The sequence below is a fragment of the Apodemus sylvaticus genome, chromosome 5 (assembly GCF_947179515.1).
Source record: "Apodemus sylvaticus chromosome 5, mApoSyl1.1, whole genome shotgun sequence".
Taxonomy (NCBI): Eukaryota; Metazoa; Chordata; class Mammalia; order Rodentia; family Muridae; genus Apodemus; species Apodemus sylvaticus.
Genome location: NC_067476.1, coordinates 35,949,045 through 36,237,402, shown reverse-complemented (window position 1 = coordinate 36,237,402; position 288,358 = coordinate 35,949,045). Strand labels below are relative to the sequence as shown.

At 36.8% G+C, this 288,358-nt stretch overlaps 1 pseudogene; it reads right to left on the bottom strand.

The window, feature by feature from the left end:
• Window positions 1-58,732: 58,732 nt before the first annotated feature.
• Window positions 58,733-203,270, bottom strand: LOC127684754 (60S ribosomal protein L21-like; annotated as a pseudogene).
• Between the last annotated feature and the right edge of the window lie 85,088 nt (window positions 203,271-288,358).

Here is a 288,358-nt window from a genome sequence, read left to right as displayed (position 1 = left end):
CACACACAAACATGCACACAAACACACACACATACACACACATACATATACACAGGAGGGGAAGAAGAAAATGACATAGACGTTTACTAAGTCAAAGCTGTAGCTATAATTCTGCTAACTCTCCTTACCTGGTTAGACCCTTCCTCAAATCTGAAACTTAATGCACATAGATAGACATTAGCCAGCTGGGAGTCTATTAAGAATCTCACCTTTCATTTTCTCTGGTAACAATAGAAAGGGAAGCTTAGTAATTGCTCCTTGTTAGGATTTAAAATACCACATGAAAAAATAGAGATATCTAGGATTTGTTGAAGTCCATTAAGGGAAAGCTACTTTCTCCTGGTAAGAAGAATGGATTCTGAATACTACTTCTGACCCCATGTGGAACCATGACATTTTAGACTGCCACAAAGATTACAACATTATATAATATTGTACCTTCCCTTAAGAGTTAATCCAACTGGGCCTGTCAATCATCTGCCCAATAGTATATCCCTCAGGAAAACGTATTCACCTGAAGACATGTTAAGGCATTGGGAATAATAATTATCTCCTTAATGAGATAAAAATTTTCTACTCCCAGAACCCCATCCCTCAATTAGTTGTTTGCACATCTTCATTGCTAAACCTGCCTGAGTTTCTGTGTTTAAATTCAAGAGTAACTTTCTTTTTTGCTAATTTTTAGTTTTGCTTCAAATAACAACCTAAATGTCTTAAGATGTTTTTCTTGAGGGCTTGGGCCTTCTCACTGTTTCACTGAAGAGCAGTCCATTCACAGCTATCAGGTGACTTCAATACCTAGCTTAAAAGACACATGTTTCTATCCTTTACCCCTTGTCTTCAGGACTTCAGACTTTAAAAATAATAATGAATGTGGTATTGGGATTTCCTTCTGATCTAGTTTTTAAATTCTTTAATCAACAAGAATAATAAACTACAGAATGGAACCCCAATTTCTGTGTAACACAACTTCTTATATATTATCTTTGGCACAAATTATCATAGAAGTTTAGTGAGGGTCAAAGACCTACTTTGTAACATTCGAATATAACTATCTGTTTTACATTGATAGAACTATAAATTACACAGAGTCATGTCAGTCAGTATAGGAATGGAATAGATATCTCATTTAGTCAGGCTGTCTTTTCAAACTCACCAGGATACCAACAGCTTTTGCAGAAATGCCAAAACTTTTCTTATGTAATGAAAAGACTCACAAAGGAAATGGAATTATAAATACAATTATCTTGCCATATGCGAGGACAAAAACATCATCCCATGGCTCAAATATATCATTAGAGTACAAAGAAGTACACTAGAGGTATCTTTGAATGTAACTGAAGACAAGAAGTCTCTGCAAGTAATTAAATGGAAGATTGTAGACCAAATATGAATGGCAGAAAAAAAAGCACAACAGAATTCCTTCACACTGCTGTTTCACAATGGTGAGTCTATTGCTACATTCAGGATCTAAATCTTCTGTATTGTAAGGATGCTGACACTTATAGTGTGAAGAATATGAAGCAGAGAAATTGTGAAATATAGTTGTGGGAGTTTGAATGAGAATGGCTCACATAAGCTCAGGTATTTAAATGTTTTTTTTTCCCAGTTGGTGGACTATTTAGGAAGAGCTAAGAGATGTGGCCTTGTTGGAAAATGTGTATCCCTGGGGATAAGATTTGAGGTTGCAAAAGCCATTATCACCTGAGTGTTTGATCTTAGCCATTTTGATTGGTGTAAGCTAGAATCACAGGATAGTTTTGATTTTCATTTCCCTGATTAATAAGGACTTTGAACATTTCTTTAAATGTTCCTCAGCCAGTCTAGATTCCTCTGTGGTGAATTCTCTATTTCGTTCTATACCCCATTCTTTGATAAGGATGCTTGTTTATTTGGATGTTAGCTTCTTGAGTACTTTATTTTTTATTTGTTATTTTATTTATTTACATTTCAAATGTTATGCCCCTTCGAGGTTTCCCCTCCGCAAACACCCTATCCGTTGCCCTATCACCCTTGCTTCTATGAGGCTACTTCCCCACCTACACACTCCCTCCCTCTTCAGAACTCTAGCATTTCCCTGCACTGGGTCATCAAGCCTCCACAGGACCAAGGGACTCTCTTCCCATTGATGGCAGATAAAGCATATATGCTACAAATGCAGTTGGAGCCATGGTCACTCCATGAGTACTCTTTGGTTGGTGGTTTTGTCCCTTGGAGCTTTGGGAGTTGGGTTATTTGATATTGTTTTTCCTTTGGGGTTGCAAACCCCTTCAGCTCATTTGGTCCTTCTCCTAACTCCTCCATTGTTGTCCATGCTCTTAGATTGGCATTTGGCTGCACGTATCCACATCTGCATTGGTCAGGCTCTGGATTAATATTTTTGAGATGGGTGAGTGGCACCATCCCTCAACCTGGGGCCTTGCCTATTCACTGGATATGGCCTCTACAGGTTCCTTCTTCCTTTTACTGGGTATTTAAATTAATGTCATCCCAGTTGTGTCCTTGGAATCTCTTGGGTCCATGGCCCCTGGGACTTCCTAATGGCTACCCCCAGTTCCCCACCCCCCACTGCTACACATCTTGGTTCAAATCCCTGACCCTCTGTATTTCTCCCATGTCTCCTCCCACACCACCTGACCCTGCCCCCTTTTTCTCCTCTTTTTCTGACCCTCTCAGATCTCTCCCTCCCTTTACAACCCATGATTATTTTCTTCCCCTTTCTGAGTAGAATTGAAGCATCCACACTTTGGTTTTTGTTCTTCTTGGGTTTCATATGGTATGTGAGTTGTATCTTGAGTATTCCAAGCTTTTTTGTTTGTTTGTTTGTTCTTGGCTAATATCCACTTATCAGTGAATGTATATACCATGTGTGCTCTTTTTGTGACTGGTTACCTCACTCAGGATGATCTTTTCTAGTTCCATCCATTTGCCTGGGAATTTCATGAAGCCATTGTTTTTAATAGCTGAGTAGTACTCCATTGAGTAAATATACCCATTTTCTGAATCTATTCCTGTGTCAACGGATATGTGGATTGCTTCCAGCTTCTGGCTATTATAAATAAGACTGCTATGAACATAGTAAAGCATGTGTTCTTGTTATACATACCCAAACGTCCTATCATGCTATAGCGGCATGCATTCCACTATGTTCATAGAAGCCTTATTTGTGATATCTAGAAGCTGGAAACAACCCAGATGTCCCAGGACAGAAGAATGAATCCAGAAAATGTGGTTCATTTACACAATGAAATACTGCTCAGCTATTAAGAACAAGGGCATCATGAGTTTTGCAGAATGGAACTAGAAAATATCCTGAGTTAGTTAACTCAGACCCAAAAGGACATGCATGGTATGTGCTCACTAATAAGTGGATATTAGCCAAAAAATACAGAACACCCAGGATACAATCCTCAGAACTCAGAAAGGATAACAAGCTGAAGGGCTCAAGTGAGGATACCTCAATTTCATTTGGGAGGCTCTAAGGCCCTGCACTTTTACTGATGTCATGGTGTGCTTACAAACAATAGCCTAGCATGGCTGCCCTCTGAGAGGCCCAACAAGTAACTGAAAGTGTCAAATGCAGAAACATAAACACCCAACCAATGGACAGAAGCCAGGGACCCATGTGGTTGAATTAGGGAAAATCTGGAGGAAGCCGAGGAGGAGTTCAACCCCATAGACAAGAAGTCCCAACTAACCAGGATCCCAGAGATCTCTTAGACACTGAGCTGCCAACCAGGCAGCACACACAAGCTTATATGAGACCCCTTTCACATATACAGCAGAGGACTGCCTGGTCTAGCTTCAGTGAGAGAAGATGCACATAACCCTCCAGAGACTTCAAGCCCCAGGGAGTGGTGAGGTCTGTTGGGATGATGGTGTTGGGGGATGTGGATTCCCCTTTTGGAGACAAGGGAGGAGGTATGGGATGAGGAACACTCAGAGGGCATACCAAGAAAGGGATAAGGAGTGGACTGTAAAAAATAGCTTGATAAATTAAAAAAATATATATGACTTATGGAAAGAAAAGCCAATGTCAGGTTGACAATCTTGTCCTGTCTTTACCTTATGCTTGTCTACCCAATGGAAGTTTTCAGCCATTACTGAAGTGCCTACATGCCTGCCTGTCCGCTGCCATGCACAGGCAAACAAAAAGAATGCATTTTGTTATGTTAAACATTAGAGTTATTTTATTCAATTATTAATTGAAATATTTATTACAATTCTATGTTATCCATGTTTTTCACTAAAATAACCAAAAATATAAATGATTATAAACAACAAATTATGCCCTGAATACTAAGGAAGTGTCTTCTGCAGAAGGATTTAGCAATTCATCTTTGTCAAGGTTCTGTTTCATTACCCAGTATGAAGATCAGACCAAATAGATGAAATCTGTATTTAGAAAAAGCAAATACGTTTTGTTAAGTTTTCTCTTGGTTTTGTTTGGTTCAGGTTGGGATGTTTGTTTGAAACTTACCGTGAAGCTCAATCTAGGTTGGAACTCTCCCATCCCTCTGTCTCAATCTCATGGGTGTTAGAGTCACATGTATAAGGTACAATACTAAATTAAAATAGAATATTTCATTGTTTCATTCTAATGATGAATAGATTACTGAGTCATCATATGTTTCAAGAAACTCTTTAATATGAAAGAATAATTTGACATAACAAAGCAAAAGAACAATTGAGCCGAATAATTTTATGTCAACTTCACATAAACTAAAATCTTCCAATTGAAGGCAACCTCAAATGGGAAAAAAGCTTCTGTAAAATTGGGTTGTAGGCAAGCCTGGAAGGCATTTGTTAACTAATGATTGATGGAACAAGACCTGTCCCATGTGAATAGTGCCATTTCTGCCTTGGAAAGCATACTCAGTCAGTTATGAGGAGAGAGCCAGTAAGGAGCGCTCCTTCATTGCCTCTGAATCAGCTCCTGCCTTCAGGTTCCTGTATTGTTTGAGTTCCTGTCCTGACATTTTTTGATGTTGAACTGTACTGTGGAAGTGTATGCCAAATAAGCCCTTTCCTTCCCAACTTTTTTTCAAGTCATGGTGTTTCATCACAGCAACAGAAACCCTAAGTAAAACAAGTTAGTTCAGGAGTAGGATATTGCTGTGAGAGACCTGTCCACGGCCATGTGTTTTGGTGAGGATTTTGGAAGAACTTTGAAACTTTTGGCTAGAAAAGCCCCTGAGTGTTGAGAGTTCAGTGAGATGCTCTATAGAGGTTTGGAAGATAAGAATGTGAGAGAGACCAAAAGATAGAATCCTGGCGTGTGAAATTTCAGAGGGAAGTTTAAGGACTTACTCAGTTTTATTTGTTATTTTGAATTAAGATTTTATGATTCTTACAGGGTGACCTATAGGAGGACCAGTAGTCTCAACCTGGATCTCTGAAATCTCTCAGGCACCAGACCACCAATCAGGCGGAACACACCAACTGATATGAGACCCACAACAGCAGAGGATTGTTGGGTTTGGACTCAGTCAGAGAAGATTCACTTAGTCCTCAAGAGACTGGAGACCCCAGGGAGTAGGGAAATCTGGTTGGGTGGGGGTTGGGGGCTGGGGATATCCTTGTGGAAACAGGGGGTAGAGGGGAGGGAATAGTGGATATGGAATAGTCAGAGGGTGGAACTGGAGGAGGATAAAATCTGCATTGCAAAAAAAAGATTAAATAAAATTTAAAAAAAATTATGATTCCAGTTATACAGGGATAACCAATCAGCTGTGATAAGCAAGATAACAGAACTATCAAAGTGATACCTTTACTGGGATACTTGAGGCTGTTTAGCTAGACTGAAAAATTAGGGGTGACCCAGTTCATTGAGGGGAAATCTTCTGGGAAGTGTTTCTGAGAGCCCTTATATATTAGCAGTGTTCCAGAGGTTGATAGGATTGTTTGTCAAGCTGGTAGCCCAACTTGGTAGTGAAAGAGTCACCCAGGTGATACTAGTTTTGAAGGCTTGAAGGGAGATCATAGTGAGTAGCTGAGGCTTGGCAATGTGTGAGGCCAAGAGAACCTAACTCAGCCATCATCAGAGAAGCTTCTTCCTTCAGCAGATGGGAACTGATACAAAGACCATCAGCCTGATATTATGTAGAGAGTGAGGAACTTTGAAACACTCAGCTCTAAATTGGACATCTCCATTAAATCCCTTTCTTCGGGGCTCAGGAAATCCCATAAAAAAAGGAACTTTAAAAGAGTATAAGAGGCAGAGGGTATGGAGGACACCAAGTAAACAAGGGAAAAAAACAAAATAGATTTATTGTTCATATGAATGTACAGAATGGGAGGCAGCATGCATTGTACCTGCTCATGTCTGCACCAGAAGGTCTCCTAGAATTGGAAGGAGAAATAGACACTTTCCCCCACCCCTACCCCAGAAGCAGTCTCCAACCAATACTTGAGAATAAGAAAAGGGTTTTCTCCAAGGAGCTCTCACTGGGGAAACAAACTACTCTTGTCCAGACCCGCAGGACCTAGTTATTCGGGGAGCCGAGGGGAACCCAAGCCTGAAAGAGAAACGGGCGGGAAAAAGGAGCGAGGCCAAGCAAAAGGGGGTCTTGTCAAAGCCTCTTTAATGAAAAGCAAAACGCTTGGTTTTGAACACTCCGTAAGAAGAAGTATGGAGGAGCTGAGGGGGATGCTAAAAGCACAGAAGGAGGAAAGATCATCTGGAGCAGATGCTGGCTGTGGCATCCAGCAGCTTTTCTGGAATGCAGGTTCTGCCTAGACAACCCCAGGTGTTCGGCCAGGATGAGAACCAATTGATCAGCCTTGTGTGAAGAAGGGGGTGGTTCAGCTGTGAACTGCAACGTCAGTGAACTCTCAAGGTGAGAGCTGTTGAAGGTCTGTTTTCCAAGAGTTTGGTCTCTAACATACTCTGAAGTATATCCTGCATGCTCAGCAATAAAGAGCCAACAGAAAATGAACTAATCACATCTTTAAGGTTGAAGGTTTCCCTGTTTTATGACATCATGTCAGTATATATATATATATATATATATTATGTTCTGACATCACACACACACACACACACACACACACACACACACACACACACACACACACACAGTTACTCATGGCATTCTTCCTCTGCCTTCCCTCTGAGAGTGTGTTTCTCCCCTACAGTGTTTCCCATTCTCTGGAGGCTCAAGCTTCTCAAGGATTGAATTCCATCCCTTTGCCTGAAAAATTTGTGATGTTCTTGTTCTATTTTTTTTTTTCTGTTGTTGTTCAGGATATTTTCTTTATTTGTATTTCAGTTATTTTCCCCGTTCTGTGTCTCTCCTTCGGACCCCCTCCCCTCTCCCCTCCCCAAGCATCTATGAGGATGCTCCCCTACCCACCGACTCATTCCTTTCCTCAAGAACAGGCATTCCCCTACACTGGGGCATCAAACACCCTCAGGCCCAATGGCCTCTCCTACCACTGATGTCTAACAGTGACATCCTCTGCCACTTATGCAGCTGGAGCCATGGGTCCATCCATGTGTTTTCTTTGGTTGGTGGTCCATTCCCTGGGAGCTCCTGGGGGTCTACCTTGTTGACACTGTTCCCCATTCCATGGGGCTGCAAACCCCCTCAGCTCCTTCAACCCCTTCTCCAACTCCTCCGTAGGAACCCTGATCTCAGACCAATAGTTTGCTGTGAGCTTCTGCCTCTGTTTGTCAGGCTCTGGCAGAGTCTCTCAGGAGACAAACTATCTCAGGATCAGGCTTCCATCAGCAAGCACTTCCTGGCATCCACCATAACATCCAGGTTTAGTGGTTGTATATGGGATGGATCCCCAGGTGGGGCAGTCTCTGGATGGCCTTTCCTTCAGACACTGCTCCACACCTTGTTGCCATATTTCCTCCTGTGAGTATTTTGTTCCCTCTTCTAAAAAGCACTGAAGCATCCACATTTTGGTCTTCTTTCTTCTTAGGCTTCTTAGGTCTTCTATGGTCTGTGAATTGAATGCTGTGTATAATTTTGGGCTAACATGCACTTACCAGTGAGTACAAAGCATGTTTATTCTTTTGTATCTGAGTTATGTCACTCAGGATGATGTTTCAATTTCCATCAATTTGCCTACAAATTTCATGAAGTCATTATGTACCATGTTATCTGTATCCATTCCTCTGTTGAGGGACATATGGGTTGTTTGCAGCATCTGGCTATTATAAATAAGGCCACTATGAATAGTGGAGCATGTGTTCTTGCTATATGTTGAAGCATTTTTTTGGGTATATGTCCAAGAGTGGTGTAGTTGGATCTGTTTCCAATTTTCTGAAGCACTACCAGATTAATTTCCAGAGTGGTTGTACCAGTTTGCAATCTTACCAGCAATGGAGGAGTGTTCTTTCCCCACCAATTCACCAGCATGTGCTGTCACTTGAGTTTTTGATCCTAGCCATTCTGACTGATGTAAGGTAGAATTTCTGAGGTCATTTTGTTTGCATTTCTCTAATGACTAAGGACTTTGAAAATTGATGTGTTTCTTGGACATTTGAGATTCTTGTTTTGGATTCTGTTTAGATCTTTATCCCACTGTTTTAAATGGTTTATTTATTTTTTTTTTTTTGCAAGTTAACTTCTTTAATTCTTTATATATTTTGGATACTAGCTCTTTATCAGATGTGGGGAAGTAAAGAATTTTTCCCAATCTGTAGGTTGCCAATTTGTTCTATTGATGGTGTCTTTTGACTAACAGAAACTTCTCGGTTTCATAAGGTCCCATTTATAAATTGTTGATCTTAGAGCCTGAGCTGTTGGTCTTCTGTTCAGGAAATTCTGAATCCCCCACCCCCAATGCCAATGTGATCTAGGCACTTTCCCACTTTCTCTTCTATTAGATTCAGTGTATATGGTTTAATGTTGAGGTCCTTGATCCACTTGGACTTCAGCTTTCTGAAAGGTGATAAATATGCATCTATTTTAATACTTTTAAATACAGACTGCCAGTTAGACCAGGATCATTTACTAAAGATGCTTTCTTTTTTATACTGTATGATTTTGGCTTCTTTATCAAAGATCAAGTGTTTATATCAACTGGAGGTCAGCATGCAGAAGAATGCAAATAGTCCATTCTTATCTCCTTTTACTAAGCTCAAGTCCAAGTGGATCAAGAGCCTCCACATAAAACCAGACACACTAATAGAAAAGAAACTGGGGAAGACCCTTGAGCACATGGGTATAGGGGAAATTTTCCTGAACAGAACACTGATAACTCATGGTCTAAGATCAAGATTGACAAATGGGACCTCATAAAATTACAAACTTTCTGTAAGGCAAAGGACACTGTCAATAGGACAAAATAGCAACCAACAAATTGGGAAAAGATTTTTACCAACCCTACATCCAACAGAGGGCTAATATCCAATATATACAAAGAACTCAAGAAGTTAGACTCCAGAGAGCCAAATAACTCTATTAAAAATGTGATAAACAATGACTTTTCACCTGGAGAATATCGAATGGCTGAAAAGCACCTAAAGAAATGTTCAGCATCCTTAGTCATCAGAGAAATGCAAATCAAAACAACCCTGAGATTTCACCTCACACCAGTCAGAATGGCTAAGATCAAAACCTCAGGAGACAACAGGTGCTGGCAAGGATGTGGAGAAAGAGGAACACTCCTCCACTGCTGGTGGGATTTTGAGCTGATAAAACCAGTCTGAAAATCAGTCTGCCAGTTTCTCAGAAATCTGTGCATGATACTAGAAGAGGACCCACTCCTGGCCATATACCCAGAGGATTCCCCAGCATGTAATAAGGACACATGTTCCACTATGTTCATAGCAGCACTATTTATAATAGTCTGAAGCTGGAAAGAATCCAGATGTCCTTCAACAGAGGAATGGATACAGAAAATGTGATATATTTACGCAATGGGATACTAATCAGCTAATAAAAACAATGAATTCATGAAATTGTTAGGCAAATGAGTGAAACTGGAAAACATCATCCTAAGTGAGGTAACCTAATCACAAAAGAACATACATGGTATGCACTCACTGATAAGTGTATATTAGCCCAGAAGCTTGGAATACCCAAGACACAATTCACATATCAAATGATGTTCAAGAAGAAGGAAGGAGAGGCCCCTGGTCCTGGAAAGACTTGATGTAGCAGTGTAGGGGAATACCTGGACAGGGAAAAGGGAGGGGTTTGATTGGGGAACAGGGGGAGGGAAGAGGGCTTATGGGACTTTTGGGGAGGGGGGAACCAGGAAAGGGGAAATCATTTGAAATGTAAAGAATATATCTAATTAAAAAAAGAGTGTGGGTTCATTTCTAGGACTTTGATTCTATTCTATTGATCAGCCTCTCTGTCTCTGTATCAAAACCATGCAGTTTTTATCACTATTGTTATGCAGTACAACTTGAGGTCATGAATACTGATTCCCACAGAAGTTCTTTTATTGTTGAGAATTGTTTTGGCTATCCTGGTCCTGGGTGTTTTTAGTTTTCCATATGAAGTTGCTCTTTCTGTGTTGTGAAGCATTGTGTTAGAATTTTGATGGTGATTGCATTGAATCTGTAGATTGTTTTTGGTAAGATGGACATTTTCACCATGTTAATTCTTCCTATCCTTCCTAAACTGGCAGACTGATTTTCAGATCTTCCTGAGCATGGGAGATCTTTCCATCTTCTGAGGCCTTCCTTGATGTCTTTGTCCAGGGATTTGAAGTCCTTGTCATATAGATCTTTCACTTGCTTCATAAGAATTGCATCAAGAAATTTTGTACTGTTTGTGGCTATGATGAACGATATTGTTTCCCTAATTTATTTTTCAGTTTGTTTATCATTTGTATAAAAGAAGACTACTTTGTTTGAATTAATTTTATATCCTGCAACTTTGATGAATTTGATTCTCAGATGTAGGAGTTTTTGTGGAAACTCCTATGGTGGAATTTTTGGGTTGCTTATGTGTACTATCATATCATCTGCAAATAGTGATACCTTGACTTCTTTCTTTACAATTTCCATCCTTTTTATCTCCTTTTGTTGTCTAATTTCTCTGGCTAGAACTTTGATTATTATGTTGAATAGATTCAGACAGAGTCTGCATCCTTTTGTGTCTCTGATTTTAGTTGGATTGTTTCTAGTCTCTTTCCATTTAATTTGATGTTGGCTGTTGCTTTGCTATATATTCTTTTTATTATATTAGGTATGTTCCAAAAATTCCTGATCTCTCCAAGACTTTTAACATGAAGGGGCCAAAGAATTTTTCAGCATCTAATTAGGTAATGATGTGGCTTTTTTCCCTTGAGTTTGTTTATATAATGTAGTTTTTCTTTATTTTGTTTCATTTTTGATCACTTTTATTCTATTTTTTTTTGAAATTCACTTTACATCCCAATTACTATCCACATCCCTGTCATTCCTCCCAAAGTCCCTCTCCCTTCACACCTTCCCTTCTCTTCTGAGAAAGTAGAGCTCTCCCCACCTGTTATCTGGCAGGAACCATCTAAGATAGGTCAAGGCTAACAGGTGGCTATCCTGGAAGTGACCCACTACTTTTGCATGGCTTATGATGGGTTTATATAGTGTATTATGTTGATAATACACTATATACACTGCATAGATGGGATCAATCTACTTGTTCATGTTGAATGATGGTTTTGATGTGTTCTTGGATTTGGTTTGAGAGACTTTTATACAGTATTTTTGTAAATTTCATAAATGAAATTGATCTACCATTCTTTTTGTTGGATCCTTGTGCAGGTTAGGTATTAGAGTAATTGTGGCTTCATAAAATGAGTTAGGTAGTGTTCCTTCTGTTTCTATATTGTGGAATAGTATGAAAAGTATTGGCACACGCCTGTAATCCCAGCACTCTGGGAGGCAGAGGCAGGCGGATTTCTGAGTTCGAGGCCAGTCTGGTCTACAGAGTGAATTCCAGGACAGCCAGGGCTATACAGAGAAACCCTGTGTCAAAAAAAAAAATCACAAAAAAAAAAAAATTAGAAAAAAAAGTATTGGTATTAGTTCTTCTTTGAGGGTTTGAGGGAATTTTGCACAAAAAAATTACCAGGCCCTGGGCTTTTTTTTTTTTTTTTTTTAGTTGGGAGGTTTGTAATGACTATTTCTATTTCCTTTAGGTTTGAGTACTGTTTAGACAGTTTATCTGATCTTGATTCAACTTTGGTAAGTTGTATCTGTCTAAAATACTCTTCCATTTCATCTAGATTTTCAAGTTTTGTAGAGTTTGGGCTTTTGCAGTACGTTCTGATGATTTTTTAAATTTCCTCATTTTCTGCTGTTATGTCTCCTTTCATTTATGATTTTGTTTATTTGGATACTGTCTCTATGCCTTTTTGTTGGTTTGGCTAAGAGTTTATCTATTTTGATGATTTTCTCAAGGAACCATTTCCTGGTTTTGTTGATTCTTTGTATCATTCTCTTTGGTTCTATCTGGTTACTTTCAGTCTTAAATTTGGGTATTTCCTGCTTTCTACTCCTGGGTTTGTTTGCTTCTTTCTGCTCTAGAGCTTTCAGTTATACTGTTATTTTGCTAATATGGGATCTCTCCAATTTCTTTATGAATGCACTTAGTACTATGAATTTTCCTCTTAATACTGCTTTCATCGTGTCCCATAAGTTTGAGTATGCTCTGTCTTCATTTTCATTGAATTCCATAAAGTATTGATTTCTTTCTTATTGCTTTCACGTCCAAGTTATCACTGATAAGAGAATAATTCAATTTCCTGGAATGAGTATGCGTTCTGCTATTGTTTTTTTTGTTTTGTTTTGTTTTGTTTTGTTTTTTTAAGTCTCGCCTTAGTCTGTGGTGATCTATTAGAGTGCATTGGATTATTTCAATCTTCTGGGATCTGTTGAGTTTTTTTATTTAAATTAATTAATTCATTCATTCATTCATTTTACAATTCAGATTTTATTCCCATCCCAGTCCAACTGTTCCGTGTCCCATACCTCCTCCCAGCCCTGTCTCCACGAGGATGTTCCCACCCCACCCCACCAGACCTCTAAATTCCCTGGGGCTTCCAGTCTCTTGATGGTTAGGTGCATCTTCTCTGATTGAACCTAGATCCAGCAGTCCTCTCCTGTATACATGTTGTGGGCCACATAACAGCTGGTGTATGCTGTCTGTTTGGTGGTCCAGTATTTCAGAGATCTCAGTGGTCTGGGTTAATGGAGACTGCTGGTTTCTACAGGGTCGCCATCCTCCTCAGCTTCTTCCAGCTTTTCCCTAATTCAACCACAGGGGTTAGCAGCTTCTGTTTTATGTATGAATGTGTGATCAATTTAAAAGAAGGTTCCAGGAGGTGTTAAGAAGAAGGTATATTTTCTTGTTTTGGGGTAAAATATTCTATAGATATCTGTTAAATCCATTCAGTTTATAACTGCTACTAGTTTCAATGTGTCTTTGAGTAGTTTCTACTTCAATGACCAGTCTTTCAAAGGGAGTGGGATGCTGAAGTCTCTCACTATTATTGTGTAAGGTTTAGTGTGTGTTTTGAGCTTTAGTAATGCTTTTTTTATGAATGTCAGTGCCCTGACATTTGGGTCATATATGTTCATAACTGGGATTTCCTCTTTTTTTTTGAGACAGGGTTTCTCTGTGTAGCACTGGCTGTCCTGGAACTCACTCTGTAGACCAGGCTGGCTTTGAACTCAGAAATCCATCTGCCTTTGCCTCACAAGTGCTGGGATTAAAGACATGTGCCAACACTGTGCAACTGGGACTTCCTCTTGCTAGATTTTTCCTTTGCTGATTATCAAATGTCCTTCCCCATCTTGTTTGATAACTTTTGGTTGAAAGTCTATTTTATTGATGTTAGTATGGCAACTCCAGCTTGTTTCTTGGGTCTCTTTGCTTGAAAACTTTTTTCTACTTGCTTACTCTGTTGTATTGTTTGTCTTTGTCACTGAGGTTTGCTTCTTTTCTACAGAATAATAGTGGATCCTGTTTATGTATCCAGTCTGTTAGCCTATACCATTTTAATGGGAGTTGAGTCCATTGATATTGAGAGATATTAAAGACAGATGATTATTAGTTTCTGTTATTTTTGTTGCTGGAGGTTATATTATGTGTGTATGATTCTCTTATTTTATTTTTCTGAAGCTTCTTTTTTTATTGATATATTTTTTATTTACACTTCAAGTGATTTTCCCTTTTCTGGGACCCCACTCCCCGCAAGTCCCATAAGCCCTTTTCCCTCCCCCTGTTCTCCCATCTACCCCTTCCCACTTCCCTGTTCTGGAATTCCCCTATACTCTTGCACTGAGTCTTTCCAGAACCAGGGGCCACTCCTCCATTCTTTTTGGACATCATTTAATTTGTGGATTATGTCTTGGGTATTCAAAGTTTCTAGGCTTATATCCACTTATTAGTGAGTGCATACCATGATTGATCTTTTGAGACTGGGTTACCTCACTTAGTATGATGTTCTCCAGCTCCATCCATTTGTCTAAGAATTTCATGAATTCATTGATTCTAATGGCTGAATAGTACTCCACTGTGTAAATATACCACATTTTTTTTGTATCCATTCCTCCATTGAAGGACACCTAGGTTCTTATCGTGTTTTCTTAGGTGGATTATCCTTCTTGTGTTAGAGATTTCCTTCCAGTATCCTTCTGTAGGGTTGGATTTGTAGAAAAAATATTGTTTAAATTTGTTTTTTTTTTCACAGAATATCTTGCTTTCTCCATCTATGGTGATTGAGAGTTTGGCTGGGTATAGTGTCTTGGACTGGCATTTGTGTTCTTTTTGGGCCTGAAATGACATCTATCCAGGATCTTCTGGCTTACAGAGTGTCTTTTGAGAAATCTAGTGTAATTCTGAAAGATCTGCCTTTATATGTTCCTTGGTCTTTTCATCTTACAGCTTTTAACATTCTTTGTTCTATGCATTTAGAGTTTAGAATATTATGTGACAGAGAATTTTTTCTGGTCCAATACTTTTGGTGTTCTGTGGGCTGCTTGTACATTTATGGCCATCTGTTCCTTTAGGTTAGGAAAGTTTTCTTCTATAATTTTCTTGAAGTATTTCTCCTTGACCCATTGAACTGGGATTTTATTCTTTCTTCTATTCCTATTAGTCTTAAGCTTGACCTTTTACATTGTTTCCTGAATTTCATGGATATTTTAGGTTAGGAGCTGTTTCTACTTTGTAATTTTTTGACTGATGTATCAATATTTTCTATGGTATCTTCTAAGCCTGAGATTCTTTCTTCTATCCCTTGTATTCTGTTGGTGATGCTTACATTTATAGCTCCTGATCTCATTCCTAAGTTGTCCAACTCCAGGGTTGCCTCCCTTTGTGTTTTCTTTATTGTTTCTATTTCCATCTTTTTTTTAATATTTTTATTTTTTATATTCTTTGTTTACATTCCAAATGATTTACTCTTTCCTGGATCCCCCCCTCCCCATATGTCCCATAAACCTTCTTTCCATCCATTCTCCAATCACCTCCCTCCTTTTTCTCTGTCCTTATATTCCCTTCCAATGCTAGATCGATCCTTTCCAGGATCAGGACCCTCTCCATACACCTTCATGGGAGTCATTTGTTATGGAATTTGTGCCTTGGGTATTCAGGGCTTCTGGGCTAATTAATATCCACTTATCAGAGATTGCATTCCATGTGTATTCTTTTGTGATTGGGTTACCTCACTTAGGATGATATTTTCCAGATTAAACCATTTGCCTAAAAATTTTGTGAATTCGTTGTTTCTAATTGCTGAGTAGTATTCCATTGTGTAAATATACCACATTTTCTGTATCCATTCCTCCTTTGAGGGGCATCTGGGTTCTTTCCAGCTTCTGGCTATTATAAATAAGGCTGCTATGAACATAATGGAGCATGTGTCTTTACTGCATGCTGGGGAATCCTTTGGGTATATGCCCAGGAGAGGTATAGCAGGGTCCTCTGGAAGTCTCATGTCCAGTTTTCTGAGGAACCTCCAGACTGATTTCCACAGTGGTTTTACCATCTTACAGCCCCACCAGCAGTGGAGGAGTGTTCCTCTTTCTCCACATCCTCGCCAACACCTGCTGTCTCCTGAGTTTTTGACCTTAGGCATTCTGACTGTTGTAAGGTGAAATCTCAGGGTAGTTTTGATCTGCATTTCCCTAATGACTAATGATGTTGAGCACTTCTTAAGGTGCCTCTCGGCCATCCAAATTTCTTCAGGTGAAAATTCTTTGTTTAGATCTGTACTCCATTTTTTAATAGGGTTATTTGGTTCCTTGGGGTCTAACTTCTTGAGTTCTTTGTATATATTGGATATTAGCCCTCTATCAGATGTGGGGTTGGTGAATATCCTTTCCCAATTTGATGGTTGCCATTTTGTCCTTTTAACAGTGTCCTTTGCCTTACAGAAACTTTGTAATTTGATGAGGTCCCATTTGTCAATTCTTGATCTTAAAGCATAAGCTATTGGTGATCTGTTCAGGAAATTTTCCCCTGTGCCCATGTCCTCAAGGGTCTTCCCCAGTTTCTTTTCTATTAGTTTCAGTGTGTCTGGTTTTACATGGAGGTCCTTGATCCACTTGGAGTGAAGTTTAGTACATGGAGATAAGAATGGATCAATTCGAATTCTTCTGCATGCTGACCTCCAATTGAACCAGCACCATTTGTTGAAAAGGCTATCTTTTATCCACTGGATGTTTTTGGCTCCTTTGTTGAAGATCAAGTGACCATAGGTGTGTGGATTCATTTCTGGATCTTCAATTCTATTCCACTGGTCCACTTGTCTGTCACTGTGCCAATACCATGCAGTTTTTTAACACTATTGCTCTGTAGTATTGCTTGAAGTCAGGGATACTGATTCCCTCAGAATTTCTTTTGTTGTTGAGAATTGTTTTAGCTATCCTGGGTTTCTTGTTATTTCCATCTTTAATTCTTGGACCACTTTGTTCAATTTCTTCACCTGCTTGATTGTATTTTTCTATATTTCTTTAAGGGATTTTTTTGTTTCCTCTTTAAGGACTTCTACCTGTTTTCCTGTTTTCTTTTTCCTGCATTTCTTTACGGGAGTTCTTTATATACCCCTTAAAGGTCTCTATCATCTTCATGAAATTAGATTTTAGATCATTTTCTTATTTTTTTTGGCATGTTAGGTTATCCAGAGCTTGCTGTGGTAAATGAACTGGTTTCTTGCGGTGCCAAATTGCATTAAGTTATGTTGCTTATGGTCTTGTGCTTGCCTCTGTTCATCTGTATATCTCTGGTATTAACTGGTCTGAGTGTCTCTGATTTGAGCCAGCCTCTATGATGGCAGGTGGAGCTCTGAGACCTGCATTAGAGAGGGTTTCCTTGGAGGAAGACAGTGCTGTCTGTACTGGCTAGTTTCATGTTTCAACTTGACACAGGCTGGAGTTATCACAGAGAAAGGAGTTTCAGTTGGGGAGGTGCCTCCATGAGATCCAACTGTGGGGCATTTTCTCAATTAGTGATCAAGTGGTGAGGGCCCCTTGTGGGTGGTTCCACCTTTGGGCTGGTGCTCTTGGGTTCTGTAAGAGAGCAGGCTGAGCAAGCCAGGGGAAGCAAGCCAGTAAGAAACATCCCTCCATGGCCTCTGGATCAGCTCCTGCTTCCCGACCTGCTTGAGTTCCAGTCCTGACTTCCTTTTGTGATGAACTGCAACTTGCAAGTGTAAGCTCAATAAACCCTTTCCTCCCCAATTTGCTTCTTGGTCATGATGTTTGTGCAGGAATAGAAACCCTGACTAAGACAAATTGGTACCAGCATAGTGGGGTATTCCTGTGACAACCTGACCATGTTTTGGGGAGGACTGTGGAAGGACTTTGGAACTTTGAGCTAGAAAAGGTGTGGAAAGTTCTGTAGGAGCTTGGAAGACAATGTTACGAACAGTGCAGAAGATGGAGGCTTGGCTTGTGAAATTTCAGAGGGAAGATTAAAGACTCTTAAAGTGGCCATGTTTTGATTGTGAAGATTCTGTGGTTTTGGTTACCTGGGGCTGAAGAATCAGCTGTAACTAACAAGGTACCAGAACCACTAAAGCAAACCTTTGTGTTACTGGGACTATTAATGCTGGTTAGCTGGAGCTAAGAAATTAGCGGTGATTAAGAAGAGACCAGCATCACTGAGATGAAATCTTCTTGGAAGTGTTTTCTGAGAGCACAGAGAGTGTGTTCCAAAGATAGCCACAGTTGTATTTTGTGCTGTGGCTGGACTTGGTACTGTGTAAGAGTCACCCAGATGGTACTGGTTTTGAAGGCATGAAGGGGTCATGCAGAGCAGCTGAGGCTCTTGGCATAGTGAGAGGCCACAGAAGGCCATTGGTGAAGGTGCAGCCTCAGTTGCAGTTGATGGCCCAGGACTTGAAGGGGTCATGCATAGGAGCAGAGGCTTGTTACCCTGATGAGAGTCTATGAGAGGCTATTGGTGAAGCCTAATTACAGTGGAAGATAGCAGCGTTTTGGAGATGCCAGTACCATGTGATGACTACCAAGAACAACAGCAACAGTGGAGTACAGGCAGCTGGAGCCTAGAAGACAAGCTGTGTGCTACAAAGGGCAGAGCTGAAGAAGTGACCCAAGCCCTTGGAGGAGCCCAGAAGATCATGAGTTGGATCCCAGACATTGAACTATTGGAGTTTGAGTTTTGCTTTTGGTTGTGACTGTGCCCTGATATGTTTCCCTCTTGAAGGAAGAAAGTATTTTAGTGGAGCCCACAGTTGAGGGACTTTGAATTTTTAAAAGACTTTGAATTTTAAAGATATTGGATAGTTTAAGGTGATTGAACTTTTAATATGTAAAGAGTGTGGGACTTTTAAAGTAATTTAGATCTTGGGGATGAATAAGAAAGTAAGGGTTGAGGCTTAATAATGATGTGTTTGTGTGTCAAGTTGACAAGAGGTCAATTGTACTGGCTAGTTTCATGTGTCAACTTGACAAAGGCTGGAGTTATCACAGAGAAAGGAGTTTCAGTTGGGGAAGTGCCTCCATGAGATCCAACTGTGGGGCATTTTCTCAATTAGTGATCAAGTGGTGAGGGCCCCTTGTGGGTGGTTCCACCTTTGGGCTGGTAGTCTTGGGTTCTGTAAGAGAGCAGGCTGAGCAAGCCAGGGGAAGCAAGCCAGTAAGAAACATCCCTCCATGGCCTCTGCATCAGCTCTTGCTTCCTGACCTGCTTGAGTTCCAGTCCTGACTTCCTTTTGTAATGAACTGCAACTTGCAAGTGTAAGCTCAATAAACCCTTTCCTCCCCAATTTGTTTCTTGGTCATGATGTTTGTGCAGGAATAGAAACCCTGACTAAGACACTGTCTCTAAGTAGGGTCTCTGTGTCTTTGATTAGAGCAGGTCTTCTGTGTCCCTGGTTACTGTGTACCTCCTGGGAAGCATCCAGGCTGTGTACCTGGTTAGTGAGGACCTCCTGGGAGGCACACAGGCTGTTGCTTGTGCAAGCAGCTGATCTGGACCTGGTAAGAAGCCCATTGTAAGGAAGTATGGAGGCTAGTAAGGTTTATGCCAGCTGGGGTCTGTGGTTTCCCAGTTGCAATGGTATTTGAACGAGATTCTCACGTGGGTCTATGCTTACTGTGGACCTCGCGGTAGGCATGCAGGCTGTAGCATGTGGTCATAATGACTGCTGTTCTTACATATATCTCCTTACTTTAAAATTTTTGATTTATATATTATTTTTTCCAGATAATTTTACCCTACTGGTCGTGTGTGTGTGTGTGTGTGTGTGTGTGTGTGTGTGTGTGCAAGCACTTGCATGCATGCATACTCATTATGGCTTGCAATTTAGTGTTGTTATGGAATTTCTAAGATTTGTTTTTTTTGTTTGCAATTTTATGTTGTTTTTGGTTTTGGTTTTCTAACTTTTTATTGGTTCCATTCCTCCTGTTTGTTTTTTTCTTTTTTAATGTTAACTTTTGTTTTATCATATTATATTAATTAGATTATATTGTATTATCCTTTAGAAGCTTACTTTGCTAAAGAGAGACAAAAGGGACATGGATATAGATGGTGAGTAGGAACTTGGAGTAGTTGTGAAAGGGAAAACATAATCAGGAAATATTACTAGAAAAGGGCAGAGTGGGGAAGAGAACTTGGGGGCCGTAGAGTAGATGAAACCTAAAGATAAATGTTCTAGCAGGCATCAATCTCCCATAAGAATCAGTAGATCTTAATGTTTAGAGGAAAAGTAAAAGGAAGATAGAATATGATATTCAAACTCAGTAATTATTGAAGCAATGCTCAATTTATGGTCTTATAGAAAATAAAAACAGCTAGGATCCTTGAATACAGAAATAAAACATTTGATGTGTAAAAGTATCAGAGGTGACAAACTGCAAGTATAGATTTGTATATTTGTGCTATTTATCTGAATTCTTCTACAAATAAATGAAGGAAATGACAAAAAGTCTAAATGACCCTATGAACAATATCTATACACATATATCAGTTCATTTTTTCTTGTTTCTTTCCTTTTTTATCATACTTATACATGTATAATTTATGTATATTTATATGTATAATTATGTTAAAACTTTACTTTTGCTTTAAAACAGTGGATAGACAATACTTAAGTATGACTGCTTATGGTGCAGAGGATATTGGATGTAAGAGTGTCCTGCCCTAAACAGGACACATTTACCAACAACCTTCAGGCTTCATCAAAATATAGGGAGTGAAATTATAAGATGAAGACAGAGAAAAGGACAAAAACAAAATGTTATTTGCTAGGCATGACACATCCATTGCAATCATGAACTCATAGCAGCTGGGCTTGTCTATGTTGGGAAGTAAATAGTTAGTCATGGATGTGGTAGGAGTCCATGGAACCCTTCCCTTCCCTGCTCAACTATTGACTACTGATGTTTCCTAGGAGAATGGGTGGTCATTGTCTTAAAGGGTCCACTCACTAGTACACCACCCAAGAAACACTGAATGATTACAGGCCCATAGTCACAGATGAACTTGACTAAACTCAGTATGTCACAAAATAAAACAAAACAAAAATACATGAATATTAACCCTGAATATATGAAGAAGTCTAAGGGTAATACAAAAGATGGGTGAATTATCAGGATGCATAGATCAAAGATAAATTGATAAAAATGCCATATTTTTAATAGACAATGGAGAACATATGCCACCTTAAATTGAAATTGTTATTACACTATCAGTGACGATTATGTTACTCATTGCTGGAAAATATTCTCTAAAATCTTAGAAGCACTAATTGAATTCTAAATTCACTTACTCCTTGTGTGCCATACCTTATTCATTATGCCAGTTTCCACTGATTAGATAATTACATTTTAATCACAAAATGTAAGGAAAAATTACTAAGTATATATGTTGTATTTTCCTTCCTATTTATGATTCCATCATATTAAAAATGTAAATGAAACATATTAAAACAGGGGTGTGTATGTAATTATGAGCCTGTTTCACTGCATTAGTGAGCTAATAGTATAAATGTCTTCTCAGCATTGATCATGTTCCTGTATTCCAAATTCATTCAAATTATTATAAGCATAATAAGTACAAAGCTATCATGAAAATAAGTACGTTTCTCCTTTCCTCAAAAAGGTTATAACGTAGTAGTAGATAATAGATTGATATTTATTTGAAGAAATATATAGTGACTTCCTTTGAAATGAAGCGTTATGTCCTATGAGGAAATGTGTAACACTAAAAAACATTTATTTTTATTTTTTTACTAAAAAACATTTATAAATATTTTATAAATATCAAAACTTAGGAAATTTGTTTGGACCAGAGTTATAACAGCAATAAGAACTGTTGTACTGAGAAGTTTCTCAGACCATCCAAATTGCCTGTACATTATGCATAGAGTTCCAGGGATGCAGAATTTGTAAATCAACCCCAGTTCCAGAGAGGAGTTTTCAATGATGAATTTGTCTTTCAGCTACCTATGTACCCATCAGTCATCTCACACCTACGCTCTGTAAGCCCAATAGACTCAATGCCTCATCAACTTGGACTTTGAGGAATTTGTACAGTGGTCAGTCATGTTGCCCTTTTGCTCACATTTTTAAAAGGAAAACATTAACACTGAGCACAGCCAGTGGCAAGATGGGACCAAATGTGACTTTGGGAAGTGCAATTACATGGTTCTGAACATGGATAGCCAGGTGTGCTTCCAAGGATGGACTGATTAAGTGTGGAGCATTCACAAGGATGATATCCACACAGAAGTTCTCCTCCATGTTGTGTGTGGCATGTGATTTCTTGTTATGATCATGGTTGTATGGGACTTGATTTGGGTATTAAGACATGAGGAAGTAGGCTGTGAATAGACTCCTAAGGTGACCATATGATATGGTATAATGTGTTTTCTTGACAAGAGGTTTCTTTTACAGATGAGGGACTAGAGAATGCATTGGAGTCCTGAGAGCAGCATAAAGGGATTAAACTGGTGGCAAATTGAAGGTTGTGTTTGGCTGCTGCTATGCCTAATATCATGTACAGATTTGCCTGCGATAGCCAAAGGGATTTGCTCATGTAATTGAGGAATTAAAACAGAAAAGGAATATGTCTTCTAACATCTTCCACATTGGCTTCTGGTTTATTGGGTAAACTGGATAAAAAGAAATGAAGAGGTAAATGTACACGTTTGCTGCTTCATTACATTGTAGCAAAAAGGTGAAAAGTGAAAAGTATGAATTACACTTATGTTAATGAGCTCCTCCTAGGATCCAAAAATTTCTTGGAACATGTGGGAAGAGTTAATTTAGAACTTCAATACAGTTGAAGAAAAATCCCATGGCTTAGCATGAAGATGGTTATTGTGGCATTTACAAGTAGCCCAGCAAAAGAAGTCATGCTAGTCAAGGAACATTCTGCCTCGAAAGTATCTGATTTGAGAATCATTTTAGGGAAATAGTGAAATAAATCCTCTGGCCTGGATTGTCACGCTGTTGGATATGGGGGCAGATACTATCAGCTTGAAAGTTACTGAAACACGGAAATACAAAAATGTAGCTACCATCTTTCCTTGAGAGAGACAAAGGCTGCATAACCCAAGGCAATGTGAGGTGAATAAATCTCCTGCTGGACTGACTCATAGGAACAATTAAAGACACTTAGCATGTCTAGTTAAAACCTACAAGTATATCAGCAACTGAATCAATGAGAGAAATACAGTCAACACTGACAGAATTAACACAAGAGATGCTATGTGTGATGCCAAGTTCTTAAGACAGTTACAAAAAATACTGGTCCAGCAAAAACCATAAGAACCGTAAGGGACATTTTATTTATGTGTTTGCTGAGTCAATGTGGATTTGACCTTCATGATGTAAGTGAGGGTGTAGCAGATCAGTAACTTAGACTAACATGTAAATCAGATTCTTAAAGTAGTAAAGCAAACAGAAGAGAAAGCCAAGCAAACCAGCCTATCCATATCACTCAAGAGAAATGTCACAAGTGGCACGTCAAATAGAGTTTATTAGCAAAAATCAGATGGAAAATGAAACCTTTGTCAATTTGCCTTTGGAAAGTTCAAGACCTGACCACAAGCCCACCAAAGAGAGAAGAAGGCAGAACACAGTGAGATACAGGTTATCTTTGCTATATTACTTGGTTGGCAGGATGAGAGTCTAAGGTGCTAACTATCCCAGTTTCTTATCTTTTGCCATGGCTGAAGTTGTCTATGAATACATATGTATCAACTGGAGGACTGACATTTATGTGCAGAATTATTGCTTGACTACCAATGTATGAAATACTTAGCTTTAGTGAATACTGACCCAACTGTATCTTAATTCATGGGGCCCTACAAAATTGTAAGGATGATGGACAGGAGCAGATGAATATGAAGATCAAATAGTACTAGTGAAGAAGACTGCATTTGTCCTAGGGCAGACAATTATGTGCCCCATTAATGTACTGTGTTCATATTCCATTGAAGGAGAAGATTCTAAGGGTGGAAATGATGCTGAGGCACGCCCAATGACACCTTCACCCTGGGAGAGTTTGTCTGAGTATAAACTGTAAAGGCCACATATGGCTAATTATGATGGAATTTGCAGTGATACATTGTAGAGGGATTTTACTTCAGCAATATGACTGCTCTGGCAAGGAATTGACACACTTAATATCTATGGTTGGAATATAGACTTGCCCTTAACACACATATTTAATGGCAAAAAGTGAAGACAAAGTTACTTGTAGAGGGAGGGGAAAAACATTTTGAAAGTAACATCTAATTAAGGCACAAAGTGGGGAATCAGAGAAATATTTTGCAGAATGAATCAGAGATAGCATATACTCAATTCTCACAAGAACAAACAGGAGAGCTAGCTTAAGAGAACATCTGAAGATCTTTTCCCAATTTGTTGGTTGCCGATTTGTCCTTTTGATGGTGTCCTTTGCCGTACAGAAACTTTGTAATTTTATGAGGTCCCATTTGTCAATTCTTGATCTTAGGGCATACGCTATTGGTGTTCTGTTCAGAAATTTTCTCCCTGTACCGATGTCCTCAAGGGTCTTCCCCAGTTTCTTTTCTATTAGCTTCAGAGTGTCTGGCTTTATGTGGAGGTCCTTGATCCATTTGGATTTGAGCATGGATCAATTCGCATTCTTCTGCATGCTGACCTCCAGTTGAACCAGCACCATTTGTTGAAAAGGCTATCTTTTTTCCATTGGATGTTTTCAGCCTCTTTGTCGAGGATCAAGTGGCCATAGGTGTGTGGGTTCATTTCTGGATCTTCAATCCTGTTCCATTGATCCGCCTGCCTGTCACTGTACCAATACCATGAAGTTTTAAACACTATTGCTCTGTAGATCTTTACCAATCCTACATCAGATAGAGGGCTAATATCCAATATATATAAAGAACTCAAGAAGTTAGACTCCAGAAAACCAAACAACCCTATTAAAAAATGGGGTACAGAGTTAAACAAAGAATTCTCACCTGAAGAACTTCGGATGGCAGAGAAGCATCTTAAAAAATGCTCAACTTCATTAGTCATTAGCGAAATGCAAATCAAAACAACCCTGAGATTTCACCTTACACCAGTCAGAATGGCTAAGATTAAAAATTCAGGAGGCAGCAGGTGTTAGAGAGGGTGTGGAGAAAAAGGAACACTCCTCCACTGCTGGTGGGGTTGCAAATTGGTACAACCACTCTGGAAATCAGTCTGGCGGTTCCTCCGAAAACTGGGCACCTCACTTCCAGAAGATCCTGCTATACCACTCCTGAGCATATACCCAGAGGATTCCCCACCATGTAATAAGGATACATGCTCTACTATGTTCATAGCAGCCCTATTTATAATTGCCAGATGCTGGAAAGAACCCAGGTATCCCTCAACAGAAGAGTGGATGCAAAAAATGTGGTATATCTACACAATGGAGAACTATTCAGCTATTAGAAACAATGAATTCATGAAATTCTTAGGCAAATGGATGGAGCTAGAAAACATCATACTAAGTGAGGTAACCCAGACTCAAAAGGTGACTCATGGTATGCACTCACTAATAAGTGGATATTAACCTAGAAAACTGGAATACCCAAAACATAACCCACACATCAAATGAGGTACAAGAAGAAAGGAGGAGTGGCCCCTTGTTCTGGAAAGACTCAGTGAAGCAGTATAGGGCAAAACCAGAACGGGGAAGTGGGAAGGGGTGGGTGGGAGGACAGGGGGAGAGAAGGGGGCTTATGGGACTTTCGGGGAGTGGGGGGCTAGAAAAGGGGAAATCATTTGAAATGTAAATAAAAAATATATTGAATAAAAAAAGAGAACATCTGAGAGAGATTGTGTGTGTGTGTGTGTGTGAGAGAGAGAGAGAGAGAGAGAGAGAGAGAGAGAGACAGACAGAGAGAGGGAGAGAGAGAGAGAGAGAAGTTTTGTTTCCATTGTTTGTATAAACATATGAGCTTTTTCAGCACAACTTCATGAAGGTAGCTCTGCCTCTAGGGAATGTTGCTGTCTTTGATGAGAATCACTTAGCTATTGTATGCCTCTGTATTGGAGGACTTTCAAGTTTTAGTTCTCATTTTTATTGGTGAGGATATCTAATTTTCAGCTTTAGCACATTCCTATCCAGATTGAAATCTATGCTACCCAGATGTCATTGTCATCTAGAATGATATCAAATAGGACTTCTAGAATCTATCAGACAGGCCAAATCATTCTTCCCTCATTTTTACCTGCTTTGAGGATGACGCCTAGCTGGAACTTTAGCATCTCCCTTGGATAACCTTGTAACCTGATGAGTTGGGAAGTTCAAAAATAGAAAGCCCATGACATGATGATATTTTGGAACCTGTATCATGTCTCTAGTCTTCTGTATTAGAAACACACCTGCAAACTTACACTAGTACTCATTTTGTGGTATCATCATTGCTATGATATAATAATATAGATGTGATATTCTTGTCTATATAATTTGGACTACAGAGATCAGTTTACTAGTTTATGCAGATGCCCTTGACTTACAACAAGAGGACACCTTAGAAAACAAATTTTAAATTGAAAATATCATATTTTTAAAAGCATTTGGTATACCTATTCTAGAAGATGTCAACATTTAAGAAAGCCTTTCTTAAATGTGCTCAGCTGACTGACAATGAGCCTACAATTGTACAAAATCATTTCAGAAATGACCTATTCATTAAAAATAAAATGCTGAATAGTTTGTATACACAGAAAGATGGAAATTCACAGGCCTGGTGAGATGAGAAATACAATATCCAATATATTCTGGCACAAGTGTATGCTGGACAATGTTCACCGTGTGGTTGACTTAAATTTACAATTCTACACCTAGCAGCATAACAGAATATCTTGCCTTGTATTGCTAGCCAAGGAAGGGTAAAAAATCAAAATCCCATGTCATGATGCTTCCTTAAGTACACTGATTTCTTGATTGGTTTCCTTTCTATCCATGGCATTAATAAAAGCAAGGGATATATATAGAGAGAATTATTATGCAATATATATTTATTATATAAATATAAACTATACATAATACATAAAATATATAAAAATATATAAAGAAATATATATGTACATATGTACATATATATTTCTTTATATATTTTTATATATTTATAAAATATATAAAAGCATAGAGTTTCAGAAGAATAGCGTCCATAATGCCATGAAAGTTTTAATGATAGTGGAAGAAAAGATGGAAGAATTGAAAGCTAGCTATTGATAATATCACATTTACATGGACACAGAATAACAGGTGCCAGGCTATTTAACCTCAAAACACACTCCGTGATGGATTTCCTTTGGCAATGGTTTACCTTTAAAGAGAGCAGAACCTCCCCAAACAGCACCACCATCTGGGGACAAAGTGTTTGTGTTTAAACAACACTTTTGTGTATTCATAAAGTCAAAAGCCATGAGTTGGCTTACTGTATAGTTGGGGATAGTTTGTATACTATTATATAAAAATCAAAATAGATCAAGAATAATTTAAAATCCTTTGTAGTGTTGTGTTTTCAATAGGAATTTGTTATCTGCCCTATAAGATGTAGGCATAGTGGGAGTTGGTTTCACACACTATGATTATAGTAACATGTGTCATTCTATGTATAAATGGAATTGTTTGCTTATGCAGGAAAACAAAGAAATTCACTTATTCTTACAAAAACATCATCAGCTCCTTAAAGGCTTAACTTTTCAAGTATATATGTAGTACACTTAGATGACAATTTCAGTGTAAGTAAAACATATTTGAAATCTAAGGACAAAACATTATATGCTCTCTGATGTTGTGTTAATTTTCTGAACAGTTCACTCACAAGATCAAGTCATTCTAGTGGCTGAATGTGTGAATGCATGAGCCTTCATCTGGACTTCTTGAAGAGTTTGAAACTTCACCTTTATAGAAGGTTTTCTGAGGTGATATGAATCCAATCGTTCTGTCAATCTTATAGGTGCAGCCTCTGATATTACATGTCTTATAGATCCACAGGAGGTATGTGAATGTCACACATGAGTTGTGTTTTGGATTTAACTAAGCAGCCAGAGCTCTTTCTTCTTTTACTGATCCTTTTAGTCCTTTCACATTAAGGAATATCTTGAGTATGCTAAAACACAGAAACTTCAGCAACAGCACTGAAATCAACATGATATTTATTTTAGTAACCTATGCACAACTTGTTATAGATGTTTTATTATGGGTGTTACAGCCATAATATGTAATTCTGGAATCCCTCTGATTAAGGATTTTATTGGAAAGCCAAGTAAAAGTAATAGCATTCACCCTGTATAATTTCCTGGCTTGTAAGGTAAGTCCTCAGGCAAGCCATTCTTGTCTTCTGTCCACAGTTTTAATTCAAACTCAAGGTGAAATTGAACATTCATTAGACGATCACTCAAAATAAGGTATAACATATATTTTTTCTATCTCTTCCATTTGATCTATTCCATTTTCTTTACTATTTTAATGATTTAAAAAAGAATTATTAATTTGTATGATTTGATTCATAAAAGACACATTTTTCTAAACAAGATATAAAATATGGTTAGTTAATATGAAGAGTGTAAGTGTTAATTATCCCGAGGTAGAATTGCTCTTACCTTAGTCCTACTATAGGAGCAGATATTTATCTTTAAGTACCCCAGAGCAAAGAATCTGTGAAGAAGACAGTTACCTTTGGAACCATATTTATCATGTAAATAGCTCAGAAAAGGATACTGCCAGTTACATCTTTAAAATACAAAAATGCATGCATTTCACTATTTTGTAAATGCCAGAGAGATGCTGCATCCGTGAGAGTTAACGGTGCGGCACTTTTGTGTTCAGTAGCATGAATCATTAATCATGAGACAGGCCATATTCTTGTACTGCTTCTGCTTTCATTACTTGGCCTAATTAAACAGTTCTCTGAACTGGAATCTCAGATTCCTCTGTTACAGATTATCATTAATTATGGTGAAAGTGCTCAGAGATGTTGGACTCAATTATATTCTACTCAACTCTGGCAGCGTGTGATTCATTGCACAGCCTGCTCTGCAGATGTACTCTTTTCTTATCTCGCACTCCCACTTTTGTAAATTGGGCTCTGGCAGCCAACAAACTAAGAGTTATGTGCTGCGTTTTCATTAAAAACATGTTGGAGAAGCACAGACCAATTAAGGCTTCTGTATTTTATAAGGAGTGATGAGATGAACAGTGGATTCTGGGAGAATTAGCTCAGTGAAGAAGCAATCTCAATTTCATTGTATAGCTGAATTTGATTCTGATGTTGGTTGTTTCTTTGGGATCATTTCCTTGAGTCTCTGATTTGGAACTTAAAATTTAAAGTGTATCAATGTATTGTTAGTCAATGGGGAAAGAATAAAAATGTTTGTTTGATGCCTGGGTGAACTCCCGGAAAACATTTCCAGTGACGTGACATATGCCAAGCACATTAGAGCTCAAAAGACTCCAGTTTCATCAATTTTGACAGTAATTTTCCATGCTAGGCAATAAAATGGGTCGTACAGCCCTGAGTCTAATACAGACTGGGCTAATGTGCTCATGTAGACAAAGGCAGAACATCAGATTTTTCAGGCTCTTGGTGGTCTTTGAGGTGTGTGCATTTATATTATAGTTAGAACCCAATTATTTAAGGTTTGTTCTGTTTTGGTTTCTTTTCCTTCCTTTCCCTCCTTGTATCCTCTCCCACCCTGCCTCTCTCATCCATTCCTTCCTTCCCCTGTCCCACCTCTCCCTCCTTCCTTCTTCCTTCTATCCCTTTCTGCTTCTTGTCCTTCCTCTTTACCTCCCTGACTCCTTACCTCCTTCCTTTCTTCATTAAATGACAACACTATTATAAATCTTGGGGCAACTAAAAATATATTTTATTACACAAGTAGAGACATTTTCATAATAAATTATTTTTTCTGGTTTGTTGTTGGTTATAAAATCATACTAAAATCTAGAGACTGAAAGTCTATGTTAATATAGCATACCCTGAAAAGAAAACTAGTTTATCAAGTTCAAATACAAATATATACAATAAAGGTTGAACTGAGCATCCATTTAAGTAAGGATTGCCCATTAGGATTGCCCATTAGGTACTTAAAAGATCTTTGATACTGCATGAATCATAATTTGAAATTTTAGAGAAACTGAACTCCTGTTGTAGATATACAAAGTTTTATATAAATAGAAGTTTAGCTATCATTTTCTTTTGTGCTATTAATATTAAAATATAATAGAAATCTGCTGTAGAACAGGTGTTATCAAAGTAAAATCCATTTTTGTACAACTTACCTTGGCAATTATTTTTAAAATAAAAAGTTATCAAGTTTTGCACATAAAAATTGAAGTGGATATTGGCATGAATATTTTGTACAAATTACTGTCTGTGTTTTTATTAATACTGCATTGAAATCATGCCACTCAATAACAAGATTTTTGAACAAATCTCATAGCAGTATATGATTTTATTATTTTATTTACACAAACAAGGAACACAGTAAAGTCTAGTGCTAAAATCCACTCATTTATATAAACAGCCAAGGCCTTCCACCTGAAAAATCTTGTAACTAACATATCATAAAAATTAATAGATTTGATTTGTCCAGATTAAATGATTGTTAGAAATTCCTCTCCTCTTTAATCCACTTTAGAAGAGCGATGTAAAACCAGCAAAATTAAATGTGTCTCTTTGTTTCTCATTTGAGAGTTAAGAAATGTATGATTTATCACAGAACTGCTCTTGGGGTCACGTGGACACAGAGTTCTCCTGTGAGTCATCTCAGCAAGTCACACGTTTCTTTAATCCTATTTTTCTCTTTTACAAATATCACCTATGCTTGTTTGGTAATAAAGCTGTCCTCAGTTGCATCTTAGATATTATCTTGGATACATTTCCTCATAGAAGCAGCTGCAACAATAAGGGCAGAGGATGCCTTCCTTCACTTTATAACTTCTATAAGGTTCTATTTTATTTTTTTTCTAAATACCTTTAATTTTACTGAGTTATAAACCATGTATGTCCACTTTTCTTGAATACAGGTCAAAAAGATAAGAGATTTAAAACACAGTGGGAGAATAAAAGTTTTAGGTGTAAGCCTTTGGCTTAACAGTCTGTAGGTTTTCATATCCTGCAGTAGTTTTGGGTTTTAATATATATGAAAATCAGTGGTCTTGTATCTATGCATATGTGTCGTCTATAATATAATTTTGACAGATGGAGAGCTGGATAAATCTAGTCCCCGACTATAGAAAAACCTTGGCTTGACTTGCACTCTACCAAAACTTGTTTAAAAAGGCATTCACGTGTATTTATTTTTTAAATAAAGATTCATTTTTTTGGCCTGCCCTTCTCTCTCATTGAGATGCTGGCTTTGCCTGTCCCACATACACATCCTACCTGAGCTGTTGTGGTTTTTTTTTTTATTTATTTAAAAAAAAAAACAAAACAGGATTACTCCATGCATAATGCTGATGACTATACCATTCTACATCTCCTCCTTATTAAAAATAAATATGTTACCTTGCCCCTGTTTGCACCATCTAAAATTCTGACAATATCTTACTTTAAAAAAAAATAAAGAGACATAGAAACCAGGAAGCCATTTCTTCCATGAGCAGCCCCAGACAGACTGCTCATTGAAAATGTAATACACTGCACCGTGTCACAGGTCAGCTGGCAAATGGCAATCTGAATTTTAAAAGGAATATGAATAAAATTCTGTTTTATTTTGAAAATGAACTTTCTGCCCTCCATCATGAATCCAATATATGTCTTAATCTTCTGTGCTCTTGAAGCCTGCGGCTCCTGGCTGAGTCCTTTGACTCCTGATCCTAATAAGGAAATAGGTTGTTTTCTCATCCCCGTCTCATTTTTAGAAGGGCTGAGACAAACAGTCCCCGATTTCAAATGTAATTGACAAAGCATAAAAACATGTATGTTATGTAATTTTAGGTTTACAACCACGCTCGGCACAGGGATGTTTTATTTTTAAATTTGATTAAGATGTTATACCTTTAGAAATGTGCTGTCAAGATTTGAAATCAAAATCTCCAAGTATGGGGTGCCTGTTTACCTTGGAACTGCACACGCTAGGCTGATAACGGATAGACTGGATAATGGTACACTTCAATCGGGAACACTTTCATTTAACCTGAACATTTTCATGGCTGCACAGAGGGAATGTATAGACAGAGTTTTAAAAATACATTTATGACTGTTGTTTCTGTTAAAACTCAGATGGGTATGTACCATGTCTGGGTCTGTGTTTGCTATTTTTCCTGACAAGAAGTAATCCATTATGTTCACTTTTTTCTCTAGACTTATTGTTTCTATGTTCATTTAAATTCATGACTTCTAATTAGAAAATATAATGCTCACATTTTCAGGAAAATAAGATTATGATTTTTCTTTTTTAGTATGTTTGCCCCTTTTCCTTCAGATCTCCTAGCATTGGTGTCATGCTATGGAGTCTTAGCTTGAATCCATCCTTAAGAGATAATTATAGGGACTACTTTAAACAAAAGAGACATGGTAGAATATAAAAATGCCAAAACAAAGGTTTATTTTTCTTAGGCATGGCATCCATGAGTGTACCTTGTAATCCTGTGTGTGCAACACCACAGCCTAAGTGTTCACGCTCAGAGAATAGAACTGTCCGCTGCCATGAGTGCATGTGTCCACTCTGTGTGGGACAGACTTGATCTTGTACCCAAGTGATGTATCATATACTTTTTTAAATTGGAGAGAAAGCTATTATTGTTTTACAACATCAAGTTGTGTTTTGAACAAATAAAATTATTAATAAAAAAGAACAATAAAGCACAGTTTATTTCCACCTAAAAAGATCTGTTTTGAAGTACCATGTTGTTTTTACCATCATAAGTTTGAACTAATTAGCTGTAGCAATTATTTTTTTTTTTGGTTTTTTTTATTCGATATATTTTTTATTTACATTTCAAATGATTTCCCCTTTTCTATCCCCCCACTCCCCGAAAGTCCCGTAAGCCCCCTTCTCCCCCCCGTCCTCCCACCCACCCCTTCCCACTTCCCCGTTCTGATTTTGCCGAATACTGCTTCACTGAGTCTTTCCAGAACAAGGGGCCACTCCTCCGTTCTTCTTGTACCTCATTTGATGTATGGATTATGTTTGGGGTATTCCAGTTTTCTAGGTTAATAACCACTTATTAGTGAGTGCATACCATGATTCACCTTTTGAGTCTGGGTTACCTCACTTAGTATGATGTTCTCTAGCTCCATCCATTTGCCTAAGAATTTCATGAATTCATTGTTTCTAATGACTGAATAGTACTCCATTGTGTATATATACCACATTTTTTGCATCCACTCTTCTGTTGAGGGATACCTGGGTTCTTTCCAGCAACTGGCAATTATAAATAGGGCTGCTATGAACATAGCTGTAGCAATTATTAAACTTTAGAAACATGGAAAACATTTTTTATTAGATTCTTCATTATTTGCACTTCAAATGCTATCCCTTGTCATTTCTCTTCCAACGACCCCCTATCCCATTCCCACTTCCCCTGCTCACTAACCCACCTTCTCCTGCTTCCTTGACTTGGCATTCCCCTACTCTGGGGCAATGAGCCTTTCACAGGTCCAAGGGCTTCTCCACTCAGTGATGTCTGACCAGCCATCGTTCCATCCCTGTGTACTCTTTGGTTGGTGGTTAAATCCCTGGGGGCTCTGGGGGTACTGGTGGGTTCATATTGTTGTCCTTCCTATGGGGCTGCAAACCACTTCAGCTCCTTGAGTCCTTTCTCTACTCCTCTATTGGGGGCCCAGTTCTCAGTCCAGTGGTTAGCTGAGAACATCTCACTGTATAGATTTCAGGCACTGACAGAGCCTCTCAGGAGACAGGAGTATCAGGCTCCTGTCAACAAGCAATTGTTGGCATCCACAATAGTGTCTGGGTTTGCTAACTATATATGGGATGGATCCTGAGGTAGGGCAGATAGCTTATAGACTAAGATCAGGAATTGACAAATGGCTATTATAAATAAGACTGCTATGAACATAGTGGAGCATATGTCCTTATTGCATGCCAGGGAGTCCTCTGGGTATATGCCAAGGAGTGGTATAGCAGTGTCCTCAGGAAGTTCCATGCCCAGTTTTCTGAGGAACTGCCAGACTGATTTCCAGAGTGGTTGTACTAGCTTGCAATCCCACCAATATTGGAGGAGTGTTCCTCTTTCTCCACATCCTTGCCAATACCTGCTATCTGTCTCCTGAGTTTTTAATCTTAGCCATTCTGACTGGTGTGAAGTGAAATCTCAGGGTTGTTTTGATTTGCATTTCCCTAATGACTAATGATGTTGAACATTTCTTAAGGTGCTTCTCGGCTATTCGAGGTTCTTCAGGTAAAAATTCTTTGTTTAGCTCTGTTCCCCGTTTTTTAATAGGGTTATTTGGCTCTCTGGAGTCTATCTTCTTGAGTTCTTCGTATATATTGGATATTAGCCGTCTGTCGAATGTAGGGTGGGTAAAGATCTTTTCCCAATTTGTTGGTTGCTGTTTTGTCCTTTTGACAGTGGGCTTTGCCTTACAGAAACTTTGTAATTTTATGAGGTCCCATTTGTCAATTCTTGATCTTAGAGCATAAGCTATTGGTGTTCTGTTCAGGAAATTTTCCTATGTGTCCAGGTGCTCAAGGCTCTTCCCAGTTTCTTTTCTATTAGTTTCAATGTGTCTGGTTTTATGTGGAGGTTCTTGATCCATTTAGAGTTGAGCTTAGTACAAGGAGATAAGAATTTTCATTCTTCTGCATGCTGACCTCCAGTTGAACCAGCACCATTTGTTGAAAAGGCTATCTTTTTTCCACTGTGTGGTTTTAGCTCCTTTGTTGAACATCAAGTGACCATAGGTATGTGGGTTAATTTCTGGGTCTTCAATTCTATTCCATTGATCTAACTGCCTGTCACTGTACTAATACCATGCAGTTTTTAATGCTAATGATCTATAGTATTGCTTGAGGTCTGGGATACTGATTCCCCCAGAAGTTCTTTTAATGTTGAGAAGGAATGGATACAGAAAATGTGGTATATTTACACAATGGATAACTACTCGGCAATTAAGAAAACTGAATTCATGAAATTCTTAGGCAAATGTTTGGAACTGGAAAATACCATCCTAAGTGAGGTAATCCATTCACAAATGAACACACATGGAATGCAGTCACTGATAAGTGGATATTAGGTCAGAAGCTCTGAATACCCAAGACATAATTCACATATCAAATCATTCCCAAGAAGAAGGAAGGAGAGGACCCTGGTCCTGGAAAGGCTTGATGCAGCATTGTAGGGGATTACCAGGATAAAGAATTGGGAGGGGATTGATTGGGGAAAGGGCGAGGGCTGAGGGAAGAGGGCTTATGGGACTTATGGGGTGGGGGAGCCTGGAAAGGGGAAATCATTTGGAATATAAACAGAGAATATAGAAAATTTAAAAAATAAAATAAAATAAAATATTTGACAAATGGAACCTCATAAAATTGTAAAGTTCTGTAAGGCAAAGGACACTGCCAATAGGACAACACAGCAACAAACAGATTGGGAACAGATCTTTACCAATCCTACATCTGATAGAAGGCTAATATCCAAAATATACAAAGAACTCAATAAGGTAGACTCCAGATAACCAAATAGCCCTACTAAAAATGGGGAACAGAGCTGAATAAACAATTCTCAACTGAGGAATACCCAATGGCTGAGAAGCACTTAAAGAAATGTTCAACATCACTAGTCATCAGGGAAATTTAAATCAAAGAAACCCTGAGATTCCACCTCACACCAATCAGAATGGCTAAGATCAAAATGATGCAGCATTGCAGGGGATTACCAAGACAGAGAAGCAGGAGGGGGGGTGATTGGAGAATGGGCAGAGGGAAGAGGGCTTATGGGACTTTTGGGGAGGGGGGAACCAGGAAAGGGAAAATCATTTGGAATGTAAACAAAGAATATATTAAAAAATAAAATAAAAAGATAAATCACTGGTTAGGAAAAAACACAAAAACTCAGGTGACAACAGTTACTGGTGAGGATGTGGAGAAAGAGGAACAGTCCTCCATTGTTGGTGGGATTGCAAGCTGGTACAACCACTCCGGAAATCAGTTTGGCTGTTCCTCAGAATATTGGACATAGTACTACCTGAGGATCCAGCTATACCACACTTGAGGATATACCCAGAAGATGCTCCAATATATAATAAGGATACATAGCAGCCTTACTTATAATAGCCAGAAGCTGGAAAGAACCCAGATGTTGCTCAACAGAGGAATGGATTCAGAAAACGTGGTACATCTACATAGTAGAATACTACTCAGTTATTAAAAACAATGAATTCATGAAATTCTTAGGCAAATGGATGGAACTAGAAAATATCAGTCAGAGTGAGGTAACCCAATCACCAAAGAATGCACATGGCATGCACACACTGATAAGTGGATATTATCCCAGAAGCTAGGAATACCCAAATTATGAATCACAGAATACATGAATTTCAAGAAGAAGGAAGACCAAAGTGTGGATACTTTCATCCTTCTTAGAAGAGAGAACAAAATAACCATGGGAAGAGATACAGAGACAACGTGTGGAAAACATTTTACAATAAACAGTATTAGTCAGTTTTCTTTATCTCCCAATAACACAAAGATTCAATGAAAATATGCACTAAAATAAACCTGATAGAATCACTCAGAGTTCAGTAAATAATTACTCATTTTCAAATTTATTTTTTTAAATAAAACTAAGTATAAAAAGATGATTAAGACACAGTCTATCAACAGTATGATATGATTTTAGTTGAGATAAAACAACAGGTAACAACTTGTTATCAATGAATCATGTGGCCTAGGTAGGGTAGGTAAAAGACAGATTAGACACATAGAGGAAGACAAGCGCCTGCCACACAATGAGGAGACTGTAAAGCGATTAGAAAAAGTGAGACCTAGTCATTTTCTCCATATCTTTTTTAGTTATTTTCCTCAGAAAATAACTAAAGTTAGACCTAGTCATTTTCTCCATATTTTTTTTAGTTATTTTCCTTAATTAGTATTTTAAATGTTATCCCCTTTCCATGTTTTCCCTTCGATAGTGAGACCTAGTCATTTTCTCCATATCTTTTTTAGTTATTTTCCTTAATTAGTATTTCAAATGTTATCCCCTTTCCACGTTTTCCCTTCGATAACCCCGTATCCCATTCCTTCTCCCCCTGCTCATTAACCCATCCACTCCTGATTCCCTGTCCTGGCATTCCCCTACACTGGAGCAATGAGCATTTTCTAGGTCCAAGGACATCTCTTCTCAATGATGTTCTACAAGTAACATCCTCTGTTACCCATGCCACTAGAGTCATAGGTCCCTCCATGTGTACTCTTTTGTTGGTGGTTAAATCCCTGGGAACTCTGGTTGATTCATATTTTTGTTCCTCCTATAGGGCTGCAAATCCCTTCAGTTCCATGGGTCCTTTCTCTAGCTCCTCCATTGGGGACCCTGTGCTTAGTTCAATGGTTGGCTGAGAGCATCTGCCTCTATATTTGTCAGACACTGGCAGGGCCTCTCAGGAGACAGCTATATCATGGACCTGTCAGCAAGCACTTGTTGGCATCCACAATGGTGTCTGCTTTTGGTAACTGTATATGGGATGCATCTCCAGGTGGGGCAGTCTCAGAATGGCCTTTCCTTCAATCTTTGCTCCACATTTTATCTCTGTATCTCCTCCCATGAGTATTTTGTTCCCCCTTCTAAGAAGGTCGGAAGTATCCACACTGTGGTCTTCCTTCTCATTGAGGTTCATGAGATGAGATGAGCTGAGCTGCTTCAGATGGCAACACACTTAGAACATCTTCCTGTAATGGAGCATATTTTATGAAAACATGAGTACTTTAGCTTTGTACATCAGAGAAAAGCACATGTATGTTGAATACTGAAAATATAAATTACCAAGTGCAAACTATAGATAACTTCTTACCATCAACTCTACTGCTTGTCTTTCAATTGTGGCTATATTGCCCAGAAGGCTTGAATTCCTGTTTCAGTAATAATGTGTTTCATACATTAAGCCAATTTAAAGAGAATGTTATCATTTCAGTAGCACATTTATGTAAATCATCTTATAAAAGACAGACATCTTGGATCCTATGTGGGCACATGGATTAACACAATCACACTGTACAGGATGATTAATTTTTGTGGCTATAAAAATAAAAACTTCTATATCTTATTACTTCTAAAGGAAGTAAGGAGATGCTGGCATGAGATATCATGTTCAAAAGCAGGCAGATTAAAACAGGGAATAAGAAGAAAGATATACATGCCAGCAAATTAGTCTCCAAGCCATATAGGAAACCCAAATTGAGAAGCTACACTTATATTTCTGAGGACAAAACTATGAAATCCATCCTTCTAACTGCAAAGGAAGCAAAAACTAAATAATAAACTGGCATCTTTCATTCATAGTTAACTTGTTTTATCAGAAAATAAACAAAGCAGAATATCAAGGTTTCCATGTATGGGCCTAGCCTCAAAGTGCTCAAGATATACTATGAGAAGTATACATCTAAATATTTATTTTCACGTTAAAAAGTTCTTATTAATTCTTCAACAAATTCACACACTGTACTTTTTCAAGATTAAACTTATAATTAAAATGTAGTTGCATTACTTCCTCTTCCTTCTTCTCATTCCAACTCCTTCCATATCCTTTCTTCTACTTCTTTTCAAATCATAGATTCTTATTATTTTATTATTTATATAAATACATAAATACAATATGCTGAGCATGCTTAGTGCTGCTTCTATATAATATGTTTTTAAGATAGATGACTTGGCATGAATTATGGTTCTCATCTCCATCTCTTGGCGGTTGTTAATTCTTTATACCTCTTCTTCTAGGAATGGGGTCCTGTGAGATTTTTTCCCATCTATGTTAGGATATCAACTGGTTCAGGAATTATTCAGCTATTTTTTGGGCAGTCATGTGGTATAGATTTTACAAATGTATTTTCACAGAGAGAATAATCTTACAGAATGAATTTGATCAGAAAGAAAGAAACATTACAATTTACATTCATATATACTATATATGTATGTCTATGTATATATTTATTGTTTCAAGTAACAATCTGGAATAGCCATTCAAATGTACAAAAAATAGACTGTTAACCAAAAGTTATCAAGCAAGAAGGGGAAAAAACATTTTATATTCATCAAAGGAAAAATACCCCAATAGGAAGACTCAATTTTGAATATCTATGACCCAAATACAAGGGCACTTATATTCATAAAAGAAACATTACTACACCTAAAAACTCACATTGTACTTCACTCATTAATAATGGTAGACTTCAACATCACACTCTCACCAAAGGATAGATAATTGAAACAGAAACTAAACAGAGACACAGTGAAACTAACAGAAGTTATGGATTTAACAGATATCTCACCCCAAAACAAGAGAATATACTTCTCAGCACCCCATGAATCCCTCTCCAAAATTAACCAAATAATCAGATACAAAAAGACTCCATAGATGCAAGAAAATTGAAATAAACCCATGCATTCTATCAGATCATGATGGACAAAGGCTGTAATTCAATAAACAAAAACAACAGAAAGCCCACTTTCTCATGAAAATTGAACAACTCTCTGCTCAATGATAATTTGGTCAGAGGAAAAAATAAAGAAAAAAATCAAAGACTTTATAACATACAAAGAAAATGAAGAAACAGCTTACAGAAAATTACGGGACAGTATGAAAGAAGTGTTAAGATTAAAATTAATAGCACTATGTACCTTCATAAAGAAATTGGAGAGATCCCATGCTAGCAATTTAATAGGACACCTGAAAGCTACACAACAGAAAGAAGCATACAAACCCAAAAGGATTAGACTATTAATTAATAGTCAAATTCAGGGCTGAAATCAACCAAATAGAAACAAAGAGAACAATAAAATATAATCAAGAAAACAAGAGCTAGTTCTTTGAAAAAATCAAGATAGATAAACCCTTAGCCAAATTAGTTAAAGGGCCAGAGACATTATCCGAATTAACAGAAACAGAAATTAAAGGGGAGATATAACAACAGAAATTAAGGAAATTAAAAAAAGTCATCAAAACTTACTACAAAAACTTATACTTAATAACACCGGAAAATCCAAATGAAATCAGATAATTTTCTAGACAGATATCATGTGTCAAAGTTAAAGCAAGAACAGCTAAACTATCTAAACAGTCCAATATTCCCTAAGGAAATATAAATAGTCTTTAATTCCCAACATAAAGAAGCCAAGGACTACATGGTTTTAGTACAGAATTCTACAAATATCAATACTCCTCAAACTATTCCTCTAAAGGCAAAGAGAAGGAACATTACCTAATTCATTCTGTAAAGTTACAGTTACTCAAATACCTAAACCACTTCAGGCCAATTTCACTTATGAATATCAATGCAAAATTATTAAATAAAATCCTGACAACTGAATCCAAGAATCAATGCAAAATTATTAAATAAAATTCTCACAACTGAATCCAAGAATATATTAGTTACATCATTCAACATGATCAAATAGGCTTCTTTCCAGAGATGCAGAGATGGTTCAATATAAGATAATCCATCAACAAAATACACTATGTAAAAAGCTCAAGGAAAACAGTCACATGATCATTCCATTAGATGCGGAAAAAGCTTTTACAAAATTCAACACTCCTTCTTAAAAGTCTTTGAGAGATCAGGAATTAATAGCACATACATAATATATAATAAAACCAATATAGAGCAAACCAACAGCCAACACCAAATTAAATGGATTGAAAATAGATACAATCCCACTAAAATCAGGGACAAGACAAGGTTGTCCACTCTCTCCCTATTTATTCAATATGGTACTTGAAGTTCTAGCTAGAGCAATTAGACAACAAAATGATACCAAGTAGATACAAATTATAAAGGAAGTCAAAGCATCATTATTTGCAGATCATATGATAACACACATAAGCAAACCCAAATTTCAACCAAAAAACTACAGCTGAATAACAACTTCAGCAAAGTGGCTGAGTTTAAAATGAACTCAACAAATCAGTAGCCTTCCTTTATACAAACGACAATAAAGCTCATAAAGAAATTAGGGAAACAATACTCTTTACAATATTCACAAATAGTATAAAATATTTTGATGAAACTCTTACCAAGCAAGTGAAAGATTTATATGACAATAACTTCAAATTCTTGAAGAAACAAATCAAAGAAGACCTCATAAGATGGAAATATCTCCCATGCTCATGGATTAGTAAGATTAACATAGTAAAAATGCCCATCTTACCAAAAAGTATCTACATATCAATGTAATCTCCATCAAAATTCTAACTCCATTCTTTACAGAAATAGAAAGAGGAATTCTTAACTTCATATGAAAATTCTCCACAATCCTTCATCTCTGATGGGATTGCAAACTGACACAACCATTCTGGAAATCAATCTGGCTGTTCCTCAGAAAATGAAAATAGCTGGAAGTAAAGACACAGATCTACCACTTCCGGACATATACCCAAAACATGCCCCACCATACCACAAGACACGTGCTCTGCTCTATGTTCATAGAAACCTTATTTGTAATAGCCAGAAAATGGAAAGAGTCCAGATGTCCCTCAACCAAAGAATGGATACAGAAAATGTAGTTCATTTACACAATGTTGAGAGAGCATTTGGAGATAAAAGAAAGCAAAATAAGTGTTGAAGAAACTTCAGCTTTAATATAGTTCATGTAGAAGTAAAGAATATTTTCACACACAAATAAAATTAAAATTAAGAACAGCATTATTTAAAGATAGTGTTTTTTAAAAAAAACTATTAAAACTCAATATCTCTTGTAGAGATGATAAATTTTAATAGACATATATCACCAATGTTGGCAAAGATATGAAACTGATTCGCTTATGTTTCAAATGTATAATTAAAGACATATTTTAGAAATTACTTTGCTAAAACTTCTGCTCTGATGCTCAAAAAAACCTTCTAGAAGAGTAGAAATGGCTTCATAGAATGAAATGGATAGTGTTCCTTCTGTTTCTATTCTGTGGAATAATTTGAAAAGTATTGGTGTTAGGTCTTCTTTGAAGGTCTGATAGAATTCTGCACTAAACCCATCTGATCCTGGGCTTGTTTTGGGTTGGGAGACTTGTAATGACTGCTGCTATTTAGCTGGTACAACCACTCTGGAAATCAGTCTGGCAGTTCCTCAGAAAATTGGACATAGTACTACCTGAAGACCCAGCTATATGACTCCTGGGCATATACTCAGTAGATGCTCTAACATGTAATATGAACATATTCCCCACTATATTCATAGTGGCCATATTTATAATAGCAGAAGCTGGAAAGAACTCCTTCCCCTTCAACAGAGTAATGGATATAGAAAATGTGGTACATTTACACAATGGAGTACTGCTCAGCTTTAAAACAATGAATTCAAAAAATTCTTAGGCAAATGGATGGAACTAGAAAATATAATCCTGAGTGAGGTAACACAATCAAAAAAGAACACACATGTGGTTATTAGCTCATAAGCTCAGAATACCCAAGATATAATTCACATACCGCATGAAGCTCAAGAAGGAGGAAGACCAAAGTGAGGATGCCTAGGTCCTTCTTATAAGGGGAAACAAAATATCCATGAGAAGGGATACAGAGACAAAGTGAGAGAAGAGATACAAAGTGTGGAGCAAATACGGAGAAAAAGTATGAAACAAAGTGTATTTTTTGATACTGTCAATAGGACAAAACAGCAACCTACAAATTGGGAAATGATCTTTATCAATCCTATATCTGACAGAGGACTAATATCCAGTATGTACAAAGAACTCAAGGATCTAGACTCCAGGGAAACAAATAACCCTACTAAAAATGGTGTACAGAGCTAAACAAAGAATTTTCACCCGAGGAATACCTAATCGCTGAGAAGGACCTAAAGAAATGTAAAACATCCTTAGTCATCAGGGAAATCCAGATCAAAATAACCCTGAGATTTCACCTCACACCAGCCAGAATGGCTAAGATAAAGAACTCAGGAGACGGCAGGTGCTGGAGAGGTTGTGGAGAAAGAGGAACACTCCTCCACCGCTGATGGGATGGCAAGCTGGTACAATTACTCTGGAAATCATTCTGGCGGTTCCTCAGAAAACTGGGCATAATACTACCGGAGGACCCTACTATACCACTCCTGGGCATATACCCAGCAGATTCTCCCACATGTAATAAGGGCACGTGCTTCACTCTGTTCATAGCAGCCCTATTTATAACATCCAGAACCTGGAAAGAACCCAGATGTCCCTCAATGGAGGAATGGATACAGAGAATGTGGTATATATACTCAATGGAGTACTATTCAGCAAGTAAAAACAATGAATTCATGAAATTCTGAGACAAGTGGATGGAACTGGAGAATATAATCCTGAGTAAGGTAACACAATCACAAAAGATGACTCATTGTATGCACTCACTGATAACTGGATATCAGCCTAGAAGCTTGGAATACCCAAGACACAATTCACATATCAAATGATGCCCAAGAAGGAGGAAGAACAAAGTATGGATACCCTGGTTCTTCTTAGAAGGAGGAAAAAATACTCACAGAAGGAGATACAGAGACAAAGTGTGGAGCAGTGTCTGAAAGAAACACCATCCAGGTACTACCCACCTAGGAAACCATCCCATATACAATTACAAAACCAAGACACTATTGTAGATGCCCACAAGTGCTTGCTGACAGGAACCGGATATAGCTGTCACCTGGAATCTCTGCTAGTGCAAGACAAATAGAGAGGGAGGATCTCTCAGCCAGCCATTAAACTGAGCCCAGGGTCCCCAAATAATGAGATAGAGAAAGGACCAAAGGAGCTGAAGAGTTTTGCAACACCATAGGAGGACCAACAATATGAGTCACCAAGTTTTCCAGAGCTCCCAGGGAAAAAACCATCAAGCAAAGACTACACTTGGAGTTTCCCATTGACCCAGACACATCAGCAGCAGAGGATGATTTTTTTGTTTTTTGTTTTTGGAGACAGAATTTCTCTGTATGACCCCCTTCACAATAGCCACAAACAGTATAAAGTATCTTGGGGTGACTCTTACCAAACATGTGAAAGATCTGTATAACAAGAACTTCAAGACTCTGAAGAAGGAAATGGAAGAAGACCTCAAAAAATGGGAAAACCTCCCATGCTCATGGATAGGTAGAACCAATATAGTTAAAATGGCCATTTTGCCAAAAGCAATATACAGATTCAATGCAACACCCATCAAAATCCCAACTCAATTCTTCACAGAGTTAGAAAGAGCAATTATCAAATTCATCTGGAACAACAAAAAACCCAGGATAGCTAAAACTATTCTCAGCAACAAAAGAAAGTCTGGGGGAATCAGTATCCCTGACCTCAAGCAATACTACAGAGCAATAGTGTTTAAAAAAAAAAACTGCATGGCATTGGTACAGTGACAGGCAGGAGGATCAATGGAACAGGATTGAAGATCCAGAAATGAACCCACACACCTATGGCCACTTGATCCTCGACAAAGAGGCTGAAAACATCCAATGGAAAAAAGATAGCCTTTTCAACAAATGGTGCTGGTTCAACTGGAGGTCAGCATGCAGAAGAATGCGAATTGATCCATCCTTGTCTCCTTGTACTAAGCTCAAATCCAAATGGATCAAGGACCTCCACATAAAGCCAGACACTCTGAAGCTAATAGAAAAGAAACTGGGGAAGACCCTTGAGGACATTGGTACAGGGAGAAAGTTTATGAGCAGAACACCAATAGCATATGCTCTAAGATCAAGAATTGACAAATGGGACCTAAAAAATTACAAAGTTTCTGTAAGGCAAAGGATACCATCAAGAAGACAAATCGGCAACCAACAAATTGGAAAAAGATCTTCACCAATCCTACATCAGATAGAGGGCTAATATCCAATATATATAAAGAACTCAAGAAGTTAGACTCCAGAAAACCAAACAACCCTATTAAAAAATAGGGTACAGAGTTAAACAAAGAATTCTCACCTGAAGAACATCGGATGGCAGAGAAGCATCTTAAAAAATGCTCAACTTCATTAGTCATTAGGGAAATGCAAATCAAAACAACCCTGAGATTTCACCTTACACCAGTCAGAATGGCTAAGATTAAAATTCAGGAGACAGCAGGTGTTGGAGAGGGTGTGGAGAAAGAGGAACACTCCTCCACTGCTGGTGGGGTTGCAAATTGGTACAACCACTCTGGAAATCAGTCTGGCGGTTCCTCCGAAAACTGGGCACCTCACTTCCAGAAGATCCTGCTATACCACTCCTGGGCATATACCCAGAGGATTCCCCACCATGTAATAAGGATACATGCTCTACTATGTTCATAGCAGCCCTATTTATAATTGCCAGATGCTGGAAAGAACCCAGGTATCCCTCAACAGATGAGTGGATGCAAAAAATGTGGTATATCTACACAATGGAGTACTATTCAGCCATTAGAAACAATGAATTATGAAATTCTTAGGCAAATGGATGGAGCTAGAGAACATCATACTAAGTGAGGTAACCCAGACTCAAAATGTGAATCATGGTATGCACTCACTAATAAGTGGGTATTAACCTAGAAAACTGGAATACCCAAAACATAACCCACACATCAAATGAGGTACAAGAAGAAAGGAGGAGTGGCCCCTTGTTCTGGAAAGACTCAGTGAAGCAGTATTGGGCAAAACCAGAACGGGGAAGTGGGAAGGGGTGGGTGGGAGGTCAGGGGAAGAGAAAGGGGCTTATGGGACATTCGGGGAGTGGGGGGCAAGAAAAGGGGAAATCATTTGAAATGTAAATAAAAAATTATATCGAATAAAAAAAGAGTCACCCCAAGATACTTTATACTGTTTGTGGCTATTGTGAAGGGGGTCATTTCCCTAATTTCTTTCTCAGCCTGCTTATCCTTTGAGTATAGGAAGGCCACTGATTTGTTTGAGTTGATTTTATATCCTGCCACTTTGCTGAAGTTGTTTATCAGCTGTAGGAGTTCTCTAGTGGAGATTTTTGGGTCACTTAGGTAGACTATCATGTCATCTGCAAATAATGATAGTTTGACTTCTTCCTTTCCAATTTGTATCCCTTTGAGCTCCTTATGTTGTCGAATTGCCTGAGCTAGTACCTCAAGTACAATATTGAAAAGATAAGGAGAAAGGGGGCAGCCCTGTCTAATCCCTGATTTTAGTGGGATTGCTTCAAGTTTCTCTCCATTTAGTTTGATGCTGGCTACCGGTTTGCTCTATATTGCTTTTACTATGTTTAGGTATGGGCTTTGAATTCCTGTTCTTTCCAAGACTTTAAGCATGAAAGGATGCTGAATTTTGTCAAATGCTTTTTCAGCATCCAATGAAATGACCATGTGGTTTTTTTCTTTGAGTTTGTTTATGTAGTGAATTGCATTGATGGATTTCCGTATATTGAAACAACCCTGCGTTCCTGGGATAAAGCCTACTTGATCATGGTGGATGATCGTTTTGATGTGTTCTTGGATTCGGTTGGCAAGAATTTTATTGAGTATTTTTGCATCGATGTTCATAAGGGAAACTGGTCTGAAGTTCTCTTTCTTTGTTGGATCTTTGTGTGGCTTTGGTATCAGCGTAATTGTGGCTTCGTAGAAGGAATTGGGTAGTGTTCCTTCTGTTTCTATTTTGTGGAATAGTTTGAAGAGTATTGGTGTTAACTCTTCTTTGAAGGTCTGATAGAATTCTGCACTGAAACCATCTGGTCCTGTGCTTTTTTTGGTTGGAAGACTTTCTATGGCTTCTTCTATTTCTTTAGGCATTATGGCACTGTTTAGATGATCTATTTGGTCCTGATTTAATTTTGGTATTTGGTATCTGTCAAGGAAATGGTACATTTCCTCCAGATTCTCCAGTTGTGTTGAGTACAGGCTCTTCTAGTAGGATCTGATGATTTCTTGGATTTCCTCAGTTTCTGTTGTAATATTTCCCTTTTCATTTCTTTTTTTTTATTCGATAAAATTTATTTACATTTCAAATGATTTCCCCTTTTCTAGCCCCCCACTCCCCGAAAGTCCCGTAAGCCCCCTTCTCTTCCCCTGTCCTCCCACCCACCCCTTCCCACTTCCCCGTTCTGGTTTTGCTGAATACTGCTTCACTGAGTCTTTCCAGAGCAAGGGGCCACTCCTCCTTTCTTCTTGTACCTCATTTGATGTGTGGGTTATGTTTTGGGTATTCCAGTTTTCTAGGTTAATACCCACTTATTAGTGAGTGCATACCATGATTCACCTTTTGAGTCTGGGTTACCTCACTTAGTATGATGTTCTCTAGCTCCATCCATTTGCCTAAGAATTTCATGAATTCATTGTTTCTAATGGCTGAATAGTACTCCATTGTGTAGATATACCACATTTTTTGTATTGGTATTAACTCTTCTTTGAAGGTCTGATAGAATTCTGCACTGAAACCATCTGGTCCTGTGCTTTTTTTGGTTGGAAGACTTTCTATGGCTTCTTCTATTTCTTTAGGCATTATGGCACTGTTTAGATGATCTATTTGGTCCTGATTTAATTTTGGTATTTGGTATCTGTCAAGGAAATGGTACATTTCCTCCAGATTCTCCAGTTGTGTTGAGTACAGGCTCTTCTAGTAGGATCTGATGATTTCTTGGATTTCCTCAGTTTCTGTTGTAATATTTCCCTTTTCATTTCTTTTTTTTTATTCGATAAAATTTATTTACATTTCAAATGATTTCCCCTTTTCTAGCCCCCCGCTCCCCGAAAGTCCTGTAAGCCCCCTTCTCTTCCCCTGTCCTCCCACCCGCCCCTTCCCACTTCCCCGTTCTGGTTTTGCTGAATACTGCTTCACTGAGTCTTTCCAGAGCAAGGGGCCACTCCTCCTTTCTTCTTGTACCTCATTTGATGTGTGGGTTATGTTTTGGGTATTCCAGTTTTCTAGGTTAATACCCACTTATTAGTGAGTGCATACCATGATTCACCTTTTGAGTCTGGGTTACCTCACTTAGTATGATGTTCTCTAGCTCCATCCATTTGCCTAAGAATTTCATGAATTCATTGTTTCTAATGGCTGAATAGTACTCCATTGTGTAGATATACCACATTTTTTGTATTGGTATTAACTCTTCTTTGAAGGTCTGATAGAATTCTGCACTGAAACCATCTGGTCCTGTGCTTTTTTTGGTTGGAAGACTTTTTATGACTTTTTCTATTTCTTTAGGCATTATGGGACTGTTTAGATGATCTATTTGGTCCTGATTTAATTTTGGTATTTGGTATCTGTCAAGGAAATTGTCCATTTCCTCCAGATTCTCCAGTTGTGTTGAGTACAGGCTCTTGTAGTAGGATCTGATGATTTTTTGGATTTCCTCAGTTTCCATTGTTATATCTCCCTTTTCATTTCTAATTTTGTTAATTTGGATACTTTCTCTGTGTCCTTTGGTCAGTCTGGCTAAGGGTTTATCTATCTTGTTGATTTTCTCAAAGAACCAGCTCCTGGTTTTGTTGATTCTTTGTATGGTTCTCTTTGTTTCTACTTGATTGATTTCAGCCCTGAGTTTGATGATTTCCTGCCTTCTACTCCTCCTGGGTGAAAATAGCTTCTTTTTGTTCCAGGGCTTTCAGGTGTGTCATTAAGCTGGTAATGTATGCTCTCTCCATTTTCTTTTTGGAGGCACTCAGGGATATGAGTTTTCCTCTTAGCACTTAGCAGTACTTTCATTGTGTCTCATAAGTTTCGGTATGTTGTACCTTCTGTTTTCATTAAATTATAAAAAGTATTTATTTTCTTCATTTCTTCCATGTCCAAATTACCACTGAGTATAGAGTTGTTCAGCTTCCATGTATATATGTACTTTCTGTTGTTTTTGATGTTATTGAAAACCAGCCTTTGTCTGTGGTGATCGGATAGTGTTCTTGGGATTATTTCCATCTTCTTGTATTTGTTGAGTCCTGATTATATGATCAATTTTGAACAAAGTACCATGAGTTACTGAGAAGAAGGTATATTCTTTTGGTTTAGGATGAGATGTTCTATAGATATCTGTTAAATCCATTTGGCTCATAATTAATTTCACTTTTTCCTTGTTTAATTTCTGTTTCCATGATCTGTCCATTCCTCAGAGTGGGGTGTTGAAGTCTCCAATGATTATTGTGTGAGGTGCAATGTGTGTTGAGATTTTTTGAAGTTTCCTGTTTACAGGTCCAGTCTGTTTATCTATGTATTTTCCTTGGAGAATTGAGTCCATTTGATGTTATAAAATATTAAGGAATAGTGATTAAGTCTTGTTATTTTTGTTGTTAGAGGTGGAATTATGTTTGTGTGGCTATCTTTCTTTGGGTTTGTTGAAAGAAGATTCCTTTCTTGCTTTTTTTCTAGGGTGTAGTTTCCCTCCTTATGTTGGTCTTTTCCATCTATTATCCTTTGTAGGGCTGTATTTATGGAAAGATATTATGTAAATTTCATTTTCATTGGAATACCTTGGATTCTCCATCTATGTTAATTGAGAGGTTTGCTGGGTATAGTAGCCTGAGCTGGAATTTGTGTTCTCATAGCATCTGTATGACATCTGCCCAGGATCTTCTGGCTTTTAGAGTCTATGTTGAGACTTCTGGTATAATTCTGATAGGTTGGTCTTTATATGTTACTTGACCATTTTCCCTTAGTGCTTTTAATATTCTTTCTTTTTTTCATGCATTTGGTGTTTTTATTATTATGTGATGGGAAGAGTTTCTTTCCTGGTCCAATCTATTTGGGGTTCTGTAGCCTTCTTATATGTTCATGGGCAGCTCTTTCTTTAGGTTAGGAAAGTTTTCTTCTATAATTTTGTTGAAGACATTTACTGGCCCGTTGAGTTGGGAATCTTTGAATTCTTCCATACTTATTATCCTTAGGATTGGTCTTTTCATCGTCCTGGATTTCCTAGGTGTTTTTGGGTTAGGAGTGTTTTGCATTTTGCATTTTTTTTTACTATTGTGTCAATGTATTCTATGGTATCTTCTGTACCTGAGATTCTCTTTCTTTCTTTCTTTCTTTCTTTCTTTCTTTCTTTCTTTCTTTCTTTCTTTCTTTCTTTCTTTCTTTCTTTCTTTCTCTCTCTCTTTCTTTCTTTCTCTTCTTTCCTCCTTCCTTCCTTCTTTCCTTCCTTCTTTCTTTCTTTTGCATTTTGCTTCATGGGTTTTTTTATTGAACATTTTCTTTAGTTACATTTCAAATGTTATCCCCTTTCCTGGTCATCCCCAGAAAACCCCTATCTTATCCTCCCTTCTCTTGCTTCTTTGAGGGTGTTCTCCCACCCATCCACCCACTCCCAGCTCCCCGCCCTTATAACACCCTATACTGGGGCATCAAGCCTTCATATGACCAAGGGACTCTCCTCCCATTGCTGTCTGACAAGGCCATCATCTGGTACATATATGGCTGGAGACATGGGTCCTCCATGTCTATTCCTCGGATCATGGTTTAGTCCCTCGGAGCTCTGGGGATACTGGTTGGTTCATATTGTAGTTTTTCCAATGGGGCTGCAGCTCCTTCAGCTCCTTTAGTCCATTTTCTAGCTCCTCCATTGGGGACCCTTGCCTTATTCAATGCTTGGCTGGGAGTACCCACCTCTGTATTTGTTGGGTACTCAGCAGACAGCTGTATCAGGACCCTGTCAGCAAATGCTTGTTGGCATCCACAATAGTGTCTGGGTTTGGTGACTGTATATGGGATGGATCTCCAGGTACAGTAGTCTCTGGATGATCTTACCTTCAGTGTTTGTTCCACACTTTCTTTCATCTCCTCCCATGGATATTTTGTTTTCCTTTATAAGAAGGACCAAAGTATCCATACTTTGATCTTCCTTCGTTTGAGCTTCATTTGGACTGTGAATTGTATCTTGGGTATTCTGAGCTTTTACGCTAATACCTTCTTATCAGTGTGTGTATACAATGAAATCATGAAATTCTTAGAACGTATGAGTGAGGTAACCCAATCACATTGAATGTTGTTTTTAAGTGTGAGGATGGTTATGATGTTTGACTATTGCTAGTTTAATTTCTTTCCTCAGTCATAATTGTTAACATATTCTTTTTATATTTCTTTATAATTCTTGTAGACTTTTGGTGGAGTACTGGTAAGGCTTTATTTTATATAAGAAGAAATAATTTAGCTAAAGTCTTTATGGCTTGGATGACTTCTTTTTTCTTTTAATAATAATTAGGGTCCATACAGAATTAAAGCATAATAAGTATTTGACTCACCAGTTTTTATTTTCAAAGTAGCTTTTAAACAATAAACATTTTCTTATTCTCTATGTATGTCTAGTCAGATTAGTATTTTATATGAAATTTGTACATGTTTTTGCAAATTTGATGGTTATTTAATGAACTTTAGTTTTATAGCATGAAGTTATATTAATATTTCTGTTCCTCCCTTTAAGTTTAGTTATTTAAAAGACAGAAATTTTATTTCCTGGTTTTAGTCTTTTTGGCTTATGTTTGTAGATTTTAAACACCTTTATTATCTTACATAGATTGGTTATATGGGTTTCTTAAATATTAGTAATGAAGATTTTTTTCATTTAAACTATGTTATGGATTCATAACTCTAAATACAATGAAATTCACTGATAGGGAAGAAAAGACAGACATAAGAGAGTTAGGAAACACACACATACACCTCCTCCCACACACACACATACACACATGTGTGTGCACACACACATACAACAGTGCTATTATCTGGGGACAAAGTATTCAAATATATGAGCCTATGGAGTCATTCTTATTCAGACTACCACAGGAAGAAAGATAGTGTAAATTTTTCCCATCAGAGAAAGAACAAACAAATAAATTCATACACAAAAATAATAAATACAGGTAGGCAATAAAAGGCTTCTAATATCCTACTAAAAGATTATTGTGTTCTATCTCCCATCCTGCTACCCATGTGATCCCATGTTCCCATTCCTGCTTCTCCAAATCTACCCATAGAATCTATTCCATTTCCAATTTCTAGGGAGTTTCATGTGTCCTTCCTAGCTATTTTCTCTATATTGCTTGGTTACATTTAGTTAGTGGCTACTATTCATACATAAGAAAATGCACACCATATTTAATCTTTTTGAGTTGAGGTACCTCACTCAGGATAATTTTCTAGTTCCATCCCTTTGTCTGCAAATTCCATGATGCCAGTTTTTAACAGCTCAGCAATAATCCATTATGTAAATGTGACATAATTTGTTTATCCATTCTTCTGCTGAGGGACATCGAAGTTGTTTCCAGTTTCTGAATATTATGAATAAAACCATAATAAATATGGTTGAACAAGAGTCCTTGTGGTAAGATGGAGCCTCCTTTGGGTACATGTGCAATAGTGGCATAACTGGGTCTTGAAGTAGATTAGTTTCCAATTTTCTGAGGAGCCATCATATTGATTCCCATGGTTGCTATACAAGTTTGTATTTGCACAGCCAATGAAGGTATTTTCTCACTCCATATGCTCTACAGCATAAACTGACATTTGTGTTATTCATTTTAGCCATTCTGATGATATGCAGCTTCGGGAGTTTGGAGGGAGGAAGAACTTCTAGAAAGTCTCAGAGACCGTGGGTGTGAGAGGCTCACAGTACTCAATGGGAATGACGTTAGCCAAAATGCCTAACAGTGGAAGACAAAATCTGAAGAGATCACCTCCAGTAGATAGATAGGACTCCCAGTGAAGGGATGGAGTCACCAATCTACTTTCAAAATATTTGATCCAGAATTGTTGCTGTCTAAAAGAAATGCAGGGACAAGGATGGAGTAGAGATTGAAAGAAAGGTTACCCAGTGATAGGCCCATGGGAATAATGAAGCGACTCAGGTTGTTGCCAAGACAATATGTTGTTCTCTAAAAACTGAGAGCTAGATCCATTGCTGAAGACAACACCCACACAACTCACTGAACATAGAGAAATTGAGGGGGTTTCTACCTAAAACCTTTGCTCCTGTGTTCTAGTGTTCTAGTACAGAAAGGTATTCAGCAGGCTACTTAAAAAGACATATAAATACCAACCCAAACAGAAAACCCTTGAACTGTAGTGATGTCATGCCTGCCAAATATACAAGAGCAATAGTGGTACAATGATTTAACTTAAGGCACACTTTGTGAGACAGAATCCATATCAAACACTGCTTTGGTGACCAAGCACCTGAAACTACATGATATAAAGCAGTGAGATAGTGTAAAACCAAATAATACTTGCTTAAAAACTAAAAAATAAATGTATTGATAAAATGACTATTAATGATATTCTGCTATATTCATAGGTCAGTGCCTTATTCAGCCACCATGAGAGATGCTGCCTTCTGAAGCAGATAGGAAGCAATACTACATTACCAACAATATACCTGAAATTGCACACACAAACACACACACACACACACACACATACACACACACAAACACACACACATTCACACTACATATACACACGCACACAAACACACACACACACACAGAGAGAGAGAGAGAGAGAGAGAGAGAGAGAGAGAGGGAGGGAGAGAGAGAGAGAGAGCTCAAAGCACCTATCTTTTAAGATAACTCTAAATGAGTTCTCTTTATCAACTCTTGCCCATCAGAGCTCAGGGAACTCTGGAAGAGGAAGCATTAAAAGTGGAAGAGCCCATTCAGTGATGTTCCATGTGAATTTATTATCTGTAGATTGGCCACTACCAAAAACCGATTAACATATTGTCCTGCATTGCTTCTCTGTCAATAATTTATTTAAAAAACAAAATAAGAAATTTTAAAAAAGAAAAACAAAACAAAACAAAAAAACAAAAAAGGTATAAGGGACAGAGATTATAGAAGACACCAGGAGAACAATGTCCTGTAAATGAACTGAACAAAGCTCACTAGAACACATACATACTGAAGGTACATGGGGTCTATGCTTGGTCCTCTATACATATTAAAGTTTTTAGCTTAGCATTTCTATGGGAATCATGAGTGTGTGTATGAGTGGGTCTCTGTTTCTTATGTTTTCTTTTTTATTGATATATTTTTTATTTACATTTCAAATGATTTCCCCTTTTCTGGGTCCCCACTCCCCACAAGTCCCATAAGCCTTCTTCCCTCCCCCTGTTCCTCCATCTACCGCTTCCCACTTCCCTGTTCTGGTATTCCCCTATACTGTTGCACTGAGTCTTTCCAGAACCAGGGGCCACTCCTCCATTCTTTTTGGACCTCATTTAATGTGTGGATTATGTCTTGGGTATTCAAAGTTTCTAGGCTAATATCCACTTATCAGTGAGTACATAACATGATTGATCTTTTGAGACTGGGTTACCTCACTTAGTATGATGTTCTCCAGCTCCATCCATTTGTCTAAGAATTTCATGAATTCATTGTTTCTAATGGCTGAATAGTACTCCATTGTGTAAATATACCACATTTTTTGTATCCATTCCTCTGTTGAAGGACACCTGGGTTCTTTCCAGCTTCTGGCTACTACAAATAGGGCTGCTATGAACATACTGGAGCATGTGTCCTTATTGCATGCTGAAGAATCTTCTGGGTATATGCCTAGGAGTGGTATAACAGGGTCCTCAAGAAGTGTCATGCCCAGTTTTCTGAGGAACCGCCAGACTGATTTCCAAAGTGGTTGCACCATCTTGCAACCCCACCAATAGTGGACGAGTGTTTCTCTTTCTCCACATCCTCACCAACACCTGCTGTCTCCTGAGTTTTTGACCTTAGCCATTCTGACTGGTATGAGGTGAAATCTCAGGGTTGTTTTGATTTGCATTTCCCTAATGACTAATGATGTTGAGCATTTCTTAAGGTGTTTATCAGCCCTCTGAAGTTCTTCATGTGAAAATTCTTTGTTTAGCTCTGTACCCCACTTTTTACTGGGGTTATTTGGTTCTCTGGGTTCTACCTTCCTGAGTTCTTTGTATATATTAGATATTAGCCCTCTGTCAGATTTAGGGTTGGTGAAGATCCTTTCCCAATCTGTTGGTTGATGTTTTGTCCTTTTGACAGTGTCCTTTGCCTTACAGAAACTTTGTAGTTTTATGAGGTCCCATTTGTCAGTTCTTGATCTTAGAGCATAAGCTATTGGTGTTCTATTCAGGAACTTTTCCCCTGTGCCCATGTCCTCAAGGGTCTTCCCCAATTTCTTTTCTATTAGTTTCAGTGTGTCAGGTTTTATGTGGAGGTCCTTGATCCATTTGGAGTTGAGCTTAGTACAAGGAGATAAGAATGGATCGATTCGCATTCTTCTGCATGCTGAACTCCAATTGAACCAGCACCATTTGTTGAAAAGACTATCTTTTTTCCACTGGATGCTTTCAGCTCCTTTGTCGAAGATCAAGTGACCATAGGTGTGTTTTTTTTTTTTTATGTGATTAAAAAGCAGCTATTAACCAATGTGCAGTTTAGTCTTCAAGTGGGTTCCGAAAAACTGGAGTAGGGCTCCTTCTAGGGGGCCTGCCTTAACTGGCCTCAATGGGAGAAGGAAGACCCCAGTGTAGCAGGGACTTGAAGTGCTAAGGTGGGGAGAAACCCAAACATTCTTCAATGTTTGGAGGAAGAGAATAGAGAGGATTGGGGAAGTACTGTATGAGGAACTGACCAGGAGGAGCCAGTGAGCAGGCAGGGATATAAGGTGAATAAGTAAAACAAAATTTAAAAAAAAATAAAAGGAGCTATTAAATTAAATAATATATTACATACAAAGTTATAGATTTTTAAATATGTATTGTGTGAAGAATATAAATTTTAAAATATTGTTATCAGCAGTTCCAGACAGAAGATAGGAAATTATCAAGTAGTCACATAGTCAAAGCTCTTGTGGATTTCTAGTGGTAAAAAAATTTCAGAGTTAGTATGAGACCATTTAATGCAATTTTTTCCTTATATTTGTCCTCAAACAGCTTCCTAATACATTGAATTTATTTACATACTAAATGCATAAATTTTATATTAACTTTGTTTACGTATTTTAATAATTATTTTAGTATTTTATATTCTAGAAATAATTTTAATTATTTTAATTATTTAAGACATCTAACAAAAACATTTTTCTCTTTCTAATAATATTTGGCAAAAGCTGAAATATTTGATATTTTCATTATTTTCAGAGTCTCTACTGTTATTTACCATAAGGATGTATTCTTATGCATAGACGTTAGTCAACAATACCTGAATGAACTGTACTAGTCAAAAGCTCACCATCAATGTTTGCAACCACAGAAGATTAAACAGGCTGGGGGAACAATATCATGATAAAATACAATACAACTTTAGCTATTCAAGTAGCTGAGTAACTGTAATTCCTTTTAAAATCAGCAACCTCATCTTTATAAGTGTTTCAAGTTCTAAACTAAACTGACTGAAAGTACTATTACTTTCTAATTTTGAATATTGCACTATACTTGATGATTAGATAGCTACAAGATGGGATAGGTAGTTGGAGTCTAAACGCAGGAGATATCTTCTATCTTCCCTTAGACAGAACATCCCCAATAGAACTTTGCTCAAAAGTCTAGCCTTGAAGAAACATATTTGATGTTGAAACAAGGTCTCTTTGCTACTTATTTTGTTGCATGTCCATCTGCTTTGCTGAGACTGTGCCAGCTCACAGACTTGTCTGCTATTTTCAGGAAGGCATGTGCCAAAGTAGCACATGGTTTAGACTGGCAGATTACATAAGGCTGTGAGTATCCACTATAATAAAGTTTAGTCTTTTGCCCAGTGTATTTGATCCATAAATTGCTGACTGCATGTTCATTACCTCAAAAATTTCCCCTGGAGGTGGCGACACATCATTAGTTGACTTTATCATTAGGAAATCTTGAAAGGAGATCAATCGACTTCACCAAATCTGCAAGTGGGACTTCAGTGGCATTTTGCTTACCTGGAGCTACGTCTCCTCTGAGATTTCCTATCAACTGGAAAACATGGAATGATGTAATTCAAAATGGTATGGACAGCCTGGTGATAACATACAGACATTTCCTCAAAGAATAGCTAGTTTTGAGAATGGAACATATTTGTTAAAGTTAGAAATCACTGCAGCAAAGGCTAATATATTATATGTCTAAAGGTCCTTTCTATTAATCCAGCAATTATATTAATATCATATTTTCCTTCCAAATGCCTATGTAAGTGATTACTTCAGGCACATAAGATGGATCATCCAGCCTAATGACACTCAATGACTATGTAAACAAGCTTTAGGTGTATTGTATACTTCTAGGTAATTCTCCCTTAATGGTCTTGAACATAAATATTTTAACAAGAGAAATTGGATATTGTCAAAATTTTTTCACCTTTTGCAATAATTTTAAATATAGTGCTACATAAAGGTAAAAACAAGTCAAACATTCATTGATACACTATTACCACAGACTGTAAGAGCATAGAACAAAATTTCACTATAATTGTAATTTAAAAAGATTTTAATATTTCCTCATATTTGAAATTAAGAGTGTCTCCTTGATTAAGTTATAAGGTTTATGAAATAGTCAAGTTAAATTTTTCTTTAGGTTTTTTATTAGGGTTTTGATGAGCCTCTGAGCTATATGATATTTATAAATGGAATGTGGCTGAAGCATTAAAGAAAATGCTCACCTGTTACCAGTATCTGAGAAAAGATAGCAGGCAAAAGAAAAGCAGACAAATCTATAAGATTAAATACCTTAATGGCTTATGATAATAATAACCACTTATGTCTGAAAAAGCCATGATTACATAGATAGAATGGCCATTGAGTTAGCCATCTTTGTTACTTAACAAGGGTCTGAGCTAAACCAACCTATAAATGAAACAGGTTCAGTGTAGCTCAAAGTTCAGGACGTTTTGGTTTATCACTGGCCTTGTTGAGTCTATGGCAACACATCATAGCTGAGACACGCGGTGAGGAAAGCCATTCACTTCATTATACCCGGGAAGTAAAAATCCTCCTTAAAGACATACTTTCCTGTCCTAATGACTCTCTTTGGGTTTCCCTTCTTAAAGGTCCTATTTCCTAAAATTCTCAGGATCTGAGGACCAAACCTTTGACACACTAGTGTTTGGGATACAGAATCATTACAGAAGTCACATCCAGGAAAACAAACACTGTCAACTTGTGAGTAATGACATATAAATCACAACAGAGTTCAAATTAAGCTTCATAATCAACATGACAGGCTGGACCATAAAATTTGGTTTGTGGGCACCACAAACAGAATTGAATGTCACAATGCAACACTAAGAGATGTCCTGAAGGTATCATGTTTCCTAGATAAACAATAGATTTAGACTGAATTGGTCAATCCAAATAGCTCAGGTGAAATACATATATTTTTTAAAAAAATCATATGCAAACATTTGTTCAGCAACAGTTTGTATATTTCAAGAGGCAGCAAGAAGATCCAATAACTGAATGTTACTGATGACCTCTCAATTCAAAGTAAAATATGTAAACTAGAACTACCTAAACATCGAAGGGCATTTCTTAGTAAAATATTTTTGAAGAGCTTTATATTTAATGCAGAAGATAGAAGGCAATTATGTAGGTGGAGTGTAAGAAAAAAGGAAATTGTGTCTTAGGGAATGAGCAAAAGCATAAGACATAGGGAACATAAATTTGAACAAGAATGTCTCTAGAAGTGAAGGCCGATAGACTGACATTTTGTACTACACTTTTTTAATGTTTAGATTCAAGAAGGCTGGTGAGTTGGAAACTTTGATACTGTAAAGAATAATTAATAATTTTTTAGTAAACATGTATTAGTTTTTTATAAGGTATAACTTTTGACTCTCATATTTTGAATTTCAATTTGATATAACAACTTCCCATTTCACCGCTATTATGGATTTGATTCGTTTGCGTGCTATAGCCAATCTCAGTCTAGTAACTGCCTGGGCAGTGGGAACAACGACAGAAGCGGGAATCAGAGGTGGCTTCCTTGAAGATGGCAAGGGGAAGCCTGGATTTGCTCCAGGAGGCAAGAGGCCACTCGTTAACAGATTCAGGAGGGGATGGTTTAGTCTGAACAACAAGAAAACAGAGAAATGTTAAGCTCTCAAAAGCTTTCCAAAATAAAAGGGACATGGAGAATGCAAGATTTCGTATGTCCTAACCCCGATATCTGGCCGAGAAGCACACAAAAGAGCCAGATAACGCTGCCATTTATCAGGAATGGAGCCGATACACCCTTAACCTGTCGCCTTCATGGGCAGACTACAAGGAAAAGGGCTTACTTGTTCTGGGAGGAGAGTTCAACATGGACACTAAGGGATAAGACTGAACAAAGAGAAGCCGAAGCAAGTCTCAGGACATGACATGGAAACCTAATGGGCTTGGGCAGCCATTCCCAGTCCCCAGGAACGTGAGTTTTACACTGAGCGCCAGCTAGTGACATGTTCTCCGCATCCTTGTGTTGCCCAGCGACAGCCAGGAGCTATGGGGCACCCTTTTGTGTAGGGGGCAGAAAAATCACTTTGAGACAATTATGAAATTGTCCTTCTTTGTAGACTTTGGCACACCAAATTTAAAAAAATTTTTTTGAAGGTTTAAATTCTGTTGTCGCTGTGAGCTTCACCTAAGGGTGCCCACTTGAGAGTTCTACATTCTAAATATGAACAGGAAGATGTGTTTCTTAAACAACTCACTGATTTATAAATTTTCACTCAAAGACTTATTTACTAGACAAGTTTGTGCTCATAAAATGAAATGCTGTCTTAACTATTGTTGTTACTATTTTTATTCCTTAAGTTAGGATAACCAAATTTATACTGTTACAGTAACATGGTAGATCCTCCCCAGTAGGTATTGAATGTGTGCTTCTGAATCTGAAGGGTGGCTGCAGGAGCCATGGGAAAAGGACCTCTGTGACCCCACCTTGTCAAACATCGGCTTTTTGTGAACTGCTGTTCATGATGTGCTGGTCTGAGAAATGGAGAGAATACAGACAAGTGTGGTGTTTAGTCACCTGCAACATAATAAAGGCAGAGGAAGATCCACTGGGCTTACAGAAAAGGGATCCTCTAGGAGATAGAAGCCATGGTGCAATGTGTTGACAGTGTTCCTATTTAAGTAGAGAATACCATGCCTGGGTTTGGGAAGAAGTTGTAGGGGGACAGATCTCATGAAAACATGCTTCATTTGGGTAAATATTGAAAAAATTTGGTAACCATCTTTTTTTTCTTTTCTTTTATTGACTATTTATTTACATTGCAAATGTTAAGCCCTTTCCAGGTTTCCCCTCTGGAGACCCCCCATCTCCTTCCCCTGCTTGCTTCTATGAGGGTGTTCCCCCACTCACCCACTTCTGCCTCTCCATCCATGCATTCCCCTACAGTGGGGCATCGAGCCATCACAGGTCCAAGGGCTTCTCCTCTCATTGATGCCTGACAAGGCCATCCTCTGCTACATATGCTTTAGAGCCATGTGTACTCTTTGGTTGGTGGTTTAGTCCCTGGGAGCTCTGGGGGGAACTGGCTGTTTGATATTATTGTTCTTACTACGGGGTTGCACTACAGCTCAATGTCATACAGTAATGATCCTTTCATTCGTTTTTCCAAGTTCTCCACTCATTTCTCCAAGTCCTCTATGATACAACTTAACCATCTAACTGCATAATGTATTACAACAAATGTATGAATGTAGATATCTTAATGGGAGGTGAGGGGGGAATGACCCAGGAGACATTTCAGACCCAGAAATGTCTAAATATCTATCTCTGAAATTATGAGCTATAAGTTTTACATGTTTCATGTGAACATTTGAAAGAAATCTTTTAATTTTTCCTTAAACCCAGGGTCCATAGTTGCAGTTAATTATCAGATTTTCATTTGTAAATAGTATGCGAAATTAGTATTAGTGGTAGAAGAGTCAAATAAAATTGAATTATATTTTTTATGATTATTTCCTTTACTGAATGACAATGTATATGCTGTTAAAGGGTACTTAAAATCTTAAACTTTTAAAATGACTTTATATTCTAAAATCTAGTCATTGCACAGTATCAAGCAATTATTTAAAAATGCAATTATGAGGTAAAATTCTAGACTGAAATAATATTTTGAATGTGTACACAATAAACAGGTTTAAATAAAGGATCATTTATAGTGGAGTGTCTGAAGCATCCTTTGTTACTGACGTCTACATATCTTGACAGCACAAAAAGTTTTAAACATGGAAATTGACGGAAAAGTACAATAAGCAAGTCTAACTTAAAATGCCAGATTATGACTCAAGCATCTGTAAAGTCTTATGAAACTGATTTTTTTTAAAAGGACATTAAATAGGAAATACACATGGTTCTCAGTTGAGGATCAGTTGATAGAATTCTGAGATTATTACCTGCCTTTGTCATATTTTCGTGATGCCTTCAGTTCAATGTTAGTAGTTACTAGAATAAAAAGAAAGAAGAGAAAACCTCAACTAAACACACTAAGAAAAATGATTGCAAGCTTGTCATGTTTATAGTTACACTGAATATTAAGTTAGAAAAAGAGAAAACATAAAGGAACTTTCGAATATTTTAAGGTACCAGCTTATTTTTATTTTATTAAAGATATGGTTGAGGATGGCACTACTTCTTAGAGGATCCGTTGGTGTTTGGGGGTGCTTTAGCTGAAAAACAGTTATCTCTGTTTGGCTCTGGATTAGACAGAAGGTTTTGACTGTTTGGCTGCATGCAATAAAGCAAAGCCACTTTTCTAGAATCTGCCATTTATCCCTTGGGGGGAAAAACACCAAAGTTTGACTGACACTAATTTCCTGAACAAGATACCCTAGAAACTCCAGTTTATCTCATAAAATCATAACAGACAGGGTTTGTGATGTCCCCTCTGCAAGAGTCTTTATTCTGTCAGTTTATAGCATTTGAAATGACGGAAAGAGATGCGTTCCTTTCACATGCCATCCCGGAGAACAGAACCTGTCACCAACAGTGTAATGTGCTGTGTATTATCACCGTGAGTGATCCAGAGGCCCAGAGACTGTCATCTTTTTAGACTGTACAAGTCAACACAAATAAAACTGAGGAGGTAAATGATAATGTCTGAGATAGAGCCAGCCTCATTCTGGCCATTACTTTTTATTCAAGCCTTACAGATGACATGATGTGAAAAATGAGCCTGTGTCTAGTTCAGTGCCCATTAGTGTGTGAGCACATTATCTTTCCCTTTTCACATTGAGCCTCTCTGTGCTCACTCTGCCAGTCTCAGCTCGGCAGCCTGCCAGCTTCGGGGCGGGGGCCTCACTCCTTCTTAATATTTTTGTATGACTGTAAATTACTAGAAAATATTTCTCTCACTTAGTAAATTGAAAATAATTTGAGATGCTCATTAAAGAATTAGACACAATCTTTCCTAAAGAGATTACTCATCTGCAGGGTAGGATGCCTCTGGTCTGTTACTTTGAATAAAATACATACCGACTGGGAACAATTTTGAAGGGACTAGATAGACATTTTAGTTTAAATTGATAACAGAGATACTTTAATCTTTACTGTGTGAATATTTTAAATGAAGGGGTATTGTCATTTCATATTCATGAAATGGTTAATAGTTTCTGAGACCTACATAGCTTAAACATTCCTTATTTAAAAACATTGAAGTTAATAATATGTAATTCTGTGACATGTAAAAACAATTAAAGAATGTTTGTTTTTCTGTAAAAACTTGTTGCCAAGCAAACACTGGTGAAGACTTTTCGAAGCCTCTCTTTGTCAGCAGCTTCGGAGGCTCACACAGATGCAAAAGAAACATCTTGTATTTGGTGATGTGCAGAGGTCAACTAATTTACCACATCACTTCTTAAGTGTCAAATTATTTTGGCCGGAAGTAGCAAATTGAACTATGGAGATGTACTTTTCAACAACTCTATTGGCAAAAACATCTGACAGCTCTCAAAGCTCAAAGTGTAAATTTGCCATGGAATGTAACAGACACACACACACACACACACACACACACACCACTTTGAATATAAATCCAATTGTTGAACTATTTTTAAACATGCATATTAGCATTATCAGTTATTAATAGTGGATAGAATTCCTATTTTTAATGATCTATATTTATCCACAGTACACTCAAAATACTCCTCAAATGCCTGTTAGGAATTATTAAGTATACTTTTAAGTGTTCCTAATAGTATAAATACAAAAATTCAAAAAATGCTATTTTTCAGTATTGTCTTTATATATCTTTTATTAAAAACAGAATTCAAATTTGTTAGGATTACATATGACCCACAGGCCTAGCCATTTACCTTTAAATGTAATTGCAACATATTTAGCTTTGGCATTCCAGTAATGCTGGCTAATTCAATTACAATGAATTCTGTGGTCACAGAACAGCCCAAACCAATCTGCCTTTCAAAAGAAGGTGAATGTTTGTTGTCAAACTCCTGCCTTTTTTTTTCTGTGAGGGAGAACTGCATGCTTCTTTGTGGGACTAAAAGTTTGTTTTCACACCATCATTTCAGTAGAAATTGGTTTACAGTGTTTCTATTTCTCTTCTGAAACCAGGAGAGGCATTGCTCTCTGTGTCTGTGTAAATGACAACATTATTAAGAATAGCTGACATGTTTTTAAATTTAATTTCAAATACTAAGTAGTTTTATAATTGGTATGAATTGTATTCCTGTTAATGACTGCCTTTAAGGAGAAATCAAGAGATTATATGGTATGGGAAGATGTGAGATACTGATTCAGTAGGTAGCATAAGCATTCTTTTCTTTTCTTCTTTTTTTAAAGATTTATTTATTTATTATATATAAGTACACTGTAGATATCTTTAGCACTCCAGAAGAGGGCATCAGATCTCATTACGGATGGTTGTAGGCCACTATGTGGTTGCTGGGATTTGAACTCAGGACCTTCGGAAGAGCAGTCAGTGCTCTTAACTGCTGAGCCATCTCTCTAGTCCAACATGGTATTGTCAAATTCTATACATTTAATATTTCAAATTTTTAATATTCATTGAAAACTTCTCTATTTTTGAAATAAATTATTTTGAAATAAGCTATTTTATTTTATTGGAAATATAAAAAGATGGCATTAAGTATTATCCTCTGTTTTTCCTTTTTTCTTTTTTTATTAGATATTTGCATTATTTACATTTCAAATTTTAACCCCTTTCCATATTACCGCTCTGAAAACCCCTATGCCATCTGCCTCCCCTTTGCTCCTCCCCCAATTTCCTGACTTGCATTCCCCTATTCTGTGGAATTGAGCCTTCACAAGACCAATGGCCTCTCCTCTCATTGATGTCTGAAATGGTCATCTTCTGCTACACATGTAGCTGGAGCCATGGGACCCTACATGTGTAATCCTTGGTTGGTGGTTCAGTCCCTGGGAGCTCTTCATGTGAAAATTATAAAGATTGAAACAGCAGACATCTCTTCAACAGTTAAAATTTTATTGTGCTTTATTTTTTCATTTTCTTTTATTAATCATTTCATTTGTTTACATTTCAAATGATTTCTCCCTTCCCAGTATGCCCTCCACTACCCCCTATCCCATTCCCTTTTAAGGAGTGGACCCCAAATTCACCCGAGTGGTTCTTATAAAAATTGTTTGGGTTCACAGGTAACACCATTGATGCCTTTTCTCCCTCAACAGCCTGCATCTGCAGTATATTATGGTACTATGAAAGACATACTGCAAAAATGAGGTTTCATTCTTCTATCTTGATTCTTTATATAGTGCAACTAAGATGGATGGTTTCTTTCGGAATAGGATATTATTACTTCATTTTGATAGTCAACCAAGAGGAATGGCAAGGATGGTTTCCAGGGGTTCCAAGGCCTCCATAAGGCATTATCCTACACCAGGCTTTGACAGTTCAAACTATACATGTTTATGTATAGATAGAATTATGTGTGTTATAGGATGTTTAGAAAAACAGAAAATAGTATGAGTCTTTCAGAATTGCTTAGACATCCTTGCTAATATTTTAAACTCTTCCCTCCTGTATTGACATGTGTTACCTCTCCCTAAGGAGGTCCCAGGTTTAACCTGCTCTTCCCCCACTCTATTGTTCCATAACCCTATTATTTTTAGTTATTTTCTAGGTATATCATAGACCTCAGACATGTCTGTGTAAATTAAAATATATTTCTCATTGTTTTCCTTCTATAAATTTATTCCTCTTTCTTCTCATATCCAATATTATAAAGCATCTTCCATCCTATGTGTTCTTTCACATTGGATGAAGAAAACACATCTCTTTTAATGGTCTTTGTAGTGCTTTGAATGAGCAGTGGCCCTAGTAGGGGACATTGAACACTTGGTCCTCATTTGGCAGTGATGTTTTGGGAGGTATAAACCTTCATGTGATGTGACTTTGCAGGAAACAATGTGCCACCGGGAGCACTTTGACAGTTCAAAACTCCTCTCTCTTTCCAATTCATTCTCTTGCTTCCTGCTTGTATTTCACGACATTGTCTCTTAGCTCCTTTCTCTGTCAGCCTGACACTGTGCATCGTCCACCACTATGGATTCTCCTGGAACCAGAAGAGAAAATAAACTCCTCCATGGTAGCTTTTTTCTTTTGTGGTTATGGTCTCAGCAACAGAAAGTAACAGATATGCATCCTTTAACAACAACTTCAACCTTTTAACTGTATTCTACCTTCAATTGTGAGAAAATTCACAATACATTTTAACTTTTATTTGCATTTACTTAGGGGATACTGACAATCAGTTTATTTTTAGTGCTTGGACATCATTTTATTTTAATTTGGGCTTCTTGCATATAGATTAGAATGGATAGATTTTGAAGCCTAATTTTAATAAATTTCCTTTAGTAGGTGAATTAAACTAAGTTCATTTACCACTGTGGTAGATAGTTTTATTTTTAGCTTATATATGAATCACATACCACACAGAGACACACCCCTGCATGCACACACACAGACAGACAGGTAAATTTAGGACTTATTTTCACTATTTTTTCTTCTCACTAATTATAGTTGCTTAAATGTTTACTAGTCAATGCCTTCACACTTACATATTGCATTGTATATTACTAAAATTTTTAATTCACCTACATTTATTAGTTATTTAATATAAATCACTAATAAAATTGCTTTGGAGCTCATTTACCTAAATTATCCATTATTTAAATGCTTTTACGATTTTCTTTTATATTAATTGGCATATTTTATTTATGATAATCATATTCTTTTTCATTTTTTATAAGTTTCTACCTTTATTCTAGATTCTAATTATTTCTTTCCCCAATCAAGAAAGAATATAAAAGTTCAACATAGCAACCTTCTCATTTTGTCCTTTGACAACAAGTACGGTTTAAACAACGCACAAAAGAGACTTTGGAGAGAAAGTCTTCGATCACATTTTTCCTGTCTGGCCCCAAAGACAACTCAACTTCTGTGGGTAAAGTCCAACTTGTGCCTCTTGGCCCCAGAAGTGAGTCCATAATCCCTGGGATAAGGTCCTACCTTCACTGTCCTGTCTCAGGGACCACTCAGTCTCTACCTCTGCTTATCTAGCTACCTCTGAGTTCTGCAAACAGACCTGCTCCATGGTTACAAGTAGAACTATACTTGTATATCCACTGGACATCTTCCCCCACAGGCAATGAATCTGCTTCAACCACTGGTGTGGATGAGTTTTGCTCAGGAACAGTTTTGAGAATCCCATCCTGTACTTTTGAAAAACCAGAGCAACAAATGCAAACATAGTTTGTACTTCATTATTTTCTATTTTATCTATGTTTTTCCTGCTTGCTTTTTTTCTACTTCTTTGTTGTTTTTTGGTTTGTTTGTTAGTATATTGGTTAGATAATTGGCTTAAATGTATCTTTGCTTTTTATTTGTTTCTTTTGATTTATGGTGTATATTTTTGTTTTGTGTAACATTTTAGTTTCTAATTGGTTGTTTTTCTAAAGTGACTTGAAATCCTTTACTTTGTTGAGCTACTGTGTTTTAACCTCTATCTCATAAGAGTAAACCTCCATGATTGTCCTCATGTTTCCACACCTACAAAAATCTTGTTGTTAGATCTAAATAGTCCTACTACTGCCATCCAGACTTCCAACCCATATGCCTTCAACATCATGGTATAGTTTAAATTGTTTATTCTTTCCTTCTTTGTGGTGGTTTGAAAAGGAATGGCCCCCATAAGCGCATATCTGTGAATATTTGGTCATCAAGGAGTGCCTTTGCTTGAGATAAAAAGGAAGTGTAGCTATCTTGGAGAAGAGATGGCCTTTTTGGAGGAAATAGGTTGTGGGGGTGGCCTTTGGGGTTTCAAATGCTCATGTTAAACCTAATATCTCTTTCCACCTGTTGCTTGCTGTTTCAGGATGTAGAATTTATAGCTACCTCTCCAGCATCATGTTTGCCTGAGTGCCATTGTGCTTCTTCATTCAATATAACAATTTACAAAACCCCTGAGCCTGGAAACGAACCCCTAATTAAATATTTTCCATTATAAGAGTTCCTGTGGTCATGATGTCTCTTCACAGCAATTGAACACTATCTAAGACAGAAATTGGAACCAGGAATGAGGTATTGCTGTCATAAGCCTGACCTCACTTTTAGAAGAATATGGAACACTTTGGGACTTTGGACTAGAAAAGAAATTGGGTACTTTAAGTGGGACTTAACGGGCAGTACTAGGATCAGAGAAGAGAGTGGTATTAAGATCAATGTAGATTATGCTGGCCAGCTGTATCTCTTGAAATCATGAGTGTTTTTGAATCTGTATAAATAAAGGCACTTTCTGATTGCTAGTCAGTCAGAGTTGCAAAACATTCCGGTTTTGGTGTCTGATTCATCCTTCCCCTTGCCTGATCCTTACATCCTCTCTGGAACCCATTCACTGAGAGTGCTGGTCCCCAGCAACTGGTGTCTGAGCAGGACAAGTACACTAAACAAAAAGTTAAAGAGGAACAGATGATGGAGACATATTCCACACACTTAGGATAGCAGTTAAGACTGTAAAATAACTCTATTACTAAAAGTAAAGTTCACATGGGATACTATAATAGCTCAGGCACATTAAAAATATTTGTAAATAATGTTTATCATATTCAGAAGAAGAAAGGATGCATGCAACATGGATTAGATTGTGTGAAGACAACTACAACATCTATAACTTTAAATTTCAGTGGCTTGTAAGGGGCTCTTTTTCATGCTGGTGCATGATCTTTGTTTTATTACAAAATAATAAAATTTTAGATCAAGATTTGTTTTATTTATTCTGATATCCACCAATAATCCTCAGATTATTTGACTAAAGATTCTTACAGTTGAATTTTAAATATTGCCACATCTTTATATCAAGATGTTTGGATTCCATGGGTTAGTATGCAATTAAATTATAGGTACCATTTCATAAGCATTAATTGTATTCTATAACTCTTCTTATTTCACACTTTAGAATCTAATTTTCTAAATTAAGTATTTTTATAATTTCTATAATTTGGATATCTATTTACAGAGACAGAAATTCAACTTGAGATCCTCCTTGCTACAGAAATACTACAATAAAGGAACATTTGTAGAATGTGTCCCACTATATCAGGGGAGAGCTGAGTTTGGGAATATTTATCTTGGTTGTTTCTACCTGGCATATATTTTTGCATTTTTGTAGCCAAGACATCTACTCAGAAAAACATTTAAAGGAAGTAATTAAATAAATAATGATAAAATATTATAAAGCAGGTAAAAATAAGAGATCATATTAAGGAAAAAGGGCAATTGTCTGCCTCTCCTCTAAGTCCAACCACCCCCCCCCAACTTTCTGAGATCTGTTTCTCCTTCATTTCCTTTCAGTAAAGACCAGGTGTCTCAGGGATACCAACCAAAGTATGGTGGACCCCTCAACACTATATCCTCATAAAAGAATTAAAGCCAGTACCAACAGAGGGTGTCCTTTAAAAGGGAAAGTTTAGGAACACTAAACTTAATGTTCAGTACTGAACACATATTAATACCTATTCTTTATTGAAACTTTAGATGCATTGAGTCTGCTAGATTATGCCAAAGACTGTAGAACTCTAGCACAATTTTAACTTGGTGATGGGTCACTGCATGGCATATATGTGCAAGATCTGATTACATCTTCCAATGCCAGAATGAGAGAGAGATAGAAAGTGACAGAAAGACTAAGAGAGAGACATACAGACAAGACAGATAGAGAATGTAACAGCACTAATACAGAAATAATTATTATAACAGTCCTGAAATCTGAGATTTTAGAAGTATCTATAATTCTGCAAGGTTTCTATGTGCCTATGAATCAAATCAATCATAGCTTTGATCCAGATTTTTTCTTTTTAAATATACCGATGTCCACATTCTTTGTAAATCTGTTGTAGATATGTAATAGCCTATCAAATGTTTGAATGAAACCCAAAGGTGAAGAATGTAGATTCTTTGTCTTCAGCCTTTTAAGGTAAATCTGGTAACTCACTTCATTTGAATTTACAGAGGCCCAGTAAGCAACTAGCAAAGTATTGGAACATTTGCTAGAATGCAACTGGTGTGTGCTGTCCTCCAGGGGCAGAGTACAAAGGCTCCCACTACAGACCATTTTTCTAGATTTTTTAACTCCTTCCCCAGATGGCTCTGCAAAAAGCCACGTGGAGCACAGGACTGTTTTAGGCCAGCCAAAGGAAATTCTATTTCAAGAAGGAACAACCATTCTAAGTAAAGGCATGTGATGTAAAACCTGAGACTGTTCTCCTTCTCATCAAGTAGTTGAACAGGAGGAGGAACTGATCATTAGCAGACCTTTTCCTTACTAGTGGTCCTGAGTTAAGGGACTTTTTTCTACATGGAAGGAAAAAAGGAAGAAAGCTAACGTCAGCAGTGTGGCAATGGAGCATTTATGAAGCATAAGTGTATGTGTAAATTATATTTTGTATCCATTACATAGTCCTACTATTGCCTCTGTAGATATATAAAATATAATAGAACTATTCTATATGGATAATTTAGAAGTATCTAAAAACATAGAGCATACACTTATACAGAATAAGTTTCAGTATTTTTATTATCACTTTTAATTGTAAAAGACAATCATCACAATGATGGAAGATACAAAAGTCCTAAAATGAATGATATGTGAAGGCAGTTTTTTATTCTAAGAAAAAATGCTCAGTCCAAACTGAAGGAGCTTGCAACCTCATAGGAGGAACAACAGTATGAACCAACCAATACCCCCAGAGCTCCCAGGGACTACCACCAACCAAAAGGTACATATGGAGGGACCCATGGCTCCAGATGCATATGCAGCAGAGGATGGCCTTGTTGGACAGCAAAGGGAGGGAAGGCCCTTAGTCCTGAGAATGCTCAATGCCCCAATATAGGGGAATGCCAGGACAGGGAAGTAGGAGTTTGTGGGTTGGTGGGCAGGGGAAGGGGGAAGGGGATAGTGTATTTTCAAAGGGCAAACCAGGAAAGCAGATAACATTTGAAATGTAAATATAGAAAACATCTAATTAAAAAAGAAATAATGCCAATTTTTATTGTTAACACCCAATATTTTCCAGTTTTTATTTGGAGTTAAAATTCAAATAAAAACATCTGGTAGTCTCTATCAGTCAGAAAAACAGTAGTTAAAAGAGAATGTATTTGAATTGGTGATTTGGTGTGTATTAAAATTATTATAAATTAGCATGTGTGATGGAAGATTTTAAACAAATATTAAGAAAATATTAAAATACATGACCTTTTCCTTTCAGTATGATCTCGAACATGGAGATAGAAGCTGTCTGTGAGAACTGTCAGTTTTGAATTTTCCATTTGCCACATATTTTTTCTCTTTAAAATCTCAATAGAAAGCCTGTATAGAAGGAATTCAGTAATGTCATAAAATCTTCAGTGAGGAAACAGATGATAGGGTAGAAAATAAAACCATGGCCACCATCTTTGCTCCTGCGACTGAGCAGCCAGGTTCAGTCAGGTACACAGAGATCACCCGAGTGTAAGATTGCTTGGGACATGGCTAGCCAGGGCCATACCTGCACCCAGGGGCTGGGCAGCACTACCACAGCTGTCTGTGCATCTAGTCTGCTAAGGGATATCTGCTCCACACGGAGTCCCGCAATTAGAGGTGAGGCCACCATCTTCACTCCTGCAACTGAGCAGACTGCTATAGCCAGGAACACAGAGAGCACCCAAGTATAAGATGACTTGGGACACAGTCTGCCAGGGCCCCACCTTCATTCAGGAGCTGGTCAGACTGACAGCAATCTGTACCAGAGGAAAACTGGTTACCCAGGGTTGCTGAGATAGGCTTGCAGGCACACAGGAGGGACAAGCACCAGCCAGTGACAGCATTATCAACTAACACCAGAGATAAAGAGATGGAAAAAGGCAAACATAAGAACGTTACTAACAGAAATCAAGGCAATATGCCATCATCCGAATCCAATTCTCCCAACAGCAAGTCCTGGGTACCCAACACACTAGAAAAGCAAGATTTGGATTTAAAATCACAGCTCATGATGCTGATGGAGGGCTTCAAGAAGGACATAAATAACTCCCTTAAAGAAATACAGAAGAATACAGTAAACAGGGAGAAGCCCTTAAAGAACTAAAGGAAAACACACACACACACACACACACACACACACAAAGTGACAGAATTGAACAAAATCACCCAGGATATAAAAATGGAGGTGGAAACAATAAAGAAATCAGAAAGGGAAACAATCCTGTATATTGAAAACCTAGGATCCAGAAGATACCATAGAAAGCATCAATAGAACAGTCAAAGAAAATGAAAAATGCAAAAAGCTCCTGACCCAAAACACCCAGGAAATTTAGGACAAAATGAGAAGACCAAACCTAAGGATTATAGGTATAGAAGAGAGTGAATAATTCCAATTCATTGTGCCAGTAAATATCTTCAACAAAATTATGGAAAAAAAAACTTCCCTAACCTGAAAAAGGATAAGCCTGTGAACATACAAGAAGCCTACAGAACTCCAAATAGATTTGACCAGAAAAGAAATTTCTCCTGGCACATAATAATAAAAACACCAAATGTACATAACAAATGAAAAATATTAAAGGCAATAAGAGAAAAAGGTCAAGTAACATATAATAGTAGACCTATCAGAATTACACTGGACTTCTCACCAGAGACTATGAAAGCCAGAAGAGCCCGAGCAGATGTCATACAGACCCTAAGGGAACGTACCTGCCAAAACAGAAAGCTTAATCCAGCAAATATCTCAATTAACATAGATGGAGAGACCAAGGTATTCCATAACAAAAATAAATTTACACAGTATTTTTCCACAAATCCATCCCTTCAAAGGAAAATGAATGGATAAAAAAACACAACAGGAGGGAAACTACACACTAGAAAAAGCAAGAAGTTAATCTTCTTTTAACAAACCCAAAAGAAGATAATCACACAAACATAAAAATTGCATCAAAAATAGCAGGAAGCAACAATCACTATTCTTAGTGTCAAAGACAAACACTACCTCGGAGTAAAAGGCTGGAAAATAGTTTTCCAAGCAAATGGTCCCAGGAAACAAGCTGGAGTAGCCATTATAATATCCAATAAAATAGACTTTCAACCAAAAGTCATCAAAAAAGAAACAGAAGAACACTTTGGGCTCATCAAAAGAAAAATCTACCAAGAAGAATTCTGAACATCTATGCTCCAAATACAAGGGCACCCTAATTCTTAAAAGAATTGTTACTAAAGCTTAAAGCATATATTGCACCATATACAGTAATTGTGGGTGACTTCAACACCCCATTCTCCTCTCTGGACAGATCAGGAAAACACAAACTAAATAGAGACACAGTGAAGCTAAGAGAGGTTTTGGACCAAATGGATTTAATAGACATCTATAGAACATGTCATCCAAAATAAAAAGAATATAACTTCTTCTCAGCATCTCATGGTACCTTCTCCAAAAACTGACCATATATTTGGTCACAAAACAGACCTAAACAGATATAAGAAGATGGAACTAATCCCATGTCTCCTATCAGATCACAATGGAGTAAGGTTGGTCTTCAATAGAAATAAAAGCAAGAGAAATAACACATACACATGGAAGCTGAACAATGTTTTACTCAATGATAATTTGGTCAAGGAAGAAATAAGGAAATAAATCAAAGACTTTTTAGAATTTAATAAAAATGAAGGCACAACATAACCAAATCTATGATACACAATGAAAGCAGTGCCAAGAAGAAAACTCATAGCTCTGAGTGTCTTGAAAAAGAAGCTGGAGAGAGCATACACTAGAAGCTTAATGGTACACCTGAAAGCTTTAGAACAGAAAGAACCTAATAAACCAAAAGGAGTAGAAGGTAGGAAATCATCAAACTGAGGGCTGAAATCAACCTAGTAGAAACTACAAGAACTATACAAAGAATCATAAAAACAAGGAGCTGGTTCTTTGAGAAAATCAACAAGATAGATAAACCATTAGCCAGACTAACCAGAGGGTGCAGAGACAGTATCCAAATTAACAAAATCAGAAATGAAAAAGGGAGAAATAACAACAGAAACTGAGGAAATTCAAAAAATCACCAATCCTACTACAAAAGCCTATATTCAACACAACTGGGGAATCTGGAGGAAATGGACAATTTCCTAGACAAATACCAAATACCAAAATTAAATCAGGACCAAATAGACCATCTAAACAGTCCCATGACCCCTAAAGAAATAGAAGTGATCATTGACAGTCTCCCAACCAAAAAAAAGCACAGGAACAGATGGTTTTAGTGCAGAATTCTATCAGATCTTCAAAGAAGTCCTAACAACAATACTTTTCAAACTATTCCACAAAGTAGAAACAGAAGGAACACCACCCAACTCGTTCTATGAAGCCACAATTTCGCTGATAACAAAACCACACAAAGATACAACAAAGAAAGAGAACTTCAGACCAATTTCCCTTATGAATATCATTGCAAAAATACTCAATAAAATTCTTTCCAACTGAATCCAAGAACACATCAAAACAATCATTCATCATGATCAAGTGGGCTTCATCCCCTGGATGCAGGGGTGGTTCAATATATGGAAATCCATCAATGTAATCTATTACATAAACAAACTCAAAAAAACAAACACATGGTCACTTCATTAGATGCTGAAAAAGCATTTGACAAAACTCAGCATCCTTTCATGTTAAAGGTCTTGGAAAGAAAAAGAACTCAAGGCCCATATCTAAACATAGTAAAAACAATATACAGCAAACCAGTAGCCAACATCAAACTAAATGGAGAGGAACTTGACGCAATCGCACTAAAATCAGGGACTAGACAAGGCTGTCCTCTCTCTCCATATTTATTCAATACAGTAAGTGAAGTTCTAGCTAGATGTATTAGACAACAAAGAGAGGTCAATGGGATACAAATTGGAAAGGAAGAAGCCAAATTATCACTGTTTGCAGATGATATGATATTAAACCCAAAAAACTCCACCACAGAACTACTACAGCTAATAAACAAATTCAACAAAGTGGCTTCATATAAAATTAACTCAAGCAAATCAGTAGCCGTCCTCTACTCAAAGGATAAACAGACTGAGAAAGAAATTAGTGAAATGACACCCTTCACAGTAGCCACAAACAATATAAAGTATCTTAGTGTGACTCTAACCAAACAAATGAAGGATCTATATGACAAGAACTTCAAGTCTCAGAAGAAAGAAGTCGAAGAAGTCCTCTCCATGTCTTGGATTGGCAGGATTAACATAGTAAAAATTGCCATCTTGCCAAAATCAATAGACAGATTCAAGTCAATCCCCATCAAAATCCCAACTCAATTCTTCAATGAGTTTGAAAGAGCAATTCTCAAATTCTTCTGAATAACAAAAAACCCAGGGTAGCTAACACTATTCTCAACAGTAAAAGAACTTCTGGGGGAATCAGTATCCGTGACCTCAAGCAGTACTACAGAGCAATAGTCTTAAAAACTGCATGGTATTGGTACAGTGACAGGCAGGTAGATCAATGGAATATAATTGAAGACTCAGAAATGAACCCACACACCTATGGTCACTTGATCTTTGACAAAGAAGCTAAAATATTCCAGTGGAAAAAAAGATAGCCTTTTCACCAAATGGTGATGGTTCAACTGGAGGCCATCATGCAGAAGAATGCAAATTGATCCATTCTTATCTCCTTGCTCTAAGCTCAAGTCCAAGTGGATCAAGGACCTCCATCTAAAACCAGACATACTGAAACTAATCAAAAAGGAACTGGGCAAGACCCTTGAGTACATGGGCATAGGAGAAAATTTCTTGAACAGAACACCAGTAGTTTAAGATCAAAATTGACAAATGGGACCTCATAAAATTACAAAGTTTCTATAAGGCAAAGGACATTGTCGAAAGGACAAAATGGTAATCAACAAACTGGGAAGAGATCTTTACCAACCCTACATCCGACAGAGGGCTAATATCCAAGATATACAAAGAACTCAAGAAGTTAGACACCAGAGAGGAAAGACCCAGTGTAGCAGTATAAGACAAAACCAGAACAGGGAAGTGGGAAGGGATGGGTGGGAGAACAGAGGGAGGGAAGGGGGCTTATGTGACTTTTGGGGAGTGGGGAACCAGAAAAGGGGAAATCATTTGAAATGTAAATAAAAATATATCGAATAAAATTTAAAAAAAGTATATTATATTTAAAAAAATAAATAAAATGGGGTACAGAGCTAAACAATGAATTTTCATCTGAGGAGTATCAAATGGCTGAGAAACACCTAAAGAAATATTCAATATCCTTAATCATCCTTAGGCAAGAAAATACAAATCAAAACAAACCTGAGAATTCTCCTCACTCCAGTCAGAATGGCTAAGATCAAAAACTCAGGAGACAGCAGGTGCTGGCGAGAATGTGGAGAAAGAGGAACACTCTTCCACTTCTGATGGAATTGCAAGCTGATATAACCAGTCTGGAAATCAATCTGACGGATTGTTAGAAAACTGGGTATAATACTACTGGATGACCCCATTATACCACTCCTAGGCATATCCAGAGAATTCCCCAGTAATAAGGACTCATGCTCCACTATGTTTATAGCATCCCTATTTATAATAGCCAGAAGGTGGAAAGAACTCAGCTGTCCATCAGCAGAGGAATGGATACAGAAAATGTGGTATATTTACAGTATGGAATACTTACTCAGCTATTAATAAAATAGATACATGAAATTCTTAGGCAAATGGGTGGAAATGGAAAATATCATCCTAAGTTAGGTAACCCAATCACAAAAGAACACACATGGTATGCACTCACTGATAAGTGGATATTAGCCCAGAAGTTCAGAATACCCAAGACAATTCACCTATCAAATGATGTCCAAGAAGAAGGAAGGAGAGGCCTCTGGTCCTGGAAAGGCTTGATGCAGCAGTGTAGGGGAATACCATGACTGAGAAGCAGGAAGGGGTTGATTGGGGAACAGTAGGAGCAAAGGGGGCTTATGGGACTTTCTGGGAGGGGGGAACCAGGAAAGGGGAAATCATTTGAAAAGTAAATAAAGAATATATCTAATAAAAAGAAAGAAAAGAAAAAAGAAAACAAACCCACAGTGTTTCAGAGATGTGGCAACTGGGTCACTTTCCAGGGAGACATAAAAATATCCTTGAAATGGTCCACTTGGTTTTGTAAAATTTCCTTCCTTCCTTCCTTCCTTCCTTCCTTCCTTCCTTCCTTCCTTCCTTCCTTCCTTCCTTCCTTCCTTTTTCCCTCCTCCCTCCCTTCCTTTCTTCCTTTCCTTTCCTTCCTTCCTTCCTTCCTTCCTTCCTTCCTTCCTTCCTTCCTTCCTTCCTTCCTTCCTTTCTATCTTCTTCTATCTTTCTTTCTTTTTTCTTTTCTTTCCTTTCTTTCTTTTTTTTCCTTTCTTTTTTTTCTTTGTCTCTGTCTTATTTATATGTGCGTTTATGTTTATAGATGGACATGCCTGCATGCTACAGTGGCACATATAGAGGTCAGAGGAAACATTGGCAGACTATCCTCTTTTTCCACTATATAAGATTCAAGGATGGATCTCAGGTTGTCACCTTGATGACCAAACTGATGATACAACCTTGAGGCTGAAAAATTCATGGTTGTGCTATATTTGTGTTTTTTATTTCAAGAAAATAGCACTTTCCTATGAGAATTGATGCTTATTAATATTTGAGATTATTTGACTTAAATGTAGAGTCCATAATGAATCAAGGCACAGAGGGAAAATAAAGACCTGTATTAACCAGTTAAAGTATAGATCTGGAATATGAAGGGAGTTTTGTGATTTGAAAGGACAAGATATACCTTGAGTATTCACTGTTTTATCAGATATCACTAAACTTGGTTGTAAAGAGTCATTAGTGTTGAAAATTCTGTGGGTCACACTACCTCTGTCCCAAGTATTTATTTATTGGTTTATATATCCCTATCATCACTAATAAAGGTCATGGGTCATATGTAGGCAAATGCATATCACTGTGTGCCAATAAAACTTTAGTTATGAACACTAATGTTAAAATTTCATACAATTTTTATTTTAGATAACTACAGATATTTTTCAAATGCTTCCCTACCATTTAAAGTGTAAAAGATATTCTTAGTTCCAAATCATAAAAAAATCAAGTTAAAAGCTATTTTTGTCTTATATGCCTGCATTTTCTATTGTCTAAATTATATTTTTCAAGTTTAAATGTGCACTTTATGTGCTGGAATTACTCAACATGAAAAGAAACCACAAGAGAACCAGCTGTCACGTGTACATTTTCTGCTCTTCATATTCTCTTTCTGTATATTTTATGATATAAATGTGTTGCTAAATTATTAGCAGCCAATAAGTAACTATATGAAGTATTCACCAACATATATTTTAACTGTTTGAGACCAACAAAACAGAGCAGATGTAAATTTTGCTAGTGAAAATTTTAACTTTCAAATATTTGGAAATTCTTGTCGGAACTACACATGTTCTGGAGAAGATATTAAGTTTTCTTGATAGTTATAAGTAACTTTCACATTCTAAATCTGTAAGAAATTTATGTATTATATATTATAGGTTCCCTGTTCTCTAACTATTTGACATTTACTTTTGTCATTTGGTATTTTTTTCTTGAATATAATCTTCATTTACATTTCAAATGCTAAAACCTTTATTCTTCAATCCTAGGTATGCTTTTTTATGTCACTCTCTCTTTTTGCTGAGCACTTCCTTGTGTTTCTCCTCATTGGTTACTCACTTCTCAGTCGAGTGCAAGGAGACACAAGCCTAACACAGGCCATACTCAAGGAATTCTAGGAGAGCATACCTGCCTGGAAGCAGAGGCTTACACCAGTACTTCTTTTTACTTGACTCAATTCCTTACTCTAATACATCTTCAGACACTGAGGATGTGGTCAATAGAGCTGAAAGTATTTGGGGGGTGTGAGTACCCTAATGAAAGATAGAAGTTCTTCAGAGAAACTACAAAATATGAGCTACTGGGGATGGAGTCCAGCTCCTATGTCTCTTGCCAGATGGCTCACAACCACTTGCAAAACTAGCTCCAGGGTGTCTGAAACACCCTTCTGGGCACTATAGGCTCACATACGTGGAACACATATGCATACACATGGAGAGAGAGAGAGAGAGAGAGAGAGAGAGAGAGAGAGAGAGAGAGAGAGAGACAGAGAGAGACAGAGAGAGACAGACAGAGACAGAGACAGACAGAGACAGACAGAGACAGACAGAGACAGACAGAGACAGAGAGACAGAAAGAGACAGAGAGACAGAGTCAGAGAGAAAGGGAGGGGGAATGAGAGGGAGAAGGAGAGAGAGAGGGAGGGAGAGAGAAAGAAAGAGAGAGGGAGAGATTAAAATAACAAACCCTAAAACTATAATACCTGAGTAATTTACTGCTGGGGTCCTTGGTACTCCATATTCAATTAATCAGAATGTCACCACTGATGTACCAGTGAAGAGATCCATTCTTTTATTTTCTCCACGTTGTTGTTGCTATTGTTAATCATATCAGTAATTTTGGGTTAATGGGCTCAATTTCTCAATTAAAAGTATAAAATACTTTAAGTCATTTTCCTTGGGTTGGGCAGGTGGCCCAACTGCTGAAGAATTTGCTGAACATGATGAGTCCAGATATGCAGAACCTCTGAAAGACCAGGTGAGCCTGGCATTCTCCCTGTCTTTCTGTTAACTGAGGACAGAGATGCATTTCCCAGAGCAAGTGACTATCCATCCAATCAAAACTGTGAACTCAGTTAATGAAGAGGCTCTGCATCACTATACAAAATGGGGTGCAATCAGATCACATGTAATGTCAACCACAGGATTACACACACACAAAGACCTCCCCCAAACATGCATGTGTGTGTGTGCATATATATATATATATATATATATATATATATATATGATTTATATATATATATATAACATTTCCATAATAAAAAAAATCAATGAATACATGAATAAATTAATGAATCAATAAATTTAAACCTTATTTCATTTCTCTTCCACAAATGGATTTTAACTATTTCTAAACATTTATCTTTATTGGAAAAAATGACTCATCTGATAATCTCAGATTTCACCCACCTTATTTGCTTGTAAATATTTTTCACATTCCAGGAAATGAAGCCTCTCCAGTAATTCCAACTTTTCATCTTGTTTTTCCTCATTTTGAAGTGCAAGTAGGTATTTGCACATCAGTTTTCACACACCATCTATATTTCTGAAATTTAAAGCTATTTCAATTATTTTTGAATAATAAAAATAAGATTAACTTGTAACGTGAGAGCAAATTTAGCAAATCATTTTATATTTCAGCACTCATTGAATCATAGCTATTAGAATCACTATTCTTTAATATTGGTCATGTCAAAACATTTATTTCATGAAAACCACACCTGGATTAATTTATGATGTTTTAGATAGTGTCACAATAAGAGTTTATTAAGTAAAGGAGCACAAAGACAGATTGTTACTGAACAATGCGTGAAATTCAAATACTTTCCCTTCTTTTGCTATGAACTGACATAGTTTAACAATCCCACATAGAATAAAATGAGCATTGATTACTTCTATTTTGGAGAGATAGAAAGAGAAAGGAAGGAAGGGCGAAGGAAAGGAAGGGAAGGGAGGGGATTGAAACTGAGGCTGCAGGAGGCAACTACAGATAAGAAGCCACATTGTTTCTCCAGGCCTCTGATTTAACCAAGTGAGCACCAACATAAGTATTCATCACTTCTACTCACACTTGTGAAGAATGAGAGCTATGACTTGGTGATTCAGATTCACCTGCTGTGCTCATCTAGCCATTGCCCGGTTGTTGGCGTTGCCCTGAATTACACATGCATACGCTAAGCTGTTATTTATAGGCACAAGGAGGAGAACAATCCTAAGAAGATGAGGCTTTGGGAGAAGAAACGGCATATAACAAATACAAAAATTAAAACACTCAGGAATAAGGTAAATACAGAGAGTAAGAACCGGGAATGAGACAAATATTGGATTAAGACAAATAGTACTTCAGATTCCAATGCCAATTCTAGCAGCACTCCGAAAGGTTGGGCTGTGTTGACAGTTGGAGATGAGAGTGTAAAGTAAAGGAATGGAGAAATATTCTAGGCTTGAATCCTATGTCACTGATGATTTTTACGTAGATTGCTTATATTAGTAGACTGTAAATTTATGCATGGTGAGTTTGAACCTTAACAGAAATAAATACTAGTGGATTAATCTAATTAATTTAAATGGACAGGTGGTTACTATATGTGAAAGTCAATAGTGCTTCCGAGTAATTTTGATACAAAATAATAAATCACCCAAAACACTTTATCTCTTTAAAGAATGTTGAGTATAAAATAATACATAAAACAAAAGCATTTTTCTCACATCCAGATTTGCCTTAACTCATTTTCATTTTAAATATATTTTACTTTATTGCGTTGTAATACGATGAATATTATGTTCATGAGATAAAACTTTCCAGCGTAAAAATGAGAGAGGGAGACTGGCATGGCAGTCAAATTCTGAGCTTAAAATACAAACTGGTATTAAATGCACAGCACATTCCTCTTCAGTGAGACTCCGTGGTTAAACTGTCAAGTATCCACAACAGAGGTCTCTGGTTTTCTTACCAGTTTGCTTATTTTTTTGGAAGGAGACCAAGGGTGGGGCTTGCAAGCTCTTGACAGTTAGACATTAATAATGAAGAGATAATACTCTTCCGTTGAGAGTTAAGTTTGTTTGGTATTTTGGCTAAAGTCATCCCTGTTGGGAAGCTTCTAACTTCCTAGGCCTCTGGGACTTTCTAGTGGATGCTTCCAGTTCCCCATCCCCATATTTCTATTCAATTTCCCAATCCTCTGTAGTTCTCTCCTGTTCCTTCCCATACTTGATCCTGCTCCCACTTTTTTCTTCCCCCTCCACTCTCCTTCCTAGGGCCCTTCTTCTCTCTACCTCCTATGATTAGTTTGTTCCTCCTTCTGTGTACAACTGAAGTATCTACACTTTGGTCTTCCTTCTTATTAAGCTGCATATGGTTTGTGGGTTATATCATGGGTGTTCTGTGCTTTTGTGTTAATATCCACTTATAAGTGTACATACCAATTGTGTCCTTTTGTGTCTGGGTTACCTCACTTCGGATGATATTTTCTAGTTCCATCCATTTGCCTGCCAATTCCATGAAGTCATTGTTTTTAATAGCTGAGCACATTTTCTGTATCATTCCTCTGTTGAGGGACATCTGGGTTCTTTCCAGCTTCTGGCTATTATAAATAAGGCTGCTATGAACACAGTGGAGTATGTGTCCTTATTACATGTTGGAGCATCTTTTGGGAATATGTCCAAGAGCGGTATTGCTGGGTCTTCAGATCTATTTCCAATTTTCTGAGAAAGCTACAGATTGATTTCCTGCGTGATTATACCAGTTTGCAATGCTACCAGCAATGGAGGAGTATTCCTATTTCTCCACATCCTCTCCAATATGTGCTGTAGCCCGAGGCTTTGAACTTAGCCATTCTGATTGGTGTAAGATGAAATCTCAAGGTTGTTTTGATTTGCATTTCCCTGATGATTAAGGATGATTTGAGTATTTCTTTAAGTGCCTCTCAGGCATTCCAGATTCCTCTGTTGTAAATTTTCTGTTTTGTTCTATACCCCATTTTTGGATTGGGTTATTTGGGTTGTTCTTGTTTAGCTTCTTGAGTTCTTTATATATTTTGGATATTAGCCTTCTATTGTGCATGGGGTTAGCGAAATTTTCTCCCCAATCTGTAGGTTGCCTACTTGTCTTATTGACTATGTGCTCTACTTTGTAGCTTTCTAATTTCATGAGGTCCCATTTATCAATTTTTTATCTCAGAGCCTGAGCCATTGGAGCTCTGTTTAGGAAATTTCCCCTTGTACCAATGAGTTTGAGGCTCTTTCCCATTTTCTTTTCTATTAGGTTCAACGTATCTGGGTTTGTGGGGAGGTTCTTGATCCACTTGGATTTAAGTTTTGTTCAAGGTGACACATATGGATCTATTTTTATTTTTCTACACACAGACTGTCAGTTTGACCAGCACTATTTATTGAAGATGCTTACTTTCGTCTATTGTATATTTTTGGCTTCTTTGTGAGAGTTCAAGTATTTGTAAGTGTGCGGTTTCATTTCTAGTATTTGTTTCTATTTCATTGACCGACCTGTCTGTCTCTGTACCAATATTACGAAGTTTTTGTCACTATTCCTTTGTGGGTTTTTTTTTGATGTCAGAGATTGTTAATCCCCCAGAAGTTCTTTTATTTTTAAGAATTGTTTTCGATATTCTGAAATTTTTCCTTTTCCAGATGAATTTGAGAATTGCTCTTTCCATGTCTTTGAAGAAATGTACTGGGATTTTGGTGGGGATTTCATTGAATTTTTAGATTGTATTTTGTAGGATGGCCAGTTTACGATATTAATGCCATCCATGAACATGGGAGATCCCTCCATTTTCTGAGATTATTTCTTCTTCTTCTTCTTCTTCTTCTTCTTCTTCTTCTTCTTCTTCTTCTTCTTCTTCTTCTTCTTCTTCTTCTTCTTCTTCTTCGTCTCCTTCTCCTTCTCCTTCTCTTCCTCCTCCTCCTCCTTCTCCTCCTTCCTCCTCCTCTGTCTTCATTTAGTGTAGGAGATAGTTATTCCAGGTATAGGGAGGGGATTAAAAGGATAGTGGAGAAAAAGAAAGGCAGAGAAAGAGAGGAGAGAGAGAAAGAGAGACAGAGAGAAACAGAGAGAGTTGGAGAGAAACACAGAGAGTAGAGAAGTAGAGGTTGGCCATGAGCACATGGAGAAAGGGGGAAAGGAATGGGGAGAGAGTGAAAAGTGGCTAGAAGAGAGAGAGAGGGAGAAAGAAGGCAAGAGCAAGAGCTTCTGAGATTATTTTTAATATTAGATTCTTTACAGAAATTCAAGCACATATTATCTATTAGTCAGGTGTTTCACAACAAAGAGACATGTATAATTACAGGGAACTCCCAGTCACAAACCAGTCCTCTTTTGATCTCCTTATTTCACTAAATGACATCCCATTTTCAGAGCCAGTTTGAAATAGTACCATTTTCTTCATGTTTCTTTTCTCTGGGAAATAAAAAAGATGTTCCTTGAGTTCTATATCTTAAGTAAGTGAAGTATGCTTTATCTATTCACTCTATAATGTCTAAGACTACCATCTTGACTAAATTTCTATTTGGATATCAGAGAGACCAGTGAAGATACCTCCCTTCTAGGTTCTATTCTCAATACCACCATGAGCATCAAGCTAAGTATTTCTAGAGAGCAACTGGTCTTCCTGAAACTATTGAGGGAAAATGAAAATTATTATTTTCTGCCTAAAGTTCAAACTCTAAGCTGTGTAACCTCTGTCTAAAAACTACTGTACATAGACTAAAGGCTTCAGCCAGCCCTCTGCATAGAACTCAAGGATGCCTCTTGCCTCCAACTCTCAGTTTATTCCTTCCTTTCCATTCTAGGTCATTTCCTATCATTCGTGCACCCTGAGCTATTTAAATTTCACATAATTTGGAAGCCCAAATAAAGTAGAATTTTTCAGCCCCCCACTCTTATCCCCTCTTTATTTTGAGGATAAAGTATCTACACTGTCATGTGCTCTGCTTCCAGAGAAAAGATTAAGATGGTACATTATAGTTATTCGTCTCTTTATACTACCCTCCTTACTAAATGGCAGCTGCTTAAGACAAAGTTTATAATTTAGAATTGCTTATGCTTCCATTATGACTAGATCAAAACTCTCAGAATCCCAGCACCACATAACTCTTTTTATGAATGCACCAAGCTCTTATTGCTGCAAGATGTTTTCCTTTAGTAAATAAACTGTTTAATCTAATAATAAAGTAATAGAGCAGAATTGCATAACTTGCCACTGAGTCAAAATAATAATACAAAGAAGGAAATTACACTACAGAGTAGTTATTTTCTAGCCCAGTTTCAAGAATTATATTAAGGATTTGTTCCCTTGCAAGTGATGAAAATACAACGGCCTGGTGAGATAGACAATGCCAGTTCAAACATTTCAAATGTGGATACACCTCAGAGGCTTTATCAAATATTTAAACCCATCTGATTAACACTTCTATTCTGGAAAATGAAATTTGAACAGATATAAATACAGTATTTTCATTTCCCTGGAAATCTCAATTGCAGATCTGCTGAAGAGTCACTAATTACCCAGGGACCAATTAGCCTGTTTGTGGATTATCTACACCCTGTGGCTTCTTCCTCTTTGCTTTCCTCCTCAGCTCTGCCTTTTGACCATTTCACAGCTGTTATCCAGAGGAAAAAATTAAAGAAGTGTGAAAGGGTTTTTTGAAGAAAAAAAGAAGCGGAGGAGAAATTAAGACTGTGTTATTAGGCAGTGAAGAAAATGTTGCACTTTTTAGTTGCCTGAATCTTTTGAGTCAAATGCAGGGACTTGAACCAAGGAGTAATTATATTATTAAAAAGTTTCCAATGTGTTTAGCTTTAGGATAGGATTGTTACATCTTGAAAGCCCCAATTTATCGACTGCAATCATATAGCAGTAATATTTAGACCAATGTGGGAAGTTATTCATATTTTATTACTTTATAATATCCATATACACAACTTTCTAAGAGATTGTTAAATTTTTTGAAGGTTTCATATGATCTTCTAATATCAATCTAGAATATTCCAATAAAGTTTACTCAATGACAACTCCATTGGTGTGATTCTATTCATAGAGCAATGCCCAATGCAGTTGGAAAAAAAAAAATCTATCTTCAACCACTAACATATATTTTTCTATTTATGCACAGTAGGAAGGGATCCTAAAATCAATTTTCAGCATTGTCCATTGGGGAATTGATGCTTCATATCGAGTTTCTTGTTGGCAGAGGGGAATTTACCTGAATACCTTTTAAACCTTTATTTTTCCGGTCTGCATTCTCTGTCCTATGCCATTTTAGGCCAATTCAATGTTAGCAATCTCTGTGGAGTTTTCTATTTTCTCTGGGGGTTACTGCTCAGGGTTTCATGAACACAATACAGAGATTTTCCTCTCAGCTGTCTTGCGACTATTCATTTATCTTCTAAGAATAAAATTCTATTCCTGACATATAATGATTTTCTTCTGCTCTTACCTGTAGACCATTAAACCATGAGGTAAATGACATTCATACAGTTATCTTACTCCATTCCACTTAACTAAAACTTTTCCAGTATTGCTTTCTTAGTATTTTCTTTCCTACAGTGTGTACAAACACAGAAAGGAAATCCTTGAATAAAATTGCAAATGTTTTCTAATTCACTCTGTATGTTTATTTATTTCTCAAATTCACCCAAGGAGAGGAAACATAGAATTTCAATTGAATTGGGACAGGGGAAGATTTTAGTCTGAGGACTATGTCATTTTGGTAGTCGGTGTGATTGCAATTTCTACTAAAGTAGTTTATGAATTGGCTAAAAAAATTGACTCAATCTCCATGTATCCTATCCAGAACAGCATTAAGTGCCATAGTATTGCTGATTTCCCTTGTTCCTACAAAATGTATCAACCAACATTATTCTTGGAATTGTTCCTTAGTCTAGAGCAGCGGTTGTCAACCTTCCTAATGCAGATTAATACAGTTTCTCATCTGTGTTAACTTCTTTAATACAGTGATCCCAACCATAGGATTATTTTTGCTGCTACTTAAAAATAATAGTTTTCCTATCTCTATGATTATAATGAAAATGACAGTATCACCTAATGGTACTACAAAGGGGTCTCAATCCACATTGAGAACCACCATTCTAGAGATATTTCCATAATGCATTTAAGGCAGGCCAAGATTGAGAGAGAGAGATGCACTTCAAGGCGAATCTTCCTAGATGTATTGTATTTTATCCATAACTCTATAGACTTCCATTGGGTATATAAATCACTTTCCTAGAGACATGAGCAAAAAATGATTCCTTATATTGATATGGAGATTTTTTTCAGTTTGTAGTATACTGATTTATTATGTTTTCTCTAACCTAACAGCCACTCTGTAAGAAATAGGATATGACTATCATGCCTTTGTTTGGTTGATTAACTGATTGAAAACTAGACGTAAACTGGGCACCTTGGCTCATAATCATTCTTTACAGCTCAGTTTTTTTTTAATATGGTTCTTAGAAGTTTCAATAAGTTAATATGACTCTTGCAAATAAATAATCCAATAAACCATTGATTATTAGCAAAATGTTTATAGTTACTATATTAATTATCTAAGTACTCTCCACCTTCATCTATGATGACAGTATACTCTGTCTATAATTTTTCTCATATACCAATCTTTAGAGATTGTTTATTACAATGAAATAGGAAAGAACTGCATAAGGTATAATCCTAGAAAGATGAAATACATTTAGGGAAATTAAGGTGATTTTTCTATATCATTTTGATTTTCCTTTCAAAGAAAGTTAAAGTGTCTAAAAATAATGAAGAATTTTATGCATTTCTCTTCTACCACATTTATTTTTAAATTAATATATATTAATAAATATCTTCAGGTATTTGGAGGACATAATATATCAACTAGGCATACTATTTATTCATGTGAGATTATTATTGGTTACAAATTTGAAAGAAGAGTACATATGCATGCATAATATTTTTAAAATCTGGAGAAAAAGTGTCTTTTATGTAATACAGTTCTAAGATGTACAAAAGGCAACATCAGCATCAGTAAAAGGAATCATGTGTGGTGTTACAGAAAATCAAATTTTAAGCAAATTGCTTTGTTTATTGGACTTAATAATAAGCTCAAGATTAAATGAGAATGCATTTTTCAGACTAAGATTTCCCACCATGCTGCAAATGGCATAATGATTATTGATAGTGATGATAAAGTTCAAAACAGCAAAAAGTTGAAGCACTGCAGAAATATCAAAAATGGTGGAGAGGAAGTGGAAAATTACGTGAAATGTTAGGGATGTTTCATTCCAGTACCTTGGCCTCATTATATTATCAGCTAAATATAAAATACATAGAGCAGATAAATGTCTCATTAAGTCTTTCACAGTCTTTCTGAGAACTTGGTAGTTGTCTTGAATATGAAAAATAGAGAATTATAGAACAAAAGAATATTTCAAAAAATTTTTTATTAAATCATTATGGGAAAAGCAATAGGTGGTAAAACTCATTTAATCAATTTTTCATAATTAAGAAGCCTTCCCTATAGCAAGTATTAAGGGTAAAATATTTACTTTATCTTAGGTGTGGGGACCTTGTGAGCATTTCAACATACTTTACATTTGAGGTCTCCTCCTTTCTTTTTATAAAAATATTCTGTTCAGACAATGATTTCTGAGTTAAACAAAAACACACTGTACTAGTCATATAATCCTATTTAATTTGATGTTTATTTTTACCTTACAATAGAACATAAGTACTCAGGAATTGAGTTTATTTTGAGGTTTCTGTTTTTCCAGAAGAGTAGTGTGAATACAAGATGATAACAGATAAGAAAAGAATTCAGAACTCTCTTCAATAATCAACTACTATTATCATAATTATTGCATCTGATTAATATATCAGGCTCTTCCTCTAGAAAACCTGGAAGAAATTGCATACAGATAGGCTTCATGCCTATTTCTTATCCTGTCTGCTGTCCGATTGCTTATGCATATACCTAAAAGTAACAAGATAAACAGGATAGTACCACTTTTCTCGGAAATGTAGCCAGGCTGAAAATGCCTTTGCAGAAGACAAGTCACAGAGCATAGAAACCATCATCAAGGATGCTTGTTAACAATATAGACATGAATGGAAAAGAGATAGCGAGGTGTCAGAGGGGCAGTGCTCACAATACGTGAAGCATAAACACCAGGCTTCCCTTTCCAAATCAAGGGAGCTCAGATTGACAGAAGGAAGGTGATGTTGGAGCGGATGAAGGTTAGTTTGCAAGTAAAAGCAGATGAAGGAGCCCAGGATAACAGTCAAATCTTTGGAATGTGGGTGAGCCTTAAATTATAAATGGCTTAAATTATGAATGGTTCATGATTGACTGGACACAAGCAACTTATTAAAATGTACATATAGTGGAGAGAGGAACTGGATTAGACGAGTGCAGCTGATCATAACATGTCACATTAAATGGGAGGGGGGAGTAGTGAGACCTCACAGTGCAGGAAACAGAAGGTCGCGGATGCTCAGAGTTCAGGAGGAGACACAAATGTGGTAGGAACTTGCTATATTGTAGTCAGACTGTGGTCCACCCTAGGACTGGGCTTCAGGGCCCTAAACAACTAAGAACATTTAAGAGAGGGAGTGCAAAGACATTACACAAACATCCACCTGAGGCCTTGCAATGTGATAGTAGACATACTGGGGAAACACTGTCATGAAGACGGCTTCCCAATGTTATCTGTGACATTCCCATCCAGAATGGCCTGCCACAGGCATGGCCAAGCGAAGTCTAGAATCTAGCTTATTCCCAAGTCTAGAATAGCTGTAAAACCTCGTTCCCTATACACAGACACCAACTGTGGACCCCGGCTCCGTACACAAGACACGCTGAAAAGGAGCAGGAGCCCTCTCCTTTTGTAATATAAACTGACATGAGCTGCTTGCGGGGTTTTTTTGTTTGTTTGTTGTTTGCTCTGTTTTGTTCTGTTTGTTTTGTTTTGTTGACTATTTGTTATTTTTAAGCTGACGTACGTGTACATATTTTTGAAATTCAGATGGAATCGGAAAAGATGATAAGAACAATCTGGATGATTATGAATCAAACAATGCTGATTCTGAAATTATGCTGAGAAGTCGTTTACGCTAAGGCCCCATTTCGTCTTCATAGGAGAACATGTGCAGCCCAAACCCTGCAGCTGAATTAATCAAGGAATAGCTCATTATTTAACACCTAGCAGAGTAGAAATCAGGAATCTTGATTCCTCAGAGGAATGAAGAGATTTGAAATTACATCTTTACCAATCACTATGCACCTGAGAAAACGTGGATCTATTCTCACTCCGAAGGAAAGAATTCTAGGAATTTAACAAATTGTTATTCTAAGAAAAATAAGGTTTTTAAAGGCAGGAAAAAATTATTTAATTTCCTGCTACTAATCATTTACAATCAATTATAAACTAAGGAAAATCTGTGTTTTGCTTTAATTTTTAAATTTGAAACTACTTTGAATTTCAAGGCTTATCATTTAATTCGTATGCTGGCATGTACTTTATGACTTCATATTAAAATATAGTTTGAATGTCTGTTACAAACTGTAAAATCTAATTTAGTTTACGTAGTCCTCCCATTTCCCTCAATGCTAACAAAGCATGCATTTACAATTAATCTCAATTTGATTACTATCAAGAAACAGAGAGGTTAAGTGAATGGCGCCAGGTCACACAGCGAGCCAGCAGCGATTCTGTAAATGTCTTATTTGAATATAAAAACATTGAAGTCATAGAATAATTATTTGGGAACATCAATAGTCGTAACAGTTGTCATATTAAGATAAGAATGATGTATTTTAAATCTCATTAGAGAATTCCTCATGACAAGAATTTGAGTGGAATAGATTTTTTACTAAACTCAACTTTTGCATTTTTTAAACTCACACATAAAAACTATGAATATGAATTAAAGTATAATTGAAAAATATACTGCATGTTCAACATTTTTTTATTTTGAGTATACATCATATAGTAATCTTTGGATAAAATAAACAATTGTTTTCATTTCCAATTTTTATAAATTAATATCAAAATATTAATCATATTTTTGGTATTATAATACATAAATGTGCAACAATGTAAAACTTTATGATTTGAGTTATAAAACAGGAAATATGGTAAATATAAATATTTGTATATGCTTGATTATAAAACCCAAACAACATATGGACAAAAGTTATTTAATTTTAAAATAACATGTAAAATTTATCCTTTCTTGGAAGAGTCTAAAAGCACTAGAATTTAAAAATACAGATTTCTAGGAATATCTCCTATAAAATAAATTTGTTTCCAGGCAAAACAATAGAATGATTGTTTGAGTCATATTGTAAGAAACATTTCTGACAAATATTGTAAGGATTATTTCTGACAAATCTTTTAAAGCATACCACATTAAGTTATGTATTATATTAGAAAACATTTTCAGTACCTTTTCACTTTTGAACATACCAACATTAGATAAAATGTTTTTCAAACCGGCCAGAAGGAAGAAGGAAGCGTATTATTTTACAAACTTACTTGAAAGTCTTCTATGTATTGATATGTATGTGTGAGCCCAAATACATACAAGTTAGAAACAGTAATGAAATAGTGGCAATTTTATCTGGAGGGTAAAAGACGCTGTTTACTTGAAAGTGAACCTTACTCTACTAGGATTTGCGCCTGGTCCCATAAACCTGTCTAACTAGTCATGGCTGGAGAAGTCAAAAACCTGAGGTGAGAAACAATTACTGGCCGTTCCCTAAGCCAATAGACTTTCTACCTATATCTTAAATGCTTATCCTATGTCTACTGGTTAGTGTAGTTCTCACGCATTTTTCAAAGGGGCTTCTTTGTTTTTTCCACCCAAGATGATGCCTTTCGTATTTTTTCTACATTCTTTGTTTACATTCCAAATGATTTCCCCTTTCCAGGTTCTCCCCTCCCCATAAGTCCCATAAACCCTCTTCTCTCCACCCATTCTGCAATCAACCCGCTCCCACTTCTCTGTCCTGGTATTCCCCTACATTGTTCCAGGACCAGGGAGGGCCCTTGCTTTCCTCCTTCTTGGGAATGATTTGATATGTGAATTGTGTTTTGCATATTCAGAGCTTCTGGGCTAATATCCACTAATCAGTGAGTGCATACCATGTGTGTTCTTTTGTGAATGGGTTACCTCACTTAAGATATTTCCAGTTCCAAACATTTGCCTAAAAATTTCATGAATTCATTGTTTTTAATTGCTGAGTAGTATTCCATTGTGTAAATATACCACATTTTCTGTATCCATTCCTCCATTGAGGGACATCTAGGTTCTGGCTATTATAAATAAGGCTGCTATGAACATAGTGGAGCTTGTGTCAAAGGGGTTTCTTGCAACTGATGAGACTGCTGCAGAGATCCACATTGGACTACATTGCAGATAAGACATGATTGTGAGGGGCCTGACCCCAAATGATACATCTGCAATATAATCCCTACATCTAAACCTGAAGAAGAGATTGTAGAATTAATGCCAGAAATGCAAGACTTCTTCTACTAGATAACAACTCCCCCCCAGTACACATAAAAGAGAGAAGCACAAATGAAATCTCAACAGCAGGGTTGCCTGAATAAGATGAACATAATAATCGCACAAGTCTGCATACCACAGAGGACAAGGGGGACTCTACATGGCAGCATCCCAGATGAAGAGGCACAGGTGGTTAAAAACTGCTGAGACAGGGAGGAATATTTTCTTTCAAGGGAGAGTTCCTACACAAGATGTCTTCCTGAACACATGCACCATAATCAACTCTAAGTGGACCCACTAGGTTATATACATATGTGCACAAATATATGTGTGTATACATGTATATGAATGTAATAATAATATTAACCATAGAAAATGAGTTGTCACCATATTTTCCAATTTTGTATCTTTTATAGGAAATCAGGAGGTAAAACTTCATCTATAATTAGTATCAATTTATTGGCATTGCTTAGTGAGGATATCAAGTGTAATACGTTTGTGAGCAGCATATGATACTTATTCAAAAGCAAAAGTACTCACAACATTTTAAAATTAAAATATGAAAACCAAAACTAAAACCAAAACCCTTTCTTAATGGTCAACCAGAATGCAGTTACCTCTATCCAATGGATCAGTGAGTATCTGCTTCTGTATGCTGCTCTGGGTGTTACCTGTCTTAGTGTCCATTCCATTTGACCTTCATGGTGAGAACTCTGATCTTCATTATATATTTTCATAACACATTTAAGTTATTCCTTGGAGTCCTAAAGAATTACTCATGAATGAGTGTGCTTTCAGAGAATCCATTTGTGTGAAGAAGGCGGAGTCATTGCCCATACATCATAAACCCAGAAGCTTGAAGCATTCCATTCAGAACGTGAGCCTACATTTGTTCCCACTAACTCCCTTCCTCCTCTTTCATTCTTTCTCCATCTTCCCTAGTTAGATATGACATCGACTCTGCCCAACAATGTTTTAACCTTCTGCAGGGTAAATGTCACTCATTTCTAAATAGTAACTGTTCTATTTATTCAGGAACCCACACTGGTAAACCTCATGGCTATTGTACCTTGGTTGTAAGAAAATTATTACAAGATAAGGTTAAGAGAGGGGTCAGGGTTACCGTTGGCCTGGAATACTGGCCCTACTGATTAGAGCAGAAACTTCATGTGTATGATGTATTCCCTCTCAATGAAGTACCTTTTAAGGATTCCTAATTTATTTTTTTTTAACAATTGAGCATTTCTACATGATTTTATGTGTTCTATGGGTGTGCAAGAGCCTGCAGAGGCCAGAAGAGGGTGTCAGATCCACCCTGGAACTGGAGTAACAGATGATTGTGAGCCACATGTGGTTCGTCTGATCTTGTGGAAGAGTTGTAAGCATTTAGAACTATCGAGCCATCTCTTCAGCTTTGCCTCAATCTATCTAGCAAACTTCTATTGCTACTTATATATTCTTCTCCATTGTTCTAAAAGACAAAACTTGTCTCTATTCTCAGGACTGTCTGAGATTTTTCTGGGGTAGAAAACCTGCAGGAAAGACTGCATTTTTGGTGTGTTTGCATGTTTTCAAATGGTTATCAAGAGCTAAAGTCCAGGGAGGCCTACGCAGTGTCACCTTCCTCATATATACAGTGTTTGAGTCTTCTAACTATGTCTTCTCAGATGACAACAAAGATTGATTGAAACAGCCTGAAGAAAACACTGTGAAGGATGCTGCCAATCAGTAAGCATGTGCTTAATGCAGAGCCAATGAGAGAGAATTCATCTTCCACTTGCAAAAGACTGATCATTGCTACAGCCACACAATGCACAGAAATGTCATTGAACAGATTTGCATTTACCCCCACATCAATGTCTGCCATACAGCTAAGTACAGTCCTTAGCTCTTCCAACATCCCCACCTTTGAGAGCTTCAATGAAACATGCCATAACCTACTTTTCTGGTTAGCAAGTCCAATTGCCACATAAATAGTCTAGAGCAATATGATGAGATACTGAAGTACTTGTGTGGAAAAAATGGGAAGAGGTTCCTGGATTCCATTCTATTCCACAGGAATATACACCATGAATGCATCATCAGAGCTGAGATTGTGGAGAAATCACTAGCAACTCAGGTACTTTTTCATAAATATGCTCCACTGAGTAGTCTCCCTATGTAATATTTCACATGTTGGGAAGGAACCAGTGAAGTTCATTTCAGAACCAGGTGGAATATGAACATGAATCCCCTTCTTGTTCCTCCGAACTCTTGGCACATATAAGACAGTCAAAAAGATCATAGTGAGAAAAAAATCCTACTCCATAGGATTCTCTACAGAGAACACGCGACACACCTTGCCACCTGGATGCACTCTATCCTGTACATACTTTTCCCATGCAGGAACATTGCCCTCTGGATGTGCTTTGCTCCCGAGAATGCAATGATATTTTTTTCTAAGAAGGCATACATACATGCATGGTCAATGATTGTACAAAAAGATGTTTAAAGTCATTAATATCAGAAGATACAGATCCAAATTCATAGGAGACATTACCTTATCACTGTTCACATTCAAATGATGAAGATTTGGAGGTATGTCTCAATGAAAGTCATCTGACTTCATTCCATTCAAAAGACAATAGCTAAAGAAATAAAAGACAAATGGTGAGAATGTAAAAACACTAAATCACTAAATACTACTGATAATCATGCGTAAGGCCATGGGTACTACCAAACCAAGAGAGATGATTATTATGTAATTAAAAAGAAACTCTTGAATGATCCAGAAATCCCATTTTTGATCATTTATCTCATAATTGAAATCTGTACCTTGATTATACCATTATAGAACTATTAACAACTAGTAAAAAAATTAACATTATCATCAAATTAGTATGTAAGAAAAATATGATCATTATATATAATGAAATAATAACCAATTCTATAAAATATACTATCCTATGTTATATGACAATCTGTATAAATACAGACCATGTTGGTACATTCTCCATTCACAAAAATATTGGCACAGACCATCAGTCATATAGATCTCTGAGAAAGTCATTCTTTTAGAAGAATGATGGGTTCCTGCAGCCAGATGCTTGTAAATAATTTACTGTCGTTGACCTTATGAATGCATTTTTACATTTTCAGGCTTTGTGAGTCACATACATGTATATACAACATGGAGTCTACACTTAAGAAGTCTGCTTTATAAACTGAAAATATCATATGATATTAAAAAGAAAGTAGAAAACATGCATCAGTTGGTGCTTTTTCTGATGAAATAGAGAGGGCTTATAACTTTATTCAAAGGACTCAGAGAAATCCTGAGGCTTTGACTGGTCTTGCTAAAGTATGGAAACCGTGCATTTCCTTCTTTTAACTCCTGTGACTGAGATATCTTTGCTCTATAAATTGCTGTGAGTGGCTTCTCTCACTACAAGCTTAGCTATTAAGGTCAAGTATTCACTGCTTGTCCATTTGTTTTCAATTTAAGACTTCTGATATCTCAAGAACTATCCTATTGCTTTTAGGTGTATAGTTCTGTAATGGGCTATAGATATGACAATACCATATCTGTATCCCTGCCAGCATTTATCTCGTTGTCCATACAGGATTAATACTTGAATATACAGAGACACACCTTCATACAGTGTACCCCAACATTTAATACATGTTTTAAGGACAAATGTAAAAGGTATTAGTGATGCAAAATATTTTTAAATGCATCAGCCATGATAATGATGTGATTACAATTTAGTATGTTTCTTACATTGGCTATAGAATCTCCAATGGTTACATGTTCTGATACTTCTCCTGTTTCCTCACTCACAGTAAATTTTATTACTATGTTAAGCTGGCCAGACTACCAACTAACTAAGTGTCCCACTTAACATACACTACTGTGTATTGTATAAATTCCCAGGTATTTTTGTTAGAAATTGTACACAATGAATATTGAGAAATTTACTACAGATCTGTTAACAGTCTATCAAGTTATGGTGTATTGAACACTCTACAACCTGATTTACTTGGATATTGACAAATGTACCCATTCTAGTTTATAACATCTGTAAGATTTTAGAAAGAACATCCACTCCCTGAGACAAACTGTGCTTCCTATTCCTTGAAAGAATATGGTGTGTGTTTATTGTGATTTTCCAGTTATTATAAAGAATTGAATATAAATGAGCATTGTGGATAAATCCTATGAAAAGTGATGCATGACTCATACTCTAAAATGCCCGGAGCAGTTTCACATTCATGTGTAGGTGACTGGATCAGAAAAACAAACAAACAAACAAACAAACAAACAAACAAACAAAAAAACAAACGTCTGTCCATATAAGAGCTCCAATCTCCTATGTCTTCCCACATCCTTCTCCTGATCTCTCCATAGGCTATCCTTCTCTCCAGAATTATTACTTTGTGTTGAGTCTATATACCCCAAAGATAAGGCGAGTCAGCCTTAAAAAAGTTTGACCCTGCATTTACCTCAATGATTTATACCTGGTCTGAGAAACAAATCTTCATCTTTACAGTGAGACTTTTGTAAACTGTGCAGGTTTAACTAGGAATTAGCCAACACATTATCCAATCACTTTTACTTTAAACCATAATTTCAACAATTAAGTTTATTATCTCCAGGTTAGAATAAATTTGGGTGAAAAGTTGGAAGGAGGGAGATGAGAATGGATTGCTTATTTGCAAGTATCAAAAAAATTGCTATAAGTGTTTTAGTGGAACTATTTTCGGTTGGCTTTATTTAGACAGTTTTGAAATACTACTTAACATCTCCAGTCAACTGAGAAGGTGTGGTTATCTCCATTCATCTCATCATCTCTTTTCCTGGAACCTCTCAAAGTTATAACCTGAGTTTTTTTCCTCATTGTGCACAGCCTACTTATTATACTTACTATATTTTCTTGGCAAAGTTCTTCTCATACTTAGTAATGGTCTTAGTAAACACATCTCAGTGCCTAATTATAAGGAAAGGAAATACAGTGCTTGTACAGGAACAAAGATATGAACTCTAGCACATCACAATCACAATGTATCAAAATCTACACAACACCAAAGTTACTTTAATCTTTATAAGTGTGAAAGAAAATCTTGGTTTTGTTTTGGTTTTGGTCTTGGTTTTGGGTTTTAACTTTAAATCTGGTATTCAAAGCCCAGTGAAGGTATCTTTTTAAAATGCTAAATTTAAATAACTACGATCTTAAAGAATCTATTAAAAACAAGTCTACACTATTAGGATAGTTAAAATGAGATTTATACAAAGAAATGAAGGGCTATACCAGGAAATGATTAAAATGAAGACACTTGTAAAAGACTTTAAATGCTATTCTTCATTATAAAATGTAACTGATTTGATTAAAAAAAAAACTCTCAGTGGTATAACATCCAGGAAAGTATAGTACATGACAAATGTAGCATAAAACATAATGGAAAGAGGGGATATGTGTGCTAAACATAGTCAGGCTCATGAAATCAGCACACTCCAAAGGAAGGTGTAATTAGTGAAAGCAGATCATAAAAAAGCTGGGACTAGAAATCACTTCCTAAACAAGGGTTAGATAATCAAGATCTCAGCATTCTGCACCACTCCCTTTCTATCTATAGATTGTTTACCTATGTTTTGCATGTGCGTGTTTTACTTTGCTTTTCTTCATTTTAATTCCCTTTGAAAGTCTGAGTGATACAGCACACACTTAGCATTCACAAGGCCTCAGGTTCAGCTTCAGACACCAGAAGAAGCCAACAAATAGCCCAAGTTAAGTGAGGGTGCTTTGGCTCCTCTAAGAAAGGGAACAAAATAGTCGTAGGAGCACTAAGGGAGACAATGTGTGGAACAGAGACTGAAGTAAAGGCCACCCAGAGACTGCCCTACCTGGGGATTCATTCTGTAAACAGTCAACAAATCCTGACACTACTAATGGACGACAAGAAGTGTATATCAAAAGGAGCATGCCATGGTTGTCTCCGGAGGGGCCCTGCCAGAGCCTTACATGCCTCAGGTTCAGCTTCAGACACCAGAAGAAGCCAACAAATAGCACAAGTTAAGTGAGGGTGCTTTGGCTCCTCTAAGAAAGGGAACAAAATAGTCGTAGGAGCACTAAGGGAGACAATGTGTGGAACAGAGACTGAAGTAAAGGCCACCCAGAGACTGCCCTACCTGGGGATTCATTCTATAAACAGTCAACAAATCCTGACACTACTAATGGACGACAAGAAGTGTATATCAAAAGGAGCATGCCATGGTTGTCTCCGGAGGGGCCCTGCCAGAGCCTTACAAATTCAGAGGCAGATGCTAACAACCAACTATTGAACTGGGCATGGGGTCCCCAATGGAAGAGCTAGAGGATGGTCCAGAGGAGCTGATAGGGTTTACAGCCCCATGGGGAGAACAATGATTTCAGGCCACCCAGACTCCCCAAGACTCCCAGGGACTGAACCATCAACCAAGGGGAACACGTGGTTCCAGCCAAAAATGTGGCAGAGGAAGGCCTTGTTGGGCATCAGTGGCAGGAATGATCCTTGGTCAAGTAAAGGCTCAACAGAGGCCTGAACCAAGGGAAACCGAAGGAGGAGGAGGAGCAGGAGGAATGTGTTGGGTGGAGAGGCATATATGTGGAGGCAGGGAGAAGGAGGAAGGGGAGGGGTTGGGGGTTCTTAGAGAAGGAGGGATATCTATCGGGAAAGGTTATACCATCTGCGATGTAAATGAAGACAATATTCAATAAAAATAAATAAAGTTAAAAGAAAGATATTCTTAGCTCAACAACACAACAAAGTGTGCAAAGACCAGATCAGGCCAACAGTGCATAAATTACCAGCTATTGTTGTAAATCATAAGATAATTAAGAAAAATATTTCTTTAAGAACAAAGTAACAGAGAAATACAAAAATATACAACGCAGATAAGGAAAAAGCAAATAAAAATTTTAGAAAAGCTTAGAAGTGATAGAATAAATTGAAAGTAACGTGCATGATTCTTTCTCAAAATAGTTAGAATTATATTAAATATTAAAGAATAACAAAGGCTCCACCTGAAAAAACTGGATTAATTTCCAAAATTTCCTTATATTCTATGTATAAAAGACTAGGAATTCAAAATCTCATGCCATCCAAAAGAAGCAGGAGTGGCTGGATTAATAACAGACAAATGTACTTCACAACGACAGAGTTAACCAATGGTTAGCAAAACAATCACATTGTCAGAGAGCAAGCAATTTGCAAAGAGGACACAGCAGTCCTAAACTGAGTGGAACAGAAAGCAGAGGTGTGAAGCTAGGGAAATCAAAGTGATAGGACTGAAAACACACCATGAAAAATGACACATTTTACTAAAGACTCCAATACTTCTCTCACATTAATCAATTATACAAGTTGACAGAAAATCAGTTAGGAAACAGAAGACCTCAAAAATTATATCAAACACTTTAAATCTAATTGACATTTAAGAAAACACTTCACTGGACAACAAAATGATAAACTGATACACATATGGTCAATTGATTTCAACAAAGCTGTAAAGTCAGTTTAAAAAAAGAAAGATGGTCTTTTCAATAAATGGTCTTGAAACAGTTGGGTATTCATATGCAAAACAGAGGATGATGGAGAAGAAATCTGTCTTAAACTATAGAACATATGTTATCAAAATAGATAAGAAAGCTACAGGCAAAACTTACTAAATTGCTGTTCATCTAGAAAAGCCCATGGGTAGGGGAGACTGATAGCTAAATAGATGGATGGGTAGGAATACTCCTCTCTACCTGAATTCTATCCCTGTGAGCCAAATAGTTGGAGCAAATAGCACATGACATCAAACACACACACACACACACACACACACTTAATTAATTAATTAATTAATTAAAACTAAAAGGCACAGGTGAAAATCAGTATCTTGCAGTGTGCCCTGGCTCAGTACGCTCATTTACTGTCAGGATCTGTTGTCATGGTAGAAAACCAGCGATACAGAGCTGTAACAGACTCTGAATAGATCAACAGTCCAGAAAAAGAAAAAAGATGAAAGAAAGTGAAAAATGGAAAGGGAAAGAGACAAAAGCAGACACAAAGAAACACACCCAGCAAGAGAAAGAGAGAGTGAGAGAGCGAGAAGTGAAGAAAGGCAAGGGAAAGAGACAAAAACATACAAAGAAACACATCCAGCAAATGAGAGAGTGAGAGAGACAGACAGACAGACAGACAGACAGACACACACACACACACACACACACACACGAGAGAGAGAGAGAGAGAGAGAGAGAGAGAGAGAGAGAGAGAGAGAGGCTATTTAAAAGAAAAAATATTGTAAATGATGGGTCTTGGCAAGAAGTTAGATATATCTGTGCTTAGAAAATGTTGTAAAAGTGACACATAATATCAGGAAACATAACTGTCATTAGAAAAGGTCTAAGTATATCACAATGAATATTTAAGTACCTATTATATCTGCTAAAAGAAAATACCAGATAGTACCAGAAAGTAGAACTATAAACAAGACCTCCCATATGCTTTCAAGGGGGTAGGAAATAGCACAATCACTATGAAGGCTTTTGTAGGTTCTAATATCTTTGGACATTCAGTTTGCCTAGAAATCTTACTCTTTAGTATTAAGCACATGCTACAAAACTTATTTATGTTCACATAAATATCCATCTATGAATATTAATAGTCTCTATATCACTTCATACTGGTGCAACCCAAATTATTTAAGCTATTAAATATACCTTGCAGTGTGCCCTGCACTGTTTGAACATCTCATATCATTATATTAAATACTACTGAAAAATAACATAGAGATTGCTTTTTATGCAATGAAATGTTTTTCAAATGGACTTTGTTAAGTAAAACAACTCAGATTCAAAGTAAGTTAATGAAATTTAATAACAATTCTTTACATCAATAATAATAAAAAATTACAATAAAATTCATGTTTCTCTAGCAACAGGTAACTAAATTTAAAACAACAACAAAAAAGAGAATGTAGTTACTTTTCTATTGTTGTGAGAAAATACCATGTCAAGTCAAGTAATACAGCTTATTCTGGCTTATGGTTTCAGAGGGAAAGAGATACATTAACAGGGAAGCATGGTAACTGTCACAGGGGTGGTGGGGTCCAGGAAGCTGAGAGAACACATCTTCAGACAGAACCACAAAGCAGAGAAAGGGACCTGGAAGTGGCTATAGCGATTTCCTCTCAAATTTCATCCTCAGTGATGTCATTCCTCCAGCAAGGCTACCAATCCTCTATCCCTATCCCCAGTACAGTGCTACCAACTGGGGACTTATTCAAACCATTAAAATGTTATTCAAATATAAAATTTTAAAAGGAGTGAAAGTAGATGTCAATTCAGGAAGCTGTATCCGATACAAGCAGAAGCGAAAATACAATATAGTGAAGATGCTAGATCTTAACATGTGTGTATTCCTGAAACCCTAGAGAAAAGTGTGTATTTATATGTATTTATATGTATTGTATAGAAAAATGACAAAATACATGACACCCTTTATAATAGCCACAAATAATATAAAGTATCTTGGTATGACTCTAACAACACAATGGAGTACTATTCAGCCATTAGAAACAATGAATTCATGAAATTCTTAGGCAAATGGATGGAGCTAGAGAACATCATACTAAGTGAGGTAACCCAGACTCAAAAGGTGAATCATGGTATGCACTCACTAATAAGTGGTTATTAACCTAGAAAACTGGAGTACCCCAAACATAATCCACACATCAAATGAGATACAAGAAGAAAGCAGGAGTGGTCCCTGGTTCTGGAAAGACTCAGTGAAACAGTATTTGGCAAAACCAGAACGGGGAACTGGGAAGGGGTGGGAGGGAGGACAGGGGAAGAGAAGGGGGCTTACGGGACTTTAGGGGAGTGGGGGGGCTAGAAAAGGGGAAATCATTTGAAATGTAAATAAATTATATCGAATAAAAAAAAAGATTCTGAAAAAAAAAAAAAAAAACAAGTGAAAGATCCGTATGACAAGAACTTCAGGTCTCTGAAGAAGGAAATAAAAGAAGACTTCAAAAATGGAAAATTCTGTATCACGAGTTAAGCAAAATATTGAAATGCGTGAAGAAAAATTCTAGTCTCGAATAATTCATGGATCAATAAAAAACAGAACGAAGAAAGTCTTTGAAATGGTATGCAAGTTACAAGCTAGTTGCTAGCTATAGGAGAAATACTGTCTGGGAAAAAATTATTAAATAAATATAAATTTACAAATACATAGTTGTGTGGTCTAATTAAATGTGAAGAATATCTATGAAACCAAACAATGACCAAAAAATTTAAAATATGGAAGCATAAAAATAAACAAGGATGTAAAGTACAGATAGTGCAAATAAGTATTAGTAGTAGTATTCAGTAGAAAGAATTTAGAGTTAATTAATGAAATTCACACATACCTGTTACACAGTTTCTTGTGACCACCTCCATGAACCCAGCATTCCTAAGGGAAACTCATCAGGGTTGAAGGCAGCCCACATGCTCACCAATCCTAGTATGTGAGTGATAAATATACTATAAAACGCTGCCCAACAACAAGCTACATAAACACTTCCAGAAAAAGGGGCTGCTGCCTCTGCAAACCAAGGAAAGTTAAATTTATGTGAAGACAAACACAATGACACCAATAGCACCACACACTATTCATGGGTCAGTGTGTATTTAAGGACTTAGGCCGAAAGATAAGGGTGAATAATTAATGGGTGTACAGAACAGTAGTGCAAAACGAGGAATCATAAATACATTGAAGTGAGAGCAGAAGAACTGAAATTAAATGGCACTTAGAAATAATAATCAGGCAAATAGACAAAATTAAATGGCAAAGGGACATAGAGAAGGGAGGGCCAATGCTGTAAAGCGAATAGGTGTGCTAAGGAGGAATGAATTTTTTTTTCATTCTTTTCTAATAGCTAATACTGATATTCATTGCACATCCTGTTTTGCTTGCTTCTAGTAAGGATGCAAAATAGATATCCTCCTATTCTGCTGTTATTTCTTTTGTTTTGAGAAGCAGGGTTTGGGTATATGATCTAGACGTGCCTGCAACTCAGAGACCCTCCTTCTTCAGCCTCTCTGGTGCAGAGTTGTAGGCCTGCACTGCAGTACCCAACTGGAATCAATGCTTCTTGTCTATTTTTATTTTTGTTTATTTTCAAAAACAATACATATTTAAGCACAACATCCCTTGTTCACATAGCACATTTCTCAATTAGTTTTCAGATCATGAGTTTCTTAAATATGCATAAACTTCCTAGGATGCTCTGATACTAAAAATAGGTTCAAATACTATTAGCTTTCAAATGTTCAATAAGTTTAGTAAACAAGGATCTTGGGCATATGGGTAGCATTAATGGAAAGAAATGGAGGTCTGTTTTATGTGTCAGTGGGATTTTTATGAAGATACTTATCATGACTGAGCAGACATTGAGTCATACTGTTATTTCTACCATTTTAAATATTATAGAATAATTATAAAATGTTATAATTTGATTTATAGCTATCTCTTAAATACTCTGGACTTTTATTTTCTTTTTATATTTCTCCTTCTGGACAACTTCAAGGGAGACTACAGCCCAATGCTATTGGTTTAATAATAGTAAAATACGAAAGAGGATACATAAGAAATGCCACTATATGTGAGACAGAATGTGATGTGATTTTAGATCTGCAAATTACTGGTGGTGAGCAGAGTGCGAATAAATATCAAATGTCTTCTCTTTACTACTAAATGTAAAATGTTCCAAAACGTCTTATCCAACTCTAGATGTTAACTTAAATGTAAACGCACATATTGAAGGCAGCAGTGGAGTTGCAAACAAAATCCATAACAGGACTAGTAATGTGGATAGAGATGCCGATTTACTGTATTTTAATGCCAAGAAATAGCAAATGGAGTTGATCTTTAAAAGCTCATGACATAGGGTGCTTAGAATGCTATATAGAATCACTGTACTTCCCATAGTCTGAATTATATTTAAATTTCCATCATGACTTCCAGGAAAATTAGAAACTTTCATAGACAAGAGGTGCCACACTTCAAGGTAAAATTTGATATTTGTTTAAGAAAATCTGAAAACTCAGCCAACACTGTATCACATAGCCTCGTAATATAATGTCCTAGGCACCACAAAAATATATGAATATTAATTTTATAATAAAAATACCAATAAGTGTTATGTTATTTCATAATTATAAAAATCCACTTGTATCTTTAACTTTTGAACAATATCTGTGTATAAATATTCAAGAAAGATGTATAAAATACTTTCTATGCTGATGCTTTGCTTCAATTCCTCTAAAAGTTAAGATGGACAACATAGTTAAGTAAAACTTTAAAATGAACTCAGAAAATAAGAATAACATTCCTTAACATGTTGTGTTCTAAGAAACAAAATACCTAACCAAATAAGATTATCTGGCCAAATTCAAGTCATGTAAGTCTTCGTTTTCTTCCTTCTTTTAATACTCACCATAATGCTGACAACAGTTAGCAATACAAGGTCTCATCTTCACAGTTATACTGCATTGACAGAGACCCACATTATTCTGTCTTCTACACACATTGTCTCCAGGTATGGAAAAAGTACAGATAATTTTTGGTTAAAATGTTACATGAATGGCTCTTGGCCAATTCACAACAGAATCCATATTTAGCCTGCAATCTCAGGAAATGTCATTACTACCTGAAACCCTATTAACATTTTGTGTTCCATCCCTTCTCTATTTATATTGATGAATACTTATGTCTTAGGCCATGTACTGAAATATCTTATTTCATTTGGCTTTAGTATGGTTTTTATCCATTCAACTCTGTAATTTATTAATAATACTCTAATTATTACTAATATATGATTTCTGGACCATCTAACTTTTTATTATTGCTTAATATATTGCTTTTTATTTCAGTTATACAGCATGCAGACGTTTAATTTAAGGATTCAAAGCAAGTTAACAATACTATGTCTCATCCTCAATACTATACTTCACTGATAGTGATCCTAAGCAGCTGCCTTAAGACACTCTACTTTTCACATTACCATGTGATAGACCTTAGCTGTCGTACCTCAACAATAGTCTTGTCAAGTCACTTTTCTCCAAATCTTGCTTACCTCTCATGTCCATCATGACCTTCTGACACCTACTCTGCTTCTCAGATGTAATTCTGTATTTAGCTTTCTATTCAGAGTTAGGGTCACAGTCTCTCATATACTGTAAAACTCTGGCATCAGAGCTCCCATTAATAAGCCTTCCTTACTATATTTTTATATGTGTCAAGATTTTTCTGTCTGTAACAGAACACAAATCTCTTCTGATGTTAAATGCATGCTTCTGAGACAGGCATATGGGAAATGTCAGTTTTTGTTTTCTCATGAATTTCGATTAAAGGTCAAGTTTAAGTTTTACCAAGAGAAAGAAGGAAAGAAAGAAAGAAAAGAAAGAAAGAAAGAAAGAAAGAAAGAAAGAAAGAAAGAAAGAAAGAAAGATAGAAAGAAAGAAACAAAGAAAGAAAGAAAGAAAGAAAGAAAGAAAGAAAGAAAGAAAGAAAGAAAGAAAGAAAGAAAGAAAAGAATGAAGGAAGGAATAAATTACTGCTTGAGAGTAAAAAGAAATTTTCTAATTATATTTCTGAAAAAAGTAAGTTTTTAGTGAATTACTCTTCTGACATATTGTATGATCTTGTTTTCCTAATATTAAGTGTATATATACACTTAATATTATACACTCTATTTATATGCTTTTAAATCTATTTATTATTGTTTTATGTTAATACTAAGTTAAAATTATGATATTATAATTTAAAGTTTTGTCTATAAACCAAATGTATTCCACAACCTCTCCCTCCATCTTTCAAGTTCTCTGCAGTCCAATGGTGTTCACAAATTTATAATAAAGATAAGGCCTTAGTAATCTATTCAATTCTCAGACCATATTATTCCATACTTTTAGAAAGTTCACGTGGAGCTCTTACTCTTACTCTCCGGCCCTTCTCTCGCTGACCCCTTTCTCCCTTGCCACCCCCCTGCTCTCTCTCTCCACATGTTCCCGACCAGTCCTCTCCATCCCCATCTCTCATAGTCTGTGGAGTCCCTTCAGAACTCCACTTACCATGCCGTAAGTAAACTCTATTCCATAATAAAAGGAGATAGATAAAGTTCAAGTGGTACTCTTTTATTTTCTCTAATGTCTTGTGTTACATAATTATCTGAGTATATTGCAATTTATATTGACCTATATCTGAAGTCTGTTTGTAGGACAGTCAGAATAGTAATTACCCAAAGAAATCACACTTTCACATGATACAAACTAAGAAAAACTTTTATTTTTAAGACTTTTTTTTTATTTGCTGCTTTTCTATTGCTGTGATGACATACCATGACCAAGGCAACTCATAAAACACCTGGTTTGATTTATGGTTTCAGAGGGCACAAGTCCTTGATGGCAGTAAAAGACAGGGACCAGGATAGCTGATATCTCATGTCTTGATCTACAAGCAAGTGGCACAGAGAGAACACTGGAAAGACATGTGTTATTAGAAACTTCAATGTTTGTCCTTCATGACTTACTACCTCCAGCAATCCCTCTCCTCATAATCCTTCCCAAACAGTTTCACAAACTAGGGACCAGTTTTTGAAACATATGCCTTTATAAAAGTCTGTCTCATTTAAATCACCACAGTATGATAGGCAAAGTGAACTTCCTGTAGCAAGGAGGAAACAAATGTAAATTATAAAACTGCATGTCTAACTTTTATCTCTAAGTCCACATTTTTAACCTCGAAGTAGGTATTCTTTTCCATGCTGAAGTTTCTTTAGATTCAGCTTTAACCATGATTAATATTTTGGCCAATGTGTGGGTTTTAAGGGATGAGAAACCTGGAAAGGAACTCAGGTCTACCGTCATTAACCACTGTTTTCATAATCCTCAGATAGAGCAGTTATGTGATGACAAACATCTTAAATACTAGAAAGTTTCAACACAGGTGCAGCCCATCATTGTTTAAAGATTAAGGCAAATGTAGAATATAATCACACAAAAGTAGTTTTAGAAATATGTTAATATAATCAAATAAGTAGAAGTGAAAAATATAAATAGAATGTAGAACATTTCTATTGTGAGGCATCTAACAATAACTAAGAAATGTTTCCTCCTGCATACACATTAAAAAGTGATTTTGAATTCTTTTTTTTTGTTTGTTTTTTGTTTTTTTTGTTTTTTCTTTGTTTTTTTATTTTTTTAATTTATTGATATATTTATTTACATTTCAAATGATTTCCCCTTTTCTGAACCCCCACTCCCCGAAAGTCCCATCAGTCCCCTTCCCTCCCCCTGTTTTCCCACCCAACCCTTCCCACTACCCTGTTCTGATTTTGTTCTATACTGCTTCACTGAGTCTTTCCAGAACAAGGGGTCACTCCTCCGTTCTTCGTGTACCTCATTTGATGTGTGGATTATGTTTTGGGTATTCCAGTTTTCTAGGTAAATACCCACTTATTAGTGAGTGCATACCATGATTCATCTTTTGAGTCTGGGTTACCTCACTTAGTATGATGTTCTCTAGCTCCATCCATTTGCCTAAGAATTTCATGAATTCATTGTTTCTAAGGCTGAATAGTACTCCATTGTGTAGATATACCACATTTTTTGCATCCATTCTTCTGTTGAGGGATACCTGGGTTCTTTCCAACTTCTGGCAATTATAAATAGGGCTGCTATGAACATAGTAGAACATGTATCTTTATTACATGCTGGGGAATCTTTTGGATATATGCCCAGGAGTATATAGCAGGATCTTCTGGAAGCGAGGTGCCCAGTTTTCGGAGGAAACACCAGACTGATTTCCAGAGTGGTTGTACCAATTTGAAACCCCACCAGCAGTGGAGGAGTGTTCCTCTTTCTCCACACCCTCTCCAACACCTGCTGTCTCCTGAATTTTTAATCTTAGCCATTCTGACTGGTGTAAGGTGAAATCTCAGGGTTGTTTTGATTTTCATTTCCCTAATGACTAATAAAGTTGAGCATTTTTTAAGATGTTTCTCAGCCATCCGATGTTCTTCAGGTGAGAATTCTTTGTTTAACTCTCTACCCCATTTTTAATAGGGTTGTTTGGTTTTCTGGAGTCTAACTTCTTGAGTTCTTTATATATATTGGATATTAGCCCTCTATCTGATGTAGGATTGGTGAAGATCTTTTCCCAATTTGTTGGTTGCCGATTTGTCCTCTTGATGGTGTCATTTGCCTTACAGAAACTTTGTAATTTTATGACATCCCATTTGTCAATTCTTGATGTTAGAGCATATGCTATTGGTGTTCTGTTCAGAAACTTCTCTAATTGCTAGGATTTTTTCAGGTGTAATCTGCCCTGTAGTTTACTTTTTTATACCTTTATACTTTTTATCACCAGTTTTAATTAATATGTTCAGTAACAAAATAAATATCTGTGATCTGTGGTCAGTTCACAGATTGCAATATCAATATTTAGTATATAATTATAGTTAAATATTCTCTCTATATATATACAAAGTATTTTCTAGTAGATGAAACCGTGTTGTGGCTAAAATTTAAAAAACAAAATAAATTAATAAAAATCTTATATGATATAAATTAGTTAGCAGTATTCTCTGAGTGGAAACATTTTTTTTTCCTGGTGAAAGAAAAGAAAACCATAAAATTCAAGAAGTAAAGAAAATTCATGAATCACAGGAAGTTCCTGAAATCTACAAGATTCATAAGATCCCTTTCCAAGATAATATACAAGCAGTTTCCATATCTGAGGAGAGAAGACATTTTAATGGCCAAACCTTCTACAGATAGTTGAGGAGTTCCAGGATAGAGTTTCCATGAGTTGTCACTCATGTTACAATGGGTTTTCTGTTTCTTCAAATCACCAACAAGTCTATGAGTAGCCTATCACTCATACGCCTATGAGTAATCTCATTGGTTTACTAAATTGCGCTTTAGTGAATTTACTTAGTTTACTTTGTCATTGGTCTTTTGAGATAAATAGATGGTTATTTGCATATCCTAAGAAAAGACTAACTTAATGCTTAGGTACACAAATATGGAATATGGCAGAGCCAGAAATGAGAAGATATATGTTTATATGACGTCCCAGAAAAAAATCATACCATAAGTAGGAATGTTTATAGCTTTATATTTTTATTTATAAGATATAATTTTAACAATATTATTTTGTTATGACTGGTAGTTTAGTTTCATCATATTTTTGTTGATAGCTATTTTCATGATAATTCAATGTATTTTCATAAAACCTTTAACAACATAATTTAATTTGGAACAATTAATTGTTTTGTAACCATTATGTCAAAATTAAGTTCATTAAAAATTCAACAAAGATAAACTTAGAAATCAGCATCTAAACCTATAATAACATGAAAATCCAGCTGACTAAATCAACAACCAACCAGAGCCATGCAATGTAGAACCACAGAGCCCATCTACAGCAAGCCCTGGATAACCTAGCACAAGAAAATGACCTTACAATCCCACGAGCAGTGGAGGAGTGTTCCTCTTTCTCCACATCCTCACCCACACCTGCTGTCTCCTGAGTTTTTAACCTTAGCCGCTCTGACTGGTGTGCGGTGAAATCTCAGGGTTGTTTTGATTTGCATTTCCCTAGTGACTAATGATGTTGAGCATTTCTTAAGGTGCTTCTCAGCCACCTGAATTTTTTCAGGTGAAAATTCTTTGTTTAGATCTGTACAACCACTTTGGAAATCAGTCTGGCGGTTCCTCAGAAAACTGGTCATGACACTTCCAGAGGACCCTGCTATACCTCTCCTGGGCATATACCCAGAGGATTCCCTGCATGCCATAAGGACACATGCACCATTATGTTCATAGCAGCCTTATTTATAATAGCCAGAAGCTGGAATGAACCCAGATGTCCCTCAATGTGGGAATGGATACAGAAAATGTGGCATATTTACAGAATGGAATACTACTCAGCAATTAAAAACAATGAATTCATGAAATTCTTAGGCAAATGGTTGGAACTGGAAAATATCATCCCAAATGAGGTAAGCCAATCACAAAAGAATACACATGGAATGCAATCTCTGATAAGTGGTTATTAATTGGCCCAGAAGCTCTGAATACCCAAGGCACAATTAGCATATCAAATGACTCCCATGAAGAAGTAAGGAGAGGGCCCTGATCTCTCAGAAAGGCTTGATCTAGCATTGTAGGGGAGTACCAGAACAGAGAAAAAGGAGGGAGGTGATTGGAGAATAGGTGGAAAGAAGAAGGCTTATGGGACATATGGGGAGGAGGGAAACGGGAAATCATTTGGAATGTAAACAAAGAATACAGAAAAAAAAAAAAGAAAATGGCCTTAAAGCCTAGTTTGATGGCACATGGCTGTAATCCTAGCACTTGGGAGGCAGAGGCAGGCAGAGTTCTGAGTTTGAGGCCAGTCTTGTCTACAGGACAGCCAGGGCTACCCAGAGAAAGCCCGACTCAAAAAACCAAGAAAAAAATGACCTTAAGTCCAATTTTATGACAGTGATAGAGGTCCTTAGAAGGGAAATTAATAAGTTCCTTAAATGAATTAAGGAAAGTACATCCAAACAGGTGAACAAAGTGAAGAGAACGGCTCAAGTCCTGAAAATGGAAATACAAAAATATAGAAAACACAACTGAAAAAATAATGTAGATGGAAAAGAACTGAAACTACAGACAAGAATCACCAACCATAAGTCAAGAATATAAGAAATAGAAGAGAGAAATTCATGTGTAGAAGATGCAATAGAAGAAATTGATAAATTGGACAATGAAAATGTTAAATATAAAAATTCCTGACAAAAAAGATCCAGAAAATATGAACATTATGAAAAGACCAAACATAAGAATAATAGGAGTAGAAGCAAAAGAAGATGCTTTTATGATTTCAACAAAATCATAAAAGAAAATTTCCCCAACATAAAGAAAGAGATGCCTATAATCATACAGGAAGTTTAAAGAACACCAAATAGATTGGACCAAATACTTCTACCACATAATAATCAAAATATTAAGTATCTGCCGGGCATGGTGGCTCATGCCTGTAATCCCAGCACTTGGGAGGCAGAGGCAGGCAGATTTCTGAGTTCGAGGCCAGCCTGGTCTACAGAGTGAGTTCCAGGACAGCCAGGGCTACACAGAGAAACCCTGTCGCAAAAAATAAATAAATAAATAAATAAATAAATAAATTAAAAAAATTAAAAAAAATAAATAAATAAAATAAAAAATAAAAAAATTGTTAGAAGACCTTTAAAAAATATTAAGTATACAGAAAAAAGAAATATTATAAGCAGGAAGGGAACATGGCTAAGTAACATGTAAGGCAGACCTATCAGAATTATACCAGACTTTTCAATAGAGACTCTAAAAGCCAGAAGAACCTGGGCAGATGCCTTTCAGTCTTTAAGAGAGCACAGATATAAGCACAGACTATTACACTCAGCAAAACTTTGAATAACTACAGAGGGAGAAAACAAGATATTCCATACAAATCCAACCCTATGGAAAATACTAGAATGAAAATTCCCACCCAAAGAATGTTAAAACATCCAAGAAAACACAGGAAAAAAATTGGGCACCAGCAAAACTAAAGAAGGTAAGCACACACACACAAACACACACACACACACACACACACACACACACACACACACACACACAAACACACACACACACACACACACACACACACACACACACACACATGCACACATACAGTCACCTACCCAAAATAACAGGAATTAACAATCATTGGTAATTAATATTTCTCAGCATCAGTGAACTCAATTTTCTAATAAAAAGGCACAGACTAAGAGAATGGACACAAAAACAGAATCCATCATTATGTTGCATACAAGAAATATACCTTAGAAACAAAGATAGACATTACTTTAGAGTAAAGGGCAAGAAAAGGATTTTTCAAGCAAACAGACCCGAAATCCAAGCTGGAATAGGCATTCTAATATCTAATAAAATAGACTACAAAATTTATCAGAACACATAGGGAAGAATACTTCATACTCATCAAAGTAACAATCCACCAAGATGGAGCATTTTTGAAAAATGCCCGGCTACTCTGTCTACTGTCTTACAGTTTTAGCAGTAGTGGTGCTGCTGTTGCCTGAGTAAAGTTTTGGTTTTCTCTTTGCAGTGAACAATTTTAATTCTTTACATTCATTTTACTGGGATAGTCAGTATAGACAACATTTTTCCCCACTTGTTGAGAAATTATCTTCTCATTACATCTCACTCTTGGCAAACATGTTTATTTTCATATCTCATTGCGAATTAGCCAAACACAGCAGGTACTTTCATTGTTCAATTATGTAATTCATTTCTATTTATTTTATTAATTTTCTTTTTCCTGCTGTAAGATTTTATTTTATTTTTTATTTTTTTTTTTGCTGAACAGGATGGTTTATTTTTTTTAATATTTTTATTTTCTATATTCTTTGTTTACATTCCAAATGATTTCCCCTTTCCCAGATCCCCCCTCCCCATATGTCCCATAAACCTTCTTCTTTCCATTAATTCTCCAATGACCTACCTCCTTTTTCTCTGTCCTTATATTCCCATCCAATGCTAGATGAATCCTTTCCAGGATCAGGACCCTCTCCATACTCCTTCATGGGAGTCATTTGTTATGTGATTTGTGCCTTGGGAATTCAGAGCTTCTGGGCTAATTAACAGCATTGGTTTTACATGGTTGTCTTATAGGAATTGAGATTCAATAGCTGTATAATCATTTAAAAATTAGTTGAGTTCCACTTTATCTAAATCAAGAGGCTTGTCTTTCCTACATATCACAAGATGTTCATAATATTCTTATAGTGTGATGGAACTGGATGTGAGTTCAGATTGGGATCCATGTGTTTACAAACAATGGTCTATCTCTTCTGGAGTCAATACTTCTCTGCTTGTGCAGTCCTCCCCTGGTATTAACTTCCAGCCATGTTTACTTTGATGTTCTCCTAATTCATTTCAATGGACTATTTTATTCTTATATAGGTCATATATGTTAATATTTCTTACAGGGAGGTTCCACCTTGAGGAGCATAAACATATGGAATGTAGTCAGAAATGCAGGAGCCCCAATTGATCTTGTGAAAGGAAATAGAAAGAAAAAAACAGCATCTTGGCTACAAAGGGAGAGGGAATTTAGTAAAAGTTGAGAGGAGGAGAGAAAATAAGAACAAAACATGCTGTATAAAATTATCAAAGAACTAATATTATATATTAAAATCTTACTAATATTCATTTTTCAAAATTTTTCAAGGTTAAAAAAAGATGTTTTGTAGAAAAAACCTTGAATAAACTTGGACACCTTAATGAAAATGTTGGTTTATCTTTGACAACCTTGTTGTATACATTTAATCAAATTACAGTTTTTATGTTTGGGTTTCTATTGTGTTTTTGTTTTTCCAATATTTCATGACAATTTATGAATACTTTGGTAAAGAGCTATAAGATTTATGTTAAAAAGAAGCAAACGAACTAACAAATCTAGGTGCATTTCTTCATGAGATATATTCAACACCTAATAATTCATTAAGAACTTTCAAGGGGTGAGGGAGTTGGATCTGTGGTTAAGAGAAACGTCAGCTTTTAAATCCCATTACTCACAGGTAGCTTACATCCACTGTCTCTACAATTCCATGGGATTTGATTCCAACTTCTGGCCTAATATATTGTGAAGAGTATGAAATGCAGAAAATGTATCTATCTATAGAATGTTTCCTATTTTAATTCAGTCAACTCATTCTTATGGAGGCCATGTTCAGATTTGCCAAAAGTAACCAAATAAAATATATATACTTGGCTTATTAAAGAAAAGTCCATTTGTTCACAATAGCAAAGTAAAAAGGTTCTTATATCCAATTCAAACTTTATTTGATCTAATTTTCTACTATGCTTGCTATCATCTCCCAGGAAATTTACTTGGTGCCACAAAACAGCTACTAGATCCTCTGTCGTTTTTGTTTTCTCTATCATGGGCAATGCAGGTAGGAACCAGGAGTAAATGCTCATGTAAACCCTTAAATGTTAATTCCCAGGGGACTTGCAAAGTATTCCAATATGTAGCAAATCCAGAACTTAGACATGATACACATCAACTTGCAATGTAGATATTTAAAGAAACATATAAATATGTCATTTATCTTTATTAATTTTCATTCTCATACAAGTTAGCTATAGTATATACCAGAAGACAGTAATAATGACACAGTGTTTCCTTTCTTTGAATTTATAATCCAGACAGATAAAGTAGGAAATACCTGAGAGTATACTATAATGGTATAAATGTTGTAAGTCATCAGAGATGGCTGAAAATAGCAGGGCATACTTGTACTGACCCTGGTGAGTGCATAAACAAAGACGTTATTCTTAATTAAGGATATGTGGACAGTTGGAAAGAGAACAAGGGACCACAATGCTAAGAACACAAGTTCTGGAACCAGACTACATAATTTAGAGATTAATTCAAATCTTTCTTTTCTTGGATATTTGTGAGGGATGATGTATTTACCTGTGCCTCATACTCCACATCTGTTAAAACAAAACAGCAACATTATGTAACTCAGTTTTTAAACTATTCAATAGACTCTAACTCCTCTTCTATCTCTTAGTTTAAGTTAGGGAATTAATGTTAGGATCTCAGGAAGCTCAAGCAACCTTCAAACTGACATTTGTAGGTGAGGTTGAATTTGCACCCCTAAACTCCTTGCATAAACCTTCCAAGAGATGCATCCTCATGTATGGCTTATTTTCTTTCTCTTAACTGAGACAACCTAAATACTAAAAGTAAAACTTAAGATTTTACCTAGAAACTTGCTTATAATTTATAATAGTAAAAATCTACTAAAATATGTCTTCTGAAATTGAAGCAGGATTTCTCAGTCTTTTCTTTAAGCTCTATCCATATAAAATATAATAATGTGAAACTATAGATAAGCAGAGAACCTATCAAATTCAAATTGTTCTTGTTACTACAATTTATATCGTATTGTCTTTTTAATGCAATATGTCCGAGCTACTATCACATAAGAAACCATTGTGAATAAACTGTCAGATTTAATTGGTCTGCATTATTAAAATAGCTTTGATAAATTGAACCATTTCATATTGAGTTAAACTTCAAAGGGGGAAAATTTAGTTTTATTCAAACCACATTCCAGTAAAATTAATAGAGGCACAGATTTCTATTTTATATTTCAGTGGAAAGAAATAGAGTACATTACACAGCTGGGCACTCTGTAAATCTATTTAATGTTTTCAATTGATGAAAAATACATAAGTGCATGTAGGCCACCAAAAGACGATTGCTTTGAAAGAGGGAGGAGAGCATCTAAGCCACCTGCTGAGACTTCCTGTGGGACTGTTTCTTAATACAGATGTCATATCAATTCATAGACAGAAATAGATAAAGCCTTTTAAATTGCTCAGAATTTTTACTCTACCACTGGAGGTCGACCATCAACAGATACTTATTGTCTTAAGCAAATTAGCTATACATCATGACAAAACTTAATAAACATAATTAAGAAATGAATGTACTTTTATAAAAAAGTATTAGGAGTTTAATCATAGCTAAAGTAGTAAGCAACACTAGATGGGATAAACATTTTCAAGAATGTGCAGTCTTGTAACTTGGAATATTTGTGTTATGAAGTCCTTGCTGAAAAAGCAAAAGTGTATGAAAGGGCAGGGCTAAAGTGGTACAGATATCTAGGAGAAGTCACTCCATAAAGAAAGCACATGTCTCTACATACTGTTTTTGTGGAGACTTTTAGCAACATTAAATCAGTAAATGAAAAAAAATCAGAATAAAGGAGAGGGTGTGCAGTTATGTCATCAAGTAACTATTGAAGTAGAGTATATATATCTCAGTATGCCTCCCACTTTCATTCACACTGACATTTTGTGAAGAAGAGATTTGAGAGAGAGAGAGAGAGAGAGAGAGAGAGAGAGAGAGAGAGAGAGAGAGAGAGAGAGAAAGACAGAGGAGGAGGAAGAAAAAAGCAACAGTAGGTGTAAGTAGGTTATTTGTACAATAATACTGGAGTATTCCAAGTGAAAATGGTTGGGATTTTGTGTTCAAATGATCCCACAGAATGAGGTGAGCAGTAGACTAAGGATATGTATTTAGTGGTCTTGGTCATCATCAAGAGAGTGGAGATGATGAAGTTACCAAGATTGTAAAAGCATCACAAAGGGATAAAAGAAATGAAATCTAGGGAGAAAAGAAATCTGGCACACTGACAAAGCATATGAACATTGTGACAATGTCGTGATGCTGGGAAGACAGAGGCCATTCCCAAAACCTGGCAGGAGCAGCAGAAACACTCAGAATCATAATAGATTTTTCTCTCATACAGTTCATACTGATAAGAGGTTCCCTTCCTTCCACTCCTCCCAGCTCCCCTCCCCTCTCCTCTCCCTCAGATTCACTCTTCTCTGCTTGCCCTTCAAGAGACAACAAGCAAACATGACAAAAGAAGACCCAATATGACAAGGCAAAACCCCTCATACAAAGGCTATAGACAGGCAACCCAATATGAGGAAAAAGGTCCCTACTTTTAGGAGTAGTCTCTTAAAATCTCCAAATCATACACAAAGCAGTCATAACATATATGTAGAGAACCTGGTGCAGACCCATGTGGGCCATTATGCTTGCCACTTCATTCTCTGTGAGCCCATATGAGCTCTGTTTACTTGATTCAGTGGGCAATGTTCTCCTGGAGTAGTCCATCCCCATTGACTCCCATGGAAGTCATTAACTTAGGTTCTCTCTGTGTGTAATGTCTGGCTGTAAGTCTCTGGACCTACTCTCATCTGTTGCCAGAAGAAGCCTCCCAGATGATGACTAGACAAGGCAGTGATTGACTAGTATAACAGAATATCATTAGGAATCATTTAATTGACTTTTTTTCCTGCCTGTCATGTTTGGTTCTACCCTAAATCTCTCTAGCTATCCAGTCTTTCTGGTTCTATGCTACCTATAGGGTGTCAGACATGGGCTCCCTCTTGTGGCACTGGCCTCAAGTTAAACCAGGCAGTGGTTGGCCACTCCCATCATTGCTCCAGTGTACTCTTATAGGTATGACAGATTTTAGGTTGCTCGTTGGTTTTCTACCTGAGTTTGTATCCAGGTTTCTTCTTCATTAGACTGAAAAGGACCTTCTCACACCAAAAAGACTAGAACTTAGAGGTGTAGAGTCCATGAAGGTACCCACTACACCTCTTTGTTTGTTCAATGAACTGTGTGGTGACTGACCATAGCAATCAACCCTGCTGTCAATTTTCCCAGAGCGATTCTCCCTGTTCTAGTATCAGCATGGGTTGTATAAGGATCTCAGGGGACATCCTTGGTCAACAACTTAGCAGAATGTAGCTCAGTCCCACCACTGGAAGCCTTACCTCATTATAAAAGATGATCAGTTCAGACTCCATAACCTCCATTATGAAGAGTCTTCAATAGGGTCACCCTGAAAGGCTCCAGGAAGTTTTCCCTGTACTAGATTTCCATACCACCTCCAATATTCCTCGCAATTGCTGTTGTTTTTTTCTGCACCAACTCCCTCCCCTTCTGTTCCCACCCCTCTTTGCCCCAGTATACACAAAACCTATTGTATTTTCCCCTCTGTAAGAGATCCATGTGACTCCCTAGAGATTTCTTCTTTACCTAATCTCTCTGTGGGTTGTTCTTTGATTATCATTTCCTTAACATAAGCTAATACGCACTTAGAAATGACTACACATGATATTTATCTTTCTAAGTCTAGGTCACCTTATCAGGATTTTTTTTTCTAGTTGCATCTATATGCCTGACAAATTTAATAATGCTATTTTTATAACACCTGAGTAATACTCCATTGTGTAAATGTATCACATTTTCTATATCCATTTTTCAGTTACAGAACATCTAGGTTGTCAAAGAGATTTTATGGTGTTGGGAATGCTGACTGTGCCAATGAAATGAATAAAAGAAAGACTAAAATGTTAGCATCAAATTTAGCAACATGATGAAGTTGGCCTAAGGATGGAAATCTAACTGGAGTTGTAAAAATTAAATAAATTGAATTAATAAATGCTATGACGTGCTTTATTGCTGTTTATATAGGTAGATGAATGTCATATAACAGGAAAATAAAAAAAATTGAAAAAATCACAGATTTCTATTATAACAAGTTTTGGTTTCCTTTGTGGACCATAGTCTACATTGCTTCAACACACTGAAGTAAATCCAGAAATTAAGGCTGTGGAGATGATTCAGTAGATAAAAGTGTTTGTTGCATGAACTTGGCAACGTGAGTTTGATTCCAGAACCCATGTAACATAAGAAAGGAGGCAGAACTCATGAGTGATCACAGTGAAATGGAAAAATGAAGATAAAAGTATCTCCACAAAGCTTGAGGTCTTCTTAGCCTGCAGTGAACCAAGGAGCAATAGCAAAGGAGCCTCTAGTATGCTCACTGTTCTCTTTGCTCCTGTCTCTACTCATCAGAAGGATGATCTTGGAGTGTTGTCTTCCTGGAGTGGGTAGAGGTTTCCTTAGTAGCCTCACAAAACCTCAGTTCAGTGCATTAATGTTAGATATATCACATGTATGGATGTTTATAAAGGTTTAAATGCCAACAAAATTCAGCTGTTGACCTGAGGCAAGGGTGATTGTGCTATATGTAGGCTATTGAGGAAGGCTTTGTGGAAGGCAGCCAGAACCGAGCAAGTGAGCCTTTGTTGTATTAACTAGAGCCCTATCTTCCTTCTTATCTAATTAACTCAATATCTCCCACATAGCTGCAAGCCTTCTGTTTTAGCTTTCAAAATTGTTCCCAAACTCGATTCTGTAAGCCTAACATTTATTTTAACAATAGCATTTGTTTTAACCATAAAAAGGGATTGAGCTAACAGCACTTACTTAACTGTGAGTCATAATGAAAAGCAATAATATTTTAAGTAATAATATAATAAATTCATATATTAGACCAAAAACGCCATAGGATACATATATAAAGTATAAGTTAAACTCAAACTTATATAAGAGAAGTGATAATAAACACCAGAAAGAGAGAAAATGGAAAATATAACAACCTAAAATAAGGAGGAAAATAACTAAAGCACAAGAGAATAAACAATGCGTGAATCATGTACACAGAGAGTCAGGAGGACTATGCACACAGACAGTATACAATCTCCTGTTTCTTCCTTTCCAATTCTGCAAACCAAGTTCTTATCCTCAAACTTGATCAAATTAAACTGCCCACTCAATGGGCAGAATCCAGTCTTTCTTTTTTGCAAACTTTTTTCCCCCGTCAACCTTTAAACCAACTATTTCTAAAACTAGTTGAACTTTGGCTGACCCCATTTCTATAAAAACTTTAGCCTTCCTCCCTGTGGTGGAGCTTTGGTCTCTTGTCAACACACTCAAAACTAAGACTTGAATTTAACACTGCTACAATTGATTTTCTATACAGAGTGAACTAGAGGAAAGTCTAGAAAGAGAAGAAAGAAATTCTTTCAAATTGTTTGGGAGTATATGGCATTGTCTGTCTTGTTTCTTGTTATTTGCCTAGAATATATAAACATGTTCCCTTTTTCCAACTAATGTTTCTAGAAGTAAATATTCAGCCTCCATTCTAGGTCACTTTTCTCATAGTGTGGCCTACACAGCGTGTTTCTCTTACATTGAACTCAAGAAAACAGAAAAATGATTAAATTTGAATGAATTCTATTTCATTTATTGGCTTTCTGTTTATATGAATATTTGAAAGAAATTCACAAATTTCCTCATGATTAGTACAAATCACCTTCGTAATGTTGGTGTTTCTTTGTTCAGAAAATCAGGATAGATATGGAGCTGAGTCATGTTTACTGAATATTCTGTGGAGAATCTGTGCCTTTTCTGTGATTCAGCATTTTTCAGTTTATAATTCAAGGTAATTCAGTAAAATGACCTTTTATTCATTGTCATATTGATTTATGCAATAATCAACTATTAAGAGAAAAAAGTAGAATAGGCTTTGCATAATTAAAAATCAAGATACCACATGGGTTATAAATGGAATTGATACAATTTAAAATAATCATGAATAAAGTTGGTAGATGAGCAAAGTTTCAAAGTCCCTTGACTGGAAAATAAGATCTACTTTAATTAGAAGCACTCAAATTTTATTCATGTAATTTAAAAAATATTTCATAGATTATTATAAAACAGAATCAATATCTAAATATAAAATTTTCAATATCATTTGTGATATTTTTGAAATTAACTTTCTTTACTTAATGGAGAAATTACTGTTTTGTGCCTCAGAAGACAAGCTATATGTGAGTCTGATAATGTTAAAATGACCTCTCGTGTAAGTCTTCAGTGTAACCTTCCCATTAACCTTTTTCTGAAAATTGAAGAATAGTATGAAAACTCTGCCAAGTCCTGTGTGTGTGTATGTGTGTGTGTGTGTGTGTGTGTGTGTGTGTGTGTGTGTGTGTGAATGAAACAAAGTTTCATTTTTGGATACAAATTCATATTAGTTCAAGGAAGTTGATTCTCAAGTTGAATTTTGGGAATCAGAAAAAAAAGCCCTGTGTTTTGTTTTCAAAGTGACTGGCATGATCTTCTCCTCTATACTGACTCCTCACATCTGTGTCCCAGCATTGGAAAATGGTTCTGTTCACTGTCGTTGTTTCTCCAGTTACTCCATGATACAGCTCTGAAAGGGGACATATAAGTAACATACAGATTGAATAAGTTATGCTTATGAATACTTATATAATGTATATTATGTATATTTACATACATATATAATTCATGTGTGTATGTGCACTCATTTAGACATATAATAAAAATTAATGAACAAAGGCCAGAAATTTGAAAGATAGCAGGGAGGGGCATGTCAGAAAATTTGAACAAAAAAAGGGAAGGCAGAAATGATATAATTGTATCATTATACAATTATACTCATAAATCTGTGCCTTGCTCAGCCATCATCAGAGAAATTTCTTCCTGGAGCATATGGGAACAGGTTCAGAGATCCACAGCCAAATATTCTGCAGAGTTAGAGACTTTGAAACACTCAGCCCTAAATAAAATGGTTCTGTCAAATACCTGCTCTCAGGACTCAGGAAACCCCAGGGAAGTGGTGGTGGAAAAAGTGTATTATGATCTTAAAAATAACATAAATGGATTTAAAGTAGTAACTGGTGAGAAAATCTGACACTTATGCTGAAGCTGTTCTTGTTTAAGGCTGTGCCATGTTAGCTGGTGTCTCACGATCTCAGACAAAGCTATGAGGCTCACCAATAATTGCCCTCCCCCATCAACCTTTCTATGAGAATTTGCCCAGAATGTATTCCTTTCTATTTGCCAATTTGAACCATTTAATTGTAACAGTAGGGGAGTGTTTGTTACCTGAGAAAGTCATCTGTAGACAGCATGTCGCTTGAATCAATATTTGGTGGTAGAGATTAAGTATGGTTAATCACAATCATGTCTCCTTCAAATCTGGAAGACAAGTGAAGACTTCAACTGACAACGGAAATAAGTATATAATAAGATCAGAACATTCTGTGTGGATGAAGGATGTTTTAAATATGAGAATTTTGTTATTCTTACTTTGTCTAAAGAGCTTTTAAATTCTGGACTTTTGTGATCTTTTATTTTCATTTCTTCTCTGCCAAATGGTCTACCCTGGCCTTTCCCTCAAACTCGCTTACATGATCAGGTCTTTTACAATAGAAATGGTTAGCTTCAAGAGAAACCTCTATTCCCCAAAGATAATTGAAAATCTCTAGGTGCTTTAGCCTCTCACTACCCTAGAATGTTTCTTCTATGGCCCTTAGTTTGAAAAGTAAGTTCTTTGCAAACTGCAGCTTCTCAAGTTTGATTGTCTCCTTAACCAACTGTCCTCCACTACCATGGACTACAATAGAGGTCTTATCACAGGCAAAAATATTCCATTAATATACAAGTATCCAAGAAGGGGTCTGGGGAATACTATTAGCACTCATAGGACTTGTGTGGAAGTGGGAAAAACTACCCAAGTCTGCATCCTGTTTCCACAGTTATGATTGCCCAGTGTGTTTGGAGAAATGTGCACATATCATATTTCAGATCCTACTAATTCATATTTTAGCTTGCTTTATTTGTATGTCTGATAACACAGTTTTTCTTATTCAAAAAATATACAAATTTAAGTGTAATAGTTTTGAGATTGGTATATCCTCTGGAAAATATTTTGCTATTGATATTGCTGTGTAGCTTCATGTGATATATATATTCACTAAAATGTGGCATCTCACAATTTCTTACCATATTTAGTAAAAAAAAAAAAGAAGTGCATTGAAATTCCATAATATATAGATATACAGATATCATTCACATTGTTATATAAAGGGCTGGACAAGTCTAGTACAGCCTTCTAAGAATACTACCTTTGGTCATAGAGGTTCAGTTAACACTGTTCATTTTCATCTTTTGTTATTTGTCTGAGATTTAGGAACTTTCTTCAATGTAAAAAGAATAGGAAAATGAGTTAAGATCGTAAGCTAGAGCTGAAGACATGTCTTGGACTAAGTGTAACAAGTTATTTCTGTGAATCAGTTTTCCAACTACAGAAATTTATAGACAGAGGCCCAGACTGAGGGGGAAAAGTGGCTCAGATTGTAAATGGGTAAGCCTGGAAATGTATGTGGAGAGAAACTTTAGAACAGCATAGGTGGCTATTTGTCAGTTACATTTTGGACACTGGCCATATGTCTTATTCAAAGGAACCTTTACCTGGTAGCATAAGTAAGGTGTTAGAGGTCAGACATTTCTCTATCATTTTAGTTGGTTACTTGCCATAAGGCAAAACATAATTCAAAACTCTTCATTGCATACAGAAAAAGATGAATATATTAGGACAAATAAAGGAATCAATACACTTATAAAAACAAATGTTTCCATGATTTTCCTGTGACAATAGCAAAGAGAAAGAGACAGAGAGAAAACAGACACACACACACACACACACACACACACACACAGAGAGAGAGAGAGAGAGAGAGAGAGAGAGAGAGAGAACAATTAATGAAATCATGTACAATGTATTTGGACCTGAGAGTTTATGCTAAATTACTTAGATAGCAAGTAAAGAATTCAAAGGAAGAAAGGTTCAGTTTGGGACCACTGTAGTCCAAGGTATCTGGAAGGAGGGAGGAGGATCATTGGAGCTGTGGAATTGCATTCCAAACACTACAACAAAGTGAGGTCTATCTACCTCACAATCAGAGCGATGGTATTAAGAATTTAGATCTTCTGAGTATTGATTACATCATGAGCCTGATGGCTGCCATAAATTGGATTAATATAACAGACTCCAGAAAAATGTCTTCTCCAAGAACAGAAGGGGAGTGTGTGACTAAATTTTAGCACTTGAGAGACAAAAGCAGGCAAATCAAAGTTCAAGCCAGTCTGGTTTACCTGGAGTTCTAAAGTAAGCACAGCTGTATCATGAGATCCCGTCTCACGAAAAATCTCTTCTCCATTCTCCATTGTACATTTCCATTCTCTATTATACACTTCTAGTCTCAAATTTGTTTAAAAATTAAACTAACTGTAAGTTAAGAAACAGGAAGTTTTCTTTCTTAATGAGCTAGCTAATAAAACTTAATAACATATTGCTATAACAATGCCTTGTTATGTAACATGCATATATTTCCTTTAAAACTTATATTCTTTCTGTACTCTGATTCATTTAATTATATTATTTTGAGAACACAACAGCAAAGCATTCAATGAATTATTGAAAATTGCCAATATTGTCTTATAACCATAAAAGGCCAAATAAGGTCCATCTAAAATTACCATTTTTTAACATAAACATTAAAATAGGAAAAAAACTCATAAGCAGTATTTTGCTCAAAGTTAGTGTTTTTTCTTTTAAGAAGTCAGAGGGGTGAAAAATATGTGTACTCTGAATATGATTCATTTTGCAAATACATTAATAAGGATTTTTATACCTAAATTGGTTATCCTAAAAAGTAAATGCTTCAAATAGAAAAGAATTAGAGTAAGTCAGAGGGAAATACAATAACCTAAAAATAACATATACATACAGAAAATTATGTTTGCCAGAATGAAGGGTACAGTAAAGCATTATTTCCAGTAGGCACCATCCATTACCAGGCACAGATGCATAAATATACACAGTAGTGATGTACTTGGGAATAAACAGAGAAAAGGAGGGACTCAGAACCTGGATTTAACAAAATATTTACAAAGCAAGGCCTCTGTGGAGTGGCTAAAGGTATGAGGCATGTTGTAATAAATGAATATTCTTAAAAAGAAATGCATTTATCCACAAAGGCAGAGATGATGGAATAAAGATAGGATTTGGCTTCATTCTTTACTTCAGAGAGGGAGAGAAGGCAGTTCAAAAGAAAAGTACTGTGTAAAACTTAGGGGAAAATACTCAAAGCAGTAGCTGTGAATCACAAGAGCAGGCAACTCATGGCTGTAGTGTGTGGTTTCATCAGTCAAAGCTGATGTGTGCTGCTACAGAAAGCATCATAAATAATTCAGTTAACTACAAGAGAGTTTTCAGGCATATACCATGATCTTCCAAATTTAAAATCCAGTTCATCTCCCTCTCTCCCTTACTAAGAATCACCTGTATTTATCCTTAAAGCTCATATTTATGAAATACTTACAATTTTAAATACAATAAAGCACAAAAGCATGTATGCTACACTAGCAGTACTGAAATCAGGATCTGCTTGATGCAAAATAAATAGTTTTGCACATCTTAGAGCTGAGTTATTCTTTCAGTATGTTTATTGATTCAATATCAGGCCACTGGACCAGGTAGCCCTAAAAATCAGTTCGAAGAACAGCATCCGAATATAATTTCTTTTCTCCAAAAATCTTTATTTTTTGACATTTATTTCTTATGTAACCACTAACCATCTCTCAAGTACTGGGTATTGGTTGCAGGAAAACAAAAGAAGTCATCCTCTTTCTTTCACAGAAAATAATATGCAATCCATAGTAGGGATCTCCTTCCCATCACTACAATCTACCTTACAGATTTGAATGTATCCAACCTTAGCGAAATTTTAATATTACAACTAAAGTGTAAGGAGCAGAGAATTTCTAATAATTAGTTTTGCACTAATTCACATCACACTATCTGAAAGTGTTGTACCAGGAAACTTTTATGAACCCCCAAAAGACAAGCAGGGAGCTGATTCTGATGCAATCACATTAGAGTCTCTTATTCAACCTCGAGTTTGGGACAAACTGTTGTCTCTGACACAGGAGAATGGGAGGAAGCAGCTCTGAGATTAGTTTCAGGCAAGCATTTATAGAGATAAGGGGATATCTAATCTGGCACACATCTGATTGCTGGTGGGGTGGGGTGGATTATGGTCTTTAACATAATTGGCTGGTGTTGGGAGCCAAACTATAAACTTAAATTCTGTGTTATTAAAGTGAACTGTCCTCGTGGGCAGACTTGTAACATGGGGGTGCAGATTTGTTGGGGAATAACCTGGAAACTGGTGCTTGATTTAGTGGGTAATAATTAATACGAGTACTGCCCTGCCAGGCCTCTGCACTGCTCCTTCCTAGTATCTGGTAAAGCATGACACTTATACTTGAATAGTTAACTAAATATATTTATGTATATAAAACTTCCAATTACGTAATGCCAATTTAAAATGATAAAGTATTATCTCAATATTTCTAATCTCTCCAAAACACCAGAAATCTGGATATCCGGTCTCCCACTCTGCTCTGCTTGTCTGCCCCGCCCCTCTCTCCTCACCTCACTTCCCTTAGCTCCTCCTCCCCTCCCCTCCAATCACTGGCCTCTCACTGCTTCTATGTGAATGGAGAGGAAATACCTTGCAATAGCTTGATACAGGTCTTGTTGGGGGGATAACCTGGAAACCGGCCTGTTAGTTAACTTGGGTTCAACCTTAGGTCAGGTTCTCTAAGATAGAATCTAAACCCAAAAGATCTGGTCTCTCAAAAGTGAACAAAAATGATCATTTTACCTTCATTAATAATAGTTTTCTTTGGAGAGAGTAAAGTAATAATGTAAATAAGATCATCAGAGGATCCTTGAAAGTATTCAGTAGAACAAACTTTCTGAGCACCTTCAAACACTTAAGAAGAATCCATTTCCATGAAATTGATATGCTAATTACAAACCATTAAGACCAGTCAAGGATGTATATTGGATAACAGTTTGTTAATGTGAGCTAATTTATCTACTTGAAATAATAGAACCCCATTTCTTTCCAAAATAACATTTTCAGATATTTTCCTCTTAATTGACATTAAGCTTCTTCCAATTAGTATAGATTAATGAAACTTTACAGGAGCTAACAGTTAAGAATTGGAGGGTCATGAAGTCTTCCGTAAACTATTTCCAGTTATAGGAAGCCTTAGGTTCTAGAAGAATTAAGACTTTACCTTGTCTTAGTTCAAGAGTGTTTCCAAACACAGAAAAACATCACATACAGCAAATTTAAGAATAATACTAAAGGGAAGAATGCTGAAAGGCAGTATTTGTATGTATAAATTTTGCATGTTGTCTTCTAGGCTTCTGAGATAGGTCCATGAGCAGCAGTGTCTGGGGACAAGACTGGCAAGACCCACCTGGTAGAAGAGCTGCCTCTGACCAGAAACCAAAGGCTACACAACTCAGTGAACTTTTGCAGAGTAGCCATTCAGAACCAATTGTGTCCATTTTGAAGGAGAAAGGGTGAAGGAGAACATCTGGGAGGCATTTGCAAAAATCTCACACTGTACCTCATGTCTGCAGTCTATCGTCAATATACCTGCCACACTGACAGTTGTAGACTTACTACAGAAGATGTTTGTGGACAAGGTCTAAGAATTTCTATGTAGAACCCAAAGGTGACTCAATTATTGTCCTTTGCATGCTTGGGTACAAATGTCAGAAGATGACTTAGTACAACCTTAAAAGGGTTATTACAAGTGAATTTTTCATTGCACCAGAGTAAAGAAAGAAAAAAAAAATCAGACCACAAATACTAGCCCTCAACCCATCTATAGATGAAAAGTGTTAGTCCAAATTTTGCCATCTTATTTCCTAATTGACACTTCTCCAGCCAAGGGTCTTTTCTTTCTCTGGATTTCTGCTTGATTCTGTTTTGGTGACTTGTAGGAGGGCCTGCATTCACTAACAATAGGAAGGTTCTGCCTCCACCCAGCTCTCATCTAATTTGCAGCTTTTTTTTTCTTCCCTCTCAGTGCTTAAAATAGTTGAGCTACAGAGGAAGCTTTAAATCACAAGTCTCAGCCCATCACCAAATTTAGTTTAAATTTATTTGACATTTACCTGTTTGCTCTTCACACAAATAGCAGGATGTAGCAACCAAGCTTTCAAGGGAGGCTCTTTTGCATTGTTCTCTCTAAATATTTTATTTATCTTAAACAATGTAAGCACATTAATATTTATTTAGAGATTTTTAGTAATCTTTTTTTTCTCTTTTATATAATGAGAGATTACCATAGGCTAATTCCGTGAATGAAGCAGTTCACATACAAATTTTCACATTATCTGATAGGTTTTCATATGTAAATCGCATGCATCTGTTTATCTCTGGTGAATGGTGTCAAATATTTTCAATGCAAAATGGACCTTAAGTAACATTGTCTTCCTAATGACTTTTCCCCCTTCAGGAAAAATATGGCTATTTGTGCCAGAAATTTCAAAATTGCCACTGGAAAAGAGCTCACTGTGTTTGTTTTTATTGACAGTATCAGAGTAAAAAGGGAAAAGACTCTTTGAGGTGAGTACCCGTCATACTGCCATTGTACAAAGGTTCCAGGCTTTGTGTTTAAGATTATGATAGTTCGGCCCCCAACACTTTGAAACAGAGATGCTATGGTTTCAATGGAAACAAAATTCTACTACATTTAAAGAGATTTTTTTTATTAGATGTCAGGCGCTTAAATCACGTTTACAAACATGGAAAGACAAATGCTCACACATCTGAAATGGTCCCTCTCTCCACTCTCAAGTCTTCTTTGAATTCACCATGTGGGTGAAATCAAAGCACAGAACAAACACTTTTGATATGGCTTTGAAGATGATAACAGCTTCTAACAGAGAAAAAGGCAGCTATGGGTTTGCAGGGAACGATGATTGATGTGACTCCCAGCCCCAAGAAAGTTTACCTTTTAATGAGTGCTTGGAGAGGAGCTCTCAGTCAGTGCCTTATTTTTGAAGGCAGCTGCCTTGCTAGAACAGATCTTAGCCATCTAGGGCTGAGGCTCAGCAGCTACTGCACACTCTCTTAAGGAGCAACATCTTTTGATCTCATGGAACATATGCAGCATGCAGATGTGTGTAGGAGAGTGCGAGGTGAACCAAGGATTGGAACCTGTCCTCCAGAGGATACAGTCGTTTCCCAAGCACAGTCTCCAGCTGGGATAGCTTAATGCATATTCTAGCGAATGTAAAACGATGGTATCAAGGAGGCAAAATTGTAATGTCTTCCTTTACTAAACTTTATTTTTGGTAAAATAATTCTCAAATAAGACCTTCTTCAAGTGTCTTCTCCTACAAGAATGTAACCATACAAATTTCTTTGGCTTTTTAAATCTGGTTTCAGAGTTTCAAAGGTTATTTTTTTTAATATTTTTTATTTGTTTTATTTTTTTTTAATAGTTTAGAGGTATTGTGTTCTATCAATGTATTTAGGTATGCACTTTAATTCCTGATGTGAATAGGAGGAGGATATCAGGCACAATGAATCTCTTTTTAGGTAACCTCCAATACATGACTGCAGAGGCTCCTGACTTTATTGGCTAGCACTGTAGCAGAGAGAGCAACCACTACCCATTTCAGCTGCTGTCCTTGTTTTTGGCAAAAGCTGAGCCCTTCCACCCCATTTTCTTCTGCTGACACTCATTGGGAACATGTCTCAGTGGGTGCATTCCTGCTGTCACAGAAGGGCCACAGTATGAGTCCTGGCCAGGGTAATTCTAGGAAAAGTGCTATATGCTCCTTCCTTGCTTGAAATAAAATTCTTTAGCAGTGTTCTTAGTCTTACAAACCAGGACTCACAGTCAAAACCTAACCAACTAAAACAACATTTAATCAACTATTTTTGGAATGTAGCTATGCCTGGTCACTTACAAATATTTCTACCTATAGTTTGGGGACATTGTCATGTTGTGAGTTATAACAAAGACTAGTAGATAAACATCATAAAATATTTATTATCTGCCTCTTTATATCAAAAAATAAAAGCCCAGTTTGTTTCCTTAGAGGGCTGAAAGGCTCAAAGACTCACTATTGTAATCAGCAGGAAGAAGAGAGGTAGTGGTCTAATTACAGATGCAACAGGGAATTTTGACTTGGTAACAATTCATGGGGTATGACAGCACTGTGAGTTAGTAAAGTCCATGAAGAAAATTAATGCAAAGGATATAAAGGGCACAGGGATAGTTGATGTACAAATAGGTGTTTTTTATATGTGTAGACAGGGAAATCTAGATTATCTCTCTCTCTCTCTCTCTCTCTCTCTCTCTATCTATCTATCTATCTATCCTCTGTGTATATATATATATATATATATATATATATTGATATTATGTACACAAAAATGTATATAACTTTTACAATGTTTTTCATTGTCTAAAACTAACTGCATTTCTTAGAGGTAATGTCCAAAATCCACAGTGGAAGGCAGGAATGCTGAAATCCTTGTTTGAGACCTATTTACCTCCCCAATCATGGAGGTGAGGGTCTGAGGAACTCAGTCTGCCTAGGGGAAAGCAGTCTTAGCTCTTCCTAAGAGCCTAAGAGAGATGGTGGGTTTTATTTGGTTTGGTAATATCCTGCTGTCACATAAGGTAGATTTTAGAGATTCAAGTTGCACACATTCTTGAGTGACTTCTAAAACTCACATCAACATAACATCATTCCACACTTTGTCACTTTTGCTTGTACCTCCACTCTGCACACCAAAGCTAAAGCACATTTTATTACACATCTTTTTATTTGCTTCATTGCATTGCAGACCATATTTTCCCGGGTCAAGTGGCTATTCAGGGACAAAATTGGCGCTACCTGACTTGTACATTGTTGCACTGAGGGTAAATCACCTATTTAGAGTCCTCCCTTACCAGCTAAATGTATATTTCACTAACTCAATGCAATTTCTTGCTTGGTACTTTTGCTAGAAAGTCCCAAGAGTAATTATGTAAATTGCTTTGGTCTCAACACTGAGTTTTTACAGAGGTGATTCTAGCTAAATCACATAGGAAAAAAAAAAACCCAAAGAAGAAAGACTTGTTATACTTTAATCCCAAGATGATGACTTTCTGTTTGTCTCATATTTACATACCTAAAAGGGTCAAACAGATGACCCTTGTCTAGACAAAGAAGGTTTGCACCGAGCATGACCTTTTATTTGAACATGGTGGAAAAGCAGCTGACAATCTATTTTTGGTAATTTTGAAACAAAACCACTATAACATTTACAGCGATTAAGAAAAAAAAAGTTTAAGTGTGTGTGTGTGTGTGTGTTTGTGTGTGTGTGTATGTGTGTGTCTATACTTTGGAGTAATCATGTGATTTTGTGTGTGTCTATGTATAATTTTGTATATATGTATGTCCATATCCACATATTTTGCACATACATATATGTCATAATTACATATACATATATATGTTACTATTGGATTTATATGCACAGAATATATTTATATAGATTTGGATAAAGATTTACTTATTTATTTTTTTATTTATTAAAAGAATAATATAAACTCTACAGTATATTTATCAACACAGCAAAAAAATACTTAATGTTGTAGAATAAAAGGACTACATCTCTTTAATTACAAGCTCCACATTTGCAGGTCTTAATTAAAAACTTCCTTTACATATAATAAAATAATTGTATTTATTTCTTGATTTGAGTTTAAAAATCAAGTAATAAGTTTTATAACTCATTTATTCCATCATTTTATTTTACTAAAATGTGGGGTTCAAACAACTGAGTGTGTATACTTTATAGCTATATAAATGAAGAACATTCCTAATGTTATTACTCTCCTCAAATTCGTTTTATTTTGGTAGGATTAATAACAATATATTTCTCTTTTTGCTCAGAATTTAATTAAAAAAAAATCCAAAACACTGGAGGTGTCTACTCATACCTATATTCCCAGCAATAGAGAACCCGAGGAAGGAAAATGATGAACTGGAGACTAGACTTGATTATATAATGGTAGTCTGTCAAAAAAAGAAAAAAGTCAACCAATATGAAACAGTTCCAGTAGATACTTGGGAGAGCATTAAGTAGGTTTTTCAAAGCTCTACCATTGGCTAACCTACCTGTCTATTACATTTTTCTCCTTAATATCTCTCCACTGCTGCTCTCTCTAAGCAGATAAAATTCTAAATTATTTTGTTTCTTTACATGCCATAGTCACTAGCTGTTACAAAGATCAATGCTTTGCAGATATACAAAGGCCATTTATTTGATTTTCTACTTTCTTTTCTTTTTGTTTTTGTTTTTTGTTGTTGTTCTTGTTCTTGTTCTTGTATTTGGAGACAGGGTTTCTCTGTGTAGCCCTGGCTGTCCTGGAACTCACTCTGTAGACCAGGCTGGCTTCGAACTCAGAAATCTGCCTGCCTCTGCCTCCTAAGTCCTAGGATTAAAAGTGTGTACCATCATTGCCCAGTGATTTTCTACTTTCTTGTAAATGTTAAATTTATGGATATCTAAAAATTTTATAACACTTGTTTTGATGTTCTTTTTGTCATCGAAGTCTTCATTATATTTGTTGTTGTTGTTACTCTTAAAAATTTAATATTGATTGGTCTTGGAGTTCGAAGTATACATTCTTAGTGAAGGCAGCCTACATCTCTTCACAATATGTTTCACCCTTCCCTCTTTAAGGACTTCCTAAAAGCACATGATTAAATAAATAAGTTCTTTCAAGAAACTGAAATGCTTTCTGATTCTCCTGGCTTTGGGGGCATAAAGTGCTAAGACACAGTAGTATCCACTAATTCAGGAATATCCTTCTCTCCTTTGTTATTTTTACAATAATCAAGTTGAGAAAACCCAGGCTGGAATTCACTATACATCTGCAAATAGACATTGGCTTCCTCTCTCCACTTCTCCGTGGCCTATAATGAGAATGCTCTTTAATCAACAGCCAGCACACTCTGCCCTTAGTAAAGTTATTCCCAACCATTCTCTTTACCCAGAGCATTGGCAGCTACTTATGTGAAAAGCACATGGCTTCTCACAGAAACTATGAAGTTTGTGTTCAATATCCTCTTCAACAATTTTCTGAGAGCTAATGGCTAAAAGGAGATATTCAGCTTCCTTTCAACATGACTACCAAGGGAGTACCAAAAAGAGAAAGGAAAACAATAAAACAAAAACAAAACCAAAAAAACAAAACAAAACAAAAACAATACCAAAAAGGACAAGAAAAAGAAATAAAAATAAAAACAAAGCCTCTTTTGATATTTTCCAATTATTTATCTCATGTTTTTCTGTCATGATGAATTCTCCAAGCCAATTCAAGCAACAGACATATTATATACAAAAGGTATTTTGATAGCCATTATTTTGCATTTATATGAACTGGTTTTAACAACAGGTTCAAATTAAATTTTTCATTGTATCCACTAGGAGGTTTCACAAATAGCTAGAAGAATAGTTGTAGTATTAATATTTAGAACTACATGTTCCATAGAAAATTTTTGTTTCTCAAATTTTTAATTTTCTTGGTTTAAATACAACAGTTTCTTTTTATTACTTGAAATGACTAGAAATGAATTTACATGGCCTAAATTTATCACTTGTTCTGAGACTAAAATTTGATCATCAAATGGTTTCAATTATAGACCTGTAAGCAGGTATACTGACAACAAAACTGCTTACACACAGAGCCGAGTAATCAGAATAACTGTAGTAGGACTGTTCATGACATCCAAAACTCTCGGTGAATACTGACTTTGGAGAAAAGAGTATAATAAAAACTGTCAGGGGGGAGACATTCTGGTTAAAGAATGGGGCCACACATCCATCTCAAAGATTTTTTTAACCTAGAAATGTTCCTGTCTAAAGGAAGAACAAGGACAAAATAATGGAACAGAGACTGAAGGAAGGCTCAACCTGGAATGGCTCCACCAGTTGGATATATCATGTCTGCAGACACCACACCCAACTCTGTTGCCATGGTCAAGAGGCATTTGTGGACAGGAACCAAGCATGGCAGTTCTTGGGGGGGTTGGGCCAGCAACTGACCAAAGCAGAAGTGAATGCGTGGAGCCAACCATCCGGCTGAACTCAGGAAACCTGGTAGGGGAGCTGGCAGAAGGACTGGAGGAGCAAAGGGGCATTGCAACCCCATTGGAAGAACACCACAGGTTGGCCTGACCAACCAGTTCTCCCAGAGACTAGACCACCAACCCAGAAGTGTACCTAGAGAAATCTATGACTCCAGATACATATGTAGCAGAGGGCAGCCTTGTCTGACAGCAACTGGAGGGGAGGCCCTTGGTTCCAGGGAGGGTGGATGCCCCAGAGTACAGGTATGCTGGAGTTGTGGGTCAGTAGAGTATATGTGCATGGGTGAGCACCCTCATTCAGGCAAAAGGGAGGAAGGGCAGATGTTGGATGGGGGTTGTTGGTGGAGGGGTAACCTGAAAGTGGGATATCATGGGATGGGGCATTGTTTGGAGGCAGTTACAGGGACGTGGGATATCATTTAAGATGTAAATGAATGGAATGATTAATAATAATAAAGAAAAAAACTGTTTTGGAAAGAATGTTAACATGTTTAAACAACTAAAAATTTTACAACCAGATTAAGAAATCCTAGTCATTTTTATTTCCTGTATAAAGCCTTGGATTCCATCCCCATCATAAGAGAGAGAGAGAGAGAGACACACAGAGAGAGAGAGAGAGAGAGAGAGAGAGAGAGAGAGAGAGAGAGAGAGAGAGAGAGAGAGAGACACAGACAGACAGACAGAGAGACAGACAGAGAGACAGAGAGAGAGAGAGAGAGAGAGAGAGAGAGAGAAGGACAGAAAGAAAAAGGAAGAAGGACAGCAGACAGGAAGGAAAATGTCATTTTTATTTTCTCTCATGAAGAGATTGGTGAAAGCTGTACCCAGGACACATGAGTGAACAGCTTGGGCTGAGCCCAGAACATTTCTTTCTCTGTTGTAACTATCTCTAGGCTTAGGCCTGGAAGCTTCTTGCTTCTTTACGATCTAATCTTCAAAAGCTGATTGATTCAATCCAGGTTCTCTTGGCTTCTAACTGAATTGCTCTGTTTGGCCTCATATTGACTTTGACAATCTGTTCTAATCTTCTCGCTCCTTCTCTTTCTCTGGCTCCTTCTACCTTCACCTGTGTCCAGCTTGTTCTCCCTCTACAACCTCTCTCTGTAAAGCTGCAATTACCTTGTAACCACCACTCTTTCCCTGTACTGCTCTTTAGTAGCTTCTCTTCCTCTGCTATTCTTCTGTGAGTTAGGCATATCTGGTGTATAACTCATTCTGTAAAATCTTTCTCTGATTTGTCACTTTGCCCATCAATTAGATGTCACTTTCAAACATGGCTGCTTCATTTTATAAATTAATTTTCTACAAACTAATGTTCTAATCTTCTGGCTCCTACAAACTGACCTTACTTTCACTGTTAGGGATTAAAGGTGTAAAGAAGGTGCCTGCATTCCTTCTAGATCATACTGTAACCCAGGGCATGTCTACATTCTGACTGGTCATGTCTTTTAATGTGATCTTTTCCCAGAGCAGCCATATTTCTAGATTAAAATTTCTCTTGAAGAAAGAAAGATAAGAAAGAAAGAATAAAGAAGGAAGGAAAGAAAAAAGAAAGGAAGGAAGAAAAAAGAAAGGGAGAATTGAAGAAAGAAAGGGAGAATGGAAGAAAGAAAAAACTTTGCTTTCTTTAATATAAAAATTATACATATTAAGTTTAAAAAATAATAAAAATCCAAAAGCAACTCTAATGATTTGCTGTTTCCAAGTCATAGAGTGACTTTGTGAATAAATAGTACAAATAGATGATCCTTGTCGTGAAGCAAGTCTGTCTCTTCATTTAGATTCTCATCAGTAATCCTAGTTAGTCTTGGAGCCTCACATCTGCTGCAGAAAAACAAATCTGACATAGGGTAAAGTAATGGGCCATGTATTGCAGGTCACCTTGGGAGTGGACTCAACTGTGTGGACAATCAGTCAATCTTGTGAGGACTTGGAGTGTCAGTGGCTATCTGAGACTCAGGTGAGCCTATTTGGATGATAGTACTTTCTTGGTGTCATCACATATTGACACTGGCAGCCCAGGACATTCTCAGACTGGGAAGATGACAGAGAGACCTCTGTGATTTAGTGCTTCAGCTACAGCAGCATTTACACCCATTCCCTTGTCTCAGTTCAGCCATGTTATTCCCTCAAGACCTAAGATGGGTTTGAGAGACTGTCTTAAATAAATACATTATAGATATTGAAAAAAGAGAGCAGTCCTCTGTGGATGATTTTCTGTAAGAGTGAAATGTTCAACATTTTTTCACATAATTTTAGTGGCTTATGATATAATTATTTTTCATTATTTTTTCTTCAGGGCTACTTCTGAAAAGAAGACCAGTGCAGACATATTGCCGTCTGATGCCTAAGATAACATGGTGTCTACTACTTTGAATGGTAGTACTTTGAATGGCCAAGATGTTAATTTAAATAAAACTGAAAACTACTTATAATGAGACATTAATTAATAATCCCATAACAGAGAGGAAATGGTTTTTTAAACTATTTTCTCACAGAATATAAGATATATTCTCTTTACTAACTATGCAACAGAAAATCCAACATGGAAGTTTGAAATTATAATCTTCCAAACTATAAATGATATCTACATGCAAGCAAAATCTGGGCATTATAAAAAGCAATGGTATTTGGGTCTTTGCTGGGTAAAAACAAGGAGTATAGTTGACATGGGTCATCAGCAGAATCAAAAGTGAAAGCAGAGAAGGAATGGTGTCAGGTTACAAATAAGATACAAAATCAGACATGGGTACTGATGATTGTTCTTGAATATCAATTATCAACTTTGGGGGAAAGTAAAGAATAGCCTGAAATCTCAAGGACCAAACACATATCCATTTCCATGTCTAGAGTGCTACCCAGTGTCTGAAGCTAACAGTCAGTAAATATTTTACAAATGAATAATTTAAAAGTGAATATTTACATGAAGGTTTATAATTTCACAAAGAATAAATGAACTGTATTCTAATTTAAATAAAGCCCTTATCTTTAAAAAGTGGAGAAGAGACTGAAGAAAAGGCCATCCAGAGACTGCCCCAACTTGGGATCCATGCCATGAGCAGGCACCAAACTCTGACGCTATTGCTGATGCCATGTTGTGTTTGCAGACAGGAGCCTGGCATAGCTGTCCTCTGAGAGGCTCTACCAGCACTTGACAGAGACAGATGCAGATACTTACAGATAACCATTGGACTGAGCTCAGGGACTCCTATGGAAGAGGTTAGGAGAAGGACAGAAGAAACTGAAGGGAATTTCAACCCGATGGAAAGAATAACAGTATCAACTAACTGGACCCAGCATAGCTGCCAGAGACTAAACCACCAACCAATGAGCATATATTTGTTGATCCGAGCTCCCCTGCTACCTATGTAACAGAGGACTGCCTTTTCTGGCCTTAGTGGGAAGGGTTACTCTTAGTCCTGTGGAGGCTTAATTCCCAGAGACATAGGATGCTAGAGGAGTGAGATGAGAGCGGATAGATGGGTGACTGTCAACTATGGACTCTGGGGGAAAGTCTTTGAGGCAAAGGAGAGGAGCAATAGCATAAGAGTCTCATGGAGGGGGGAATAGGAAAAAGGAGAATATATGAAATGTAAATAAATAAAACAATTGATAAAAAAGAAAAACTAATGCTACAGCCTTTTAAAATACATACACAGTCATTAAAAGGAGAAAAATAAAAATGATTGCAACATTTGAATCAATGCACTATGGTAATATATGCAAAATATAAATAATGAAATACTTTGAATTCATTGCTGGTATTAAAAGGTAACACAGATATGTTTTATTTACATTTATGTGTTATAAACATGAAATTATCTAAAACAAATTGAAATCATATTAATACATCACATACACTTACTAAATAATAATTATGTGCTTAAGTAATTACTTTGGTATGTAAAATATATATATTTAAATTATCTGAAGTATAAATTTAGTTATTAAATTTGAAAAAATATAAAGTTCACCAGTGAGTTTTTCTCACTGAAAGTTATTTTATCTGAAAGTTTCATTACTAATAATGTCTGCACCTTTTCAAGAATCGTGTCTCAGAAATCTCTTCACATAAGTAATAAGTGAAATACACGCTCTTTTAGCCTAGATTTTATTTGTTAGCTTCAAACTCTGCCACCAATTTTTATAGGAAATTCTTACAAATAGTATCTACTGATTTAAGTTTTCACACCTTTTCTCTTCCCCTGCCAATCTCACTAACAAGCAGAGTGTTGAAATACTAACAAGGTGATAACTGTCCGAAAGCTGGACAGCAGGAAGAAAAAGGGAAGCCAAACCCTTGAATAATTGACAATCTAGATAATCAACCTCTGCATAATTACAACCTTACTGGATCCCACATGTAATTCACAAATGAGTTGTATTGTTGTGTGCAGAATTAATTTAGGTATAACTCTGAATTGGCATGCTATAATCTCACAGGCTAGTTCTTATAAGCATACATTTTCCATATTATTTGTATATTATTTCTTTCCATATAAGCTTGTGCTCATCGGTAACATGTATATAAGTTAGGGTAAGATAAACTTTTGGTTTCTTCCTTGCTTTTAATAAGGAGAACATGAAAGGTATTTGACAATCTTGCTATTTTGCCAGAAAGTCAAACAGTTTTCAAGAGAAATAGCACACAGAGAGTGCCAAATCAAGGCATTATATTTAGCTTGCTGTGAATTATGTGGTGTTTTCATATCTCCCATGCTGACACTGGTCCTGTGGACTCTCTAACATTAGGATAATACAGGACAATAGCATTTGCAGAATCTACTTTTAATCAGTTGTTTTTAAATGAAATCTATGAAGGTAAATTAGATAGAGAGCCTGTTCTTTAGGGTTACAGTCAACCAAAGATAGTGTTGGATATACAAAAGTTTATAAATTATTAAATAAAATCTATGAAAAATATGTGAAAAAAATTTAGTGCCTTAAAAATAGTCTCTTCTCATGCAAGAAGTCATGTGAAGTTGGTTTGTGGGAAGTAGCAGATCCCATACAAAATCAAAGATCCAATCCTTCACATGGAAAACTTGTTTCAAGATAATAGTACATGTTTATTCCAAATTCTTTTTCCTACCAAAAAAGATTGAATCTTACTTATGAAGAAAAGTACATGTTTATATGTGGAATAGTATAGTTGTGTGGGATTATAATGATGACTTATATTTACATTTAAGGAATATCCTCTGTGATGCTAAACTTAACTGTCAATCCCAAAGGATTTTAAGTAACCATGAAGAGAAGCCACTGGGAGTATTTATGAGTGAATTCCTAGATCAGCTTAAATGAAATGAGAAGACACACCTAACATGAATGATACTACTGTATGGGCTGGCGTCCTAGAAGAATAAAAAGAAGATAGAGAGTTGAGATACAAATATCCATTGTTCTCCATTTCCTAACTACAAACAGTGTGACCAGCTATACAAACTCCCGCTACTGTGTGTTTCCCATCATAATGGACTACACATTCAAACCTCAGGACAAAGTCAAGCAGCTTCCTTAAGTAGCTTCGGTAGATGTATTTTGTCATAACCATGAGAAAAGAATCTAATATTCCCTTAAATTAATTCAAATGCTAAGGAGTGCATGTATATTGTGCATGAAGAAAGAACTAAAAACAAGAGGGAACATGTAGGAACAAGCAGGAACACGGGGACAATATTTACAGATCATCTAGACCAATTAGGACAAAAGTGCTTAATTTATTTGGAGTAAGGGCCCAGAATTGTCAGGAAATAGGGACAAAGGCCAATAGTAAATGGAGATGAAGGATGTCTATCTTTCACTGTGGGACACTTGACATATTTCAAGAATAATCATGCTTTACCTCCCAGGCTGTTATCTGAGTTCATTACTTCTTTTATTTAATGGAATTTTCTTTCATCTTCCATAGTCTCTGCAAATTCCCATTTCTTTTTCCCCCTCTTCTGCAGAGCTCAAAATGTAACTGGCATTATTGTATTATTACACTATACCAGAGATGGAGCAGACTGAGGGAATGACCAAACAATAACGAACCTAACTTGAGACCTATCCCGTGGGCAGGCACCAATCCCTAATACTATTAATGATGCTCTATTATGCTTGCCACTGAGAGCCTTCAGTCAGCAATTATCTCAAGACAGATTCAGACACCACAGCCAAACAGTGGATGGAGCTTGAGAACTGTTATGGAAGAATAGGAGGAAAGATTGCAGCCTGAAAGGGATAGGAACTCCACAGGAAGACCAACAGAGCTAACAAATCTGGACCGTTGGGGCTCTCAGAGTCTGAACCACCAACCAAAGAATATACACAGGCTGGATGTTGGCCTCCCTGTACAATACATAGCAAATGTGCAGCTTGGTCTTCATGTGGGTCCCAAATGACTGTACAGAGGCTATACCAAAAGCTTTTGCCTGTATATGAGATATGTTCTTCTAGCTAGGCTGGCTTGTCTGCCCTAAGTGCCTAGTCTGGCAGAGATTTGAAATACCAAGGTGGGGCCATACCCAGGATATCTACACCCACTCCCAAATAGAATGCACCCCAGACACTCCTTAGGTAGTCAAGGTACTACAGTTATGCAAAGGGACCATAGCAATAAAATGACTCTTCACAGCATTCTGACATACTCATAAATCAGTCCCTTGCTAAAACATCATTAGGGAAGCTTTCTTCTACAGTATATGAGAATGAATACAGAGATTCACAACTAGACAGTGTGCAGCGAGTAAGTGACTTTGAATACACAGTCCTAATGGAGGTTCTCCATCAAGTCTCTCCCTCAGGGATAAGAAAACCTAGGGAAGGGAAGGTGTTAAGATTGTAAGAGGAGGAGGGGAAGGAGGACACTGAGGAAACAAGGTCTTCTGACTACAGCAGGACCAATACACATATAAACTCACAGAGACAGGCTTGGCATGCACAGGGCCTGCGTAGGTCTAAGTTGATGAGGTTCTTGTACTGACAGCAAGTAGGCACAAGGCTCTTTCTCTAACCAACATATTATATCCAGTTGATAACTGCTAGTAAACAAAAAATTAATTTTCTCCAGTGTAGTCTCACTAGGTACGACACCTACTCTTGAGGCTATATACCACTCTGAAGGGTAGGACCCATGCCCACCAGCAAATATGACAAAACAATCAAACTCAGTGGTATCTTTGAAGGTTGTCTCAAGAGATTTGGGCAGGGATATTATTGATTTATATTTCTTTCTTTGTTTGCTTGTTTATTTTAACATACATGCTGTTTGTATATATAATGGCTTCTGGTTTTGTGCTTTAATGGGATTCCTATGTATGCAACACATATGTCTTTGCACATATATGTGCTTCTAATGCTTTCTTTTTGATTCCTTTTCTTCAATTTGTTAGTTCTATCCCAATTTGCTTGGTTTTGTTTAATTGTGTTTTATTTCATTAGTTTTCTTTTGATACATGCTTATTTCCTAACTAGAAACAGAAAGGTTGTGGAATCCCATGGAATGTGAAGCAGGGAGGCTGTCTGAGGTGTTGGAAGGGAAACAGTAATCAGAATATAATATATGAAAAAGTTTACTTTCAGTGAGAGAAAAAAATCTGTGCTCACGTATCACCATAGTCTTAACAGAAGGATTGAGTAAGACTGCTAAGCCCAATTTGAATCCCATTTAACTCGTCAGTCTTAATAAATGTCCAGGACAAAAGATCAGCTCTCCAATTCTCAACTCTCAGCAATAAAACAAAAAGACAGAGTTGCTTTGAGTATCCTATGTTATCTGCCTATGTAATCTCTAGGGACTAGATGCAGGCCATCAAGGAAATATGCCAACTAGAGGATATCTTAAGTCTTGTCCATGAATAAGGGAAAACATTGGCAGAGAAAATTTGTATTAGTTAAAGAAACTTGTCTGCATTACTCTGTGGAAAAGAATAAATGTAAATAAATGCATGAATAAAACTTTTGTGTTCTGTGAGCCCTGCTTGTATAAGTTGCAAGGATAGAAATAGGTGGATCAGGTGTGTGCAACAACCCTAGGGAAGTCTTATAAATAGCAAAATTTTTGAATGCTGGTAAAATATAAAAAGGTTAGGTGCAAGGTCAGACCTTCAAATACCCAGTTTATAGTACAGATTTAAAACTACAGATTTTCTATGACAAGCTTGAAAACCAAAATTCCTCATATTTCAACAGTGAAATAGCCATTTACAGAAGGGGAAGCTTAAATATTAATTTTTGGAGAGCCAGGCAGTGTTTGTGGAATAAAAATATCAAGTTCAGTAGTTGGATTAACAGGAGTTTTATCAAGACTCATAGTGGGTAGGCTCACGTATAAAAACATATGTCCATAAATGTGTGAACAAACACATTTACCTCTGTTTTAACCATTGCTGACAAATTAGAAGGTAAGTAGACAAATGCCCATTTTATTTTCCTAATTTATAAAGAGTCTGAAATACAGAAGTAATACATTAAACTATCTAGAAAATTGTTTATGAATCAATATGATAAACAGTAACAACAAAACAAAACAGAATGTGGCCAATACAATGCTACTTTACTAGGAACAATTTTTCGATTTCTATGTTCTCAGTGTTTTTAGGGACCAAGAACACCTTCATATGTCACAGAATGTAACACAGTTATACTACCTTTCTGTCATCATGGTATCTGGACCTAGAGAGAAATAATTACTATGTACCAAATGCCATTCATATGAGTGAGAGAGAATGCAGTAAAAATATTGTAAGCTTCTATGATTTCACATAATGAAAGGAAAATCTGTTGACTCTTGTACATTGAAATTCTTAGCAATAGAATATAATTTCTGGTTGGTTAGGGGTGACCTCATCACATCTTGTAGGAGTATACATCCTATTAATTATCAAATAAAATGATAAACTTCACTAGCTTTAGAAGGATCTAAATCTGATCCACATAATTTATACAGGAAATTCTTTGACATTCTTGACCTGGAAAAACTATTTGTGGGACAGTTCCAACATACCATCTCCTTTAGACAACATCCAGTTACAGTGCCCAATTCTTATCTTTGAAGTACAAATGGAGACAATCATAGCATCCTCTTCCTCACTGTGCTTCATCTCTTAACAATGCAAAACAGCAATGGGGTTATAATGAGCCTGGTGGTGGGAGCTTGCTGCTTACTACGCTTGAGATGAGACATAAGTGCTGTCATCTCTCTCTGTTGTTAGTGAGAACAGAAGTGATACATAGTGATACCTCAGGTTTATGTGTAATTTATTATTATAGCTTTGGAACATAATTCATATTGAACTTTAGTATATGAGCCAACAGTTGAATTTTTATATCTATTACAAATAATTGAAAAATCTCATAGTATTTTCACAAATCTGTGACAAAAATAAGTGTAAATATATGTCACTTAATTAGGTCCAAAACATCTGCTAGCAAATCATCCCTGTAATATATCAATTACAGTATTGCTATGCAGTGATAATTTAGTAAAATCAGGAGAATTTTTATAAGTAAAACATATTTTTCAAAAACATTTATGTGTGTGTGTGTCTGTATGTGTGTGTGTGTGTGTGTTTTAAGTTGATTTTTTTATATATCAGCTATTGGTTTGGGTCACTCACTCTTCCTCCCACACAATCTTGTTTAAAACTAATATCATATGCAAACATTTTTCCACAGCCTGGCAGAAAGTGGAGCTTCCCCTACACCCAATCTCTCCCCACATATTACTCTTCCTAAAAATTTTAAATTGTTTCAATTTGTTTTTCTATCCTTACAAAATTATTTTTTTGTTATTAGTTATTATAGATGGGGTTTTGTTTTGTTTTGTTTTGGTTTAGTTTGTTTTGGTTTGTCTTGGTTTGGCTTTAGAATGGTCTTAGTACTCATCTACTCACTCCTGAGGTCTGTTTAATTTTTCTGGATTCTTTTAAATTAAAGTCCAGTTCTCCGCATATTTCAAATGGAGCAGGTCAACTCTGTGAATACCAAAATTAGTGCTTTGGATAACACTAAAAATATGCATATAAATACCACTACATATTGCTATTTAATATTTTAATATTTTGCTACTATTTATTTAATATTTTGATAAGCTATCCTAGTAGAATTTAAGTTTCTTCAAGACAGGAATATATTCTGTGTTGGCCATTCTTATCTCTAAGATTAACAAACAGAAAATGATCAATGCCATTTGTGGAAAAATTGATGGAACAAAATGTATAACGAAAACCAACAAACAATAGTAGAAATTTCATTTACTCTTTTAAATCTAAATTATTTCATTATTTTAATTTAAAAGAATATTTAAAATGTATTCTTTGATGAATTATTTTGACAGTAAAATTAGATGTAAAGTTCCTAAATGTTAGTATTATAATCCAGAAATTCATTTTTCTTTGCCTTCTTATTTATTTATTCATATGATTCTTTATGTTTTTAGTACAAGATACTGAATTTTTCTGTCTTGCATCTTATAGATATTAGGTTATTGTTGCAAGTAAAGTAAATTTCCACTGGTGTGAAACAGAAAATAAGTAGAGAAATCAATGTTTAAAATGTCAGACTGTGTTGGGTGTTGTGTGGTAAAAATAAACTAATATGGTCACAAAAATGTTTTTAGATATGATAACATTGATGCAGAGGAGATGTAAAGCATAAAAATTATCAGTCCATATCCCATCTGGAAGAAGCTTTAGACATAACGCAAAAAAAGTTAAAAAAAAAAAAAAAAACTCTGTTGTTAAAGTATTCCTAGTTAGAGAGGAAGAATAGACTAATAGGAAGAGAAATCCATAGTACACCATGGGAAGTACGATCTTATAGTCTTAAGTCACCAGAAATATGTTGAGCATGATTCATAAAGAAATGAGAAACATTAGGGCATTTTGAATTAAATCTGCAAGTTGATCTGGCACATGTGTTAAGGATGCTGTTCTAGTTCCTATATTAAGGAGTGACTGTAGGGTGTTAAGAGTACAGTAACCAAGGGAAGAGGTAATAGGCAGCACAGAGTAGCTTAGAGCTAACCAGGCTTAAGATTTACAAATAGAGTGGATGTAGAGTGTAAATCAAATAGATGATCCCAATCTATGTGCTTCCACTTAGTAATGCCTTTTCTATGTGATGATTGGTATATACTTGGACAGTAGCAGGTGATACAAAGAGGACAGTCAAGGGATCAAATTTAGTCATCATTTTTGAAAACAAAGTTTTAATTCTGCTGGGACTTCACTGTAATTCTTCATACCTTTGGCAGTGGTGTGTGTGTGTGTGTGTGTGTGTGTGTGATGTTTAATTATTTTTATTAGACTGATCAGATTACTTCAGTAGTTAAATTGCTGCTCAATGCTGTCAGTTCAACTCAGCTTGAAGATGCCTTTCCAAATTTTCTAGCTCAGTGTATTGCATAGCATCAAGTAAATGTGGACTTTCATAATATTTTAGGAAGATTACATTTTTCTTCCAGCTGTGATTTTTGAGATGATAAATATATTGTCAAGGCAATCTAACATGTAAGCAAGGATTAGGTTAATTTTAAAAACTAAGTTTGGCATTCAGAGGGATTCTGGGTTCATCTGAGGCTTGCCCAGATGACTATGTTTTAGAGTCTCACCATGTATTGAGATATATATATCTATATACTATTTCTTTTCTATTTTGAGACAGAGTCCAAATCAAAATTTTGGCTCCATCCACGCATCTTACAGCTTGACCACAAACAATTCCACTCCCTTTTCATAACTAGGAAAGCCAAAATACACACATGCAATTCTAGATTATCATGTATCTTTAATAGCTAAGTAAGTAAAAAATTTTCAAATGGGAAATTTCTTCATTGGCCTATAGGCAAGGTGACAGGGATTGTAATATCAGTAACAATTCACTGCAGAAGTAGGGCTGTCAGACATTGTGGATTGTAAACTAGGGAATCATAGGAATGGATGAGAAGTGGAGGGCAGAAAAGCTTCCTCTATAAATACTATCTCAGTTTTACTCCACACTAAGGAGTATTTTTATATATTATTGAAGTTTAAAATAAATGAATCTCATATACATTTTAACTTTGAAATATTATGAGGTGAGGTTATTGAGATTTTTTGATGATCTGATACATAATAAAATTTTATGTTCTATAAAATGAACTTTTACAGAGAATATCTAATGTTTAATTTTGACCTGTTTGTTAATATTTTATGATTCAAATTTTCTATGAAACTGAAGATTTTTGACCACTGGGCCTACCAAGTTTGGAGATGTATGAATTTTTCATTAAGATAATCTTTGAACTTTTTAATCTACATTTTATTTTTTTAGAATTTTATTCTGAAGAACTATATTTATACCATTTTCCCTTTTCCCTTTTCTCCTTCCAATCCCTCTTATTTGTTCTTGCCTATCTGCTTTCAATTCAAAATTGAATTCTTCAAAAATTAGTATTGTGTATATATCCTATACAACTTATTAATTTATTAAGCATAGTTAATCTTTTTTTAATGTATTTAGTGCTGACCATTTGTGGATGGATAGTGTACCATCATGCTTTTCTCTATAAAAGTCTAGTATCCCATCCAGTACAGTTGGGTGTCTGAAAGCACAAAAAGTAGACGGGAAGCATTGGAGAAAGAGTGAGTACAAGCTCTAGAAAAAGGGATATTAAGACACCAGCTCTATGAAGCTACTACAAGTATTAGCTGGGAGAATGAGGAAAGGTGATTCTGAGAGTGTGGGGACAAAGACATATATAACATACAGGATGCTTGAAAAATCCCCATAAAAACACTATTCTAAATTTCTATATAATTATATATGTGCATATATGTACATATACATATATATATACATATATGCATACATATGTTTCAAAATGTGTTAGGATTTTGCAAATGACAAAAATTGATAGACTGAATATATGTATATGAATAGATACATCCTTATACATATTTATATAGGATTTATTAGATTGGATTGTTAGATTACAGGATGCCATCCAGGTAGTCCAATAATGTCTGTCTCATACAAAAAATTAAAAAATAAGACTGAGATTCCCATGGTTGTTCAGTGGGTGAATCTGGATGTCTCAGCAATACCAATCAGGTGCTTAAAACTCAAAAGAAGCCTGGAGAGATATGGGTATTTAGTATACACTGGAACCCTGAAGAAGTTGTGTTTTTTGTGATGGAATGTCACAACAGCAAGATGGATGAACTTGCTAACTCATGGAAGTAGGCACAAATCTACTTTCTTCTTCAGTGTTTTTTGTTGTTGTTTTTGTTGTTGTTGTTTTGTTTTTTAATCTGGACTACTACAAAAAGGTGCTACTTATCTTTAGTGTGGGTCTTTCTCAATATATCTCAAATATATCTGATCTGATTGAGGTGGGGCTTCTCAAATAATCTGATCAAGAGACTCCCCCACAGAAGTCTTTAGCAGTTTATGGTTCTATATGCTGTCAAGAAGTAAACAAACACATGTCTCAAATATAAGGTTAGGGGTATATACATATATGTATATGTACATATACATGTATATGTATATGAATATGTACATGCATATGTATAATAGAATTATATGGCACGGGATATTTATTAGTACTGCCCTCAAGAACCACAGACCAATTAAATCCCAGTGCCAGGACCGGGAAATTCCCCTTCCAGTTGGCTAAAGAAGTCAAAGAAACAGCTAAAACTATGCTATTACTATTGCACTCAATCCACTCCCAGAACTGGAGTATAAGATGTCATTGCTCAAGACACCATACACTTGAGACACAGGACTTTGGGGAATTGAGTGGAAACTGACGTGGATTCTTCTAGTCTGAGGACTAGCTTTGAAAAAATTGGAAGTTGTTGTGGTACCTTCTCAGAACAAAAAGCAATTAACGTTCTTGTCTATTTGGAAAGCCTAACCATAAAAAGGACCATCATCGAAAAATGTCCCCAATGATGCAATAATCACATGACCATTTTTGAGATAATCAGATCTAATTGGACTTAAGGGCTGCTCAATAAGAGAGAATTCATGTCTGGAACTGTGAAGTTAACCAGCTACCCACAGTTTAAGAGATCATAGACCCTAAATGACCCACTGCTCCTATTTTCATACACATAATATTAAAATAAAGACTTTATGTACATTTAGCAGAGAAGTTAATACCCTCTTCAGAACTATAGCTTCAACAATATATAATTTACAAATTAGAACCAATGAACAGGCTTTCTGGGGGGTTGGTATGTTTGGAGTTGTTAATAGTTGTCTCTCAGACCCTCTTTTTATGAGAGCACTAGCTAATTACCTCTAATGCTTTAGGTGCCTTTGGAAATAGCAATTGATATTAATTACTTGACTGAACCACTAGGAAAGCTATTTAACCAGAGGGCTCCATATCCACATTTCAAAAATTCTTTTTGAATTCTTTATTCTACACTTTTTATGATTCCTCCTTGGCTAGACATATTTAAGTTTATATTTTCACAAGGAAGGATATTTGTGAAGTAATTTTTTTCTAATAAAAATTTAACTTGAATGATTTCTGTAAATCTGTTGACTGGGCCTTTAAAAATTGATGTCCCAAGAGCCTGTGAAACTAAATCAGAAGGATGGAGGCCTCACTGCTTTTTAGAATTCCAAAGGTCTGGCCCACAGCTCTATAGGGTCAGGAGGGGGGATTAACCTCTCACATCCTGATAATGGTTTCAGAAGGACTCTAAGCATTCAGATGATTAAAGAAACCTAACTGACAGGGCACTGAAGAAGAATGTGGAGGGTAAATTGCATTTGTTTAACAGCTCTATCTAATGATGCTAAACCAAACTGCCTTAGCCATAGCCAGAGATATGACTTGAGACTTGTTTTCGTGTACACCCCTCTGTTGTTTTATTTTTCTATTTTCTAAAATAACTGGAAAACTTTTGTTGGTGCTGCTGGTGCTGCTCCTGCTGCTCTTCCTCCTCTCCTCCCAGTACAATATTCTCTGAAATCACCAAGTTCAAATCTTTGACATGAATGGATCCCCTACTTAGTAAATGCATAGAGTTCTGTACGTATCTGTTCCAGTGATACTTAGAGTCACAAAGTTGCATCGTCTCTGAATTATGGAGATTGTAAATTAAATGGAATACAAATATAATGCATTTTCCTAAGTAAATCTGTATAAATCCTGTTTTATTTCCTTATTGACTTTAGTTTACAGAACAAGAGCTTAAATTATGTGTCAAAACTATCCTGTTTGTGGAAATAGATGTAAAAAGGGATTATAATTAGATTTACCTGTACCTTTTAAGCAAAGATATATTTTACTATCATTTGTTAATAAATTTAAAGCATTAAAAACTTACTATCTTTGACTTTCTTCAAAGTTGCTTCTGATAAACCCTGGGAGGGAAGGAGAAGTAAAGCTAATTACAATATTAAACATACCTATTATTAGTGCATGACTCAGCAAACAAACATTATCTGCTAAAAGGATAAACATCCTAACATGTTTCCGTGTGTGCTGTGAGATATATTAATTAGTCATTGTTTTACATGACCAGGACTCTTTTCCCAGAGGGTGGATCACTCAACGTTTACTCATGGTGATGAGGCCATCAGTTATCTCTTTCCATCAATACTATGAAAATGAATATGAATTATGATGGGCATCAAAAGTAATAGCTATTCTCATGGTCTCATAATTCAATATTGTTTTGTTCAGGGAGTCAGGACCTAACTTCTTTACCTTGGACCACTGTGGCACAGTGCCCAAAGATTACATTGATTTTTATGGCTGAAATGGGCCGAGAGAGACACAAAAAACACCTTGAATCCTTTCTCTTTTTTCTTTTTTCTTTTCTTTTTTTTCTTTTTCTTTTTTTTTTTAGTCTGTATAACTAAAGAATGTGATTTAGGGTTCTAGGAATTTAGTATTCTTGAATTTTATGTTGGATAAAAGGTTGGTTTTAAAACATTTTCATGAATTACTGAGGAAAAAACTGATAATGTTAAGGGATTCTAAGACACAATGTTTGTAAAATAGTTCATTAATAAAACACATGGATATGTCCATTGTTCTTTTAATCCTAACATTCAAGATGTTAATTAAAATATTCTATCCAATGAATTAAGTCATTTACACTTAAGTGATTGTTGCTGCTTAAATAGGTTTAGTTATTCTTTCTAAGTCATTCCGGTAGAATTAGAATTCAGGCACCTTAATTCCTCATAAATCTAAATCAGCATTTGGTGTTATTTTAGAATATTTTAAAAAGGGCTAGTAGCAGACATTTCAAGTCAGTTTAATCCACAATTCTCACACTAATCTATGCTTTAAAAATTCCTGCCCTTTATTAGTTTAGCAAATAATCAATTATCAAACCAGTACTGTCTCACAATGTAAGGATACCCAAGTTCTACTACGGGTTCTCTGAAAAAGAGCGAAATGATTCTTGCTTTTGGACAATGCTTCTTGAGGTTTTTATAACTAGGCTACTCAGAAAAACAATGAAGTTCAGAAGTTTCTCAAGACTGATGGCTGGAGTGCCTACTGGGATGCCACTACTTGGTTGTCAAATAAAACAGAGTATATAAAAATTGTGTGAATGAAAAAAAGAATGGGTACAGGCATGCGAATAATAAGCAGTCAGTAAATATTGATGATTTTGTTAGGTTATTTAGACCTTGATTTCTTGGACACAGGCAAGACAAGCTCCCTTACATGTATAATTAGGCAAGGCTTTCCCTAAAGATGGGTTGTTGAGCTCATCTAAGGGGTATATGTAGAATGCTTCTTTGGCCTTTTTATAGTAAGATGTTGGAGTACTGAAGGATATGGGAGATGGATTGCTATTCAAACAGTATATGATTTTTGATCAGCACTTAAAATCAAGTCATTTGTCACGGTGTTTGTAGCCATTTTATGTGAACACTAAGTAAACTAATAAAATCAGATAGAGAAGTATCAATGTACACAAATACATTTGTCTATCAGTTCAAGCAATTTGAAACAAGAATCTCCCTTTTTATTCTCAACTAGATTAAGTTCTCAGTATAAACCCATAGTCTGAGAAATCCGAACGAGTTTTTGCCATTCTATTAATGTCCTGCTAGTACTATAGTAAGAGTTTTCAAAGCTGTGTAAGAGGAAGCAATGAGAAGGTACAGTGAGATTAGAGAGGATGAGCAGGTTTATGTGCATTTGATTCCCTAAGTGTTTGCCTAGATATAAAGGAAGGAAAGAAGTCAGGAAAACTATCATGGAAGAAACTGAAAACAAATTCAGCTTCCATGTGACAGAGGACAGGTGTGTCCCTCCCTGATCATCAAAACGGGGTCATGGAGATGAGAAGTAAGAATACCAGAATGCACCATGAACGCCTGCCCCTTGGCCACCTGCCCTGTTCCTCTGCTTCAGTTCCCTCATATCACATTGCCTCAGCTCCTGCTTAGTCTCCGATGTGATTCCATGCAAGAAAACCAGCATCACCACTCCCATCCTCTGTCTCTCACTCTTCTCCCCACCACAACATCTTGGCTCTTGAGCCTGCTATGCTGCCATGGGCACATGCAGGAGACTGTAGGCACCCATTACATTTATTCTCTTTCATCTCTCTTTGAAAATGAATAAAGTGTTTTTGCCTTTAGTTTGGCATGGAAAATATGTCTTATATCCAAAGGTCTGAATCTTGCACATTCGGGATACTTAGTTTAACATTGGAAAGCAATGAATAAATAAATAAATGAATAAATAAAGGACAATGAAGTATGTGGTTGCTAACAGTGCAACAGCATTGAACTTTAAAAGTACTAACAAATTGTGGTCATTAGCAAATATTTACATAAGTACAATCCCTTTTAGTAATTGGTTCTGTTAATGAGAAATTGTCAACATTAAAATAAGAGTTTGTGTAACTGGATGTCTAAAAACAGATGCACTGGATTTAACCGCTAGCATATCTCTGTGAGTTGAGCAAGTCATTTCACTTCCCAAAGATACAGTTTTCAACATCTTTACAATGGATTTCTAGGATAAAAGGGTCTCATTGGACTTAGGGAACTATAAAGAGAAAGAGTTTATCTAACATGCTTATAAAAGTGACTGGCACAGAGAGTGTTCAGTATTAACAAAATGCTCTGTCAAACAAGGGTTTAGTGTGGATTATACACAAAAGGTAATTTTGGTAACTGTAGAGGTAACAATTATGTATCTGTCACCTCTCTCTCTCTCATTTTTCTCTCTCTCTTTCTCTCTTTCTCTCTCTCTCTCTCTCTCTCTCATTTTTAGAAATAATTCCATAGAATTTACTATTTTATCAGGGAATAATTTACATATTTACACATAGATTATATGTTTAAATGATGGGTCCTTTCCCAAAGAATCTTAAGAGAGAACTAAGGAGATAAGTTTTTGAAAACTGAGAGTAAAACTCTGAAAAGAGTTAATTCCTTCATAATATGCTGAGTCCAATGAAATTAAATGACCTGGTAGTTTTTTATTATATGATGCACATGATTAAATTAATTTGTATATATGAATATTAAGCTCATTTATTCCAGATACCACCCACCTTAATTAAAATATTCTCTCATCAGATTATGTTTCTCACACAGAAATTAGCTTGTTAAAGCAGGCATTCTACTTTACCGATTATATTTTCCATTTGATATACACGATAGTTATCATATAAACAGGATTTTATGTAATTCATTAAAAGAAATGAACTTAGAAAACTAGGAATTCTTTTATTATTACTGCGGTTAAAATAATATTTCAGAGATAATACTGCATCTAATTAGTAAATTGCACAAATACAACGTGAGCTAGAATCATGTGAATTTTCATCTGTATACAAGCAACTTTGGAGAACTTCCATTTTTTGAACTAGGAAGATTGCTCTGTATAGTAAACAGCAACATAGTCTCTTTTAGCCCCAACTTTAATTTGTATCTGGCTTGAGAATAGTGATCAAATGATCTAATTGAAATCCTTGACACTGTTAATAGACTAGAAGAAAATAAAGACAATATTGAAATGAATCCGGCAAATCAGTTTTGTTATCTGCGTCAAATCAAATTGAGAACTAAAGTATGTCTTGTGTCTAGCCAAGCTCAGATTTCAGAGAAGCTGTTAACACACATTTTCTACTTCTGTGATGGTCCTTGGATTAGCTGCATTTCTAATGTTTATAATGATATCAAATGAAAACTAAGTGTCTGATTCTTCAGCAATCAACTTCACTTTTCTCTGTCTCAGTGAAATAGGATAATCTTATGTGCACTTGTTTATGATATCTCTATAGATGCATAAATCAATTTGGAGATGTCTCCTCTATATGCTCATCTTTATAAAATTTAAACTAAGGATTATTTTTTTTAGAGATACAGTTTAACAAATGTTTCTATAAGGACCTCTGTGAGGTATCAGAAAGCAAAAATCTCCTTAATTGTTGTGAAGTTGAACTTCAAATTCTAAATGCTTTCCATTTTTACCAAAATGTCAAATTATTTTTGGTGTGAAAGAGAAAGTACTCTTTGAAAACTGCCAGATTGTGTACCTGGTTGTTGAAAACTGCCAAATTTTACAAACATACAAAACCCAACTTCTTATATTTATAGGGAATGTTTACTCATCAGAAAAACGTACAGGACAATATCACCTCGAATTTATCATTTTCATTGTTATAAGAAAACCCTTCATTATTCCCTTATACTTTATAATAATCAAAGCAAGTCTTGATTGCTTCATTTTACAGCCAAGGAAAGTGGGAATATACAATAGTGAAAGCTAGCCAAAGATAGCATAGCTAATATAGGTGGCTGAAATAAATAAGATCCAGATTACTGTGTTTTGCTCTCAGTGTTCTTTCACTGTTACTTGAACTCTGATATCTGTGCCTATGAAAGGACTCCTGACCTCTCAGCAGTCCATCCCCTAAAATATTCTAGTAGTAAACTCAGAATGTTCTAATTTTATAAAACCAAAACCACTATTAATACATTATAGGTTTCTTGGTGAACTGAAATTATAAGTTCAATAATTAAAGATTATTTAGATTTTTAGAGAGAATAAAATAAAGCAGTTTACATAAATATGAATATTATTTACATGTTTTCTTGTATCTTATAAGATTATATATATGCATTTAGATGTAGCAATTACAATCATACAGAGACATTTCTAAAATAATATACATTTTTCCATATTTCTTCTTCTGAATACATTCTTACTTTTGAAAATCTTAAACCAGAGCTGTAAATGTACAGAAGTATAAACAAGATGGTTATTATTTGCTATATTTACTAACAAATATTTTTCTTTAAATTTTTAAAGAGTTAGTGCACAGCTCCTAATTAGACTTCAAGGAATGATGTATGTGTCTTATTTCTAATTTTCCCTTAAAATGTATTGAAAATAATATGTGTGTTAGTGTGATGAAAACAATAGCTTATACAGTTTGACAGAAATACTGAAAATTGTACTTACAATTTTAAATATATTAAAATTGAATTTCAATGCTTCTGAGAAAGTTCTGTGTTGAGTGAAGTCATTTTGTTTTCCGTATTATAGTGAGCAAAATAGTCCTATTCATAACTTTTGATGGAATACACATTTCTTTTGCATGTAAGATACAAATTTGTTTTATTTTATTAGCCTTCTATGGAGGCTGTGGAAACAAACAGGTAGTGCTAGAGTATTTGAGTGTGTTGTCATTGCATCCATGTGAGAGCAGACAAAGAGGAAGGGTGGGGTGAGGAGCAAGAGAAGACACTACAAGAACTCAGGAAATACCTATAAGCAATGCACAACAGCCTATACATTCTTCAAGAATTCCCATATCAGTTGTATGTGGATCAAGGAAGAACAATGGAAATACCCCACAGTGTGCCAGTGTTTTAATGTAACCGATTTATTCTTCAAAGAATAGGCTCTCATTTATATTGTAAAGAAAATGTATATTTATCATAAAAGACTAAAATATAAATATTTTTGAGTTCAGTATAATGTGTGAGAAACCTTAATTTCTACATATAAAATTTAAATTAAGGAGCCTATGAAAAACTGGTAGAATTAAAACTAAGTTTCATTTTCAACATTAAAATTCACAGCCCACAGTATGAGTGAGTTATGGAACCTTGCAAACAAATATTAAAATGGTCCCCTCTTTTATTTGTAGCTTCATTAATTTAATGTATTGTCTTTAAAAATGTATGTATTCTGAGTCAGAAGCATTTTATTTTGTGATTCTCAGATTCAACCAAAGGAATCTGAGATGAATGCAGATTCACAGGAGAATGCTCGCCAGAGGAAGAGTGTTTTTCTTTTAATATCCAAGTTAGCTTGTATGATGCAAATACAGATTTCTGAATAAATGAATAACATTATTTAACAAAGTACAAAGTCATATTCGAATTTAAGCTTAAACATTATGATCTTGACTATTTTGTCAACATTATCGGAAAGAGATTAAGTTGAGGTGATCACATTACCATAAATTTTAGTGTTAAGTGTTGACAACGGGCTCTGTGACTGTATTCAAGTCTGCTTTTCTTTCTGGTAACTGAGGGCTGTAGCTGTTCTGTCTAGATTCTTGCTTATTGTGGCAGCAAGTTATGACTTAGCTTTACCTTAGTTATGTGTGTAGAACTGCAATCACTCACACATATAGTACAATACAATACAATACATATATGCATACACACATACTAATTTTACATTATATTTACATGGAAATAAAATTTTCACCTTCAATTTTAGTTTCTTAGATTTAAAAATGACTTGTGGTTATATTTACCTTATTGTTTATTGTGAATCAAATGTCTATATTGTTTCACATTCAGGTTTATAGATTTCAAAATCTAAAATAGGAATTGAAAAAATGAGTTCTGAAGGTCCCCATTGAATACAAGGAGTTAACTTCCAGATTAACAGAAACATCCTGAGTGGAAGGGTTGGTTTGAAAAGAACAAAGTAACAATCTCAGTGAGGAGGCAGACACCACAGCTGTATTGCAATCTGCCCAAACAACTGTGTCTATTATGTTAATTTAAAATAAAATAATCCTATGATGTGGATATTTCTAGCATCCATTCTTGTAAATAGAAACCACCCACAACGCATTGTACTTTTGAAATCTGTAAGTGTGGTGCACAGCAATCACATACAGGGCTTGGAATGTATCACCTAAGGGTTGGCTAGCTACAATTTACAATGCTGTTTGGAGTCATGTTTGTTTAAAAATAGTATACTCTTGCTTTTCGATAACACTCATAATAGAATCATTTTGCTTCCCCAGTGAGTTTTCGTTTGGGACAGGAAAAGTGCTGGATGATGATAACAGAAGAAAACAAAGCTCAGGCCGATCCTGGGGAGGAAAATGGTTCTAAGCTTATTGAACTGGTCTGTTGATCTCAGGAAAACAAATAAATATGTAGAGAAGAACCTCTTTCAATAGAAATGCCACTTAACTTGATTTATAATGTGCAGCATTAATGGAACCGAATCATAAAAATATCATGTGTTAGCATTGCCCTGCATGTCCCGTGGCCTTCATTAGCTTACAGGAAGTTCCTTTGCAACCTGAAAATGCTAACAGACAAATGACAGAAATCAGTTATGCTGTCCCGTTGGTTTTGGCCTATAATAATAATGATGACAAAAGTTTGGTTTAGGCATCTATTTCTATGTAAAAAGTGAAGAGCACTCAGCTAGGCAGAAGAGTGGTGCCAAGACACAGCAGGCAATGTTTAAGAGAAAAAGCCCCGGCTGTAAATGTGCACAATATTCCACATTATATACATGTCATTTCTGAGTAGTGTTGGAACGATGCGGTGTCAAATCTGTATGACAGATTGAGGTGAAAGCTGGGAAGAGAGAGCTTGTGAAAAACAGCCCCGGCTGAGTGGTGCATCCTATAGGAGTTATCCTGCAGGCTATAAGTAACCAACTTCATCACATGAAGGGAAGAGTGGAGCAGGGATAATTGTCTACTAATTTAACTAGCTCATTTGGTCAGTGTATTATTTAAATTGTATTCAAGTGTAACATCGCCATCTAGTGGTGAAATTCCAAAGTGATCTTTTTACCATTAGAAAGTTAGAAGGGGAGTCTAGCTACGGTGCTTTAAAGTTATCATCCTAGGACATAACAGAATAGCCGCATTCTCATTTTTAGCATTAGCTGTATTATCTCTACCAGATAATACAGAGAACAAAATGAATCCTCTTTTGCTTGGGTCCAATAGTCTGTGTTTATGTGTGTGTGTGTGTGTGTGTATGAGAGAGACAGAGAGAGACAGAGAGAAGAGAGACAGAGAAGAGAGAGAGACAGAGAGAGGAGACAGACAGACAGACACACACACACACACACACACACACACACAGAGAGAGAGAGAGAGAGAGAGAGAGAGAGAGAGAGAGAGAGAGAGAGAGAGAAATCCATGTTCAATAGAAACAAAACCATTCTGACTGAGTTTCTATTTTTCTATGATCCAAATTTAAAGAATATCTGTGATTTGTCCATTCACTAGATCGTTACAACAATTTGTACTGGAGGTATACATTTATGTAGTCTTTGCCTTCTCATCTTCATAAAACTATAGCTAACTGAACTATTATTGTATCGTTCTTAGTCTTACCCTTCTCAGTGTTTTGTACCTGTTATCAAGCCAGCTCTACTGGAGAATGGACGTCAGATTTCTTCAAGTAATTCTTGTTGCACTGTAGCACCCGGTGTTTGTCTTGGCGTCCCTCAAATGCCTGAAAGTGCATTCCAAATTTCTTGTCAGAACTAAGAATTCACAGGGCATGCACCTCAGTTTTAATTCTTGCAAGAAATTTTAGGCAAAGTGATTTAAGAACAAGACTTAAATCGAAGATGGCAGATTTTAGTGTTCCCTTTTGCTGGAAATAAACGTTAAAGGCTTGGGTTTAAGAGAGACAGATTCTTTGCTTTGGTTTCCTTTGTGATGAATGACGTAGGACAAAGTGGTTCCTAATAACCATCTCAACCATAAGCTGCGGGAATTTTTTTAAGTGTTTGTTAATTGAATTTTGTTAAAAAAAAAAAAGAAAAAGCAAAGAAATAACTGAACCTGTTCCAATGAATACTCACTGAGGTTACACAGTGTTTCTTTTAACTCCTTTTCACTACATGTTTTAAAAAATGTATTTTTACCAGTTAGCTATAACTTTAGTGTGAAGAGCATCAGGCAGAAGATGGGAAGATATAAGGCAGAGTCACACTCAAGATATTGCTCTAATATTAATTTTATGACAACTATTTCCTAACCAGTTTAATGTTAATGCACAACAAAGAAAAAGAACAAAAATACATGCAATAAAGATATGGCATGTCCTACATTCTTCCTTGTAATGACCAATAATCATATTTTGCGTTGTTGCTTTTCTTGAAGAGGAAAAAAAATGCTACATTTCAAGGCCTCAGTTTCAGTGGATATTCCAAGTGTTTAGTGCAGGAGCTTCTTAGAATGGAGGAAGATGCTACCTGTTGCCATGGAAACCTATACATATTTTTAGTTTATATGTCAAAAATTAAAATATTCCTATATCAATACTAATAAACTGATACTAAGATTCCTCTTCCTCTCTGATGAATAAATTGAGGAGTCAGTTTCTATTTTCTCAGTAAACTAAAGGTCATTGTGTATTTGCCAGATTATTTCTGGGACTTTCACAGTTTATTACTCATTTTCTCACCAAAATAACTGCAGGACACAAAACTCAAACACCATTTTTTTTTCCTTTTAAACTTTATTGAAGAAATAACTTTTAAGATATTTATTCTGATGATCTCTTTTGAAACTGTAATCAGTTAGACATTCTAATTAGCCTTTTTAGCAAACACAGGAGTGACCCTTACTAAATTCGTTTGTCACAGAGAGAAGTCTACCTGAAGTTGTATGCAAACGTTTCAAGAAACTGTAAACAAAATATATCAGCAACAAATATGGTGGTACAAGCTCTGCCTAGCACCAGTGTGGAGAAAGCATCCTTGGAAAGTCACTGTCCTGGGTGTCACTTAAGAGGCTCAATAGATTCCCAAACAAAGGGAAGTAGAGGGGGAGGGAAATGGGAGCGGGTTAGGTGGGTAGAGGGTCATATGCTTGGAGGCAGGGAGTGGGAGGAGGGGTTGGGGGTTTTCAAGGATGAGGGAAAGTGGGAAAGGTTTTACCCTTTGAAATGTAATGAAGATTATATTCAATAAAATAAAAAATAAATAAAATAAAAAACTTAAAAAAGAGACAAAGGCCCATTTTTTTAAAAAAGGAGATAGGCCACAGGTCTCAAAGGGTGCTGTGGAGAGCCTATCACAGTTTCGAAGCATATGATTTCTTTGAAAATATTAATAACCCATTTTCTATTGCTAAGGAAACATTGAATTCAATTATTTTTGCATGAAAATTTTGCATTTTAATTAACGTCTGTTCCTTTTCCACCTTTCATTCTCTCTGTTTGCGGGTCCCTATATCTTCTTCCTTTTTTCTCTGACATATAAAATACTTGTTAGATTGTACATTATTGACAGAAGAAAATCTTATTGGTAAGCTATCCTACCTTATAAATTTATGGACTTTACTATATTTCTGTTAACAAATCTATGTGATATATCTTTAAGAATTTTGCATGATTCAAACTACATAAAGGATTTTAATTTCCATAGAAGAAAAGCTATTCAAGGTTATATTACATATACTGTAAGTTGCCAGCTACCAAAGGAAAGGGTCTCACTGTAAAGCCATGGCTGACAGGACATTCCTGGTTCCCATCCAGAATTACTGGATTTCCTCTGCTGGGATTCTAGGTATATACCCCCCCAGCCCAGATCTTACTTTAATTTTCCTAGGCATCGTCAAAATTATTTTTTTTTACTTTATTACATCAGTTTATTTTCACAAATTGTATTAAAATGAAGAAAAACATATTTTTTCTGCTAATGCGTTATATATATTTACTATGATCAAGTTTATATTCTAATGTCTTTCAGAAGTATTATGGAGGGGGTGTTTGAAGAACCACAGCAGGCTCTTTTCTTGGTAGTTGTTGATGATACAGGCTTTTTTATCCTCTAGTAAATCGAACAAATTTTTTCACTCAATTATTTCTAGTGTTTTCTAAAAAAAAAAAAGTATTCTGATTTAAATGAGTAAAAAGTAGAAATCAAAAAATCAACTTTTTGCCCCCTATCCTTTGGGACAGGCCATGTTTAGCAGTGTACTATTAATACTTTTACATCAACCAGAACTGCTATTTGACTGAGCACATGCTATTGATTAGCTATTGATTAACAGTTTTGTGAAGGCAGATAGACCTGTGTTCCAGACTCCCCATTCAGCGAATAAAGCTTGGCCTCAGCTGTTCTCTGTAGTGCAGTCTGTACCACTAACCCACTCCGGAGCGTTGAGGAGCATACCGACTGAGAAAGGAACTGAGTAGCAGAAAATATTTGGTGGTTTTGTTTACTTTCAAGCATGTGGGTGAGTCAAACTTTACTCCTGGTAGGAGGGTATGCTCAGAAGAGCCAACACACAGTCAGGAACTGAACTTGGTTTTTATCTGAACTTAGGGACTGAGTCTTATTCTCCATTGGTTGGGTCTGGCCTTACAGTCCTTTTCAATGGTCTAGTTCAAAAAGAACTGATACACAGGAAGTGAAGAGAAAAGGGTCACTTTTCCATGATGTCCAGTTCCTGGAATGAATGCAGAAGGGACTGATTGCCAGGTGGGGAGGATTAATACATTTCAATAAAGGTATTACATTCAAACATTCAAAGGTAATACATTCAAACAAGGTAGGCCGTATATAAAGATCTAAATCCCTTGTCCTAAATGGTTTTTAAAGTATTCGAAAGAAAAGCCATATATTTAGTATTTCTTACAACTGTATCTTATTTTCAAAACCCTTTCTTCAGACTCCTCAAGGTATTGCCTATTGTTTGTGAGACACTGTAATATGGAAGAAGCACCTCTTTATTAATAGTTGACTCAAGAAAACTGAGTTAGGCCTTTAGTGCAAAAGATTATTATTCCCCTTCTTCCATTCTCGTGTTTTAAGGCGAGCCTGCCTTCCTGGGATGGTGCCCTTGGCCTGGATACAGACTGACACTGTTGGGATTGTACTACCAGGCCAGAGATTTTATTCTCTTAACCAGGAGTCCTCTTGTGTTATTAGGCCTTCACTATTTAAAGCACTTGGTTTTAAGGATGACAAAAGATTTTGTTTGTTTGAAACATTTGCCAATGTGTTGATTTACATATTGTAAAAAAAAAAAAAAAACAACAAAAAACCAAAAAACAGATTGCTAATTTAGTCTGTTGACATCCACTCAGGATTCAATTGTTGGCCAAGGGTCTTCAGAGTCTGTAAATTTATATAAAATAAATTTAATGAAGAAAGATACAATGTTATTAAGAATTTCTCTACTGTTTTTGGCATCATCAATACTACTCAAACAATTTAGCGGTTCCTTTTGGTTAGCTTCTTTCACTTGTACGTTGAGGATAAAAGGTTTAAAAGGGTTTTAAAAGGCTACTTAAATTGTTAAATGATTTACATATTCAATTTCTTATCATTTTCCTTGTGTTTTGCATTTACTTAATTGATTATCTAGTAAACAAAACTTGTGTGACAAGATTATTTCATTAATTGTGACATGGATGATGAAATATTAGGGCACTGAGTAACTCCTAAACTATGAAAACACGTACTTGCATATTTAAGATAATCCCAGCAAACATGTCTTTATCTTAGCATTTATCTGATGATCTACTCTTACATAATCTCCTACCTCAGCATCTTTTCCACTGACTTGGCACCTTTCTGGTTTTTTTTTTCCTAAGAAGATTAACTTTATAAAAAATATTGGGTAAAGTAGATTTCCACCCATAATTTAAAAGCATAATACACACACACACACACACACACACACACACACACACACATATATATGTGTGTGTGTGTGTGTGTGTGTGTGTTTGAAAAGATCAATAATTTCACCATTCAAAATGTTAGAAAACTTTGATTAGCTATGTTACATGAATTTAAATGTACAGAAGTTTTCAGAAAAACTTAAGCGAATGAGCTTAATCGGATTTCAATATTCTAGTCATAGCCTTAAAAGTAAACTAGGATTTCTTATAAGATTCACTGCTTCTATTGTGTTAATACAACTTTAGCCTAAGAATTCCTTGACTGTGTTTGGTTGGTCATGGGCATATTTTCTATACTTTGGCTCTATCTAGTGGACTTAGAAGAAATTACATGTAGGTGTGATACAGCACAGGACTTGGAATTATATTGTTAAAGGAAAAGAAAATGGAAGAAAGGGAGGAAAGCTAAACATATCTAATATATTACAGCAGGGTATTTTTTTTTCTGATCTTGGAAACTACTACAGTTCCAATGTTTTTTTTTTTTTTTTCCTGAATGTTCTCTTCAAATTAGTGAACTGTTTTTGTATGTAAGCCAAATTCAAGCTCTGTCATCTTACCCTTTTCATTATGCATTCTTCTCAGATTTTGACTTTATAGAAGGATAGAATCAACATGACTTCTAGCAGAAGAGACACAACATCCTTACCACTTTTGAAAGTCCCCATGCACCGCCCCTACTCGTGTGTCAGGGAAGGAGAAGTCTGCCAGAGGTCCTCTCCGAGTGAGGAGCGGTGATCTGCTAATTTTAGTGACAGGAGAATTGGCACAAGATTATTGAGTTTGGGTCATTATTTTTAATTTAACAATCGTTGGATTCGCACACCAAATCTATGTTTTCCTTCCCATTTCATGTTTTTCCTCCTTGAAGGTCACAGCAATTCTTTGAGCAGTAAAACCACAGTATCTGAAGGAGAATGTGTGTTTCCTGTAATTGCTTTAAACAGGTAAACGCCGGTGCTCTAATCAAAACGACCATTTCATCTAAACAGAAAGCTGTTGGGTTTTTTTCCCCTTCCAGGAGAACATGAAGCGTTTAACCAAGAACATCCTTACGCTTGTAAAGGAATGGATAATTTAAAGTAGCTAATGGGAATGACAACGCAGCTTGTACTGCTCAAAATCTAATTGTCAATATGAAAGCCTCTGAAGATTTTACCTGAAATAACTTGCGTGCTGCTACACTAACTCGCAGCACTTCCAATTTAATCCTCTCGGAGCCGCAGCCATATACACTTAGCATTGCTACTCAATCAGTCTTGTCCCGAGCAGCCGGAGACTTCAAAATGGCTAAACTGATTGGCTCTCCATGAAACACCTGGTTTGTGTCTACACAGATGGGCATACTTCGCTTATTGGTGGGCATCTTAGTGGTTTTTAGAGATGCGACTACTGAACCGGTTTGACTGTTTGAAATTGCAAGGCAGTCTTCTGAACGAAGAGAAGGTCATTCCTTTTGAAGAAAAACTTTTTGAAAAATGACAGGGCCTCCATAACGCGGTGCCCCTCCCGATTTAATTCTTAATGGCTTTAAAAAATGAAAAGCTGCATCAGAATAGTTTTAGGTTTGCGATAAAAAAAAATGATACCGAGTGCTCAGACTCTACTCCTAATTTTTCAGGCATTTGATCATACCACGCTTATTGGAAATAATACTGAGCGATTTTTACTAGATAAAATCAATGTCTTTTTAGTTTTTCCTTAATCTTATCTTACTTTTTGTGAGATAGTATTCATTAATCTCTTCTCCCTTGCTTAATTTTACTCAGAAAGATTGCCACTGCCTAACTTGTAAAATTAATTGTGTGTGCGTGTGTGTGTGCATGTGTGCATGTTTTTCATGACCGGACTGGGGTGGTGTTTTTCTGTGAGAAAACCAGAGATTTCAATGCCATTGCAGATCTTTTTTTTTTTTTTTTATTCAGACTGTGAATGTAACTTCTTAGTGTTGTCGCTAACCTTAATATCTTACCTAGGAGGCAACTATCAGTTTTCTTCATTAAAAAAAAAAAAGTGCATATGTGTGTGCCTGCATTAGCTTTTGTTCACCACATACATGCAGGGGCTTGTGGCAGGCAGAAGAGACTGTTAGACAGCCTGGACTCGGAGTCAAAGGTGGTTGTGAACCGCCTAATGTGGGTACTAGGAGCCAGTATGCTGCAAGAGTTTTGTGCACTCTTAACTTCTGATCCTTCTCTCCAAACATCTAGTTTTTAAAACAACTTTCTTTTGGAGAATGCCATGTATCAGCAACATCATTTACACCTCACCTCCCTCCCTGCCCAACTTCTTTTTCCATCCCCAACTTTCCCTAGAAATCCTTGAAGTCCTCGCCTTTAATTGTATATATACACACAAACCAATGCATAGAGTCCATTTAGTGTTGTTCATATATGGTGTTTTAAGGGCCGGCCTCTTGGGGATGGAGGTCCTCAGCTCCTCTTCCCTACTCACCCCCTACACTTCACCCTCACAGATGGAGTCGGCCCATGCAGTGCACACTAATTGCAGGGAGTATTGGAGATGACTATTTATACATTTTTTGGACTGCTTCTGTGTGGGAGACCTGTCTACTCTCCATCATTCATTTCCTAAATACTTTATCTCAGAATGGGTTTATTAACAATTACTTTTCTCAATTTGTGTTTTCATTAGTTCAACTGTGAAAAGTAAAGACTCTTTTATAATTATAAAATCATAATGTAATCTTGGTAAAATATAATTATGATGAATGCCTTGGAACATCATTTTTACTGAAAAATAAATTACAATGAATTCAATAAATATTATCTTCTGAATAATACACTTTTCAATTGATGATTTTAATTATCAGTTATTAAGTTAGAAGTTCATTAGTTTGAATCACAGAGATTCCACTCATAGGCTCTTCAGGGTTAATTATGGTATAGATTCTTTTTAGATTTTGTAAGTTGTTTTTAAGTTTTGATGTCAACAAATTCTCTGTAAATTGTAATGTGCAAATCAACTTTTAGTAATATAATAAGAAGTATTCAATTAATTTAAGTTTATAGCATGCTCCTTTTCTGTATTTGATTAAAACAAAGTAAAAAGTATTTGGATGGTTTCAGAATGGAAACAAAAGTTGTCTTCAAAGGTACGACTGCCTGTGAATGTTGCTAGGTGCATCTTCATAATAAAACATCTCCATATAATATTTAGCATCAGATTTTATATTTATTAGCAAATTTTCCTTTTTTGCCACTATGAAAATAAATCATGTGTATACATGCACAGATACTTTATAATATAGGCTTTTTAAAAATACATATGCTCATTTCTTCATTCAACTGTCTAATGTTACCTTTTTATATCATTTCTGTCTTTAGTTCTTTGGAGTTTTATCAAATTTTAAGTTATACATTTTAACTCTACTTCTGTATTATTTATATGCATTTTTACTGCATTAGAGGTGAAAAATTAATCAAATTCATTCTACCACCTAGTTTTTTCTATTTGTTATTTTTTTTTCTGAGAACACATTTTTTTTTTTTGAGAATTATCTGCAGGTGTGAACATGCAATTCCGTGTGATCTCTGTGAAACTAGCCAGAAAATGTGCTCCTCTTTCTTTCTCAACACCCGTTTGTTGACTCCCAACCTCTGGGAGCTTCCAGAGATATAATTACTTAGGCTTCATAGGTTTATAGTGCTTGCCATTCTCTTTAAAATTTGAGAAGTCCTTCAAAAACCCGTGGTCGTCATTTGATTATAACAATCAAAAGGTGAATAAAACACATTTAAACAACATTCAATCATAATTTGCAACCATGGCAAATAGTGTTGAATTTACAAACAAAAAAAAATCAAACAAACAAAAGCCCCAGTAAACAAGCAACAACAGAACAAAGAAAACAAAAGTATGAAGCATGGTGCTTGTCTTTAAATGTCTGCGATTCAAGTAACAAATCCAAATAAATGCAATAAATGAAAGCACTGATATTTAAGCAATTTGTGTCAGGGTAGTGGTTTTGTTTAGAATCTTTTCACTTTACTTTGATTTCTACATTCTCTTTCTGTAAGTTAAAAGGGACTGTCTATAGTTAAGAAACATGGTCACATGTTTCTAACTCGAACATTTTCTGGATAAAGCAAGCCTATCTGCTTATGGCTGTAATTTCAGCAGTGGGGCAGAGATAGCAGCTCATGAATGCTTAGTGGCCAGCCAGCTTAGCTAGCACAGCGAAGTTCGAGTTCACTGAGAGTTGTTCTCTCAACACCACGTGGCAGCTGGGCTGCAGAATGAGCCACCTGAAGTTCTTCTCTGGCCTCTATGAACACATGCCTACTCTTCAGGTTATGTACCACACACACACACACACACACACACACACACACACACACGTGCACACGCACACGCACACGCACACACACACACGCACACACACACACACACACACACACACACACACGATAACTAAATAACCATTAGCTGACACAGTTTTCCTGTAATAGTTCTTGTCCCACTTAAAATCACAGGTGAAACCATCTCTACCAGGCACACACACACACACACACACACACACACACACACTAAAGGACTTCACACGAGCAAGTGATGAACTCTGTGAAATGTGGGAAAGATTGCAGGGTACCTTTTGAAAGAGGCGATTAAAGCAACAATAACTGCCTAAGGTTGGAGACAGGGGTAACAGGAAAGGAAAATAATGCATTAAACGTTTAATGGTTTTGAAGGCAGATTTTTTAAGTAAAATTTCCTCTTGTTAAATAAAGGAAGCACAGAAGTCTGAAGCATGGAGCTGACGTCGACCACTGCAGTTGGCCCTGTGACAGAAAAGAAATATTTTGGCAGGAAATGCTTCTTCAGCAAAGCAAAGCCCATCAGTTTCAGTGAAACATTTCTGTTAATAGCTTGTCAGAGGAAAGCGGTGCGGATGTTAGGTATCCATGCCAACATGTGCCAGTTTCTCACTTCTTAGAATATTTTGCCAAGGTATAGATATAGAACAAGGTATAGATATAGCATGGTTTCAGGCTTCCACAGCAAAGGGAGGATGGACTGCAGCAACGATCCAAAAACTTTAAGCAGATGCATTTTTATTTAAATAGTAAATTTAGAATCATTCACATTATCTCATCTGTGACAATTTTTTCCTGTCGTTTGTAGAGACATGCAGTGGGCCCATTCATTTAATGGAAGTTACCGTATTTTATTTTCAATGAATTCATATTGAGCTTGGCAGTGGGGAAGTAATATGGGCAACTGGTGCTAATGAGAATATGGTGCCTTTAAAAAAAAAAAAAAAAACAAGTTGTTTTACTGCCATCTGCTGGCGTCACTGTATAGCAGCTCTACAAATCTAAATTGATTGGGAATGTGTATGTTACATGTATCCAGGTGCTATTCAAAGCATAAGCCAGATAACTATCCATATATGAGTGCTTTGAACCAATCCTCTGTTTCCATACCAAAAGAGATTAAGGATTTATTCTTATACTTAATATTGTTTTTATTCTTATACACAATCAGTGACATGTAATACCACTAACTAGAAGTAGACTTAATTCTACTCCAGAAAAGTAACTTTCTTTGATACAATTAGAGATAGATGTTGACTCCTGTTGCATTCAGTTATGGCCAGGAAATAGAGCCACATGTAGAAGCGAGTGATGGGGAAAAGACCAGCACGGGTAAGTCATGAAGCACAGGGAAAGGCAAGGTTAGAGAGGGATGACGGACTGCTGTTAGAATATCCACTCAGTTCCTAATAGAGGACACATCTGATATTTTCAAGATTATCTCTGTAGCTGGGAAGGATCACTGAGGACATTTACAGAACAAATGTTGCAACTCTTTACCCTGAGCCACTCATTTAATGAGATAGTAGAGAAGGCCGCCCAAGGTCATTTCCTTGAGGTAAAAAGTCTATCATTATCTTCAAGTCTTCCTTCACCCTCATCCTTGGGTAGCTCACCATTGCTTAATCCTTACTGATAGTCTGTGTTCAGCATCAGCAGTTGTTCCAAACCACATGTTCTAGAAATGCTGACCTGTGTAAATCAACACCTGTTGTTTTCACCTCCTCGGGAAAATATGTACAGGCCTATCCAGGGTCAGCATGCAAGGTCTTCACTTCACTCAGGCACCCAGAAAATTGCCAGGCTTGCACCATGACTTCAGAATCTTAGGGCATCTAGGAGTAAAGCGATCGTTTTAAGCAACAGTAGAAAGACCAATGTGGATAAGTTCTGCAGCCAAGATTACCAAGTCCTCTTTCTTCAGCAGACCCTCCCCAGCAACTCCAGGAGTGTGGGTTGGTCCTGGAAATTCAACCTGAAAAATTTTCAGGGCGGGGGTGATAATCCAGAGATGAACACTTATGACAGAGTTATAAGTCTCTGCAAGACCACACAGTGAGTCCAGAAACATCCATTTTAATTTCAGTTGAATTTACAGAATTTAGACTGGCAAAATTTGAAACATTTGAAAAGACATTAATTGTCTGTTTAAAATACATAATTAGAAATTACTCTGCATACTCACATCACATTGTGCCACTTTGTCAATATGTTACTATCACGGTTACATTACCTGGACATGTAACTTTCAGCAGAATTACTACTTCTACATTAAAGGGGTAGGTACTTCTACATAAGGGATATGTCAGTGGCTGATCTGATCTGTACTTATTTTTCAAGAATAGTAATCAAAAGCTTTATCCATCAGAAATGAGGGAGGCAGCTAATTGTTTATTTTTTCTTAGTCTCCTTCAATGTCCTTCCCATCTTTTCACTCAGTCAAATTCACACCCTTTCTTACTCTCTTTAAGAAACAAACAGGCAACTAAAAGAAAAGAAACAAATCAGAATAGGACAAAACAAACAAGCAGAAAAAACATACAGAAAAGAAGAAGCACACACAGACACAGATAGACAAGCATACAACACAGAGAAATGCAAAGCATAACCAGAAAACATAATACATAAAATATAAGCAAAAAACCCTTAGGATAGGGGGAAAAAGGCCCAGAAAAAGTATCATGAGACAAAATACTCCAAAAACACCATTGTGTTAGTTTCCTGTTGGCAGTCTACTACTGGTCATGGGGCCTGACCTTAAGAGTGGTTTGTATACCCAGTGAGAATTCATTGGACAAAACTAAATTATTGCTTTGAAAGTAGGAAGCAACTGGAGATAGTTTCTGTATTAAGAATGAGGGCTTATGTCCATGTCCCTTCTCAGTATTGAGACCCAATCCAGTTTAGATCTGTGCAAGACTAATTCATGCTACCATAGTCTCTATGAGTTAGTATGTGCATAGGTCTTGGTGTGTTTAGAATGCCTTATTTTCTCAGTGTCTTCCATGTCCTCCGGGTCTTACAATCTTTCCACCTCTTCTGTTGAGTTCTCTGACCCGTAAAGAGAAGGATTTGAGAAAAATCAGAGGGAGTTTTTTTTTGATGATGGTTGAACAAAATACTGATCAGAGGTATAGCAGAATTTTATGAAAAATAAACTTATTGCTACATTCCCTTAGAAAAACAGTAAGATTGGATTTTCCCTTAGGTCCATGATCTGGCCTCAAGTTCAACTACCTGTGCGGTATTGGAATGGGTTCTACCTCATAGAATAGGCCAATCAGGTAGTGGTTAGTACACAACATTTGTGCTACTGTTTCAGCAGTGGCTCATGCAGGCAGATCACCATTGTACATTGATGTGCTTGTAGCTGGGCTAGTGCTTAACTTTGTCCTGTGGTTGTATGCAGTGTAACTTCCAGTATCATGAATACCAGTCTCTATCTTCAGAGGTTTTAGGATGATTTCTGTGTACAATGAGTTATGCATGTGTTCCCTTGAGCAATTAGGGTCTTACCATCAGTTTTTGAAGAGGAGACATTAGCCCTGGAAACACCCTTGGCTATTTGTAAATTTCCATGGGTCCTCTTTGCCCCAAATTTTAATGAGATCTAGCCCATTTCTGACATCAGAGGTTATATTTGGTCACAAGAGATATTTGGATGGAGGTTTGTCTCCCTTCATTTAGAGATTCCATTCAGATTTCTTTCATATATTATTTATTTTAATAAGTTTCTACTAATAGGTTTCCACATGAGTCCTTAAATGGCCCTTAGACCATTAGTTTTAGATTCTTTTCCTATATTCCCTTGCTTGCCCTACTCTTTCCCATGCTAGTCTCCAAGCATTCATGACTATATTCTATTTCCCTTTCCTCAAGAACGATCATTCTCTCACTTCTAGTCCCTTACACTATACCGAAGCTCTGTGTTGCTCTATACCCAACCTCTGTGGTTTTTTTGACTTGTTTTTAAAGACTTAAAAGCTACCCACATGTAAGTGAACACATACTGTAAATATGTCTTTTTGAGTCTGCATTACTTTACACAAGATAATTAAGTAAGTGAGGTGTATGTTGTAAAACTGCCAGAGTTATAAGCTTAAAACAATAAACAATTTCCAGCTCAAAAAAGACTTGAATCTATTCCTACCACGTATGTGGGTCCAACAGCTAGGGCATTCTCAAAAAGGAACAACAGCTAGAACTCCATTGTTCATTCCTTGTATTTTATATTTATCTTTATTTTCCATACATATCAATGTTCACTTAACTGACACTCACTTAGCATTGCTATAAGCTTAATATTTAATGCTTTAAAGAAAGATAACATGCATAGATAACCAAGAATTATTAACTAGTAGCAAACTTGGAACGGAATATTTTCATAGGAGGTATATTACATCCCCTTTTCATAAAATATAGATAATGCTCTCATATGATGTAATATGAATACAATGTCTCCTTCCTCCACTCATCCCAGTTCCTCCATTCTTTCTCTTCCATCCAGATCCACTCCCTTTCTGTCTCTCATTAGAAAAGAATTAACTTTTCTTCTAAGATTTCTAAGAGTTAACAAAAAATAACAAAATATAAGATAAAACAAAAATGAAGTTGGAAGTTGAAGTTGGACAAGCCAAGCCAACAGAAAATTAAGAACTCCAAAAAAAGAGAATCAGAGACGCACACTTCTCTGTATGGGAACTAAATATTTTTGAATGAAAAGATTTTATCTATAATTGACAGAAATATCTAAAACCCATATTATTCTATGTAGCAAGTTTACATCTCTATTTGCATATAACTACATATAAATATATATTGTATAGTAATTATATGTACTTTTAAAAAATGCAAAAAAAATATATTCTACAATGCCGAAACATTATGTCACACTTGCATTTTCTGAGTACTGGAAACAAATCTTTAGTAGCAACATACTGAGAGGCAATAGTCACAATTAACATATCCCAAGTAACTTGGACTTTTAGGCTTATTACTTAGAACAGAAATGATTTATTATAAATTTAGTGGAGGCAAAGATAGAAGTCTCAAAGAAAGTCTTGAGACTATGGAAATGCAATAAATGAAGCAGGTGTTTATGGATATAGATTAACAATTGTAAACATTCCTTCATTCCTTTTTTTAGTAAGATGGACATTTTCTTGGTAATACTCTAGAGATTATAATATTATTGAAAATGAGAAACATTTTATTTTTAGTAGATATTTTATTTTATTTTATGATATTTTATTTTTAGTAGAAATCAGGATTGATCATAGGGAATTATGCTTAGAAAATTGTGACCAGTTATCTGTAAGCCATTCTTCCATTATTGAAATAATTTTACAACAAAATATCAAAAAGAAAGAATACTTCATATTTGTGAATCAATGCAAGGATATAATACACCATTCTTTATTTTGAGAGATTTTATCTATACATTCTTCCTCCCAATTTGCTAGAATGCATAGCAATCACAAGATATAAAATGTGATTTAAAATTACTAACTGAAACTTTCTGCTCATGAGATAATAGGTAAGAAATAAACACATTTTAAAAAGTAAATATTAATTTTGGCTCATGGTTTTAGAGGTATCCTTCCATGACGTGCCTGTGTAAGGCAGAACATTATGTTAGAAAGGGCAGTTGTAGGTAAAGGTATTTGTGGATGTTGGGAAATGAGCGTGAGAGGTAGGTATTGATGTGCTAAGTTATAGTCTCTGGGCAGCCTCAGAAACTTCCTCTTTTCCTCTAGCTCATGCCTCCTAAATTTCTACTGCCTCCCAAAAGACCTTCAAATTCTTCACCTCTCAGTGGATTAATTCATTCACAAGTCCACAGCCTTCATAATGCCATCACTGCCCAAAAGTCTATTAGCTGGTTACAAAGCAAAGTGCTTTTGGGAACCTTTTATATTCACACTGTAACATTAATAAAATTGTGATTACAAATTATTCAAAGTTCATTCATTTCTGCTTTGAGCTTTTGGCTGATTTTAACTTGAAGCATTTTAAAGTAAGCCTTTCTCTCTCACTTCCATAAGCCAAAGAAGTTGGGAATGTATAGCTTAGGAAGCATATTTAAGTTAGATTCTATCAGTAAACAAGGACACTTGCATTACAGATTATACAAAGCATTCTGAAAAAAATTCTACAGACTTTTCTCACATGGGAAAATAGGTAAACAATGAACTGTTTGAATTATTTCTGGCATTAATTCTATGAGTTGTTGCTATTACACTATTAAAATGCTTGGTATGCTAACACTTTAAGTGTCTCAAATGTGCATTTAATTTAGATTTAATAACACAAGTTTTGCTTATGAAAACTAAGTCAATTATTGAAAGCATTTCCCTAGGTTTAGCAATTATTTAAGAGCTACATTTACTATAAAGTAATTAGCTCAAATGGCATGTTCATGAAAACAGATTTAGAACAACTTTACATATTGGTATGGAAGGGAAATGTTTAATACCAATATAACTAAAAAAAAGCTCAAAGTTATCTGACCTAACAGGCATTTAACTTGCAAGAAAAACCCATACAGGTATTTTCAAGGGACTTTCCTCTTTCCCTACCCTCACACCTTCCTCTTCTCTGTCTTTTATGCTTTTCTGTGCTGTGATTTTAAAGTAGATAAGAATTGTTTTTGTTTGGAACAAATAAAAATAGAAAACCCACACACTTAAAAGTTGATAATTCAGAACCCATTTATATTAGTAGGCTTATATTTGAAAGATACCACTAAGGAAATTAATTTCATTCTGAAATGCAAGCTATTGATTTGATAAGATTAGAAAGATTTGAAATATAGGCATGTACCAAGAAATTTATATTTATAATGTAAAGAATGATTGTAAATCAATACTAGAAAAAAATACTTAATGAAAATAGCTCTTTGTGGACACAACATTTAAATCATTCATTCTCTCTCTTTCTCCCTCTTTCTCTCTGTCTGCCTATCTATCTATATGGGTACCTGTGTGTACATGCATGCATACTTGTGTGAGTATGTAAGTGTGTGTGTGTGTGTGTGGTATATGTGTTTAGCTTGGTTAGTTTTACTTACATTCAAGAAACATAGTATCAGAAGTTTCCATTGAGGGGGCTAGAGAGATGGCTTAGCAGTTAAGAGCACTGGCTGTTCTTCCAGAGTTCCTGAGTTCAATTCCCAGCAACTCCATGGTGTCTCACAACCATCTGTAATCTGATCCAGTGCCCTCCTCTGGTGTGTCTGAAGGCAGCAACAGTGTACTTGTATATATATATACATATATATATATATATATAATACTTAAAATAGAACAGGATATCATGGAGATATCAAGTTAAAATAGCAGCATATCTCTCTAAACTAAAAAGAATTCCTTTAAATTAAAAATTTACTACTGAGTCTTAAGAAGCACTTTGATATCATACAGCGCAGTAAGTAATTGACTTAGTTACCCATTTGTGATCAAATATGTCCAGGTGTGTGTGTGTGTGTGTGTGTGTGTGTGTGTTTCATGACACTGAAGCAGAGATGAATATCTACACAGCTTCATTTTTTGAATTAACTTTATCCTTTTTTCTGTTACCTGACTGAAATACTATCTTTAAAGTACCGGTTCAATATAAAAAGACCTGTAATAAGAAATCCTTTATTCTTAGCCTCCAGGCTTGGTCTTAGCTCCATTAAGGCATTCTTATTTTTTCTTTTCTTTTATTGGATATTTTCTTTATTTATATTTCAAATGCTATCCCCTTTCCTGGTTTCCCCTCTGGAAACCCCCATCTGTCCCCCTCCCCCTGCTTTTATGACTGTGTTACCCCATCTACCCACCCACTCCCATCTCCCTCCCCCTGGCATTCCTCTACACTGGTTCATCAAGCCCTCACAGGACCAAGGGCCTCTTCTCCTGTTGATGCCAGACAATACCATCCTCTGCTACATATACAACTGGAGCCATGGGTCTCTCCATGTGTACTCTTTGGTTGGTGGCTTAGTCTCTGGGAGCTCTGGGTCTTCTGTTTGTTTGATATTATTGTTCTTCCTATGGGGCTGCAAACCCCTTCAGCTCCTCAGTCCTTTCTCTAACTCTTCCATTGCAGACTCCATGTTCAGTCCAATGGTTGGCAGAGAGCATCTGCATCTAGGTCGAAGCTCCAGGATAAATGCTTCAAGAATAAGTGAAATACTAAGAAACATTGTTCCCTGGACTGAGTTTTACCACAGTAGCCTGATCACTGTCATTGCCCTTCGAGTGGTTCATAAATTTACTAATCCGCCTAAAGAGGCAAAAATCCACCCCATCATATTTATTTTAGTTAGCACTCTAATCAAGCTGCATAGAGAAAAAAATTCAGTAGTTTACATTTTATCCATATTACCAAAGAATGTCATTTTGATTTTTGATTAGAATTTTTACCTCAGTGCTAATTTGCTGTTAAGTTGCTGAAAGTTCAAAATTAAATGAGGTATGTCTTTTACTTGGATTCCATCTGTTTAACATTTTGCTTTAGTTAATGTATGCTTTAGTTCAGGGCTTATAATGCCAAGTATTAAGACATAAACTGCAGTAGCTTAGAAGACTTGACACAAGTACAAGCAACAACAAACGACCATTGGAACAGGACAGCATGAAGAGAGAGGCAGAACGTGATGGAGTTTTATCTATGACAAGGTTGATATTGTAGTGCTGTGGTAGATAATGTTTTGTGGTAGATACTCAGGGTACATTGATCATGTATATGGAAAAATGTGAATTCTAGCCCCCTTTCTTATCCCATAGTAAGAATCAAATCTATGTGCACTTAATATCTGAATATCTAACATTTACAAGAAAAAAATAATCCTGCAAAGATACAAAATGTTCCTGCTGAAAGAATCATCAAGCAGGGGATTGAGGTAGTAACTATCAAGGAAATAACAGATAAACTAAACTCCTTAAAAATAGATAACAAAGTTGTGCAAAAGGGATCATAGATTAAGAAAAAATAAGTGTGCATAATATATGCAACTGACAGAAGCTACATGCCCAGAATATGTAAAACGTTCTTCAAATCAGTAATAAAGACAGCCTCAACTATGGGAACAATAGCCCAGTAGAGAGGAGCATGTTACATCTACACACACCAGAACAGAGAAAACGAAGCCTTATGTCCAGGAAGGATGGAGGAAGACATGCTTTCTTATTCTTGAATGTAGTGACTATTATTTGCATAATGTCTTTGAGAAATTCTTTGATAGCAATTACTAATGCAAAAAAGTCCAAACTGTCCAATCAAAAGACATAATTAGATATTCCATATATTTGTGCTAGATATGTATACCTAGTATAAAACCAGTTTACCTATACCTCATGTTTGTCACATATAGCTATACACACTCAATATAAAGTCATGCATGTAAAGATATGATTTTTATGTTTCTAATATATATTTGCATACAAACATATATAATGACATGCATGTATATCTATGCTTTGTATGTTCATATATTTTTGATACATATCTTTACATATGTAATATAAATTCAGACATGCATATCTTCAGTAAAAGGTTATCATAAAGGAATACTCATGGAGGTATGATTTGAACTTGTGATCACTTGAATAAGGTACAGGACACACTCAGACACTAGATTCTCAGCACAAAGAGAATTTATTACCCTGGAGGCAGAAGTGAAGATCTGGGGTTGAAAGGCAGGCAGCAAGCAGCAGGAGAAGCAGCAGTAGTAGCGTGCAAGAAAACAGGGGTTGTTGTTGTTGTTGTTATTGTTGTTGTTGTTATTGTTGTTGTTGTTATTGTTGTTGTGGTTGTTCTGGCACAAATGGGTTATTAAGAAGAATCAGGGGGAGTTGTGCTATGGCAAATTGTGGCTCTGGGTTCTTCAATATTTCAGCGGCTAGTGTATCTATCCTAGGTGCTAGATACATTGCCATAGCCCTTACTGCAGTCTTCATTCCTGTTCTCTGAAATGGTGTTAGGAACAATCTCTCACATTTGGATTCCTCTGTAAAACCAGACAGTAGTACATTTAAGAGCCCTGCTGTCCTGTAAGTCTTATTTATGGTGTTTAGTTTTCTCTTTTCTTCCTTTTAGTTAGTTAATCATTACAAGTACTAATGTTTTCTTTTTTTTCTATTTGCCAGTATCTGGGAAAATGATTATTGCTGCTTCCTTGCCTACAGGTCTGTTTATATTCATACCTAAAATAATTTTTCTTTCCACATGAAATAAATTGATTGTTATAGTGATAAATCTCTGTCTTCTGGAAGCACTTTCTTTAACACTTTGTGCTCAGTACATCCTGAAAGGACTGAGCTAATGCAGTAGTAGTTTTCTTTTGCCTTAGACTAAGAATTAAGCAAAGCTATATATGAACCAAGTCAAACATTCCAGGTTTTCTATTGATCCTAAGAGGTATTCTCAACTCACAACAGGTAATCTGTTGATGTTGAGCTGTTGAGACTCTTTGGTTCTCAAAGAGAACAGAATCATTTATTTGATATACAAAATACTATTTCATGAATGACAGTTATTCCTACATAGTCATTTAAGGTTTCAGGATCATATAGTCTGTCTTGCCTAGTAACTTAATATGGGGGTATTTTTATTGCTGAAAATGGCATGACTATATCTTATAATATCAGGAGACACTCTCCTGTGCCTCCACTTATCTTTTCCCATTAGACATACATGTAGATAAGGGCTACTGAATCTCATGGATCCAGTCATTGAAACTGTTCGTCTAAGACCTGGACTTATTAGACATTATTTATTTGACACACTCATAACTATAATCTTTTATGTCATCACTTACATAGACTAGAGAAAGATGTCTATATGTAAAATGTACATGAACTCCAACTTGAATATGAAGGAATCTGCAGGCATTGTTTTTCTCACTGAAGAAGAAAGGGCAAAGCCCAACTTACTCTTTGAAAAGGGTTTTGATGGCAGACCTTAGGAAAATGAATTCTTGGTCTGGTTATTAATATATAACGGGGCTGATATTTTTCATGGTTTAATTCTCAGTATTTTAAGGGTGCACTTCCTACATACATACCAGATAACTCTTGTTCTTTGACTCCAAATAACAGCAGTCAGTTAATGTTCAGATTTGACAGAATGTCAAATAGATCAGTTTTGATTTATATTTTGAGAAAGGATAAAAGATTATATATAACCTTTGATTCAGACAATATGATAAGTGATATAATTTTATTCTTTCGCCATGAATGTGGATTAATGGGGAATGAAAAGACCACAGTGGCAGATCAAACATCACATGGTGTTGATCTACTTTAGTAATCAGTGGTATTGATAAGATGCTTGGCATTTCATAGTGGGTATGCTAGTCTGAATGGAGAGAGAGAGAGAGAGAGAGAGAGAGAGAGAGAGAGAGAGAGAGAGAGAGAGAGAGAGAGAGAGAGAGAGAGAGACTATGTTGCTCTGGCTGTCCTGAAACTCACTATGTAGACCAGGCCAATCCTGAACTCAGAGAGAGCCTCCTGCCTCTTCTCTTCAGTGCTGAGATTAAAGGATTGGGCCACCATACTTTTAAAAATGTAGATGTGACAGCACCTACATTGTTTTTATTGATAATATTCCCACCAGTTAGCTTAAGGCTCTTTTGCTCTTTTCTAGCTCTGTTTTCTTGACAGTAGCAGCTTCGACCTTTGAATTTCGTCAGTTGTGTGGGCTTTGACTTACAGCTGAGTTGTTTGGACCATTCGTTCTCTGCTACTAGAATTGATAGTTGTTAGTGTCTCTAAAAGCTCTACTGTCAGGCAGTATTCTAGATGTCCTATAGTTTCCATTTTACAGCTCGTTGTTCCACGGTTTCAGCTCTCTGCATGATTTCATGCCCACAGCCTCCACTCCTAGTTTTGTTTTTTCATGGTAATTTGTATTGATTTAACTACCTACTACCAACTCCTCTCCACTCATGGTATCACCATTTCTAGTTTTATCCATTCTCATAAAAGTTTCATTATTTTATTTTTCTTTGTAGCTGAATACAATTTATTATGTGTATTTACCACCTTTTCTCTATTCACTAGCTGATAGATACGCAGAGTGATTCTTGACACCCACAATAGTGTCTGGGTTTGGTGACTGTATATGGATGGAATCGATCTCCAGGTAGGGCAGTCTCTGAATGGCCTTTCCTTCATTCTCTGCTCCACACTTTGTCTCCATTTCTCGGCTACTTTGAACTGAGGAACAGTAAATTCAGTTTTTATTTGGTACATTTTATATGTTTATTTCAATGTCATCATTTTTTGTTTCATTTTGTTTAAATTTCTTATCTCATTTCAGTTCAGTTTGTTGGGTTCACATGTCTATCATTTCTTCTAGATTTCTCAATTTAGTAAAATACAAAAATTGATTTATGTCTTAATGATTCTCTGGATTTATTTAGAATGTGTTGTAATGTCTTTAGTTGTCATTTTATCTCCAATTTTATTAATGTGGCTTTTCTATCTCTTTGTTTCTGTTACTTTACTAAAAGTATATTGGTTTTTTTATATATATTTTAAAAGAAGCACATCTTACTTTCTTTTATTCTTTGGATTCGATTTAAATTTCATTTATTTCTACTTTGATATTTATTTGTTCAGTGATTCAGGGTATGGAATGTTCTTGTTCACTGAATTGAATGTTCTACGGATGTTTGTTAGGTCCATTTGAAGTATGATGTCATTTATCTCAGATGATTCTGTTCCTTTTGTGTCAAGATGACCTGCCTTTTGGTGAAATTGTAGTGTTGAAGTCATCCACTATAACTGTGTTGTGGTTTATCTGTTGCTCTAAATCTACCAGTATTTATTATATGATATATGGTGCACCTGAGTTTATCATATGTACTTTTAAAATTGCTGTTTTCTTGATGGACTGTTTTCCTATAATCAGTATGAAGTGGCCATTTTTTATATGACCTATCTTTCATAATTCATTTTGATTTCAAAACTATTTTGCAATATATTAGATGAGTGACACGGGTTTTATTTCTTTGTCACATGTATCTTTCCACCCATTCTTTAACCCTATAGTTTCATCTATTTCTGAGAGTGAGGTAGATTTCTTTTTTTTTCTCTTTTTTATTGGATATTTTATTTATTTATATTTTTTTATTCGATATAATTTATTTACATTTCAAATGATTTTAACTTTTCTAGCCCCCCCACTCCCCGAAAGTCCCGCAAACCCCCTTCTCTTCCCCTGTCCTCCCACCCAACCCTTCCCACTTCCCCGTTCTGGTTTTGCTGAATACTGTTTCACTGAGTCTTTCCAGAACCAGGGGCCACTCCTCCTTTCTTCTTGTACCTCATTTGATGTGTGGATTATGTTTTGGGTATTCCAGTTTTCTAGGTTAATATCCACTTATTAGTGAGTGCATACCATGATTCACCTTTTGAGTCTGGGTTACCTCACTTAGTATGATATTCTCTAGCTCCATCCATTTGCCTAAGAATTTCATGAATTCATTGTTTCTTTTTTTTTTTTTTTTTTTTTTCTTCTTTTTTTTTTTTTTGTCTTTTTTTTTTATTTGATATAATTTATTTACATTTCAAATGATTTCCCCTTTTCTAGCCCCCCCTCCCCGAAAGTCCCGTAAGCCCCCTTCTCTTCCCCTGTCCTCCCTCCCACCCCTTCCCAGTTCCCCGTTCTGGTTTTGCCAAATACTGTTTCACTGAGTCTTTCCAGAACCAGGGACCACTCCTGCTTTCTTCTTGTATCTCATTTGATGTGTGGATTATGTTTTGGGTATTCCAGTTTTCTAGGTTAATAACCACTTATTAGTGAGTGCATACCATGATTCACCTTTTGAGTCTGGGTTACCTCACTTAGTATGATGTTCTCTAGCTCCATCCATTTGCCTAAGAATTTCATGAATTCATTGTTTCTAATGGCTGAATAGTACTCCATTGTGTAGATATACCACATTTTTTGTATCCACTCTTCTGTTGAGGGATACCTGGGTTCTTTCCAGCATCTGGCAATTATAAATAGGGCTGCTATGAACATAGTAGAGCATGTATCCTTATTACATGGTGGGGAATCCTCTGGGTATATGCCCAGGAGTGGTATAGCAGGATCTTCTGGAAGTGAGGTGCCCAGTTTTCGGAGGAACCGCCAGACTGCTTTCCAGAGTGGTTGTACCAATTTGCAACCCCACCAGCAGTGGAGGAGTGTTCCTCTTTCTCCGCACCCTCTCCAACACCTGCTGTCTCCTGAATTTTTAATCTTAGCCATTCTGACTGGTGTAAGATGAAATCTTAGGGTTGTTTTGATTTGCATTTCCCTAATGACTAATGAAGTGGAGCATTTTTTAAGATGCTTCTCCGCCATCCGAAGTTCTTCAGGTGAGAATTCTTTGTTTAACTCTGTACCCCATTTTTTAATAGGGTTGTTCGGTTTTCTGGAGTCTAACTTCTTGAGTTCTTTATATATATTGGATATTAGCCCTCTATCTGATGTAGGATTGGTGAAGATCTTTTCCCAATTTGTTGGTTGCCGATCTGTCCTCTTGATGGTGTCCTTTGCCTTACAGAAACTCTGTAACCTTATGAGGTCCCATTTGTCAATTCTTGCTCTTAGAGCATACGCTATTGGTGTTCTGTTCAGAAACTTTCTCCCTGTACCGATGTCCTCAAGGGTCTTCCCCAGTTTCTTTTCTATTAGCTTCAGAGTGTCTGGCTTTATGTGGAGGTCCTTGATCCATTTGGATTTGAGCTTAGTACAAGGAGACAAGGATGGATCAATTCGCATTCTTCTGCATGCTGACCTCCAGTTGAACCAGCACCATTTGTTGAAAAGGCTATCTTTTTTCCATTGGATGTTTTCAGCCTCTTTGTCGAGGATCAAGTGGCCATAGGTGTGTGGGTTCATTTCTGGATCTTCAATCCTGTTCCATTGATCCTCCTGCCTGTCACTGTACCAATACCATGCAGTTTTTAACACTATTGCTCTGTAGTATTGCTTGAGGTCAGGGATACTGATTCCCCCAGATTTTCTTTTGTTGCTGAGAATAGTTTTAGCTATCCTGGGTTTTTTGTTGTTCCAGATGAATTTGATAATTGCTCTTTCTAACTCTGTGAAGAATTGAGTTGGGATTTTGATGGGTATTGCATTGAATCTGTATAGTGCTTTAGGCAAAATGGCCATTTTAACTATATTGATTCTACCGATCCATGAGCATGGGAGGTTTTCCCATTTTTTGAGGTCTTCTTCCATTTCCTTCTTCAGAGTCTTGAAGTTCTTGCCATACAGATCTTTCGCATGTTTGGTAAGAGTCACCCCAAGATACTTTATACTGTTTGTGGCTATTGTGAAGGGGGTCATTTCCCTAATTTCTTTCTCAGCCTGCTTATCCTTTGAGTATAGGAAGGCCACTGATTTGCTTGAGTTGATTTTGTAACCTGCCACTTTGCTGAAGTTGTTTATCAGCTGTAGGAGCTCTCTAGTGGAGTTCTTTGGGTCACTTATGTAGACGATCATGTCGTCTGCAAATAATGATAGTTTGACTTCCTCCTTTCCAATTTGTATCCCTTTGACCTCCTTATGTTGTCGAATTGCCCGAGCTAGTACCTCAAGTACAATATTGAAAAGATAAGGAGAAAGGGGGCAGCCTTGTCTGGTCCCTGATTTCAGTGGGATTGCTTCAAGTTTCTCTCCATTTAGTTTGATGCTGGCTACCGGTTTGCTGTATGTTGCTTTTACTATGTTTAGGTATGGGCCTTGAATTCCTGTTCTCTCCAAGACTTTAAGCATGAAGGGATGCTGAATTTTGTCAAATGCTTTTTCAGCATCCAATGAAATGACCATGTGGTTTTGTTCTTTGAGTTTGTTTATGTAGTGGATTGTATTGATGGATTTCCGTATATTGAACCAACCCTGCATTCCCGGGATAAAGCCTACTTGATCATGGTGGATGATCGTTTTGATGTGTTCTTGGATTCGGTTGGCAAGAATTTTATTGAGTATTTTTGCATCGATGTTCATAAGGGAAATTGGTCTGAAGTTCTCTTTCTTTGTTGGATCTTTGTGTGGCTTTGGTATCAGCGTAATTGTGGCTTCGTAGAAGGAATTGGGTAGTGTTCCTTCTGTTTCTATTTTGTGGAATAGTTTGAAGAGTATTGGTGTTAACTCTTCTTTGAAGGTCTGGTAGAATTCTGCACTGAAGCCATCTGGTCCTGTGCTTTTTTTGGTTGGAAGACTTTCTATGACTCCTTCTATTTCTTTAGGCATTATGGGACTGTTTAGATGGTCTAGTTGGTCCTGATTTAATTTTGGTATTTGGTATCTGTCAAGGAAATTGTCCATTTCCTCCAGATTCTCCAGTTGTGTTGAGTATAGGCTCTTGTAGTAGGATCTGATGATTTTTTGAATTTCCTTAGTTTCCGTTGTTATATCTCCCTTTTCATTTCTAAGTTTGTTAATTTGGATACTTTCTCTGTGCCCTTTGGTCATTGTGGCTAAGGGTTTATCTATCTTGTTGATTTTCTCAAAGAACCAGCTCCTGATATTGTTGATTTTTTGTATGGTTCTCTTTGTTTCTACTTGATTGATTTCGGCCCTGAGTTTGATGATTTCCTGCCTTCTACTCCTCCTGGGCGAAATAGCTTCTTTTTGTTCTAAGGCTTTCAGGTGTGTCATTAAGCTGGTAATGTATGCTCTCTCCATTTTCTTTTTGGAGGCACTCAGGGCTATGAGTTTTCCTCTTAGCACTGCTTTCATTGTGTCCCATAGATTTGGGTATGTTGTGTTTTCATTTTCATTGTGTTCTAAAAAGTCTTTAATTTCTTTCTTTATTTCTTCCTTGACCAAGGTATCATTGAGTAGAGTATTTTTCAGTTTCCACGTGTATGTGGGCTTTCTGTTGTTTCTGTTGCTATTGAAGACCACTTTTACTTCATAGTGATCAGATAGGAGGCATGGGATTAGTTCTAACTTCTTATATTTGTTGAGGTCTGTCTTATGACCAATTATATGGTCGATTTTGGAGAAGGTACCATGAGGTGCTGAGAAAAAGGTATATTCTTTTGTTTTAGGATAGAATGTTCTATATATATCTGTTAAATCTAATTGGTCCAAAGCTTCAATTAGTTTCATTGTGTCCCTGTTTAGTTTCTGTTTTCCTGATCGGTCCATTGAGGAAAGTGCAGTGTTGAAGTCACCCACAAGTATTGTGTTAGGTGCAATGTGTGCTTTTAGTTTTAATAAAGTTTCTTTTACGAAAGAGGGTGCCCTTGCATTTGGTGCATATATGTTCAGGATTGACAGTTCTTCTTTTTGTATTTTTCCTTTGACCAGCAAGAAGTGTCCCTCAGGGTCTCTTTTGATGACTTTGGGTTGAAAGTCAATTTTATCTGATATTAAAATGGCTACTCCAGCTTGTTTCCTGAGACCATTTGCTTGTAAAATTGTCTTCCAGCCTTTTACTCTAAGGTAGTGTTTGTCTTTGACCCTGAGGTGTGTTTCCTGTAAGCAGCAAAATGTAGGGTCCTGTTTACGTATCCATTCAGTTAGTCTGTGTCTTTTTATTGGGGCATTAAGTCCATTGATGTTAAGAGATATTAAGGAATAGTGATTGTTACTTCCTATCATTTTTGATGTTATTTTTTAAATTTGAATGCTTAACTTCTTTTGGGTTTGATGAAAGGTTACTATCTTGCTTTTTCCAGGGTGAAGTTTCCCTCCTTGTATTGGTGTTGTCCTCCTATTATCCTTTTTAGGGCCGGGTTTGTGGATAGATATTGGGTAAACTTGGTTTTGTCATGAAATATCTTAGTTTCTCCATCTATGGTGATTGAGAGTTTTGCTGGATATAGTAGTTTTGGTTGGCATTTGTGTTCTCTTAGAGTCTGCATGAGATCTGCCCAGGACCTTCTAGCCTTCATAGTCTCAGGTGAAAAGTCTGCTGTGATTCTGATAGGTCTTCCTTTATATGTTACTTGGCCTTTTTCTCTTACTGCCTTTAGTATTCTTTCTTTGTTTAGAACATTTGGTGTTTTGATTATTATGTGACGGGAAGTATTTCTGTTCTGGTCCAGTCTGTTTGGAGTTCTGTAGGCTTCTTGTATATTCATGGGCATCTCTCTCTTTAGGTTAGGGAAGTTTTCTTCCATAATTTTATTGAAGATGTTTGCTGGCCCTTTAAGTTGTAAATCTTCACTCTCATCTATGCCTATAATCCTTAGGTTTGGTCTTCTCATTGTGTCCTGGATTTCCTGGATATTTTGGGTTACAAGCTTTTTGCATTTTGCATTTTCTTTAACTGTTGAGTCCATGGTTTCTATGGAATCTTCAGCATCTGAGATTCTTTCTTCTATCTCTTGTATTCTGTTGTTGATATTTGCATCTCTGTCCCCTGATTTCTTCCCAAGGCTTTCTATCTCCAAAGTTGTCTCCCTTTGAGTTTTCTTAGTTGTTTCTACTTCTGATTTTAGATCCTGGATGGTTTTGCTTAGCTCCTTCACTTGCATGCTTGTGTTTTCCTGTAATTCTTTAAGAGATTTTTGTGTTTCGTCTTTCATGACCTCAGCCTGTTGACCAAAGTTCTCCTGTATTTCTTTAAGTGTTTTTTGCATTTCCTCCTTGTTGGCTTTTGTATTCTCCTGGATTTCTTTCAATGATTTTTGTGTTTCCCTTGCAAGGGCTTCTAACTTTTGATCCATTTTCTCCTGAATTTCTTTATGTATGACCTTCATGTGTTCCTGTACCAGCATCATGACCAGTGATTTTAAATCCAAATCTTGTTTTACTGGTGTGATGGGGTATCCAGGACATGTTGGTAGAGGAGAATTGGGTTCAGATGTTGCCATATTGCCTTGATTTCTGTTAGTGACGTTCCTGCGTTTGCCTTTTGCCATCTAGTTCTCACTGGTGTTAGTTTATCTTGTCAGTGCTGGACTCACCAGTGCAAGCTGCCCCTTCCCAGTTGGCCTCTGGTGCACAGCTTACCTCCTGCACTGCTTGTAGACAGTGTGCTGCTGCCCAGGCTGTTCAGATCCCAAAGCAGGCACCCGAAGGCTCCCACTGGGGCCCGCTGGATTCACTGGAGCACACTGACTTCTCCCAGCTGGCCGCCCGGAAGCCCAGCTAGCCACTTGCAGGACTTGGAGATGTAATGCTGCCGCCCAGACTGATCTGGATCCGGAAGCAGAGAGAGTAGAGCTAAGGGCTTCTGCCTGAGGCCTTGCCCCAGATTGTGTCTGTGGAGCAGATGGAGCCCGTGTGCACTCCCAGGGAGTGCAGAGGGTGTATGCTACTGTGACCTCCCCTGTGTTCCGCTCACTCCGCTGGGCAGCCGATACGCCAACCGGGCTGTCGCACACAAGGTTACCCTGGCCGCCCAGTCCCTGAGTCCAGGCAAAAGCCTGGGAGGCCAAAGTCCGAGCAAAGTTCCCCTAGGGCTATGACTGTTAATTGGGTCTGCCAGGTGACTAGGATGGCGGGCGGGCGCGCCAGTGCTCCCTGAAAGCGCCGGGAGAGTCTGCTTTGCTAACAATCACCTGGGCGGGTTGACTCACAGATGGCCCACCAAGCCGCCCAGTTCTTGGGGTCAGTCCTGTGCCTTTTGGGGCCTGGACCCCCGCTTTGTTAGCCTTAGGCTATGCCTGTTACAGGTCTGCCCGCCTGAGCTCTCTGTCGTCCTGCAGGCAAAATGGCGGCGGCGCGCTCGCAGGCCTGGGCAAAAAACCTCCTGGCTGGGTTGGCACCCCGATGGCCCCCCGACCCGCCCAGGGCCTGGGTGCAGGCCAACGCCCGTCGGGCTCAGACCACCGCAGTGTTGGCCTCGGATTATGTTTGTGTACCTCAGTCTGTCCGATCCCTGGAGTACAGAACCAAGATGGATGCACCTCTCCTGAGGTGGGAGGCCGAGTTCTGAAGTGGCCTCCTTGCAGGCTTATTTATTTATATTTAAAATGTTATCCCCTTACCCAGTTTCTCTCCCAGAACCCCCTATACCACCCTCTCTCCTCTTCTATAAAGGTGTGCCCCTACCCACCTACCCATTCGAGCCTCCCAGCCTTTGCCCCTATGTTGGGGCATCCAGCCTTCACCAAAGCAAGGAACTCTCTTCCCATTAATGTCCAACAAGGCCATCCTCTGCTATATATATGCTGGAGCCATGGGTCCCTCCATGTGTACTCTTTGGTTGATGGTTTAGTCCCTGGAAACTGTTTGGTTGATATTGTTGTTTTTCCTATGGGGCTGCAAACCCCTTCAGATCCTTCAGTCCTTTCTCTAACTCTTGCATTGGGGACCCTGTGATCAGTTCAATGGTTGGCTTCGAGCATCCACCTCTGTATTTGTCAGGCTCTGGCATAGCCTTTCAAGAGACAGCTATATCATGCTCCGGTCAGCACGCACTTCTTGGCATCCACAATAGTGTCTGGGTTTGGTGAGTGTATTTGGTATGGATCCCCAGGTGGGACAGTCTCTGCATGGCCTTTCCTTCAGTCTCTCCTCCACACTTTGTCTCCATTTTGTTCCCATGATTAATTTGTTATCCCTTCTAAGAAGGACCGAAACACCCACACTTTGGTCTTCCTTCTTCTTGAGCTTCATGTGGTATATAAATTGTATCTTGGGTATTTCGAGCTTTGGGGCTAATATCTACTTATCAGTGAGAGCATACCATGTGCACAATGAGATGAAGGTTGTTCTCTACTTTCACTTCTACCAAGTTGCACTGAGGCACTTGCTCCATTTGGAGTTTTGTGCTGAGGCATAAGTTTGGATCTATTTGGATTCTTCTACATGTAGTCTTTCACTTTGCATAGAACAATTTGTTGAGGATTTTTTCCCAGTGGATATTTCCAGATTCAACAAAATTGGGTGTCCTTTGGTGTATGAAGCTTTGTCTTTGTCTTCAATTTAATTTCAATTAACATTACTTCTGTTTATGTGTCAATTTCTTGTACTTTTAATTACTAAAGCTGTCATACAATTTGAGGTCAGGGATGGTGATGCCTTCAGAAATTCTTGTATTATTTAAGATTGTTTATGAATGTTGTTTTTGTGTACATAAACAGAAGCATTGATCATTGAAATTAAATTTTATAATTTTCTTTGTTTCTAATTGGTTGATTTCAGCCCTGAATTTGATTATTTCCTGCTCTCTACTCTTCTTTGGTGTGTTTGATTTTTTCTTGTCATAGTACTTTCGAAGGTGCTGAAAAATTGCTAATGTAGGACCTCTCCTGTTCTTTTTATTAAGGCCCTCATTGCTATAAATTTTTCTCTTAGCACCACTTTCCTTTTGTCCCATAAGTTTGGGTATGCTATGCCTTCATTTTTGTTAAATTCTAGAAAAGTCTCTATTTTTTTCTTATTTCTTCCTTGACCAAGTTATTTTTGAGTAGAGTTATGCAGTTTCCATGAGAACGTGGGCTTTCTGTTATTTATATTGTTATTGATGACCCAGCCTTATTCCGAGGTGATCTGATAGAATGCATAGTATTATTTTAATCATCTTTTATCTGTTGAGGCTAGTTTTGTATCTAATTATATGGAAAATGTTGGAGAAGGTATCATGAAGTGCTAAGAAGAAGGTATATTCTTTTGTTTTAGGATGAAATGTTCTGTAGATATCTGTTTAATCCATTTGGTTCATAACTTCTTTTAGTTTCATTGTGTCTCTGTTTAATTTCTGTTTCTATGATCTGTCCATTAGCGAGAGTGGAGTGTTGAAGTCTCCCATAATTATTTTGTGATGTTCAATGTGTACTTTAAGCTCTAGTAATGCTTCCTTTACAAATGTGGGTACCCTTGCATTTATGTCATAGATGTTCAGAATTGAGAGTTCATCTTGGTGGATTTTTCCTTAGTTGAGTATGATGTGTCATTCCCTATCTTTTTTGATAACTTATGGCTGAAAGTCTATTTTATTGGATAGTATAATGTCTACTCCAGCTTGTTTCTTGGGACCCTTTGTTTGGAATTTTTTCCCAGCCTTCTAGTCTGAGATAGTCTTTTTTTTTTTTTTTTCACTGATGTGTTTCCTATATGAAACAAAATGCTGGGTCCTGTTTATGTATCCAGTCTGTTAGCCCATTGATGTTGAGAGATATTAAAGATCAATGAGACCAGTGACTATTGATTCCTGCTATTTTTGTTGGTAGTGGTGCTATTATGTTTGTCTACTCCTTCTTTTGTGAGATGATTAATTTCTTAGTTTTTCCAGAGTGTAGTTTCCCTCTTTGTGTTTGAGTTTTCCTTCAACTATGCTCCATAGAGCTAGATTAGCAGAAATATATTATTCAAATTTGATTTTGTCATGGAATATCTTGGTTTCTCCATCTATGATTATTATGAGTTTGTATAGGTATAGTAATCTGGGCTGGCATTTGTGTTTTCTTAGGGCCTGCATGATATCAGTCCAGGATCTTCTGGCTTTTAGAGTCTCTGTTGAGAAGTTGGTATAATTCTGGTAGGTCTGTCTTTATATGTCACTTGACCTTTTCCTCTTACTGCTATTAATATTCTTTCTTTATTCTGTTCATTTAGTGATTTGACTATTATGTGACAAGAGGAATTTATTTTCATGTTGAATCTATTTTGTGTTCTGTAGGCATCTGGTATGTTTATGACCATCCCTTTCTTTAGGTTAGGAAAGTTTTCTTCTATGATTTTATTGAATATGTTCCCTGGCCCTTTGTATTTGGAATCTTTTCTCTTTTTTATTCCTATTATTCTTAGACTTGGTGTTTTTATTTGAATTTCTTGAATATTTTTTGTTAGGGACTTTTTGTACTTTTTATTTTTTGACTGCTGTGTCAATATTTTCTGTAGTATCTTCTTCTTTATTTGTTTGTTTCTTTATTTTCCTATGTTATCTTCTATGCCTGAGAGCCTTTCGTCTATCTCTTGTATTCTGCTGGTGATGCTTGCATCTGAAATTTCTGATCTTTTTTCGAGGATTTTTTCATCTCCAGGGTTGCCTCCCTTTGTGGTTCCTTTATTGTTTCCATGTTTAGATCATGGGTTGTTTTTTCAATGCTTTCACCTATTTGATTGTGTTTCCCTGTATTTCTTTAAGGGACATGTGTTTCCTATTTAAAGGATTCTACCTGTTTACCTGTGTTCTCTTGTATTTCTTTAAGGGAGTTATATATGTCATTCTTAATGTCCTCTATCATTTTCATGAGATGGAATTTTAGGTTGAAATCTTGCTTTTCAAGTGTGTTAAGGTATCAAGTGTTAGGTTAGGGAAATTTTCTTCTATGACTTTGTTGAAGATGTTTCCTGGCCCTTTGTATTTGGAATCTTTTCTCTTTTCTATTCCTATTATTCTTAGACTTGGTCTTTTTATTTAAATTTCTTGGATCTTTTTGGTTCTCCCATCACAGGGCATTTTGTGATGGGAGAACTAGGTTCTGATGATACCAAGTAGCCTTGATTTCTGTTGCTTATGTTCTTGCACTTACCTATCACCATCTGGTTATCTCCAGTGTTAACTTGCCTTGCTGTCTCTGACTGAATCCTGTCCCCCCTGTGAGCCTGTGAGCATGGTTTTGATGTACCTTCTTGGAGTCAAACTGTCTCTGGGTGTGGACGGGGATCTGGAGTATAGGCTCTTTCTCAGGCTGAGTTGAGGGCCTTCCAGATAGTATATCTTAGACTCTAAATTGTTAAACTAAAAACTTCCCCTGATGTTAAAATCAGAAAATATAGTTTTGTTTATTAATATAACATAAAATATTAAAAATAAAAAGTAACTTATAAATTTCCCTCTTACCAAATCAAAAAGCACTTTATTTGTTAATTTTCTATTTTCCTTATTAGTGTACATGCCTCTCTTCTAACTTAATCATATTAGTGAAAAATCTTAAGCATATCTTAAGCATGTCCATGAGAGAAAATATCAAGAGCAAAATAGTTTCTCTGGTTACATTCAAGGTGAAGAAAGGGATTCAAGAGTCTAAATATAAGCATCATTGGATTTTAGGTGGTTGGTTTAATCTATTTCCTTATAATAATTTCAAGGCAGATAGGCCATATCTCCAAAGAGATGTGCATAATTGAATATAATGCCATTTATCTTTCAGCAGAAGGTCTCACAAAATGCACTGCCTAAAGCAAAAGTAATTTTGCAAGACATTTACTCCACAGAATCAGCAAGGAAAATGATTGGGAGATAGGATAAGTCCACAAAATCCATGTTGAAAGGGATTATTTTATGGAAGAAAGTTGTTCTGCAGTTTACAGAAGCTTTGAACTCCAGGGACCTTGGAGGTCATGGAGCCTTTGACAGAGATCTGGTAAATGGAAAATATAAAGCAGCTATGGTAAAATGGTAAATAAAAAGAGACTATCATCACAGCAGCTCAGACCAACTCGATTTGTGAGAAAAACATCTAGAAAAAATTAAGCTTTCCCTGACAGATATAGTAGTTGAGAAATAATTCTGCATTCATGGATTCTTAGAACATTGACAAGACATTAGTGATAGCTAACAACACACCAATTTGCTCTCAGATAAGACAGAAATGATTTAACATTAAGCCTGTCAATGTTTTCTTTCTTTTTTTTAATTTTCTATATTCTTTGTTTACAATCCAAATGATTTCCCCTTTCCTGGTTCCCCCCTCTCCATAAGTCCCATAAACCCTCTTCCCTTCTCCCATTCCCCAATCAACCCCCTCCCACTGCTCTCTTCTGGTAACCCCCTACATTGCTGCATTAAGCCTTTCCAGGACCAGGGACCTCTCCTTCCTTCTTCTTGAAAATCATTTGATATGTGAATTTTGTCTAGGGTATTCAGAGCTTCTGGGTTAATATCCACTTACAAGTGACTGCATTCCATGTGTGTTTTTTTTTTTTGTGATTGGGTTACCTCACTTAGTATGATATTTACCAGTTCCAATCATTTGCCTAAGAATTTCATGAATTCATTGTTTTTAATTGCTGAGTAGTATTTCATTGTGTAAATATACCACATTTTCTGTATCCATTCCTCCACTGAGGGACATCTGGGTTCTTTCCATGTTCTGGCTATTATAAATAAGGCTGCTATGAACATAGTGGAGCATATGTCCTTATTGAATGCTGGAGAATCCTCTGGATATATGCCCAGGAGTGGTATAACAGGGTCCTCTGGAAGTGTCATGCCCAGTTTTCTGAGGAACTGCCAGACTGATATCCAGAGTGGGTGTACCAGCTTGCAATCCCACCAGCAGTGGAGGAGTGTTCCCCTTTCTCCACATCCTTGTCAACACCTGCTGTCTCCTGAATTTTTAATCTTAGCCATTCTGATTGCTGTGAGGTGAAATCTCAGGGCTGTTTTGATTTGCATTTCCCTAATGACTAATGATATTGAACATTTCTTACAGTGCTTCTCGGTCATTTGAAATTCTTCAGGTGAATATTCTTTGTTTAGCTCTGTACCCTATTTTTTAATATGGTTATTTGGCTCTCTGGAGTCTAAATTCTTGAGTTCTTTGTATATATTGGATATTAGCCCTCTGTCAGATGTAGGGTTGGTGAAGAGCTTTTCCCAATTTGTTGGTTGCCGATTTGTCCTTTTGACAGTGTCCTTTGCCTTACAAAAGTTTTGTAATTTTATGAGGTACCATTGGTCAATTCTTGATCTTAGAGCATAAGCTATTGGTGTACTCAATGTTTTCCAACACTCCCTGTCTATGTGATTTCCATTGTCCTAAACTTTAGGAAAACTTACATTTTAATTTGATTTTTCAAGCTTTTCTCCTGTATGACCCTTTCTTCACCATAGATAGATAGATAAATAGATAGATAGATAGATAGATAGATAGATAGATAGATAGATAGATAGAAAGAAATTTAAGTCATCTATGCATTATTGCTTAAAACCTCTTGAAAAGAGCACAATGTTTCATATTCTCAACTCAATTTACTACTAGACTTCTCATTGTGAAACAGGTACTAATTGAAGATGTTCTGGACACAAGAAGGAATTCAAATTTCTAAAAGTTAAATTAGATATACCTAACCATATTATTAAGAGTCAGTGGAAGTACCTAGCCTCACAAAGACTTTGCGGGACACCCAGGGGGCCCTCAGTTCCTCAGAGGAGAAGGAGATTGGGATGAAAGAATGATTTTGAGAGGGGTGACTGATAGTGAACAGCGATACTTGTGATAGCTTGTATACATCTTGAAATGGCATGAATATATACATATATATATATACACACATATACAAACACAATTATCAGAAATAGTTTATTGAATGAGTACTGGTAAGCTTACGTGAATATAAATTAATGTGTTTCACAAGTACCCTGACATTACACATTGTGCGCTGTACAAATGTGATTCAGAATTACACTCCTATGTCTATGCCCAATACAAAGTCATGCAAATGTATAACAAAATATGAAGAAATGTTTTTGGCACTGTCTTAACTCCAAAGGTTCAACATTGGTAGAGTTTTATAAGAGGATGTCCTCTTTCAGCACCCTGCAGAGTTACAGTAATGCCACCAATACACTATTGAATATAGTGAGTCAGGCTCAAATACTATGGTCTTCATTAAGCTTATAAGTATCTAATACATCCTAAAATCTAAACTGATATTTTTCTTGCTCTCTTTCCTTTCACTCATATTTCAACATCAACAGCTAAGAGACAATATTTCATATGTGTCGCAGCTGTCCTGGGACTAACCATATTTTTCTACCTCAGTTGTGCTAGTGCTTTGTTTGTGAGTGTGTTCCACACTACTTGTCACAGGACAGGCTTAAAGTATAATGTATCTTGGATTTTATCATTCCTGATGTCACAAAATTATTTGTTGCTTTTGTATTCTCCACATCTTTTTCTATAACAATTTCAATTTACTAACATGTAACCCATGACATATACCTACATTAGTGATATAATCAACATTAGTGATATAATCGAGTTTTTTAAAGAATGAACTATTTAACACAAAACTATACAGTATATATAATTTATCTCTCAAATATTATTTTCTGTTGATGTCATATTCCATTTAAATAATATATCATATATTAAATATAACACATTTGTTTATATATATTTTTATTGATATATTTTTTCTTAACATTTCAAATGATTTCCCCTTTTCTGGGTCCCCACTCCCCGCAAATCCCATAAGCCCTCTTCCGTCCCCCTGTTCTTCCATCCACCCCTTCCTACTTTACTGTTCTGGAATTCCCCTATACTCTTGCACTGAGTCTTTCTAGAACCAGGGGCCAGTCCTGTTTATATATATTTATTTACTAATTTGTTTCCTTCTATGGTTCTTACCAAGTAAGTAAGGTATCTTACTTAAAATTTTCTTCCCTATGAAAGTTGTTTGATGCTCATCATTTTCTTCAAAGTGGAACAAGAGTACTGCCAAGAGAAGATATGTATCACTGTCAAAAAAGGCTTAATTTACTAAAGCATCTTTAAATGCCATATTCTGTAGGTCTCTGGAGTTTTGGAAGACCGTGTATCTATTTGCATATCTGCAGTGTTGATGACTGTTCAGATAGCACTTCAATGGCTGATTAATTTTGAAACCAACTTACCTACCATAACTAACAAGACTAGTATCTGACCTGACCCTGAGTGTGACTGACTATTAAGTTACAATTTTTACTTATCCTTAATAGCATAGAATAGCAGCTTTGAAAAGGACTAGAACTTAAAATTTAATTTTTAAGAATTATACAGGTACAATACCTCAAATGAAAGCTGAAAACGTAGTAAGTTGTAGCAAAATATTACCTCATTTTTGTATCAATATTCAAAGATTTATAGCAAAGTAATAGTTTTGGCTTGTTGACGTTTTCTAGATTAAAAGTAGACTCAATAATCTATGCTTTATTTCTATTATTCCTATTTTATTTCTATATCCCCATATTTCTTTTCATCCCTTCTCTCTGCTTCACCCCAAACATCAGATAAGAGAAAAAGGATAGCAGAACAAAAGAGAAAGAGAAAAAGAAATTCCTGAATCTAACCGCTCTTTATTGTTTCTTCCCTGGAGAAGACCATAACTATTTGTTATCATTGCCCTCAATGACGAACATCATCATTTATTGAAAGACTAAAACCTATTCACCCTATCTTTTGGAAATGGATCATAGTTCTTTTAAAATTGATTCTTCTGATTTGGTGCATTGCCTTTTGTGGGGGGCGGGGCAAGAAATTTGAGAAAATGGTTTTCTTTTAAGAAAGCTAGTTGTAATAGTTGTTGTCCAGTCTCTGTATGCTGTGAAGATGCAGGTTTAAATAAAGTCCTGGCTGGAACAGTTTGTAAGGCTGGATGAATTAAGGTCATCTGGGTTCATCAGCTTTCTCTGAAGCTGTCTTGGAAGGAAGTTTCAATGAAACAGCTATTAAGAGAGTCTGAGGTTAGATCAGGCAGGATGCTGAAGCAACATGGCTCAGTATTTCAGCATCCCTGACAGGTGAATCTTATCAGGGTTGTTTTTCAGGTAGTTTTCCTTTGTGAATATACAAGCTTTTATATGTTAATATACATTTCTATATTAACATATGTATGGAGCTTGCAATGCACACAAGTCAGTTAAGGTAGAAAAATCTAAACTAACTTATAAAGAAAGACCTATGTCATTCACCTGCTCATATAAGAGCAGAAAATCAACCTTAAGCAAGAGAATATACCTTCTTCTCAGCACCTCATGGTACCTTCTCCAAAACTGACCATATAATTGGTCACAAAACAGACCTCAACAGATATAGAAATATTGAAATTATTCCATGTATCTTATCAGATCACCACGGCCTAAGACTAGTCTTAAGCTCAAACAAAAGCAATGGAAAACTCACATACACATGGACTTTGAGCGATGGTCTTCTTAATGATAGCTTGGTCAAGGAAGAAATAAAGAAAGAAATTAAAGACTTTTTAGAATTCAATGAAAATGAAGATACATCATACCAAAATTCATGGGACACAATGAAAGCAGTGCTAAGAGGAAAACTCATAGCTCAGTGTGCCTCCAAAAAGAGAATGGAGAGAGCTTACACTAACAGCTTGACAGTGCACTTGAAGGCTCTAGAACAAAAAGAAGCAAATACCCCCAAGAGGAGTGGACAGCAGGAAATAAACTTAGAGCCAAAATCAACCAAGCAGAAACAAAAAGAGCTATACAAAGAGTCAACAAAACAAGGAGCTGGTTCTTTGACAAAATCAACAAGATAGATAAACCCTTAGCCAGACTAACCAGGGAGCACAGAGACAGTATCCAAATTAATAAAATCAGAAAAGGGAGGCATAACAACAGAAACTGCAGAAATTCAAAAAATCATCAGATCTTACAACAAGAGTTTATACTCAACAAAGTTTGAAAACCTGGATGAAATGGACAACTTTCTAGATACATATCAGGTGCCAACATTAAAACAGGATCAGATAAACCATCTAAATAGTCCCATAAGCCATGAGGCAATAAAAGCAGTCATTAATAGTCTCCCTTCAAAAAAAAAAAAGCCCAGGACCAGATGGGTTTAGCGGGGAATTCTATTCAAAGAAGAGTTAATACCGATATTCTTCAAACTTTTCCATGAAATAGAAACTCAAGGAACACTACCCAGCTCATTTTATGAGGCCACAATCACATTTATACCTAAACCAAACAAAGACCAAATAAGGAAGGAGAACTTCAGACCAATCTCCCTCATGAACATTGATGCAAAAATACTGAACAAAATCCTGGCCAATTGAATCCAAGAATGCATCAGAACTATAATTCACCACGATCAGGTAGACTTCATCCCAGGGATGCAGGGATGGTTCAACATACAGAAATTCGTCAATGTAATTCACTACATAAATAAACTAAAGGAAAAAAAACCACATGGTCATTTCATTAGATGCTGAAAAGGCTTTAGACAAAATTCAGCATCCCTTCATGATAAAAGTCTTGAAGAGGTTGGAAATCCAAGGCCCATACCTAAACATAGTGAAAGCAATATACTGCAAACCAGTAGCCAACATCAAACTAAATGGAGAGAAACTTGAGGCAATTCCACTAAAATCGGGGACCATACAAGGCTGCCCACTCTCTCCCTATCTATTCAATATAGTACTTGAAGTCCTAGCCAAATCAATCAGACAGCAAAAAGAGGTCAAAGGAATAAAAATTGAAAAGGAAGAAGTCAAATTATCACTATTTGCAGATGCTATGATAGTATACTTAAGCAACCCCAAGACTTCTACCAAAGAACTCCTAAAGCTGATAAACAACTTCAGCAAAGTGGCTGGATATAAAATTAACTCAAGCGAATCAGTAGCCTTCCTCTACTCAAAGGATAAACAAAATGAGAAAGAAATTAGGGAAATGACACCCTTCACAATAGGCCTAAATAATATTTCATACCTAGGTGTGACCCTGACAAAGCAAGTGAAGGGTCTATATGACAAGAACTTTAAGCCTCTGAAGAAAGAAATTGAAGAAAGTCTCAGAAGATGGAAAGATCTCCCATGTTCATGGATTGGCAGGATCAATATAGTAAAAATTGCCATCTTGCTGAAAGCAATCTACATATTCAATGCAACCCCCATCAAAATTCCAAATCAATTCTTCATAGATCTATAAAGAGCAATTCTCAAATTCATCTGGAATAACAAAAAACACAGGATAGCAAAAAGCATTCTCCATAAAAAAGATATTCTGGGGGAATCACCATCCCTGACGTCAAGCTCTACTACAGGAGCGATAGTGATAAAAACTGTTTGGTATTGGTATGCAGACAGGCAGGAAGAACAATTGAATAGAACTGAAGACCCAGAAAAAGACCCACACACATATGGTCACTTGATATTTGACAAAGGTGCTAAAAAAATCCAGTGGAAAAAAAGACAGCATTTTAAACAGATGGTGCTGGATCAACTGGAGGTCTGCATGCAGAAAAATGCAAATTGACCCATTCTTATCTCCTTGTACAAAGCTCAAGTCCAAGTGTATCAAAGATCTACACATAAAATCAGACACACTGAAGCTTATAGAGGAGAAAGTGGGGACAAACCTTGAACACATGGGCACAGGGAGAAAGTTTCTGAACAGAACACCAATGGCTTATTCTCTAAGAACAAGAATCGACAAATGAGACATAATGGGCAAAGCTTCTGTAAGCAAAGGACATAGTCAATAGGACAAAATGGCAAACAACAAATTGGGAAAAGATCTTTACTAACCCCTACATCTGATAGAGGGCTAATATCCAACGTATACAAAGAACTCAAGAAGTTAGTCTCCAGAGAATTAAATAACTTATTAAAAATGGGGTACAGAGCTAAACAGGGGATTCTCAACTAAGGAAACTCAAATGGCTCTAAAGCACCTAAAGAAATGTTCATCATCCTTAGTTATGAGGGAAATGGAAATCAAAACAGCACTGAGATTCCACCTTACACCAGTCAGAATGGCTAAGATGAAAAACTCAGGGGACAGCAGATGCTGGAGAGGATGTGCGGAAAGAGGAACACTTCTCCATTTTTGGTGGGATTTGCAAGCTGGTAAAACCACTCTGGAAATCAGTTTGGCGATTCCTCAGAAAATTAGACATAGTACTACCTGTGGACCCAGCTATACCACTCCTGGGCATATACCTAGAACGTGCTCCTACATGTAATAAGGACACATGCTCCACTATGTTCATAGCTGCCTTATTTATAATAGCCAGAAGCTGGAAAGAACACAGATGTCCCTCATTAGAGGAATGGATACAGAAACTGTGATATATATACACAATGGAATACTTACTATACAGTTATTAAAAACAATGAATTCCTGAAATTCTTAGGCAAATGGATGGAACTAGAAAGTGTCATCCTGAGCAGTGTAACCCAGTCACAAAAGAACACATATGATATGCAGTTACTAATAAGAGGATGCTAGTTCAAAAAGCTCAAAATAAACAAGTTCCAATTCACCCAGCACAGGAAGCTCAAGAAGAAGGAGGACTTAAGTGAGGGTGCTATGGTTCCTCTGAGAAAGGGAACAAAATGGTCACAGGAGCAACAAGGGAGGCAATGTGTGAAGCAGAGTCTGAAGTAAAGGCCACCCAGCGATTGCCATACCTGGGGATTCATCCTATAAATATTCAGCAAACCCCAACACTATGACAAAAAGCATGTATCAAAAGGAGCATGCCATGGTTGTCTCCAGAGGGGCACTGCCAGAATCTTACAAATTCAGAGGCAGAAACTAGCAACCAACTATTGGACTTAGCTTGGGGTCCCCAATGGAGGATCTGGAGGGTGGTCCAGAGGAGCTGAAGGGGTTTATAGCCCCAGGGAAAGAACAATGACTTTGGACACCCAGACACCCCAAGACTCCAAGGGACTGAACCATCAACCAAGGGGAATGTATGGTTCCAGCCAAAAATGTGGCAGAGGAATGCCTTTTTGGGCATCAGTGGTCAGGTAAAGGCTCAATAGAGGGCACAACAAAGGGAAACAGATGAGGAGGAATGTTGGGGGGGGAGGTGGGACTGTGTTGGGTAGAGGGGCATATACATGAAGGCAGGGGTGGGAGGAGGGGTAGGGAATCATTGGGGAGGGGGACTTTTGGGAGGGGGGAATTGGGAAATGTTTTACCATTGGCAATGCAAATGAAGAAGATACTCAATAAAAAAAATGAAAAAAAAAAGAAATTAGAAACTCCTAACTAGGGAATCATTATGACTACATTAAATTGAAATTTGTATTTCAAGACTTACATTTTTCTCTATTTCAAATAAATTTTTTCAAACAATAAAAAATATAATTCCTTATCTATGCCAATTGAAATGATGACATGATAATTTGTGAGGATTTTGTATCAAAGATTTATTGCCTATACATACCTGAGATTCTGACTAGAGATCGTTTTATTTTCTCAGTCAGTCTCAGAGCTATCCCCTTGTGGAGGGATCAGCAAACCATTTTACCTGTCCTGTTTTGTCATCTTGATTTATTTCTTCCTATCTTCAACCAAGATCTTCAGGGAGTTTTCCCTGGTCATATCTGTTCTTTTTTGTTTGTTTGTTTGTTTTTTAACAATTGGAAGGAATCCATAGCTTTCTTTTAATAGGGAAAGACATACATGATGTCTCTGCTAGCATTACACATTTCCTGCCTTCCATTCCGAAGTCAAGATATCCTTAATATAAATAGGCTGATTTTGTTCAGCAGTGTATTCTATAATCCAGTGGCTTGAAGCAGCTGTTAAGTTTGGTTTGTTAGCATTTTAAAAAATTTAAAGTCAATATAGCATTATATAATCTATCCCTGGGGGTCTTTGTTACCCTTTTCTGTTTGCTAACTATCTCTTTTCTTTCTTTTTGTTTCTTTTTATTTAATTTTTATTTTTTTTTTACACTCCAGATTTTATTCCCCCCCTGGTCCACTCTTTGATCGTTCCACATCATTTACATCCTCCCTGATCCCATCTCCACCAGGATATCCCTACCTCCTTACCCTCTACCACACCAGAACTCTAAACACCCTGGGGTCTCCAGTATCTTGATGGTTAAATGCATCTTCTCTGACTGAACCCAGACTCAGCAGTCCTCTGCCATATATGTGTTGGCAGCCTCATATCAGCTGGTGTATGCTGACTGGATGGTGGTCCAGTGTCTGAGAGATCTTGGGGATCCACGTTAATTGAGACTGCTGGTCCTCCTACAGGGTCTTCCTCCTCCTCAGCTTCTTCCAGTTTTTCCCTATTTCAATGACAGGGGTCAGCAGTATCTATTTTCAAGTACAATTAGATCTCTCTATAACTGCTTATTCTGTAGGATGGCATGTGGTTATAAATATTACATGCTCTATATTATAATATGTAAATATGGTTCATTTTACTAGAGACATGCTGGAGCATTGTCAGCCTTAATTTGTTCAGGTATTCCAATAATTGCTATAACTTCTAATAAATATGAAATTACTGAATCAGCGCAGTTGCCCTTTGAAATCTTGAATATGTTTCTATGGTATGGCATACACATTTTTATTTTCTAAACTCTAAAAAATGAAACCTATCCATTTGTCAAACTGTATTTCTTTGGGTACCTTTTTGATCACTCTCTGTGGGTAGAGTTTGGTTATATAAAAACCAAATAGGATATTTCTTTTTTTTATAATTTCACTGGCTTGTCAAATTATAGAAACAAACAAACCTCTTTTTAAACATTTGCTGGTAGCATGATGTCTCTTATAAAATTCTTAAGCTTCAGGCACATTTCCTATTAATAGTTGATCAATTTCTCATTACCTTGTGCTAGAGGGCCTGGCGGACCTGCATGGGTTCTGATATGTTTTATATAAAATATATGATTTCTATTTCTGATTATTTTGGTAGTTAAATAGTGAAGTTAATTTTAAATCATCCCAAATAAATTCAGCATTTTCTGTATGCAAGACAACACATCCTGCATATTGAGTGTCAATTACTGTATTAAGAGGTTCTGAAAGTTCTTATACAATAAAATTGCATATATGGGGACCCAGAAAAGGGGAAATCATTTGCAATGTAAATAAAAAATAAATAAAATAAAAAATGAAAAAAATTGCATATAATTCTGAGTTTTGGACTGAATCATAAAGGCTTTAAGCCATCTTACTTGTTTTATTGACATTTATCCTGCCTTTTCTGATTTAATTGCATCAGTATAAAATATAGGGGAGTCTCTTTCATTATATGACAGAAATTAATTATAATCTTTAAATCTGTTATCTTTTTATAAACTGCAGTCATTTGCTTTTAGAGTATTTTTTATTAATTTTTTCAAAAATATTACTGCAAGCTGTTTGCTGATGTTCATTTTCTAGCCACAATGAGACAATCTCACCATTAGTAAATTTTATCTTTCTCTTTATGAATTACCTTTAATGGCCGATGTACAAAATATATGCAGAAAGCCAGACTATTCAACATCCTTTTGGCAAGACTTTCTTTCCAGTGATACCTTTTCATTGGACAAATATTATTATAAGTATTTATTGAGAAAGCAAATCTATCTAGTTCTTATAAAGAAATTGTGAAAAAGCAACCTTTGAAATTAACCACTATGAGCCATTCTTTTATAATTAACTAATTAAACAAACCCTGTATCCACTTGGGTATCCCTACTCCCCACTGCACCTGACCTCTAAATTCCCTGGGGCTTCAGTCTCTTGAGGGTTAGGTACATCATCTCTGAATGAACACAGATCTGGCAGGCCTCTACTCATGTGTGTTGGGGGCCTTATATGATGTGGTGTATGCTCCGTGTTTGGCAGTCCAGTGTTTAAGAGATCGCAGGGATCCAGATTAATGGAGACTGATGATCCTCCTACAGGGTCGCCCTTCTCCTTATCTTCTTTAAGCTTTCTCTAGTTCAACAACAGGCGTCAGCTGCTTCTGTTCATTGGTTGGATGCAAATATCTGCATCTGACTCTTTCAGCTGCTTGTTGGGTCTACCGGAGTGCAGTCATGATAGCTTCCTTTTTGTGAGTGCTCCATAGCCTCAGTAATAGTGTCACACCTTAGGACCTCTCCTTGAGATGGATCCTACTGTGGGCCTGTCACTGGACCTTCTTTTCTGAGGCTCCTCACTATTTCCATCCCTGTAGTTCTTTCAGACAGGAACAATTATGGGGCAGAGTTGTGACTGTGGGATGCCCCCCCTCATTTGATGCTCTGTCTTCCTGCTGGAGGAGGGCCTTGTAAGTTCCCTCTCCCTTCTGTCTGGTATTTCATCCTTTGAATCCTGGAAGTCTCTCACCTCCCAGATCTCGAGTGTATTCTAGAGGGTTCCCCCAACCTCCTATCTCCCGAGGTTGCCTGTTTCCATTCTTTCTGCTGGAGCTCAGGGTTTTAGTCCTCTTCCCTCACCTGATACCAGATAATGTTCCCCTCTTCCCCCACTCCCTTCCCCACCCTGTCCACTTTCCCTCCCAGGTCCCTCCCTCCCTAATTGTGATTGCTTTCTTCTCTCACCCAAGAGGGACTGAGGTGTCCTCACTTGGGCAGTTCAGCTTGTTGACCTTTTTGAATTCTATGGATAAAATCCACTTATTAGTGAGTACCTACCATGCATATCCTTTTGGGTCTGAGTTACCTCCATCAGGATCTTATTTTCTAGTTCCATGTATTTGCCTGCCAAACTCAGGATGTCCTTATTCTTAATAGCTGAGTATTATTCCTTTGTGAAAAATGAACCACATTTTTAAAAATTTTTTTATTCGATATATTTTTTATTTACATTTCCAATGGTTTCCCCTTTTCTAGCCCCCACTCCCCGAAAGTCCCATAAGCCCCCTTCTCTCCCCCTGTCCTCCCACCCACCCCTTCCCACTTTCCAGTTCTGGTTTTGCCCTATACTGCTTCACTGAGTCTTTCCAGAACAAGGGGCCACTCCCCTGTTCTTCTTGTACCTCATTGATGTGTGGATTATGTTTTGGGTATTCCAGTTTTCTAGGTTAATATCCACTTATTAGTGAGTGCATACCATGATTCATCTTTCAAGTCTGGGTTACCTCACTTAGTATGATGTTCTCTAGCTCCATCCATTTGCCTAAGAATTTCATGAATTCATTGTTTCTAATGGCTGAATAGTACTCCATTGTGTATATATACCACATTTTTTTGCATCCACTCTTCTGTTGAGGGATACCTGGATTCTTTACAGCTTCTGGCAATTATAAATAGGGCTGCTATGAACATAGTGTAACATGTATCCTTATTACATGCTGGGGAATCTTTTGGGTATATGCCCAGGAGTGGTATAGCAGGTTTTTGGAGACAGGGTTTCTCTGTGTAGCTCACTCTGTAGACCAGGCTGGCCTCGAACTCAGAAATCCTCCTGCCTCTGCCTCCCAAGTGCTGGGATTACAGGTGTGACCCACCACGCCCGGTAGAACCACATTTTCTTTATTCATTTTTTTGTCATAGGACATCTAGGCTGTTCCAGCTTTCGGCTATCACAAATAAGGCTACTATGAACATAGTGGAACATGTGCCCCTGTGGCATGGTGGCCAAGAAGTCAATGGGATTCCAGGCTGTAAAGAACATATTAGCTGAATAATTTTAACAATTGCTCTCAGATCTGTCAACACCCTCCCTTTGCCAGATTTAGAATACTGGAGAATACCAAAGGCTAATGGACTCATCTATATGTTGAATCTCCAGCTGCTCTTGGACTAGTTGCTCTAGTGCTTGCAGTTTTTTCTTTTCTCATAGGTCATTGTTCTATCCAAATAGATTTGTTACTCAGGTATTCTATCAGTAGTGTCTCTCCCATAGAAATTTGGAGAATCAGCTTCTGTCATGTCCTGTTTATAAACAAGACTGTTCTTAATAACACCTTTTAATACTGTCATCAGAATCATCTCTTATTTTATGGCTTGTCCCTGAAGTTGGAGGAATGGTAATCTATACCTTTGTTTGTTGCAACATATCCCTCCCCATAAATAAATTCATGGCTATATCAGCTATGTATGCCCTTAATTTTCTTACTTGACCTTCTGGCCCTATATCTTCTCTCCCTCCCTTCCTCCCTCTCTCCCTCCATCCCTCCCTCTCTCCCTCCCTCCCTCTTTCTCTATCTCCCTCCCTCCTCCCCTCTAAGAAAAACACATTTCTGTCCATGTCCTTTATTTCTTTTTTTTTTTTTTTTGTACATTGGGCCATGAACTCATTTGGAATTGGCTCCAACAGCTCAGGATCCTTTCGGTTAGTCCTCACAAAGTGTGCTCTCTGGGTGGCGCAGGCTCGTGCTTCAGCTGAACCCAGGTGCCCTTCTCTTTGGCTTCCTGTGTTTTCTGATCATTCTCCTTCACTCATTTCAGAAAGTTGTCTCGGCTCTTTGAGTGCTTGATGTGCTCAATCTGCACCTTGACCTTCTTGGCCAGAATCTTGTCCTTAACTTGCTTGTTTACAATGATGCCCACAGCATGCTGGGTGACATTGTAGACTCCTCTGGTTTTGCTGTGATAACACTTATGGGGCATTCTTTTTTGGTCGGTGGCAATTCCCTTGATGTCTACAGTGTCACCCTTCTTGTAGATTTGCATGTATGTGACAAAAGAAGTAACTCCATGCTTTCTAAAATGCCTAGAGAACATGTACCAGATGCCTTTCCTCCTTCTCTTTGTGTTCACCATTTAAGCCATTTTATACTATGTTTTAACTGTGATAAAAGTTGGACTCCTTGAAATTGAATAACTACCTCCTGAAGAGGCCAAACTGGGGAGGGGGGTTCAAGATTTTGGTGAAATTGTTACATCTCCTCTAGTGTTTACCATTCCTCCACATTCAATATTATTTATAAACAACTTTAGTTTTGGTCTTTCATCAGCTATAGAAGTTTACCAAAATATTTGTTTCTTGGCTTCTTCTTGTTTTGGATGCTTGTTTATCTTTTTTTTTAAATATTTTTATTTTCTATATTCTTTGTTTACATTCCAAATGATTTCCCCTTTCCCGGATCCCCCCTCCCCATATGTCCCATAAACTTTCTTCTCTCCATCCCTTCTCCAATCACCTCCCTCCTTTTTCTCTGTCCTTATATTCCCTTCCAATGCTAGATCAATCCTTTCCAGGATCAGGACCCTCTCCATACTTCTTCATGGGAGTCATTTGTTATACAATTTGTGCCTTGGATATTCAGGGCTTCTGGGCTAATTAATATCCACTTATCAGAGATTTCATTCCATGTGTATTCTTTTGTGATTGGGTTACCTCACTTAGGATGATATTTTCCAGATGAAACCATTTGCCTAAAAATTTTGTGAATTCATTGTTTCTAATTGCTGAGTAGTATTCCATTGTGTAAATATACCACATTTTCTGTATCCATTCCTCCTTTGAGGGGCATCTGGGTTCTTTCCAGTTTATGGCTATTATAAATAAGGCTGCTATGAACATAATGGAGCATGTGTCTTTATTGCATGCCGGGGAATCCTTTGGGTATATGCCCAGGAGAGGTATAGCAGGGTCCTCTGGAAGTCTTATGTCCAGTTTTCTGAGGAAGCTCCAGACTGATTTCCAAAGTGGTTGTACCATCTTACAGCCCCATCAGCAGTGGAGGAGTGTTCCTCTTTCTCTACATCCTCTCCAACACCTGCTGTCTCCTGAGTTTTTGACCTCTCGGACATCCGAATTGATCCAGCACCATTTGTTGAAAAGACTCTTTTTTTCCACTTGATGTTTTTGGCTCCTTTATCAAAGATCAAGTGACCATGGGTGTGTGGATTCATTTCTGGATCTTCAATTCTATTCCATTGGTCCACTTGTCTGTCACTGTGCCAATACCATGCAGTTTTTAACACTATTGCTCTGTAGTATTGCTTGAAGTCAGGGATACTGATTCCCCCAGAATTTCTTTTGTTGTTGAGAATAGTTTTAGCTATCCTGGGTTTTTTGTTATTCCAGATGAATTTGATAATTGCTTTTTCTAACTCTGTGAAGAACTGAGTTGGGATTTTGATGGGGATTGCATTGAATCTGTAGATCACTTTTGGCAAGATGGCAATTTTAACTATATTAATCCTGCCGATCCATGAGCATGGCAGATTTTCCATTTTCTGAGGTCTTCTTCGATTTCCTTCTTCAGAGACCTGAAGTTCTTGTTATATATAGATCTTTCACTTGTTTGGTTAGAGTCACACCAAGATACTTTATATTGTTTGTGGCTATTGTGAAGGGTGTCATTTCCCTAACCTCTTTCTCAGACTGGTTATCCTTTGAGTATAGGAAGGCAACTGATTTGCTTGAGTTGATTTTATAACCAGCCACTTTGGTGAAGTTGTTTATCAGCTGTAGGAGTTCTCTGGTGGAGTTTTTCGGGTCACTTAAGTAGACTATCATGTCATATGCAAATAGTAGTAATTTGACTTCTTCCTTTCCAATTTGTATCCCCTTGACCTCCTTATGTTGTCTAATTGTTTTAGCTAGAAGTTCAAGTACTATATTGAAAAGATATGGAGAGAGAGGACAGCCTTGTCTAGTCTCTGATATTAGTGGGATTGCTTCAAGTTTCTCTCCATTTAGTTTGATGTTGGCTACCGGTTTGCTGTATATTGCTTTAACGATTTTTAGGTATGGGCCTTGAATTCTTGTTCTTTCCAATACTTTTAGCATGAAAGGATGCTGGATTTTGTCAAATGCTTTTTCTGCATCTAATGAGATGATCATGTGGTTTTTTTCTTTGAGTTTGCTTTTGAAGTTACTTTGACTTTGATATCTGAGCTTTTAATGCCAATCTTTAAAACAGTGTAGTTTAGTTATTTTGTACATGAGAATCACTGTTGTTGCCCTGAATTGGCTGATTTTGAATTTGATATTTAGGCATGCAAGAGACCCTCCTGAGCACTGTTTGATAAGGAGTTACCCTATCTGTCTTTTACTGATTTACATTTATCAGTCCAATATCAACCTTTCCCACAACTTTTGTATATTCTAGAAGGCACAGACCCTCTTTTGGAATTATTTTGGTCTGCCTTATTCTTTTTGAAATGATCCTGTTTACCACAATAAAGACATTTGAGATTTTAGATTTTCTTTAAATCTTTAGAGATCCCTTCTCCTATTTAATTTATATCATATGAATATAATCCAGTATTAATCATCTTTTTAATTTCTTCATCTGTTGGTGTAGATTTTACTTTTAAGGCCTTGATCACATTTTTCTTTGCATTCAGCACTAGCATTTTTAAAAGCTAATGATTCAAGTGATGCTTTTATAGCTAGTGGATTTGATATACATTTTTTCCCTTTTTAAAAAACTTTATTAGACATTTTCTTTATTTACATTTCAAATGTTATCCCCTTTCCTCATTTCCCCTCTGAAAACTCCCTATACCATACCCCTCCCCACTGCTCACCAACCCACCCACTCCCACTTCCCTGATATGGCATTCCCCTACACTGGAACAATGAGCCTTCCCAGGTCCAAGGGCCTCTTGTCTCATTGATGTCCAACAAGCCCATCCTCTGCTACATATGTGGCTGGAGCCATGGATTCCTCCATGTGTACTCTTTGGTTGGTGGTTTAGTCCCTGGGAGCTCTGGGGGGTACTAGTGGGTTCCCCCTATGGGGTTGCAAACCACTTCAGCTCCTTGGGTCCTTTCACTAGCTCTTCCATTGTGGATGTTGTGCTCAGTCCAGTAGTTGGATGAGAGCATCCCCTTCTGTATTTGTCAGGCACTGGTAGAGCCTTTCAGGAGACAGCTATATCAGGCTCCTGTCACCTAGCACTTGTTGGCATCCACAATTATGTCTAGGTTTGGTAACTGTATATGGGATGGATCCCCAGGTAGGTCAGTCTCTTTATGGTCTTTACATCAGTCTCTGCTCCAAACTTTGTCTCTGCATCTTTTCCCATGGGTATTTTGTTCCCCATTCTAAGAATGACTGAAGTTTCCACACTTTGGTCTTCCTTCTTCTTGGACTTCACATGGTGTGTGAAATATATCTTGGATATTCCTAGCTTCTGGGCTAATATCCACTTATTAGTGAGTGCTTACCATGTGTGTTCTTTTGTGACTGGGTTACATCACTTGGGATGATATTTTCTAGTTCCATCTATTTGCCTAATAATTTCATGAATTCATTGCTTTTAATAGCTGAGTAGTACTCCATTTTGTAAATGTTCCACATTTTCTAAATCTATTCCTCGGTTCAGGAACATCTGGATTCTTTCCAGCTTCTGGCAATTATAATTAAGGATGCTATGAACATAGTGGGGCATGTGACCTTATTAAATGTTGGAGCATCTTCTGGGTACATGCCCAATAGTAGTATAGCTGGGTCCTTAGTACTACAATTGTATTGTAGACTTGAAGTTGATCTCTGTAAAAAGTCAGTGAATGTTTCTTTAGGGCCTTGCAGAACCTGGATAAACAGTTCAATTCTTTTTCCTCTTTCTTCAACCTTGTCCCAAGTGTTTAAGGTTGCAATGTGACATGTGCCAAAGTTGCCTCATCATATACCATTTGCAAGTGTACCTCAGCATTTGATCTTCATCTAGTAGCTGATCTTGAGAAATATCAATACCTCTGGCCCAATTTTTCTGTTCTATTTCTCTAGCCTCTTCTCTCCCTCATGAATGCCATTGTCATTGGAGATCAAGGTCTAATTTTCTCTTGTCATATCTTTCCAGTTTTGGTGGATTATTTTATCTTGAATTAACCAAGAAATTAATATTTGCTTCATGAATGGTAAATACAATCCATATTTTATTATACTTTCTTTAAATTTTCTCAGTTTCAGCACACCTACAGGTTATCACCCATATTGTTCATATCCTTGATTTTCAACATTTCTGGCACTTGTTATGAATTAGCCAGCTAAGCTAAGTTTTGTTTTCTAACAATCTTTTGTTTACAATCCTAATTTTCCTTGTATGGTGGTGCATTAAGATCTGATTTTAATTTATCTGTCTCTATCTTAGTATCCATTTCAACTTTATTTCTAATTCTTTCCAATTTTTCCTCTTAGGGTTGCCTCCAGTTTTCTTCTTCTTTTTTAATATTTTTATTTTCTATATTCTTTGTTTACAATCCAAGTGATTTCCCCTTTCTTGGATCCCCCCTTCCCATATGTCCCATAAACCTTCTTCTCTCCATCCATTCTTCAATCACCTCCCTCCTTTTTCTCTGTCCTTATATTCCCCTCCAATGATAGATCAATCCTTTCCAGGATCAGGACCCTCTCCATACTTCTTCATGGGAGTCATTTGTTATGCGATTTGTTCCTTGGCAGGGAATCCTTTGGGTATATGCCCAGGAGAGGTATAGCAGGGTCCTCCAGAAGTGTCACGCCCAGTTTTCTGAAGAACCTCCAGACTGATTTCCAAAGTCATTGTACCATCTTACAGCCACACCAGCAGTGGAGGAGTTTTCCTCTTTCTCCACATCCTTGCCAAGACCTGCTATCTCCCGAGTTTTTTACCTTAGCCATTCAGACTGGTGTAAAGTGAAATCTCAGGGTTGTTTTGATTTGCATTTCCCTAATGACTAATGATGTTGAATACTTCTTAAGGTGCCTCTCAGCCATCCCAATTTCTTCATGTGAAAATTCTCTGTTTAGATCTGTACCCCGTTTTTAATAGGGTTATTTGGTTCCCTGGGGTCTAACTTCTTGAGTTCTTTGTATATATTGGATATTAGCCCTCTATCAGATGTGGGGTTGGTGAATATCCTTTCCCAATTTGATGGTTGCCGTTTTGTCCTTTTGACGGTGTCCTTTGCCTTACAGAAACTTTGTAATTTTATGAGGTCCCATTTGTCAATTCTTGATCTTAGAGCATAAGCTATTAGTGATCTGTTCAGGAACTTTTCCCTTGTGCCCATGTCCTCTAGGGTCTTCCCCAGTTTCTTTTCTATTAGTTTCAGTGTGTCTGGTTTTACATGGAGGTCCTTGATCCACTTGGAGTGAAGTTTAGTACATGGAGATAAGAGTGGATCAATTCGCATTCTTCTGCATGCTGACCTCCAATTGAACCAGCACCATTTGTTGAAGAGGCTATCTTTTTTCCACTGGATGTTTTTGGCTACTTTGTCGAAGATCAAGTGACCATGGATGTGTGGATTCATTTCTGGATCTTCAATTCTATTCCACTGGTCCACTTGTCTGTCACTGTGCCAATACCATGCAGTTTTTAACACTATTGCTCTGTAGTATTGCTTGAAGTCAGGGATACTGATTCCCCCAGAATTTCTTTTGTTGTTGAGAATAGTTTTAGCTATCCTGGGTTTTTTGTTATTCCAGATGAATTTGATAATTGCTTTTTCTAACTCTGTGAAGAACTGAGTTGGGATTTTGATGGGGATTGCATTGAATCTGTAGATCGCTTTTGGCAAGATGGCAATTTTAACTATATTAATCCTACCGATCCACGAGCATGGCAGATTTTTTTCCATTTTCTGAGGTCTTCTTCGATTTCCTTCTTCAGAGACCTGAAGATCTTGTCATATAGATCTTTCACTTGTTTGGTTAGAGTCACACCAAGATACTTTATATTGTTTGTGGCTATTGTTAAGTGTGTCATTTCCCTAACTTCTTTCTCAGCCTGCTTATCCTTTGAATATAGGAAGACAACTGATTTGCTTGAGCTGATTTTATAACCAGCCACTTTGGTGAAGTTGTTTATCAGCTGTAGGAGTTCTCTGGTGGAGGTTTTCGGGTCACTTAAGTAGACTATCATGTCATCTGCAAATAGTGATAATTTGACTTCTTCCTTTCCAATTTGTATCCCCTTGACCTTCTTATAATCCCATGCCTCCTATTGGATCACTATGGAGTAAAAGTGGTCTTCAATAGCAATAAAAACAACAGAAAACCCACATATATGTGGAAACTGAACAATATTCTACTCAATGATACCTTGATCAAGGAAGAAATAAAGAAAGGAATTAAAGACTTTTTAGAACTTAATGGAAATGAAGACACAACATACCCAAATCTATAGGACACAATGAAAGCAGTGCTAAGAGGAAAACTCATAGCCCGGAGTGCATCCAAAAAGAAAATGGAGAGAGCATACACTACCAGCTTAATGACACACCTGAAAGCCCTAAAACAAAAAGAAGCTATTTCACCCACGAGGAGGAGAAGGCAGGAAATCATCAAACTCAGGGCCAAAATCAATCAAGTAGAAACAAAGAGAACCATACAAAGAATCAACAAAACCAGGAGCTGGTTCTTTGAGAAAATCAACAAGATAGATAAACCCTTAGCCTGACTAACCAAAGGGCACAAAGACAGTAGTATCCAAATTAACAAACTTAGAAATGAAAAGGGAGATATAACAACAGAAACTGAGGAAATTCAAAAAAATCATTAGATCCTACTACAAAAGCCTATACTCAACGCAAGTGGAGAATCTGGAGGAAATGGACAGTTTCCTAGACAGATATCTGACACCAAAACTAAATCAGGATCAAATAGATCATCTAAACAGTCCCATAACACCCGAAGAAATAAAAAGGGTCATAGAAAGTCTCTCAACCAAAAAAAGCATTGGACCAGATGGCTTCAGTGCAGAGTTCTATCATACCTTCATCGAAGACCTAACACCAATACTCTTCAAAGTATTTCACAAAATAGAAACAGAAGGAACTCTACCCGACTCGTTCTATGAAGCCACAATTACGCTGATACCAAACCACACAAAGATCCAACAAAGAAAGAGAACTTCAGGCCAATTTCTCTTATGAATATTGATGCAAAAATACTTAATAAAATTCTTGCCAACCAAATCCAAGAACACATCAAAACAATCATCCACCATGATCAAGTAGGCTCCAGTTTTCTTCTAAGTCTCTTTTTTCATGTTTTTCTTTTTCCTGAACCACTCCCCCTGTTTATTTGAAAAGGTATGGAAAAGCATCATGATTACCCAAATAAGCATTTTCAGCATGGTAATATTCATAATTGGTGGTGTATTCATATCAGTGAAGTCATTTAACTCTTTTTTGTTTTTATCTTTGAAATATTTAAAAGAACATTATATAAATTCCAAAACTTCTGTGTTATCATGCCTCTTGCTTTATATTGCTTATTTCTTTAAATGTATCAATTTCAAATTGTTAATATTTATGTACAAATTTTCATGTATACTCTTTCCCCTTTTAGCCTGAAAGCATGTTTTTAAACGATTTTTGAACTGTTTAGAAATTTAGCTGTTTTGGATTTCTTCTACATGTATGTTTTTGGCTTCTGTTTTCATCCCTGTGTTTCATCATGCTTCTTTGTTTTCGTTCTCATGGAGAGATGTGCCTGCCTCTCTGGAGCTGCTTCAGCAGTTCCCAACCCCTTCGCCACTTTGGGAAGATGTCTGGCACAATAGGTTGTGGCTTCTGTAGCCAGCACAATAGGCTAGCAGTGTTGTGTTTTATAAAAAGGAGTCAAGGATATGTTTTGTAGAGCAAGGTATGATGAAGTGGGAGGGGAACTTTGGTGGGCCAGTGCTGAAGCATCCCTTCCCTCTGAGGTACCAGCCAAATAACAGGTACAGTATAGAATAGAATTTATTTATGGATATAGGAAGGGAAGCTGAGAGAGAGTAGAGGCAGAGAGAGAGAGAGAGAGAGAGAGAGAGAGAGAGAGAGAGAGAGAGAGAGAGAGAGGGCTGAAGGGCTGGTCAGGAAAATGTGGGGAGAGAGAAGGAGGAGGGGGAGGGGGAAGGGGAGGGGAGAGAGGGAGAAAGGGGTCAGGGAGAAAAGAGTCAGAGAGAAAGAATGGGCAGAGAGAGTAAGAAGGTAAGGAAGGGCCCAAAAGTCCTTTTTATAGCAAGCCAGGCCTATGTGGCTTACCTAACTATTGGGTGGAACATAAAAGAAATACTAACAAGCAGGAGCTTCCTGCCAAAAATTTTGAGATACTTGCATTTTAGTATTGGTCTGGCTATCTGTGCTTCCAGTGTTTTTCGATGATGTCTCTGTTTGTGGCTTAATCTTCTCTTCCTCCTCTCTTTCTGCCCTCTCCTGACTGGCAGAAGCCCAACCCTATTCTGTCTTCTTGTAGGATATTGGTTGATAAGCTTTTATTGATATTTTAGAGAATAAACAGGGAACAATATTTACACAAACTTGAGATGAGAAATTCTTAGAATAAGCATTAAAATGCCGTATCCGGATTGCAACAAGATATGAGGCAGAGAAATCAGCATTGAAATAATACAAGGGTACCTTTACACAGTGCACAAAGCCATACTTACAAGCTCTTGCCTTGTGTTTGGAATTGAGTGAGATGCTATATAGCTATTAAGAGGAACATTGTCAGCACAAATGACAAAATTCCATTTGAATTCTAATTAATAAAGTTATTAAATTTAATTTATAAATGTATATATATATATGATGCATTTACATCTCTTATGATAGTTTTAGGTAGATAGTAAATAGTATAAATTTTGTTTTTATTTTCAGTCATCCTTACTGCTATTTTCCCTGTCCTCTTACTTCTTCAATAGTATCTTATTTCTCCTTTAATTAAAAACCTATTTATCTTAGTTCCTCTACTAGATCAATCAAAGCCTGCTCTTCCCCTTTACTTCTCTTCTGTATTATCCCCCTCTCCCTTCCTTTCAGGTTTTCTCAATCACATCACTTGCACCATACCAGTCCCCTGTTTATGGCTCCTCATAACTACCCCAGAAATATTCCCAGTTTCTGAATTTACTCCAAGATGACTACACACACCTGAAGCTTTTAAACTAGGAGACACAATGAAAGATAATATTTGAAGTTTGTTTTCAAGATCTGGGTTATCACATTCAGTATGGTATATTCTACTCATTTTCCTGCAAGGTTCATGATTTGATTTTTATTTGCAGCAGAATAGACTTTCTTTCTTTTATTTTTTTATTGAAAATATTCTTCATCTACATTTCAAGTTTTGTACTCTTTCCTGGGTTTCACCCCTCCCAGAAAACCCCCAACTCATCCTCCCTCCACCTGCCTCCAAGAAAAAAGCCCCTCTGCCCAAACTACTCCCACTTAATGCCGCCCCCACCCCCTGATTTCTCCATGCTGGGTTATCTATCAAGCCTTCATAGGACCATGGATCTCTCCTTGCACTGATGCCTGACAAGTCATTCCTCTGCCACAACTGCAGCTGGAACCATGTGTACCCCTTGGTTGATGGCTTAGTCCCTGGGAGCCCTGGGGGGTTTGGTTGGCCAACATCATCTTTCTTCCCGTGAGGCTGCAAACCCTTTCAGCTCCTCCAGTCCTTCCTCCAATTCCTCCATTGGGGACTCCACACTCACTCCAATTGTTGGCTGCTAGCATCTGCCTCTGTATCTGTAGGCTCTGGTAGGGCACCTCAGGAGAGAGCCAAAATAGACTCCTTTAGGCAAGCGCTTCTTGGTGTCCACAATAGTGTCAGGGTTTGGTGACTGTTTATAGGATGAATCCCCAGGTAGGACAGTCTCTGGATGGCCTTTCCTTCAGTCTCTGTCCCACACTTTGTCTACATAATTGCTCCTGTATTTTGTTCCCTTTCTCAGAAAAACCAAAGCACCCACACTTTGATCTTTTTTCTTGAGCTTTATGTGATCTGTGAATTGTATCTTTTTTTAAAAAATAAAATAAATCCTTTTGTTCTTTTTTATCGAATATAATCTTCATTTACATTTCAAATGCTAAAACCTTTCCCGTTTCCCTCCCCCCACCCCAAAAACCCCTAACCCCTCCTCCCACCTCCTGCCTCCAAGTATGTGCCCTTCCACCGGACCCACCCCCACCTCCCCCCCCCAATTTCCCTTTGTTGGGGCATCTATTGAGCCTTTACCCGACCAAGGACCATTCCTCCCACTTATGCCCGACAAGGCCTTCCTCTGCCACCTTTTTGGCTAGAACCATGTGTACATACCGCTTGGTTGATGGTTTAGTGTGGGGAGCGGGCATGTCGGCCAGTCTAAAATGGTGCCTGGGCTGGTTGCCAAGTCACATGACTCAACAACGCTCCCCCACATTCCCCTTTGAGAGTCACATATGCACCAGAGAAGTGTGCACGTGCCCTTTGACATCATATCAGGCCACTCCCGGGCCATCGTCTGGATCCTATCACAAGCCTCCACGTGGCGGTCGCTGATTGGTGCAGGCTGGGATATATGACTGGGGCAATAGGCTAGGATCCGGGGTTTCCTGAAGTAACGTTCCTGAATAAACTGCGTCCTGTATTGTCTCCCTTATTCGGCTGGATGGATTTGGTAGCGACAGTTTATTCCCTGGGAGTCCTGGGGCATCTGGGTGGCTGACATTGTTGTTCTTCCAATGAGGCTGCAAACCCCTTCAGCTCCTCCAGTCTGCCCTCCAACTCCTCCATTGGGGACCCCACACCCAGTCCTAGCGTTGGCTGCTAGCATCTGCTTCTGTAAGGCTCTGGCAGGGCCTCTCCAGAGACAACCATGACAGGCTCCTTTTGGTATGCACTTCTTGTCATCCATAATAGTGTCGGGGGTTTGGTGACTGTTTATAGGATGGATCCCCAGGTAGGAGAGTCTATGGGTGGCCTTTACTTCAGTCTCTGCTCCACACTTTGTCTCCTTTATTGTTCCTGTGAGTATTTTGTTCTATTTCTCAGCACCCCTACTTCAGTCCTCCTTCTTCTTGAGCATCCAGAGGTCTGTGAATTTTAACTTATTTGTTTTGAGATTTTGGGCTAACACCCATTTATCAGTATATTCATGTGTGTTCTTTTGTGATTGGGTTACCTCACTCAGGATGACACTTTCTAGTTCTATCCATTTGCCTAAGAATTTCATTAATTAATTGTTTTTAAACGCTGAATAGTACTACATTGTGTATATACACCACATTTTCTGTATCCATTCCTCCACTGAGGGACATCTGGGTTCTTTCCAGCTTCGGGCTATTATAAGTAAGTCTGCTATGAACATAGTGGAGCATGTGGCCTTATTACATGTAGGAGCATCTTCTGGGTATATGCCCAAGAGTGGTATAGCTGGGTCCTCAGGTAGCATTACCTCTAATTTTCAGAGGAACTGCCAAACTGATTTCCATAGTGGTTGTACCAGCTTGCAATCCCACCAGCAATGGAGGTATGTTCTTCTTTCTCCACATCCTCACCAGCATCTGCTGTCCCCTGAGTTTTTCATCTTAGGCTTTCAGACTGGTGTGAGGTGGAATTTCAGGGTTGTTTTAATTTGCATTTCCCTGATAACTAAGGATGCTGAATATTTCTTTAGGTACTTCACAGCTATTGGAGTTTCCTCGGTTCAGAATTCTTTGTTTAGCTCTGTACCCCATTTTTAAATAGGGTTATTTGACTCTCTAGAGTATAACTTTCTTGTATACATTGGATATCAGCCCTCTGCTGGATGTAGGATTGGTAAAGATCTTTTCCCAATCCATTGGTTGCCATTTTGTCCTATTGACAGAGTCCTTTGCCTTATAGAAACTTTGCAGTTTTATGAGGTCCTATTTGTTGATTCTTGTTCTTAAAGCATAAGCTATTGGTGTTGTATTCAGGAAATTTTTCCTGTGCCCATGTGTTCCCAACTTTCTCCTCTATAAGCTTCAGTGTATCTGGTTTTATGTGTAGGTACTTGATCCTCTTGGACTTGAGCTTTGTACAAGGAGATAAGAATGGGTCCATTTGCATTTTTCTACATGCTGACCTCCAGTTGATCTAGCACCATCTGTTGAAAATGTTGTCTTTTTTCCACGGGATGTTTTTAGCTCCTTTGTCAAAGATCAAATGGCCGTACGTGCGTGGGTTCTTTTCTGGGTCTTCAATTCTATTCCATTGATCTTCTGCCTGTCTCCATACCAATTACAAACTTTTTGTTGTTTGTTTTGTTTTTTTTTTTTTTAAATCACTATAGCTCTGTAGTAGAGCTTGAGGGCAGGGATGGTGATTCTTTCAGAAGTCCTTTTGTTGTGGGGGATAGTTTTAGCTATTCTGTGTTAGTTTTTTTGTTTTGTTTTTGTTTTTGTTTTTGTTTTTATTTTTTGGTATTCCAGATGAATTTGAAGATTGCTCTATAAAGAATTGATTTGGGATTTTGATGGGGGATTACATTGAATCTGTAGATTGCTTTCAGCAAGATGGCTAATTTTACAATATTAATCCTGCCAATCCATGAGCATGGGAGATCTTTCCATCTTCTGAGATCTTATTTGATTTTTTTCTTCAGAGACTTGAAGTTCTTGTCATACATATCTTTTACTTGCTTTGTTAGAGTTACACCAAGTTATATTATATATTTTGTGCCTATGTGAAGGGTGTCATTTCCCCAATTTCTTTCTCAGCTTGTTTATCCTTTGAGTAGCGGAAGGCTAATGATTTGTTTGAGTTAATTTCATATCCAGCCACTTTGTTGAAGTTGTTTATCAGCTTTAGGAGTTCTCTGGTGGAATTTTGTGTTCACTTAAGTATATGATCATATCGTCTGCAAATATTGATATTTTGACATCTTCCTTTCCAATTTGTATCCCTTTGATCTCCTTTGTTGTCTAATTGCTCTATAACTTCAAGTACTACATTGAATAGATAGGGAGAGAGTGGGCAGCCTAGTCTGGTCCCCAATTTTAGTGGTAGGTTTTGTTATGCTTGGTATGGATATCTGACTTAGTTTGTGAGGGCTTCATCTTCATTACTTAATATGTTACTGCAGCTACCACTTGACGATATATTTTTTTCTGTCTTGACAAGTATCTCTTCTCTCATTATTTGTTTTATCACTTTTGTTAAGTAAAAGTGCACCTTCTCAAATAAACACTTATTGAACTTCTTTCTATATCTTAAAAATTCTTTGAACACAATGAATTATTTTTGCACTTGAACCCTCTTTTTCTTAACTTAGAAAAGGAAAAGACTCTGACTCTCAGTATGTCAAGCTATCATGGTTCTATTGCTAGACTGTCAACTGTGCTATATAGTGTATGTGCCTCTTTAGATTCTCTTACACTATTTTTCTTCCTCTAAGCACAGCTTCGTAGGATATCCTTAGTGACCCATTGTACATGCCCCTGATTCTTGGCCATTAGCCTCTGAACTCCTAAACGATTCCGCTCTTTCCCTTCTCTAGCCTCCCTTCCTCTTAGTTATCCACCTACCGTTCTCCTTCAGTGAAGTTGTTCTTCTCCTTATCCAGTCACATTCTAATGCATATAGACTTTGAAACTTCATAGAACGAACTCATAGAGCAGTTTAAAAACTATCTTCTCCCATATGAGAAACATGAAAAATGTTTAGTAGAAAAATTTGCTCACAAAAGGGTACATGTCTTTTTTCAGTATCTGACTTGTCTCAAATACAACCTAAGCTAAGGTCATTTAGTCAGTACCCCTCCACCTTCACTAGATAATTTCAAGGGCACCCTGCGACTTTAACTTGGTACGATTGCCACCCTGATCACCAGCTATACATACAAAGATAATCTCATAGTTCATTTTTATCAAGCAGATGGGAAGATGAGGTTGATGATATAACCTTGCCTTATTGTACCTGGCATGGTATCAATTCTAAGTCTATTAAGCCCATCATTATGAGAGAGGTCATTTGTACTTTACAATATTCTTTCTTTTTCTTTTTTTTTGAGACAGGGTTTCTCTGTGTAGCCCTGGTTGTCCTGGAACTCACTCTGTAGACCAGGCTGGCCTCGAACTCAGAAATCCGCCTGCCTCTGCCTCCCAGAGTGCTGAGATTACAGGCGTGTGCCACCACTGCCTGGCACTTTATAATATTCTATGTGACTTCTACATTATCTTAGTCCATGTCAATCCTGACTTCCACAGGCATTATATTTACTTCAGCCATTTTCCCTAGATGTGATCATCACTTCTGAGACAACAGTAGCCCTTTATGGAGGAAGCTATATGTGTTTTTTTGAAAGAGTTTCAATGTAAACACGTCTTAAGCTTTGTTATGCACACGGAACTTACTTAATTCTAGCTAAAAACTTCTTTTCCAAAGTTGAATTTTATTTAAAATATGGCTCAAATAGATGATCTGATGTCAGATTCTAGAGATTGTGATGGTCAAGTAAGACAGTGATGGTTAAGTAAGCCAAACTGAACCAAGTTTTATTCTTTCCTCATGTAGTTCATTTCTCTGTTGTCTGTGATACCTGCACAGATATCATTCATTCTGTAAGTTCTGTTTCTGCAGAGAACCTTGACTAATTTACCAACCAAGTCAGAAAGTGAATGTTAACAACAGCAATCTATTATCAAATGTACCTTATACATGACTGTACTTGATCTGATCCTGAATGCACAAGCAAGTTACATGAAAAAGTTGCCTGAATACCTAACATTTATATTCCTGTTACAATTTTCTTTGTTGCCACGTGTGTACCTATAGTTACTTGAGGTATGTCTTTTGTTTGGTTGATTTAGGAAGAGGACAAGAGAGTCTGGTTTACTGGTGATTCAGCATGGTATCAGGTACCACCCAGAAGTGGACAGCTTTAGCTGTCTTGATGGACACATAAAAAGGGAAGTCTTCACAGCGGGCAGAACTTTGGACAGTACACATGATCATACATTTTGTTTGGAAAAAGAAATGGACAGATGTGCGATTATTCACTGATTGACTGTAGCCAATTGGCTGAATGGTCAGGATATGAAAATTGGTGAGAAAGACGTCTGGGAAAAAATGTAGATAGATCTCTCCAAATGTGTGAACTAACTTAAGATACTTGAGTCCTTTGCTCATCAGAAGGTGACTTCGGCTGAGGAGGAAGTCAATAATCAAGTAGAGCAGAGACAGAGGTTATATATGGGCTGTACAATATGGAGTGCCACTTTCCAAGACTGACTTGGCTCTAGCTGCTTCTGAGTGCCAGATCTGTCAACATCAGAGACAAGAACTGAGCTCCAGATATATTACTATTCCTCAGGGTGACCAGCCAGTGACCTGGTGTCAGATTGACTGCACTGGATAATTTCTTCTGTGGAAAAGACAATGCTATTTCCTTACTAGAAACTTATAGTTAGGGATTTGCCTTTCCTAAATACAATGATTCTTCCAAAACCACCATCTACAGACTTAGAGAATTAATTATGCACTGTCATAGCTGTACACACAGTATTGTTTCTGATCCAAAAACCTCACTTCACAGTCAGATAATTGGAGAAGTGCAACAGTAAAGCCACAATCATGAAATCCAGTGGTTTTATGCTCCCTTCCATCATATAGCAGCTATCCTGTTAAAAATATGGAATGGCCTTTTGAAGACATACTCATAGTACCAATTAAGTGGCAGAAACCTGGAAGCCTAGAACAGGGTTCTTCAGGAAGCAGCAAATGCTTTTTCAATCATTATTCAATATAGAGTATACGTTTTCCAATATCCAGGATCCATGGGTCCATTCCAAGAATCAAAGGGTGGGTAGTGGCTAGTTCTATATAATATCACTCTGAGTGAACAACTGGGAACACAGTTTTGCTTCCTGTTTCCACAACCTTAAGTTCTTCTGACCAGGAAGTATTTGTTCAGTTGTGGTGGTGTTAGGGTGCTCTTGCTATGAAGCACAGCAGAATTTCATTGAAGAGAAAGTTCAGACTTCCCCCTGGCCACTTTAGACTTCTGATGCCTTAGTACAACAGGCTAAGAAAGGAACAGTGTTAGGAGAGATGATTGATTCAGATAACCAAGGGGAAACTGGATTGATTATTTATAAGGGACATAAGAAAGATCATGTTTTTCTGGAGTTCACAATATACATCAAGATATCCTTTGGTGGTATCATGTCCTGTGATTAAACTCAATGAAAAACTACAATAACTTAATTTAGACTGGATGATAATGGACCCAGACCTGTAATGAATGACAGTCACTGCTCCAGGGAAAGAGTAAGATTTGCTGATGTGTTTGCTCAGGGTGGGCAGAATACAGAATTAGCATTATCATAAGGTAGTTATAAATATCAGCTAAAGCTATGTTACCAGTTATAGAAATGAGGACTATAATTGACTTGAGTGGTTTCATCATATTTTGTTAAGAATGTGTTTGTACAGATATTTGTGTATTTTTTCCCTCAAATTCTGTCTCATGTGATCCTTGACTATATCTGGAATTACCTAAAATCCAAATGGCTGTGTACACCACAAGAAATATTTTTCTTTTTTTTTAAATTTTTTATTCGATATAATTTATTTACATTTCAAATGATTTCCCCTTTTCTAGCCCCCCACTCCCCGAAAGTCCCTCAAGCCCCCTTTTCTCCCCCTGTCCTCCCACCCACCCCTTCCCACTTCCCCGTTCTGGTTTTGCAGAATACTGCTTCACTGAGTCTTTCATTTGAAGTAGAAAGATATACTTCAAATCTAGATCTTTGGAGTGGCAAAACCATTAATCCAAATCATTTGAAGTAGAAAAATCAACCTTTAATCTGTACCACATCTTTTGCTGGCAGCCTATATAAAAGACATAAAAGAAAGAAGTTTGGAAACTTACGGTATTTTCCTGCTTGCCTTTGTTCCTCATAGCAACTTCATACCTTTTCTGAAATTAGAGTTTACTTCTTCAGGATTCCATCATGTACTAAAGAAAAGATGAAATATATAGCCTCATGTACTAAACAACTAATGGATTCTGGGACCAGCCTTTTATTGGCAGCCATTATTTGGACCACAGCCTGCAAACTATTCTAATAAATCTCTCTCTCTCTCTCTCTCTCTCTCTCTCTCTCTCTCTCTCTCTCTCTCTCTCTCTCTCTGTCTTCTTTTTCTGTTCTTCTAAGAAACCCTGACTAATACATAATTTTCTAATGCTTTCAGAAATCTATGTTCTGTCTTCTCATCTTTGTTTTAAACATAATGAAAACAAAGTTCCAGTAATGCCTGGCATTTCCAGTTTTTTTTGTTTGTTTGTTTGTTTTTGTTTTTTGGAGACAGGGTTTCTCTGCGCAGCCCTGGCTGTTCTGGAACTCACTCTGTAGACCAGGCTTGCCTCAAACTCAGAAATCTACCTTCCTCTGTCTCCCAAGTGCTGGAATTAAAGGCCTGTGCCACCACTGACCTGGCTTGAATTTCCAGTTTTGGGATAGTAGCCACAAACAACTCCATGCTGCAACAAAACTTTCAAAGACTCTTTCAGCCAATGAGTTTTGGCTATAAACATGATTATCAGGAACAATTTTCTCTTCTATAATCTACATGGAACATCCATGGTATTTTCTGTAGAGGCTAATTAACAAAGCTTCAACACCCTAAAAGTAGTCTTACAGAAAAGGTGGGACCTAGATATTCCTATTACAGAAGTACCTACAGAAGACACATAGTACCTCCTTCATGAAACCTATATAATCTGCGTTAAAACTTGAGCAAAGGGATATGAAATCCATTGTGGATCAAATAAGGCAGAAAAATGCTTAAAGGTCTATATAAAATTGAATATAGCCCACTTGTTTTTATACGTAGGGTATGGGTTTGGACTCAGCTTCTATAGGCCATTTAAAAAATGTTCTCAATGTGTTGTATCCTCTTTATTTAACCTTCTCATCTGACTTGAATCTTACAGATTAGAGGGTATTAATTTCTTGAAGGTATCAGCTTAACCAAATCAACTTTTACTGTCTATACTGACACCTATAAGGCAACAAATAATAGCTACTCACCTTCAAATGAAGACACAGCCTATCTTCCAAAGTCTTACAATGTCTACGTCCTCCTTCTTCGAAATGTTGTTCCTTTCTATATTGCTTAGTCCTCTGACCCTATGACAGATTGGTAGAGAACTTCTCTCAAATTTACCCTTGCTTAACCCTAAATCAGTTCTAGAAGAAAAGAGATCTTCATTTCTTGATAATAATTTCAACTTTATTAATATGTCAAGTGAAAGCGGTAGAGACAAAATAAAAATAAAAACAAAAACAAAATGGTCCAACCAAAAAATGACCAAAAGTATTGCCAAACAAACTCCACATCTGCAACTTGGAGTCTCTTAGGAGAAACAGTTTCAGAAATCACTGCTTTATGTGATATGGAATTAGATATAGCACTAACAGCTTTATCTCAATAGAGTAGTAACTGGGATCTCAGCTGCAAGTCTCATCTTCCAATTTCTTCTTGAAAGAACATTTAGGGGTGTAGTGGGGTATTAAGAATTATAAAACCAATACCATAAGCCTGGTTGTCAATATATTGTTCTGTGACCACAGGACTAACTAAATATTCTATAATTCATCACAGCCTCTATGTCATGATGGCAATGATAGTTATGAATGGGCGTTTAGATTTATAAACTGACTGTATTGTTGTTTCCTTATATTTTTAGTGGTATTAAGAAACATAAATTGTAGAGAGGATAAAGCTAACCCTTCCCCAGCATGCCTGTCAGATATTTAAAATTTAAAGTTATGAGATAACAGCCAGTATACTAGGCTATAATATTTTAACTGTAAGATGTGATAATTGGTCACTTATTTTTGGGACAGGGTAAATTCAACTATAGGATAGACTAATTGGTCATTACAGGAGGCATAGAGTCTTGGACCTTGATTTATTTCTGATACAGTTAATTTACATTAGAGTAGAAGAAAACTGTCTCTATAAAATGCCCCAATTAGGGGACAGTAAACTGTCCTGTGATATCAGGATTCACATTCTTTAGGGGCCTAGCAACATTCTTTATAACTTTGTTCATTTATTAAGTGGAACATACTGGCTATCGTCTTCTTTTCATTGGTGGTCATCTTCAAGCTCCAGCTCCCACAGTCCTATTAAACACACCAGTGTTGTAAGAATGAAACAAAAACTATGGTACTGTGATTGATAGCTGAGTCACTTTAGAACACAGTTCTTATCACTGCCTCCACAAAGGATCAAGGTTACAATATTAGGAGTAAGTGGATCCAACAATTAAATCAACATAGAAGAAACTTAACTTCACATCAGGTACCAAACAATGAACAAATGAAACAAATGTTTTAAGAATTGAACTGGTAATTCTCATCCCCAAACACACATTTCTCATTATTACAGGCAAGAAAAACAAGCCAGTGTGCTATTTTATATTAGTTTTCACATTACTCAAAGCTAGTTTTATCTGCAAGATAATATAGAAACTTTTTGTTCTCATTTCGCTCATGTAAAGTCTGTGATCATGACCTGTTTATTTAAAAACCTTAAAATCATCACATTTTACATGTGTACAGAATCAATGTTAGCAGTTTTGTTTCAACATCTCCCAGAATCTATTTGTATATTAAAAATATTGTGAGTTCATAAATTTAGGAATTCTTTTACATAGACTGTATCTCTAAATCAAACCACACGAGGGAGCTCTAACCTAGAAGATACAATCTCCAAGTGCAGGGTGGGCTCTGAATAAAAAAAGACAGGCAGAGTTAGTATTTGCTGCTTTTACTAGGTTTGCATTATTTTATCAAGCTTTATTGCTTTTAATTGCACTTTTTGACTCTTAAAAATAAATTGGAAAAAAGTCATTACTTTGATGTGGTTAAATCTCAGAATTTTGTAAGGTTCTTTCATCAGCATTGTAAAAGTTGCAGAAATAAGAGAGCACCTTCAGATATTTGGCTTCAAATGTTTATGTCAGTAGAATTGCACACCAAACTGGGGAGTTATAAAATACAACCAAGTTATTAAAACAAAAACCAACATACTTTTAAAATACATATGTCAGAATAATTGCAAAACAAACTGGGAAGTTATGAAATTCAACTGAGTTATTAAACAAAAACATAACTAACTTAGTGCTGAATTTGGCATTTGGAGAGGTAAGGGATTTGGCCTGCATTAACATTAAGTCATTAATTTTCTCTGGTGTTCTAAATTTTCCATTTGGGCATTGTAAAGCAAAAATAGATTTTTGTTAGTTACATAATACATACAGCTTTAAATATCTTTAAATAAATAAATAAATAAGGACTAATTTATTCATAAATAGCACAATACATTTTATCAAAATATTTTTCTTTTTATTCTAACCAATCATTTTTAACACTAGATTAAGTTATACTGTATTACTAAGTTTTACTTACTTTTAATATTGTTACCCTATACTGTGACAAATTTGTGGCTAAGGTAGCTTGACGCCTCTTCAGTGCAGTAATTTTATTGTTTTTTTATTTTGTTTGTTTGTTTGTTTGTTTCTTTTCTCTTTCTTTCTTTCTTTCTTTCTTTCTTTCTTTCTTTCTTTCTTTCTTTCTTTCTTTCTTTTTAGTTTCTCTGTGTAGCCCTGGCTATCCTGGAACTCACTCTGTAGACCAGGCTGGCCTCGAACTCAGAAATCAGCCTGCCTCTCTGCCTCTGCCTCCCAAGTGCTGGGATCAAAGGCGTGCACCACCACTGTCTGGCTAATTATATTCTTTCTTATGAATAATTTTCTGTCGGTCTTACGTTTTTTTGTCAAGTATCTAGTTATCTATTAACAGCCTTGGGTGTCATTGGAGATGTCTTGAAAAACAAAAACAAAACAAACCCCACAAAACAAAACAAAAAAAAATTACAACAACCAGATAGAAAATATTAGTAATTCCTATACCATGTCAGTAATGGGGAACATAATAACTCCACTATGGAATGTACCAAATTTGGGTTGGAGAATATGAACTTAAAAGTATAAAATTCAGAAGCAATTTAAAAATTAAAAAATGAGAGCTGTAGAGATGACTCAGTGGTTAAGAGCACTCACTGACTGTTCTTCCAGAGGTCCTGAGTTCAAATCCCAGCAACCGCACGGTGGCTTACAACCATCTGTAATAGGATCTGATGCCCTCTTCTGGAGTGTCTGAAGACAACTACAGTGTACTAGTATATAACAAATAACTAAACTTTTAAAAAAGTTAAAAAATGAGTGTAATGAAAAAAATCATATCCTGGAGAAAATGAAAAATATTTATTGACAAGAGAAAACTTCCAAATCCCATACTTGTTATCACTTACTGAAGCTTGGACACACAGTAGTGTGACTGTTCCTTAAGGTACATGAGGGAAATTTTTAAAAGTGATATGACTAATTAGGTGACATTCTGCCTTTGAGTTTATACTTCAAATGTTCTGATTACTCAGTGCTCATTAATTGCTACCTACTCCTGGTGATTCATTTTTTAAACAAATATTACAAACAAAATGATAGTGCATTTTTAATTGCCTTAAGATGTAAAATACAAATGTGAGTGACTTACTGGAAGAAAGATTCAAAATTTATTTTTAATCCTTTTTTTGAAAGGTGGCAAGGAAATGAATCAGAGATTAAAATGCCACCTTAAATGCTGTTCAATATGATCCCAAGTGTTGGATACCAGAGATTATAAATGTGTTTCAGGAGAAGAAAAAGCCAATTATCAGCTTAAAAGTGCAAAATCCAGAAGAAATTTAAAAATTAAAAAATGCGTGTAATAAAAAAACTCAAATGAAAAATACTTATCAACAAGAGAAAACTGACAAATTTTTGGCACTCTTAACTTCATTTTTTTCTCTTCACAACTTTCTTTAATTTTTTTTCCTTTTGTAAAATTAAGCCTGTTTTAAAAAGTAAAATAATCAATGAAATAAGGGATTTAAATTCTGAACCTCTACATTTAGAAACATTTTAGAAGGATGTTGGAAAATAATGTATCTTATTTTTCATTTAAGCAACAATGCCAACAATGGGGTGAAAACACATTCACGTTCACTATGTAATAACTATCCAAGATTCTTCTATGTTCTTGGTAGGATCATGGGTTGCCATACCATAATAAACAAAATCCACAACACAGTATATTCATAAAATGGGTTCAATTTTTCACTCAATAATTCATAAGTTCTGTAATTCAACTGCTCCTTCTTTCTAAGAGTATACTCTACTTCCATATCTGGGTGTTGTCTGGCTTTAGAAATTCTTTTTGAACTATTAAAATCTATGAGACAGGCCTTGTGAGCTATTCTGGCCAAAAAAGAAAAAAAAAAGAAAACAAAAGTGACATGTAAGTTTCAAAATTAGTGTTTTCAGAATGTTTGTATGCTCTGGTCCTAGATTCAGATCTCAGTCACTACTAAATATAGGACTCCTATTAGTTGATAACAAACTATCAGGGAGAGAGTCAATTTTTTCCTCTCAGGTGACATTGATACACCAAGTAATACCTGGCATAGCTGAGCTAGTCCTTGTTTATATGCAGGTAAAATTAAAACACTATATGATTTTGGAGGCTTTTGCCTAGGTTTAATAAGATAGTTGACACGCAGTATTGTATAATGATCCTGGTGTCTAACTGGCAGTGCTTTTAGGGATGCTATGGAATCTTTAGAGGTTAAGCTTTTCTGAAAGAGGTCTGTCACTCTTGTTGGTTTTTGAGGGATTATAACCTGGTCCCATGTCCTGTTCCTCTCTCTGCTTCTGTATGTGGATCGAATTGTGATCAGCCCATTGAACCGGTACTAAGATATCTCGACCACTATAGACTTTCCCTCTGGAACTGTAAGCCAGAATTAAGTCTTTAATATAAGCAGCTTTTGATTGTGGTATTTTAGCACAATAACAGAAAAGTAAGTAATATAGTAAGTTAGGATGACCATTGGTAGCATTAACATAGTGAAAATGGCAATCCTATCAAAATCAATCTATAGATTTTGCAAACCTCATCAAAATTTCAACAAAAAATTTTATAGATATGAAAAGAGCAATTCTCCACTTCATATGGAAAAACAAAAAATCCAGGAGAGTAAAAACAATTCTTTTTTTAAATTTTATTTTCTATATTCTTTGTTTACATTCCAAATGCTTTCCTCTTTCCCAGTTCTCCCCTACCCATATGTCTTATAAGCCCTCTTCTCTTCACCCATTCCCCAATCACCCCCTCCCTTTTCTCTGTCCTGGTACTCCCCTACAATGCTGGATCAAGCCTTTCCAGGATCAGGCCCTCTCCTTCTTTCTTCAAGAGAATCATTTGATATGATAATTGTGTCTTGAGTATTCAGAGCTTCTGGGCTAATTAATATCCACGTATCAGTGATTGCATTCCATGTGTATTCTTTTGTGATTGGGCTACTGCACTTAGGATGATATTTTCCAGTTCCAACCATTTTCCTAAAAATTTCATGAATCATTGTTTTTAATTGCTGAGTAATATTCCATTGTGTAAATATACCACATTTTCTGTATCCATTCCTCCATTGAGGGACATCTGAGTTCTTTCCAGCTTCTGGCTATTATAAATAAGGCTGCTATGAACATAGTGGAGAATGTGTCCTTGTTGTATGCCAGAGAATCCTCTGGGTATATGCCCAGGAGTGGTATAGCCAGGTCCTATGGTAGTGTCATGCCCAGTTTTCTGAGGAACCACCAGACTGATTTCCAGAGTGGTTATACCATGTTACATACAATACCACCAGCACTGGAGGCGTGTTCCTCTTTCTCCACATCGTCACCAACACCTGTTGTCTCCTGAGTCAGCCATTCTGACTAGTGTGAGGTGAAATCTCAGGGTTGTTTTGATTTGCATTTCCCTACTGACTAATGATATTGAACATTTCTAAAGGTGCTTCTTGGCCATCCAAATTTCTTCAGGTGAAAATTCTTTGTTTAGTTCTGTACCCCATTTTAATAGGGTTATTTGGTTCCCTGGGGTCTAACTTCTCAAGTTCTTTGTATATATTGGATATTAGCCCTCTGTTGGATGTAGGGGTGGTGAAGATCTTTTCCCAGTCTGTTGGTTTATGTTTTTTCCTTTTGATGGTGTCCTTTGCCTTACAGAAGATTTGTAATTTTATGAGCTCCCATTTGTCTATTCTTGATCTTAGAGCATAAGCTATTGGTGCTCTGTTCAGGAACTTTTCCCCTGTGCCCATGTCCTCAAGGGTCTTCCCCAGTTTCTTTTCTATTAGCTTCAGAGGGTCTGGTTTTATGTGGAGGTCCTTGATCCACTTGGAGTTGAGCTTAGTACAAGGAGATAAGAATGGATCAATTCGCATTCTTCTGCATGCTGACCTCCAGTTGAACCAGCACCATTTGTTTAAAAGGCTATCTTTTTTTCCATTGGATGTGTTCAGCCCCTTTGTCGAGGATCAAGTGGCCATAGGTGTTTGGGTTCATTTCTGGATCTTCATTCCTGTTCCATTGATCCGCCTGCCTGTCACTGTACCAATACCATGCAGTTTTTAACACTATTGCTCTGTAGTATTGCTTGAGGTCTGGGATACTGATTCCCCCAGAAGTTCTTTTTCTGTTGAGAATAGTTTTAGCTATCCTGGGTTTTTTGTTATTCCACATGAATTTGAGAATTGCTTTTTCTAAGTCTATGAAGAAATGAGTTGGGATTTTGATGGGGATTGTGTTGAGTATGTAGATTGCTCTTGGAAAGATTTCCATTTTAACTATATTAATCCTGGCAATCCGTAAGCATGGAAGATATTTCCATTTTCTGAGGTCTTCTTTGATTTCCTTCTTTCGAGACCTGAAGATCTCATACAGATCTTTTATTTGTTTGGTTACAGTCACACCAAGATATTTTATATTGTTTGTGGCTATTGTGAAGGGTGTCATTTCCCTTATTTCTTTCTCAGCCTGCTTATCCTTTGAGTATAAGAAGGCTACTGACTTGCTTGAGTTGATTTTATAACCAGCCACTTTGCTGAAGTTGTTTATCAGCTGTAGGAGTTCTCTGGTAGAGTTTTTTTGGTCACTTAAGTAGACTATCATATCATCTGCAAATAGTGATAGTTTGAATCCTTCCTTTCCAATTTGTATCCCTTTGACCTCCTTATGTTGTCTAATTGCTCTAGCTAGAACTTCAAGTGCTATATTGAAAAGATATGGAAAGAGAGGGCAGCCTTGTCTAGTCCCTGATTTTAGTGGGATTGCTTTAAGTTTCTCTCCATTTAGTTTGATGTTGGCTACTGGTTTGCTGTATATTGCTTTAACTATGTTTAGGTATGGGTCTTGAATTTCTGTTCTTTCCAAGACTTTTAGTATGAAAGGAGGATGAATTTTGTCAAATGCTTTTTCAGCATCTAATGAAATGACCGTGTGGATTTTTTCTTTGAGTTTTTTTATGTACTAGTTTGCTTTGATGGATTTACTTCTACTGAACCATCCCTGCATCCCTGGGATGAAGCCTACTTGATCATGGTGGATCATCATTTTGATGTGTTCTTGGATTCGGTTGGCAAGAATTTTATTTAGTATTTTTGCATCGATATTCATAAGGGAAATTGATCTGAAGTTCTCTTTGTTTGTTAGATCTTTGTGTGGTTTTGGTATCAGCATAATTGTGGATTCACAGAATGAGTTGGGTAGTGTTCCTTCTGTTTCTATTCTATGGAATAGTTTGAAGAGTATTGATGTTAAGTCTTCTTTGAAGTCCTAACAGAACTCTGCACTGAAGCTATCTGATCACATGCTTTTTTTTTTTTATTGGGAGACTTTCTATGACCCCTTTTATTTCTTTAGAGGTTATGGGGCTGCTTAGATGATCTCTTTCATCCTAATTTAATTTTGGTGTTTGGTATTTGTCTAAGAAATTGTCCATTTCCTGCAGATTTTCCAGTTCTGTTGAGTGTAGGCTTTTGTAGTAGGATCTGATGATTTTTTGGATTTCTTCAGATTCTCTTGTTATATCTCCCTTTTCATTTCTAATTTTGTTAATTTGGATACTGTCTCTGTGCGGTTAGTCTGGCTAAGGGTTTATCTATCTTGTTGATTTTCTCAAAGAACCGGCTCCTGCTTTTGTTAATTCTTTATATGGTTCTCTTTGTTTCTACTTGATTGATTTCAGCCCTGAGTTTGATGATTTCCTGTCTTCTACTCCTCCTGGGTGAATTAGCTTCTTTTTGTTCCAGGGCTTTCATGTGTGCTTTTAAGCTGCTAGTGTATGCTCTCCCCAGTTTCTTTTTGGAGGCACTTGGGGCTATGAGTTTTCCTCTTAGCACTGCTTTCATTGTGTCCCATAGATTTGGGTATGTTATGTCTTCATTTTCATTCAATTCTAAAAAGTCTTCGATTTCTTTCTATAATTTTTCCTTGACCAAGTTATCATTGAGTAGAGTATTGTTCAGATTCCATGTGTATGTGGCCTTTCTGTTGTTTTTCTTGCTATTGAAGATCACTTTTACTCCATAGTGATCTGATAGGAGGTATAGTATTAATTTGATCTGCTTATATTTTTTGAGGTCTATCTTGTGTCCAATTATATGATTGATTTTGGACAAGGTACTATGAGGTGCTGAGAAAAGGGTATATTCTTTTGCTTTAGGATGAAATGATCTCTATATATCTTTTAGATATAATTGGTCCAAAGCTTCAATTAGTTTCACTGTGTCCCTGTTTAATTTGTTTTCCTGATCGGACCATTGAGGAGAGTAGAGTGTTGAAGTCACCCACAATTACTGTGTTAGGTACAATGTGCAGTTTGAGTTTTAGTAAAGTTTTTTTTATGAATGAGGGTGGCCTTGCATTTGGAGCGTAGATGTTCAGGATTGAGAGTTATTCTTGGTGGATTTTTCTTTTGACCAGCAAGAACTGTCCTTCCGTGTCTCTTTTGATGATTTTAGGTTGAAAGTTAATTTTATCTGATCTTAGAGTGGCTACTCCAGCTTGTTTCCCGAGACCATTTGCTTGTAAAATTGTTTTCCAGCCTTTTATTCTAAGGGAGTATTTGTCTTTGACAGTGAGGTGTGTTTCCTATATGCAGCAAAATGTAGGGTCCTGTTTATGTATCCAGTGTGTTATTCTATGTATTTTTATTGGGGGAATTGAGTCCATTGATGTTAAGAGATATTAAGGAATAGTGATTATTACTTCCTGTCATTTTTTATGCTATTTTTTATATTTGGTTCTTTATATTCTTTTCGGTTTGATGAAAGAAGGGTACTACCTTGCTTTTTCCAGGGTGAAGTTTCCCACCTTGTATTGGTGTTTTCCATGTATTATCCTTTGTAGGGCTGGGTTTGTGGAAAGATATTGTGTAAATTTGGTTTTGTCATGGAATATATTGGTTTCTCCATCTATGGTGATTGAGAGTTTTGAAGGGTATATTAGTTTTGGCTGGCATTTGTGTTCTCTTTGAGACTGCATGAGATCTGCCCAGGATCTTCTAGCTTTCATGTCTCTGGTGAGAAGTCTGGTGTAATTCTGATAGGTCTTTCTTTATATGTTACTTGGCCTTTTTCTCTTACTGTCTTTAATATTCTTAATTTGTTTAGTGCATTTGGGATTTTGATTATTATGTGATGGGAGGTATTTATGCTCTGGTCCATTCTGTTTGGAGTTCTGTAGGCTTCTTGTATATTCATGGGTATTTCTCTCTTTAAGATAGGGAAGTGTTTTTCCATAATTTTGTTGATATTTGCTGGCCCTTTAAGTTGTAAGTCTTCACTCTCATTTATAAGTATAATCCTTAGGTTTGCTCTTCTCATTGTGTCCTGGGTTTCCTGAATGTTTTTGGTTACAAGCTTTTTGCATTTTGCATTTTCTTTGACTGTTGAGTCCATGGTTTTTTTTGCATTTTGCATTTTCTTTGACTGTTGAGTCCATGCTTTCTATGGTGTCTTTGGCATCTGAGATTCTTTCTTTTATCTCTTGTATTTTGTTGTTGACATTTACATGTATTGCCCCTGATTTCTTCCCAAGGTTTTCTATCTGCAAAGTTGTCTCCCTTTGCAATTTTGTAGTTGTTTCTACTTCTGTTTTTAGATCCTGGATGGTTTAGCTCAGTTCCTTCACTGGTTTGTTTGTGTTTTCCTGTAATTCTTTAGAGATTTTTGTGTTTTCTCTTTCATGACTTGTGCCTGTTGACCCGTTCTATTTTATTTCTTTAAGTGATTTTTGCATTTCCTCCTTATTGTCTTCTATCTTTTGACCCATATTCTCCTGAATTTCTTTAAATGATTTTTGTGTTCCTTTGTAAGGACTTCTAACTTTTGATCCATTTTCTCCTGTATTTCTTCAAGAGATTTATTTATGTCTTTGATGTGGTCCTCTGACAGCATCATAACCAGTGATTTTAAATCCAAATCTTTTTTTTTCTGGTGTTTTGGGGTATCTAGGACTTGCTGTTGTTGGAGAATTGGGTTCAGATGCTGCCATATTGCCTTGATTTTTGTTGGTAACGTTCCTTCTTTTGCCTTTTGCCATCTGGTTATCTCTGGCATTAGTTGGTCCTGTTGTTGCTGACTGTTGCTTGAACCTCTTGTGAGCCAGTAAGGCTATTTCTGCACCACTGGATGGCTGGCTTTCCCCTGGCACAGATTGCTGATATGCTGCCCTCCTCTTCAGTGCTGTTGGAGCTCTGTTGTGTCCTGCCCCAAGCAATGTTATACTTGCGTTGTCAGTGTGAACTGAATCTGGTGCTGCCCATCTGCTTTGTCAGGGAGCAAAGATGGTGGCGGGGATCCCACAGGTACCCTGCAGGGCACAAGGCCCACTCCTGGCTGGCACACAGATGAACCGCTGATCTGCCCAGGTTCTGGACGCAGGTGGCAGCCCACACCTAGGTGGTCTGTATCCCCAGAGATCTTAGACTCAGGATATTTTGGTACCTGTGGTTGCCTCTCCTATCTGACTGGGAGCAAAGATGGAAGCTGCCAATCACTTCACAGGGCACAGGGCCCATGCCTGGCTAGCACACAGATGAACTCCCAATCTGCCCAGTTCCTGGGTGCAGGCAGCAGCATGCAGCTCGGTGGTCTGTGTCCCCAGAGATCTTAGATTCGGGATATCTCGGTACCTGGGGTCACCTGTCCTATCCAATTGGGAGCAAGGATGGTGGCCGCCGACCACCCTGCAGGACACAGGACCCACACCTGTAAAAACAATTCTTAACAATAATAGATCTTCTGGGAGAATCTCCAACCCTGACTTCAAGCTGTAAAGCAAGGCAATAGTGATAAAGGCCTCATGGTGTTGGTACAGAAACAGACCGATTGATCAATAGAATATAATCAAAGACCAAGAAATAAACCCACACACCCATGGACACTTGATCTTTGACAAAGAAGCCAAAACCTTCAGTGGAAAAAGGAAAGCATCTTCAATAAATAATGCTGGTCTAACTGGTAAAAGAATGAAAATAAACCCATATTTATCAATTTGCACAATGCTCAAGTCCAAGTGATTAAAGATCACAACATGAAACTAGATACACTTAATCCAGTAGAAGAGAAAATTGGAAGGAGCCTAGAACTCATTGGCACAGAGGGAAATTTCCTGAACAGAATACCTATGACTCAGTTTCTAAGATCAACAATTGAGAAATAGGATCTCATGAATCTTAAAACCCTCTGTAAGGCAAAAGAAACCTTCAACAGGACAAATCTGCAATCCACAGACTGGGCCAAAATCTTCACTATCCCTATATCTAATAGATGGCTAATATCCAAAATATATAAAGAAATCAGGAAGTTAACCCCTAAACAACCCAAATAAGCCAATACTAGCGCAAACTGCAAATCAAACTTAACAGTTGTAAATGGGACCATCCTCCAACAGAGGGTTGACTGTAACCAGAATATCTGCTGGATACTTCTCCTTACACAAATTCCTATAGCCAGAAACAGAAGATTAATCCCAGGTATGGTAGTCAAATATATGCCCAGGTTCCACAGCCTGCTTCACTTGCTTGCACAAATGGCTAAAACAAGTTTTTATCTTCTGAATTGTACACACTGAATTGAAACCACTCATTTATGTACTCATGCATGTTATACCAAAGGTGTTCATCTATAATAGAAAAGAGGCCAGGGAGGAACTAAATCTAGATTTCAGGTTTCCTCATGCATTTTATTGTATCCACATTCCCATTTTCATTCCCCTGTATTTTTTTTGGGGGGGGGAAGGGAGATGTAGGTGGAGCAGAGATTGAGGGGTTCCCTGCAATTGGAATCCACATTATGGAAGATAGAAACTTCAAGAAACCCTGTGGTCAAGTACACCTAGACTTCCTGGGTCATCTACAAGTCTAGATGCTTTCCACGTGGAAACATTAGATTCCTCAGTCATATTTTTTCTTCAAACTGAAGAGAATTGGACTTCCTCCAACGAGACAAGGTAGTTGGTACATGTATGCCACTGGGAGAAATGTCATGTATATGTGAAATACTTAGGATAATTAGGGAAAGTTGTGCCACAGAGAGAAATATTGCAGGAATGAAAAAAGAGACATCAAGAATAGAAAAACTTGTACCATTTTTTTCTCCTGGTTCCCTTGGTTGGATACTATACTGGAACATTAATACTTTTGTTCCTAGCTCTCACTTGGGAACTTACTTACTGAACTGCCTACTTAGTTATATAAAACATATATTAAATTCTATTAATCTACTAATCCTAAATGTCTCTTTAAATAATTCCTCTGCCCAAAATTTTCCTGAACAGAACACCAATAGCTTATGGTCTAAGATCAAGAATTGACAAGTGGGACTTCATAAAATTTCAAAGTTTCTGTAAGGCAAAGGACACTGTCATTTGGAAAAAACAACAACCAACAGATTGGAAAAAGAACTTTTCCAATCCAACATCTGACAGAGGACTAATATCCAATATTTACAAGGAACTCAAGAAGTTAGACTCTAGAGAACCAAATAACCCTATTAAAACTGGGGTATGGAGCTAAGCACAGAATTTTCACCTGAGAAGTGTCAAATGGCTGAGAAGCACCTAAAGAAATGTCCAACATCCTTAGTCATGAGGAAAAGGCAAATCAAAACCCTGAGATTTCACCTCACTCCAGTCAGAATGGCTAAGATAAAAAACTCAGGAGACAGCAGTTGCTGGTGAGGACGTGGAGAAAGAGAAATACTCCTTCATTGCTTGTGGGATTGCATGCTGTTACAACCACTCTGGAAATCAGTTTGGCAGTTCCTCAGAAAACTGAGTATAATACTACCAGAGGACCCTCTTATACCACTCCTGGGCATACACCCAGAGGATTCATCAGCATGTAATAAGGACACATGCTCCACTATGTTCATAGAAGCCCTATTTATAATGGCAGCAGCTGGAAAGAACCCAGATATCCCTCAATGGAGGAGTGGATACAGAAAATGTGGTATATTTACACAATGGAATACTACTCAGCTATTAAAAACAATGAATTCATGAAATTCACAGGCAAATGGCTGTAACTGGAAAATATCATCCCTAAGTGAGGTAACTCAATCACAAATGAACACACTTGGTATCCACTCACTGATAAGTGGATATTATTCCAGATGCTTGGACTACCCCAAACACAATTCACATATCAAATGATGCCCAAGAAGAAGAAAGACCAAAGTATGGACTCTCTGATCCTTCTTAGAAGGGGTAGCAAAATATCAACAGAAGGAGATAAAGAGACAAAGTGTGGAGTAGAGTCTGAGTGATAGACCACCCAGAGATTACCCCACCTAGGGATCCATGCCATGTACAAAACCCAGACCCTATTGTCGATATCCACAAGTGCTACCTGACTGGAGATGGATATAGTTGTCACCTGGGAGGCTCTGCTAGTACATGACAAATACAGAGGGGTACACTCTCAGCTCTCCATTGAACAGAGCACATGGTCCCCAATGGAGAAGTTATAGAAAGGACCCAAAGTGCTAAAGGGGTTTGCAGAGCTGTAGAAGGAACAACAATATGAGCCACCCAGTACTCCCAGAGCTCCCAAGGACAAAACCATCAACAAAAGAGTACACATAATTTTTTTTGAACTTTAATCATTTATCTTTTATTTAGTTTGTGATCACACATGCACACGCTTGCATATGTGACATACATGTAGAAGTCAGAGGACAACTCTCCAGGTTCAGTTCTCTCCCTCCCCCATCTTGGGACCAGATTCAAATTCAGATTACCAGGCTTCGCAGCAATCACCTTTATCTGCTCAGCCAGCTCACTGGCCCAAGAGAGTAAGTTTTAAATTACAACTATCATCTCACTCTCTTCAGTGCCATGCTCATTCTGATGACTTTTGAAGATCACTAAGTCTTTTCGATTTTCTTAAAGACCTACTATGTGCCTACTATGTGTCTTATTGAAAACCAAGGATTCAAAATAAAGATTCTCCCTATTTCAGTAGGAGCTACAAGATTAGAAGTTGACTAACAGGGGAGCTAGACAGGTAATGGTGCTTTTTACTATCATGAAGAAAATAGGAGAAAGTTTTCCCTCCTGGGCCTGTGGTTCTGGTAGAGGTTCTGAGGAGAAGGGAGGATGGAGCTGAGGATTAGAAATGGTGTCAGTGTACAAGTAGATTGAGGGTTAGAAATCTAAGAGGACATAGGAGGCTTGGGGTAGAGATATGTTTCAAAGATGACTCAGGGGCCTGCTGCTGCTACACCAAATTTCCACAAATGTTCTGGTCAGAAAAGTATAAGCATATACTCTTAGAGGTCATAAGTATGTAAAGGCCTTGGAGGATAAGACCAAGGTGTTGGGGAGGCTGGCTCCTGTAGACAGCTTTGTGATGGGGACCCTCTTCCTGGTTCTAGAGGTGGCTTGCATTCTTTGGTTCACATCACATCACCTTTTTTTTTTTTAAAAAAAAAGATTTTTTTTATTATATGTGAGTACACTGTAGCTGTCTTCAGACACACCAGAAGAAGGCATTCAATCTCATTACAGATGGTTGTGAGCCACCATGTGGTTGCTAGGATTTGAACTCAGGACCTCTGGAAGAGCAGCCAGTGCTCTCAACTGCTGAGCTATCTCTCCAGTCCACATCGCCTTTTCTTGCTTTGCTTCCATGGTCATATAACTTTCTTCTAAGTCCTTGTGTCTGTCTCATAGGAAGGCCCCTTGGGACTCCATTGCACCCATCTGAGTCACCCAGGTTACTGGTCCATCTGATGGTTCTCACCTTGACCACATCTGCAAAGTCCCTTTTGACAGATAAAGTAACTCAGGTTCCAGGGATTAGGACTTTGACCTGGTTATTTACACATGGGTCCAGATGCATAGGACACAGAAGATGACCTTGTTGGACATCAAAAGGAGGAAATGCCCTTGATCCTGGAAAGGCTTGATGCTGCAATGTAGTGGTACCAGGACAGGGAACCAGGAGAGGGCTGATTTGGGAGCAGGGGAAGGGGAAATGGCTTATGGGATTTTTGGGGTGTGTGAGAACCAGGAAAGGGTACAAAATTTGAAATATAAATAAAGAATATATCTAATAACAATTATTGGTCTTTTCTCTCCCTCCATACATTCCCCATCTATCTCTTTGGTTTTTAAGCAGTCACCTCATTGCATGCCTTTACTCCCAGCATTTGTGAGGCAGAGGAAGGTGGATTTCTGAGTTCAAGGCCAGCCTGGTCTATAGAGTGAGTTCCAGGACAGACAGGAGTACCCAGAGAAACCCTGCCTCAAAAACAAACAAACAAACAAACAAACAAACAAACAAAAAACAAAAAACAAAAGAAGAAAAAAAATTACCTCATGATCAAGAGGGATACCTCCTTAGTTGAAAGGAAAGAAACTTGAATTCCCAACAAATGGAATTGTAATTAAGCAGACATGATGTTCACATATCTGACTTCATATCAGTACTTGTCAGAAGAGGTAACTGCAGTCACTTCATGGTAGTTAAAGTGCTAATTCATCAGTATGAGCTCATAAGGCTAAATGTATGTACAATGGCCATAAGTACACTTGATTTTATAAATCAAATGACATTAGATACTAAGTAAAAGAATTCTTATGCAATTAAAGTGATTGACTTTAATATCCATTTCTGACTAAAAAGAAAGATCTTTGAAACAAAAAAATAAACAGCAACAACAGCAACAAAATAGTTTTTGAGATCAAATGGGCCTCATAGACACCAAATAATATTAGTTGCAATGATTTCAGAGTATGTGTGGAATATGCTCAATATGTTATGCACACTTAAATACATTTTTAAAATAAAACTAAAATTCTGAAGTGTCCTTTTATCTTCAGATCATAGAAATGCATAACTAGAGGGTCTTATTTATGAAACGTTCTGAGTAAAATATTTTTCTAAATAATATTTCTGGTTGGCTAATAAATGGATTTGTAGATGGTAGTGAATTAATGTTTTAGAAATTACCTTTAAAATAAATCTGGATAATACAAATACATGTAGTATATTAGTCAACTAAAATATATTAAGTAAATATGCCAATTTTATTTACTTAGAAGATTGTTTATAAGAATAAAATAATTATACCTCATATTAAAATTATTTAGGAATATAAACATATCCATACTATTATGTACCAATTTTTCATCTATAGTATTTAAGTTTACCAATTATAAACATCTATAAATAACATATAAGTACACAATTCAATGGCATGTCATAATCTAACATTTTGCATTTTGTAGCTCACCATGCTTGTGGTTTCAGGGAAGCGAAGTGCATCCTCTGATGTTCAGGATTTTCTATCTTAATGTGATTTGGCTCTTGGTATCAGTGTGAGATGGCCAGATATTTGATGATAAGTATTCACTTTCTATTAAAGACAAAGGATTTCAAATAACACCAGGATCAGATAAATACACCATGTACCTGAAGAATTAATAAAAAAATCAAATTTAAACACAGATTATACTTGAAAATTGTATCATGTACAAACTACCAAATACTTTCCTTTCCCTAACGTATATGGCAGATATTACTCTACAAAATTGTAGTTTTAGCCCATGTCTAATATTTTACCTTCTAGACATATTTATTAAATATTTACCCATAGTACATTATATGATTTATTTATATTTTGCTGAGAGCATTAGATTTGCTTGTTGATTCTGTTTTATATTCCAAATCTAATTTAAACCGAATCTTAAACAATTCAATCTCCAATTTTACCAATAGTTCTTTTTGTAATGGATCATATTTTGTCCATTACAGTAACTTTCCATTGCTTAAATTACCAGCAAACCCAATGGGTCCAGGTGCATATTTGATGTTTTCTTGATGGCGTTTAGATAGAACTGACATCTTGACTAGTTTTCCCATATATCTAGATGCATGGTTTTCCTAAATAATGCAATTTAAAACTGATTACTAGAAATCATGTTACTGAATCATATTAGCTTCACCAGGTTACCAGCAGGCAGTTTCTACACAGTCAGTCAGTGTCTGGACATTCCCTGTTTGAAAATGTCCTTTTCATTAAGAAGTAATAATCAGTTTGGAAGGTTTCTGGAGGGCTTGGACCATGAATTATGCATATTCTGAAGTAATCTTCCACCAATGAAAGACAGAGAAAGGATTTGGTAGTTGAATGTTCCAACTACTTTCACTCCACGAGTCTTCAATTCCATTAATCTGAAAGGCGTTCTATTTACTGGCTCAGAAGTTCCCATTTAAATAGAGATGTGCTAAGTACCTGTTCATCACTAACATTTTCTTTTCTTAAAACATCTTTTCTCCTTCATTTATTTGTTTTGCACATTCATTGTGGGGGTCCTGTCCTTAATTAGCTACAAGAGTATAATGCTTTTCAAGGCATTGATTGACTTTTCCTTGTAGATATGAACAAATACCTATTCTTTCCAATTAGGAAAACAATGACAGATGCAAGAAATTACTGAGGTTTACCTGGGTGAACAAATTAGTGTATGAGGGTTATTTACAGGACCATCAGTGAAGGACTAGATACAGAACTATGGGTAGCTCAAAGGCAGCTGCGACACTGAAAAATGGACTCAACATAAGGGATGTTTCACAAATATCCTTTGAGCTCCCTGCCCAAATTACAGTTAGCTTTACTCACAGTCCCTTCTTCTTCAGAAACCGTTTCTTGATTTTATAATCTAGAAAGTGTCCTCATAAATTTTATAGCTCTCTGAGAGTCTCTGAGTTTTGAAAAAATTCTGGCCTCCTTAAGTATTTTTAAAAATCCTTACTTGTATGAATCTTATCAGCTTCCTCCTCTAATAGAATATTACCCACCAAAGTAGACTACACAGACATGGATTTAAGACAATAAAATCTCTTTATGAGCTAGCCAATAACAACATTGTGTATTGAGAATGCTAGTGTAGGCCCAAACTTTCTGCAGGGTAAGCTTTTACACACACACACACACACACACACACACACACATACACACACACTCACATCCTGGCTTCACACATCTCAGTTAATCAGAATAGCCTATCACAGGCATATCTAGAGAAGTAAAAATGCAAGGTTTGTATATTTAGGAACTTCACCAGACAATGAATTTTTATGGATTAAGTCTTTGGTTTTGTTTTGGTTGCTAGTGTTGTCTACATACTGAGTTTTTTTGGCCTGAATGGTGCTTCAATCATATAATCATTTGTGATAAGGTCTGATGAGGCCTATTAAATTCTCAGAGCCTCTGCTTGCTTTGGAAGCATATATACAAAATTCTCAGAGCCTGCTACAAAAATATTGACAGAACAAGAGGAAATGAGCGAGCTTTAGGGAGGAAATTTAAAGTTGAGTCTATCTTCATTCAGATGACAAAAATCTTCCTCATTAAATTCCTACACTACTACCACAGTGAAGCACTTTGGTTACAAAATGCCAGTATTTCAGAGTAATAGAATATTTTACAGACCCCCCCCCAGAAAACCAATTAAAAATTTCATAGGTAAGATGATACTGGTTGATATTTCATATTAAGATGTGAACAAGATAGAACTCTAGATAGGGAATAAATGATATAACAAAGAAGCAACTGCACCCAAATCTAGTTTGGTGAAACACTAGGTTTACTGGGGTCAGGTACAGGAACTTAGATGAGGAGTTACGTGATGACACAAAGGTTGTTGTAGCACTAAAAATTCAGCCTAGCAGTGGCGAATGCATTACAAAAGTGGCATATTGGAAGATCCTTGCACAGCTTGCAGGATGCTCAATCTGCTGGAGAGTCTCATTTCTTCAGTAGTTGTTACTGCTTTCATGACCTTGGGAAAGGACTTTATGATGCTTATAACTTTTTGAATTATGTTAACCCTTTAGGCTTCTTGAATTGAAAGCCTTGTTTCATTAACTTTGCGTCATATGACACTTCTTTTTCCCTCCAGGAAATAACATATCCGTTCATAGGAAACAGCTTAAGTTTTGAATATACTAATACCTATAACAATGGTTGAATCAACTCTTGTTATCCACCAAAATCATCTTAGAGAGTGGGAGAAAAAAGTTTTGCTTGTTTTACTAGCAACTTTGGATGGTCAATACAATACATAAAATATTTATCATATTGTTTAAGGAAAATCTCATTTCATATAGCTATAACTTATATTTGTAATAGAAATAAAGCTCAAATGTTAATCAAGTACCATACTACAAAAACATTTTAATTTAAAGTTCTGGAAAGAATCACATATATGATATCAGTAACTTGTAAGACCATGAGTCAAATTTTGTCTAGAAGTTGATTTGTAAAATAAAGGTTTGTGGAAGCTCATGTTACTATCCATTATCATGGTATAGAGGTTTGAATGACATTGGCTCCCATATACTCATATTCCTCAGTTCTTGGTCTCTAGTTAGTAGAATTGTTTGGGACAGATTAGGAGATTTGGCCTTGTTACAGAAGGTTTGGCCTTGGAGGATATGTGTCACTAGGAGTGCAGGTTGGGATATCAAAAGCCAGGCCCACTAACTATGTCTGCCTGCTGCATTCAGAGTCTGTAAATGTTTCAGGACCTATTTCATCACCATTCTTATCTGCTTCCCACCTTGATGGTCATGGATTAACTCTCTAAAACTCTACTGAAGCCTCTAGTCAAATGCTTTATTTTATTAGAGTTACCTTTGTCATCTTGTCTCTCTATAGGAATAAAACAACTACTAAGAAATCACGTTTTGATGGCTTCATGCATGATCTACTGGCTATGTTCAATACTTCTGAAAGAATCTCTAACGTTTCTAGTTCTATAAATGTTATCTGTGCCTGTGAAATTGTCTTTCTTCTTCCTGACCTCTCTAATGCACTCTATACCTGAGTTTATTTAGACGCTTGAGAGGAAAAAAAAAGACCATGAGACTTGTGATAGAAGCACCAGGGAAAATGATACAAGAGTTTCAATTTGTAAGCAGCCAGCAGCTTACATTTCTAGATGATGATGATATAATACTCATTTCCTGAAGACTAAGCAAAGACTTCATCTCAAGCAAAAGTTTCAAAATGAAATGTGTGAATTCCTCAAAGCAATAGCTAGAGTCAGATGTCAGTGCAATTTAGGCAAGGCAATTGCTGTCAGCAATCGCTAATTAGCTATATTAGGGCTCAAGATGACATAACCAGACAGAAGGCAGTTGACAGTGCCAAACAATAATTATAAGTATGGTTAAAAAACACATACAACAAACACCTATTAGCTGCTGCCACAGTGGCTCCCAAATTCTGATATATAGCTTTAAAGTAGAGAAAAGATTCCAAAACATCTTTTATAGCACCAGTCATCTCCATATTGCTTTTTCTGACATCTGAAAAGCTAGGAAATCCTATAATCTGTGATGTAAATTTGGGAGAACTTTTAAATGTTAATAAGTGCATGGATATTAATATGTTCCTTAGCATACAGTGTAAGAATTATTGATACATGATTGCAAGTACCAAACAGAAATCTTAAAACTTTTCTCTGCCAAACAGGAGAGAAAGCACCAATGGTATTAAACTTTTATGTTGCATGGAAAGTACAAATAGTGGTTTCAGTAAATACTTGTAAGATGAATGAACAGTGTGCATCAACACTTCTCTCTACAATTCTGTACAGATCCTGAAGAAAGGAAAGAGATAACTTTTAGATAACAGCATATTTGTGTATATATACCACAGACCTAAATAAGTAGTAGGCCCAATTCCTGTCTCATACCTGATGTTGTACCATTGCCAAGAAGAGACCAGGATGGTCGCCACTATGTGGTATGTTATTTGTCCATTCCTTTGGTGAATAAAGTGTTTTTGTCTGAAGCATAAAAGGGATCGTCGGGCAGTGGTAGTGCACATCTTTAATACCAGCACTTGGGAGGCAGAGGCAGACAGATTTCTGAGTTCAAGGCCAGCCTGGTCTACAGAGTGAGTTTCAGGACATCCTGGGCTAAACAGAGAAACTTACCCTGGAAAAAACAAGATAGTAACCTTCTTTCATCAAACCCAAAAGAAGAAAACCACTTAAATAAAAAAACAACATAAAAAATGACAGGAAGCAATAATCACTGTACCTTAATATCTGTTAACTTCAATGGACTCAATTACCCAATAAAAAGACATAGACTAACAGACTGGATAAGGACCCTACATTTTGCTGCATACAGGAAACACACCTCAGTGTCAAAGACAAAAACTACCTGAGAGTAAAAGGCTGGAAGACAATTTTACAAGCAAATGGTCTCAGGAAACGAGCCGGAGTAGCCATTTTAATATCAGATAAAATTGACTTTCAACATAAAGTCATCAAAAGAGACACAGAAGGACACTTCTTGCTGGTCAAAGGAAAAATCCACCAAGAAGAACTCTCAATTCTGAAAATCTACGCTCCAAATGCAAGATCATCCTCATTCATAAAAGAAGCTTTACTAAAGCTCAAAGCACACATTGCCCCCAACACAATAATTGTAGGGTACTTCAACACTTTACTATCCTCAATGGACCGATCAGGAAAACAAAAACTAAACAGGGACACAGTAAAACTAATTGAAGCTTTGGACCAATTGGATTTAACAGAAATTTATAGAACATTTCATCCTAAAGCAAAAGAATATACCTTTTTCTCAGCACCTCATGGTACCTTCTCCAAAATTGACCATATAATTGGTCACAAGACAGACCTCAACAAATATAAGGAGGTTGAACGAGTCCCATGCCTCCTATCAGATCATGATGGAGTAAGAGTAGTCTTCGATAGCAACAAAAACACCAGAAAGCCCACATACACATGGAGGCTGAACAATACTCAATGATTCCTTGGCCAAAGAAGAAATAAAGAAAGAAATCAAAGACTTTTTATAATTTAATGAAAAAAACGCACAACATACCCAAATCTATGGGACACAATGAAAGCAGTGCTAAGAGGAAAACTCACAGCCCTAAGTGCCTTCCAAAAGAAATGGGGAGAGCATACACTAGCAGCTTAATGGAACACGTGGAAGCTCTGGAACAAAAAGAAACTAATTCACCCAGGAGGAGTAGAAGGCAGGAAATCATCAAACTTAGGGCTGATATCAATCAAGTGGAAACAAAGAGAACCATACAAAGAATCAACAAAACCAGGAGCTGATTCTTTGAGAAAATCAATAAGATAGATAAACTTTTAGCCAGACTAACCAAGGGCACAGAGAAAGTATCCAAATTAACAAAATTAGAAATGAAAAGGGAGATATAACAATAGAAACTGAGGAAATTAAAAAAAACTCAGATCCTGCTACAAGAGCCTAAACTCAACACAACTGGAGAATCTGGAGGAAATGGACAATTTCCTAGACTGATACCAAGTACTAAAATTAAATCAGGATCAAATAGATCATCTAAACAGTCCCATAAGCCCTAAAGAAATAGAAGGGGTCATAGAAAATCTTCCAACCAAAAACAGGACCAGATGATTTCAGTGCAGAATTCTATCAGACCTTCAAAGAGGACCTATCAACAATACTCTTCAAACTATTCCACAAAATAGGAACAGAAGGAACCCTACCCAACTCCTATGAAGCAACAATTATGCTGATACCAAAACCACACAAAGATACAACAAAGAAAGAGAACTTCAGGCCAATTTCCCTTATGAACATCGATGCAAAAATACTCAATTCTTGCCCACCAAATCCAAGAACACATCAAAACGATCATTCACCATCAACAAGTAGGCTTCATTCCAGGGATGCAGGATGTTTCAATATACATAAATCCATCAATGCTGTCCACGACATAAACTCAAAGGAAAAAACCCACATGGTCATTTCACTGGATGCTGAAAAAGCATTTGACAAAATTCAGCATCCTTTCATGCTTAAAGTCTTGGAAAGAACAGGAATTCAAGGCCCATACCTAAACATAGTAAAAGCAATATACAGGGAGCCAGTAGCCAACATCAAACTAAATGAAGAGAAACTTGAAGCAATCCCACTAAAATCAGGGACTAGACAGGGCTGCCCCCTCTCTCCATATATTTTCAATATAGTACTTGAGGTACTAGCTAGGGCAATCAGACAACATAAGGAGGCCAAAGGAATACAAATTGGAAAGGAAGAAATCAAATTATTATTATTTGCAGATGATATGATAGTATACTTAAGTGACCCAAAAAACTCCACCAGAGAACTCCTACTGCTGATAAACAACTTCAGCAAAGTGGCATTTTATAAAATCAACTCAAGCAAATTAGTAGCCTTCCTATACTCAAAGGATAAGCAGGCTGAGAAAGAAATTAGGGAAATGACACGCTTCACAATAGCCACAAAGAATATAAATTACCTTGGTGTGACTCTGACGAAACAAGTGAAAGATTTGTATACAAGAATTTCAAGTCTCTGAAGAAGGAAATGGAAGAAAACCTCAGAAAATGGAAAAATCTGCAATGCTCATGGATTTGCAGGATTAATATATTAAAATGGCCACCTTGCTGAAAATAAACTAAACCAAACTAAAATAAAAATTAAAAAAAGGGATCACAAACTATATATATTCATATGAATAGAGAAAAATCACTCATTAATAGGTTTTATTTTGACAATAAAACCCATATTGTCTAAAAAGTGGCATGAAATGTTTTGCATTCAATAATTATCATGTTGGAAACACAATTCTTGTCCAACAGGATGAGACAGAGGTGGCTAGTGTACTAGAATTATTGGTAAGATGAAAGTATTTTTATAGGGTGGAAGTTGTTTAACAGATATATAACATACTGAAAATTATTTGTTCTAGAGAAGCCTACCGCATTAAAAAAAGCTGGTGATAAAAATATATTTTGTGGAGATTTTGGAAAGGCTCAGTGTATTTGTCATGATTGTAAGACTGAGATTCAAGAATAAATACATGCCAATTACTGTATTTCATGCTATGTAAAAAAAAAATCTCTTAGAATGATATTGGTAGAGCCTCAGCTCATGACCATATGACATAACATAACTGAGCACTCAGAACTGATTGTCATGCACTGGGTTATGTAGGTCCCAAGAATTTTTTATTTAGTAATATTTTGCAGCAATACATTATGTATTTCCAAAAAACTATCCAGGATTATGTCAAGAGAAGAAGAAAGTTCAGTGGTATATTGTATGAATATGTGGATACAACCACATGTCACTCAGCAATTGTATTGGTGTCAGTTCTCGTGATCACAACTATAGAACTATTATGGTAATATGGTGGCCATGTGACACTCTTGAGGGAGAGTAAATAGGGAGCGGAGACACTGCTTCAGAAGAAAATACTCCCTTTTGCATGGGAAAATGGCAGAAAGAGATAAACACCTAAGCAAGATGACATGGGAGAATGAAACCAGCATCAAACTCCTGTGATATTCTGCCAAATCCAGTTCCTCTCCCATTTTTATCTTTTTTTTTCATTCTTTTTTTTTATTCGATATAATTTATTTACATTTCAAATGATTTCCCCTTTTCTAGCCCCCCCCACTCCCCGAAAGTCCCGTAAGCCCCCTTCTCTTCCCCTGTCCTCCCTCCCACCCCTTCCCAGTTCCCCGTTCTGGTTTTGCCAAATACTGTTTCACTGAGTCTTTCCAGAACCAGGGACCACTCCTGCTTTCTTCTTGTATCTCATTTGATGTGTGGATTATGTTTTGGGTATTCCAGTTTTCTAGGTTAATAACCACTTATTAGTGAGTGCATACCATGATTCACCTTTTGAGTCTGGGTTACCTCACTTAGTATGATGTTCTCTAGCTCCATCCATTTGCCTAAGAATTTCATGAATTCATTGTTTCTAATGGCTGAATAGTACTCCATTGTGTAGATATACCACATTTTTTGTATCCACTCTTCTGTTGAGGGATACCTGGGTTCTTTCCAGCATCTGGCAATTATAAATAGGGCTGCTATGAACATAGTAGAGCATGTATCCTTATTACATGGTGGGGAATCCTCTGGGTATATGCCCAGGAGTGGTATAGCAGGATCTTCTGGAAGTGAGGTGCCCAGTTTTCGGAGGAACCGCCAGACTGCTTTCCAGAGTGGTTGTACCAATTTGCAACCCCACCAGCAGTGGAGGAGTGTTCCTCTTTCTCCGCACCCTCTCCAACACCTGCTGTCTCCTGTATTTTTAATCTTAGCCATTCTGACTGGTGTAAGATGAAATCTTAGGGTTGTTTTGATTTGCATTTCCCTAATGACTAATGAAGTTGAGCATTTTTTAAGATGCTTCTCCGCCATCCGAAGTTCTTCAGGTGAGAATTCTTTGTTTAACTCTGTACCCCATTTTTTAATAGGGTTGTTCGGTTTTCTGGAGTCTAACTTCTTGAGTTCTTTATATATATTGGATATTAGCCCTCTATCTGATGTAGGATTGGTGAAGATCTTTTCCCAATTTGTTGGTTGCCGATCTGTCCTCTTGATGGTGTCCTTTGCCTTACAGAAACTCTGTAACCTTATGAGGTCCCATTTGTCAATTCTTGCTCTTAGAGCATACGCTATTGGTGTTCTGTTCAGAAACTTTCTCCCTGTACCGATGTCCTCAAGGGTCTTCCCCAGTTTCTTTTCTATTAGCTTCAGAGTGTCTGGCTTTATGTGGAGGTCCTTGATCCATTTGGATTTGAGCTTAGTACAAGGAGACAAGGATGGATCAATTCGCATTCTTCTGCATGCTGACCTCCAGTTGAACCAGCACCATTTGTTGAAAAGGCTATCTTTTTTCCATTGGATGTTTTCAGCCTCTTTGTCGAGGATCAAGTGGCCATAGGTGTGTGGGTTCATTTCTGGATCTTCAATCCTGTTCCATTGATCCTCCTGCCTGTCACTGTACCAATACCATGCAGTTTTTAACACTATTGCTCTGTAGTATTGCTTGAGGTCAGGGATACTGATTCCCCCAGATTTTCTTTTGTTGCTGAGAATAGTTTTAGCTATCCTGGGTTTTTTGTTGTTCCAGATGAATTTGATAATTGCTCTTTCTAACTCTGTGAAGAATTGAGTTGGGATTTTGATGGGTATTGCATTGAATCTGTATAGTGCTTTAGGCAAAATGGCCATTTTAACTATATTGATTCTACCGATCCATGAGCATGGGAGGTTTTCCCATTTTTTGAGGTCTTTTTCCATTTCCTTCTTCAGAGTCTTGAAGTTCTTGTCATACAGATCTTTCGCATGTTTGGTAAGAGTCACCCCAAGATACTTTATACTGTTTGTGGCTATTGTGAAGGGGGTCATTTCCCTAATTTCTTTCTCAGCCTGCTTATCCTTTGAGTATAGGAAGGCCACTGATTTGCTTGAGTTGATTTTATAACCTGCCACTTTGCTGAAGTTGTTTATCAGCTGTAGGAGCTCTCTAGTGGAGTTCTTTGGGTCACTTAGGTAGACGATCATGTCGTCTGCAAATAATGATAGTTTGACTTCCTCCTTTCCAATTTGTATCCCTTTGACCTCCTTATGTTGTCGAATTGCCCGAGCTAGTACCTCAAGTACAATATTGAAAAGATAACGAGAAAGGGGGCAGCCTTGTCTGGTCCCTGATTTCAGTGGGATTGCTTCAAGTTTCTCTCCGTTTAGTTTGATGCTGGCTACCGGTTTGCTGTATATTGCTTTTACTATGTTTAGGTATTCCTCTCCCATTTTTAAAGAAGCCCTTAGCTTGTTTTAATAGAGTGGTTAATTTTGTTCTTTCTCCACATTTTGATCATCTTTTCAGGACATCAAAGTCTTTGCTGTCTCAAGGAATGAATTTAGTTATCATCAGAATCCCCACCTAACTCTGAAATAAGAAAAGTCCAAGTTTGTTTTACAAACAGAGGGACCAGTGTGTGGATGCAAGTTAATGAAGAATGGCCTAAGATGTGAGTGCTGAACTTTGTCTGCTACTTTGATAGTTAGAAAGAGGAACACTCCTCCAATGCTGGTGGGATTTCAAGCTCGTACAACCGCTCTGGAAATCAGTCTGGTGGTTCCTCAGAAAACTGGGCATGATACTTCTGGAGGACCTGGCTATACCACTCCTGGGCATATACCCAGAGGATTCCCCGGCATGCAATAAGGACACATGCTCCGATATGTTCATAGAAGCCTTATTTATAATAGCCAGAAGCTGGAAAGAACCCAGATGTCCCTCAATGGAGGAATGGATACAGAAAATGTGGTATATTTACACAGTGGAATACTACTCAGCTATTAAAAACAATGAATTCATGAAATTCTTAGGCAAATGGTTGGATCTGGAAAATATCATCCTAAGTGAGGTAGCCCATTCACAAAAGGACACACATGGAATGTACTCACTGATAAGTGGATATTAACCCAGAAGCTCTGAATACCCAAGACACAATTTACATATCAAATGATTTGCAAGAAGAAGGAAGGAGAGGTCCCTGATCCTGCACAGGCTTGATGCAGCAATGTAGGGGATTATCAGGACAGAGACCTGGGAGGGGATTGATTGGAGAATGGATGGAGGGAAAAGGGCTTATGGGACTTATGGGGAAGGGGGAACTGGGAAAGGGGAAATCATTTGGAATGTAAACAAAGAATATAGAAAATTAAAACAAAACAAAAACAAACAACAACAAAAACAAACAAACAAAAAACAAAAAAAGAAAAAGGATACTGATATATCTATCAGCAGTGCTTAGTGGCTTGTCTCTCTTCTCAAAGACCTAGTAGCACAAGAATAAGGCGTCTAAAGATAAGTCTACTTATGAACACAGTAGTAAATCTAGTACCAATATTCATGCCACAGAAATTGTACATTGAAATCATCTATGAGAAACCATGAAAACAAAATGACAGTCACTAGGTTAATCTTTATGACTGAATATCTCAGAACTCTAATGAGAGACAATTCCATATAATGACTGTGGTGGCACATATGTGATCAACCACTGAACTGTATGACGACTAAACTCAGTTGTCAAATTTATGAGATCTAGAATCAGCTAGGAGATAGGTTTCTGGTGACAGCTGTGGGAGATTATTTTTAGTTAGTTAATTAACATTGAAACACTTGTCCATTGTGAATATTACCATTGCTAGTGATGGAATCCTCCTGCATAAAAAGAAGAAAATGATCTGAGCATAAAGCTTCCATTATGCTTCATCCTGATTGTGGATGTGATGTCACCAGCTGCTTTAAACTCCTGCCATCTTGATGCCTCTACTCTGATGGACTCTATGCTTCAACTATGATCCAAAACGAACCCTTTCTTCTTTAAGAAAGTATTGATTTAAGAAATAAATCTCAGAGTATTTATTATACCAATAGAAATAAAAGTAGCCAAGAGTGATCCTAAAATGTGAATTTCTTCATTGCAAGCTAATTTTTGTCATAGTGTCTTTGGATTTCCCATTTATAGCAATAGGCATCAATATTTCATTAATATTTTTCCTAGGGAAAGTTATTTAACAGTACCAAACTTAAATAAGCATAGTCCCTGAATAAACAATTTCTAAAATCATATTTATAACATATTTCTGTATAATTGAAAATTTAGTATGTGACTTGGCATTCATATTAGGCAAGTCAAATTATCAGGAGGTAGTTGAATTTTCAATTCCATTCATAATTTTCTTTTTATCTTCTATTTTTACTCCCTTCTTTTTCCTGTTTTCTGTCTGATATCTATTTTTTCTGCATAGAGTTTACATTGATGATGTCAAAACAGATATTTTAAGGCACATGAAAGCTGGCAGCTTACCACAGCCGAGTTTAGATAGCAGGAGATTTTTATTACTCTACTTTTATCTTTACATCGATGCTGTTGAGAAGTATATGATAAAAGAGATGAGGTGCTGAATCAATTTGTTTCCAAGTTTACTGTGAATTTATCTGGATCAGAAGATTTTTACAGCAAAATACAAATTCATAAAATGCATGACATGCAATTTCTGTTTTTGAAGAATGAAAAAGATTTTTTTTAAACCACTGCTTAGGAAAGGAATTTGGAAATCATTTGGAATTTGGAATTTTGAGTTTAGCTTTGCTTTAAAGGGATTTTTTTCCAGCTGGAAGCAAATTTTATCTCCCTTAAGGTAGGAAATTAGAACTCAAACACTCATTAAATTATGAATAATAAATAAGGAAGGTTTCTCAAAAATCATTTTAGTCAGAACTGTAGTTAAGAAAACAATACACACACACACATATGTATATATACATATATATTGTTTTATATATATGTTGTTTTACATATATATAGGGGTATACATACACGCATATACACATGTATGTAAGGAATGATTCTGTGTGGGTATGCATACTGGGATCACAAGTCATTTTATGACAAACATTGATTCAAGGCTTCTAGTGTTTTTATACTAAAATTCATAGAATAATTTGATTCATGACAATTTTTCATAACATTTGGTAAATTTAAGAAGACGTAAGGGATAGAAGAAAGATTTCTAGTTTATGATACATGGTTTTGCCTCATGGGGCTAAGAGTCTTATAATATTATAATAATATTTAAATATTTTTAAATTATAAAGAATTTAAATAACTACATTTCATTAAATAATGTTTAAATAATATTTAAATAAATCCTTTAAAAATAAAAAAGAGTAAGACAGGTATCAGTATAGCTTGGGGCAGGACTGAGATATATGAATATAGCATTATTATAAACATTTAGAGCTACTGAACTGTGTGTTTATCAATATTTATAATTAGGGACACTACCTTTCAAAATGTGACCTCTTGACGTACACTTTGATCTCAAGCACAAACAATATAAGCATTATTTTCTTACTTCACAGGTAAATTCTCTGGTAAACTGCAAGGCTTCCAAGACTGCCAGTGAATGAATGCAGGAGATAGTTTTTGAGCTATCAATGCCTAGAGACCAGTACATCTCACCTTTTCTAATGCTACAACCATTTACTACAATTCCTCTCATACTGTGGGGAACCGCAAACCATAACATTGTTTCATTGCTCCTTCATATCTCTAATTTTCTATTTTCATGAATTGAAATGTAAATATTGGATAAGAAGAACACATAATATGCTAGTCTGTAAAAAGGTCATTTGACCACCAATGAAGTTGTGACCTACAGGTTGAGAACATCTTCTCTAGATGATTTTGATATCACCTAATGCTACAAGGCTCTGCCTTGTGCTTACAATTTGAATGAGGCCTTATTTAGTATAGTTATTGACTAGATTTACTTTCTTTTTTTTTTGTGCTTTGGTTAAAGTACACTTTTTCTAAATAAGAGAACATGATGAATATTTTTTGCATGCCTAAAATTCTCTCCAGAGTTATTTTCTACAGCTTCCAAACAACTTATGCTTCATATTAAAAACATGACACATATGCCTGGAGAAATTGGCAAATGTATAAAATTATAAAATAAAGCAATCATAGATATTTTGATATTTTCATCAATTTGAGTTTCTAGCTTTAACTAAGGAACTTTCATACACAATTTTTGCTGGTTGTTCTTATCCCACACTTCAAATTTTTCTGATCCTGATTATTTCCTTTGCCCATCAGGAGTTCCATATCTGTTCTTTTTGTCACATGTTTTTTACCCCTTTTCTTCTTCTTGAAGTACTCTTTTGCTTTTCTCATGGTCCTTTTCCTAGTTACAAGATTTGGGAAGACATGCATAGCCACATGTATTAACATTCTTAAAAATTATACATTAGAATCACATATAAGAATAATATAGGCTATTTTTATTTCTTATTGAACAATCTTGCTTATAAAATACATATTCAGATCCATCTTGTTGCTTCTAAAGCTAATAATATACTTTTCTTTATGTCTCAATAAAATTTCATTTTGTATGTACATATTGCATTTTCATTATCTATTCTTCTTTTGCTAGCATTCTAGGCTTTTTCTAAACCTTCCTATTTTGAAGAGAACATAGATAAACATACATACACATATATCTTTGTGGTAGAGTATGGCAAATACTACATGTGTGAGTATATAGTTCTGTCTATGGTAGTCCAATATTGCATGTGTGAGTATATAGTTCCACCTATGGTAGTCCAATTTCACTTTTGAAAAGGGTAAATATGGATCTCAGTATTAGCTGCAATAGTTTACATTCCTAATAAGCAATTAACTTGTTTTCTAAATTTTCTTATGCTTGACAAGATTTGCTGTCATTTTTAGGGGATAATAGTGGTAGTTTGGTGTACATTCTGACTAGCATAAGATAGAACCTAAAAGTAGTCTAAATTTATACTTTGTAGGTAGCTAAGAATAGAGCTAGAACTGATCCACAAGCATTGGCCCTGTGTGAGTGACTTTTGATACTAGTTCTCAGAATATCCAAAGATACTGTGCAAGTTTTAAGAGAGAAGAATGTTAGATAGTCCTTGTCTAGCTCTAAAGCATACATACAGAGGAAGATGGGCTGGAAACATCTCCACTATGTTGAAATAGTGGCACATTTATCTTGGAAGTTATTTAAGTTGTGTAATTGGATTTAAGGCTTGTTGAGCATAAAAATAATCATCTTTATTTATTGTAAACCAGAAAACTGCCTGTGTTCGAAAAGGTCCTGTGCTTGAAAGAAGAACCAACTACCATTTCCCTAAATTATTCTAATTTTCTAATTGCAATATAAATAATTATATACATACCTAGGTATAGATCTCACCCTTCACCAAAGAAAATTTGGCTTTCAGTAGGATTACAGAAATCATTGTGTTTAAATGCAGAGAACTGACTACAGGTTACCCCAAACCACTTGATACATCTACAGAGCAATTCCCGAATCTAAGACTTGGAGAATATTTCCTAAGAGATTCCAGAAAGATTGCCAAGGCCAAAGGGTCTGAAATTCAGCTCTAACATTGTGCCTTCCAGGTATTACAGAGCCTCTATACTCTTGAAATCACAACATGGTTAACTAGATAATATCCAGGCAATTGCAACAGCAGTTTACAGCCTATCAATTTATCTTATATAAAAGACAAATCAAATGGTCCCCTCACTCATCGATGAAGTAGCACCAATAAGGAATTGGGAGTTGCTTAGGGATAAAGAAATAGTCTACTGAAGGTTGAGTTCTCTGATTATTTATCTAATAACTTATGATAAGCCTTGAAGACATACAAGGAAATAATACTGCACAGACTCATTAGGTTGTATTTATAGACTTATTTATGTGTATATGTAACAACAACGGCTAAATAATGGGAAGATGTCAATTTGGGAGGGAGTTGGGAAATATATAGGAGGGCTAAAAGAAAGGAGAAAATGATATAATTATACTTTAATTACTTAAAAAATGTTGAACATTTTAAAAGATTTTTATTGGTCACTTTTACTTCTTATATATTTTTATTATTCTCTGTGTGTGGATGATATGTACAATTGAGTGTAGTGTCATGCATACATGTACGTTTAGAGGACAACATTCCACAATTCTTTCACACTATGGAATACAGGGATCAAATTCAGGTGATCAGATTTGCATGGCCAGTTCTTTTACCACTAAGCCTTCTTTCTGGACCATGCATATATATGTGTGTGTGTGTGTGTGTGCGCGCGCGTGTGCATGTATGTATGTATATAAAATATGTAGCTTTTTATTAATTCTATATTTTTATCCCTCATGAATTTCATATGAATTACAGCTGACATATTTGTCCCATTCTCTAGGCAATATGTTTAGTCTGTGAAGGGTCCTGGCTTACTTTGGGACCTGCCTAGCATTACAAACCCTGTTTTACTTTTAGACTCAATTTCATGGTCAACCTGTCCTTAGATTGAACTCAGTTACTGTAAAAAGCCAACTTGTTCAGGAACTGAGATATCCCTAGCAACAGCCACTTCACTTCTAGTGACAGCCAATTAGCTCTTAGTAAGTAAGTACCTAAATTGTCTTAAAATAGATTGCTTAAGCCAGCCACTATTGTTCATACCAGACTGAAATCATTACTAGCCAATAGAAATGATTCAAGCTGCAACTTTCAAATGTCAACCAATCCTGTAACTACCGAGTTGGAAATCCCCTTACCCTGCTGTGATGGTAATTAAAAGGCAAGACTTTACCAGCTCAGGACTTCCATACCCATCCGCTGCATTGGAAAGTTTGGAGGGTCCAAGTTTGAGCTTGAATAAAAACTCTTTTATTTTGTTTTGTATATGAGTTGGATTCCTTGTGTTCTCTGCTGGTCTGGCGGAGGGAGGGGGGCTTGCAATCTGGGCATAACAGTTTGTTGATAGTTTCTTTTATTGTACAGAACCCCTTTAGTTTTATGTACACCTGCCAGTTTTGATCCATTTATTGTACTTTTAGCATTTTATTAAAAGCTCCTTGTCTATACCTATATCCATTTAATATTTAGTTTATTTGAATATTTTATACATGGTTATTTTATTTGTATCATTTCTACCAGACACCTTATTTGTATAATTCCTGTGCTGCCTTTTCTAATTAATGTTTTCTTCTCTTATGATAATTATTGTTATACAGATACGTATTTATATATAAATGCAATTTTCTGAGTCCGTTTAGTGTCGTTCACATGTCTCCATGTTGAAGATGGACCACTTGGAATTGGATAAACTATCAGGTAACTAAACTCTGGAGAATAATTTTTCTTTCATTCATTACTTACTGGTAGCCAATAATTACTGGTAACAATCATACGTGTTCTGTAAGCTTGGGGAATTTTATTTAGTCTCCATGACATGTTGTCCTTTTCAGTTCTTGAACACAACATTGTTCAGCTTTCCTGGATATCACTGTGTGTCACAAAAGAAGACACTGTTTTGCCGAATATATATCTTGCATAACACTTGATAATACTGTGAACCTTGAAATTGTGTTGTTTACTGGAAAAACCTATTCTAGTAATGGTGCACCTCAGTCTTACCACATACTTTTAGTCCCAAACAATGAAGGTAAATTTTGTGTGAGGAAGCATCCATGTTTGAAAGTGATCTCTAAATGAGTGGCAGACAAAGTGACAAACCAGAATAATATTTGAAAAAATAGGATATATCCAACTCTTAGGAGAAGAGAGAAGGAAGGAAAGCCACTTAATAGAACAGTGCAGAGAAGCAGAGAGAGAGAGAGAAAGAGAAAGAGAGAGAGAGAGAGCGTGAGAGAGAAAGAGAGAGAGAGAGAGAGACTTACTAGGACAGTTGTACAAAGAGACAGGTTGAAGTGAGAACAAGATAGACAGAGGTGAAACCAGAATGGTCCAGAGAATGAGACATGATTAAAACAGACTAGCAGAGTTAGTATGAGGACAAGCAAAGCAAAACATCTGAGACCTAGAGAGAAGCAAGATAGAATCAATTAGCATAGGGAGGAGTTTTGAGCAAGAACAACTGAATTGACCAGCCAGTCATGGTACACAGAGGAAAAGAAAGAGTGAGGAGCTTATTCAACAGTAAGTCACAGAGGCTAAAAATAATTCTAGGCCTAGATAACATTGTATGGAGGCTAGAAGCTCCAGGGTTAGGCTTAGGTCAGCAGACAGAGGCAGTAAGCCTCAGAGGTAACAATCACTTCAGGATTAATAAAAGTTACTTTTACAAGTATTCTGGTCTCTGGTTTTTACATATCACTCCTCTTTCATAATTGGTCCTTGAGACTTAGGGGTGTGTGGACTTCTGTGGTGATCTGCCTTTGCTACAAAATGAAGCTCCTATGAAGTATGAAAGCTACACATATCTGTGGATAAAAAATTTAGAATACAGTATTATTGGTTTCAGAAAGTAAGAAATAATAGGTTCTCTATAGGATTTATAATCTTTGCAGTCACAGGTAATTGGCTAGGTTTATAGCACTAAGCATGAATTTCCGCCTATGGAATGGGAATTAATCCAGTTAGATAGCTGTTAATTACAGTATGTTGGTTGGTTCTGTTACCTTAACTCAAGCTAGTTCTTTGATATGAGGAACCTTAATTGAGGAAATGACTCCATCACATTGCTGATAAGTAAGGCTGCAGGTCAGGTAAAAATCTGCTAATCCAAATAAACTAGGAACAGAAGTTAAAACTTGTCTAATAATTGGGGAAGGTAAGAAAATTCCAAGACCAAGGAAAAATTTTTACTCTCAAGAACAGGCAAGTACACTTATCTGATATCTGTCTGGTCTGTGGCAAGTGGATCCAAATTTTTTATTTTTTGATTACTTGAAGCTTATGTGATTTTAAGTTACAAGAGAATATATATTATTATTTATCATTTAATTGAAATCCATATTTTAGGAAAAACATAACAGGTGTGTGTATGACAACAATAGTAGACACAAGTTTTTGAGACCTAGTAAAAGGTATGGCTTTTATTTGAAGATAGAACAGTTTTCCTTTTAATCTAGAGGGATAGATATACATTTTGAACAGAGGTGATTTTTATCATGAGAAATGCCCGTAAGTCTACATTTCAAAGAAAACCAAAGGGAATTTATAACCTTGAACTTGTGACTGAATAGTATGAAGCCAATATTCCATTTGCCTATCAGAATTCCACTGATCCATGCTGAAATTTTGAACATTTGTCATCTTAGTATAATAATAGCACAGATGAGGGAAAGAAATCTGAAACATTTTTCAGGTATCTTAAATTCCAATCTTAGATACCTTTTTTATACTACAACTTGCATTTATTTACACACCTTAAGTAGTTTTCAGACCCTCAGAGCTTACCAAAGCTTTACATCCTCAGACCTTTATACATCATTAAATACTCAGAGCTTGCATAGTTTTTAAACAATTTTCACTCCATCTAATTATTTACCAGGGACAGGAGTAGTTATTACTGAGAACAGTTATTACAAAGCTGCCAGGAGTCAAACTGACCTTACTTTATGTTCAGATTCCAATTTAAAGATGGGCTTAGCTTTTGACTTCTCCTCAGCTACAGACCTTGAAGAAATCAGGTGGTCGATGGTCACTGTGCCCTGCCAGAAGAAGAAACATCTTACAACTGACAGAGATTCACCTTGGCTGAATGCCCAGGCATCATGGAAAAATCTCACTTGCTTTACTTCCTGTATAAATTCCCTGAGAAAATACAGTTTTGGGGGCCTTGAACAAAGCTGGTCTCGGCCTCATTCTTTGCATCTATTGTCCTTTTCATTCTCTGTCCTTCTCTCCTAGGGTCCCCCATTGAAATCCCCTGCAGTCCAGGGCAACTGGCACCCGATGTGGGGCCCTTTCCTGAGTAAGGATTACAGAGAATGTAGTCTTCAAGGAGCGGCCGCTCATCATTTCAAACCACGGCTTATCAGGTCGTGGTTGATCACCATGGAAATAATTGTGGGAGATCCAGGGTAACTGATCACCACAGAAACGGCTGTCTGTGGGAGATCAGCAATAAGTCAGGTGATGCATTATGGGACAGGCATTAAGTAAAGCAGGAGGCTTTACTTTATGGTCTCAAGGAGGCCCTGAAGGCACGAGGAATAAGGGTTAAAGAGTAAGATCTTCACAAATGTTTTATTTTTATATAAAATAAAATAAAAAGACTAAAACAACCCAAAAAATAAAAAAAAGAGGCTAAAAAAATTATTAGCTCAAGTATATTTATACTGTGCATGGCTCTCAGAAGTAGGAATTATAAATATATAAATAAAAAAAATAGACATGTTGAGGAGGAATTGGAGAGGTTAGAAAAGCAGGGCCCTGGGGGACAACTATCAGTGGCTTCCACTGTGCCTCCTCTCCCTTCTCTGGCAGAATTCCCAGAAGAACAAGGAAATGAGTTAGATCTTGAATAAGTGAGAAAGAGAGAGTAGTTTTCAGATAATATTTGCCTAAGAATTTCATGAATTCATTGTTTTTAATTGCTGAGTAGTATTCCATTTTGTAAATATACCACATTTTCTGTATCCATTCTTCCATTGAGAGACATCTGGGTTCTTTGAAACTTCTGGCTATTATAAATAAAGCTGCTATGAACATAGTGGAGCATGTGGCCTTATTGCATGCCGGGGAATCCTCTGGGTATATGCCTAGGAGTTAGCCACTGTTTTTAATACATTAAATAAAGCTTTTAATTTATAGGCTGATAATTAAAATAGATAGCTCATGGCTTACAATTTCTTGAAATTATATTTTTTGTAGATATTGCTAATTCTCAAATTTTACACAAATACAGCTTAATTTAAGAAACATGTACTGTTTTTTGCTTTTAGGACATGTAAAAGCTCATACTAGATTATCCAGACTCTTTAATGAGGACAATGCCACAGCAGGTTTACATATCAGGCAGATTATAGACTTTACACAAGAACAATTAGCCAAACAATCTCATTCTTTGCATCATCAAAAATAGTAATAGCTTAAGAAAATAATCTGATATTTCTTTTTTTTTTACATGTTTTCTTTTCTTTTTTTTATTCGATATAATTTATTTACATTTCAAGTGATTTCCCCTTTTCTAGCCCCCCCCCCACTCCCCGAAAGTCCCGTAAGCCCCCTTCTCTTCCCCTGTCCTCCCTCCCACCCCTTCCCAGTTCCCCGTTCTGGTTTTGCCAAATACTGTTTCACTGAGTCTTTCCAGAACCAGGGACCACTCCTGCTTTCTTCTTGTATCTCATTTGATGTGTGGATTATGTTTTGGGTATTCCAGTTTTCTAGGTTAATAACCACTTATTAGTGAGTGCATACCATGATTCACCTTTTGAGTCTGGGTTACCTCACTTAGTATGATGTTCTCTAGCTCCATCCATTTGCCTAAGAATTTCATGAATTCATTGTTTCTAATGGCTGAATAGTACTCCATTGTGTAGATAAACCACATTTTTTGTATCCACTCTTCTGTTGAGGGATACCTGGGTTCTTTCCAGCATCTGGCAATTATAAATAGGGCTGCTATGAACATAGTAGAGCATGTATCCTTATTACATGGTGGGGAATCCTCTGGGTATATGCCCAGGAGTAGTATAGCAGGATCTTCTGGAAGTGAGGTGCCCAGTTTTCGGAGGAACCGCCAGACTGCTTTCCAGAGTGGTTGTACCAATTTGCAACCCCACCAGCAGTGGAGGAGTGTTCCTCTTTCTCCGCACCCTCTCCAACACCTGCTGTCTCCTGAATTTTTAATCTTAGCCATTCTGACTGGTGTAAGATGAAATCTTAGGGTTGTTTTGATTTGCATTTCCCTAATGACTAATGAAGTTGAGCATTTTTTAAGATGCTTCTCCGCCATCCGAAGTTCTTCAGGTGAGAATTCTTTGTTTAACTCTGTACCCCATTTTTTAATAGGGTTGTTTGGTTTTCTGGAGTCTAACTTCTTGAGTTCTTTATATATATTGGATATTAGCCCTCTATCTGATGTAGGATTGGTGAAGATCTTTTCCCAATTTGTTGGTTGCCGATCTGTCCTCTTGATGGTGTCCTTTGCCTTACAGAAACTCTGTAACCTTATGAGGTCCCATTTGTCAATTCTTGCTCTTAGAGCATACGCTATTGGTGTTCTGTTCAGAAACTTTCTCCCTGTACCGATGTCCTCAAGGGTCTTCCCCAGTTTCTTTTCTATTAGCTTCAGAGTGTCTGGCTTTATGTGGAGGTCCTTGATCCATTTGGATTTGAGCTTAGTACAAGGAGACAAGGATGGATCAATTCGCATTCTTCTGCATGCTGACCTCCAGTTGAACCAGCACCATTTGTTGAAAAGGCTATCTTTTTTCCATTGGATGTTTTCAGCCTCTTTGTCGAGGATCAAGTGGCCATAGGTGTGTGGGTTCATTTCTGGATCTTCAATCCTGTTCCATTGATCCTCCTGCCTGTCACTGTACCAATACCATGCAGTTTTTAACACTATTGCTCTGTAGTATTGCTTGAGGTCAGGGATACTGATTCCCCCAGATTTTCTTTTGTTGCTGAGAATAGTTTTAGCTATCCTGGGTTTTTTGTTGTTCCAGATGAATTTGATAATTGCTCTTTCTAACTCTGTGAAGAATTGAGTTGGGATTTTGATGGGTATTGCATTGAATCTGTATAGTGCTTTAGGCAAAATGGCCATTTTAACTATATTGATTCTACCGATCCATGAGCATGGGAGGTTTTCCCATTTTTTGAGGTCTTCTTCCATTTCCTTCTTCAGAGTCTTGAAGTTCTTGTCATACAGATCTTTCGCATGTTTGGTAAGAGTCACCCCAAGATACTTTATACTGTTTGTGGCTATTGTGAAGGGGGTCATTTCCCTAATTTCTTTCTCAGCCTGCTTATCCTTTGAGTATAGGAAGGCCACTGATTTGCTTGAGTTGATTTTGTAACCTGCCACTTTGCTGAAGTTGTTTATCAGCTGTAGGAGCTCTCTAGTGGAGTTCTTTGGGTCACTTAGGTAGACGATCATGTCGTCTGCAAATAATGATAGTTTGACTTCCTCCTTTCCAATTTGTATCCCTTTGACCTCCTTATGTTGTCGAATTGCCCGAGCTAGTACCTCAAGTACAATATTGAAAAGATAACGAGAAAGGGGGCAGCCTTGTCTGGTCCCTGATTTCAGTGGGATTGCTTCAAGTTTCTCTCCGTTTAGTTTGATGCTGGCTACCGGTTTGCTGTATATTGCTTTTACTATGTTTAGGTATGGGCCTTGAATTCCTGTTCTCTCCAAGACTTTAAGCATGAAAGGATGCTGAATTTTGTCAAATGCTTTTTCAGCATCCAGTGAAATGACCATGTGGTTTTGTTCTTTGAGTTTGTTTATGTAGTGGATTGTATTGATGGATTTCCGTATATTGAACCAACCCTGCATTCCCGGGATAAAGCCTACTTGATCATGGTGGATGATCGTTTTGATGTGTTCTTGGATTCGGTTGGCAAGAATTTTATTGAGTATTTTTGCATCGATGTTCATAAGGGAAATTGGTCTGAAGTTCTCTTTCTTTGTTGGATCTTTGTGTGGCTTTGGTATCAGCGTAATTGTGGCTTCGTAGAAGGAATTGGGTAGTGTTCCTTCTGTTTCTATTTTGTGGAATAGTTTGAAGAGTATTGGTGTTAACTCTTTTTTGAAGGTCTGGTAGAATTCTGCACTGAAACCATCTGGTCCTGTGCTTTTTTTGGTTGGAAGACTTTCTATGACTCCTTCTATTTCTTTAGGCTTTATGGGACTGTTTAGATGGTCTAGTTGGTCCTGATTTAATTTTGGTATTTGGTATCTGTCAAGGAAATTGTCCATTTCCTCCAGATTCTCCAGTTGTGTTGAGTACAGGCTCTTGTAGTAGGATCTGATGATTTTTTGGATTTCCTCAGTTTCCGTTGTTATGTCTCCCTTTTCATTTCTAAGTTTGTTAATTTGGATACTTTCTCTGTGCCCTTTGGTCAGTCTGGCTAAGGGTTTATCTATCTTGTTGATTTTCTCAAAGAACCAGCTCCTGGTTTTGTTGATTTTTTGTATGGTTCTCTTTGTTTCTACTTGATTGATTTCGGCCCTGAGTTTGATGATTTCCTGCCTTCTACTCCTCCTGGGTGAAATAGCTTCTTTTTGTTCTAGGGCTTTCAGGTGTGTCATTAAGTTGGTAATGTATGCTCTCTCCATTTTCTTTTTGGAGGCACTCAGGGCTATGAGTTTTCCTCTTAGCACTGCTTTCATTGTGTCCCATAGATTTGGGTATGTTGTGTTTTCATTTTCATTGTGTTCTAAAAAGTCTTTAATTTCTTTCTTTATTTCTTCCTTGACCAAGGTGTCATTGAGTAGAGTATTGTTCAATTTCCACGTGTATGTGGGTTTTCTGTTGTTTCTGTTGCTATTGAAGACCACTTTTATTCCATAGTGATCAGATAGGAGGCATGGGATTAGTTCTATCTTCTTATATTTGTTGAGGTCTGTCTTGTGACCAATTATATGGTCGATTTTGGAGAAGGTACCATGAGGTGCTGAAAAAAAGGTATATTCTTTTGTTTTAGGATAGAATGTTCTATATATATCAGTTAAATCTAATTGGTCCAAAGCTTCAATTAGTTTCATTGTGTCCTTGTTTAGTTTCTGTTTTCCTGATCGGTCCATTGAGGAAAGTGCAGTGTTGAAGTCACCCACAATTATTGTGTTAGGTGCAATGTGTGCTTTGAGTTTTAATAAAGTTTCTTTTATGAAAGAGGGTGCCCTTGCATTTGGAGCATAGATGTTCAGGATTGAGAGTTCTTCTTGTTGTATTTTTCCTTTGACCAGCAAGAAGTGTCCCTCAGAGTCTCTTTTGATGACTTTGGGTTGAAAGTCAATTTTATCTGATATTAAAAAGGCTACTCCAGCTTGTTTCCTGAGACCATTTGCTTGTAAAATTGTCTTCCAGCCTTTTACTCTAAGGTAGTGTTTGTCTTTGACCCTGAGGTGTGTTTCCTGTAAGCAGCAAAATGTAGGGTCCTGTTTACGTATCCAGTCAGTTAGTCTGTGTCTTTTTATTGGGGCATTGAGTCCATTGATGTTAAGAGATATTAAGGAATAGTGATTGTTACTTCCTATCATTTTTGACGTTATTTTTTAAATTTGATTGCTTAACTTCTTTTGGGTTTGATGAAAGGTTACTATCTTGCTTTTTTCAGGGTGAAGTTTCCCTCCTTGTATTGGTGTTGTCCTCCTATTATCCTTTTTAGGGCTGGGTTTGTGGATAGATATTGGGTGAACTTGGTTTTGTCGTGAAATATCTTAGTTTCTCCATCTATGGTGATTGAGAGTTTTGCTGGATATAGTAGTTTTGGTTGGCATTTGTGTTCTCTTAGAGTCTGCATGAGATCTGCCCAGGACCTTCTAGCCTTCATAGTCTCAGGTGAAAAGTCTGCTGTGATTCTGATAGGTCTTCCTTTATATGTTACTTGGCCTTTTTCTCTTACTGCCTTTAATATTCTTTCTTTGTTTAGAACATTTGGTGTTTTGATTATTATGTGACGGGAAGTATTTCTGTTCTGGTCCAGTCTGTTTGGAGTTCTGTAGGCTTCTTGTATATTCATGGGCATCTCTCTCTTTAGGTTAGGGAAGTTTTCTTCCATAATTTTATTGAAGATATTTGCTGGCCCTTTAAGTTGTAAATCTTCACTCTCATCTATGCCTATAATCCTTAGGTTTGGTCTTCTCATTGTGTCCTGGATTTCCTGGATATTTTGGGTTACAAGCTTTTTGCATTTTGCATTTTCTTTAACTGTTGAGTCCATGGTTTCTATGGAATCTTCAGCATCTGAGATTCTTTCTTCTATTTCTTGTATTCTGTTGTTGATATTTGCATCTCTGTCCCCTGATTTCTTCCCAAGGCTTTCTATCTCCAAAGTTGTCTCCTTTTGAGTTTTCTTGTTTTACTGGTGTGATGGGGTATCCAGGACTTGCTGGTAGAGGAGAATTTGGTTCAGATGTTGCCATATTGCCTTGATTTCTGTTAGTGACGTTCCTGCTTTTGCCTTTTGCCATCTAGCTCTCACTGGTGTTACTTGGTCTTGTCAGTGCTGGACTCACCAGTGCAAGCTGCCCCTTCCCCGTTGGCCTCTGGTGCACAGCTTACACTCTGCACTGCCTGTAGACAGGGTGCTGTTGTCCAGGCTGTTCAGATCCCGAAGCAGGCACCTGAAGGCTCCCGCTGGGGCCCGCAGGATTTATTGGAGCACACCGACTTCTCCCAGCTGGCCGCCCGGAAGCCCCCACTAGCCTCTTGAGGGACCTGGAGATGTGGCGGCCACCCAGGCTGATCCGAAGCGGAGAGAGTTGAGCTGGGGGCTTCTGCCTGAGGCCTTGCCCCAGATTGTGTCTGTGGACCAGGTGGAACCCGTGTGCACCCCCAGGGAGCTCCGAAGGTGAATGTTGCTGTGACCTCCCCTGTGCTCCGCTCACTCCGCTGGGCAGCCGATTTCCCCAACCGGGCTGGCGCACACTAGGTTAGCCTTGTCGCCCGGGCCCTGAGTCCAGGCAAACGCCTGGGAGGCCAAGGTCCGAGCAAAGTTCCCCTAGGGCTATGACTGTTATTTGGGTCCGCCAGGTGACCCGGATGGCGGGCGTGCGCGTCCGCGCTCCCCGAAAGCACCGGGAGAGTCTGTTGTGCTAATAACCTCCTGGGCGGGTTGACACACAGATGGCCCACCAAGCCGCCCAGTTCTTGGGGTCAGTCCTGTGCCTTTTGGGGCCTAGACCCCCGTTTTGTTAGCCTCAGGCTACGCTTGTTAGCAGTCTCTGCCCTCCCGAGCACTCTGGCTCCTGTAGGCAAAATGGCGGTGCGTGCGCTGGCCGGGGCAAAAAAAACTCCTGGCTGGGTTGGCGCCCCGATGGCCACTCGAACAGCCCAGGGCCTGGGTGCAGGCCAACGCCCGTCTGGCTCAGACCCCTGCGGTGTTGGGCCTAGGATTATGTTTGTGTACCTCAGTCTGACCGATCTCTGGAGCCCGGGATCAAGATGGAGGTGAGTCTCTCCTGACTGGCGGGAAGCTGAGTTCTGAAGTGGCTTCCGTGCAGCGAAAGGCTCCGCAGAACCGCAGTTGCTTGCCGCCCAGCTGGTCAGCGAAGGTCAGTGGTCGTGGGCGCAGGGCCTAACTGGACCCTGTGTCGCCTTGGTTCCACCGCTGATGGCCCTTCAGCTGGAGCAGCCACTGCTACCGCCGCCGCAGCCGCCGCCGCCCAATCTGATATTTCTTAAAAATATACAAGTCAAATTATAAAGACTTGTCCTCAGTGTCCTCAATTTCTTCATGTACCACATAATAGTGTTAATCTCTGAAGACTCATACCTAATCAAGATAAATAGATGTAACTCATATTTCTGATTATAGATCGTTTAAATGTACATATGACTATTGACAGCTTTTCAAATTTTCTAGTCAGAACTGTAACAGGGGAAGCAACTAAAAATAAAATTGTTCATTGCCTATGTTGTTTTTCTATACTCGATGTTTCAAATCGGATTAAGACAAATATAACAGGCTATTACAATCAGTCATTTGAGATATTTTATTAACAATTTAATATTAGTCATATTACTGAGATTCATTATAATCTTCAAAGACAAGATACTGTGGAACAGGTCCATAAAACTTTAAAACTATATTTTTAAAATAAAAGAGGGAAGAATCATATATGTATAACACAACAATTTTAAATTTTCAATGCTAAGGAACTCTCTGAGTGGGGAGAAGAGGGCATGTTTGTGGTTTTTCTGCAGGATGCTGAAGAAGCATGCTAACTGCCAGAGTATGGTGATGCTGGGACAGAGAATGATGCTGATTATAATTATTGAAAATGGCCGCAGTCCTCCCCACCTTTGGATGTCTCCTACTAATGCTGACACCACAAATATCTGCAGACTCAGCATCCATCTTTGGATGGTGATTTTATTTAGCTGAAAACTGAACATATTATAGACAGAATATAGGGGAGATATTGGCTACTGCCGATTGTCCCTTCTTCAGGGTGTCAAAAGACCATATATTTAAATTTTACAGATTTCAAGGGTAGACCAGGTAGAATGTGGCCTGCCCTTTGTTTTCTTTATAACTAGTTTGATTTCTCATGTTCTACCAACTGCATAGAAGAGAATGTAGGGTGCCCTTGGGGTCTCTGCAACATACATGCAGCCATTTCTTTGCACAAAGGAGATTTTATCAGCCAGTACTGTTATAATCTAGACAAGTTCTTTAAGACATCCACAGGATTTACTTCGGTTGTTTGGGACCCTTGGGATAGCTGCTGAACTTCTCCTGTAAAAGGAGCTATGCATAGGAGCAGAAAAGAAAATCTACCTAGTAGCAAAATTTATATCTGGTGCTCTCTTGTTCAAGTATAATCTACTGTCTATTCTAACATTTTAAATACAGAATGAGAGCTTAATAACCAGCTTTCTGTGTCTCCTGCTACTCATCCATTTTCTTGGATTTCCCTCTTGAGAGAAGGGCTGATGTTGGCCAATGTTTCAGGATTGGGAAACCTCTACTCATGTTTTTTGTGTGCTATGTTGGGCCGCCTGTCCTTAGTAGCTGTCCCCTCTTCTTGTGTGTTAAATTCCATAACAGTGAAATTAATGTTAATGAAGACCTCTCCTATTCCTGAGGTTGAACTCTATTGGCCATTTTCCAAATTTCCTTTTTGTTATTCAGATTCTGGAAAAGGAAGATGCACTATTACTCAGTCTCCATCTTCTGATATTTTTGCTCCAAGAGGATATTTTAATTGGTGCAATGGCATCCTCACTAAAAACCTGTCAAAAAATATATCCCTCCATGTTATGCCTCCCTGTTACCTTGATTCCTCAACTAACTTTTCATACCCCTGAATAATTCTTGTTGTCTTCTGAACATTTCAAAAGACAGAAATGTGCATTATTTTTGCCCTTTGTAATCGGCCTTTCCCTGACTACCTCTGTGGTGGCCACTGGATTGGCAGTTGGGTCATTGATACATTCCATTGTAGTCACCAATAAGTTAGCTGAACAATTTCAATTACCTATAGAGGCTTCTGCTGAATCTCTGGCTTCTCTGAAAAGGCAAATAATCTCACTTGTCCAAGTTACATTGCAGAATCGGGGTGCCTTAGACCTTCTCACAGCAGAGAAGGGTGGAACCTGCCTTTTTCTTTAAAGAGAATGTTGCTATGATGTTAATGAATCTGGCCTAATAAAATTACAGGTGCATAAACTCCATAAATTCAGTGAGGATCTACAGAGACAGAAATTTTCTAGAGCTGCCACTGATTGGTGGGAATCCTCCATGTTTTCCCTCTTGATGCCACTTGTTGGGCCCTTGTTTTGTATGCTTTTGATAGCTATTTTAGGACCCTTTATTTTAAATTGGTTGATAGGATTTATTAGACAACAGGTTGACTCCGTGGTATTCAAAACCATACAGGTACATTATCATCAACTTGATTTGGCTGATAGAGGCCTGGCTGAGCCATGCGAGGACATGTTGCATAGAAAATCACAGCTATGCACACTGGTTCAGCATGGTGTGAACTCTGTGGACACCTGCAAGGAGTGTAAGGCAAAGCACTGCAGGGTGAGGACCCAACTGTCTGCCTCTGTTGCCATGAAGCCAACCTGATTTGCATAGGAGTCACTGTCAGTCCTCAGATCATGCTGTACTCTGTGGGGGTCTCACACCAAGTTAGGCTCTGCCCTTCCTCTCCAAAAGACACCAAGAGCCACTTAAGATGTGCGAAGAACAATCCTCTGTTCTCCACGTGAGGAATCGGGTCAATATATACCCGATTCCTCAAAATACACCTCTTGGTTAATGTCCACTATTGCATCAATGAGACCTCTAGATGTATGCTTTCTTGCCAGCCTCACAAAAATTAAATAAAAAGAGAGGAGATGCCAGGATCCAAACTGACCTTACTTTATGTATAGATTTCATTTTAAAGATAGGCTTAGGTTTTGACTTCTCCTCAGCTACAGACCTTGAAGAAATTGGGTGGTTGATGGTCATTGTGCCCTGCCAGAAGAAGAAACATCTTACAGCTGCCAGAGATTCACCTTGGCAGAATGCCTGGGCATCATGGAAAATCCCACTTGCCTTACTTCTTCCCCTACCTGTATAAATTCCCTAAGAAAATACAGTTTTTGGGACCTTGAACAAAGCTGGTCTTGGCCTTGTTCTTTGCATCTCCTGTCCTTTCCATTCTCTGCCCTTCTCTCCTAGGGTCCCCCATTGAAAACCCCCACAGGCTGGGGCACAAAGCATGTTTAAATAAAGGAACAGTAAAAAGCTACATATGAAATCTGCTTATGTTTTAATTTGGAACCTGCTAGCAAATCAAACATGTCTTCCTTTTATGTCAAGAGGCCTAGCAGGTTTAGCTAATATACTAACCAATAAACTAACACAGTATTAGATTACTTGATGTAAGGATCTGGTTGCCTGTTGTCCAGCTGTTAAGCTATAAGTAGCCATCAATATGATCAGAGAACATGAAGAAAGATAAATTATAATAAACTTACTATATATCATTTAAAAATGACAGATTTACCCATTACCCAGACAGCCACTCCATTAGTGTCCTGTAATATCAATGATTTCTTTGGAAACACCAGTTTCAAGGCAGGATCAATCTTCAGTTGTCAGGACTGACAAATCTGAGAGACTGTCCTAAGGAAGAAAATCTTATGAGAGATGACCTCAACTTTGTTAATTTGACCTCAATTTTCCTTTATTAATTCACAGCTCAAACTAGGCCATGGCAGGAGGCAAGACATTGAAAGTAGTAAAATCCAGTGGTTAGTGTACTACAATCCCAGTAGTATGCTTTGTTGTTTGCCCTTTTGTTCTTGGAGACCTTGGGGGGCTATTGTGAGGATTTGTGTGTCTCTGTAGGTTATAGTAAATTTAAGCAAATTAAATTTCATATTATATTCAGTAGATCTCTGGTTTGAAGGCCACTGTCTACTTTGCATATCTAAGTTAAACAATCTGTCTGTTTTAGTTAACTGTTCTGTGCTTTGTAAAGGTAAAATAGAGGACCATATAAATTTTTAATTTTATAATTAGGTGCATAATTTTTTAGCCTATCAATCTCTGTTAAGTTTGAGTCTCATAAGTCAGTTTTGAATTGAAACTCTTCTAGTATTAAAATAAATCTCTTTAACCCAAGAACATATTTTATAAAGAGACTTATGTAACAGAACATAACAGTTTCCCATAGAGTTTAGTTTAGGGTAAAACCAGTGTTAGGACAGGAAAAGGTTAAAAGATTGGGAAATGTCTAGGTCCTTGCCTGAGAGAACTGTCTTTGGGCTGCTGGAGCTTTGCCAGAGCTCAGGAAAACTGAAAGGAGGGGTGGATTTTAAGGACCAGCGATTTTTACACTTTTAATGCTATAACCTTGTAAAAAATTTAAATTAACAAAGTCCTCCTGACCTGTCCAGTAAGGCTTTTCTTAAATATGTAAAAGCCATATCCATTTTAGTGGTTCATTCTAGTTTGTCTTCCCATCCCCTGTGGCCTCATATAATGGCTATACTATTTCAGCAAATCCTGGCACTCAGAGTTTGCAAAGTCCTACAGACCCCCAAATTCCTAAAATTATCTTTGGGAAGATGGGACCAGGATGCTGAGGGTTGTCTGTATTCAGGCATCTGACAACAATCAATGTCTCCCCCTAGAGTATGTACCCCAGGTAGGTGACCTCAAGTTGACAAAGCTGCATCTTCTTAGCAAACATTCAATAGCCCAGGAGACTCTTCTCCTTTAGCAGGTCTCGTGAAGCCCACTACAGGCTTCAAAAAGTCTGTCTAGGTATTCTTGTGGGCTCTCATACTTTCCCTGCATCACCTGGCTTACCTTAGATAAAGTTGTAATCAGTCTGGTGGCTTTTTGGAGACCCCCTATCAGAATGTGGAAGTAGACCCTGAGCCTCTCCTTCAGTGTTATAAATCCCAGTTAGGTTGGAGCTAAGTAGAAGGCTATGTGAATATCAGCCTGGATTTGGGTAGGCAGCCCATTTCCTCACAGAAGCAATTTTTGGGCATCTCTAATGATTCTATTTCCTCTGTTGTGAAGTGGACCTGGAGCAGTTGCTGACAGTCATCTCAGAAAGGCTGGTGAGTTTGCATGATGGACTCTCAAAGGCCAATAAGAGCTAATGTTCTTTTGAAAATGGGAGTCTTTGCAACTTTAAATTGTGAAGGACATTACTTGCAAATGGCACATATCCCACAAGCAGTCTCACCTGCTTATCTTGGGGGGGGGGGTCCCGCTGACTGTAGGGGTAAAGTCATAATAGGTCATCCCTCTGAACAGTATGGGCCCGAGTATAAAGTGGACACCAAGTGGAGTCAGGAGAGTCATGGGAGTCAAGGGCTGCTCCTTCTTTTGCCTGTGATGGTTGAGCAGGGTCTGTGGCAGCAAGAGGAGAAATTTAAGGACTGAAGTCCTTCACAGGGACAGAGTGAGGAAGCAAGGTAAGGAGATGAGGTCAACCATCCTCTAGAGGAGTGAGGGTAGGGAGTGATTTTAACTAAACAGAGGACTTCTTGACCGGGCACTGCATGTGGTGATACATGGTAGTTAGTCCAGGTTGTGCTTGGGCTCATAGAAAACTGCCTTCATTCACCTTATAGATTGTGAGGAGATGAAAAGTTTCCTCCTCAAACTCTCCAAATTTATAAATGGGCCATTCATTCCTACAAAAGATGCTTAGTTTGCTGGGACAAACAGCTAGTCTTCTATAATTCCATGGAAGTCAAAATAGTTTAGGACTAGGGTCAGTGGGGTGCTCAGTACCTATCTCATCTTAGGAATAAGAAAATACCTTGTACAAGAAAACAAAAATCATAAACAGAATAACAGAAACACAGAGACAGACAAAATGATAGGAACCTAGACTTACCAAGTAGAAAAGGAAAAAAAAAATCCTTAAATACTTAGAAAATACAAGAAAACAAAAATCATAAACAGAATAACAGAAACACAGAGACAGACAAAATGATAGGAACCTACACTTACCAAGTAGAAAAGGAAAAAAAAATCCTTAAATACTTAGGTCAGGGGTCTTCAGGAAATCCCAGATGAGCCCCCAAATATATGGTTAGTAAAGAATGATACCCCATACTAAAATAGTAGCAACAGCAAAAAGCATTTATTTTTCAGAGAACTTTCATGCAGGAGTCTACCAAAAGTTGATATTCAAGACAGTGTGTGTTTTGCAGGCTCAATTTAAAGCATGTTAGGGAAGGATCAAGTGAATTTACATCTTTTCCCCATTGAATAGTTGGCTGTATCTCCAGGGGTATGGGTGCCTTTGTGATCGGTTAAGGTTCTGGGGTAGGAGTGAGTGAATTTACCTTTTCCCATTGAATAGTTGGCTCTATCTCCAGGAATATGGGTACCTTTTTGATTGGTTCTGGTTCTGGGGGACTTTGGGGACTTTTGCTGATTAACTATACTTGACTCAACCTAGAGGTTAGGCAGCTTCTGTAACTCCATGTGAGGTTGGCACAGGCTAGTTGGTAGGGAAATTTATTAATTGACTGCCTGTAGAGGGTGGTTTTCCCTGGGATTGCCTTATTTTTGACTTTTCCAGTTCTGGGAAACAGAAATGTAGGACTGTAGTGGTTATTACAAAAAGTACCTCCCCGCCATGCTTCTGCATATGGTGGGAGTCTTATGCTTCTGCCCAGCACCCAAGTATCTGGTAAAACATGACCTTTAACCTTGAATAGTTAAACCAAATATATTTATGTATAAGAAACTCCAATTTCATAATGCCAATTTACAGTGATAAAATCTTATCCCAATATTTTTAACCTCTCCAAAACACCAGGAAAACATCTGTAGCCATCTGGATAGCCACGCCTCCCTCTCTACACCACATATCTCATCCACTGACCCTCCTTCTTCTCTTCTCTTACCCGCTCCTCCTCTCTTCCACCCAATCAGTGGCCTCTCGCTGCCTCAATGTGAATGGATAGGAAATATCTTGCAACATAGACCTACTCTCCCAAACTGCCAATTTGCAGCCTGGCATGAAGCCAGCCTGTCTCTGGTTAACTCTGTCCTATCACTACGACACAGTGACTCCCAACTCTGTGAACTGAACTGAGTTCATTCTCCCTCTGCTGCTCTTAAATATCTTTTCTCCATATTCTACCTTTCACTCCATCTGTCAAATATTTCCTGATTTATCACTATGTCTGCCCCTTAATTAGAAGTCATTATTTAGGATTAAATGTGCATATTAAATAACTCCAGGCAGAATGGATAAAAGGTGTGTACTAAGGGTGTGTCTGCATTTCAACCAGATTACACAGACCTAGAAGGTCTTTAGATGTGACCAGAGTAGAATTGTTCCTGGATTAAAAATCCTCTACACATCTTTATTTTTACCTTATTGTTATATATATTCTTCTCTTTAATGAATTTAGTTTTCAAATTCTATGTTGTTTAAACATTTTATTCATATCATTTATAATATGAATATATTATAACTAAATATAAAAGTAAATATATATGATATATATACATACATATATTTGTATCATGTTTACCTATTGCTCAAGAATTTATTGTTATCATCTTTCAGTTCATCGAGTTATTTAAATATGCCTCCGATAAATTCCTTGGATTCTTTAATAAAGTTTATGTTCATTCTTTTAAATTATTCTTTCTGGTGTTTACTTTGGTAAATTTTACTGGAGAGCATTTATATCAGATTAGTGATTTTTTGGGGGGGCGCTGCATAAATGTGCTTTTTGTGATGTGACTTGGACATGTGAGCTTCTTTCCTTGATTATGTGTCTGAAGTGGTTTCTAGCCCGCTTTACTCTGAGAAGGTCGAAGAGCAGATTAACCAGAGCTAGGCATCATCATATAAAGTTTGGGACAGAGGGCTTGGTGCTAGTCAAATATAAGGGAAACCCAGTGCATGAGTAGCCCATCTATAATCCTGTGACTACAGCATAGCAGGGATAGCTTTGTGGACACTTCACAGCTTGTGGATGAACTATGCCTCCTAAAAAAAACCCTGAACATGCAGGCATAGCATGGGATTCGAAAACCCACCTGAGAAATTCACTGGGCAAGCATACTTTTGGAGGTAGGTCTAAGTGTATGGTGATAGCATAGGCTAGCACATCAGGGAAAGTCAATAGGGAAGCTCTGCCTCCTAAACTAGGCTTGCCTGAAAGTGTGCAGATGGTTCAATTGGGTACAATCTCCAGTATATAATATTTGTTGGCCATAGCTATATATGGTTATCCTGGGTCCCTCTGTTTCAGTCAATTTGTTTACACATCTCTTTCTCTTTTTTTAGCACTATGTGCTTTTTGTCATTATAGTTCTGTAGTATAATCTAAGGTCACCTATGGTGACACCTATAGACTGTATGTATGTATGTATGCACTATCTGCTATCTATCATCTATCTATCTATCTATCTATCTATCTATCTATCTATCTATCTATCTATCTATCTATCCATCCATCCATCTATCTATCTATCATCTATCTATCTAACTATCATTTATCAATTTATGATGTATCATATATTGACTTAGAATTGCTTTTCCTATCTGGCTTACTAAGGGTTTTAATACAGTGAACAGACACTATGACCAAGGCAACCCTTATAAGGACAGCATTTTATTGGGGCTAGTTTATAGGCTGAGAGGTTCAGTCCATTATCACCAAGGCAGGAACATGGCAGCATCAAGACAGGTATGGTGCAGGAGGAGATGAAAGTTCTACATCTTTATCTGAAGTCTCCTAACAGGTTACTGAATTTCAGACAGCTAGGATGAGGGTCTTAAAGCCCACACCCACAGTGACACACCTACTCCAACAAGGCCACACATACTCCAAACTTCTAATAGTGCCAATCCCTGGGTCAAGCATATATAAACCATCGCACTATCCATGGCATTTCTGTTTTCATATAATGTGCAGGAATTTTTTTCTAGTTCTATGAGGCATAATATTGGAATTTGATGAGAACTGTTATCAATGTATACAATACTTTTGGTAATATTTTTCACAGTATTGATTCTGTTAATCCAGGAGCAGAGAAGTTTGTTTCATCCTCTAGTATCTTCTTTAATATCTATTTTCAGTTTCTTAAAATTTACCTGTAGAACATTTTTACCACTTAGGTTTATTAATGCCTTGATTCCTTTTTCCTTGTTTTCTTCCTTTCTTTTTTCATTTGTCTGCAGGGTATGATTTTGAACAGGTGTGCTTGAGCGCATACATTTTTGTATGTACACTTTTGTGTTAATGTCAGAGGGTGAAAAGCTTCATATTACATTTTGCTTAAGCTTATTTTATTTTGTGTGACATTGTCTCTCAATGAAGTTGGAGCTCCCCAATTTCACTGAAAAGGCTGGCTAATGACATTTATGGATTCTTATCCCCCTTATCACCAGAAATATTATAAGCCCATGCTACTGAACATGACTTTCTACACAGATCCTGAAATTCTTTATCTAGAGCTTTGAATTATATCATGAAGATGGAGAGATATTGTATTCTCTCATTACTATTAGAAACTCTATAATGATTGATCCATTTTAGTATTTATCTTATGAAATATTGAGGACCAACATTCAGTGCCTAAATATTTACATTTGTAGCTTCTTCTTAATAAAATGTAAATAATGAGTATATTTATGTCTTTCTATGATGAAAGTGCTACATCTTTATCTGAAGTCTGCTAACAGATTACTGAATTTCAGACAGCTAGGATGAGGGTCTTTTTTTCTTTTTCTTTTTTTTATTCGATATATTTTTTATTTACATTTCAAATGATTTCCCCTTTTCTAGCCCCCCACTCCCCGAAAGTCCCATAAGCCCCCTTCTCTCCCCATGTACTCCCACCCACCCCATCCCACTTCCCCGTCCTGGTTTTGCCGAATACTGCTTCACTGAGTCTTTCCAGAACAAGGGGCCACTCCTTTTTTCTTCTTGTACCTCATTTGATGTGTGGATTATGTTTTGGGTATTCCAATTTTCTAGGTTAATATCCACTTATTAGTGAGTGCATACCATGATTCACCTTTTGAGTCTGGGTTACCTCACTTAGTATGATGTTCTCTAGCTCCATCCATTTGCCTAAGAATTTCATGAATTCATTGTTTCTAACGGCTGAATAGGACTCCATTGTGTAGATATACCAAATTTTTTGCATCCACTCTTCTGTTGAGGGATACCTGGGTTCTTTCCAGCATCTGGCAATTATAAATAGGGCTGCTATGAACATAGTAGAGCATGTATCCTTATTACAGGGTGGGGAATCCTCTGGGTATATGCCCAGGAGTGGTATAGCAGGATCTTCTGGCAGTGAGGTGCCCAGTTTTCGGAGGAACCGCCAGACTGATTTCCAGAGTGGTTGTACCAATTTGCAACCCCACCAGCAGTGGAGGAGTGTTCCTCGTTCTCCACATAGGATGAGGGTCTTAAAGACCACATTTTTGTGGAAAAGAATATTTGGGAAAGAATTTTGATTGATGCTTACTTTATCAGACATAAGAATTACTGTACCCACATTTATTTCACATTTTCTCTTTGTTTGGAAAGTTGATTCTGTCTTTTATTTGTCTTTTTTCCCCTTTGATTGCTAAATGTCTTTTGTGGAGAAAATTTGTAATTAGGATTTTTTTTTTAATTCAGGAAATCTTCACCTTTTAAGTAGCTGTTGAAGTCTCTTTCATTTAGATTATTATTGATAGTGCTTTCTTATTTTCTATTATTTTTCTAATTGATGAATTGATGGTTTAGTTGGTTGTATTGTTGGTATTCCTTTTCCTCTATTCATTTTCCTATTATGCATTTTATGTGTTTTTGGCTTATATTATTAATCACGATTCTTTTCTTCCTAGTTTCTTGTCATTTGATTTAACCAACAAAGACTTAGTAGTCAGATGTTGGGTCAGAAGCATGTTAGCTCAGAGAGGCAGAGAAAACATACATCTTACCTTTATCCACAGTTGAAGTCTCAAAAGGAGTCTCACCACATCATCTCAAAATGCTTCAAACTGAATGTCCCTGTTTTCTCCTTTCTATGAGTCTATCAGTCCTCATGATTTCCTCTTACTATTTATAGTTTTTACCTATGTTCACTCCCTGTCAGTTGGTTGCTTGTTCTGCCTTGTGACCTGTGGTTGACTTCATTTAATCCTGTTTACAATAAACAGTAAGCTTTTGGATGAAAGCTATATGCTAGCTCTGTGCTCCACCACAAATATAGTTTTTCAGTAAATATCGTAAATAAAAATACTTTAACTCGAAAACAGTAAAAATATTGAAAATAATTCTAATTCTTCCATGTTTTCCACATTGTCCAGCTTGGTTGTATTTGGCAGTTTTAGGAATAAGTGTTTTTGATATCAAAGTTCCATAAAATGTGTGTGTAAGTTTCCTATGAACTCAGCAACTTTAATGTCATAAGCAGTTTGTAGTCTAAATCTGATCTTTGGGAGATTTATAACAGTTTAGTGTCAATCCTGCATAGGTAGAACATAGCAGTCAACTGAAAGATGTACACAGCTTGCAAAGAACCTGGCAGCATAAGAGGCCTATGGAAGTTTTATCTAGAGGTAAGTATTACCACCATTCAGGTGAATCCATTGTTATAGGCCCCATCCTATTCCTGGGGACTACAAAGATTACTGTTAGAAGTGAGAGAAAACTTAAAGATTTTAAATGTTATATTTAACAGAGCTCAGAGAGGTTTGAGGAATATATTCTTTTAAATACCTCAGAGGTGTATAAGCTTTGTTCCCAGTTACCTGCTTAAGACTCAAACTAAAAAACATATACAGGAAGCTAGATGAAGCTTATTTCTAAAATTATTTAGTATTCTTTATGACTACTTGTATCATGACAGAAAGTTTATATATACACAAAAAATTTATAGATTTTGAGATAATATTTATACCTTAAGAAAAAATTTAAAGAGTCAATGAAGTAAAAAAGATAATGAGATTAGCAGTGTTGGGGTTCAGGAATTGTACACAAACCAAACAAATTCTGTTCTCAGTTAAATAGGAATACATTATTGAAATCACACCTTGGTCATGCTAAGGACATAGCTCAGAATTATTTAAATTATGATGTCAGAAACATTTCTCTTTCAGCTTATAAAGGAAAAAATCCACAGAAAGCACAAGGAGTTTATACAGGTGCAGGAAGAGCTGCCTGGTGGTCAGTTCTGACTTATGACATTTTAGACATAACAGTTCATATTGACCTTTGATTTGATGGGTCCCATGTGAAACTTTCTTAAGTGAATTTCTTAAAATTAGCAAACCTCATGCAGAATATTCAGATCACATAGAAACAAACAAACAAAAACAAAACAAACTAGTAAAACAACAATAAAAAACAGACAAACAGAACCCCACCAGGGTATGCGTTCAGCATGTCTGCTCTGAACCAAGTCACTTCTCTGTGTCATTGGCTGGCAGGCATGTTACAGAAACAATATTAAACAGCTATCAGGCATGGAACAACATGGCTACAGCTTTGTTGGGTGGGTGTTTGGTTCATAACAGTAGCAACAGAATACTTACCCCCTCCCCTCATCACATACCACGTGATTCTTCTGATATGAGACAGAGACTTTAGATTTTCCTTTAACAAACATGCATGGGTTTGAGAAAAAGAGAGCCATGCTCCAACCCAAAAGGCAGCCTTAGTTTTTAATTGAATTTGGACCACATAAAGAGCTCTTTATGTCTGTAGAGGGCAGCAGAGACAAGCTGGACATGGGCCATGCCACTTAGCCAATTCATACTTTTTCGTGGGACATTTCCTCTTCATAATCCATCCTTATTCTTCAGATGTTTCACTTTCCAGGGGTCTCAGGATTCCTTTTATATTTGTGGTTTTATTTTTGTGGTTTTATTTTGTAGATTTTGCTCTTTAATGATCATATACACCATGAATTGGAGAAGACAGAGATTTTTCCTTTTGATTTCCTAATTGTTTGTCTTATAGGCAATAGTGCTGTGTTGATTTCCTGATTCTTCCCCTAGGATTTGCCATTCCATCCCACAATCTATCTACTGTCATTTTTCATTAGTTTTGGTCCCATCAGTGGTTGATAAACCATTAGTAAACCATCCATTAGACAAATGTGGTGAGCATCCCATTGGTTCCCACAGGATGGGGATTATGGAAAACTGAGCAATTTTCTCATTGCAGGAAGGTCAATACCTTCTTGCTACCACATCTTGGTCATGAAGGAATTCAGGTAGATACCAGTTACACTGTAATACCTGTCTTTCCATTACTAAGATTGTGAAGACCTTTGCCTTTCAATGGATCCAATCCATCATTGTATACAGACCCTTATGACCGTAAGATGATTGACTATGACTGAAAATAAGGTTCTCCATGCCTCATAAAATGTACAGATTTGTTTCTCAAAGAGAGAATATTTATTCTTTTTATATGGAATGCATTTGCAATAGAAGCTAATAGGCAGATCTTTGTAGACTACTTCCTGCTTTTTGAAAAATCCACAGTTGCTAGTTCACCAATAAATATGATGAAAATGAATGGAGTATCACCTGGTTTATTATTGTTCAGGTTTGCATGAAGATGAGTTCACTGGTGGTCGCAAAGCCTGCTCTTTGTTTCTGTATGAATTGGAAATTATCTGCCTTTATAGCAACCACATAGATTGTTTTTATAATAATCTGTAAATACAGCATCTGAAGTATATTTATATAAAATCTTAAATATATGATGATTTAATTCAGGAGATTTTTCCTATCTAGTGTCTCTCCACAGATGTTGTTTCTTTCTGATTAGCATTTTAAAAATTTCAAAATTATTAAAGTCCTATATATTCTAATCTCTGGGGGTTTTATTACCTTTCTCTTTATTAAGCATATCTGTTTAAGTGTGATGAGATCTTTCTATACTTGGTTATCCTGTAGGATTGTTTGGTATACCTGTAATATACTTTATGTTGTAATATGAATAAACTATTTCAATTTAACCAAAGACATATGCTGGAACATTGTTACTCTTAATTTGTACAGGTAACCCATTAATAACCATAACTGTGATCAAATATCTTGGAACACTTCTTTGTTCATTTATCCATCCTTTTTGTAACTTCTTTGTTCATTACACATGGAACATATTCCTTCCCATGCTCTCAGAAGAGGTTATTTTTCTCTTTTCCATATATATTATTCCTTTCAAAAATCTTTGAAGTGCTAGATCGGTTGCCATGAACTGCCATATCTTTTGCTCTTCTTGAAGTATTGTTACTTCTCAATTAATTTATCTATTCTTGTTGTTGATCTATCTATGGTTCTCTGTGAATGGCATTCTTAGTTGATAGCAATATGTTTCCAAAAATACATTGTTTCATGTTCTTCTGACATTTTTGACTGCTGCTGAAACATGTGAAGCTATCTTAGAATTCTACATTTGTATGAATGTTGATGATTTCCCCTTACTGCTTTGAATCATGTTTCTTTGTTTTGTATATTTCACATTATGACTGAAGTATGTAATGGAAATTTTCATTTACCATTATTTCTTTTGGTCTTTATATGTTCATTTCATTTCTAGAGTTAAAAAAATCTTGTGTTATAATATAATTGAATATGTTGTTTATGCCCTTCAACTTTATCTCAGCTCTTTCTTTTGTTACATAATTTCACAGTTTTTGTTTCTTAAGTATATTCCACATTTGATTGGATGCTTTATGCAAATTATTTTCCTTCCAAATGTCTAAACCCTTTATGTTCTTAGCTTTGAACTCTGTCCTTGTGTTTTCAATGATTTATTGATTCATTTCATGTATTTTTATATAGTTGTTTTTTTGTTGGCTCTCCCCTATCTCTGCTGAGATTTTCAGGGAAAAACAAGAAAGAAAGGAAGAAATGAAGAAAGAAAGAAGGAAAGAAAGAGAGAGAAAAAAAACAAAGAACAGCAGCAGCTGGCAACCCTAAGGAGCCCAGTGGACTCTGAGCCCATCTCCACCCCACCCCTGCCTTCTGAGCGAACTCCACCCACTTTATGAACGTTCCTACCACCTGGGCAGAAAAATAGCTTGTCTGCTCCTATTAAGACTGCTATAGCCAGGGCCACAGGCCTCCAAGGAGACTCAGAAGCAACCCACACAGGAGGCAGGGTCCAGAAAGAGACATCAAGACTAGTTAACACCAGAGATAACCAGATGGCAAAAGGCAAGTGCAAGATCATAAACAACAGAAACCAATATACTCTGGCACCATCAGAATCCAGTCCCCCCACCACACCCAGCCCTGGATACCCCAACATACCTGAAATCAGGATGGTGACCTAAGATCCTATCTTGTGAAGATAGTAGAGTCCTTTAAGAAGGATACAAATAAATCAGTGTATTAAATATGGGGAAACACAGGTAAACAGGTAGAAGTCCTTAAAGATGAAATAAATAAATACCTTAAAGAAATGCAGGAAAACACAATCAAACAGGTGAAGGAAATTAACAGAGCAGTCTAAGACCTAAAAATGGAAGTAGGAACAATAAAGAAAACACAAATGGAGGCAACCCTGGAAATGGAAAACCTAGAAAAAAAGTCAGGAACTACAGATTAAAAGACAGAACAAAGACATAGAGGAGAGAATCTCAGGTGTAGAAGATACCTTAGAAGATAACAACACAATAGTTAAAGAAAATTCAAAACAGAAAAACCTCCTATCCCAAAACATCCAGGAAAATCCAGGGCAGAATGAAAAGACAAAACTTAATAATTATAGGAATAGAAGAGAGCAAGATTCCCAGCTCGAAGGACCCAAAATGTCTTCAATAAAATTAAAGAAATCTTCCCCAAACTAAATAAAGATATGGCTATAAATGTAAAAGAAGCCTAAAGAACACCAAATAGATAGAATAGAAAAAAATCCTCTTATCACATAATAGTCAAAACATTAAATGTACAGAACAATGAAACACTATTAAAAGCTGAAAGGGAAAAGGGATAATTAACATATAAATGCAGACCTATCAGAATTATACCAGACTTCTCAACAGAGGTTATACAAGCCAGAATATATTGGAAAGATGTCATGTAAACCATAAGGGAAAACAAATGTAAGCCTAGGTTACTATACCCTGCCAAATTCTCAATCATCATAGATGGAGAAAACAAAATACTCCATAATAAAAACAAATTTAAACAATATCTATTTATCAATCTAGCACACAGATTTTAGTAGGAAAACTCCAAAACATTGAAGGTACCTACTCCAAAGATAAAACAAGATATTAATCATCTAACAACAAAACCAAGAGGAGAGAATCACATATACATAATGCCACCTATAAAAACAAACATAACAAAAACTAACAATCATCTGCCAATACTATCTTTCAGTGTCAATTCCCCCATTAAAAAGGCATAAGTTAACAGACTGGATATGCAAGCAGTATCCAGCATTTTGCTGCATACAAGAAACACACCGGTTAAAAACTGCTCAAACAAAATACAATTACTCTACCTAAGAGCCAGTGATCAATAGAAAAGAGCAGAAAGGTTGTAAGAGCCAGAGAAAAGTAAGTATGCTGGGAGATTTCATCTCCTAGAAATGTTTGTGGAGATACACTCATGTGTTCTTACTACAATAGCTCCCTAAAATCTGAGCAGTGGTGACACACATAGACAAGAAAACATTTAAGAGGGAAAACTCAGGGGGCCTAACCCTAGACAGAAAACTACAAGCAATTAAAGGATATTTAGATTAGGGAAAATATTCTTTCTTAGATAAAAGTCTTCCCTTTGTTTATTCAATACAAAGTACTGATCTCCAATACATAACTGCAAGTAATATTATACAGAGTAAGAAGATTATATTTATATATTTATAAATATATATGTGTATATGACATATATGTCATATATGATATAATTTGACATTCAAAAATTCCTAGCTTCTATTTCCCATTACTTTTGAATATAACATTGTTTGGCAATATCTTCCTTACAGATGAAATAATTAGGTCCCTGAGCTACTATGTCTGAGTTTCATTCTTGCAAAACAATAACCATGTAAAGACAAAAATTTCTAGCAGCAATAACATATAAAGATAAGGTAAGAGATGAATAATACAGTAACAAACACCTCAGGGAGTGTCATAAATTGCTAATAGCCAAGAGAAACTGAAACGAAGGAAGGAAGGTTGGTTCAGACAATACTGACGAAGAGCCACACTCTCTTTTTACTTTGGTATGAGTCTCTTGTCTTGCAGAACTGTGAAAAGAATTTTTTGCTCAGTAGAGCATACTACTTGTAATATTTTCCTCTGTCAGCCCTAGCAAGCTCACTTATGACTTTTCAAATTTGTTCCTTCCATCTTGAAATAATAACTACATTTAAAGTTAATTTATATTAGTTGGGCATCATCCCTTGGGGTTTAGAATTAATAAAGTATAAAAATTACACATGTCCTTAAAATTAATATTGAATATCTCATTTTATAATCAAGGTAAATGAAGTGTAGTAAAACAGTGTCTAAAGTATTAAATATGAATCTTTCAAGAAGTTAAAACTAATGAAATAATAGGGCAGAATAATGAAAAATTTTCATGTATGATCCCATTTTCCTAGCATGATACAAGTCTGGATTTAGATCTCTAGAAAATTAGGAGGGCTATCCTAATAGAAAAAGATGAAAATTAGTTCTCACTGCTCATCCATTTAATAAAATGTCAGGGGTGTGACTGTATGAAGGGATTGTTGCTCTCAAACCCAGGGCTTTGTCCACTTTGCACCTTAGCAAATCCCCAGAGCCTATCTCCTGCTATGGCAGGGACAGGCAGGTCTCAGTTAACACTTCAAAAGCACCTGTGTGTTGCCTGACTTTATCCTGTGTTTGTTCTCTCAAATCTGTTCCAATATCCTTCCTAGTTATTCAGCTATTGAGGATTTTTGAGGAGCTTAGTCTTGCCTGTCAAAAATAAGCAAAAACAAACATTTTATCATACTGTTAGACCGCTAACTTCATTGGGATCCTGAAAAATTTTTTAATAAGACCTTAGATAGTAAATAAGATGCTAACTAAAACATAGCATAGCACTTCTCACATGACTTTTGATACCCTATAGGTCTTTAGTTAAAAATGCTTTCTGAACAAAGTTCAGATTTACGTTGATATGTGTTTCAAATAGAATGAATGGATGGCTTACAGAAGTAGTTTAATTGATATAGTCATCATTTAATATTACTCCTTAGTCATCAGGGAATTGAAAATCAAAACAACACTGAGATTCTACCTCATACTAGTCAGAATGTCTAAGATAAAAAACGCAGGTCATAGCAGATGCTTGTAGGATGTTGAGAAAGAGGATCACTGCTTCATTGCTGGTGGTATTGCAAGCTGGTACAACCACTCTGGAAATCAGATTGGTGGTTCCTCAGAAAATTGGACATGTGACTACTGCAGGACCCAGCTATACTACTCCTGGGCATATATCTAAAAGATGCTCCAACATATAACACAGACACATGCTCTACTATGTTCATAGCAGCCTTATTTATAATACCCATAAGCTGGAAATAATCAAGATGTACCTTAACAGAGGAATGAATACAGAAAATATATATTTACACAATGGAATACTACTCAGCTATTAAAAGCAATGACTTCATGAAATTCTTAGGCAAATGGATGAGACTAGAAAATATCCCCATGAGTGGGACAACACAGTAACAAAATAACACACATGGTATGTATTCACGTATCAGTGGATATTAGGGAAAAAAATCTGAATACCCATGAAACAACTTACAAACCATAGGAAGGTCAAGAAGGAAGAAGATCAAAGTGTGAATGCTTCAGTCCTACTTAGAAGGGGGAACAAAATAATCTAATCATGGGAGGTACAGGGTGGGAGGGAATTGGGAGGAAAAGAAGGTGAGAGGAAAAATGGGTGTCAGGTTCAGGTGTGGGAGGAGATGAAGGAGATGTATAGAGGGGTCAGGAAATTGAATAGATGTGTATAGAAATGGGGGATGGGGAACACGGATAAACAACAGAATTTCCCAGATGCCAGGAAAACAAAAGACTCCCACGACGCAATGGGGTGACATTAGCTGAAACTAAGGGGAGAGAGAAACTGTAGAGACCATATTAAGAGGTTAGGCACAGCCCCTGGTTGAGAAAGAGGACACCCACACATCTCAAAATTTTAACCGAGAATTGCTCCTGTCTTAAGAAAATACAGATAATTAATAAATCAAAATAATTGTTTTAAAGAGTGGAGCAGAGACTGAAGGAAATACCATCCAGAGACTGCCCTACCTTGGGATCTACCCATATGCTGTCATCAAACCCAGTCACTATTGCTGAGGCCAAGAAGTGCTTGTTGATAGGAATCTGATATAGTAGTCTCCTGAGAGGCTCTGCTAGAGCCTTACATACACAGATGCGGATGCTTTCAGTCAACCATCAGACTGAGCAAGGGAGGAGTTAGAGAAGGACTGAAGGAGCTGAATGGATTTGCCACCCCACAGGAAGAAGAACAATATCAGCCAACGAGACCCCTTAGAGCTCCCACTGACTAAATCACCCACCACAGGGTACACGTGGCAGGACCCATGGCACCAACTGCATATGTAGCAGAAGATGGCCTTATCTTACATCAGTGAGAAGAGAGGCTTTTGTTCATGTGAAGGTTTGATGCCCCAGCATAGGGACTGCTAGGGTGGTGAGGCTAGTGTGGGCAGGTGGGACAGCACCCTTACAGAAGTAGAGGTGGAATAGGGAGATTGTGGAGGGGAAACCTGGAAGGCAGATAAATAAATAAAAAAAAATGATTCCTTTCACCTAAGAAACACTCAGTAAATATGTGTTGACTCCATCATTAGATGAACATCAACATGTTTTTATTCCAAAATATGAGTTTTTTTAAATATTCATTTGTAATTGTTTATGTATGAATGTATGTATATGTATGCATATCTAATACCTGTTGTGTTTGAACACTATATATCTATGTCTATATTTTTTCTATCTTTATCTCTATGTCTATCTCTGCATGTTTGTATCTCTGTATCTCTTTATCTCTCTCACATGTGAACATGACACTAACATTAGAAATGAAGCTCTGGCCGGGCAGTGGTGGTGCACGCCTTTAATCCCAGCACTTGGGAGGCAGAGGCAGATGGATTTCTAAGTTTGAGGCCAGTATGGTCTACAGAGTGAGTTCCAGGACAGCCAGGGCTACACAGAGAAACCCTGTCTCAAAAAACCAAAACAAATGAAGTTCCGAAATAAATTATTATGGTATAATTTATTGTAGTAATATTATCCAGAACAACACATTTTGACAACAGGAAATGATCTACTCACTCAGATGTGTAAAAGCAAGACTAGTTCCTTCTTTCTCTCTAGTTATTTAGACAGTACACATTCAGCCAATGTACTTTCTAGGCTCATTGCTAGACTCATTGCTGTATTTGTCATTTTTCTGACTAATTTGTTCTCTAAAGTTATTAATATTATTACTATTTGTCATTTCTTTGACCATTTGATCTCTTAAAAATATTCTTTATTCCATGGCTGTCAATGGTTTTCTTTTTCTTTTCTTTTTCTTTTTTCAAATTTACACTTGAGACTCATTTTGAAACCAATGACCACTTTTGTTGTTGAGGGCTTACCCTGATACTGTAATATACTTTTGGAATAATAGCTTTTCATCATTAATCTATGTCTGTGTTTCTTCCTTCAATAAAACTTAAAGAAAATATTATTAGTAAAATGTATAATACACATAATTTACTATTAAAATATATTTTGTTTATAGTATTATGATATGATTACCTCATTTCATTCTCCTCTTTTCTCTCTCTAGTCCCTTGCCTGAACCCATCTCTCTTGGTTTTATTCAAATTCATAGCCTAATTTTCTTTAATTGTTGTTACATATTCAAGAGTGTGTGTGTGTGCAGTGTGTGTGTATGTGTTTTTAAATATATTACTGCAACATGTTCATTTATAATGCTGTTTAGAGGCTATCATTTAGCACTGAGTGAAGTTAGTGTACTCCTCATGTAAATTTATTTCTCCAGCTCCAAATTTGATACCCCCCTCTGAAAAATAGCATGCACACAAGAAGGCACCCTGCACACACACAAAGGAGAGAAGACACCTAATGGTCCTACTCAACTATGATGCCTATGAACCACGATAATGAAATGCACTGCAGGATAAATCTAAGGGTACAGCTGCTGTATATATATGCAGTGCATATAGTGTGTTAATAGCCAAGGTTTTTATAATTGGACTTAATTAAGACAGGTTTAACAAAAAAGAAACCATGGCTTGTACTGGAATATAGGCAATTATCCTGGACTAGGTAAGTCATAGATCTTGGAGAAGAATCTAAAATCACCAATTTACTAAACCACCATAATCCCTAACTATATTTTAAATATTTATCCTTATACCAGAAGATAAGTATAGTCCTCACTCTTCATCAGGTAAAGTTCTTTTTACAACCTTTAGAGAAAAAAAAACTAATTGATCAAAATCCAGTTGTGGAGCCAAGTCTCAAATAATACATCCAAAACATGTTTTGAATATTTATGTTCTTATTGCTATGAAAATCCTTGACAAATTCTTCTACATAACAGAGCCATTCAAGCCATACATCTCATTTCTTCAACATGAGCATAACCACACTGTGTATCCTCTATTACCTCTATCATTATTTAACTTTTAGACACCCAATACAATGTTAATGGTATGGTATTCTTTACATTTTCTAAAGGAGGTTCCTTTTATCTGTAATGTTATTAGAGAACAGTTAACTAACTCTTTGGAAATGATTATACATTCTAAATGAATGTAAATTCTATAAGTCATTCATGTAGAATTAGCTTTTTTCACTTACCAAATACCTTCTGTGTTATTCTAATAAGTATTTAAATTTTTGTAAAAATTAAGGTAGTGATTTTAAAATTGTTATATGAAATCATAATCCTTAGAGATACTGATAGTTTATGAAACACACTTTGTTATTCCAATGAGTATTTAAATTATCTTAAAAATTAATATAGTTATTTATAAATTATTATAAAAATTAAAACCCTCAGAGATGCTGTTAGTTTTCTGAAAAAAAAATATGTTCCACAAAATAGGCTTTAAATAGGCCTCATGTAACACATTTTATTAATAAATTTCAGGAATTATTTTACATATGCTTAATATGATTTTGTTTCCCATATTAATATTATACAAAGTACCTCCTAGTACACTGAGCAAACATTTTCAAAACACACTTTTGTATTTCCCACAGAGACCAATTAGCTATATTAAATGAAGACATCTCCAAAATATATGCAGAAATACTGAAAGATGGGTTATCAGGGAGAATTACAATTTATTCCCCTTGGATTTAATTATAGCATGTAACTCAAATTCCAGGCAATGTGAGAAAGACAGGCAAGACTCTTTAGATTTGATTAGAAGATACCATGTCACATTTCTCCTCTTTACATTTCACCTGGAAATGTATAATTTAGGAAAAAAGTATACTTTTTCTTACATGAAACATCATTGGCCACTTTCCTCAAAAAATTATATGTATAAAAACTATAACTGAGGAAATAAAACTATAGAGAAACATAAGTCAATAGTAACTTTATTCAACTTTACTAAATTTCTGAATCATTTTAGTTTTAGTATCCATTCATAAATGCTTACATGTTCTTAACTCAGTTATTCATAAATACTAATAGTTGACCAGATTATTTTCAAAGTATTAAGACATGTAAACACGTAGGAATCTAACATCCTCTAGTGAAGAACAACATAGTCCTTAGTGTTAAAGATTATTTTTTACTTCCAAATAAAACCAAGTAAACTTGAATTCAGATACTGATTGTGATTTAGATACAGATATGATTCTTTATCTGATAGTCAAAATTAAAAAAGATGGAAGAAAATAATTTTATACAGTGGGATGCTTTTTATTCATTTCAGCACCCTTGAAGCAGCAACTACAGGATATTTTGTATCTTTTAAATGTCTCGGTAATAAGCCTTTCTGATGTCACAAAATCCAAAACAAGGTAGTATTAGTTCACTCTAAAACTTCTAGTATCGAGTATGTAGATGGCTATGTTCAACATTAACATAAGTAGGGAACAGGTGGCCGAAATCTTCTATGAAATAATTCAAATTATCATTTAGTATGTCTTTCCATAAGCTCTGTATTCACTTTTTATCCTTATATTATAAATTGTAGTTTCACCTTGGAGATCTAATTTCTTTGCATTATTTTATCAAATGTGGTATTGTTTTATTATAATAATTTAATAAATTATTTTTATGTTCATAAATTGTGGGCAGCATGCCAACCTGTGGCAAGTGCATTTGGCCATCTACTATGTCCCTCAAATATTATGTGT